The sequence below is a fragment of the Populus euphratica genome, unplaced genomic scaffold, assembly GCF_000495115.2.
Source record: "Populus euphratica unplaced genomic scaffold, PopEup_1.0 scaffold265.1, whole genome shotgun sequence".
NCBI lineage: Eukaryota > Viridiplantae > Streptophyta > Magnoliopsida > Malpighiales > Salicaceae > Populus > Populus euphratica.
Window position 1 is genome coordinate 1 of NW_011500148.1, and position 217,922 is coordinate 217,922.

The 217,922-nt window shown below is 33.7% G+C and overlaps 27 protein-coding genes, 2 long non-coding RNA genes and 1 pseudogene across 51 annotated transcripts; 15 read left to right on the plus strand and 15 right to left on the minus strand.

Annotated features, from left to right (window-relative positions):
* The first annotated feature begins 212 nt into the window (after nucleotides 1-212).
* LOC105110818 (DNA replication licensing factor MCM6-like) lies at nucleotides 213-1,191 on the plus strand. Its single transcript, XM_011005981.1, has 2 exons — nucleotides 213-395; nucleotides 498-1,191. Exons 1-2 carry the CDS (start codon nucleotides 228-230, stop codon nucleotides 633-635), a joined length of 306 nt encoding a protein of 101 aa, XP_011004283.1. The 5' UTR covers nucleotides 213-227; the 3' UTR covers nucleotides 636-1,191.
* A 12,446-nt stretch (nucleotides 1,192-13,637) lies between these two features.
* On the plus strand, nucleotides 13,638-15,338 carry LOC105110821 (plasma membrane-associated cation-binding protein 1-like). 2 transcript variants are annotated; one of them, XM_011005986.1, is made up of 5 exons: nucleotides 13,638-13,745; nucleotides 13,978-14,117; nucleotides 14,244-14,333; nucleotides 14,436-14,520; nucleotides 14,764-15,338. In XM_011005986.1, exons 2-5 carry the CDS (start codon nucleotides 14,004-14,006, stop codon nucleotides 15,060-15,062), a joined length of 588 nt encoding a protein of 195 aa, XP_011004288.1. In that variant the 5' UTR covers nucleotides 13,638-13,745; nucleotides 13,978-14,003; the 3' UTR covers nucleotides 15,063-15,338. The 2 variants fall into 2 exon arrangements, with proteins under 2 accessions (XP_011004288.1, XP_011004289.1); XM_011005987.1 differs by having other exon boundaries at nucleotides 13,710-13,813.
* Nucleotides 15,339-21,694: 6,356 nt separating this feature from the next.
* On the plus strand, nucleotides 21,695-27,406 carry LOC105110820 (transcription factor GTE1-like). 4 transcript variants are annotated; one of them, XM_011005982.1, is made up of 9 exons: nucleotides 21,695-21,802; nucleotides 22,270-22,395; nucleotides 22,668-22,856; nucleotides 23,887-23,964; nucleotides 24,627-24,851; nucleotides 25,083-25,181; nucleotides 25,348-25,406; nucleotides 26,413-26,563; nucleotides 26,697-27,406. In XM_011005982.1, exons 2-9 carry the CDS (start codon nucleotides 22,270-22,272, stop codon nucleotides 26,955-26,957), a joined length of 1,188 nt encoding a protein of 395 aa, XP_011004284.1. In that variant the 5' UTR covers nucleotides 21,695-21,802; the 3' UTR covers nucleotides 26,958-27,406. The 4 variants fall into 4 exon arrangements, with proteins under 4 accessions (XP_011004284.1, XP_011004286.1, XP_011004285.1 ...); XM_011005984.1 differs by having other exon boundaries at nucleotides 22,270-22,350; XM_011005983.1 differs by having other exon boundaries at nucleotides 21,703-21,835.
* On the minus strand, nucleotides 25,540-26,417 carry LOC105110819 (uncharacterized). Its single transcript, XR_839535.1, has 2 exons — nucleotides 26,095-26,417; nucleotides 25,540-26,056 (listed from the first exon to the last, which is right to left on the minus strand). It is a non-coding gene; the product is annotated as an uncharacterized LOC105110819 (long non-coding RNA).
* Nucleotides 27,407-27,923: 517 nt separating the features above from the next.
* Nucleotides 27,924-30,362, minus strand: LOC105110822 (S-adenosyl-L-methionine-dependent methyltransferases superfamily protein). 5 transcript variants are annotated; one of them, XR_839536.1, is made up of 3 exons: nucleotides 30,160-30,361; nucleotides 28,460-29,920; nucleotides 27,924-28,304 (listed from the first exon to the last, which is right to left on the minus strand). XR_839536.1 is itself a non-coding variant. In XM_011005991.1 (3 exons), the coding sequence occupies exon 2, from the start codon at nucleotides 29,896-29,898 to the stop codon at nucleotides 29,125-29,127; it is 774 nt and encodes a 257-aa protein (XP_011004293.1). In that variant the 5' UTR covers nucleotides 29,899-29,910; nucleotides 30,160-30,362; the 3' UTR covers nucleotides 27,924-28,304; nucleotides 29,117-29,124. The 5 variants fall into 5 exon arrangements, 4 of the variants coding, with proteins under 4 accessions (XP_011004293.1, XP_011004292.1, XP_011004291.1 ...); XM_011005991.1 differs by having other exon boundaries at nucleotides 29,117-29,910; nucleotides 30,160-30,362; XM_011005990.1 differs by having other exon boundaries at nucleotides 29,117-29,943; nucleotides 30,160-30,362.
* A 3,979-nt stretch (nucleotides 30,363-34,341) lies between these two features.
* LOC105110824 (leucine-rich repeat receptor-like serine/threonine-protein kinase BAM3) lies at nucleotides 34,342-38,974 on the minus strand. 2 transcript variants are annotated; one of them, XM_011005992.1, is made up of 2 exons: nucleotides 36,032-38,971; nucleotides 34,342-35,143 (listed from the first exon to the last, which is right to left on the minus strand). In XM_011005992.1, exons 1-2 carry the CDS (start codon nucleotides 38,658-38,660, stop codon nucleotides 34,806-34,808), a joined length of 2,967 nt encoding a protein of 988 aa, XP_011004294.1. In that variant the 5' UTR covers nucleotides 38,661-38,971; the 3' UTR covers nucleotides 34,342-34,805. The 2 variants fall into 2 exon arrangements, with proteins under 2 accessions (XP_011004294.1, XP_011004295.1); XM_011005993.1 differs by lacking the exon at nucleotides 34,342-35,143 and adding an exon at nucleotides 35,160-35,854 and having other exon boundaries at nucleotides 36,014-38,974.
* A 7,354-nt stretch (nucleotides 38,975-46,328) lies between these two features.
* LOC105110825 (transcription initiation factor TFIID subunit 11-like) lies at nucleotides 46,329-51,667 on the plus strand. Of its 4 annotated transcripts, none has more exons than XR_839537.1 (7): nucleotides 46,329-46,514; nucleotides 46,662-47,015; nucleotides 48,990-49,077; nucleotides 49,488-49,587; nucleotides 49,840-49,978; nucleotides 51,112-51,208; nucleotides 51,351-51,667. XR_839537.1 is itself a non-coding variant. In XM_011005995.1 (6 exons), exons 2-5 carry the CDS (start codon nucleotides 46,666-46,668, stop codon nucleotides 49,965-49,967), a joined length of 666 nt encoding a protein of 221 aa, XP_011004297.1. In that variant the 5' UTR covers nucleotides 46,329-46,514; nucleotides 46,662-46,665; the 3' UTR covers nucleotides 49,968-49,978; nucleotides 51,351-51,667. The 4 variants fall into 4 exon arrangements, 2 of the variants coding, with proteins under 2 accessions (XP_011004297.1, XP_011004296.1); XR_839538.1 differs by having other exon boundaries at nucleotides 51,123-51,208; XM_011005995.1 differs by lacking the exon at nucleotides 51,112-51,208.
* Nucleotides 51,668-52,871: 1,204 nt separating this feature from the next.
* LOC105110826 (myosin-1-like) lies at nucleotides 52,872-57,810 on the plus strand. 4 transcript variants are annotated; one of them, XM_011005997.1, is made up of 6 exons: nucleotides 52,872-53,329; nucleotides 53,496-53,601; nucleotides 54,509-55,030; nucleotides 56,044-56,491; nucleotides 56,591-56,668; nucleotides 57,245-57,810. In XM_011005997.1, the coding sequence occupies exons 2-6, from the start codon at nucleotides 53,558-53,560 to the stop codon at nucleotides 57,296-57,298; spliced, it is 1,146 nt and encodes a 381-aa protein (XP_011004299.1). In that variant the 5' UTR covers nucleotides 52,872-53,329; nucleotides 53,496-53,557; the 3' UTR covers nucleotides 57,299-57,810. The 4 variants fall into 4 exon arrangements, 3 of the variants coding, with proteins under 3 accessions (XP_011004299.1, XP_011004300.1, XP_011004298.1); XR_839539.1 differs by lacking the exons at nucleotides 52,872-53,329; nucleotides 53,496-53,601 and adding an exon at nucleotides 53,610-54,122 and having other exon boundaries at nucleotides 57,245-57,384; nucleotides 57,472-57,810; XM_011005998.1 differs by lacking the exon at nucleotides 53,496-53,601 and having other exon boundaries at nucleotides 52,876-53,329.
* A 2,388-nt stretch (nucleotides 57,811-60,198) lies between these two features.
* Nucleotides 60,199-66,616, minus strand: LOC105110827 (actin-related protein 2/3 complex subunit 2A-like). Of its 2 annotated transcripts, none has more exons than XM_011006000.1 (10): nucleotides 66,310-66,616; nucleotides 66,158-66,206; nucleotides 65,828-66,035; nucleotides 63,747-63,916; nucleotides 63,121-63,198; nucleotides 62,766-62,898; nucleotides 62,583-62,674; nucleotides 61,777-61,833; nucleotides 60,682-60,753; nucleotides 60,199-60,595 (listed from the first exon to the last, which is right to left on the minus strand). In XM_011006000.1, the coding sequence occupies exons 1-10, from the start codon at nucleotides 66,369-66,371 to the stop codon at nucleotides 60,560-60,562; spliced, it is 957 nt and encodes a 318-aa protein (XP_011004302.1). In that variant the 5' UTR covers nucleotides 66,372-66,616; the 3' UTR covers nucleotides 60,199-60,559. The 2 variants fall into 2 exon arrangements, with proteins under 2 accessions (XP_011004302.1, XP_011004301.1); XM_011005999.1 differs by having other exon boundaries at nucleotides 66,140-66,206.
* Nucleotides 66,617-94,268: 27,652 nt separating this feature from the next.
* LOC105110828 (CTP synthase-like) lies at nucleotides 94,269-100,034 on the plus strand. 2 transcript variants are annotated; one of them, XM_011006001.1, is made up of 22 exons: nucleotides 94,269-94,507; nucleotides 94,634-94,794; nucleotides 95,353-95,432; nucleotides 95,854-95,940; nucleotides 96,069-96,119; nucleotides 96,219-96,336; nucleotides 96,423-96,479; nucleotides 96,584-96,648; nucleotides 96,764-96,847; nucleotides 96,944-96,994; nucleotides 97,088-97,150; nucleotides 97,235-97,290; nucleotides 97,386-97,455; nucleotides 97,532-97,594; nucleotides 98,118-98,207; nucleotides 98,289-98,327; nucleotides 98,438-98,665; nucleotides 98,756-98,841; nucleotides 99,033-99,081; nucleotides 99,171-99,251; nucleotides 99,358-99,451; nucleotides 99,581-100,034. In XM_011006001.1, exons 2-22 carry the CDS (start codon nucleotides 94,647-94,649, stop codon nucleotides 99,745-99,747), a joined length of 1,827 nt encoding a protein of 608 aa, XP_011004303.1. In that variant the 5' UTR covers nucleotides 94,269-94,507; nucleotides 94,634-94,646; the 3' UTR covers nucleotides 99,748-100,034. The 2 variants fall into 2 exon arrangements, with proteins under 2 accessions (XP_011004303.1, XP_011004304.1); XM_011006002.1 differs by having other exon boundaries at nucleotides 97,235-97,281.
* Nucleotides 100,035-100,631: 597 nt separating this feature from the next.
* LOC105110830 (uncharacterized) lies at nucleotides 100,632-105,909 on the minus strand. 2 transcript variants are annotated; one of them, XM_011006003.1, is made up of 8 exons: nucleotides 105,501-105,909; nucleotides 105,365-105,420; nucleotides 105,144-105,203; nucleotides 104,961-105,038; nucleotides 104,165-104,294; nucleotides 103,668-103,720; nucleotides 102,009-102,182; nucleotides 100,632-101,270 (listed from the first exon to the last, which is right to left on the minus strand). In XM_011006003.1, exons 1-8 carry the CDS (start codon nucleotides 105,838-105,840, stop codon nucleotides 101,121-101,123), a joined length of 1,041 nt encoding a protein of 346 aa, XP_011004305.1. In that variant the 5' UTR covers nucleotides 105,841-105,909; the 3' UTR covers nucleotides 100,632-101,120. The 2 variants fall into 2 exon arrangements, with proteins under 2 accessions (XP_011004305.1, XP_011004306.1); XM_011006004.1 differs by lacking the exon at nucleotides 100,632-101,270 and adding an exon at nucleotides 101,556-101,895.
* Nucleotides 105,910-108,838: 2,929 nt separating this feature from the next.
* On the plus strand, nucleotides 108,839-113,777 carry LOC105110831 (protein TOC75-3, chloroplastic-like). Its single transcript, XM_011006005.1, has 7 exons — nucleotides 108,839-110,101; nucleotides 111,204-111,425; nucleotides 111,531-111,638; nucleotides 111,748-111,939; nucleotides 112,037-112,285; nucleotides 112,726-112,980; nucleotides 113,179-113,777. Exons 1-7 carry the CDS (start codon nucleotides 108,926-108,928, stop codon nucleotides 113,416-113,418), a joined length of 2,442 nt encoding a protein of 813 aa, XP_011004307.1. The 5' UTR covers nucleotides 108,839-108,925; the 3' UTR covers nucleotides 113,419-113,777.
* Nucleotides 113,778-114,485: 708 nt separating this feature from the next.
* LOC105110832 (Chaperone DnaJ-domain superfamily protein) lies at nucleotides 114,486-118,452 on the minus strand. Of its 2 annotated transcripts, XM_011006007.1 has the most exons (5): nucleotides 117,989-118,452; nucleotides 116,191-116,359; nucleotides 115,459-115,491; nucleotides 115,243-115,337; nucleotides 114,486-115,075 (listed from the first exon to the last, which is right to left on the minus strand). In XM_011006007.1, exons 1-5 carry the CDS (start codon nucleotides 118,325-118,327, stop codon nucleotides 114,842-114,844), a joined length of 870 nt encoding a protein of 289 aa, XP_011004309.1. In that variant the 5' UTR covers nucleotides 118,328-118,452; the 3' UTR covers nucleotides 114,486-114,841. The 2 variants fall into 2 exon arrangements, with proteins under 2 accessions (XP_011004309.1, XP_011004310.1); XM_011006008.1 differs by lacking the exon at nucleotides 115,459-115,491 and having other exon boundaries at nucleotides 117,989-118,449.
* Nucleotides 118,453-121,284: 2,832 nt separating this feature from the next.
* LOC105110833 (uncharacterized) lies at nucleotides 121,285-123,600 on the plus strand. The gene is made up of 5 exons (XM_011006009.1): nucleotides 121,285-121,581; nucleotides 121,945-122,050; nucleotides 122,774-122,845; nucleotides 122,930-123,141; nucleotides 123,225-123,600. The coding sequence occupies exons 1-5, from the start codon at nucleotides 121,472-121,474 to the stop codon at nucleotides 123,331-123,333; spliced, it is 609 nt and encodes a 202-aa protein (XP_011004311.1). The 5' UTR covers nucleotides 121,285-121,471; the 3' UTR covers nucleotides 123,334-123,600.
* A 739-nt stretch (nucleotides 123,601-124,339) lies between these two features.
* On the minus strand, nucleotides 124,340-126,439 carry LOC105110834 (probable glycosyltransferase At5g03795). The gene is made up of 4 exons (XM_011006010.1): nucleotides 126,422-126,439; nucleotides 126,060-126,255; nucleotides 125,353-126,023; nucleotides 124,340-124,952 (listed from the first exon to the last, which is right to left on the minus strand). The coding sequence occupies exons 2-4, from the start codon at nucleotides 126,243-126,245 to the stop codon at nucleotides 124,430-124,432; spliced, it is 1,380 nt and encodes a 459-aa protein (XP_011004312.1). The 5' UTR covers nucleotides 126,246-126,255; nucleotides 126,422-126,439; the 3' UTR covers nucleotides 124,340-124,429.
* A 1,139-nt stretch (nucleotides 126,440-127,578) lies between these two features.
* On the plus strand, nucleotides 127,579-132,452 carry LOC105110835 (uncharacterized). The gene is made up of 10 exons (XM_011006011.1): nucleotides 127,579-128,030; nucleotides 128,121-128,190; nucleotides 129,054-129,178; nucleotides 129,271-129,379; nucleotides 129,490-129,553; nucleotides 129,652-129,707; nucleotides 130,081-130,188; nucleotides 131,155-131,304; nucleotides 131,730-131,900; nucleotides 132,001-132,452. Exons 1-10 carry the CDS (start codon nucleotides 127,780-127,782, stop codon nucleotides 132,232-132,234), a joined length of 1,338 nt encoding a protein of 445 aa, XP_011004313.1. The 5' UTR covers nucleotides 127,579-127,779; the 3' UTR covers nucleotides 132,235-132,452.
* Nucleotides 132,453-136,701: 4,249 nt separating this feature from the next.
* On the minus strand, nucleotides 136,702-139,483 carry LOC105110836 (uncharacterized). The gene is made up of 4 exons (XM_011006012.1): nucleotides 138,960-139,483; nucleotides 138,802-138,839; nucleotides 138,267-138,358; nucleotides 136,702-137,080 (listed from the first exon to the last, which is right to left on the minus strand). Exons 1-4 carry the CDS (start codon nucleotides 139,343-139,345, stop codon nucleotides 136,943-136,945), a joined length of 654 nt encoding a protein of 217 aa, XP_011004314.1. The 5' UTR covers nucleotides 139,346-139,483; the 3' UTR covers nucleotides 136,702-136,942.
* Nucleotides 139,484-142,512: 3,029 nt separating this feature from the next.
* LOC105110837 (ARM repeat superfamily protein) lies at nucleotides 142,513-145,374 on the minus strand. Its single transcript, XM_011006013.1, has 8 exons — nucleotides 144,902-145,374; nucleotides 144,726-144,817; nucleotides 144,475-144,625; nucleotides 143,924-144,051; nucleotides 143,571-143,729; nucleotides 143,267-143,452; nucleotides 142,954-143,160; nucleotides 142,513-142,866 (listed from the first exon to the last, which is right to left on the minus strand). Exons 1-8 carry the CDS (start codon nucleotides 145,158-145,160, stop codon nucleotides 142,846-142,848), a joined length of 1,203 nt encoding a protein of 400 aa, XP_011004315.1. The 5' UTR covers nucleotides 145,161-145,374; the 3' UTR covers nucleotides 142,513-142,845.
* Nucleotides 145,375-148,365: 2,991 nt separating this feature from the next.
* LOC105110839 (U2 small nuclear ribonucleoprotein A'-like) lies at nucleotides 148,366-152,736 on the plus strand. Its single transcript, XM_011006015.1, has 8 exons — nucleotides 148,366-148,554; nucleotides 148,674-148,714; nucleotides 148,893-149,022; nucleotides 149,124-149,329; nucleotides 149,602-149,775; nucleotides 151,175-151,225; nucleotides 151,329-151,469; nucleotides 152,395-152,736. Exons 1-8 carry the CDS (start codon nucleotides 148,473-148,475, stop codon nucleotides 152,398-152,400), a joined length of 831 nt encoding a protein of 276 aa, XP_011004317.1. The 5' UTR covers nucleotides 148,366-148,472; the 3' UTR covers nucleotides 152,401-152,736.
* A 299-nt stretch (nucleotides 152,737-153,035) lies between these two features.
* LOC105110841 (uncharacterized) lies at nucleotides 153,036-154,578 on the plus strand. Its single transcript, XR_839540.1, has 2 exons — nucleotides 153,036-153,362; nucleotides 153,698-154,578. It is a non-coding gene; the product is annotated as an uncharacterized LOC105110841 (long non-coding RNA).
* LOC105110840 (eukaryotic peptide chain release factor subunit 1-3-like) lies at nucleotides 154,239-157,026 on the minus strand. The gene is made up of 3 exons (XM_011006016.1): nucleotides 156,926-157,026; nucleotides 154,682-156,147; nucleotides 154,239-154,571 (listed from the first exon to the last, which is right to left on the minus strand). Exon 2 carries the CDS (start codon nucleotides 156,115-156,117, stop codon nucleotides 154,807-154,809), a length of 1,311 nt encoding a protein of 436 aa, XP_011004318.1. The 5' UTR covers nucleotides 156,118-156,147; nucleotides 156,926-157,026; the 3' UTR covers nucleotides 154,239-154,571; nucleotides 154,682-154,806.
* Nucleotides 157,027-160,805: 3,779 nt separating this feature from the next.
* LOC105110846 (NADH dehydrogenase [ubiquinone] 1 alpha subcomplex subunit 2-like) lies at nucleotides 160,806-163,898 on the plus strand. 2 transcript variants are annotated; one of them, XM_011006023.1, is made up of 3 exons: nucleotides 160,806-161,014; nucleotides 161,136-161,242; nucleotides 161,335-161,435. In XM_011006023.1, the coding sequence occupies exons 1-3, from the start codon at nucleotides 160,929-160,931 to the stop codon at nucleotides 161,418-161,420; spliced, it is 279 nt and encodes a 92-aa protein (XP_011004325.1). In that variant the 5' UTR covers nucleotides 160,806-160,928; the 3' UTR covers nucleotides 161,421-161,435. The 2 variants fall into 2 exon arrangements, with proteins under 2 accessions (XP_011004325.1, XP_011004324.1); XM_011006022.1 differs by lacking the exon at nucleotides 161,335-161,435 and adding an exon at nucleotides 163,480-163,898 and having other exon boundaries at nucleotides 160,807-161,014.
* A 1,130-nt stretch (nucleotides 163,899-165,028) lies between these two features.
* On the plus strand, nucleotides 165,029-167,337 carry ASHR2 (ASH1-related protein 2). 2 transcript variants are annotated; one of them, XR_839541.1, is made up of 2 exons: nucleotides 165,029-166,410; nucleotides 167,208-167,337. XR_839541.1 is itself a non-coding variant. In XM_011006021.1 (1 exon), the coding sequence occupies exon 1, from the start codon at nucleotides 165,152-165,154 to the stop codon at nucleotides 166,319-166,321; it is 1,170 nt and encodes a 389-aa protein (XP_011004323.1). In that variant the 5' UTR covers nucleotides 165,029-165,151; the 3' UTR covers nucleotides 166,322-166,670. The 2 variants fall into 2 exon arrangements, 1 of the variants encoding a protein (XP_011004323.1); XM_011006021.1 differs by lacking the exon at nucleotides 167,208-167,337 and having other exon boundaries at nucleotides 165,029-166,670.
* Nucleotides 167,338-172,707: 5,370 nt separating this feature from the next.
* LOC105110844 (heparan-alpha-glucosaminide N-acetyltransferase-like) lies at nucleotides 172,708-179,165 on the plus strand. The gene is made up of 13 exons (XM_011006020.1): nucleotides 172,708-173,201; nucleotides 175,149-175,286; nucleotides 175,964-176,045; nucleotides 176,299-176,375; nucleotides 176,503-176,609; nucleotides 177,275-177,392; nucleotides 177,491-177,607; nucleotides 177,738-177,829; nucleotides 177,983-178,049; nucleotides 178,138-178,216; nucleotides 178,309-178,400; nucleotides 178,578-178,721; nucleotides 178,818-179,165. Exons 1-13 carry the CDS (start codon nucleotides 172,980-172,982, stop codon nucleotides 178,842-178,844), a joined length of 1,362 nt encoding a protein of 453 aa, XP_011004322.1. The 5' UTR covers nucleotides 172,708-172,979; the 3' UTR covers nucleotides 178,845-179,165.
* A 92-nt stretch (nucleotides 179,166-179,257) lies between these two features.
* LOC105110843 (UPF0481 protein At3g47200-like) lies at nucleotides 179,258-181,145 on the minus strand. Its single transcript, XM_011006019.1, has 2 exons — nucleotides 180,383-181,145; nucleotides 179,258-180,302 (listed from the first exon to the last, which is right to left on the minus strand). The coding sequence occupies exons 1-2, from the start codon at nucleotides 180,953-180,955 to the stop codon at nucleotides 179,475-179,477; spliced, it is 1,401 nt and encodes a 466-aa protein (XP_011004321.1). The 5' UTR covers nucleotides 180,956-181,145; the 3' UTR covers nucleotides 179,258-179,474.
* Nucleotides 181,146-182,399: 1,254 nt separating this feature from the next.
* LOC105110862 (UPF0481 protein At3g47200-like) lies at nucleotides 182,400-184,039 on the minus strand. Its single transcript, XM_011006042.1, has 2 exons — nucleotides 183,301-184,039; nucleotides 182,400-183,218 (listed from the first exon to the last, which is right to left on the minus strand). The coding sequence occupies exons 1-2, from the start codon at nucleotides 183,859-183,861 to the stop codon at nucleotides 182,400-182,402; spliced, it is 1,380 nt and encodes a 459-aa protein (XP_011004344.1). The 5' UTR covers nucleotides 183,862-184,039.
* A 2,868-nt stretch (nucleotides 184,040-186,907) lies between these two features.
* LOC105110842 (UPF0481 protein At3g47200-like) lies at nucleotides 186,908-188,831 on the minus strand. Its single transcript, XM_011006017.1, has 2 exons — nucleotides 187,992-188,831; nucleotides 186,908-187,911 (listed from the first exon to the last, which is right to left on the minus strand). The coding sequence occupies exons 1-2, from the start codon at nucleotides 188,562-188,564 to the stop codon at nucleotides 187,048-187,050; spliced, it is 1,437 nt and encodes a 478-aa protein (XP_011004319.1). The 5' UTR covers nucleotides 188,565-188,831; the 3' UTR covers nucleotides 186,908-187,047.
* Nucleotides 188,832-196,250: 7,419 nt separating this feature from the next.
* LOC105110847 (60S ribosomal protein L21-1-like) lies at nucleotides 196,251-197,109 on the minus strand. The gene is made up of 2 exons (XM_011006024.1): nucleotides 196,825-197,109; nucleotides 196,251-196,734 (listed from the first exon to the last, which is right to left on the minus strand). Exons 1-2 carry the CDS (start codon nucleotides 197,059-197,061, stop codon nucleotides 196,477-196,479), a joined length of 495 nt encoding a protein of 164 aa, XP_011004326.1. The 5' UTR covers nucleotides 197,062-197,109; the 3' UTR covers nucleotides 196,251-196,476.
* Nucleotides 197,110-200,587: 3,478 nt separating this feature from the next.
* On the minus strand, nucleotides 200,588-203,204 carry XET (probable xyloglucan endotransglucosylase/hydrolase protein B). 2 transcript variants are annotated; one of them, XM_011006025.1, is made up of 5 exons: nucleotides 203,096-203,204; nucleotides 202,782-202,972; nucleotides 202,535-202,635; nucleotides 202,198-202,391; nucleotides 200,588-201,306 (listed from the first exon to the last, which is right to left on the minus strand). In XM_011006025.1, the coding sequence occupies exons 2-5, from the start codon at nucleotides 202,966-202,968 to the stop codon at nucleotides 200,907-200,909; spliced, it is 882 nt and encodes a 293-aa protein (XP_011004327.1). In that variant the 5' UTR covers nucleotides 202,969-202,972; nucleotides 203,096-203,204; the 3' UTR covers nucleotides 200,588-200,906.
* Nucleotides 203,205-213,815: 10,611 nt separating this feature from the next.
* Nucleotides 213,816-217,922, plus strand: part of LOC105110850 (respiratory burst oxidase homolog protein C-like) — a 4,591-nt pseudogene continuing 484 nt past the window's right edge.

Consider the following 217,922-nt stretch of genomic DNA (forward strand, 5'->3'; position numbering starts at 1 on the left):
ATTTAGGTTTTCACCTCGAAGCATTTATATATTTTCTTAATTTTGCTCGAGGGCCTAACCTATATGGTGTTGATTGGAAAAAAAACTGTCATGATAGCACTGGAAGTTGATAGTAATGAACCAGTAGGCCCTTTCCTGAGGGCATATTGTACAGTAATGATATGCGCAATAGTGACGAACCAGTTGATAGTAATGAACCAGTAGGCCCTTTCCTTTATTCACCATAAATGTTGTCTTTGAGGGATGTTCTGCTACCAATTTCAGGGACGGGGTTGGCTGGAATGATGCAGGGAGAGTTGATAAGATGGTATGTGGATCAACAAAATCAGAAAAATAGCTACAGTTCCTTGGAGGAAGCAAAGAATGAAGCTTCCAAAATCAAAGCCATTATAGAGGTAAAACTAAAAATATCTTGAGTCTCGCCAATATATTTTAGAAGTTCTATGCGAGTAACATATTGGATGGGACTATTGAACACGACAAATGTTATATTGCAGAGTTTGATTCGGAGAGAAGGCTTTTTGATTGTGGTAGATGATGGCAGCCGACCAGAAGCAGATGGTGATGGTGGAAGGCAGTCATCATCAAGAGATGACAGGATATTGGCTGTGGCTCCTAATTATGTGGTAGAATGATGTGATGCATTCACAACTCGGTAACCAGAAGACTCATGCATGGTGCACGGTGTATGAGGTCGCGAAAGTTAAATTGTAACCTAACCATTTATACATGCTGCAAGCTCGGCTTTTCTATAGCCACTAGTTTTTAAGTTCACGGCAGCTGAAAGCTTGGCGTTGGAATCAGCCCATTGTTCTAATCGTAAATGCATTTGAAAGATCTGAAAATAACATCTAAAGTTTGGTAGGTGATTAAGGAGTGATGTTTTTTTCTCCATGATTGTTATACAAAGCGCAGATATTTTATGGTGGCACAGAGCCGGACTTTCAGGTACTAGATTCAGCAGCACCACTTGCATCTGCTGAAAATGTTTAACAGAGCAGGGATATTAGTGCGGATTGACAACTCAATTCTGCAGCTAAGATTTGCAGATCTCAGCGGCTTCCGGCTCGGTTTCACAATTTCCATCTGCTGGAGTGGGATGCGTTATCCTGTTCTCCCATCAATAGATGCCTGACTTAGTTGCTACTTACAATGAAACCTGACATTATAAAAGTCGACTAGTTTTTGTGAGTGCCGTAGTTGGATTGAACAAAAGCCTAAACGAAGTCTTCATTCCAGCCAAGGTATAGTGGCATGAATAATCTGCGAAGTTAAGCAGCATGGTGATTGATTCAGCAAGGTTCGATGAACTCGTGAGTGATAGCCTCCACCAAAAACGTTGTCGTGTTGTCTCCTCTGGGCTCAGAGAATCATCTCCCTTGATCTCAGCCTGGCTTTACAGGTTGAACAGCCAGGGGCTTCTCTTAAATTCATTCATCGCTATAGTTTTATATGTCTGCTTTAATTAGTTAAAGCTTCTGAACAATTAAAACGAATGTATTTCAATACTTGTGGCTGATTAGATGTCAGAGACGACAGTAGTTCTTACCGACCCATCAATTTCGAATCTCTATCCTAGTGGAAATGAGCAGTCTATGATCATTTCTAGTTTTGGAAGCTAGAACGCCAAGGCTCACAATTTGCCGTCTTGTTACCGTCTTGCATTTTAAAATAAGGCCACCTACCCTTGCTTCGATGTCTTGCTACGATGAAGAATTTCTTACACAAGTTTAGTGATGGCATTTCCTATGTAGGGCCATCACAGATCAAGGTTATGAATGAAATATGTAAAACTACGTATCTGTACTGTAGAATTGGTGAAGCGAGGCTGCTTACCTGTCATTGTGCTGTGATAGTTGCCAGTTAGACATGAGGCAACGAGGTGATAATGTGAGTTTGATCCACCTTGCAGATGCGTCGTAAAGAATTTTCTCCTCACACTCGCAGTCTGGTTTTATCAGTACTCCTGTCTTAAAAGAATTCTGATATATTTTTTTGGGTCCCAATCAAGGGTAAAATGAGGTGCACAGTGGTTCTTGTCATTATATATATATATATTGAGTTTTCAGCCCTGTGCAATTTTGCTCTGGCTTAAACTTGGGACATGATAAAATCTTGTGGAACATTAGGGTCAGTTAATCCTTCTTTTCAATTTGCACTGCAAACCCTTCAATTTCTTTCCTTAGGTTCCACATTTTTTGTGGGTTTCTTTGTTACCTATAAAAAAATCATTTTAATTTAAATAAAAAAATCATTTTAATTTAAAAATTTAAATAATTAAATAAAATGCTAAAATATAATTTATATTATTTTTTAATATATTATCTTAAATAAAAATCTTTTATATTTAAAACTTACATAGATTTATATTATTTTATACTTAATTTTTATCAAATAAAAAAAATGATAAGATTCGAACCCGTAATTACTTGATATCAAGGTTCTGATATCATGTTAATAATAAGATTTGAACCCGTGATTATTTAATTATCAATGCTCTAATACTATATTAAATGAGTTTAAATCTCGTTATTTTTATTTATTTAATAAAAATTAAATACAAAATAGTATAAATTTATGTAAGTTTTAAGCACAATAGGCGTTCAATTGAAGAAATATATTAAAAAATAATATAAATTATATCTTATAATTTTATCTAATAGTTTAAACTTTTGAATAAAATTTTAAAATATAATCGATATTATTTTACAAAAACTATGATATTTATGTATATAACAAGATTCAAGAGAGACAAAATCATGTGCTGCATGTAATCTTAATTCCAGACGGCCAATGGGGGCTAAAACTGGGGATTTAAATTTCAGCGAAGGAAGTGCATCATCATTAATGCTCTGAAGACGAACAAACAGCTAAATAACCAAGTAATTTTAATCGAAATGCTAAGGTTGGAAAAGACTTGAACTTGTGAAATCACCCTAATATTGTTGACAAAATCAACAATGTTTGTCAACAATGTTAGGCACAAATTTGTCAACAATATTAGGCACCAATTTGTCAACAATGTTAGGCATAAATTTGGTGCCACCTACCTTGCCCTTGTCTTTTGCATGGATGTTTGCCTATAAATAGGCAATGCATCCAAGCATTATATACACACCATAAGAGAGAAAGAAAAGAGGGTGAGAAGAGAGTAATCCCACAAAATTGTGAGGTATTTGTGAGATAGTAAGTGAGGTGTTTTCTCCTAATAATAGAGAGATTTTTGTTGTTCTCCTATTATTAGAGAGAAGTTGTATTCCCACATTACTTAGTAACATCCTTCTATACTTGCTCGTGGACGTAGCCAAATTGGGTGAACCACGTAAATTCTTGTGTGTCATTTCTCATTTTATTTTGTCCCTTACCTTTTGTCTTGTCGGGTTTGTATGCCGGTATCCTAACAGTGGTATCAGAGCCTTCTGGTTGGTGTTGTTAATACACAAAATTTATTCGTGTATACGGTTACTATTCACCTATACGGCACTATTCATCCATACGGTACTGTTCACATACGTTGCTGTTGACGTATATAGAAAGTCAGTGCGGTGATTAAATACAGTCTAGGAAGTTCTGTCTAAGGAGATTGGGTTTTAAGCGGGACCGTTTGTGACCCCTCCAATCTTTCCTGGGAACTTACTTAGTGAAGTATTATTCACACGATACTATTTCTATATACGTTACAGATCTGTGAAACGGTGATAGCTAAATAGATCTTGGTGAATACAATGGCAGCAAAGTACGAGATTGAGAGGTTTAATGGGAGCAATTTTTCATTGTGGAAAATGAGAATTAAGGCAATTTTAAGGAAAGATAATTGCTTGGCAGCAATTGGGGATCGGCCCGCGGAGATCACTGATGATGCAAAATGGAATGAGATGGATGGCAATGCTATTGCTAACATACATTTAGCATTAGCCGATGCAGTATTATCAAGTGTGGCGGAGAAGAAAACAGCTAAGGAGATATGAGAGACTCTAACAAAGCTATACGAGTCCAAGTCTTTGCACAATAAGATTTTCTTAAAGCGGAGACTTTATACCCTTCGAATGGTAGAAACCACATCGGTGACTGACCATATCAACACAATAAGAACTCTATTTTCACAACTCACTACATTGGGTCAGCAAATAGAGGAAAATGAACGTGCAGAGCTTCTACTTCAAAGTCTTCCTGATTTGTATGATCAGCTCATTATCAACTTGACAAATAATATCCTCTCAGATTATCTAGTCTTCGATGATGTTGCAGCCGCTATCTTGGAAGAAGAAAATAGGCGCAAAAACAAAGGAGACAGAAACAGTTCAAACCAAGCAGAGGCATTGTTGGTGTCAAGAGGAAGATCAACAGAGCGTGGCTCTAGTGGGAGTCAAAGGCAGGGGAGGTCCAAATCAAGAAGTAAGAAGGCTGTGAAATGCTACAACTGTGGCAAAAAGGGGCACTTCAAAAGGGATTGTTGGTTTAAAAGGGGTATAGAGAATTCTGCAGAGTCATCAAAATCTCAAGGGTGTGTTGCAAGCACCTCAGAAGATGGAGATGTTTTATATAGTGAAGCAGCGACAATCTCTACAGATACAGAAGAGCTCACTGAGGTCTGGCTAATGGATTCAGGAGCAACATGGCATATGACTCCTAATCGAGATTGGTTCCATACATATAAACCTATCTCTGGAGGCAAAGTGTTCATGGGTGATAATCATGCTTTAGAGATTGTTGGCATTGGCACCATCAAATTGAAGATGTATAATGGCTTAATTCGTACTGTTTTAGAAGTGCGACATGTGAAAGACTTAAAGAAGAATCTTTTGTCCATAGGATAATTTGATAGTCTTGGCTGTAAGATCCGAACAGACAATGGAATTATGAAAATCATCAAAGGAGCGCTAGTGGTTTTAAAGGCAAGAAAGACAGTTGCAAATGTATTTGCATTAATGGGAGAAACACATCATGAGGCAGAAACGTCAATCGCATCAATCAGTCCTGCAGAAGAGAAGACGATGATGTGGCATCAAAAACTAGGTCACATGTCAGAAAAAGGTTTAAAGGTTCTCTCTGATCAGAAGTTACTCCCTGGGCTTACAAAGGTTACTTTACCTTTTTGTGAGCACTGTGTTACAAGTAAACAACACAGGTTGAAGTTTGGCACATCAACAACTAAGAGCAAATGCATCTTAGACCTGATTCACTCTGATGTATGGCAAGCACCGGTTATATCCTTGGGAGGAGCAAGATACTTTGTATCATTCATAGATGACTTCTCCAGGAGATGTTGGGTGTATCCAATTAGAAGGAAGGCAGATGTGCTTACAGTCTTTAAAACTTTCAAAGCGCGGGTGGAACTTGAATCTGAAAAGAAGATCAAGTGTTTGAGGACTGACAATGGAGGAGAATATACCAGTGATGAATTTGATAACTTCTGTCAATATGAAGGTATCAAAAGGCAGTTCACAACGGCATACACTCCACAACAAAATGGAATGGCAGAGCGGATGAACAGAACTCTATTAGAAAGAACAAGAGCAATGTTGAAGGCTGCAGGTCTAGGAAAGTCATTTTGGGCAGAAGCAGTCAATACCGCCTGTTATGTGATAAATCGATCTCCATCAACAGCAATTGAGTTGAAGACACCGATGGAGATGTGGACTGGAAAACCAGCTGATTATTCTCGATTGCATATATTTGGAAGTCCTGTGTACGTGATGTACAATACACAAGAAGTTAGCAAGCTGGATTCAAAATCCAGAAAATGTATATTCTTGGGATATGCTGATGGAGTGAAGGGGTATCGCTTGTGGGATCCCACTGCCCACAAGGTAGTGATCAGCAGAGATGTCATATTTGCAGAAGGTAAAATGCAAATGGAAGAACATAATAGCATTCTAAAAGAGACTACAGCAGTCCATGTGGAAAATACTCAGAATCATGCTTTTTCTGAAGCTGTACCAGAGCATGAAGAGCAAGAACAAATAGAGTCTGAAACTCCTGAAGTTCGGCGGTCGACTCGTGAAAGAAGACCACCGGCTTGGCACTCAGAATATGTTACTGAAAGTAACATTGCATACTGTCTTCTAACAGAGGATGGAGAGCCATCAACTTTCCATGAGGCTATTAAAAGCACAGATGTGTCTATGTGGATGACAGCAATGCAAGAGGAGATTGAAGCTCTGTACAAGAATAATACTTGGGATCTTGTTCCGCTACCACAAGGAAGAAAGGCCATTGGCAACAAATGGGTTTACAAGATAAAACATGATGGCAATGATCAAGTGGAGCGGTATCGTGCAAGATTGGTGGTGAAAGGATATGCTCAGAAAGAAGGAATAGACTTCAATGAGATATTTTCTCTAGTGGTACGACTTACGACAATCAGAGTAGTCTTGTCAATGTGTGCTATATTTGATCTTCACTTGGAGCAGTTAGACGTGAAAACTGCATTTCTTCATGGAGAACTTGAAGAAGAAATTTATATGCTCCAACCAGAGGGTTTTGCTGAAACAGGCAAGGAGAACTTGGTTTGCAGGTTGAACAAATCTCTATACGGTCTCAAACAGGTGCCGAGGTGTTGGTATAAGAGATTTGATTCCTTCATAATTAGCCTTGGGTACAACAGACTCAATTCAGACCATTGTACGTATTACAAGAGGTTTGAAGAAGATTTCATCATTTTGTTGTTGTACGTGGATGACATGTTGGTGATAGGCCCCAACAAAGATCGAGTCCAAGAATTGAAGGCACAGTTGGCTAGGGAGTTTGATATGAAGGACTTGGGACTAGCAAACAAGATTCTAGGGATGCAAATTTACCGAGACAGAAGTAAGAGGAAGATTTGGCTTTCTCAAAAGAATTATTTGAAGAAGATCTTGCGACGCTTCAACATGCAAGATTGTAAGCCAATTTCCACCCCACTTCCTATTAACTTCAAATTATCCTCAAGTATGTCTCCTAGCAATGAAGCAGAGAGGATGGAGATGTCTCGAGTACCGTATGCATCAGCAGTGGGAAGTTTAATGTTTGCCATGATATATACAAGACTAGACATTGCACAAGCAGTGGGAGCAGTTAGTCGATACATGGCAAATCCTGGTAGAGAGCATTGGAATACTATTAAGAGGATCTTGAGATACATCAAGGGTACCTCAGATGCTGCATTATGTTATGGAGGATCAGAATTTACTATCAGAGGTTATGTTGATTCAGATTTTGCTGGTGACCTTGAGAAAAGGAAGTCCACTACAGGCTATGTGTTCATAATTGCAGGAGGAGCTGTGAGTTGGGTTTCTAAACTTCAGATTGTTGTAGCGTTATCCACAACAGAAGCTGAGTATATGGCAGCTACACAAGCTTGTAAAGAAGCAATATGGATGAAGAAACTTATGGAGGAGCTTGGGCACAAACAAGAGAATATTCTTTTGTATTGTGATAGTCAAAGTGCCTTGCATATTGCAAGGAATCCAGCGTTTCATTCAAGAACAAAACACATAGATGTTCAGTATCACTTTGTTCGTGAAGTGGTGGAAGATGAAAGTGTGGATTTTCAGAAGATTCACACAAAGGAAAACCCAGCAGATGCTTTGACAAAACCGGTTAACACTGATAAGTATATATGGTGCAGATCCTCTTACGGCCTAGCAGAAACGTAAGCAGCATGAAGATTGCAAGTATAGAAAGGATAGAAGAAGCACAGATAATCAAGTGTGAAGACTTGATTAACTCATCAAAGTCTTCAAGTGGGAGAATGTGAAATCACCCTAACAGGTGGCATAATATTGTTGACAAAATCAACAATGTTTGTCAACAATGTTAGGCACAAATTTGTCAACAATATTAGGCACCAATTTGTCAACAATGTTAGGCATAAATTTGGTGCCACCTACCTTGCCCTTGTCTTTTGCATGGATGTTTGCCTATAAATAGGCAATGCATCCAAGCATTATATACACACCATAAGAGAGAAAGAAAAGAGGGTGAGAAGAGAGTAATCCCACAAAATTGTGAGGTATTTGTGAGATAGTAAGTGAGGTGTTTTCTCCTAATAATAGAGAGATTTTTGTTGTTCTCCTATTATTAGAGAGAAGTTGTATTCCCACATTACTTAGTAACATCCTTCTATACTTGCTCGTGGACGTAGCCAAATTGGGTGAACCACGTAAATTCTTGTGTGTCATTTCTCATTTTATTTTATCCCTTATCTTTTGTTTTGTCGGGTTTGCATGCCGGTATCCTAACAGAACTTGTATAAGATTATTGGATCTAAGCAAGACAATAGAGAAGAGCCAATCAAATTACGGTTTCGTTTTCAAAATGACGAAGAATCCATAAAGCAGTCCTTATCAATGGAGTTCTGCACTCAAACGTCAAGTTCGTCATCTTCTGTTTCTTGATTAATGATACAAAGGCGATTGACACTAACCACTATCTCTTCCTTAGGTCTGCCGATATAACCAGCAGTTCAACATCTGTCCACACAAATTTATTGAAGCACACATATTTCTAGACTGTAAAAAATAACGAGAAAAAAAATAATAAATAACGAGAAAGACCTTCTTACCGCGTAAAATGCACGCTATTCAACGGAACACGTTAACGATATGGATCAAGAACTCAATTGAGAGTTTCCAAAACTACAGGGATCAGATCGAAGAAAATCTTAGAATCCCAGATGATTGAGATATGCGTGTTATAAGCTTGGGGACTGATTAATTTGGAGTTTTCAATAAACATGAAGTGAACAGAAAATCAAAGCCTCGGCTTTCAATCCAATTTCAAATCATTTTTTTTAATATAAAGCAAATTCAAATCAATGTTTAACTTTCATAATGCTGTAGTTTTATCATTTAATCAATTAGTTTTTATCAAAACGACAGAGGTATTTATAATAAAAGCACTCACGACGCATGGTAATTCGCACTATAATAAAATAATAATAATAAATTTTAGTTTTAATTTTAGCGATTGTTAATTTTAAGAAATCAGTGGTGCCAATTGGTATAAATAATTAATCTGTTTTGAAAATTGATGGATAGAGGGAGGTGATATCTGCACTCCTCCAATATTACAACCGCACACTCCCCCTTCGTTCATTCTCATTGGAAACTGACGACTTTACCCCTTGCTAAAGAAACATCCTCCTCCTCTCTCTTCCACCACCGTAACTTTCGCTGCCCTGCCCAACACATCCTGAGCACTAATTAAGATTTGCAACTGAGTTGAACACGACTCTTGGATTCCTCTACCTCTCCTCCTCGTTATTGCTTGTGACTTTTATGATCAAATCTCATATTAAACGCAAATCAAGGTCTTTTACAATCTCCCGTTGCCTTCTTGCTCTTACTATAGTTTGCAACTTGCCATTATTAATTTTAGATACATTTCTTTTTGTGACTTGGATGAAGAGGTGTGCAAGACTCCACTATCAGGCCTTTGTCTACAGGGAGAGAACTTCCTGTGTTAAACCACACAAGTCACTCTCAAAATTGGTTTGCAAAGTTCATGAACGCACAAAATACATTGAACTTGACTGTCATGTCGCGAGAGAAAATATTTAGGCAGGACATCATAATTAACCAAGTTCGTTCCCTCCAACTTGCTGGGATGTCTTCACCAAAGCTCTGGGAAGAAATGAGCACTTTATGAACTTAATACGCAAGTTGGAAGAGATAGATATTCATGCTTTAACTTGAAGGGGAGTGTTGAGAATTGTTTGAGCTGGAATAGGGCAACAGAAATCAGAATATCTCATTCAAAGAAATCCAATGATATTCTCTGATTGGTATCCCTTTTATATATATAGAAGTTGATTGGTTTGTTTCCTTAAAGAAAAGATCAGTTAGAAGCCTCTGTTACTCTGTAATGCGAATATATATGCTATCACTGTATCCTAATTTTTCATGAACTGGGTTAATGCTAAGTTGCCAAGCTACCGACTAAGCCATGGGTTGGCGGATCAGCTGGGCTGTGATAATAGTGGATTGGAAGGCAGTTGGTGTGGTAGGGATCGGCAATGGTGGTAGCAAAATGACAACATCAGTGAGATATACGATGATGTCAATCAGAAAAGGAAACCAAGCACAAAGAACAACGAATGAGAAAAACGTTCCTGGTCTGGTGTTGGTAGACTGGATTTTAGTCAGAGAAGATGATTTTTATTTAGGGGTATAATTGTCACTTTGTACGAAAACAAATTAAGAGGAGTGTGGCTATGACGTTTAGTGGCGTGGATATATCAATCATAGCGCCTCCCTATGTTCCAGGTATTTACTTCTCATATACTCACAAATTTATATAAGTTTCATCAAGAAAAATATTTATAAATCTTTTTTTATAAAGAAAAATACTACTCTAAAATAACATGAGGCATTATGAATTTATGATATATTGAATAATACTATTTTACATTTTAAAGAGATAGCAAGTGAAAATAGCTATCTTTTTAAAAGTTATATATACAAATATCAATTAATTTTGCGTGACGAATTCCATAAATAAATGAGAGATGTGCTTGTCTAGACCATGGAGTGCATCAGATCTTTGAGAAAGCAGAGCAACATGTTCATGGAGATTATGGGGGCTTCAATATATCGAAATGAAGTTATATAAACAACCTGTTGATATAATTAAGGGCTCCTTTTACAAAACTAAACAGAATTCAAGTTGGGCTGTTATGCTTAATTTAATTTTTTATATTTTATAAATTATAAATCTAACATATATTTTTTTTATTTGAGCCGGTTTGATATATCAAATTAAAATAAATCACATTAAAATAATTTTGTGTGTGAATATTATAGATATCTACAAGTTGAGTTTATATTGTTAATTTTCATAAATTTTCATATTTAAAAATGAACCTATAACACATCCTGTAAATTTCATGTCATTCTTAGATATAATTTTTATATCTTAGATGACCATTAAATTGTAGTTATTTTTTTTATTTCAATCTCTAGTAAAGAGATAAGCTTTTTTTTTTTTTGTTGTGTTAAAAAAAATCTAATAGAAAGTCCATTAACAAAAACTTTTGAGTCAAAATATTTATGAATAAAATAAAAATAAATTCTCAATTTATAAATTATTAAATATAAAGATAAAAGGAGTATTGAGTTTTTAGATTGATTAGATTGATTAAGTTTCAAAAATTCTGATCGTCTCTCAACCTTTTATATACATATATTTAATTTTTAAATTTACTATTATCTATAATATTTATATTATCTAATTTTGATTATTTGAATTGAGTTAACTAATATAAATATTATAGAAAAGCCAATTTTATTAAACAACACCTTGATGATATGACAAGGTTTGATAATAAAATTAAAAATGAAAATATTTTTGGGTTTTCTTCAATATTATATCTAATCACAAACCCCAAGCTGCAATCTTAATTTAGTAAAATAAAATTTATAAGGTTAATAATTAGAAGAAACGTTGACTGTCAAAATTGTTGGATATTTATACATAAAAGAATTTTCACCTCCCTTTCCTTTTATGAGCCAGAATCTTTCCAACTTTGCTATGTTTTTTAATTTTTAGATTTTAAACCTTTGTTGCCAATTAGAGCATATGATTGACAATTGTTCTGGTCAAAATTTATGTTAATCTACAAATCGTAGTTATAAAATTGACATAAGCTAATATTCAATCTTCTGGAGTCTAGGACTGCCTTAATGACCGAATGAGGTGCATCTGTTGCTTAACATCTCAAAAATGCAAATATTTGAAAAACCTATATATGATCAATAATTAGTTGAAGACAGTGATTGTTGTTGTTGTTGTTGTTGTTATTTTGCTTATGCAAATTATAAACAGATATCCCTCTTTCATTTTGAGTACAAGAGCTGGCTATTTTTAGGTAGAGAAATGATCTCTTTGAGGAAAAAAACAAGAAGAAATTGTGTCATAATAGTTATTGTACATACAATATAAATTATAAAGTCCATGGAAAGAGACAAGGATCTCAATATTAAAGCTTCTGCCACCGATTTAGAGCTGTCGACGGATATCTACAAGTTAAGGACAGTTGATCAATCTTCGCTATCTTACCCTACGCATAAGCAAGCATACCAACCTGCGTCGATCTCTCCCATGGCTCCAAAATATTTTGTCAGGTAATATTAGGTGTCATCTACCGCTAATGAACAACGTATTATGTACTAATTAAATCTAATATTTCATAATGTCTCAAGGTATCAAATAATAGAAAAAACTTGCAAAAGCATCAAGTACCCCACCATTAACTAATCCATGTTTCTTGTCTCCCTCTCCTTGTTTTTGTTCGAACATAAATTGTAATGAAGCACCCCATGTGCATGCAAGCTTGTTTCTTATATTTCTTCTTCTTGTTGTTAATTATTTCTCCCCTTCTTATCTTGCATGAGTGTGTATTGCATGTCATTCTTCATTTGTATGTTCAAGCATCCCCATCAATGTAATTATTCTACAACGACTCAGCAACTCACAGACCATGAATTAATCTATAATTAATGGAATGTAATCCCTTAACTTACAGGAAGAGTTTACTAGTTTTTCGAAGTTGATATTCTCCTCAACTATAATGAGGTTGGTCGAGTAAATAAACTTGCAGTTTAACTAACATCTATCTATTTATAAAGTATTTAACCCCAAAAGATTGGTCTATCAGCATTTAGCTAAAAGGATCGGGAGGGTTTGTTTCCTTAAAGATCTCAATTTCAAATCCTATCAATATTAAATTTATTAAGGTGATGGGCTACAAGACTTAAACCTATATATATAAAAGCTGGTTCTGAGCCGTAAAGATTTAGTATAGTGCATGTAAGCTGGCTCAAAATACCTGTATTTTAAAATAAAAATAAAAAAGTATTTTAACTTTTTTTTTAATCCATAACTTTTTGAATGAAAAACTTGGAAAATGTTCTAATATATACACATCTCAAGAGAATAATAATTATAAAAACAGATGGATCATTTATTTATCCAACATGGAATATTTAATAAATGGTAAATAATTAAATCACCAAATTAAACTTGATTCAATAAAACATGAAATCACCAAAGAAACGTGGCACAAACGCGATAAGTCGGTCAAAAAATCAAAGATTCATGAAAATGGAAAATGGCGATGAATATTGTCCACGTCCACGTTGTAAGAGTAGTTGAAAATCATTGCTATAGACTAGACTAGACAGAGGTGTCGAATCGAGAGGTTGAGATTTTTTTATTTTTGAAAAAAGAAGAACAAAGGGTTAGTCATTGACGGCGTGATTGAAGAACCAGCGGAGCCACGTGTTGGAGAAGCCAAAGAAACATATTTTGTTACAGATCACAATCAACGTTTGAGTGGGGACCCACTTATAATATTTGCCACCATTCATTGAGATTGATTGCCAACTGGCATCTCCCCCACACCTCTCTTCCCTATTTTATCCTTCCCATGCCATGCTTATTTACAAGACCCACCCTTGCTTTCAATCATTATCGGCCAAACCAACCCTAAATTTGTGGACACTTATAGCCCCGCGGGGATCACCTTGTGCTGCGGGAGGGCAAAGGGCTAGAGAGGGTCATTTGCATGGTGAGGTTGGCTTGCGTGCATTAATAACAAGTTGGTATTTTTCGGTAATTAAGCTGGAAAACAAGGGGTAGGTTTGTTGCAAGTATGTCTATATGATGCCATTGGCCTTAAGCATGATGCGAGACAATTGGCTGTAACAGTTGCGTTGAGGTGGACACGAGGATAGATAGATAGCAGAGAGACAGAGAGTTTGAAAGTAAGTGAGAAAGATGCGCACAGATTCTTTTGGCTGATTCATCAACTTTGCACCTTTCTTCTCTGCTTGTATGAATTTATGTTTGACTCGTAAATATATAATTCATGATATTTCTTTCATGTAAATCGATGAATTTGTTTTTTTTTTTTCATATTTTTCTTTCTTAATTGGATAGAGTTTTTGATCTTTAACCTCTTGATTACTCATACATGTTTCTTTTCCGGATATACAGATTCGTTGAGTTGAGACAAGAGAGATATGGGGTATTGGAAATCAAAGGTTCTTCCAAAGATCAAGAAGGTTTTTGAGAAGGACAGTACTGCCAAGAAGGCAGCTGCAGCTGAAGCTATCAAGAACTTTGATGAGTCTAAGGTGCTCTTTTTAACCTGAAACTTTCTTGGATTTCTTCTTTTTCCACAAGAATACTGTAACTCGCTAGAGGCTTACAATATGTCTCTATTCTTTAACTTGCAATATGTATCCTTCTTGCTTTATTAGGAGGAAATCAGTAAGGAGTTTGAAGAGAAGAGGACTGAACTTGGACCTAAAGTGATAGAAATCTTTGAAGCTTCAACAGCTGAAATCAAAGTCAGTCAGTTTTATTTTTTCCCATGCGTACATCTACCTATTTTATACATGAATCAGGATATATACTAACATGGGCTTCTTAATTATCTTAACTTGAAACAGACCTTAGTTAAGGATCCCAAAGAAGCAGGATTAAAGAAGCAAACTACTTCAGTTCAAAAGTTCCTTGATGAGCTTGTTAAAATCGGTATATATATAGAAAATTTACTCTCTCTCTCTATATATATATATATATATATGTATGTATGTATCTGTGTATGTATGTATGTATGTATTTTTGTATGTATATGATCTCATGTCCTAGCTTCTTTCAATATCTATTAGCTATTTTATTATTCTCATCTCCATATATTTATATATATATATATTTTATTATTCTCATATATATATTTATTTATTTATTTATTTTGCCATATTTTTGCATGCACAGAGTTTCCAGGATCAAAAGTAGTATCTGAAGCATCGTCAAAATTTGGACCAGCCTATGTTTCGGGTCCTATTTTCTTCGTTTTTGAAAAAGTCTCAACCCTTATTCCGGTAGAGGAAAAGGCAGTAGAGCCACCAGCACCTGAAACAAAAACTGAAGAAGCAACTTCTAGCACAGAGAAGGAGATAGTAGTTGAAGAAGAGAAGAAAACAGAGGTAGTAGCAGCGGAGGCTTCAGAGAAGACTGAACCAGTGGCTGAACCACCTGCCAAGGTGGAAGAAGCAGAACCACCAAAGCCATGACTCACCATCAAGAAGTAAATCCCGCACGCCTTCGTGAAATAGGTTACATAAAAAAAAAAAAAGATTTGTTATTCTTTATCATGTATCCTTTCATTGTAAGTTCTTTGGGTCATATATTCCTTTGTGTAATTTTTTTTTTCTGAAGTTGTAATATCAATTTACAGTCTAGAGAAGTGGTGGGGGGTGCGTCACTTGGTTTCTCTTCTCTTTCCTTAATTTGTTCTTCTTGATAAAAAAATATTAAATTTCTTTGAATAGGATTGTATTTGTCCTCTCGCTCTGCATGTCTTTTTGCCTGTTTGTCCTATACTCCTATATATTAATAGTTGCTGGTATATGTCTTTTTTTATTTTAATCGTGCCTTGCTTGATAACGTTGCCTCTTTGCTTGGGATTTTAAGAATTAATTGCACGGAAAGAAATATTTTAATAAAAAATAATTAAAACCTTGGAGGAAATAAAAGCTTATTAATTTAAAAATGGAGTGCTTGTTTAAGTTGCCTGTGTTTGTCCTTCATTGCTGAAGTTCAATTTTTGCGTTCTCTAGCTGTAAGAACGAATTAGATTATTTGTTTTAAGAACATAAATCGGGAGCACATGCAAGATACATACTATTTCTTTCGGACGACATAGTATCTAGAATATATATATATATATATATATATATAGAGAGAGAGAGAGAGAGAGAGGTCATATTCCCGACTTTTCTGCTCTCTCGATCACTTCCTATCAGGGGACCCTGAATAAATCATAGGAATTATACTTCCATGAGTAAAATTATTTTGATCGGTTTCACTTTTGGGACAGGGCCAAGTAGCCGTTGAGGGATGTGTGCTTCAAGATCCATTTTGTAAGAACTCGTGAATTATTACAACAGATCGATTGTGCTGTTGTTAAATCTTGTTTGTAGTTTTACAAGTGGATGGCATTATTTAGGCCTGTTCTTTTTGTCTACCATACCATCTACCACCCTGGGGAGAATAGTGTTTTGCTCCAGCACTTCATTTGTTTGGTATCATGATGTATCAGCTCTTATCATGAATACTTGTACAGAATCAAGACAATGTAGTTATGTACCACCGGAGCGAAGATTAATTTCCTTAATTTTGACAGACTCTGTGAGGAGAAATGCTTGTTGTTTGTTCTGATGATCATCATGTCAGACCATTTTTTTCCAGGGAGGAGCTGGGGCATAGTTCTAAGGCTATTCATTTTATCAAGTTATTCATATCGGTGCAGGTAAAACAGTCAAGGATAGGGCTCAGAAGTCCCCTCAACCTTGGACATGCTCCACTGAACACAGTGCAATACTAGGAGGGAATCCAAAGTTAAGTCTTCTCTCATAGTTATTAGGGCAAACCATGCTCAAATCTAAAACCATCTCTTCGGCCTCCTCCTAATGAGGCTAGGGAAAGCCGTGTCCAAACTCAAGACCATCTTTAGCCCCTCCATAGTTGGCCTAGGATGGCCTCGCTGCGTGCCTCCTCTCTTTGGAGGTACGATCGCACGTCCCTCCTTGACATGACTTAAACTCTCAAATACAACTGACTGTCTTTAACGCACCAACGTTATTTTATTATAATTGAGCCCACTAAGTGATGACTGTCACGTTGGACTCATTTTTAGCCTCCTTGCCGTTTTAAAACTTCGCCTAATTCATAATCCATAATCGACACCTGACAGAATTAACTATGTAGGTTATAAGTTATCTGTGTTAATATAAAATAATATTATTTAAAGATTTAAAAAAAAATTAAAATAATATTATTTTAAATAAAAATTTAAATCAAGTCTTATATAAATTTTAATCAGGTAGAGTTAACTTTTCATGATAATAAATATAACTAAGTCAAACTCCCAACCCAATTCAACATAAAACCTAACTTCAATTAAGCAGGTGAAGCTTATTAACATTGCTTAGAAGATGATTGATACGGGAATATCTCTTGCTTTGAACAAAACACTACCATGTATTAGGATGTATATATCTAAATAATTTTTTATTTATTAAGAGTGATCACAATCTTTTTTTTTGTTTTACCTTTATCATTAAATAAATAGTTATAGTTCATGGATATAAATATACATCTATAAACCGTGAGGTAAATAGAAAGAGTTTCTTTCATATTTTGGTATCCTAACCTTCATCTTCTTTGTATCTTACAAATAACCATAAACACACAAATACATGATACTCAACCTTCAAGGTAATATCATTTTTTGCATCTTTATTAATTTAAACATGAAAAGATCTTTTGTATTATACATGAGACATATTTTGCAATAGATCATGAATTATAAGCTAAAGTCTTTTATAAAAATTCTAAAATCTATCAACCAGCCATGAAAAAAATCTAATATCTCTTAGAATTTGATCTAAATTTGATTAGTGGTATCATCTATAAGAACTTAAATAAAAGCCAAATCAATTCATTTTCTTTCTGTAAATCTTTAAACTCTTTTCATAGTTGGTAACCTAAAAAGACTAGGATAAGGAAGAGTGATAAACCTTCCCATTATAGATGTTTTATCAACTTCTCCTTATGTCTAAAAATTAGCTCAACAAGTAAGAATTCTCATAAAGATACTTTTAACAATATAAGAGAAACTTAGAGCCTTACTTATTTCTTAATCAGTGACTTAACCACTAGCTCCATAACATGCATCACCTAGTTCAAATAGAAAATTATTACCTAAATGAAAAAAATCCTCATGACAAATCATCATATTTTTATTTGGTTTTTTATTTTCAGGTAAAAATATTACTTGAACAAAAAGCAATCTTTATCCACGCAAAAAAAATTCACATTCGATGCTTGAACAAAAAACATCTATGAAATGCAATGACTATTTTGCTTAAACCAATTCGCAAATAAAAATTTAGAAAAAATTCTATATAATGAGTAATTTTGCTTGGGTAAAATATAAATTCTATGAAATACTCACTAGACTATATTTTTTCTATATAACTTTCCAGCCTAGACAAGAAAACACCTATACCTAGGTATAACATAATCTCTATGAGACATGCACTATAAATGTAACTATGTAACTTTCTAACCTGGACGAGAACACCTTCTTACATGCAATATAATCTCTATAAAACATGTACCATAAATTTCTCCATGTAATTCTATATCCTATGTAAGAATGGTTTTCATGAGACTTTTCCTTCCAAGTATAATACAGTCTCTACTTGAGTATATAGACAACTTGGAATGAACTCAAAGTGTTTTTCCAATCTAGGTATAAAAATCCATATTTAGGTATAACATGATCTGTGTGAAATATTTATTATGGCATTTCCTCCAAGAGATTCCCTACCATTAAGGGAAAAAATGACTAGGTAAAAAGACAATCTTTATTCGAGCATAAACATTAAAACTCTCTATTAAAATCCAAAGAAAGAAGTCTATCTCCACTCAAGAAAAAATAAGAGGTTGCCAACTTAAATTTTCATGATAGCATAAATGGTTACTTTACTTACAAGAGTAACAACAAGTATCCGTATGATTTTTCATTTGAATATGAACAATCATTTTGGGTACAACTATCCTTTAAAATATCTTATTTATGAATAAACAACCTTTTTAAGTATAAACATCCTATTCAAGCATATATAATTCCTTTAGGTACAATTACTTATTTACATATTATACAATATCAATTCAAGTCTATATTTGGGTATAGGGATTACCTAACTTAAACTAAAGGAATTCAGCACTCTAAGTAAAAATGATCACTATAAAACTTCTTCATCAATGAACTATTCAAATTTTCCATTCTAATATAGAGATGACATGACCTAAACTCAAAATACTTTTTTATTTAGGCATACTCTCAATTTAGATAATCTATATCTAGAATGAAAAAAAGTCAAGTTGGACATAATTCCATTAGAAAATCTAGCTTGAACTAGACATAACAACTCTTGAAAAGCTTGTCATAAAATAAAATAAAATAAAAAATCCAAACAAAAAAAAAATCCAAAAGGCCTTTCCCAAATTGGTCCACTATTAGCCATTCATCCAAACACAATACATGCCCTTTAACATGTCAAATATATGATTGTTTGGTCATGACACATGCTATGATACTAATTTAAATTTCTCAAAAACAATCCTTATCAAGGTTTTAAGTTACAAAAAATAACTTCGTTCGTGTACAAAAACATTTTTTACTTAAGTAAAAAAATCATTTTGCCTGAATACAACCAGATCATAAGTTACTCTATAACTTTTCATGATTTATCCCCTTTAAACTTCATAGGATTGAGGTTAAAGATAACAATTTTTATAATAATAATAAAAAAAAGAATATAAACATTTTTCATCCCTAAAGGTTTTGTCCACAAGGTTCTCCCTTATAACCCTAGGCTAGTCTTTTCTGGAATCAATGTTAGACATAATCTACTTCTTAATCATGTTTTTTTCCTCTATAAGTGGTGTTTTTACATGCTTTATTTGTTATAAAATATATACTTACTCACCCTGTCTCTCTATAAATTAGATAATCATCTTCAACTTCCTGGAATTAGAATCAAATAGGTCCCTTAACTATCTTTTTCTTAGAGCCATTTTTCTTCTTTATTGTTTTTTAGGCCCAAGTATAGCCGTATCAATATAAAAATTACAACATATCTAAAATAGGTACAAGATATGATTACAATATATACAACATTCAAGAAAAGAAAGATCTTATATATCTTAAATGCTTCTCCAATGAATGCCTTTTAACAAGATAACCCAAATACAACTCTTAGTCTGTGTCATTATGGTCATAAAGACTTAGAGAGCTATTAATGGATTCATGAAAAATAATTGTTTCCTATTTTATAAGTATTAAGACCTAAACATTGGGTCAATGATAGGGCTTAGAGGTCCCTCACTCTTGGACATACTTTATCAGCATGATCTAATGTTTAAAAGAACTCAAAGATGACCTTCCCTCCATGTTAGGTTAGGGCAAACCTTGCCCAAACCCAAACCCATCTTTTGACCTCCTTCAAATTGGGTTAAGAGAAGTTATTTCCAAATACAAGACCATTTATTGGCCTCTTCTTAGTTGGTCCAAAAAAATTACACATGAACCTAAAGTCATCTTTTAGCTTTTTTTTAGTTGGGCTTGAGTGGATTGATTGTGTACCCTTTTCTTTGTAGATTGACCATATATCCCTCCTTGATAAATATTCTCAAATATAAGTTGTCTAGAATGCATCTACATCATTCTATCATAATTGTGCTTACTAAAAAATGGTTATTATGTTGGACTCATTTTAACTCCGTAGATAATTAAATAATAGAACTTTTTAGATTCAACAAAAATTCATCATTAATTAGGCTCTATAAACCCAAATGATTACTATTTTTATATGGATCATATTCTCCCTATATTTTGGCTTTTATCATCAAGTAAATGGGTGTTATTTATGAATATAAATATGCATTAGTGAGGTGAAACATTTTCTTTTATACTCTAGTATTTTGATCTTCATCGTTTTTGTTATTTCCTGTAAACAATTATAAATACACAATATTCAACTTCATTATTCTCCTAAAATTATAGGGTTTTTTTTATTGTTTTAAATGAGACTATGAATCACTAGTTGGACACTTCTCTAATAATATCAAAGCTGATCAACCAATCATGAAAAAAACCCTAATATATCTTGAAGTTTGTTCCATATTTCATTATTCTCCTAAAAACATTATTTAATTTATTAGTTCTTTTACATCTAAGTTGACTAGGTATTATATTAGATGAACAAATGAATGGCTAGAGAGATAAATGAGAATTATGAATTTTATATATCTTTGGTTAAGATAATTCCAATATATGCACGTGTGTAGATTAGACTTGAAGTTAGAATTTAATAAAGCTATTTTTTATTCAATAATTTTATATTTGAAGCACAACCTTTTTTAAAGATATAAAACTTTATAACATGAAATAAAATATTGGACATGCATTATCATCTTTATCTATCTTATAAAAACAATTACACATATCCATCTTTACATGTATCAATGTGTAAGATAGGGTCAACAATTATATTAGTAAATAAACTGTTCATCCTCAAGCAAAGCATCTCTTCATTGACAAACAAAACAACTAAAAATACAATAAAAACTTAACCTATTGAAGAGAATACAAATATTAATAAGATGATTTTTTTATCACTATAGAAAAGGGTAGAAAAGGGAAAAAAAGGAATTGTTATATATTTTTTTTATTTTACCAGTAAGAACCTGGAAGGAAAAAGAGAAGAAGAAGATTTGACTCATTATTGCACTGTAGATTTAGGGTTCTGTAAATCTAAGTTGATTCAGAACAATTTAGAACTGGGACACATTAGGTTTTGGGTTGTAAACTAAAACCTCATGCCTTATAGACTGAACGACGTAGTTTTTTAACTGTCTTTTACCACTCAAGGCCACCTGAACCAAACCTTTGTATGCTAATTTGAGACTGGCCCATTAAGGCCCATTCCAAAGTCGTGAGCCGAGAAAAGAACAATATATAGACCGAATGAGTTGGGCCTCTCAAAACGACAGTGAAAAAACAAGGCCATCCCAGGATCAGGGAGATCTTTGACCAATCCGACGACGATAAGAAACTATGAAAACAACCAAGAGTCATCCACTCAACTACTTCTATTCAATTTTTAGGACCTCCCCTCTTCTTGTGCTTCTGCACTTTTTGACAGTGTAATTGCTGTTTCGTACGTTAAAATTGACAAGAGTGAGTTCAATTTCTCTCATCGCACGAAAATTTGTTAGTGCCCTTTCCCTTTTATTGTTTTTCTTGATTAATTGTGTTGTTGATGCTGAAATTATCATGATTTTGATAGATGGGAATTTTGTTTTTCTTTTTTTTTTTCAAAAGAAAACGAAAAGGATTTTGGCATATTGTGAGCAAGTCAATGGAGTCCATGTACAAATCCCAGAAGATGTATTGTAGTTTTTTTGTTTAATTTTTAAGCTCTAGTTCCTTTCTTTTAACCATCAAAGACTTAGACTTTACCGGTTTGGAAGAAATAGATCAAAATGGGCTGCAAATTTTCAGATTCTTCTTTTCTTTAACTTTTGTTCCTTTAAGAAAATGGGATTTTTTTTCTTTCATAGGAAAGAAAGTTGCTACTTTTCTTCTTTGTTGTACATCTTATGACGTCTTATTTTATTTTCTTTGTTGTTGCTTCTTTCTCATAGATGGAACATATGATCAGACCTATTCGAGGTTCCAGAAATGTTGGAACTGGGAACATTGAAGTTGATAACTCAGAAATGAAGGTGTTTTGCGGTTGTATTGATGGAATATTCTCAAAAGTTACTGAGGTGTTTTTTTTTTTGTATTATTAATACTATCAATTCTAAATAAATAATGACTACTTGGTTTTGTTAATATTTTCCTTAAATTCATGTAAATAGATGTTGCAAAGTAGTGAAGAGTTGATTTTTGTCTATTATGTCTTGATTTTCTTACTTACAGCTTACAAGTGTGTTGGATAATGAAATGAAAAGATTCTCACATTAGTAATTTGATATTGCGTTTTTTTACGCAACTTACTTGTTGATTATCAACTGAAACCAGCCTGTTTTGCTTGCAGTTTGAGCAACGAGTAGATGCAGTGGAAAGACACTACGCAGATAATAAACAACTAAATACTGCTAAATGTAGCTCAATTCTGAAGGATAAAATCAAGAAGAAACATTTGATGACCGTTGAGAAGCAACAACAAGATTCTGAAAAGATAACGCAAGACCTCATGCGCCAGTTTGCAGTAATATTTCGCCAGGCAAGTAATTAGCTCTCTGATTATGTAAGAGGTTGCCACTACTTATGCTTTCACGTAAATCAGGAGTTATGCATACTTATGTTTCTGAGTTGTAGATTTGAAGTTTCCAAATCTAGGATGAATTGAGATTTTATTGATCCCCACCCTCTTCATTTCCTCATTTGATGATAGAAAGTATATGCTGTTATAAGGAGTAGAAGGTTTGATGGTCAAATTGCTAGCCTGATAATCTTGTTTGGTTTGTGGGCCTGTACATTCAAACTTCCAGCCTAAATAAATCATAATTCATAGGGGACAAAATAACTGAACTCTATTTCTGCCCTCTTCCGGATGGCTGGGGATGTGATTGAACAGTCTTTCAGAGGTTATGTGACAGTGTTTGGTGCGGTATGCACATATAGAGCGCATAGCAACATTCAATGTTACTATAGAAATTATCCTCCTTTTTTTAGGCTGCCTTGTGTAGTTTCTGTGTCTTGTAACCTGTTTTTGTTTTCCTTCTTCAAGATAAATTGAGTGTTCTGCAGCTCAGAGGGTGTCTTGAAATTTTCACCAAATCTATTCTGTAACTGTAGTGGCTGAAGTTTGCTTAGTGTTTAGTATTGAGGTGTAGGGTGCCTTTTACTCGAAAATGCATCAAAATAATTTATTTTTTTCAGATATTTTTTCATTTTTGACATCAACACATCAAAACCATTGAAAAACACTGAAAAAAATGCATCAATTTGATGCCTTTTCAAGTAAAACGCACCCAAAAGCAGAAGCTATCACATTCCCAAACACTAGATGTCTATCCGGATATTAACCATGTTAATTCATTATGTTGTTCAGATATGAGATTGGACTAAGTTTGTGGTGTCTTTCCATTGATAGAAGTTCATCAATGCTTTGTTTTTTAATGCTATTCATTTTGATTTTTTTGAACTTCTAGTCTGATAAGTATGCCACATAATGTAGTATAGCTTTCCTTCTTCCTTAAACCTTCTTTTCTCTGGTGAAAAATCTAATTGATTTTCTTATCACACATCAGATCACTAAGCACAAGCTGGCAGGGCCTTTTCAGGAACCAGTGGATGTTGAAGGTCTTTGTTTGCATGATTATTATGAGGTAAAGCTTATTGTTACCATTAAAAGTTTCTACTTGTATATATATCTATGATCAACTGATCTGGTTTTTTGTTCCAAAAATAATTTTAGGATCTCATCCACACTTTGGGTTCTAGATTCAAGATCTAAAGAGATAGAAAGGGGGAAGGGTTATGTTTTTCTTTTTTATGATGATGAATTTCTAGATTTCTAGCAGTGGTAATAAAAAATATATTATATCACTTACTAAAACTAATGGACACTAGGCCAGTTTGGCCTTAAATTTTGTTGCACGGAAATCTCAATTCTGCCATATGGAAGAAGCAACTCCCTTCCTGCTTTTTATAGAATTAATTAAACCACTTTTGTGAGAGAAAAAAGGTTGCTGTGGAAGATAGTGGGTATTTACAAAACATCTGGAATTGTTGGTTGGCTATCTGACATTCTAAATTCTACCAGTCAAGAGTTGGAAAGGTGCAAAATAAGATTTTTCTAAGGATTGAACATGAAAAAAAAAATCGCACTTTGAATCTACAAGTTTGCTTATACCTATAATTTTTCTTGCCATGGTATGCTATAGATTTTCTTGATGCATCCTTTTATTTACTATTCATCTTTGTTAATTTCGGAGTTTCCTTGTGGATATATGTATCCTCAGTTAATGTTTAAGGTTGTGCATCCCAGGTTATTGAAAAGCCAATGGACTTTAGTACAATAAAGAATAGAATGGAGGCTAAGGATGGCACTGGGTACAAGAATGTTCGGGAGATATATGCTGATGTTAGACTTGTTTTTAAGAATGCAATGAAATATAATGATGAAAGAGATGATGTCCATGTGATGGCCAGAACTTTGTTAGAAAAAATTGAAGAAAAATGGCTGCAACTTCTGCCTAAAGTTGCTGAAGAGGTATATTGCTACCTTTGATTGATTGCCCTTTTCTCACTGGAAATAGCTTAACTGTTTTCTCAGCACCCCATCTGACGTGAGAGGTGAATTGCTACCCTAGCCTGAATATTGTTTTGCCTAGGAATTGCTTGATTCTCTACAGCAAACCGAGTCTGATAATTCTTTTCTAAATCTCGTTTTCTATTTGGTACTTTCTATTGTTGGGTGAATTCAATATTTAAATGCTTGCAGGAAAAAAGACGAGAAAAGGAGCAAACAGCAACTCAGGTGGCTACAAAACTAGCTGAGGAGGCTTCTCATGCTAACATGGCTCGGGATTTAAGCAATGAAGTATGTGAAACTTCAGAGCCTTTTCGTAACTCACTGTTTAATGGAAGGAGATGCTTTTTTTTTTTTTTTGCATACACTGGATGACGTCCCTCTATTAAATTGTTTAATATTGTATAAGAATATATCTCTTACATGGGTTGAACATTACATGTTAAATTTCTGTCAGCTGCATGAAGTTGATATGCAATTGGAGAGAATCAGAGAAATGGTGGTTCTCAACAGCAGGTTTGTTCAGCAGCTCATGTTCAGTTTCCTGCTATATAACTTTGAACTCAACTTTTATTGGTTCAGATAGATTTTCCATGGTGTTTTACTACTGTATGTAGGACATTCATGGTGTTTTCTTTGTTTTTTGAAATTCTCCAAACAGAAAAAAAGAGTTGGGATGAAGTGCCAGTACATATTGATTTTCAAAAACAAAAGTGTTATTCTTAATGTCTCTAAAGCTTTATTTTAGTTTTTCTACCTGGAATCTGAGCTGGTGAATGGCATGAACAGCTAGTCTTCAGCATAGCTTGGCATGCGGGTTTGTTCTTATTGTTCAATTTATAGACGAGTCATTCACATTTATGGACACACTGTTGAGTCCGAAAAAAAATCCAAAATTATGCTTAATCAATAAATTTTTTGAATCTTGTGCTGCACTAACAAAAACAGAAAATTAATGAAAAGGTCGGAGCAATACGGAAGAGTTATTAATTTAGTACTTGTCCCCATTTATACTGATATAAAGCTGATCCTCGCACTCTGTTTGTTGAATTCTCAACTAAGAGGATATTTCAACTTAAAAAACTCATCCACAAAGTACAGTTTTAAGGAATAGTAAAAAATGAAGGGGAAAGGGTTAAAAATGTACTAGATCATTAGAATCTTAACTACCTCTCTCTCTCTATACTGTTTCTCTCTTGTTAACTTACTCAAACACGAACTACTGCTCTTGCTTCCTGGCTCGTTTTTCATTCACTTCATATGCGAAAGTTATGAAAAAAATTAAATGTTAAGAGATGTTGATAATAGAGTCTGAAGTACCTTCAAACCATCATTATGATCTAAGTTGTATGCGTGGTTTGCCCATGCTGTGTTGTGTGCTAGAAACTGTATGTGATGTGTGTATTTGTGTGTATTTGTGTGCATTTGTGTTCATTTGAGACTGGCCAGCTGAATTTGAGCCATCTTTCATTATATTAGTATAATCAGCCATCCTCAGTTACAGTGGATAATGTTTTTTTAGAAAGATATCCACTGAAGAGAAGAAGAAACTTGGGACAGCGCTCACTCAATTATCTCATCAAGATCTGATTAGGGCATTGGAAATAGTTGCTGAGCATAATCCGAGCTTCCAAGCAACGGCTCAAGAGGTGAACCTTGACATGGATACTCAGGTGATCATTTATATCTCATGCTTGTCAGCATTCTAAATTGACAAGCATGTTTAGATTCTTGATTATAATTTCCAATATATTTCCGTAGCAGCTAATATGTTTTTTTTTATTTAATTTTATTTTCCCATTCCAGAGTGATGTGACGTTATGGAGGTTAAAGGTTTTTGTGCAAGATGCACTAAAAGTTTCTGGCAGGAATTCTGAGGGCACAGGTATGGGGTGCAACAGCAATATTAACAATGATGATAACAAGGCCAAGATCAACATCAACAACAAGAACAGGAATAGCCCTGCTTCCAAAAGGAAAGGAGGGAGGAGTGATGCCGTGACGAGGGCATCTACCAAGAGGACTAAGAAGATCTCACTTAATTCCCTTAATCCCCTTAATCCATAGCCTACCACTGCAGTTTGGGATTTGTTCTGGCGGCAACAATTTACTTTATCAATGGCTTTCGGTTACTTGGTTCCATGGGGAAGTGTTAAAATCAGGAAATTTTCTGGAGATGGGAAGAAATGGCGTATGTGAACAATTGAGAAAAGCGTGGTGCGTATTTGTGGCAGGTGTCACATTCCATGTGTCCTCTCGTGTGGATGCACATGTATAAGTGATATGTGAAGATTGAAGGTTTGGAGGTTCCTCTTATTTGGCAAATTAATCACGTTGAGAGATTCGTGAAGATAGTCCTGTATATATTGGAGGAAAGTGGCAAATAGTGTATATTGGTTCTGTACATATTCTACTCTCTTGAATTACAAGATATATGTTCTGTTGATTCTGACATCAGTTTAAATGTTACGTATGAAATAGTCAGGGATTTGTTTGTTCCTGTCTTTTGACACCAACCCTAGCCGCCATGTTACAAAGAGCTGAATGCCTTGGGCTCCAGGTGCTCTTTCCTGGAAGGAAAATGGGTTCAGGGCTCTCGATGACTCTGTCCTTTCCATCTCCTGATGATAAATCAATGACAATGCGCTTCTTGCTTGATTGACTTTTAATCAGGCAAATGCAGGACTTACACAAGAAATTGCCAGAAGTAAAAGATGTGGGCACCGGTTTAAGATTTTATTTCAGTCATTACTAGCAATTAGCTTTTTGCATATTAACATTTCTCATGTGTTGTGAATGTACATTGGGAGTGAGCAGCATGTTGTGGTGGTATTGTTTTTTAAAGAAAGAACGTTGCATTTTCTGAGATACTTTGGCATTAACCTTGTTCCACCAAATTAAGTTTTCAAGGTGATCACCATAACGCTCTTAAGAACTTTGGAAAGTAGAGACCATATTAGGGTTGTTTTCTTTCTTCTTTCCAATCATTTCGGATTTTCTTTTGGTTTGTTTTCATTATGAATACACCATGTAAACTGAAAGTTAAATTTGTTGTAAGCAAACTGTGGCGTGTCTGATTTTGACATTACATTTGAAAACATTTGCCATAAATCATAGAATTGATTGACAGCAACAGACCATAAATGCCGTGATCTTAATAGAATGATCTTCAGCAGCAGTCCGGACTCGACGCATCTGAGACCAGCAAATGAGCTTAGGTTCAGGTATCAGTGAAAGAAAAGAAGTTTTCCAACAACCAGGTTGCCGACAAGGGACTCTAGAGAGGTTTTTCAACAATGAGATCCATAAACTCTGAAACTAGCTCGAAGTGTGGATTGCAAACTTCTGTTATAACCCTCGAGTGCAAAAATGGTCATCTCAAATGTAAGGCTACCTGCGACCTTATCAACTTGCCTGGAAAATGGGAAATCAAACAATTAGTAAAAAGTAGATAATTTAGTAATACTCATGAGGGGAAAGAGAAATTATCAAAAAGAATGGTAAGACGAGGAAATTTCCACTCCTCATTGGTGGTTTCTTAAATAATCTTGCTGGGGGCTGACGCTTACTTTCTGTTGGATTGTTCCTTGTTGCCTCTTATCAGAATTGAGCTAAGAATCTCTGATAGAAGGTCCTATTCTATTCTTATTTCTTTGTCTGCATGGTATCTTGGAAGAATTTCACCTGGCTCAGGCAAATTGAGTTATTCTGCTATGCTGACTCATGATGCGCCTTCTTGAGCAGGCTACTCAGCTATCATTCTTTTCTCCATCTTTGGACCTCTCAAATCTCATATACCATTAGCAAGAAATGCTTTCATTTCATTTTTATACTCTTTAATTGACTTTTCTCTTATCTTATGAAATGAGGAAAAGGAAATGTAAACAATAGATGAGCATACTAGACATGGAATCAAGTTCACTGAATGGTTTGGCCAGCCCTCAATCCTGATCTGTTTTAAAAAGCCTCCTGAAACCACAATTTTGAAGTATGCTCCGAATCACCAAAGAAAGTAAGATGATGGAGAGAAAGCGTAGACAATCGATACAGAAGAGAGGAGCTACAGATTATTGCAAAAATCTGAGTTTTTACTGACATGAAACCCCTTGGCAGGCACCAAAATAATCATATACACCGAAGTCTAAGATAACTATGAGAGAAATATAGAAATGGCAGGCAAGAAAAGGTGACATATCCGAAGACAAAAATGCAAACTTTTTGTTTACCTTCTGTTTCATAAACAATTGCTGTTGGTACCTCTCCAGAATGACAATTGAGAAAACTGTGAAACGAGTGAGTCCTTGACCCTTGCAGGAACCGATTTGTTAGTCGTTAAGATCTCCTTTGTATCCAATTGAATATCAGAATCACGCCAAAACTTGATGATGTGAAGGCTCTCTTCTTCTGTTGATCTCTGGACAACAATTCTAGAAGCATACCCCTTCTTTCTCATCAGAAGACATATCTGTGAAGGATCATTTGTTGTAAGAGTAACCATGTATAACCATCCCTTATCCGACAAAAGTCTATCAGCTACAGGCAATATCCTATCAATTACACTCCTACCATTCTCCCCTCCAGCCCAAGCTGACGCAATTCCTTCACGACCCACCTCATAATCAGGTGTCGGAACATAAGGTGGGTTGACAACCATCACATCCACCATTCCTGCCAACCTCTTCTCAAGCCCAGATGCAATATCCATGCACAATAACTCGGCATCAACAGCATGAGCATCCAGCGTCTCACGGGTCACTCTCAGTGCATGAGCATTAATATCAGTGGCAAAGTAGTACACCCCAGGAAGCTCCTGTCCAAGCATAAGAGCTAGAGAAGCAATCACATAACCACTACCACAACCCACTTCCAAACATAATCTGGGACAATGATCTAGTATATTAGTTCGATCAGCTAGAAGCGCATCGACAAGCGCAAAGGAATCATCACACGGTTCATAAACCTCGGGATGCGAACTCACAAGGCGGATTTGTGCTGTTTTTGGGGACATCTTGTAAGCAACCTGAACTGAACTGGATTGATCACTTGTTATTTACTGTAAAACGAATCGATTTAAACAATTGCAAGTTTCTATAAACCCTAAACATCGGGGCAGTAATGGGATTCAACATAGAGTAAAATGGCATTATGATTATTATATAACAAGAAACAGTAAGCAATAGAGAAAAGGGAAGAGGGTAAGGAGGCAAAGCAAAGTGAAGGTTTGAGATGTAATAAATCTGGGAATTGAAGAGGAAAACAAAGGGATTACCCGTCTTGTGCAATTCTGCCTCCCCCCCTGCTGCTGCTGCTGCTGCTGCAGATTCGTTATGTTTTACTGATGCTGAAAAAGAATACAGGTGCTGAGAGGTTCTATATTATGGAAGAAAGATAAATGAATGGTTCAGGAGAAGACTCGGTTGTTTAATCAATGAGAAATTATTTTTTTAGGGATTAGTTTTGCTTTGGGATAAAGCTAGGCGTCTAAGTTTATATGAATTTTTCAATTAAATGTTCAGTCTTTAATGTTTTTTTTAATCTTTTTATTTTGGACATTCAATTATAAAATTAAGATAAATTTAGATTATTACAATTTAAAAAAAAAAGCTAAAAAAGATGTTTTAATTTGACAAAAAAACTACTATTTACCCTTGATAATTACATTAAAAAAGGATGTTAATTAATTATTATCACGTTTTTTTTTATAGAATAATTACTTATGACCCTTTAAAAAAAGTTTCTTGTGGGTGAGGGGTTTTTAGGGTTTTTTTATAATTTTTTAATATATATCAATTACTTAAACATCTTTATAAAATAAACTCTTTATGTTAAGAATACAAAGTCATTTTAGATTTTTGCTGGGTTTTTCAGGTTTTTTATAATTTTTTAATATATATCAATTACTTAAACATCTTTATAAAATAAGCTCTTTAGGTTAAGAATACAAAGTAATTTTAGATTTTTGCTGTGATTTTTTTTTTCTAATTTTCGTGTGAAATTAGAAGTGATTTAATATTTTAATATATATATATATATATATATATATATATATATATATATAAAAATTTTAAAGTGGATACTGTCTCTTTTTTCAGGCGGTGCTACAGTGCCTACACAAAACTAAATACTAATTTTTAGGATATTTTTTAATTGAATCTTAAGATTGACTTATATTTTTTTTGTTTCTTAATTGCATATTTTTTAAAAAGTTTTATCCTTTAATATTGGATTGATTAAAAATTTAAATTCATAATTATTTTTTATTTTATTTTATGGAGTTATTTCAATTTCAAAACTTGTGTTTGGCAAGTTAACCCAAGTTATTTTAAGATATTTTTAATTAATTTTTTTTTAATTTAATGCTCAAACATTGGTTGATTAGGAATTGAACTTTATAATTTTTTTATTTTTTTTGCTATAAGATTATTACAGTTTCATGACTTACATTGTAAGTTAACTCAGTTGTCTTAGAGTTTTTTTAATCGAATATTTGTTTTTCAATCTCATTCTTTAATATTAAATTAATTAAAAATTTAATTTTATAATTTAATTTGGTTTACTTTCTATGAGGTTATCCTTGTCTTATAATACGAATCATAGGTTTGGTGTTGATTCAAGTTGACTCAAGTATTTTTTTCATATTTTTTTAATTTATTTTTTTATACTGTAACATGGAGTTAATTGAGGATTGATTTTTATAATTTATTTTAATTTTATTTTTATAAGGTTATTTTAATCTCATAACTCAAGTCTGGTATGTATCTCAGGTGAACTCGGTTCATTTTTCTAATCAAATCTTGTCTTCAATTTCATATTTTAACTTTAGGTTAATTGAAAATTAGACTAAATAATTTTTATTTAATTTCTATAAGGTTATCAAAGTCTCATAACTTGGATAGGAGATTTGATATGTTAACTTAAATTAATTTGAGTAAATTCAATATGTTTATTATTTTAATATTTTTAAAAATATATCATCTTATTTTTTTAGTCAAACTATATATCTACTTTGTATTAATTTAGTCAAATAATCAGTTATTCAAGTTATTTTTGGACATATAAAATTGACTAAATTATATTAAATCAATCCCCATATAATTTAATTTTTTCTACAAATATGTTAACAACATATGAATGTTTTTTTTATGTTCAACAAAAAAATTAATCTAATTCATAATGCAGTGCAGAAAACTTTTTGATAGTGTTATCTATTTTGTTTTCCAATTCTCAATATTAAATATTTATCTTAATTACTCTACAATTTCAAATTCTGAAATAATTACTTTATATTAATTTAAAATAATAAAAATTTAAATTTAAATTTAAAGAATTTTATTTTATCTTTGATTTTAAATATTTTTTTAAATAATATATTTTAGAGGATCTAACTTATATTGTTATCTATAATTACCAATGTTATCTATGATTATAATAATTTATAGTTCATAATATACACCTTTAATTTATACTGAAGTAATTAATCGTATAATAAAACAATGCTAAACTATTAGCAATAATTTATGAGTTAGAGTATATGATCTTTACCGCTCAAAAAATAAAAATCATGATTTATGAGTGATGTATTCATAAAATTCATAATATCTACCAACTAAATTTTAAATTTGTAAGAAAAAATATTTTACATGACTAAAAGTTTTGAAAAATAAAATTATAAACATATTTTTATGGAATAAATTAGAGCTATTTTATAATTTGTTATCTAAAGATTTAATTAAATAATATTAGAAAAATAATATAAAATTATTCTTGAAACCCATCTAATAATTTAAGTTTTTGAATTGAAATAATTTTTTCATATTATATTAGAATTTTATAAATCAAGTGATCACAATTTTAAATCCCATCACCTCAATTCTAATTAATAAAAATTAAGCATAATTTGAAGATTATTTGATATAAAAAATATGTTAAATAAAGTTTCTTCTTTTTTCCAGTAATAAAAAAAAAGAATGAGAATTTTTTTTAAAAAAAAAGTAAGAGTGAAGGAAGTGAGAAAAGCAGGGAAGTGATATCCATAACCACTGTAATTAACTTTTTTTTTTCTAAAATTTGACTCCAGTACCATTACATCAAATAAAATCACCCTCTCTATGCTTCTTTTCCCTCTTTCCTTCCAAAACACCCATTCAGTTTCTACTGCCCCATCTGGAGAAATTGTTAAAAAAAAAAAAATCATAAATCCCTCGTTTTAATTTTAAATCCCACTCTCATGAAATTAACAAAAATTAAAAGAGAAGATGAATTTATTGTTTACTTCCTCTTATAATATTGTTCATTGTTAGTTTTTTTTTCCCCAATCTTCTCTTTTAATGATGGGTTAGCAAGAGATTGAATTTCATATTTGTTTTATTTAATTTTTATGAGATTATTTTGATTTTATGATATTAACAAAAATTAACAAAAATTAAAAGAAAAGATGAATTTATTGTTTACTTTCTCTTATAGTATTGTTCATTGTTATTTTTTTTTCCCAATCTTCTCTTTTAATGATGGGTTACCAAGAGATTGAGTTTCATATTTGTTTTATTTAATTTTTATAAGGTTATTTTGGTTTTATGATATAAATCACAAATTTGATAAATTAATATATATTGACTTGAGTTTGTTTTTTAATTGATTTTTTTTTAATTTTATCCTTTAATATTAAACCGATTGAAAATTGAGTTTTATAACTTGTTTTAATTTATTTTTTATGAGATTATCCTGGTCTCATGATCTAACTTATAAGTTTTACGAGTTAACCCAGATTGATTTTTTTAATTAAATTTATTTTTCAATCCTATTTTTCAATATTTAATTGAAAAAAATTATTGTCGTGCATCAACAAGTCCTAAAGCTTTTGGCTACCCTATTTGTTTTTGCATTTCAAGAGCATTTAAAAAAAAAATATTCTTTTATTTTAAATTAATATATTTTTTTATATTTTTAGATATTTTAATATGCTGATATTAAAAATAATTTTTAAAAAATAATAATAAAATATTATTTTAATATATTTATAAATAAAAAATATTTTAAAAAACATTCATAACCATACTTCTACTTCTCTCCGTTATTCTACTTCTCTCCGTTATTCTTAGGTATCAATAACACGCCTTGGCTTGCAAATTGACTATCAACGGATGCCAATTTCAAGAACTTCAATGTGTCCATCAATGCATTATCAACACCTAAACTTAGATCACTTGAAGTTTTATTTTTAATTATTGTTAAAGATTTTTTATTTATCTATAAGTATATATAATTCTTATTTGATTTGATTATATATATATATATATATTCATAAACTTTTTAATTTACATTTAAATCTTTTAAACTACAAAAATGCATTAAAAAGGCCTTTATATATAATTTTTTTATATATAAAAAATATTTAACCAGGAAAAACGCGATTAACATAAATACTATAGTTAAGTGTCTAAAGCACTGGCTGGGAAAAAAAAGAGTCAAATATCGGAGCAATAAAAGCAAAACTTCAAATCATTTAGACATACCATCCAAATGATGACATAATAATGAAGCCAGGAATTACAATCAAGGTTTGCCAGCGGTTCATCTTTTCCTGTTCTTGTTTTCATGCCTGGACAAAAACAAAACAAAACAAAACACGCCTCGTAGATAACCACAGCTTGGCTATTAACCAAATGCATGCACAATAATAGAGCCAAATATGCTTTTAAGCATTAATTAGTAGCCCCTCTCAAAAAGAAAAACACACCATCAATGATTTATATACTATCAATGGTAACTGTTGCAATGATGGGCCTGGTTATACTGCTTGAGCAGAGTCATCCCCAGTATTCACCACTCCTCATCAGTACTGAATCAATCATCTATATCTTCTTGTTGTTAACAGCTTCTATAATGATTATGATATGTTGCATTAGGTTGGTGAAGTCACTGCTTGTGATATGTGTTGGGTTGTTTAGCTTCTGCAAGCATTTGAACAACTTCTCTCATTGTTGGTCTCTCCACACTCTGTTCTTGAACACATAACATCGCCACAAAAAAGACTTGCATTGCTTCAATTAATGGAATATCTGTCAGCCCTTGATCCAGAATCTTAACCACCCCTTCTTTGCTTGACTTAGTCTGTGTCTTAGTCCATTGAACAATGTCTAGCCCTTCTTCTCCGAAATCCCCAACTGGCCTTCTGCCTGTGATTAACTCTAACAGTACAACTCCAAAGCTGTAGACATCACTCTTCTCATCCACCTTCAATGTGTATGCATATTCTGTTACAAGAAATTGCTTAGCCCTAAGTTTCAAAGTGATAATCTTAAAGAAAATGTGATAGAATAGAAATATTGTTTTTATTTAAAAGAGGGTAACCATGCACTATTGTTTTGGTCAAGTTTAATGGTGAATCTCTGTGACATGTACTGTTGTTTGATAAAGAAAAAGTAGTTTTCAACTCATCTCCCAAGGTAAAGTAACAACTTGTGTACGCTAAAAAAGAAAAGGCAGCTTGTGCTTTAATAACTGTGTTGCGTACACATATTTCATTTTTTTGGGGTTTAGGGAAAGTAAAAGTTAGATAGATCCCAATCAGGATCCTCAAGGAGGTATTGCTTGGATTTATGTGGATCTTGCTGTTGCTCCTATTTCTGGGTTTCGGTCAAAAAGGGCAGCTAGTGATTGGCATGAGTGAAGATTTGTTTATGGTTTCCAATACAAAAGCTCACAACCCCACTACTAATAGTGTGGATTAAAGCAAGAGGAAAAGTTTGAGGGAGAATTTTCCTTTGTGTTAGTGGAGCCTTTACCATTCTTGGACTCCACATGGGACTCTGCTAGCGACTTCGGTCCAGGGAAGAAAACACTTGTTCTTATTGCAGATCTAAAACGAGAACAGACTCTACATATTTATTTTCCAGTCGAACACACACAATTAATGTTTTAAAAGAACAATTAAACCAGATTAATAGAGAACCCAATCATGACACCAAGTCAAAGGCAAATGCGAGAATGCTTACTTAGTGACACAACGAAGAGTGTATGTCATATCACCGAAGCCAAGAGGTCTCAGGTTCTAGTGCCCAATTCATTTGGATGAATTTAAAATTACTGTATGTGATCTTCCATTCTCGAGTTATTTTAAAAACCATATGTAAAGGGAGTACCTGGAGCAATATAGCCATAAGAGCCAGCAATTGCAGACATGCATTCTGAAGCTCCGGTGCCTTGCAAGAACTTGGCAAGCCCAAAATCTGCTACATGAGCCTCAAAATCTGAGCTGAGTAGAATGTTATTGGACTTGACGTCCCGGTGGATAATTAGAGGAGAACAGTCGTGGTGCAAGTAGCAAAGGCCTTTCGCTGCTTCAATAGCAATTTTCAGCCTGGTATCCCACTTGAGAAAACCACCTCTCTTCCCATGCAGAACTTCACCTAGGCTACCATTTGGCATGTACTCGTATACAAGTAAATTGGTCTCTTTATTCGAACAAAATGCCAACAACCTCACTATATTCCTGTGTCGAATTTGGCCTAATGTTTGTACTTCTGCAGATAGGCCATTATCATGAGACGATCCTCTGCTTATTCCCAACAACTTCTTGACTGCTACTGGTTCTCCATTTGGCATTAAACCTCTGTAGACTATGCCAGCTCCACCTCTCCCTATGGTGTTGTTTTCCTTGACGCATTCCAATATGTCTTCGCATCCAAATTCCAGCTTCTGGAATGCTGTGAGCTTCCAGGAATTCGAATTTCTTCGTATCTTTCGGGTTTTGATGATTGCCAAAACAGCAAATACCAAAGAGCATCCTAAAAGTCCAAGAGCAAAAAGTAGCTTGAATTTTCCAGGGACCTGAGACGTGGAGCTATTTTGGTCGTGGAATTGTAATGGAGACGTAGATGAATAGTTGCAAGGGTTCAAGTAGGAGCCACAGAGTTGAGGGTTACCGGAAAATGATGTGGAGTTGAAGAATGAATATTGTCCAAATTCAGGTATGGAACCAGAGAAGTTGTTGTGAGAAAAATCTGCCGAGGTTAGACTTTTCATGGACCCAATTTCCTTGGGTAGACTTTGGTTCAAATGGTTCCAGGATATATTAAGGTAATTTAATATGTGAATTTGTGTGATATGAACTGGAATCGGGCCTGAGAGTTGGTTCTGACTCAAATCCAAGTAAGTTAAGGTACGGCAATCGCCAATTTCAGGGGGGATGTTCCCAGACAAGTTGTTCCTACTCATATCCAATGTAAAGACATTTTTCAACTGACCTATTTGAGATGGAATTTCCCCCGTGAATCGGTTTCCGCTGAGCAGAAGAATTTGCAAGTTGGAGAAATTTCCGATGGATGCAGGAAGTGGCCCAGATAAGCGATTATCTGCAAGATTCATCTGCGCAAGTTTAGATGGCGTCTTGCTTATTTGTTGTGGAACCTGTCCACTCAGATAATTGTTCTGCAGCTCCATCAGTGACAGTTCTGGCAAGTAAAGGAAACCACTTGGGATTGATCCAGTCAGATAGTTCTGCCCCAACCGAACTCTCCAGAGAGTGTCACAATGGCCAAGATCATCAGGCAGAGGACCGAACAGAAAGTTGATGCGCAGAATTAGTATCTGCAGCTTCCTTCCTAAGCAGAGAGATTTAGGGACTAATCCGGTAAGCTTATTGCTTGACAGGTCAAGTTCAGTTAATCTGCCATTTTCTCCCAGCTTTGCAGGAATGGCTCCAGTGAAGTTATTGTGCCAAAGCTTCAGGACTTCTAACTCAGGTAGCTCCGCAATGAAATAAGGGATCTCTCCATGTAACTTGTTAAGGAATAAGTTCAATAAGGTGAGGCGACGAAGCCCGGAAAACTCTAGTGGAATATCTCCTGTTAGGGCGTTGTTTGAGAGGTCAAGAGATATGATGCTGCTCAGGTTGCCTAGTTCAGGAGGGATAGGACCAGTGAGCTCATTCGTTTGCAAGAAGAGGGTGTCTAGCTTGTTGAGGCCGCCCAATTCTGGAGGTATCGGTCCACTTAAGCTACAGTTTGCAAGGTCTATATGAACCAGATTGATCAGCTTACCAAACTCAGGTGGGATTCCTCCATCAAACTCATTGTAATACCCCAGGTAGAGCTGCTCAAGACTTGTAAGATTACCAAGCTCGCCAGGTATTAAACCACGCAAATCATTTCCCTTAAGCGACAGATAATTCAGCTGTTGCATACTTCCATAGCTTGGAGGGATAGTCCCCTGAAAGTAATTCCCGCCAAAATCCAAGTACTTCAGCTTGCCGAGTTGAGTGACACCTAGTGGTAGTGTGCCATTGAGATTGTTGTTATAAACATCCAGCACTTGAAGTTCCTTCAACTGAGAAAACTCCCAAGCAAGCTCTCCACTGAACAGATTGTTGGATATGTTGAGGAACTGAAGCCTTATAAGCTTGTGAATTTCTCGTGGGAACTCATCAGAGAAGCTGTTTCCTTGGATCGAAAGATTGACAAGGCTTCGAAGCTCAGTGATCGCGGGTGAGAGAGTGCCCGAGATGTTTGAATTGGATATGTCAAGAGCAACCACTGACCTGTTCATGTCGTCGCATTGGATGCCAGTCCAAGAGCACAGAAGGTGGTAGTTTGACACATTCCAACTATCAAGTGAAGGATCATATGACTCAAGAGATTGTTTAAGAGAAACCAGGATTGAAGCTTGTCTTTTGAGGTAGGTATTATGCGAGGAAAGTGATTGACAATAGTTGATCAGAAAGAAAAGAAGTAGAGAAGAGAAGAAGGCAAGCCTCGTGTTAGAAGCAGCCATGCTAGAAGTTTGAATGATTTAGAGAGAGAAACAATATTTAATGGGTTCTAGAGAACCCAGCATCCCATTTATCAAATGAAATAAAAACAGTCCATTTCATACCATCTGAACTGATGTCACACATGAATAAACACATCGAGATAAATGAAGATGTGTTTGTGGGTGTGACATAGTGAGAGGAAAGAGATGATCTAAGGAATCTAAAGGCAAAGTTGTAGCACATTAACAGCAGCATCCAAGGTCATCTTTTTCTTTGGCTCAGTATATTTTTTTGGTTCCATCTTTTGCTTTCTTCAAAAACAAAAAAAGAAAGAAAGCAAAAGCAAATGTTCGCATAAAGATGTGGAGCAATCAGACCGTTTCATCAGCCATTATTTGAATCTTTCGTTATTACATATCTGCCCTTTCTATTACTTTTCTTTGACACAACAGAAGAAATCCTAAAGCAACAAAAATATTATATAAAAAGAAAATGATCACCAGCACATAATCTGTAAGTTGACTTCAAGCTGGATCAAGTAGCTAGACTACTAAATTAGATGGATTAATTAAATTCTTGTTTTTCCATGATCATTAGTGGATCCAGTGCCTCTAGCCCTTTCTTTCTCTTTATTCAATGTTCATAACTCGATCAATCTTTATTTCTCAAACCAATACACCAAACATCTTTGTTGATTGACTCAGCCAACACCCACAAATCTAGTTCTTAACCTTTGTTTTTATAATGTTTTCGATTCTTAGCATGAGTAGTCTTATCCCAACTGCAAACCAATGATCTGGTGTTGCTGCGTCAGCTTTCTGCGCCGTGTTTATCATTCATGGCTTTCATCACCCTGCAAAGATTAAAAAAAAAAATGTAAAAAAAGAAATCGCATTGCACCAAGTTGACAAATTATTGATACTACTTATCAATAATGGGTAGGATGATCAATGACGCAGCATCTTCTTAGCTAGCTATAGCCTTTGCTGGTGCTGGTTTACTACAAGCACAGCTAGCTTAATTAAGCGTAGGGGTGCTGATCCTGTTAGTGATTAGTGATTTTTGTGTGCTTCTCTTTCATTCCAGCACACCTAATTAAGATCTCATCAGCTTTGTACTCAATCACAAGCTTTGGATTGCAGATTATGTCTATATACAAACACAGAAACATGAACGTTCAAGCTTGCTAGCCAATGCTGTTGACTCCGTTAATCATTGGTTGCAACACTGCATTCATACAAGGTAGCTTTGCTTTCCACTTTTCCTTGACAGGGGGCGCCTTGATTGTTTCTTTACAAGCAAGGGAAATGTTTGCACAGTGATCATGGATTCTGTATAATTATTACTTTTAGAACAACCCGTTACTTCGGACGCTGCTATGGGACACATTGCTTATCCAATCACTGAAACTAATCCATGCTCCCAAGTACAACGGCCTGGACTTTATTTTGCTATTGATTATTGTAACAAAAAAAACTTAATTAATTACCACATCTAGTCATTTTGAAATTAGGGTTCCGGTATTTTTCCAAGTAATTTTAAAAATATATTTGTGTTAAAGAAACATTAAATTAGTTTTTTTTCCTAGAGTTTTATACTTTCATGTCAAATAAAAAATCATTTTACAAAAATATTTTCAGCTTCCCAAACAAAACCTTAAAAGAAAAGGAACAAAAAAAAAAGAGTTTTAAGGACTCCCAGCAATAATTTAATCAACTTGGCTCTCTTTGTCTGCTATAAAGTGTTTTTTTTTTTTTTTGTAAAGAGGTTTTATGGAAAGTAAATTCTTGAAAAATAAATTATTTCTGAATTTTTTATAATTATATGAAAATTAAATTGAAAAATATTTTCTAGTGTTTGGGTATATTTTAAATATGAATTAGAAAATAAGTTTTTTTATTTTTTTAAGTTTATTAAAATTATAGGGATCAAAACTAATATATGAAAAAAGGTCGAAGGAGTATGAGATTAAAAAAAGACTTTCAATATTAAAAATTATTTAAAATAAAATAAATAATAATTTAAAAAATAAATTTAAAAAATTAAAAAAGTTAAAGGAGATGAAATTAAAAAGAAATCAATTGTATAAATTTTTTATATAAAATAAATAACAATAAAATGAATAAAGATTAAATTTGACAAATAAAAATATTGAAAGAGGATGACATGTATAATTTCATAAATTATTTCAAATAAAATAAAAATATATCAAAAGAATAAAAATTAAATTTGATAGATAAAAAAGATTTCAATTAAAAAAAAAATAAATAACAATAAAAAATTTAGATTCATAGTTGATATAAAAATTAAATCAAATCAAATTCTAATTTAAAAAATTAAAAAAGTTAAAGGAGATGAAATTAAAAAGAAATCAATTGTATAAATTTTTTATATAAAATAAATAACAATAAAATGAATAAAGATTAAATTTGACAAATAAAAATATTGAAAGAGGATGACATGTATAATTTCATAAATTATTTCAAATAAAATAAAAATATATCAAAAGAATAAAAATTAAATTTGATAGATAAAAAAGATTTCAATTAAAAAAAAAATAAATAACAATAAAAAATTTAGATTCATAGTTGATATAAAAATTAAATCAAATCAAATTCTAAACGTTAAAGTTGAAAATAAAAATAAAAACAAGAATTCAAAATAAGATATATAACAATTAAAGTATTAAGGATTATAATTAATGAATAATAAAATATTTTTTATTTTTTTACAACTTTAAAAAGTATATTTCCTTCAAAATAAAAAAAAAATATTTTTTTTGAAATCCAAACCATTTTTTTACTGAAAATAACTTACAAAAATACTATTTATCATGATACAAGGAGGCTTTAAGCATAAAGATAAATCTTTAAACTTGTTTCTTTCGAGGTGGATAAAGAAAACATATAGAGGTCCTCTTTCGGATGTTATTTGCGTAGGAATAATAAGTAGTGGGCGCTGCTCCTCCCCACTTTAGACCGCGACAGATAACAAAGTGAAAGCAACTTCATGGGTTGATTCTTTTTATAGCATGGTGTTGGGATTCATCACTCCTTTAGTCTCTCTGTCTCTCTCTCTCTAGTGGTGGACCTGCGGGAATCTGCCTGGTCAATCTGTTATTTGGACTGTTTCTAAAGCCAACATGGGCTTGACGAAGTACTTCTCAGTCTCATCTGGATTGGTTTCTTGGAGCACAACGACATAATTATAGTCCTTGTCATTTATCAAGATTCCTTGGGTAGTCCTTAATAAATTTCGACGATATTGATGGTCAATACAAAAGAAACAGAGAGGACAAGACAGGGCCAAGGCCTAATCGAAAAAACCAATTGAAATTCTTGATTACAGAAGAAAGACGCGAGCCAGAAATCTTCTAGAACAAAGGAGAAAGGAGGAGGCAGGCGATGCCAGAGCTCATGAATGGAATTCAACACGAGCGGAGAGTTTATCTAAACAGAACAGAATATATAGAAAAGCAATTATAATATTGGGCCAGGAAGCTACCGAAATTAACAAAGCATTTGTACAGAAAGAGATTCTGTGTGTGTGTGTGTGTGTAAAAGAAGATGAAGGGGCTGGAAAAATAAGGGTCTGCTACAATCATTGAAGTTCCTGAACAAAGAGCATTTTTCTGAGCCCACATAGGGCTGCTTGTTTCCATCCCTCGATACATAGTGATGATGCTGGTTTCATCATCTTCCCACTAGCAGGTCCCTTTTAGGGCGGGGTTACTTGATTACACGAGACCATTTCTTCACGGGAAAAAGCCATAATTATGAACTCTCTGTATTGTTGTCACCCAGGAGAGGTCTTCAATTTTGCAGGAACAAATTTTAACTCTTCAATCTTCTTTTATTTTTTTCTTTCTGGTTGTGAGTTTGACACTCGATTGTAATGGAAGGGGTGCTACTGAGACAAGCATGCAAACCATTCTCGAGTGTATTGATTATTGTATTTATTGTGGTTCCCAGAAAGAGTAAGGCAACTGCATCTCTAACTCTGTTTTATCATTTTATATGATGCTTTGTGTGGAATTGCATCACCTGACGGAAGCAAATCATATCTATCTTGAAGTTGCTTTTATCATCTCCTTGTCTCCATCGAGAAGCCAATGACCTGCATTCAAAGTTGGGGTGTTCAAAATAAACTAGCCATTTAAAGTTGGTTGATCTCTCACAAATTTTATGACTAGTGCAGTTTTAATTTTAGAATTTATAAAATTAATTAAGATATGTATAAATTAACTTAGATATTCATATTAATAAAAAAAATTAATTAATATAGATATTATAAATAATAATAGATTAAAAAACATAATAATTAAATATCATGGATTGAGTGGGAGGTCAGGATATTTAAAACCTGCCTAACTCATCCCTAAATAAATGTAACAAGAAAATGTAACCCTAGAGCATTTGATATACAATTCTCAGGAAGTTTAGTAGTCTAGCAGCATGCATTCGTGTATATACATGCATTGAGCTTGAGATGATATAGTTTAAGCATCACAGAAATTTTTATATTTGTTGAAAAGTTTTTTTGTCTTTGAAAGTAATTTTTTGAAAAATAAATTCATAAAAATTAAATTATTTTTTGATGTTAAGTAGTATTATAAAAAATAAGTTGGAAAATATGTATAAATTAACTTAGATATTCATATTAATAAAAAATAATAATTAATATAGATATTATAAATAATAATAGATTAAAAAACATAATAATTAAATATCATGGATTGAGTGGGAGGTCAGGATATTTAAAACCTGCCTAACTCATCCCTAAATAAATGTAACAAGAAAATGTAACCCTAGAGCATTTGATATACAATTCTCAGGAAGTTTAGTAGTCTAGCAGCATGCATTCGTGTATATACATGCATTGAGCTTGAGATGATATAGTTTAAGCATCACAGAAATTTTTATATTTGTTGAAAAGTTTTTTTGTCTTTGAAAGTAATTTTTTGAAAAATAAATTCATAAAAAGTAAATTATTTTTTGATGTTAAGTAGTATTATAAAAAATAAGTTGGAAAATATTTTTCAATATTTAATTATATCATGAAAAATAAGATGGAAAATAACTTGTTAATATTTTTTTAAGTTTATTAAAATAATGATGAATAAATCTTATAAATTAAAAAGTTAAATGAAAATGAAATTGAAAAAAATCTAATTTTATAAATTATCTCAAATAAAATAAATAACAATCAAAATAATGAAGATAAAATACAATAGATAAAAAAAGTTAAAAAATAATGAGTTAAAAAAATAATAAATTATAATTTCAATTGAGTGGGAGGTCAGGATATTTAAAACCTGCCTAACTCATCCCTAAATAAATGTAACAAGAAAATGTAACCCTAGAGCATTTGATATACAATTCTCAGGAAGTTTAGTAGTCTAGCAGCATGCATTCGTGTATATACATGCATTGAGCTTGAGATGATATAGTTTAAGCATCACAGAAATTTTTATATTTGTTGAAAAGTTTTTTTGTCTTTGAAAGTAATTTTTTGAAAAATAAATTCATAAAAATTAAATTATTTTTTGATGTTAAGTAATATTATAAAAAATAAATTGAAAAATATTTTCCAATATTTAATTATATCATGAAAAATAAGATGGAAAATAACTTGTTAATATTTTTTTAAGTTTATTAAAATAATGATGAATAAATCTTATAAATTAAAAGGTTAAATGGAAATGAAATTGAAAAAAATCTAATTTTATAAATTATCTCAAATAAAATAAATAACAATCAAAATAATGAAGATAAAATACAATAGATAAAAAAAGTTAAGAGTTAAAAAAATAATAAATTATAATTTCATAAATTATTTTAAATAAAATAAATAAATTTAAAAAAATGATGACCAAATCTGATAAATAAAAAAATTTAATTAAAAAATAATAATCATAAAAATAAAGACCAAAATTAATATAAAAATCAAATTAAATTAAATTTTAAAAAATAAAATTAAAAAAAATTATTATTAAAATTTATTAATCTATTTTGAATGCATGAGATGTCGATATGTTATCTCTCTTTATTCCTTCCCTGGTGATATATACTTGTTGAAGAATGAATTGTATTGATATAGTGTAGCTTAGATTGTAGCTGAGAAATTGGAATTAAAAAGAACAAAATATTTAAATACAAATAAAAGATATCTTTTTTTTTATTTAAATTTTAGAAGGCAAAAAATCTTTTCATTATTTTCAAGTTGTTTTAGAGCGTATTTAAGAGTGTAGTTACTATTATTTTTCAAAGTATTTTTCATTCAGAAAAATATGTCAATAATATTTTTTTTATTTTTTAAAAATTATTTTTAAGATCAGCACATCAAAATTATTTGAAAATATAAAAAATATATTAATTTAAAACAAAAAAAATCAAATTTTTTTAAAAGTAATTTTCAAACACAATGCCAAACACTCTCTTAGTGAGAAAATTCTGGAAAAATTGATTCTTGTCAATCATGCAATTTTCAAACACAACGCCAAATACTCTCTTGAGAAAATTCTGGAAAAATTGATTCTTGTCAATCATGTAATATAAAGGATATTTCAACTAATAAATGTTGTTAACAAGTTTTTATTCGGTAATTATAAATGAAAAATCTTTAAATCAAAATATATCATCCACAGCACTACCCCACCAGCACTATCCCGATATCAAACAATGCCCAAATTTCGTTATCGAGTTGAACCAACTTGAACAAGTTCTTGTATCTAAATAGAATATCACTCTCAGCTGTAAGCAACCAAGCATGATTGAGCATCTTACAAAAGGCAGAAGATCGGGAATTCAATAATGTATATGGGATCATAGTTGCAGCAAAAATGTCAACGAAAGCAGTTAATTACCTCAAACTTCTTCATATAATAGCTAAAAGAAAAGGTTGAAATTACCTGCTAACCATGTCATCTGGGAAAAAGCACTCAGAGAAGTAACAGAGTCAACTATTGCAACTAGCTATCATGTCAAGCAGAAACAAACCTTTTCTAATCCCAAGCTTTACATTCTAACCTTTCTTACACAGAGAATTGTAAGAATATTTTAGGCTTGAAGGTCTGATGGATGAGACTATTGTTTGCGCATGATACTCTTAGCAATCAGCATGCACAGTAGCTGAAGCTAAAATATTTAAAAATAAAAAAAATTATAGGCAATCTGAGTCTAATTGGAACTGATGGCCAAGACTTAGCTCCTGAAATATTTCAGTCCCGCTATTCCCAAATCTTCAATACCATCATAACGTCAACTGAAAACACTGAGGGGGGAGAAACCAAGCCTGCCCAGAAAGCGCAAAAAGCAGAGTGGCTCACCCTTTGATCGATTTCCTTATCTCCAACATCTTACAGAAGAAACCAGCCCCCTTAAAAGAATGCCTTCAAAATAACTGAACCGAAACCAGTCGGTTAAACCGGTTTTAGTATGGTTTCATTTATATATAAAAAAAAACATTTAATTTGGTTGTTTTTCAAACTAAACTGAAAATGATTATCCTTATTAAACAGAGGGGGTTGACGGTTTTTCCAGATCCCTTCATTCCGTGTTAACCCCTTGGGGCAAAAAGAAAGAAAGAAATGATAGCTGTTTGGGCTAATACGATTTCTTCGTCAAGGGTAGAAACTGGACTGGGCCTAAAGCTCGGTGGGTAAATTTCAAGTTGCCCATAAAAAAAAAGAACCTGGGAAAATCTCTGGACAGTTCAGATAAATAAGAAAATGAAATAATCCCAAATTACAAGACAATTAGCAAAATCTTTCCAAACCATTTTTTTACCGATAATCGTTCATTCATATAACTAATCCCAAACCCTTGTGGGATTTGACTTGCTATTCATTTCCTTATTAATAATCTATTAATCAGGTACTCAATTTTCATGTCAATTTTGAATCTTATTATTCCTTGGATTCTTTTCATTAATCTATGGCTTAGATCCTTTTGTTCAAGTTTTTTGTGCTCGAAGTCTTCGTCAGAAATGCTCAGTGCTTACATTGCTTAATGTGTTAACAGGGCAATGAAGCAATCGAAGGATCCATTCGAGGCAGCGTATGTGGAGCAAGAAGAATCGCCACCAGAATCCCCTGTTGCCCAAGATGATTATGACACTCAAGCTTCTAACGCTGCTGCTGCTGATGATTCTCAGGTTGCTGTCGGTGGTCAAGATGATGATGACCTTGGCGGTGGAGGCCGCAATGATTTTGCCCATTCCTCTGACCACCCATCTGCTTCGAGGCCCATGTTGGGCTCTGCAAGAAGTAAGGCAAAGAATAAAGACGATGATGAAGAGGAGGAGGAAGATAACATGGATGTTGAGCTTTCGAAGTTGGCTTCTACTGCTGACCCTGATAAAATGGCAAAGATGCAGTAAGTTTTCAAATTCATAATTCCTTTATTTTATCCTTCTTGTTATTGTGATTTGTTTTGTATTTGATTGTGATTGTGGGTACATTAACTTGTAAATAAAGAATGGTATTTAGGAACTTTCTGTTATACATGTTTGTCGTAATGATTTATCGCTTTAGGCTGTATTTGAAGGCACTCTTTTAAGAGGGCGGGTGTCTTTGTAAGATGTTGGAGATATGGAAATCGATCACAGGGTGAGCAAGGGTGCACTACTCTGCTTTTTGCGCTTTCTGGGCAGGCTTGGTTTCTCCCCCTTCATTTTTTTCAGTTGATGTTATGATGGTATTGAAGATTTGGGAATAGCAGGACTGAAATATTTCAGGAGCTAAGCAGTTATGTTCATGGTGCATTACATGGTAGAAGAGCTATGCATTGGATGTTGATACGAGAGAGTAAATAGTCTGGTGCACAGGCACAAGATGATTCTGTTGAGTGTTGAGTGTCGAGTGTCTAAAGTTCCTGCTTTTCTTGGCCACCAGTTCAAGTTAGACTCAGATTGCCTATAATTTTTTATTTTTACATATTTTAGCTTCATCTCCTGTGCATGCTTATTGCAAAGAGTATCATGCGCAAACAATAGCCTCATCCATTAGACCTTCAGGCCTTAAATATTTTTACGATTCTTTCTGTAAGAAAGGTTAGAATGTAAAGCTTGGGATTAGAAAAGGTTCATTTCTACATGACATGATAGCCAGTTGCAATAATTGTCTCTGTTACTTCTCTGAATGCTTTTTCCCAGATGACATGGTTAGTAGGTAATTTCATTTTTTTTGTCTTTTAACTATTCTATGAAGAAACTTGAGGTAGTTAACTACTTTCGTTGAGGTTTTTACTGCAACAATGATCCTAGATGCATTACTGAATTCCTGATTCTTGTGCCTTTTGTAAGATGCTCAATCATGTTTGGTTGCTTACAACTGAGAGTGATATTCTATTTTGATACAAGAACTTGTTTACGTTGGTTCAACTCGATAATGATACAGTTATTTAAGAATGTTAGTGATTGATTTTGTAGGATCTTTTTGCAAATTTTCTTGGTTTTGTGATACAAAAGAATGTTGGCTTCATCAAAAAAACAGAAAAGAAGAGAATGATTAATCTCACAAAAGAGAGATGTTTGTTTTCACGTGGTACAACTAGGAATTTCTCTATATGTTTCAAGATTGGCCATGGGGGGAGTAAGATTTGATGATATCCATCCAACATTTTTCCCCAGATTGCTAGCACAGTATAATTTTATTTCCTTACATTGCATGAGATAGTAGGATGAGCGGGGAACCTAGTTCAAATCCTATGGTTTTTGCATTAATTTGAAAGTTAGGTTATGTGTTGCTATGGTAATTGCTCCTATTATAAAGGTAGGGATCCTAGTTCAAATCCTATTATCATAAAAAGAAATTTAATAGAACAGAATGACAAGAGAAAAGTGAAACATCAGTTGCAAGTGATGTTCTGGAAACAACATCTGAAAAGCAAAATAGAATGTTTGATAGAAAGCCTAATTATTAGTCGTTCATGATATTCTGCTCAAAAAAGAAAGAATTTGGTGTTGCTAGGAGGAGGTACAATTTTTTAAATTGCAATAAAAAAGAAAGAATTTGGTGTTGCTAAGAGTCAGGCCTTTATTCAAATGGATGATATAAAATAGGAGGAGGTACAATTTTTTAAATTGCAAAAATTTGCTTTTAAAGCTATTGGCTGTTTCCTTTCCGCAGGTTGTTATTTCATGAAAATTACAGATGGTTAAATATCTGGGACATGATAAGAAATTGATTTTATTTATTGAGTGCTGGGAAGAACGAAAAGAACTATTTCAAATGCTTTGTGTCATTAATTGGAGGAATACTATAGCCACCATTTTTTTTATCTTCCTCATCTAATCATTTATAGAAGGAGGCATTTCTTTGAGCTATTTCCCTTTGTTTCTTTATTCAGGACTATTTTAGCTCAGTTTACTGAAGAACAGATGAGTAGGTACGAATCATTCCGCAGATCTGCACTGCAGAAGACTAACATGAAAAGGGTATGCTTTCCTATTGCTTGCATCTTCCTTCTTTTCTCATGCTATATCTTTTTTTTTTGTCTCGTCCTTGAAATTTATTTTTTGGGGGCACATTGTGGTCTTTTATACCCCCCCTGCCTCCTGAGGGTTGATACATGCAAGATGAATATTTTTCTCTGTTGTGGGGAACAAGTTGCCAGAAATCCTTTGGGCTTATACAGTAGTTGCTACATCTGTTAATTACTTCCACTCAACCTTCTTGAAATGCCTCATAAAGTTTTGCATAAGTTGGTTTTGCTATTTTTGACAATTACTTCCATGCAGCCTTCTTGCGATGCATCATTCATGTCACTAATTTGTGCACCAGTTGATTCGTTTAATTATTGATGCTAACCTGAACTCTTTACTTTTCTCCCATGGCATGAATGCAGCTGTTAGTGAGCATCACTGGAACCCAGAAAATTTCTTTACCAATGACAATTGTAGTTTGCGGTATAGCAAAAATGTTTGTTGGTGAACTTGTTGAAACAGGTGTGCATATATTTCCTACTTGTCATTGTTTTCTTTAAATTCCATTTGCAGAATAGTAAGAAATGAAGAAGTAACAGTGGTGTTTCTGTGGCCATCGTACTAGTTACGTGATGACTGACCGGTGGCAAACACTTTGATGTTACCTACTTTTAAGAACCGCATCATGTTATGCATTACTATGCTGGAAAAAAGTTTGTATATTGATATCTGAATAACTCTTCCTCCAATGTGTTTCTTTTATATGGTTTACAGCCAGAATTGTAATGACGGAGAGGAAGGAATCTGGGCCTATCAGGCCTTGCCACATAAGAGAAGCATATAGAAGACTAAAGCTTGAAGGCAAAGTACCGAAGAGATCAGTACCAAGGCTCTTTCGGTAAATGGAACCCAGGTGCATATTTGGTGGTTGCTTGCTCAGTTTTCTGGAATTGAACTGTTAACACATTTCTAATCTGCATGTTGATCTTGTTTTTTGCCATCGCCTTCATTGTACCTAGTCTAGAAAGTTAAATTTAGAAAACCTAGGTTGCCAATTTGGATGTCACAAACTGGTCACAATGCAATGCTTATGATTCAAAGGGTAGAATTTGTACTATTGTAGTTAGGACTTAGAAATGCATTCGGTGCCTCGTGGATTTTCCTTTGTAAACAGAAATAGCAGTAAGGGCCTGCTCATGCTGGTTTATGCTGAGACCAAAAAAAAAAAGTTAGAATTTTGCCCTGTTTGGAAATGCCTTTGGGGGTGATTTTTTCCTAACTGAGGCTATAAAAATGTTTGGATATCATAATTGTTATGTGGGTTCCATGTCAAAATGAGGTAAAATTTGTGCCTGTTTGGTTGGTAGTGTGTTTGCCTTGAAAAAACATTGATTTAATGTTTTTTTTAATGCTTTCCAATGATTTTAATATGATGATATGAAAACAAATATTACAAAAAAATATTATTTTAATGTATTTCTAAACAAAAACATTATTGAAAAGCAAACAATTCTAAAAAGACACTCAACCAGTAAGAAAGAGAATGAGTGCATATTTGCAAATCTCATTATCAATTACTAAAATACCATCTAGCACTTGCAATTTGCTTATGCATAAAATTTCTTCTGTCGTTTCTTCCTTTTGTTCCAAAACTAGCAGTTGATGCATTTTTACTATTAACAGATGCATATTATTTAAGATTACGGTTTCTTTAATTTTTGCATGGTTGAGATTTTGAATTTATTATGCAACGACTACAAAAAAAAAAAAAATGGCATTCCTTGATCATTGGATTTAATTTTAAAAATTGGTAAAAAAAAAAAGCTTTGTATTTTAAATTAAATACAATTTCTCAGGTAATAGTTTTGTGGTATTATTATATTGGTTATTCATTAATGTAAAATAAAATAAAATCAAGGCATCCTTTTATGTCATTTGCTTAATATTTTTGAAATAGCCTTTTGTTCATTAACGAAAAACTATCCCAGCTCTTTTCCCCCCTGTAAAATGCTTTTCTAAAAACCTTTCACATCTCAATTGTAAAAGTCAATCAACAGTATAAGAGGCACGCGCAGAAGGGGCTAGGCCAAAAGTCAAGGGGTTGGGAGAAAAGAGTGGGAATAAAGCCTCTTACATTGTCAAGGTTTGGAAAATCAAATCATCTTCTTTTCTTGAAATTGAGCCGAAGTCAGCTCAAAATTCTAAAACTAAATGATTAAGCCTTTTGTTACTGACCATATGAATTGTGTTTTGTTTTGTCTTGTCCCATTGATTTCACTTTTCAGGTCACTGATTCAAGTTCATAGAGCTGTGAATCCTGCCATGAACCCTGTCAACCAAAGGCCTGGTGACTTCTCTCCCTTTCCAGGATGCACCTTGATCTGCTGCTTATACTGTATTTCTCTTCCTCAAAATTAGAATTGGCATTGGATGCCTTCTCTGACACCGTAGTCAATCAGCCATGAGCCTTGATTTGGTTCACTTCAAACAAACATGTTGTGCTAACAAAAAGGAGTTTTTCTTCCATGACTTCAAGTTACCATGACTCTGGTCAAAATTAATTTATTTTCTGTAAAATGAGTGTTGGATCCTTTTTCCCATCCAGTGTGCGCTTGCTTGGGTTCCCATTTTTTGAAGTGTTTTTTTGTTTGGAAATGCAAAAAAAATATTAATTTTTTTTTAATTTTTAACAATATTAACATCAAAACCATCATAAAAAACATTATTTTGTTGAATTTTTTAAAATTAATCATGCTTTTGAAATACAACACAGCTTTAACATCAAAATCATCATAAAAACATTATTTTGTTGATTTTTTTTAAGTTAATCATGCTTTTGAAATACAACACAGCTTCAAATGTAAAAACAAACAATATCTAAAGCATGCGACAGAAATTTCAGGAAACATAATTTGGAGTTTATTAAAGCAAATAGAAGATTGCTTTGAGGAAACATGTAAACACAGCATGGAATATCAAGCAGCTTCGTTCTCCCAACATCAGTGGATCTGTGTTTGCCATTGAGAAATCCGAATGATGCATGCCAAGATCGTCCTTTTGCAATCATCTTTAGAGTGAAACTGCCAATCCTCGCATGTATTAAGGAAGGATCACATCAGAATCCGCAAGCCATTTTAGAGGACAAGAGACCCTCTAATGCCAAGTCCCACGTTGTTTTGTTTTCCTTGGCACTCTGTTCTCTAAGAACATTGGATGACAACATATCACGACCGATTTCTCAAGATAATTCGACAAGGGTAATACTAGAAACGGCAATGGATCGAGGTGTGCTGATCTCATCTTTAATATTTAATATTTAAATATTTGTCAATAGTCCTATCTCCACCTCGAATTTGATCAAATAAGGTGGGACAAAGGACTTTCTCCATTGAATGCCCGCATCCAGGTATTTCTTAAAATATTTTTATAAGAATAAAATTTTAACTCTAGAGAATAAATTACTCTTCCTCCATAAATCATAATAAAGTCTAAATCTTAAATCCGTGCATAAAATTATATAAAAAAAATCTTCATGTATTAAAACATAAAATAGTTTTAAATTTTTTTTAAAAAAAAATAAGTTGAGGGCCAAATTGGGTGGCTTCACTTAACCCTTATTTAACAGGAAAACCTTGACAAGGTCTTGTAAACTCAGCCGAAAGTTTGTTGGGCTGAGTTCAGAGTTGGGCCTAAAGTACAAGAAACCCTAGTAGTTGGCGCAAGCTGCATATAGTTCAATAAAGAATTGTATTATTGAATGAATGAAATGGCCTTGGATCCCAAGAGGCAGCAAACAGAACGATTAAAAAAAAGAACATGGGGAACAAACCCAAATAAAAAAGGAGGAGGAGAAGAAAACCCTCCTACCCCCTCCTCACATACGCCACTGTGGTAGTGTGCAGGAGGAGTGACTACCCTCTCAAGTATTTATATACTTTCCATTGTGTATTATCATATATTTTTAACTCCACATATATGCACTTCTTTGCTTGTCTGCTTGCCTGCCCTTCCTCGGCTTCCTCTCCCTCTCACTCCCTGTTTTTTCCCTTTATGTCCTCCGCCTCCTCTCTATCTATCTTTCTCTCTGTTTCTCTTTGAGTTCCCTTGTCTTGCTGGATGAAATGGTGAGAAAGCCATTGTTGATGAATCTATGGACTGACAAGATAACATCCCTTTAAAAGAAAAACTAAGGATCCCACCTTTTAACTCGTTAAGGTTCTACATAGCTGTACCAACAAGTGTTTTGCTTGGTTATAATGATGAGGTCCGTGTTCTTTGCTGCCTCAACAAATATTGTCTGTTTTTGTTTCTTTTTTCTCCTCCATCTTCTTCTGTTCTTCATCATCTGGATATTGTTCAAATCTGAATTCCGCTTTGGGTGTTGATCTTTCATCTTTCTTTTTTGTTTAGTTTTATCGTCTTTTGAATAGATGGATTGGTTGTTGGATCCGGGTATAACTGTTCCTGCTATTGTTGTTTGTTGGTGGTGGTCATGATGAGAAGGAGGAGACATGAACATGGGTTTTGCTTGCTTTTGCTCGTTTTTTATTTGTGTCTTTTAAAGATGAGATTTTGTTCGCAGATTGCATACTTCTTTGTGAAAAGCAACTACAAGCATTCAGTGTTTCAAAGACAAGTTCTTTATCAAACTACATGATATGATGAATAATCAACTGTCCCTCAAGAGTGAGATTAACACTCTTTTCAACGAATTGGATTATCTATAAGATCCAGATAATATATGGGGTCTGATATTGATCAGTTTGCGTTTCGATCAACAACCATTGTCAAATTTCAATTGCTGCTGTGGACAATGCAAAGATTCAAAATCTCTGTTGTTAAGGCAAAGATGACTTTTTTGGTCTCAAACTTCTGGTGCTTATTCTTGGATTAGGCAGGCCTTATCCTTTCAAATTCCATATTGTAATGCTCGTTTCTTGCTGGACTGCAGTCGAAGACCTGTTTCAACCTCCTCCTTTCAACAGACTGCCACCAAAAAAAAAAAAGAAGCTTCATTTATCATCAACTTCAGAGCTCCGCCATTCTTTGTTTCTCTGGTTTCTCCTTTGCGATTCCACTCCTAATATTGCTTGAGTAAAATGAGCTGTTTTGATTACTTCAATTTCTATTTCCAAAGCTTTTCACTCACTGATCTATGGCTGATTGTTTTCAAATTAACCTGGGTTGTGTTTGAGAATGAATGAATGCATGGATTGTTTGATGTGGTAGCTAAAAGATCAAACATGAAAATATTATGTTTTAATCTTGGTTTATACATCGAATGCTGTGAAAAAGATTATTTTTTTCTCTTTTTAATGATATGATCTCTGGACGTCGAAGTTCACTGTATGTTTGTGATGATTTTTTTGAATCCTTATGCATTGGCTTGTGGATCATCTCTCCGTTATCTATTGATAATGAATGACTGCTGTAATGTGTACAGGTATCAGAGAGTAAGCCCAGATTGTGTTCCATTAAGCAATGGCAAAAAACCCAATGGAGTTGAGAATGGAAGGTCAATCCCAAATGGATTCAGTTCTACAAGTACTAATTTTGAAACTAAAGGTTTCAGATTTAGATCCCCATTGAGAAACCAAGACCACCACAATAACAGTACAACCAGTCCTCCACATTCAGATAACAGCCACAATCACACACAAAGACATGGTACCAGTCCAAGTCCTAGCCCAAGCCGTGGTGGCAACGGTGACGTGCTGTTGCAATGGGGACAAAAGAAGAGAGCTAGAGTTTCAAGGTCTGAGATCAGGGCCTTTCCTGATGAATCGTCATCTTCTGGTCAAGCTAGACAACCCATCAACAAGATTCCTAGGAGAGTTGATAATAAGCTCTCACCAACGTCCATGCCACCACCGCCTCCACCACCATCATCCCAACAACAATCTACGAGTACTAATACCAGAGGTGGAAGCTTAAAGAAAGAAAATTCTGGGATTCTTTCTCACAGGTTTTTTTTTTTCTTGGTGTTTTCATGACTTTTAAGTTTGTTGGGTATTTGTTAAATTATGAATTTATTTCTTAAGATTATGTGCTAGATATTGTTGATGCTTGAAAACCTGCCCTGTATGATGCTTGAAAACCTGCCCTGTATGTATTTTTGGTATAAATTCCCTGGATTTACTTGGATGGTATAATTTGGTGGATCTTCTCTTTATTTTATTTATTTATTTTGAGGTTGAGGTTGTTGCTTTATATGGAAAGCATTTCAAAGTTTTGGGATCTAAACGTATGCTGTTATTAGCTTCTCTATTCATTGATTCCAGTTATTGAAGAGCAGCTTCTTTTTAAAGTGATTAACCTTTCAACCCCTTGAAGGATGAGAGAAGAATATATGAAATATATCCATCTCTCATCTTTCTTAACCTATTTGTTGGTTTGATTGGTGTCCAAGAAGTCCATTTCCATTTCTAGCCACCTCTGCCTACCCTGTTTTTGCTTTGTTTTTGGTTTATCTTGCTTAACATTTGTGCTTGCTGTTTTGATGGGGTCAAGGTATCACTCGTCCACCAGTGGCCTTTTTTTTTCTGCCCCTTGCTCGGGTCATGACCCTTCTGTCCTCTTTTGAGACTTTTCCCCCATTTGAAATTTCCTTTTTTCTTAAAAAAAAAAAAAAACCTGTCACCTTAATTAATTCATTGCTCTTTATTGGTATTTGTGAAATGTGTTCCTCTATCTTCTTTTTTTTTTTGGTTCTTAGAACACAGTTATGTAGTGATAGTGTTTCTATTGATGACTAGTAAGGTTATATGCTTTTCTTTTCTTTTTCTTATTTTAGGTGGGTATTAAATTCTATGCCCTCCCCTTTTCTGCCGTTGATTCATATTCACTTCAAGTCTAGAAAGAAACCCACTTTTGTTTGTTTGTTTGTTTGTTTGTTTGTATCTCAGAACCAAACCAAAGCATTTCTCATCAGCAAGTTTGCATCTCTTTCTTCTTTTTTTCTTTTGTGGCCATGACCAGGAATTTAGAAAAGCGATCGGGCGCTGGTAATGGGTCCCCATCAAGAAATAATGGTGGCAGTGGCAAGGGTGTTTCTAGATCTACTGCAGGAAAGAGATCTCCTCCAACACCAGAAAATATTGATAGAAAGATGCCTAGCTCTAGGTCAGCAGCAAAAGATGAGAAACCAAATGGATCCATCGTAGTAGCCGATCATCAAACGAGGCAAGTTGATTCCACTCGGGCTCAATCAGAAAAGGAAGCCGGGGCTACAAATAGTAACCCGGCCTCAGTACCAGTAGTAGCTAGCGGAGGAGAAAAGGTGAATAACAATGAAGTCATTGAGTGGCCAAGAATTTATATTGCTCTGTCAAGGAAGGAAAAGGAAGATGATTTCTTTGCAATGAAAGGCACAAAACTGCCCCAGAGACCCAAAAAAAGGGCCAAGAACATTGATAAAGCACTTCAGGTAATCACAAACTTGCCTATCTTCTTTAAAATTATTGATATTGCTTGTAAGAATGATTGAAAAAAAATAGTGGTTTTTATATTTTGTGTATTTGGGCAGTATTGTTTTCCAGGGATGTGGCTCTCTGACTTGACAAAGAGTCGGTACGAGGTTAGAGAGAAGAAATGTGTGAAGAAGGTAATGGTCTTTCTGCATCTTACATCTTTTCTTGTAAACTGATTATGCTATTTGAACTTGTGTTAATGTGCCTTTTTTTTTCTTTTCTTTTTTTTCTTTTTTTTCTGTTTGCTTACCTACCTCCATGTCTCCATCCCTTGGAATCACTGGCTCATATTACGCTGTTGTCATCGAGCATTGGTCTATCATTTACTTGTGTTAAGCATGCTACACACGAGGTCCAACTTTATGTACACGTGTGAGCCTAATCCATGTCTCCCAACAACTCAAGGGTTCTTCAACTCTTCACCTAATGAACTCATCCATGGAAGGTTTATCTTCTTGCACAGTAAAGTGAATTGTCTGCGGAACCAGAATAATAAATAAATCAAGTCTCTGGTATGGATGCTGCATGACATGACCTCCTCTTGAAACATGACATTATTATTATTATTTATACGGAGCATATTAGGATGGGCGGTGGGATGGTGGCCTGGAGGCATGAATAGATGGGAGGAAAGCTTTTATGTTATTCCATTAAGCATTTAATATTATGCTTGTTTGTGATGGTTGGTTTGTGTTCCTTTTCACATGCAGCAAAAACGAAGAGGGTTGAAGGGGATGGAGAGCATGGACAGTGATTCCGATTAGTGGGCAGTAAATGCTTTTCTAATCATAAGAGAGAGAGAGAGAGATGGAGAAGCTAAGCAGAAGCCCCTTTCAGTCTGTCAACGCTGGTGTTTTTTTTTTTTTTTAATTATTATTATTATTAATGCATAGTGGGTAGGGTCCACCCACTCTAATTTGAAGTTTTACCTGCCCAGCTGGTGATGACATCACTAGCAGAGAGGAAAGCGGGGAGGCTTAAATCTTAATGTGGCAGGGCTCATGTTGTGGGTCAAATGCCATGATCCGTCCAGCAGCAACAGATGGATAGAGGCATGACGCGAGTGACAGCATATCCATAGCCATTGCTGAATGGTTTCACGAGATGGGTTGGTCCAGCTAGCGAACTCACAAGCTTATGGAAGACAGGAGGAGGATCTTCTCGTTTTTGTTTTAGGGTCAAAAGTTTTGATTTTAAATTCTTTGGTTCATACTCCTGTACAAAACTGCTCCTGCATTTTTCCCAACGTCCATTTCAAAGCAGTTTTTAGGTTTTCTTTTCTGTCTTCTTTTTAACTTGACGACGAATTGAGCTCTTTCTAGTGAATCCCTTGGCAGCTAATTGGATAGGAGAAAAGGTAAAGTCATTATTGATCTTCGTAAAATGCAGGATACACGTAGAGGAACGTCATATGACATCTTCGCATGCCTGTTACCAAAAAGGAATATGCCATCCTTGATGTGTTAGGACAAAAAGGTGGCTTCCAGGAATTTTCCTCCATTCTTCAGATTGATCGCTTCTTGCAAATATAAAGAAGTTTCTTACACCAGGTAAAGATGATATAGCTCGCCGAATCTGCTGTCAGTGGAGCCACAGGAGAAGGAAAGAAAAGCACAAGCAACATTAGCATTCAGATACCCATGGTTCTAGCAGACCAAACGCATTAGCGAATGATTCTGCTGAAACTCAAGTGTGCAGAACTCGGTGAAATCCCTCGTTGCCTAAATCAAATGCACCAAATCTTCAAAGCAAGCAAGCTAGAAATTACACATTAATTAATTAATAATAATAATGTTATCCTAATCTTCAAATCAGGAATTACTACTATTCAGGGATTGGAAGAGAGTCTTCAAGAACTCCAGCCGCTGCCATCGCAACTGAAAAGACATCCTTCCATTTCTTGATTCTAGCTAGAACCAAGTCAATTGCAACTTTGTTTGCAGACAAATCTGTTTCACAAGCAAAAGCTTTATCATAAGCGTTATGCATATCAAAGGTTGCCGTCCGACCTTCCAGCCCGTCGAGGTTCAGGAATATAAGCCCCTCTTTGAAATTGGATATACAATTCTTAAGGACCAGCTTAAATGCAGGGTTTGTGTCCTTGCTGTTGGCCAAGTTATTAAAGAAATTGACTGTATCGTTCGATTCTTTTCTTGATAGTTGTATGGCATTCTCCGCCATGGCCATCAAATCATAGCGTAACAATGCTTGTGGGCGGGACAACAGAACCTGCAGGCATACTTCAATGTTCTCAGTTTGCTTGCAAATCTGAGCCATGATTTTCAGACTTTTGGCTCGTGACATGGCCTCGGTCTGAGAAGGAAAATGCAAGAAGCTGCATAAGAAAATGGTAGCAAAGATCAAAACTCCATTCCTGAAGGAACCCATTGTTGAAAACTGAGAAAAAGATTAAATCTTGTGCTGATGACGTATAGTTGCGTCCGATGGTATCTGTTTGTTAGCTTGTGGAGTCTTAAATAGAAGAGAAACAGGCCTGATTTTAGAAAAGTCAGTTACAAGCTTTGTTAGTGCAACTGGATATGCATGGTACAAGACAGTTTACAAGGACTTGAGTTTTTTTTTGGAACTGTGATGCGATGGAAGAAAATGCCACACCACACAAACCTAGCTGATTTTATGGTAAGACAGCATCATCCTATCCACAACACACTTCGTACCAGAACAACTGTTATATAGAGCGATTCTCAAACACTGATGCATCAGATACCATACCGAAACTAAAAATCTAGGCTAGGTAATTGTTATAAACGGGGGGATTCCAAATATAGCAAATGCTCGATCATTTCTTATGAAATTTATCCGACTCTCAAGCCTTCACTTCCCAAAATTAGCTTTCTCGTCAACATGCACACAGAAAGAAGAGGAGTTTTGTTTTGTTTTGTTTTTTCCCCTCAAAATACACCCAACGGTAAAGAGATGAACTTGAACTTGCTGGATTCAATCTAGAAGTATGATATTATTACGAAGAAAGGATTCATAGTTTTCCTGCTATTGTGTGTGCAGCATCCACTATTCAAACCTTCAGAAACACCGAAAAATCCATCTCCATGTCAACACTATTAACAGCATGGTTCTCTTAACATACTCAGAAGAATGAGAAATTCCACCAAAAGGCCCCAATATGGGAGCAGTCAAGTGACAACAGATTGCATAGATGTGGAGGATGATTTGAAGCTCAATACAACAATGGCAACGAATTTGTTTTGACTTCCTTAGCTACCTACTCGGCTACCCTGTTGGCCCTTCTATTAATTTTCATCCATGGACATTTATTTGTCTGGTGTTCTTGCATCTACCATGTGGTATATTGCATACTTTTCACCAAAAGAAAAGAAAAACCGACGATGAGCATATATTTTTGCTGTTCCTTTCTACATTTTTATTTATACTTCCGTGATTGAGAAAGGAAAATAAAATCTTACGAGGGTATTTGGAAATATAATAATAGTTGATTTTTCAAGTTTTTTTCTTGGAAGTATATAAAATTAATATCAACACATAAAAAAATCCAAATATATATATATAAAAATAATTTAAAAAACAATAAATTTTTTAAAAAAAAACACTGTTTAATCCAGGAGCCTCCTAGATCTGTTGAAGCCAGGTGCACACCTAGCAAGCACTTGTCTTCGACGCGTGTATATTGAAGCAAAATTCTAACACCATCTCTATTCCGTATAAATCTTATCAACAGATTGAAGGAAATACTGAAGCAAAAGGCTTGAACAAAATTATGTTTTCAGAGAAAAATAAACTCCCTAAAACAGATTGAAAAAGTATTTGAAATAGGATCCTTCTGGTTAACAGAGAGCCAACAAAAGACCAGAAGTGTACACATATTGGCAACTAAACGCGGTGCTTTTATCTCCTCTTCATTTTTCTTTTAGTTTTTCCCCTTTCTAGAGAAAGATAAAACACTCGTAACAGCCTCCCTTGAATTGATTCTGGCAAATTCTTTGATAAGCATCATCGTATCTTCGACAGGAGCCACAGGAATTCCACATTTACGAAATTGAATTAGCTCGAGCTTCACTGAGGCTCTACAATTGAGCATAGATATTACAAAGAATATGTTAACATTATCAACTTCTTTAAAGCATCAAGGAGGTGAAATATTATGACATACCAGCCGTTTAAAAGATCTGCTATTCGGTGATTTCTTTTTCTCCTCTCCACCTGGTTTTGCACGATCCAAAGCCTGTGATGCAACATGAATTCTATATAAGCCCTTTACTATGAGGAAGAGCACAAAAGGTTTTTTTTTTTTTTTTTTGTCTATATCACTGATTAGCAAAAACCATGCAAGTAAACTCGTGGGCCCTAATTATCTGAACCTATCCCCATAATCCTTGGATAACTACATGAGAATATCCAAGAGGGCAATTCCAGTAAAGACTCACTGTAAAGCAAAGGTTTAGACTCTGCTTCTGTAGTCATTTAGGCAACAGTTTCAGGAATTGCCAACAATAATTGCAAGTTTTAGCCTTCCACTTAACTGACACCATTGTTGTGGCTTTATCTAAGTTGCCAGTAGGGTTATGTGATCCTATCACTGTCAACGTTGTTGTGGCTTTATCTAAGTTGCCAGTAAGGTTATTGTTCCTATCACTGTCACCAACCAAACAGCCATATTTCAACCAGGGCATTAATTTTGGATTTTAGGAGTTATGATCATTCGTAGAGCATATAGACTTAGAAGGATCAACACACTGCATCAAGAACAACACCTGCGAGGTCCAGCACCTAGGCCAGTGAGTTGCTAGGCTTCACTTGGGAAAAACAACAGAACAATGCAATGGCTCTGTTTCCCAGCATCAACTGTAGACCTCTTCTAGCCTTACCTTGATGCTTTATTGCAGCTTAACAAACCTAAACTTCCTTTTTTTGGGTTCAACTGGAGGTCCTAAGAAGTAGCCATCCCCTATCCAGCTCTATCCCTAAATCCCAATCCACCCTTTACCAGGGTTTGGACAATCCTAAACTTAATATGCGAGAGTGCTGACACTGCACAGCCTGCAAGCAAGTAGCAACATGGTTGCTTAAGATCAAATGCACAGCAAAGGTAAGAAAAACTGCTCTAAATTTATTTGGTTGTGAAAAAACCAGTTGTCTTGTCAGATCTAAATTTCTTCAGACTACATCTCAGAAAATCTCTCTGCCAAGGCAGGCTATACAGAGAAAATGAGCAAGCAGGGTTGACTGCAAAAGATGAAGATTTTACCTGAATAAGAGACTCTACACGTCTTCGCATGCGAGTATGCATAAAACCCTCCGAGCACTGTTGATGAATTTGCATGGAATAATTATATATTTAAGTGACAGATTAAAGGTAGCAGGAGCACAATAACCATAAATCAGTAGCTTATTATTGATATCAAAGGTTCTTATGAAACAACAATAGAAACTAAAATTAGATTGGCTAAAATGATGAATTTATGCATCCAACTACTCTGAAGCACACATTAGCAACAAGGAAAAAAGAAAACAAGTTCAAACAAAGAGTCATGTGTCTGTACAAAGAAAATAAAAAGATCTTGCCATGCACAATCTATGATACTATTTCATTTCCTGATTAACAGAGTAAAAATTTCAACTGATCATCACATTATCCTAGTTTCAAACATGCAAAATCTGGTTAACAAATGGGTCAAATCCCAGAACCATTTTGAAAAATAATCATTGCATCTCCACAAAGCATGGCAGAAACTTAGAGAAACAACATTAAAACTCAAGGGCAGTGTTGCATGTTGAAGTCCTCATGTAGCAATGCAACCCCTTCTTTCTACTTTTGGGTATAAATGGATTGCTACACCCCTTCTTTCTACTTTGGGTAGAAATGGAGGCCATTAGAACTTTCATGTTCACGTATATTGCAACAAGGACTTTGTGTGTTATTCAAGGAGCCAAAATAAGTTATCTTTCTGTCAGTGTGTGTGTGCGAGCTTGTTATTTGAGATTCCAAAGTATGTGAAACAGCCACAAAAACAAAAAAAAAGAATAGTTGGAGCAATTTGCCAGGCACCTCACCTTAACATGATAACTAACATATGCATGAAATGTTGATAAATTCCACACTGTTCTGTCCAGCTTTTTGCCTTCCACATGACGAGGAAAAATGACTGCATTGTTTTAAGCATGGCCCCATTTGTTACACTGACAATGAAAAAAAAAAAAAAGGGCAACTAACTATAGCAATTCCCATGACATTACCAAAAGAAACAAATCCTGCATTTGCAGACAATGCTTCTGCAGAGGCTTCATTCAATTCAAGAGGGGGAGTAGGAGACCACAAGCAAGGAGGAGCATTATTAAGTCCAGCTGCACGCCTGGCTTCGACAAATTCCTGAATTGAAATCAGTGCTTCAATAATGTTAAAAGAAAGAAGTTGACCAGGAATGGTTACACAAGAAGAGTGTGCTAAGCAGCCTTGGCAACAGAATTATAAATATCTCTAATGTTAGTATCAACAACAATTGTATTAGTAACACTATTTGTCCATTGCCCACATATAAGCAATTTCTGAGATGCAACCTGGATCAGTAAAATATATCTACACATAGAGTACCTGAAGGAAGGAAGTGGCAAAAGCAGTATCTACGGAGTCCTTGAATCTCATAGGAAACACCACGGTAACCTTGTCTGGCTGCCATAAACAATTATAATTTCTCACTCAGTTAAATTTCAATCCATGGTTATTCTCATGTTGCTAGATATGAGTCACATGACAAACAAATAATATGACGTAACCAAGAAATTACATTTTTATTAATAACATAGTGCCAAATGAATTTGAAATAGAAAATCAATCTTTCAAGGTAAAATAAAAAAGCTAATACAAGCTGGTAAAAAAATGGAAGAGGAAGGAGACTCAAAGGAGTAGGACAACTTCCAGCAATGACATTTCTTGAAGGCAACCACTGTTCAATGCATACATTAATTAAGTCACATGGGGAGTGGAAGCTATTTTGAAGGATATGAAAATAAACTAAAAAAAATTCACCAATCCTGCATTTGCAACATATAAAATAAATATAAAAATCAAGGAACACCAAATAAGAGGGAGGAAGGCTCCCCTCTTTGCACCCCAAAATGCTAGCTATAATATTCTCCATAGGTATAAAGGTTACTGCATGAAGGTAAATGATGAAGTTCGAGTAACACAATCTATACACTTTGAACTTATGTTCATACCTGAGAAACAAGGAAGAAAGACTCCTTTGGCCGATGCACGAGAGCCAGCACCCGATCTACATCAGGAACAACAGTCCTTGATGCAAGATGTTTTAAAACTACTCTTAATGGAGCACCTAGCACCACTTCCCTAACAGATGCAATCTTTACCAAGAGAGCATACCTGTGCTCTGCACAATATCAACAGTACACTTTCTAAGAACAACATTAATAACAGCCATTAAAATGAACAAAAACCTGAAACTTAATCACAACCTAATCACACACATGAATCAATAAAGTAGAAAAATGAATCCAGCACCATAAAGAGAGAAATCAACGCATTCATGAGCAGAAAGGAACATTCAAATGCTGCGAGCAGTTGACTTGCCACTTTAATAGCATGGCTGCTATAAAGGGACCACCCACAATTGCAAGGAGAGTGAAAAAGAGAACAGAAGAAAATTGTCCCACCATCCAAATGACAAATAGGGTTTTGTAACAGCATTTGCACCAGCCATTCAATTCTCCACAACATATTTCATAATCATAAGGCAATTTTGTTGACTTGATCCTATCAAACCCTTTTGAGAGATTCAATGCTTGCACTAATGTTTGTCTGTGTATAAAACAAACAGCTATTGTCCTGACAAATTTTTGAGTCATATAGAAGCATCAATTGATGTCGTACAAGAAGAAAATGTTTCATCAAGTTCATTATGATTTAATGATTTCTCTAAATTTGTCATTGTTTGAGAGTTTTTGTGCCCTTAAGAAATTTTTAGCAATCAGAAGTATCAGTTTGTTTCCTCTTTTAAATAGGACATTTTTTGTGTGTTTATATTCTGTTTAAAAAAACTTTTTATTGATGAATTGAGAATTTGAGACTGGTTATCAATTTAGAGATGGATTTCCTCTCGTGTTGTTTAAGTCATCATACAGTTCCTCATATCCACGGGGTGACATCCTCATGTTTAGCCCTCTCCTCTCCACAGTTCTATATCAATCACTGCCAGATCCTGCCCTCATTCCAGTCCCCAAACCCTTGTAACACAGGAAACAAATGATAAAAAGGCTGGTAGAAGGAATAAAGGCGAGAGAGAAACATCAGACACAACCAGTGGAAAGGGAGTATGTAATAGAACAAGAAAAGGGAAGAATTCAACTATGATACATTTTCCAGAGCCTCTCAACTATGGACTGCTTCTTTGGCTAACGATGGTCTTTCCAGTGGATTGAAAAATAGATGAATTAACCCTTCTAAGTGAATGTCACAGATGTCCAAGGGCAATACTCATGTCGTCCATTAGTAACACATTTGGACCAGATAATGAACGTAGATGTATCTCTTACTGAGAGGCTGCTAAACCTTCACCAGGTGATCATACAGCTTTTCTGAGGTGGAATTGCAGACTGTTCCTTATCATATGAAAAGAGAACCTTTATGCATACAAATCAACCCTAAACCTAGAGACAAACAACGTAAAGCAAGCCTTTAGAAAACATGTTTAATTGTATATTTCTCTTATTCTACTCCCTGGAGCTAGTAAAACTACATTAAGCTTGAGAAAAGTTTTAGATTTCAATCAAAATGTGCAAGTAAACTAAATACTTGGATTCATGAGATAATGCCCTTGGACTAAACATACTCTCTCGTAATAACCAAAGATATATCCATGTTTTACAAGGAGATCCTGGTGTCATTCCAAATGTAACCATATTCCTCCCAATTCATTAACCTATTTAGTCAATGGAACTTTCCCTAGTAATTACCTTCTAACCATACTTGACACTGGCAATAACATTGTCAGAAAGTTTTCAAACCATCATGAACTAGATGACAATCTAACAGAGGACGAAAAAGGAAAGTTAAATCAGCAAGTTCCTACAATTCATGAACGTTATAAGATGAAAAAAGAAAGAAAGAAAGTCAATTAATGAAGATGAGAATGTTTATCAAGTAACTCCTAGTGTCATGTTTTGCTACAACGTAATGTAATGTGGAGAGGAAATGATCAGCTACATTCTACCGAACATGCTACGTGCCATGGCATACGCATTATAGCAAGCAATAATGACCTTAGGAAAGGAACTCGTAGAACCTTCATCAGGTGGAAGTTTCGCCAAATTGAGTTTCAAAGTGAGGTTAAAGCCATCTCTGGGAGGATCAAGAATATGTACAACCACACCATAAGCAGCCTTTATAGCTTCAATGGCTCCACCCGGGAGTCCACCCATGAAAACAGCTTCTGGAGGTGGAGTTGGTAATGAAACGGATAACAGCAAAACATTTGGATTCTTCGTTGACACCTAAAACAAGAATGAAAACCCAACAAAGATATGACCTAAAATATGCCAGGAAGACAATGAAAACCCAGGAAAGGAAACTAACATGAAAAAATCTTGGTAATTACCAGAATATGGTAACGAACATCATTAAACTCCACCCAGTGGTAATCCAGTTCAACTGCTTTTTCAAGACTGAAATCAACCCAGTAATAAAAAAAGAACAAAATATCTCAGTGGTAAAATTAAAAATCATTTCTTGGATGGATGCATAAAGACAAATGATAGAAAGACTCACTTTTGTACACGATTTAATAATGTTTGAAGAAGAAATCTGGATTGGGACTGCAACAAAATCATTGATTTCTACTTTTAGCTCTTTGTGTTGTTTCAAATTGTGTCCCTCTCTCTCTTTGTATCTTCACTTTCTGTTTTTCTATGTATGTGAATCTGAAAGGGGTGATGATTATGATGATGATGATGGCAGTAGAGAGGGTGCTTTGAGATCTTTTTTTTTCTTTCTTTCCTGAGAGTTGACAGAGCAGGAGAATCCTTCCTGTCTGTCGTGTTCAAAGTGCAGACTGGATTCTTCTCTCATTTGGGGTGTTTGGGATTATAGGATATTATTTTTTTTTAAACACTTAAAACAAAATTATTTAAAATAAATTAATAACAATACATTAAAATTATTAAAAAAAAAACATTAAAAACTATATCAATTTAGGATATTTGATATTATAGTATGTTAATTTTTTTTCAAAATAATTTATCATTTAAAAATATATTAAAATAAAAAAATAATTTTTTATTTTTAATATTAATACTTTAAAATTATCTAAAAACACAATCAATATACAATGTTTAGTATTATTATAGAGGTTATTTTTCAACATGTTTTTTATTTTAAAACATATTTAAAAAATTATTTTTAATGTTAACACCCAAAAAAAATTAAAATAAAATAATTTTATTTAAATAAATATATATATATATATATAAAAATATTCTCTTTATACTTTTCCAAATAAAAATTATTTTTAAAAAACTTATAGAAACAGAAGAAAATGTTGCCCCACCGCTGAATCCCTCCTTTTCTCTTGTCTGTTACAGCCATTTTATTTCTACTCTATTTAGTATCTGTCCGTAGTGTTTTCCCCATTATCGCAATGAAGCCCTCTTTTCTGTCGTGTTCGAGATTTTAAACATTTAAATAATTCTTATATTTTTTTTTTTTTGGTAAATTGGATGCGATCTTCTTATTAAAAACATTGTATTAAATTGAGTTTCATTGCAGGCCTGAAAAATAATAAAACATAATTAGAGTGTGATTTTATTTTTAGAAAAAAGGTAATTGACTAAAAAATTTATAATTACTTGAAAATAATATCTTACTTGCCAAATGACCTCTAATCATTTTTAACACCTAAGAAAACCCATAAACCTAAATAAAATTCTATTTAATCTCAAAACAAACTTTAACCTATCAAAAATCAAAAACCATCCAAATAAGAAGTTCTAGGCCCCTAATCATTTTTTTTTATTGACAACATCTAAATAAAATTTTTATTATCAAACGAAACTTTATAACATCAAAATCAACTATTTTCATTATTGAAACATAAACAATTAATAACTTTATTTTTTTTCTCATGTTTTTGGTAACTTTCTCTTCTTATAAAATTGGATTTGAAGCATAAAATCAATGAAATATCAGACTAAAATAGAAAAAAAATTGGGATTAAAAATTTAAAATCCATGCCTTGTGAATAAAAACAAATAAAAAACTATTTTTTTGTTTCATTGTCAAATAATCCTCAAATTTTCAATTTATTAAAAGCAACAAATTTAAATGATATTTCATTAAATCAAATATTAGCTTAATGTTTAGATTTTTTTTACACCATAAGAATCCATAACAAGTTAATTAAAATAAATTTTAAAACTTAATTTCTTGTTATTCCAATACAAAATAATAAAATTAAAAAAAATAATAACCAATATAGAATATGTTTTAAAGAATAAAAAAAGAAACACTTAAGAATCTATTAATTAATATTCCAAAACATGCGGGGAAAGTACTGTTACTTTCCCTACATGTTTTTTTTATTTATTATTTATTATTTTTTATGTTTTGTTTTTTTTTCTCATATTTCCCCACATTTTTTTCATCTTTCCCCCCTTTTTTTTTGGTCTTACATGTTTTTTTTCAAGATTGTCTTTTTCATTTTTATTCTTTTTTTATATATTTTTTTTCAAAATTATCTTTGTTAATCTTTTTTTAATATTGAACTGATTGAAAATTTAGTTCTATAATTTTTTTAAAAAAAATATTATGAATTACTACAATGTTTCCATACATGGTTTTTTTATGAATTTTTTACTTCTTATTTTTTTCAAAATAGCTTTGATTGATTTTATTTTTTTTAAATTGAGCTGATTGATAATTTTACTTTGTAGTTTATTTTTAAATCACTATGAATTGTTATAATATTCTCCCACATAATTTTGTTTGCTACAGTGTTTCTCCACGTGTTTTTTTAAAATTATCTTTATTGAATTTTTTTTTATCACCGAGCTGGTTGAGAATTTAGCTTTAACTTTCTCCGCGTTTTTTTTTCTTTTTTTCCAAAAATTATCTTCTTATTTTTTTCATTGTTTTGTGCTTTTTTAGAATTGTTTTTGTTAATTTTATTTTGTTAACATAGAGTTAGATGAGAATGTAATTTTATAGTTTTTTTCTTAAAAATATTGTGGATTGATATAGTGTTTTCCCGCATGGTTTTTTCTTTTTTATAATTTTTTTTATTTTTTTCAAAAATTATCTTTGTCGATTTTAATTTTTCATGTTGAGCTAGTTGAGAATTTAGCTTCGTAATTTTTTTTATTAAAACACTGTGGATTTACTACAGTGTTTTTTCATGTGATTTTTTTATAATTTTTTTAATTTTTCTCTATCGATTTTATTATTTTTAATATTGAATTGCTTGAGAATTATAACTATAGATTTATTAATGAAACACAGTAGATTGCTATAGTATTTTCTATGATTTTTTTCTTTTATTTTTTCTTGTTTTGATTTTTTTCAAAATTTTTTTATTAAATTTATTTTTTTAATATTAAACTGGTTAAAAATTTAACTTTTTAATTTTTTAAAAAAATATTATAAATTATAACAATTTTTTAATATAATTTTTTATATTTTTTTTATAAATCTACAACGACACATAAATATATTACAAGCCCATGGTATCATACAAGCATGGCATACTCTGTCCCTTGCACAATGTTTTCTTGAACAGTTCTAGTTTTCTCTTTTTAATTTACATATCTAACGTTATTTTGAATATTACTGCCACCATTTTTTTAAGTATTAAAAAAAAAGAATTTTATTTGTTGCTGGAAGCTCTTTACTCATATGTCCAGCCGTCCAACCAATATAAAAGTGGCATTGTTCTTACAACTCATGACAAGGACACCTGGCATGTGCTCGTTTTGTCGCAAGCGATGATGCAGTTTTTAAATCACTTTTTATTTAAGTGTGTTACATAGCTAATAGATATATGCTACAAAAGTAATGATTTAAAATTTATAAAAAATGAATATATTTCACTAGGTGAATTTTCATTTTCTTATTAATATATTTTCTTACAAAAATATTTTTTCTATTAGTGTCATGTTTTTCAATAAAACAAATAGATGACATTGGAGTAAATTTTCATAAGAATCTCAATTTAAATTAAGGAGAAGAAATTATCTCTTGAATCAAAATTCTATTTTCTTGTTTATTTTTTTATTTTGATGAAAATATTTTTTTGTGATAATCATAGCTTTTCAAAAAAAACTTATTGTTAATAAAAAAATTATTAATAAAAAAAACATAACTCGATAATTTATATGTTATGAAAAAGAATAATTAATCTAGAAAATCATGTAACTATTTACAATAAAAAATAGATATCTTATTATTGATTAATATTCTTTAGTGCATTTTCTATATATAAATTTTACATGTTAGATTCATATATAATAATAATAATAATAATAATAATAATAATAATAACAACTCACAAAATAATTTTTAATGTTATTATAAAAAATATAATCCTCTCTGAAAATTATGGTAAAATCAGATAATAATATAAATATCATTTTAATTATTTTATTGATAATAAATTTTATTCAAAAATAATAATAATAATTAAAGGGTAATATAAAAGGAGGCCAAAAGTTGGCCTACAAAGATTAAGTCACACTTCTTGCCCCAAAAAGGAGTCCAAATGCACTTGATTTTGCAATGTCAAGCCTGCATATCTCACATTCTTTTTTTCATACATAAAAACACATGCATACATATATATATATATATATATATATATATATATATGAATAATGTGTTGTGAACTTAATTTTCATGAATAAAATGGATGTTGCCTTATCCATCCATTGAAGTTGGGTCGATGTATTGATTTTTAATTTATTTTTATATAAAAATATTTAAAAAAACATTATAACAATCTAGGTAAATCCATTTTAACTCTAAAATACTATAAAATCAATAAAATAAACATAAAAAAATTTCTCAAATGTAGATTTACTTTTTCTGACAAGATGAAAGCTTAAGTTTAAAACTTTCTTCATTGAATTCTACTCAATCATTGAAACCAGTATCAACCTTTTTCTTTTTTATTATTAGGATATTCTCAATTAAATATTTTTCTCTTTTATCTTTTTTTACAGTAACTTTTTTTCTCATCCTTCAACACATAATAACTACAAACAAAATAAATTTTATGATCTAAACATAAAATCTTTGAGCATTAAAGATCGAGTATGTAAAAACTATCCCTCTGGTAAAAACAATGAAATGGATGTTTTTTTATTAATTTTGATCTTTTTTTTATTATTTTCCCAACAACAACTTGATGCACTCAAACTTGTGGAAATTAAAGGTTGCGAACACTCATGTAAGGATTTGACATGACTAGATGGGGATTTAATCCAAATAGATTGTATGGATGATTTAACATATACTTTTATAGAGTAGTTAGACATGTTTAAGTCTAAGAAAAGGTCTGGTCATACTAGAATAGGTTTACTACTTAAAATAATTATAACAAAAGATTCAACCATTGGATCAGACTTAAATTTTTTAGGTAATTCTATATGAAGATTTTATATTAAAATGTCATTCCATTGCTTATTGTACTACTGTTGCTCTTGTAAGATTGTTGTGTAGGCTATTTTTTTTTTATTTTTCTTAGGTTTTTTAATTTATTTCGGATAATATTTCAATTTCCCTTATGCTTTTAGATTTTTTATTATTTTTTAGTAGAAATCTAAACTATTTAAAGGTTTTGTAAACATTTAATAAGGCAGACTTCATTAGCTTTATTTTAGAGAAATAAATTGTGAATATAGCACACATTCAATAAAATGCAAATGGAAACATTAGCTTTTTTTTTTTGTCAATAATAACAAAAACAATAGTGATAAATAGGCCAAGTTTAAAGCTATTTAAAAGAAAAAAACTAGAAAACAATGATTGTAAAAACAACAAAAATGATGATAATTAAACCAAGTATAGAGCAAAAAAATAAAAAAAATCACAATAAAAACAATTAGAAAACAATGAATGAATGATAAGAATAAAAATAATAGTGGTGCATGAGTCAAGTGTAAAGTGAAAAAAAATAAAAACATATTTAATTTTTTGTTACAAAATAATTTATTATTAAACAACGAATAAATAAAGATAAGAATAAAAGTAATGGTCATAAATAGACTATGTATAAAGTAAATAAATAAATAAATAAATAATTTTTTTTTAATAAAATGCATAAAATTAAAAAAAATACCTCTTATATACTACCAAAAAGTTGTTAAAATTATAAAATTGCTATTAATACAAAGAAAGAACAGTAAAACACCACTATGTTTTAGCTTTTTGTTAATTGATGTTAATGTTAATGTTAAAATGTTAATTTTAATTTTAATTAATGTTAATGTTGCTGTCTTTTTGGACTGAAACACTCCGTATGGTTGTGCGTGCACTTTATAATTATTCACAAATATAATTATTTTTTACACTTTATAATTCTATTATATGGAGATAAATTCCGACGAACTTAAATTATTAATTCCAATGAAGCACAGGTGACCACCAGAAGCAAATGAGTAAAGCTGAAAGCTAAAATTTACATGTATGAACTGACAAACTATTTGCGTCTGTGACTGGTTAACACGGGATGGTGAGAGTGGATAAGTTTGTGAATCTCAAGTTTTAGATCTGAATATGCAGAAATCTAGATTCTCATGCTTGTTACTGTAGGCACCTTTTCATCGGGAAGCAGTGAGGTATCGACTGAGTTCATTGCTTTTTTTTCTTGCATTACTGTTTCCTGGTGCTCTGTTGACTTTGAATCATGAGTTGCTTAAACCATTTACTGCACTTCGTGTGTCCTGGACTGGCGTTTGACACAATGCTGTGGTATGCTTATGCTGTATTATCTTATTTACTGATGAAGCTTCGTTTGTTAAGGCCATTCCTTCCCAGATTTTCATAATCTTGCCTGATTTTTTTTGACAACTTTGATTCTTGTCATGCTATAGCTTGAATTGACATGTATGTCATGGTTTCATAACTTAAAGCTTGCTACAGAGTTGTGCAGTTTGCGGACTGATGTTATTCCTTGTGCCCTCGATCTTGTGTCCCCTTTACATCCATGGTGAAAGCCCCATGGTATGATACACAGACATATTTAATTGTTTAATCATGTGTATGTGTGTGCATCTACACACACATACTGGCTAACAATTTTCCTTCCCTCTTGTGGCATTTGTGATTTTTACTTGGAAGAGGTTTTTGATGTACCTTCTACCTCTCCTTTGTCTGGCTATCTGTCTCCTGGTGATGCAATCGTATCTTTGGACGGCAAACGAATCCATAATGAACAAGATTGGATGGAGATCACTGCTCTAACAGACGAACAGACACTACAAAGTTCAAATCTTTCAAAAAGTCTTGAAGGTCCTGCAACGGTTCATCGAATGAAGGGTTACTGTGTCCCTACTTCTGTGGTAGAAGAAATCAACAAGACTTTTTTTTCATAGAAAATCAATCTGCCTGCCCTGACGACCTTACTGTATTTATGGCCAGTCAATGGTTCGATCCAAGCAAATCAGATAATGTCAATATTGAAGATGGTTTAAGCAGAAGACAGCGTATGCACTGCTTGAATGCTAAGGATGTTGTCGAGCTCAATAAATGTGGTGAGGGGCGAGTGACAGAAATAACCAAAGGAAGGCATTACCTGAATCAAAACCCTTTGAGGTCAAGCCTCAATGCCATAATTTCTTCTACCTTTAGCTGGATTTTCTTATTTGTTATCTTTTTTTTCTTAATGGCCATTGTGTGGTGCAAAATTCAACAAGGCTATTGCCTTTGTCTGACATTATTTTGAAAGAAAATGTAGTGATTTACTTTTAGCCGCAACTTCATTCGTTTTTGGCATCGTCTTTAGGGGGACTCATGCTTAAGCCCTGTTCCACTACCAGGGTCTATATGGGTGGAGATCACCTATGCAAGCCCTTATGGTCCAGAATGCCTGAAACCAGTAAGAAGTTCATTTCCAGCTTCTGAAGCTTCAGGCTTTTCAGAGCATAAATGTGGTGGGACTTTTGTTTTTGTTGGTGATCTGATCTCAATGGCGCACTCAGTTAACGGCATATCAACCTTGTTGGGCATATGCTTTCAGTATACATCTTCCTAGCGCTTTGGAAAAGAGCTTCATGTGCACGTTCCACGTCTCTCTTACACTAGCCATCCTAAACAGTTCGCCGGTAATTTCTTGCCAATTTAAATTTTCTTCTGATGGATTTCGTGTGCTTGTGTGTGCATGGTGGTATCATGATTACTCTCTTGGAAGTGGATTGTGGAAACTAATTTGATTGGAAGGCTTCTTGGTGCTCATAAAGTGTACGGTTTTAGAACATATTATTGTAGGTATACTTTCTGGATGGCGATCAATTTTGGAGGTTGCTCTCTGCCACTTTACATCATTGAGCCCAAGGAAAGGGTAAAAGATATGCGAGCCTGTCTTTTAGGAAGGACTCTCACTTCCACACTAGCCTTTATGAGGATCTGTTCAAGTGTTGGTAACCAACAGGTAAGCAGTATTATCTGTTGGCCTTCTTGATTTGTAAACTGCCATTCTAAGGTTAAGGAGGTTACAGGTTCGAGTTGCAATCCTACAATTCATAGAATGTCTGCTACCCTCCCTTGGACGACGTATGGATTGCAGAAATATAAGTTGTAACAGACTCTTGTTATAAATGCAAGTTCATCATAGGTTAGATGTTCATATCAATGCATGCTCTCCTATCAGTAGAAACATCAATGTTTTTCTTGTAACAAACTACTCCCATCTATCCTAGAAACAAAGGGAACAGGCCGGCACTGGTTTCTTTGTATATTAGTTTTTGAAGGGAACAAACAAAGGGAACAGGCCTAAATCGAGACTTCGGCACTGGTTTCTTTGTATATTAGTTTTTGGATAAAATAGGATTTTTGTAGAGGAGGGATGTTGCTTATGAAAAGATTTTCATCTGCTGCAAGCATCCGGAGATTCCTTTCTCTGACTCTACTTGATCTTGGCCATCACCTTACTGCTATCCAAATTTACAGAGGGAGCTTTTAGATTTCTGTGAACTCAAACATAATGCATGAGATGATTTTGCTTTGTGTTTCCAGAAGGATGAAGTCTTACTGGCTGTTGCTTTATGGACACATGCCTAAAAGAAATCCCCTTTCATCGTAGTTATTAAACCAGTCTGGCCTGATCTCATAGGTTATCTCTTTACTTGGCTGCACTCGGGAGAAACTCTTGTCCAGGTCAATTCAAGAATTTTTTTTTAAAAAAACAACTAAAACGATATCGTTTTGTTTGGCACATGGGTTGATCAGGCCATCACTGGGGTCTTAGATCAGGTCAGGCCTGAACCGGCCAATGTTTTGATAACACTGTTAAGAACTTAGAAAAGGCGGTGCATTCGAAGCTACCAGTTAGCGGGCAGGCTTGAATCGCCCCTTGAAAACTCTATAAATCTGCCCTGTGGGCTGACAGTAGCTCCAATCCCGCCACCCGTATACCCGTTGGGCTACGAGGTTGATAGATCATGTGCTTTCTTCCTTCCCGCGAAGGTGACCTCATAACTTGATGTCATTGGAAACTATCCAGAATCCTCTTTCCATCTTCTTCTTTTTTTCTTTTGGCGATATTATCATGTTGGTCTCTGTCGTCTCTGCATGAAGATTGTAGATTCTTCAACAATCAGCAGGCATGTGTTCCTCCCCATTGAAAATGAGTGGTAAATGCTGGGTCTTTTTTTGACACTCAGATAGTGAAAGGCTAATCTTTGGATTAGATATTTTGAAGAGATGTTACAGTAACAATAAAAATAATTTTATCCCACGTTGAAGAAAAAATAAAAGGATATTTTGTTATACTTTATACAGCGAGAGACATCAAATCAACAAAAAAATCTTAAAAAAAGTAATAAAAATTATTATTTATAAGTATATTATTTTAATTCTACAACAAATAACGGGATAATTAATACCTTAAAAATAACCATCTTCACAACTGCAAACATGCCTACTACACCCATTGACCTATCAAAGGAGTCACAGCGCATGAAAGGCTTTTGGCCTATGGGAAACAAAACAAAAATAATAAAATAAGTTACCTAATCCCAACTGCCAACCTTAGGGTGTGGAAAGTATCTTTCAGTATTTTTAAACCTTTTACAACAAGGCAATCGGATTTGGTGCTGGACCCCACCTGATCTCTAGATTTGTTTAAGCGAACATTTACTCCTTAAGACCGAAGAGGATTCACGCCTTGACTGGGTGGTGTTGTCCTGAATGGAGAATCCTTAACTACTAAGGGAGCTGATAATTACCCGTCATTGAATGGTCGGTTCAAGACTTGGGTCTGTGGTCCAATAATGCCACAAGGGCGGGCTGCCTTTATCTCTTAAAGACCAATTATGTAATGAGACGTGAGTTTGGTTCTATTTTAGTTTGAACATCTTCCTGTTGTCATAATAATATTAATAATTTTGAATCCGAAACGAAAGCCATTTGGGATTTGGTTCCTTCATCATCAATAAATGAGATTTGTTCGTTGTCGTTTTATGCCGTGATCTTTATTCCAAGGTTCGGAAATTGTAATGGCATGAAATATAAAACGTGTCGTGCCCATTAACGTTTGAAGAGTGTGTGGTTTGTAGGAGAACAATTGGTTGTCACGAGATTATAATATAAATTATATTTTAAATTACAAGTTGGGCTATCTCTTATTTATTAGGTGTTTGGGTTGGGGATGTGTTTAAAAATATATTAGCATGTTTGTTTTTTAAATTTTTTTATATAAAAATGTATTAAAATAATACAAGAATATAAAAAAATAAAAATTTCAACCCATTTATGTTCGGACCACAGAATCGAACAAGGTTGTCACGGAGAAAACAGTAGCTCATGTCATGAGCGAGGGACCCTTGAATTCGGTCTTGGTTTTATCATGGCTTTTGGTGACACTTAACTGCCATAACTACCGGGCGCGGGGGGTGGGGAGCCTTTTCATCACATGGGGTACCTGCCTTTAGCCTCTCGTGGCTGACCCTCTCCTCCTCTCTGTCTGTCTATAAGCCGCACGCGCCCGCGTGCATGTGCACACCCCTTAGAATAATGAGTGAAAACTGGAGATTGTTTCGATTTATATTTTTTTAAAACTTTAAATTATGTGTTAATTTGGTATTTTTAAAAATTATCATGTAAACCAAGAAAAGGGAAGGAGTTAGGTTAGCATCTCCTTGATTGAAGACGATAAGCTAATGAATACAAGTTCTTCAGTTACAAATTCAAGGTCGCCATGTATTTATTTATACACACACGGCCTTCTATGAATGGTGTTTTTATTTCAAGCTAAAACGAGGTTTGATTTGCTGATTAGAGACATATTATCCAAGTTTTCTAAGAAAATCAGTGTCTACGCACACGCCTCCTGATTTTGGGATTTTTAAAAAATATAACTGTAATAAATTTACTAAATTGAGCTAGGACTGATTTTCTCAATTATATTTTTTTCCCCTCTGGGTCAGCAATGACTTGAGAAAGATAGGATTTGAAATCTAGAACTCTTGAATTGTATAATACAGTGGATATACACGCACACTATGAAAACGATATTCTATTTTACTTTTATATGCTGTATAAAATATATATTAAAGAATTAATTTAATTCAAAATTTTAAATTATTAAATGAGGTTTCATGATATAATTTATATTATTTTTTAATATATTTTTTGAAATAAAATTTTTTTAGTCTTGAAATTTTGTATAGATTGATTTTATATTATAATTAATTTTTATAAAATAAGTTAAAATTATGAGATTTAAACTTTAATTTAAAATTATAAACGGTTAAATAATATCTCAAATTATATTTTATATCCATTAAATAATATCTCAAATTATATTTTATATTATTCTTTAAAGAATTATATTTTGGAGTTGTGATTAATGATTTAAAATACAATTTCGAAATAACTTTCTGACATTAAAATAATTGCAATACCAGTCACGCTTATGACTGTCCAGTCAACATCAAAATTAACTGACCTCGTGAGTCATGGCCACATAAGTTGTGTCGGGACTGACCCTTTTAGGCAGGCAAACACATGTCATTTCACATGCCCTTCAGAGCGCCAGGCTCGCATGTAGCGAAAGAGAGCTTCCAAGGCCCTCCGATTAGGAGTGGAGAATGTCCTCTCCCTTTCCTCCTCTCCCTCACGGCGTGTATATTTCAAACTAAACGCTCCAAGAGAAAAACACTCTAAGGCAAACGCAACCGCTCCATCTAAGATTCAAGCATGTCATTACTTATGTACGTTCAAGAGAAAAAGAAGATCGTTCATGTGATCTATGTCACCTTTTCTTTTGTTGTTTTTCTGTCACATGCACACTGCGCTATGTTATCTCTTACCATGTGTGTCTGTTGCCATGGAAACCAAGGCCCCAGGTAAGGACAGGCTATATATGCTATAGCCTAACCCCCTTAATTTATCCAACGAACAGAATACAAAATATTCCTTTTTTAGGGACTGGTCATCAGAGCCTAAAGCTCAAACAAAACCTGCATCCGATCATTTTTTAAGTCCCTGCCTGCATTCCCCGATCGACTTTGTTAAGATTTTATAAACGAGTTTCACCCTCACGGGAGCCTTAACCCTGCTTAAAATACTTCGAGCACGACGAAAAGCATTTTCAAGCCACAACTAGGTGTGTCTCACCAACCAATAGAAGCACACCAATTAGTTTTGATGGCTTAGGGTATTTTTTTTCTGTATTTTTAAAAAAATTTAAATTTATTTATTTATTTTAAATTTATTCTTTATGTTTTTAAATCATTTTAATATACTAATATTAAAAATAATTTTTTAAATTAAAAAAATATTATTTTAATATATTTATAAAAAAAAACTTTAAAAAACAACCATTACTAAATTCCTAAATATCCTAATAGTATTAAACATAGATGTATGTTTGCATATGAACAACTAATCGAGAGCCCATTTGATATTATGAAGTGATAGTTTTTTTAAAAAATATTTAAAAATATATTGAAATAATATTTTTTCTATTTTAAATTTTTTTTTATTAATATTAGTATATCAAAATGATTTAAAAACATTAAAAAAATATAAAAAACTTATTTTTAAAAAATATTTTTTAATCAAATAAACTTGAAATGTATAGAGGTTGTAACTTAAGAGCTTGTTAATTATGAAAAAACTTATTTTTTCAAAATATTTTTGAATCAAATAAACTTGAAATGTATATAGGTTGTAACTTAAGAGCTTGTTAATTATGTTTATTTGTTGAGATGGTAAGGAGAAGAATCATCCAATTTTAAACTTAAGTTTAAATCCTATGTCTTTTTTGTGTTAATTATGTTTATTTGTTGAGATGGCAAGGAGAAGATTCATCCAATTTTAAACTTAAGTTTAAATCCTATGTCTTTTTTGTGAGATGGCTAATTAATATGTCGAATTTAAACTTCTAGCATAAATAAGGTGATGGAATCGTTTCAAATATATATATATATATATATGGATGTAAAATGTATAATGTTACTTTATTGTACGTAAATAAATAAATAAAATGTGCCTGCGTGCTTCACATAACAAGGCTTTGAGATTATTTGTTAGGATTGAAATGTTTATTTTGCACTGTCAGCCTATCATCACAGGTTACAGGTAGAGTAATAAATGAGATGAAATTAAAGGAGCGACGTGAAGGCTTCGAAACCCACATGGCCTTTGTCTATGTAAGGCCCCAAAATCTTCAAGTGTGGGGGATAGGATTAGGTGAAGTTGTTGGAAAGTTCCATTTCACGCTCAATCGCTCTTTCCTCTCAACATATAGCCTCTTACCATATGCACTCAATTAAGATGACGTTACATCTGCATATAAAATATTTTTATGATTTTGATATACTAATATTAAAAAATATCTGAGGAAATATTGCATTACGTATCCCCTTCTATCATTTCTCATTTTCTCTGGCAATGCATATTGAGAGTAGATTTAACTTGACTATATCATTAGGGCAACATCTTCTACATAAACTTGGAAGTTTCCAGCTAGTGTAGAACTAGGGATCGAGTTCGAGCCTTTTCACGATGCTTTGATCCGTTATAAGTTGGCTGAGAAAAAAGCCCGATACTTCCGGACTTGCCGCGAATAATTAGGGCGAGGAATTAATGCCATGTTCCTCATTCCATATTAATTAGTGCTCTTAACATTATCCACTCGCAAATCCTTTTCAATATTAGCCAAATAGTAATGCGATGGTTAGGTTAGGATGGTACGTGGCGAGAAAATTAAGCACATTTTGGAAAACATGTCAAGCACGGCATGCGTTAAGTTCAAAGGCAGGCAGCGAAGACTTTTATGCAGGCTGCGCTTTTGCTGACGAGGAACCACGCAAATCACCATCGGATGATCGTCCTTCTGAAACACTCGATCGAGTCCTCTCCTATCATTAATCACCAAATATATACTAATTGGCACATCTAGCGTCCATTATGTGTATATATATATATATTTCGAGGCTCAAAGAATTGTTTTAGATCGAGTCCCTTTTTCCCAATATATTAATTTACTTTTATGATTCAAAGGGCTCGAAAGGAGACTGGAGTCTGCCTTTTGCTCCCCACTTTTTAAGCAATTCATGACTACGTTTTTATATAATCATGAAGAGGCAAACCCGTGAACTAGAAAAATAATTGAATATACCTTGGATTGATGGGAGACCATTTGCAGGGAACTTAATTTCTCCCATTTCCAGAATACATGCCTTGACTTTAGGGCTTCGAACACCTTAAATTGAGGGAGTGCCCCTATTCCTCAGGGAACCATGGAATTCCCTGAACTTAGCTAATTGGACGCATGCAGGACCATTTTATAGTCTACAAGGAAAACTGAAAACGGCCAGTATCGGATATCGAGAAGTCGTCGTCAGAGTCGGTCATCTGATGAATTGACAAATTAATCAAGACATGGTAAAAGGAAAGGAAATCCATAACGAATCAGGTTTATACCTACGCAATTAATAATGATACGTATGTATTAAACTATCACAAACAGGTATTAAAAGAGCTCAAGTCTTTTTAGGTGGTAGCTTGATTAATTTGGTGTTCCTAGAAAGTGGATAGATAGCACGCCATCTCTCTTTTAACGTGGAAAAAACTACGATAAGAGACAACTGTATATTTTTCGATCTCATATTTTATAAATCTTTGGGCTGAACAACCCTTTGTGACAAATTATCTCATGAAAGCTGTATATGAATCAACTTTGTGACGCAACGTGTACACGATAAACAGGATAACATAATTTATTGATACCGTATGAAATTAGACTTTGTCTCTTGTTGTTTATGATGTTTTTTTAAGTGCATTTGAGGATATATTAAAATATTTTTTATTTTATTTCTAATACCAACAAATAAAAATCTTGAAAGACATTAATTTAATATTTTTTTCAAGTAAAAAATAGATTAAAAGATACTGTAAAAAACAAGTTCGAACATGTAAACAAAAACCCATAAAGTTTATAATTTTTAATAGTGTTCTAGATAAAAAATAATAAATATAAAAGGATTGAAACCCTTTTAAATTATTAGATGGACAATAGAGAAATTTTTTATTTTTATTTTGAGGCATTGATCAAACACTAATTTAAAATATATTTTTACTTTCGAATCAAAATGCATGCCCTATCAAATCCATAATATGCTTATTTTTCCATAAATGTGATTCATGTATTTGTCCTGCTAGGCTTCTCGGATCACTCTGGTAGCGGGGAGAATTAATTGAAATGAGTATAGTCGAGGGAGAATAGACATCAATAATTGTTTATTTTCTTTTGCCGTCTCCATTCCTTTCTTCCAGTGGAAAGTACAGATGGGGATAAAAAAAAGTTAGAAGAAGACGAGCCAATCGCGGGAGGTGTCGGCACTGAACCAATGGGTACACGAAATTTTCACTTGACCTAATCAAACCGGTTGCCCTGTTTCTTACTATTTTCTTTTGATGATCCCATGCGACGTGGCAGTGAGGGAGCTTGTGCTTGCTGTCAGATCGAGCACCGGGTTTTGACGGTCGTGTCCATGTATAGAATAGTCATTACAAACTATGCTGTTTTTGAAAATACAGTTTGCGTTTTTCAGTCTTGCGCTGTTTATTTTTGCTAAGGCGAATATCTCTAATCTTATGGGCTAAGCTGTATTTTGTATCCTGCACCTGTATGCATATAAAAAATCTTCTAACGCCTATTATATTTATTTTTTATTAATATATAAGTAAAGAATATTTATCTTTAAATAAAAATTATTAGGGCAAAAATGATACTAGAGCCTTTCATCTCTACAAAAAAAAAATTCATTAATTATAAATACTTTATAAATCCTTTAAATTATAAGTTTATAATCTCTTTATTCTTAATATTTTTAGTATTTATATTTTTATAATCTATCTTTTTAAAACATTATTACATTTTTTTTCTTTATAAATATACTTAAATATTCCAGAGTTTTTAAGTCTATAAAAAATATAGCCATGTTGACCTATCACATACTAGATACAAGCTACTAGTCACTTTGATTATGTCTATGTGATGCCATGAGCTTTGCAATGAATTTATAAAAAAAAATACAGGAAGAAAAACTGTTATAATTTACAATGTTTTGAAGAAAAAATTTACATAACTAATTTTTTAACAAGTTTAATATTAAAAAAATCAACATAGATAATTTAAAAAATAGAACAAAAAAGGAAGAAGAAGACAATCTTGAATTTTTTTTAAAAAAAATAGGGAAAAAACAAATAAAAAAAAGCATGGGAAAAAGTAATAATACTTTCCACATAATTTTTAGAGTATTAGTTAATTAATTAATATTTTATTATGTTTCAGGATTGCCATTAGTTTTTTTCGATATTTGAAATTCATTTTTATAATAAGTTTATTTTTTTAATTTATGACTTTCGTGTTAAAAAAAAAATCAAAGTCAGCTTGATTTATAAAATAAATCAGTTTTAACAAATTAAGGATGATTTCAAAAGTATTATAAAATAAATGATAAAAAAATAATTATTGGTTTTTTCATAGCAAAACTATGATATCAGACAAGTGTAAGAAGGAGCATTTATAATACCAACTACCATTACATCAAGTGTCAAAGACATTTAATTTCTTCGGGTTTTTCCCCCCTTCGCGTTTGAGATTCAGAGATTCCTTAAGATCAACAAGATTGTAATAAAATATTAAAGAGCGCAGATTTGTCGGCACACAAATAAGAACGGTCAACCGTCGAGCAACGGCAACCGGGGTCCACGTATAACCAACAAAGAAGAGAGAAGCACGTGTTCCTAACGTGGCAAAACTGCCGAAAACCGACACTAACCGTGTCGTCGTCCTCTTCTCTCTATTGTCCCTTCCCTTTGTAACGTAGCCCAGCCTCGAGTCATGAAAACTGCTTTAAAGAAAAGGACTCACGACAAATCTTTATTAAAAGAGACCCCATTTTTTGGTACACCGCGGTCCCTTCCCCCAATACCCACTTCCTAGTTCCACTCCCTTGAACCTGCCGCCATGGTTGGGCCACACCATTGCTGCCACCACCACTGTCTCCTTCTCCTGTACCACGCCCGACCTATTTATTCAGGACCCTCCACCTGCTCACTCTGACTCGTTTCTAGCCCCATGTGTATTAACGTGTTGATGATCTTGGAATTATGTGTTCCAGTATCTTTTATTCGCTGCAAAAACATTTTGGGTTTGGTGTAGATAGCGAAATATTCTTAGTATTATAGTCTCAATTATTAAGTATGATTCAGCCAGCCATAAATTATTTGTTTTCTTAAGTATCAAAGTTAAGTTTTTTCCTCAGATTTTAATAGAGATTACCTTACAATACTTGAAAAACTCAGTGTAACACCCACCCACCCCTCTCTCTCTCCCTTTTCTCTCTCTCTTTTTTACATCTCCCTCCTTTTTTATATATATATATATATTTTTTAACTTTATCAGTCGTAAAATTCAAGTTAATTTAATATATTATTATTTTAATATTTTTTTAAAAAATAATCTTAAATTATTATTTTTAAAAGCCAACCAAACTTTTTAACGGTTCTCTGTGTTGTATTTGGATTTATGAAGTCTTATATATCACATTTAAATAACTTTCATGTGATTTAATTTTGAACTCATACTATATAAGAAAATCAAAAAAAAAAAAGATGTGTTAAAAGTTTTCAAAACTAATCTGTTAAGCTTGGTTTAATAATAATGCCATATAGTATTTTGTTGTCTAAATATTTTTTTTGCTTTCAAGAGTATTTCGATTGGAGCTATGAAGTAATGCAATTGTTATATTATACAATAAAATACTTGAGGTTTTAACTCACCTGCTTCCCCTTTTATTTTATTTTTTTTATTTTTTTTTTTGTGAAGTATTTTTTTAATTTAATCCTTTAATGTTTAGCTAATTTTATTTATTTAAAAAAAAAATTTACTTACTATAAAGTTATTATAATATCAAACAAACATTATAAAACTTGGTTTATGTTTAATTTTATGAGCGTTTATTTTTGTTATTGTATAATTAAGTAAAAAATAGTTTAAAAATATAGTTATCAAACCCAATAAAATTATGTCATGGGTTATAGGTGCGACGAGTTAAGTAGTGAAGTCTGAATCTATCAAATATATTGTTATCTCAATATTTTTTAAAAAAAAATGTTATCATGAAATTTTTTTAGAGTCAATCTATACTCTTTACTTGTTATGGATTATGACTTTTAAACTCATTAAATTAATTGTATTATTCTAAAATAACTATTACGTAGTTTAATTTTAAACTCGGGTTATATAAAAAAATTAGTTTTAAAAGTTTTAATGTTAATTAATAATTTGGATTGAATAACAATGCTTGATAATTTCTTACGATGAGGATTTTTTTTCATTAAAAAAATCTACTTGATAATTTCTTACAATGAGGATTTTTTTTCATTAAAAAAATCTAATATGACATGTAGTGGTAGCCTTTAAAGTAGCGTGTGTATAATATTTGCGACCCTATTTACAAGATTTCAAGATTAATTAATTAAATCCTTTTAGTTTAACTTGATGTTTTTAAGTTTAACCGCATTGTAATTAACAACCTAAATGTAAACTATCAAGTTGCCGTTTCTATGATTATTTTATTCAGCACTATTTTACAAAAAGACTCCAAACGCGTTTTAAAAAACTTGTTCTTTTATACATTTTTAATTTTTTTAATATATTAATGTTAAAAATAATTTTTAAAATAAAAATATTATTTTAATATATTTAAAAAAATAATTCCAAGCATTTTTTAATGGTCCAAATGCGCGGGTAAATATAATCCCGATTTTTATTTCAATTAATATATCGGACAGCATCATTTCTCGATTTATATATTCATTGAAAAAGAAAAAAAAGAGAGAGGTGACTCTGTTCGATACTCTGTCATTGGATTCTCATTTACCAAACAAACACAAACAATTTACTTAAATATTATCTCTGATAAATAACTTATTAATAAATAATAGGAGTGAAGGAAAATAAAAGAAAAAAAAAACAGTAGAATCTGACCACCGTTGCTTTTGGTGTTGGAAAATATGATATCGACGCGCACGAGGAAGAAGAAGAAAAGAAGAAGAAGAAGAGGAAAACATGGCATTAGAGTCCATTTTGTAAGAATCTGAGGTTAAAAAAGGGGCATGCTTGAAAAGTATGGGTAAAAAATGGTGACATGGTATAAAATTAATGACATTCTTAATTAAAGGCTTTAGAAAGTCAAATACGACAACCTCTTTAGAAGGAAAAAAGTTCAATGCACATCTCTACATGTACAAGTGTTAATACTCCATATGCTAATACATCTAATAACACATGCTGAAATTTGTAGTAGATCAGGCCCCATTAAGATTTTTCAAATCTTATTCTTGGTTTTCGGCACGATCCTGAAGTGTTTGAAATTAATTAATTTAGATTTTTTTATTATGTTTTTGAGTTGTTTTATATTTAAAATTGAATGAAAATGATCTTTTAGGATAAAAAAGATTTGAAATTTAAAATTACAATAGTATTCAACAAATCATCCAATTATTTCACATAGGTTTATTTAAATGGAATTATACTTTTTGGTGCTTATATTTCCACTCATTTTTTAAAAAATTAATTATGTACAAGCCTAATAAGCAATAAATTATGAACAATTGCACATTGATATTCAAGGGGAGTCTTTTGATTTTTTTTAACGAGTTATTATTTGACCTCTTCCATGTAGCCACATAAAAATTATGCGGGCATAGTTTTTTTTATTTATTATTTATGTTTGGAACTTACTTTTTACATTATCTATTGTTTTTTCATGAAAAAGTGTTGCCATTAAAAAAAATATTTTTATTAAAAAATAAGTTAATAAGGAAATGTGAGTTTTTCCACCATACAAAATCTTTTCCACTCCTTTTTTAAGATCATGCAAATCTTTATTTCAATTATCTTGGATTTTTATTAAAAAAACATTTCTTAACAAAGAAAAAATTCATTAAAAAAATAACTAAATAAAGAATGAATTAACTTATGAAATGAATTTTCCTTTATAAAATCTAAACATCTTAAACTTAAAAAAATATTTATTTTAATCATTACATGATTGGATAAAAATGTAGAGGTACAAGCTAATTGTTCTACTATATTGAGGATGTTTTTGTCTTTTCAAGTTGGGTTTATTTAAAAAAAATCATTAAATTGACATTTTTTAATATTTTATTATTTTTTTAATACATCATGAATTTTGTTTTTTAAAGTATTAATTTAATATATTTTTTAAAACCTTTACGATGGCGCGCGTGGGGTTCGTGCCCATGAGGCACGCCTGGATCATGATAGCTAGTGTCCCTACAGAAGAATGGGGGCCGCAGTTAGTGCATGGATGCAGTAAACAGGAGTGAGTCCCTCGGTGGCTACTTGGAAATGAATGATGTTTGTGTCATGATTTCTCACGAAAAGTTCACGAGGCAAATCAATCAGATCATTGAATAAAAAGATTCCAAGGATTTTACATAAAGTGCCCTCGTACGGTTAAAAACTAATTAAACTCCGCCACCTCATCGGCGTAATACTACTGATTTTCACATTTCTTGGCACATCACTTTTCAGTCGTAAGATTCCATGCGGATTCTGGCTCTGTGATTCAGTACCGCTGTATTTAATACGTTAAGAGATCCATGTCAGTTAAATAATTTTAAAAAATCAATTTTACTGTCCTTTTTATATGTTTTCTTTTCGTAAATAAAATCCTGTTTTCCGAATAAGATTTTTCTTTTTTGTTTTTACATGTGTGTTCGGTACAATAAATTTACGGAATTAAAATTATTTTTGAAAGAAGAAGACCCAGAATAGGAGGGCTCTCTAATTCTTTTTAATTAGCAAAGAAATTAAATTCTAGATGGCATCCTGTTTATTTTCGTATTTTAAAAGTGTTTTTAAAAAAACAATATTTTTTAATTTTTTTTATCTATTTTAAATTAATATATTTTTAATTTTTTTAAATCATTTTGATATAATAATATCAAAAATAAATTTTAAAAAATAAAATTTTATTAACATTTATTTTAATATAAAAATTATTATAATTATACTGTCAAACAAGCTCCCTAAATAATTAAATCTTGACATGGGTTTAAGGTAAAAAGACAAGCAAGTAAATACAAAAGGATAGATTTACCGAGGTAAAATTGCTACAAGCTTGAACCATAAATTAACAATTTATTTTTTGAAATAAAGTGTAGAGGTCCTTGTCTCTCAAAAGATTTACAAGATTTTTTTAGATAGGTTGGCCTTGAGGATGTCGTGGCTGGTTTTTACTGATCCTCGTTTTGTATTTATTTGGTTGTTTATTGTGTAATAAAAAATAATTATTTATTAGAAAATAATAAATGAACTATATGAAAATTCTATACAGTATTAGGTTTTTTCCGGGGGGAAAAAGCAGAAACCTCTTTATACTGTTATAATTAACCGTACCAATAGACATGCAGCATGGTTCGCCTGCAAAGACGTTGACTGGAAAAGCAACAGCCTACGTGGTGACATGTAAAACTGACGTGATGACATGGGCGAGAGCACAGAACCATATATTCAAAAATAAAATCCACACCTACCATCCCATACCAAGTAGTTCGACAGTGACGATTACATCAAAGAGGCGAGTATCTTAGCTCCACGTGTGATGTTGCTTAACACTATTTTTTTATATATTTTTTTAGTCATTTTCCCCCGTCAAAGTTATGATACTTTCCGGTTAGGTTGAAACTTAAAAAAGCTTGAGTGTGGGCATCATCCAGGTTAACCTAAGAATGCAACTACACAAGCTTTTTATTTTTATTTTTTATATTATCTTAATTCAACTTTAATTCTTGAGGTGATCTCATGTGTTTGGTCAACCTATGTGTACACCTGTTTTGAGCACCAAACTGAAAAGAAAAAAACCCTAATTGTTTAATCACTCAATTACTTTGCAATTTGCCCAATTAATTTTCAGTCTGTAAAAAAGAAAAAAGCTTTGAGAAAGGAAAGAAGGCTGATGGTTATTTTACAAAATCCTATAATCTTGAGGTGAATTGAAACAAGAGAGTCGTGAGTTGAAAGGTGAAACTACAAGAATCTCCCTAGGTTAAGTGAGACATAATTTCATTATTAATTAATGTTTTCACAATTTACCCAGCCACCACGTATTTTAGAAGTTGGTCTCGTCTCCCCCCCACCCCACCCTCTCTTTTTCTAACAAAAAGATTGCCCTATCTCTCTCTCTCTCTCTCTCTCTCTAGCTATACATCAACCGACAAAAAATAATCGGCATGGAAGGGAAACAGTATCGGTAATGGCCTGGTTGCAATAAAAAAAATAAAATTGGACTATGAACATTATGAAGTTAAAGGGAACGATACATTCATTGAATATTTTCCATGAACTGTAAATTTCTTGACTTGCAGGGTCTTCCATGTCGAGTGCAATAGGGCCCCCTTTGAACGGTTGGTTGTCCGCAAGGGTTACAATTGCATATTTTAATTATATGGATATCCCCCCCCCCACCAGTTCTAATCAGCTTCAATGGGGTCATGGCGATCTCTTTTTCTTTTTTCTTTTTCTTTCACATAAGATAAAGAGAACAAGAAACTAGCCCGTGCTAAAGAAGACACCAAACAAATCAGCTTCAAAACCAAGCTTGCTGTTTTTTTCTTTATTTTTTCCTTTTAGTTTTAGGGCTAAAATATTTTTTATTTAAAAATATATCAAAATAATATTTTTATAAAAAAATTATTTTTAATATCAAGATATCAAATTAATTTAAAAACATAAAAAAATAAAAAATACTTCTAGAAAGCAAATACAAATAAAATCTTAAAATAAAAGATACTCTTACACTCTACTTTTCAGGTCTCCTCCTTTACATATACATATATATATATATATATATATATATATATATATATCGTGCTTTTATCTTTTTATCCTTATGAATGAATGTTTGACCACATTTGTTTTTAAATTTCGCGTTTCAGGACTTTCGGAAAGGGCACCGATCAAGAACCAAGCCTTTTTATTTCAGTGTATCTTGTTTTCTTGTTGGAATATCTTTTACTTCCGAGCCTGCACAAAGACTCCCTCGTTGTTTATTGCCCAGAGATTTATTTTTTTAATTTTATAGATTTATTTTCTCTAGAATAAGCCTTCCGATTTTGTGAAACTATATACAATGATTAGAATATCAATTCATATTCTAAATTATTAGGGCGCCAATGTTACTCCTATTATTATCACATCACATCACATTTAGAGCAACAACTCAACTTTCCGAAACACCCTCGAATTGATTAATTGCTAAACAAGAACAAGAAGGCAGCCTCGTTGTGGCCATGGCAGGAGCCCGAAGGAATGGGGGGATATATAGATCATAAATTGGGGCATAGGGCTGCCGGTGCCAATGCCTGAACATTGGTTAAGTGGGGGACGAAGAGTGGCAAAGGAGCATTATTGTTTTTTTCTTTTTATTAATTTGGATATTCAATGTGTCCCTCAAATAATTCTATAAATTATAAAATTAATAATTATATAAATTTTCAATAACCTTAAAATTTATAAAACTTAATTTTTATAAATAAATTTAAATTTTCACTGGTTAAAATAACCTCTTGCATCATGGCATGATAGCTGGATGGTCAGGACGGAGATAATCACTCCTCCGGTACCAAGTAGCTGCACATATTCTATCAATGTCTGCCTTGAATATTACTTCACAAATATATGAAAAAATAATGTGATGAGTTGATCGGCAGCCATGCCTGTCAAAGTAATGGGGACAGGAGGACTTTCTCCCACACTTGTTCCCGTTTTGTTTCAGCCATCCTTCTTTGCTTTTGGTCTCCCTTTTTTGCCTTTGGACATCTAATCTAGTACCACTGATTTATCTTAAAGTGATAGAGTTTTTCAACACGCTTGTTCAATATCCACGTTATCAACACGCATTTAACTCAAGTGATCAAGTAATTTTATTTTTTTTTAATCTCAAGGCTATCATACGATCATCTTTAATGGATTGAGATTTTATTTTAATTAAATATCAAATAGATAATTAATATATGAATTGGTGTATTAGGGGAAAAAAGTTTCTCACACTCTTAAATTTGAAGTAAAAAAAATATATAAAGAATATATATTAGTGATAATTAGTTCATTGCCTATGTAACATGTTAAATATTTTTTTAAAATGTTAAAAAAAAATGTTAAAAGTGCAAAAAAGTTTTTTATAACATCATTAAATCTAGCCATGTGAGCCAATCTTGAAATTTACTAACTCAACTATTCGTTTAACTTGACTTCTTAATTAAATTACCTGAGAAATGCCTCGAATTGAATTGATCGATTTCACGGGTCCAAATATAATTTTAATGAATAGTCCATTAATGGATAAACTAATCAAATCTTAACCCAATATCAAGATCTTTTTTGAAACCTCGATAACTTCATAAAAAGTAAAATAAAATTAATTATGAAATTAAATTCTCAATTAACTCGATATTTAAGGATAAAATGAAAAAAATAATTAAAAATAACAAAAATTAAACTCTTGAGACTCACTAACCAAGTCAACTAGCTAAGTCTCTGAACATGTCCATCAACTTTATAAAGTTTAATAAGATAATTTTTCTCTAAAATTATTTTTTTAAAAAAATATATATGATAAAAAAATATTAAGTCCAATTAAAAAAAGACATCCCACCAACCCTAACTAGAACAAAGATACCTCATTTTTCACTGAAAGTTGATTCCAGTTACCCAACCTAGAACTACAACTTACGCCAAATACAAAATAAAAAGAAACAAATCTGGAAATCAAATTCTCAACCACTCCAATATTAATATATGAAATAAACAAGAGTAATATTTTTTAAAAAATAATAATAAATTTTTAATAACAACAATAACAACAATAATTCAATAACAAATATTTGAAAATTTATAAAGTCATTATATTGTGTTAAAAAAATTAAAAAGTTCAATGAGCCCCTGGATTCAATCTACCAAATCTTTTGCTATTGAAGGCGTTTAAATAATTCTAAAGTGTTAATAATGTGGAAAAAACGAAGCCACCCCACTCAAAATCAATAATAACCTGTGGAAAAACCTCAACAACTGTCCCTCGTAGAAAGCCTAGCTAGAAAGGTGAAATTGTTTATCTATTATATTATTCTAATGAATAGTAATTTATTCCCTGTGCTAAGGGAATTTACCCACACCTTGCAGTTTCCGTTAATTAATGAGTGACATTAGATTGGCATCTCTCTGCATAAAACAAACTAAACATTAGAAATTTGGTGCACGTGCATCAACTGTCCATGGTCTTTCATCATCAAGAAAATGCATGGTATCCAAAGACTATTAAAATCTTGGAGATATTGAGAATTATGCAACTTCTTCACGATATTTATGCACCAAATTTGCTCTCATGAGCAATTAGACAAGTAATTACTTTAAAGGGCATCAAATTTCTTTTTTTCTTTTTTGTTAACATGATAAAAAATATTTAGATTACGTAGAATTATTTAATATTTTTATTAAATTTGATCTCAGTAGTCAACCTTGAAACTTATTAACCAGATTTCTTGTATAACTCTAATAATAATTTTTAAAAAAAAAAAAAATTTGAAAGAAGAAAAAAACAGGGACTAAATTGAAAAAACAAGAAGAAAGAGATTCATTGTTTATATACATATGTTTTTTTAGAAGAAATTTCAAAGTTACCTAACATTATTTTAAGTACAATATGAGTTCAAGTCAAGCTAAATGAGGATGATAAAATGAGAAATGAGATAAATAATAGAGTTAGTGTGTCAGCGTAGGGAGAACAGTGAAAAGTAAACCATCTTGTTCATATTTCTTCAAGCTTTCTTTCCTTCTCATCTTGCCTCCAAATATGGTGTTGGTTAATCTTTCTTTAGATCCTTGCAAGTGAATTACTTGATCATTCGATGAAGAACCAAATTTCCCTCTTTTTGAAAAAAAGATTAAAAATTAGTCAGTATAGTGAAATTCACATCAAGGTTGTTGATGCAATTTTGAAATTAAAGAATATATAGATAAATAGGTAGATAAATAACTTAACTAGTGAAAAAAGGAAGCTAAAGGTTAAAGATGAAGACAGAGGTCGCCATGGCTCCTCCTAGCACCCGAAACAAGACAACCTTTTCCTTTCTTATATGGTTTTTTTTTTTTTAAAAGCAACATACTCACGGTTAAAAAAAATAAAAGAGACATTTATACTTGAATTAATTAAAATTAAGTTAGGGTAGAAGTTAGAGAAAAGGGGATGGGAAGGGTTTTCTTTACTAAACTATCATAGTAAAAAATAAAAATAAAAATAAAAATTCCTATATTAACTTCCAAATTAACATAATAATTGATACCTGCATATAAGATATGAACAACTAGGTGTGTTGTGCATTAGCCACATATGCAACTATTAAATTGCCATTCTTTCCTTTATTTCGCAAATAATTGAGTTATACAAAAGTCGAACATGATTTTTATAAATTAAGATGTGACATGATAAAAACAAAAATGATCTAATAGTTAAAAAATTAACATGATAAAAAAAAAAACAAGAAATGAGAGGGACATTAAAAAGAAATGGAGTGAAAGAGGAGTTGTGAATACACTAAGATTGTGTTTGTTTTCTTAAAAGTGATTTTAAAAAAATTATTTTTCAAAGTTTCCCGTGTTTGTTTGTCATTAGAAAAGTTAGTCAACGAAAAACACTTTCCAGTCGAAGAAAAATTTGATTTGGTTTTCAAGAAAGTGTTTTTCTAGAAAATTTGGACATAAAACACTTTCCAAAAATTGTGAAAATTTAAAAATATTATATTATTTTCTGATTACATCAAAATTAGTTCTCAAACTTTTGATTGCTATATATATTTTGAATATTTATTTTTCAATTTCTTCTCTTAAAATTTAATTTTTATATTAACTTTGGTCCTCATTTTTATAATTATTATTTGTCTTTTTCTTATTATTTTTTTATTGAAATTTTTTATTTATCAAATTTGGTTCTCATTCTTTTGATTGTTACTTATTTTATTTGAAATAATTTATGAAATGTTAATTATTATAATTTTAATTTCTTCATCTTTTTTTTTTAATTTTTTAGATTTGATCTTTATTATTTTAATTATTATTTATTTTATTTGAGATAATTTATGAAATTATATATATTTTTTTAATTTCATTCTCATTGAACTTTTTAATTTGTAAGATTTGTTCCTCGTTATTTTAATAAACTTGAGAAAAATAAAATATTAATAAGTTGTTTTCTAGCTCATTTTCCATGACATAACTAAACACTAGAAAGTATTTTCCAACTTATTTTTCATTACACCACTAAACATTAGAAAATAATTCATTTTCCTGAAATTCATTTTCCAAAAAAAAACTACTTTTCAGTAAACAGATAGGGCCTAAAGCTTTGATGATGAAAATCTCAATAGAAATATATCAACACCACGAATCCTAGACACCATGAAAAGTTAACGTCGAAACTGATGATAAGATGACAACAAGTGAGCATGTTATTGCTTTTAGACCGCACTTGTGACTTATCATTAGCTCTAAAGTTGGCTTTTCATAGTATTTATAGATTCATTCCATCGATATATTTCATGTGGTATTGAGAGGTTCATCATTAGAGATTTGGTGTTTCTATGAAGCTTTTTTTTTTATTTTCTTTTCTCTTTTCTCTTTTTTTTATTAGAATATTTTTTTAATGTAATTACATGTTTATAAAAATTGCATGTTAGACTTTTTTATAGTTTAATTATTTGAGAAAGAAATGGAAAAATGGAAAATTGTTAGTTGACCCATGTAGCATGGGTAAACACAATTGGGCATGTATTTTATATGCAAGTATCACTTACTGTCTTAATTTAGATTTTTTTTTTTTTTTTGCTATGTTAGTTTTAGAATTTCTTCTTCTTTTTTTTTTTACTGTGCGAGCCAAGGAAAAAGCGGGGTGACCACCTGCCAAATGCATATAAAAAGCCGCCAATGCTAAACCATTTTCATTCCATTCTATCTATCTTCCTTCTTCATCAATCATACATTTTGTTACTAGCTACACTTTCCATAATCCAAACCCTGTTTCTGTTTTCAACCCTTTTTTCAGCTTCCTTCTTCAGTGAAAGGATACCCTCCTGCTTACCGAACAAGGCCCTGAACTCTAATCATTACCAAACATTCTCTTCTTCTTTCTTTAGGTGGTTTAAGTTCACGGAAACTATAACAAAGGTCTTTTATCCTTCTTCTAATATTCCTTTCTGTAACAGTGCTTCTTATCTTTAGTTATTGTTTGCTGGCTACCTTGTTTTGCTTCTTCTGTTGATCTCGTTTTTGTGAAAAATGGAAACTTCATAGGGTACAGTTGAAGATGAACAAAGAAGGGGGGGGGATGAAGAAAATGAAGTACGTGTTGGTTACTGGAGGAGTAGTGAGTGGACTTGGGAAAGGAGTGACAGCAAGTAGTGTTGGTGTTCTTCTCAAGGCCTGTGGACTTCGTGTTACTTCTATCAAGATTGGTCTGCTCTGTTCTTCTGCACCTTCCTTTCTATTTCATTTTCTTTCCAGGTTTACTGTTACTCCTAAAGAGAAAATACAGCTACACCCTCTTGTGCTTCTCCTCTCCAACCAAATCTCATGTTCACTGCATAGAAATCCTACCCTCTTTTTTTCCTTCCTTTTTACCCATTGACTTCTGAAAATAAATCTTTGACAAGTGTCTCCTCCTCCTCTGGACTTGTAATCAGGACTTCCACTTTTTGGAGGTTATAAAGTTAAATATTTGGTAAAAAGACAAGTTTCCGTTTCATTTTCATTTCTTTGATTTCTGGAAATGGGCCTATATCGAGTTTGGTTAAAACTCCATAGGAAGTTTTCTTGTTCTTAAGTTTTGTTGCTTTGCACTGTTCTATGATCTTTCGATGGGGTCTTCTTGATTTCTTTTCCATTATTCATTAAAATAATCATAATGTCTCAATTAGGATAAGAAGGTGTCGCTATTTTCTCTACTTCTTTAGGACACTTAAGATTGTTGTTCATGGTAATAATTTCTTGAATATCTTTCCTTGTCAATTCAGATCCATACTTAAACACTGATGCCGGAACAATGTCACCCTTTGAGCATGGAGAAGTGTATGTCCTAGATGATGGTGGAGAGGTAGATAAGTTTCCTTTATATATTTTTCTATGTTCTCAAGAAGATTTTATTGAGGGGGTTCTCTGAGAAAGCAAAATAGCAGCTTATGCATGCAGATAAATTTTTTGGACTCCACATCCTTGAGAGGAATTCCCTGTAATTCAAAAGATTGGCCTCCGTATGCCTTCGGTATTGGAGTCCATAGCAGTAAAATAAATGGAATCTGTTTAAAATTACTCTTGGATGATTCTCATGCCCTTCTCTCTGTTTCTGGTTACCATATACGATCATGCTAGATCATACCCATTAAACCTGTGGACTAATACATTTCTTACTCTTTATGAGTGAAAACAGAAAAAGACGAAATCAGACTGTTTACTTTTATGAAAGATAGGAAATTGATCTAGACCGAAAGAAATGACTTGCTTATCTTGCTGTAAAGGTGGACCTGGACCTTGGAAATTACGAGAGGTTTCTAGATATCAAGCTGACACGCGATAATAATATCACTACGGGAAAGATTTACCAGGCAAGTTGTTTAAACTTAATGTTTCTATGTGTATTACACATTTTTTAGCTGGAAAAAACTAAGATCATTAGAAGTAGCTGACACCTTGTTACTGAAGCTAGTTATCCCTTTTTCCTGTTGAATTGCAGGCTGTTATTGACAAAGAAAGAAGGGGAGATTATCTGGGAAAAACTGTGCAGGTTTTTCTCTAGCTGAGTTTGTCTGTTACATTGTCCTGCAGCTTACCATAAACTTTCCATGTATAGTTCATCTTCTTTATGTATTTTTGCAAACTGCAGGTTGTCCCTCACATCACAGATGCCATTCAAGAGTGGATTGAACGCGTGGCATTGATACCAGTTGACGGACAGCCTGGTCCCGCTGATGTTTGTGTCATTGAATTGGGTGGAACTATAGGTAAATTAACAATATCTTTCTTGATGAATGGATCATGAGCTGTTCTCCATTTTTTTCTGTGTCACTAGAAACTTTCCTGTGTGCAGGAGATATTGAGTCCATGCCATTTACTGAGGCTCTAGGGCAGTTTTCATACCGAGTGGGTAAGACCACTACCTACGAAACTTTACATGATGCAGTTTGAGACTCTTCTTGCCTTTGCATCTTCTAACCAGTCGACTTGTTCTAATTAATGCTCGTTTCACAGGCGCTGGCAACTTCTGCTTGATTCATGTCAGCCTTGTGCCTGTTATAAGTGCTGTTGGTGAACAGGTAAGCTGCTTAGAATATTGTCTCTGCATATATTGAGTGGATAAAAGATGATTGTCTGTGGATCATTTTAGTCCATATAACAAATTATAAAAGACAGTGTATTTACTCTTTTCAGAAAACAAAACCAACTCAGCACAGTGTTCGGGGGCTGAGAAGCTTAGGTTTGACACCAAATATCTTAGCTTGTCGCAGCACATCGGTAATTCTCTCGGTCTTTCACACACGAACACATGCGAGCTTGTAGTGATTGTGAGTTCTGCGAACTTCAGATTATGGACTTGAATCTCTTTTACAGGCACTTGAAGAGAACGTAAAGCAGAAAATCTCTCAATTTTGCCATGTCCCAGTAAGTTGATTACAAGGATAAACCTTTCCATGCATGTTACTAGAATATTTTCTTGTCTACTTTGCAAGTTTATTGAGACCCCGAGTTTTCCAGGCAGAAAATATCATCACTCTCTATGATGTTCCCAACATCTGGCACCTTCCTTCGCTTTTAAGAGTGAGTACACTTGTAGTCCTTTTGACATTCATTCCATTGCTTAGCTTCTAATTCTTAAACTATGGTTTGTTTCTTCTCAATTAGGATCAGAAGGCTCATGAAGGAATTTTGGGAGCGCTGAACCTTCATGGGTTTGTCAAGTGATCCCACTTATCATTGTTTCCCCGCTCTATAATGCATTGCGTGATATCTTCCATTTGCTGACATCCTTAAATTATTGTCTTGTAATTTACAGAGTTGCCAGGGAGCCCAATTTAAAGGAATGGACCTCTAGGGCTGAATTCTGCGACATGTTACTTGAACCAGTGGGTCTTAGCAAATTTCAATTCACATATTTAGCAATTTCTACCTGAGCTTTATGTACTGAGTTGTGAATTGCAGGTTCGAATTGCCGTTGTTGGGAAGTATACAGGGCTTTCAGATTCCTACCTTTCCTTGCTGAAGGTTCGCTTATATCTATCATTTCCTTTTTAAAGCTCAGAATTACCGTTTCTGTGGGAAGTTTCTCGTGGTCATGCGATGAAGTCTTTAATGTTTATCCCTGAGGTTGCTGCTGCTCTGCCGTACTTTGAACAATAGATGTCAGACTTTGAACCAAACAGCCTGTATCTAACCACTTAACTACCTTTCGTAAAACACTGATTTTGTTATAGACGCATTGCATGTCTTTGGATTTCTGCTGTCCTCCTTGTGCTGTTATTTGGTGAATTAATTTTACAATATTTCTTTCTTCATGCACGCAAACTTCAATTGAAATGCGTCAAAAGGAGTCCTAGAAATGTGAGACATATTCTGCAACTATCTGTCATGAAGCTTTTCATCATTCATAATTTCACAATCGTCAAAACTTGTAATTGTTGATTCGTGCCCCTTGAAATGTTATGCGAATGTAATATGCATTTATTTCCATAATAAAGATAATATTATGGTGTTTTCCCGGTGATAAAAGTTATTTTACCGCTGGCAGGCTCTTTTGCATGCATCTGTTTCTCTCCGCAAGAAACTTGTTGTGGACTGGGTTCCAGCTAGCGATATTGAGGATGAAACTGCAAGAGAGGTTAGTAATCGGAGTACTGATATCGTATAGACTAATCTTTATTCCTTGCTTCACTTCTTGGCTTGAATGCTCCTCGTGCAGAATCCTGATGCATATAAGGCTGCATGGAAGTTGTTAAAGGTTTGTATTGCTAATGGTCAGATGCGTGAAGCTAGTTTTCATTTTTAATACTAGCCCTCAAAGTTCTGCTTACTTTCTTTCGTAGCCGTCTGACTAGCCTATGTCTGCAGGGTGCAGATGGTGTTCTTGTCCCAGGAGGGTTTGGTGACAGAGGTGTAGAAGGGAAAATTCTTGCAGCCAAGTATGCGCGAGAGAACAGAATTCCATTCCTTGGAATCTGTCTGGGAATGCAAATTGCCGTCATTGAGTTTGCACGATCTATCCTTGGTCTGCAAGATGCTAACAGCACGGAATTTGATCCTGACACCAAGAGTCCCTGCGTTGTATTCATGCCCGAGGTTTTTATAGTGTCCCCTCAATTTTGAACTACATAGCCAACTGGTCGTCGGCGTTTTCTAGTTTAGTCTGACATTTTTCCTCATCAACAGGGCTCAAAAACCCACTTGGGAGGCACCATGCGTCTTGGGTCAAGGAGGACATATTTCCAAGTCATGGACTCCAAATCGGCAAAATTGTAAGTAATTGAGTGGCTTGACAACAGATATTGATATGGCAGTGCCATATTCATGTAAATGATAAGTTTTGATGATGTAAAAGTCTGTTTTTCATATTACCAATCTGAAATATGTATGCAACAAGTAGATCAATACTGTTTACTTGTGAATATCCGAGATTGGCTAAACCCTGAATTCTGGATTCTGTCAGGTATGGTAATAGAGGTTTTGTTGATGAGAGACATCGTCACAGATACGAGGTATGGGGCGTCAAGAACTCAAGATGCGTATCTTTTCCATGTAAGTAGATAGTTGCTCGAGAAATGATAAAAAAGTCTTATTGGTGCAGGTGAATCCTGATATGGTATCATCCCTGGAAGATGCCGGGCTCTCATTCACCGGCAAGGATGAAACTGGCCAACGCATGGAGGTACGCGGTTCTGTACCTGCAAACTTCTGTTCTCCATTTTTTTCAAATTGCTTTAGGATCAATAGTTCCCTACAGTTACTCCAAGTTAAATTTGGCTCGTTGACAGATAGTTGAGCTGCCTAATCATCCTTACTATATTGGTACTCAATTCCACCCTGAATTCAAGTCAAGACCTGGGAAACCTTCTGCACTATTCTTAGGTTCATCTCTCACTCTTCTCCATATTGCGAGTCTAATATTTTTTTCTCGTCTTGAACCAAAAACTACTCTTTTTTTTTTTTTTTAATGTCTTGACATTGACTTTTGATAATCAACCTTTCGAATTGAAGGCCTGATAGCAGCAGCATGTGGCCAGCTAGATCCTCTCCTACACGCTCACAAGATTCCCAAAGGAATGGCCAAAAAAATAAGCCTCTACCAGAATGGAAATGCAACCAAGTTTGCAAAGATACCGGCAGACGGTAGATACAGCAATTGCAATGGTGTGCATGCCTAAACTCCGGTCCTGCCCTTTATTAGAGGATCTTTTTTTTTTTTTCTTGAGTGATACTTGTTCCCATGATGCTCCAGTAGTGTCTTAGGATCTGCTTTGTACAGTAAGTTGAGTATTTGGTAGGAGTTAGCTTTGAGAGGAATGGCAGATAAAATAGAGCTTGATCCTGGTCTTTTAAACAGGAAAGCCTGTTGTAATTTACAGTTGTACCATACTTTATAAGCCTTCTGGTTAAGATGGTGTTTTAACTGCAATGAAAATCACTCTAGTTTGCCTAGACTGCTGCTGAAGCACACTAACGTCGTAGAAGCATCCCGGATTTGTTGCGTTCTCTATAATTCAGGTCTCCGCTAGACTAAGTTGAAACAGCCTCCTGGAAATGCAATGTGTTGCCACTTTCCAGTGAGGGAGAGATCCCAGGATGCTGGTTTTAACCTTGTGCAGACTGAACAGGCTCTGGAAAATTCATAAAGGTGCCCTGTTCCAGACTGGTTATCCCTCCTTCCTTCAAAACCAGTCAGCAAACAGAGCACGGGTTAAGCTTAAGGTTTTACTCTGAGAGAAGCATGGAGACCAGGATGCATGGACAATGGAAGGAGTAAATGGACACCGTCCCTACTCTCACTCATTCCACGGATGCACAAGTTCGGCAATGTTTTGATAGTGTATAAACGGTGGGAAATACAGCAGTAATGTTCTTTTGAGAATTATGAATACATACATACTAGAATATTTCAGTTACACATGCTATTGCAGTCAACAGTAAGAGAAACAAACTAATGACAAACCCTAAGTAGATTATGGCAGGGAGATACAAATACAAAGAAGAATATTTGCAGGCAAATCAAACTGATACGCTGGAAGAATTGTTCTGCAAAAAGAAATCATAAAATAAGATATGCCCTTCTATTAAAGATCCATGGACTGATAAGAAGTTTTCTCCCTTGTGGATAAGGACTTCTTATTCAAGGAAAACATAAAGTTGAAAAGGGAAAGAGCTTAGTACCATCACTGAAACTGCGATATACAATGGCAACAAAGAACAATCATTTCAGAAATCTATTGGCAACTAGTGTTTGATATAAAAGATGATGGGCATAATATCTCCTCAAGAAACCATCCAGAGATGCTCCACAATATGAAACACGATGAGACTACATCTCCTGACTGTAAGAGAATAGTTGATTGAAGAGAAGTACAACATGAAAGGAAGGAAAAAATGCAAAAAATTGTATTAAAAATATCATGGTACACTCGTGGTTAGCTTAAGATCTATCATTTGAATGGCTGATTGAGAGGTATTCAAATCTGACTGTATAGTTTCTCAACAAACTGGTTTGGCTGCAATATAACCCTGCTAAGAAAAAAAATCTCCATCACGGAAGAGGGCTGCAAGGCCTCCATTTGCTAACAGTTGCACTCAAATGGTCTGGGACCGTAGCAGACCATGAGGTCAAATCAGGCAAGGGTCCCGTCAATGCAAGATAATTTGCACCTTCACTCTCTGGAACTCTCTTCCAGCTTAGCTGAGCAGTCAAATTTCAATCTAACTGTAAACTTATTGTTGTCTTTAAGAACACTAAGCAAATGCCAGTTCACATAGAAACTTTGGGGCAGTTAGGCAAGCATTTAAGCACATCTAAAAATTGATTCCACATTTTGTTTAATTACTGAACAAGGAATCTTAATGACGTATCCTACAGCAATTTATACGGGAAATTCAACTTGAAAGCAGTGTATTCCAATTTTCAAGTCTGAATTAAATATTGCTTTTTAACTGTTTCAAAGGCAAAACAATGACATCACACATGGTTCAAACAGCCTAGTTTTTGCAATGTTTGGACTTTGAAGGACAGATGAGTAATTTTTTTTTAATGTTCAAAGCATAGAAAAATACAGCTCTCCACTAGTAGTAGCTTGAATCTGGAAAACCAAAAAATAGTTCAAGCAGGTTTCAATATGCTGACCGGTTTTCAACCATTTTAAAAAATCAGGCATGTGTAGGGGGTTTTAATTTTACTGAAGGATAAATTATATACACAACCTTGAGATATATGTAAGTACACAAACTACTGGTTTTGTTTTTGAAGTCCCAACAATTTATACTCCCTTCATTTCGATGTAGGAAAGCAACCCTCGCTCCCATAACCACTACCAAAACAAAATGCGAAACAAAATGAAGAATTCCTGGTTGTCTTCGGTTAAAATTTGATGAATCAGAAAAAATGCAATTGTATCAAATGTCAGTAAAGTAAATGCCATACTTGTCCAGGAAATGCTTCACACAAAACCTTGATGGTTGGATTTTCAACCCAAGCATTATCAACTGATTTAGTATTTCTTTCATTTATAGCATCTGATTCTTCAATGCCTCCACAGTTCACCATAAGGCGACCATCAGGTATCAATCTACCCTTCATTTCCAGCCAAGTTGCTACCTGTCAAGCACAATTACCGAGTTTAGATATGTAAAACTGTTATACATGGCACTAACAAAGGAGAAAAAAGTAGTGGCAAGATCAAGGGATATACAGATTTATGTTTCTGAAGAAAACTCACATTTGAATTATAGAATCCATGGTAGCATACCCGAACTTAACGAGGGTTACACCCTCTAACTTGCACTCAGTGATAACATGTAAGTGCATAATAGACTAGAGATCTTTGCTAGTGAAAAAAGCTAATATTTGTAACCATCAGACCATGAAGTCCTGGAATTATGCTTTTGGAAGTTCTTTCACATTATGGCAGAAACACTTCAAGCTGAGGTTAGCATCCTTTTCAGATATGGAAACTTGTAACAATTTAACCTTCATATTTCTAGAAGGATAACAGATACACAAACAAAATGCAATGGACCAACAGAACATTGGCGCTCCCTGCTACCTCATGGCCAACGCTTCCAACTTTCAGTCAAACATACATCTACCATCCACCAGTGCAAAAAGTTTTGGCCACTGCCCTTTAATTTTTCTAGCAGTCCCCTAAATGGTTCTCAACCAAAGTCATTTTTTAATATTCTTCGGCATGATACCTGTTCTGGAGGGATTGCAAAGGACTCCTGCAGTACTTGTCCCTAAGAAGTTAAACATGCAATTGGAGAAAAATTCAATGATCTTTTGATTCTTGCTTAAGGCAAGCAACAAATTTTATGCCCTGGAAAGGAGGAAGCAAGTGCTAGCAATTAACATTTGGTCAAGCCTGTGATTGATACTGAAAAACTTAAGTCATTAACTAGTTGATGTCTGCCGTAAAAATCCTATTAAAAACTCACAGTCTATGGGCTTCCTCTTGTCTCTTGCAGTGTCATAAACTCATACCATAAACATGCATATGTTCTTCAAATATATGGGGGAGAGTTGGGGGGGGGGGGGGGGGGGGGGGGGGGGGGGGGGGGGGGGGGGGGGGGGGGGGGGGGGGGGGGGGGGGGGGGGGGGGGGGGGGGGGGGGGGGGGGGGGGGGGGGGGGGGGGGGGGGGGGGGGGGGGGGGGGGGGGGGGGGGGGGGGGGGGGGGGGGGGGGGGGGGGGGGGGGGGGGGGGGGGGGGGGGGGGGGGGGGGGGGGGGGGGGGGGGGGGGGGGGGGGGGGGGGGGGGGGGGGGGGGGGGGGGGGGGGGGGGGGGGGGGGGGGGGGGGGGGGGGGGGGGGGGGGGGGGGGGGGGGGGGTTTATTCTAGCTTCCTTCTTTTATATGTATAAAAAAAATCCTGCTTACAAGTGTTTTTCTAGCTTCTCACAACTAACAAAATTTAAGGCTGTATAGACTCGAGTGCCTCACATTAAATTATCATAAATTGTAGTGCTTATATGAGACAACGACTTCATTAAGAGTGATAATTTGACAGGCAACTAAAATTAAAGAATCAGGTACCAAGCCACAAAACTAGCCACTGATAGTATAAGAAACAAAAACATTTCGAACATACCTCTTGTAACTGTGGCAAAACCTTCCCCCCACAGAACAGGTCAATGACAATGCCTGAAAAAACATTGATGCCATATATTAGTGAAAAGAGGAAGAAACCAAAAGCTTGAACAAAGCAAACAATACAAATTTACAGAACAAAAGTGAATTAATGGCAAAGACTAACTAATATACAAGTGGATGTAATAAAAAGAAATGCTACATATCAAGCTTTAGCTGAGAGGAATGTTATTTGGGCATGAACAGTCAAGCAGGACTTGTGTTTCCCTCCTAAATATATCATAACAGGGTGTTCTCTTCAAGCTTGCTACAGCAACCATACCTCAATACCTGCCTCCACTTCTCAAAACCTACCCATGATTACCCCAAGGGGGCTTGCTTGCAAGAAAGAATACTTAATCATACTAATGACCAAACATCCATACAGTAAAATCAGAAAATGAGCAAATCCTGCATGCATGCTCTAAACCAAAATAGACAGGTCATTATCCTCCTCACCAGCATATTTTCTACCATCATCTTCCAAGGAACATAGGGCATCACCAACAACAACATGAAGCACGCCACCAGCTTGAGTTTGCTTCTCAAGATCCGATAGGCCAAAATAATCTCTTGCTTTATTGATCAACTAATGCAAAAAGATCCATTTCAGTAAGGAGGCAATCAATATTAAATGGAAAAGGACCAAAGAGTTTTGCTACTGCAAGCATCATTGCACAAACAATAAACAAATTCCCAATTAGCCTCACTTTTTGCTCAGAAAATAATCTGCAGGAAATTAAGCCAAGGCAGTTAGAAAGGGTTGGCTGAAAATATTTTCTATTGACAGTAGAAATCCACCAAAAATTTAAAAACAGAAAATTTCCTTAGTCCATAATTTTACAATAACCGAGTCTATTGTTAGAAGGTTTTTGGTGCGAGTCATTATTTGCAGCACTTCAGATTAGTCCATGAATTTACTTCGATTTTTTTTTTCCTGAATAACATGCAAGAACTAAGAAGATAACTAACGTTTCTCATTGAGAACATAGGCGACTGTGTCAATACAAGCAACTAGGGAATCCACTGACATTGACTTGGCCCTAAATCTCAATGCTGAATCATAAGCAACTTCCTGTATTCTCTAACTATATTTGGCACAGTAAAAATCTCCATGAGAACAAAGTGAACATTAGTCCAACAGAAGTAAAAGAAAAATGTTTGAAGGGGCTATGTTTGAAAAGGTAAAAAGGCAAATTGGGATGGAAAAGAAAAAAGGGCAATCAAATTTAAACGACTCTATCATTGTCCTTACAATTTCATCTATTTCCCAACCTTCAAGCTGCAATGAAGGCCACACATCAAGCATCAAATGCGCAGCTGTACCGCCACCCTGGACAATTAGAAAAGTTCACTGTACATGCGAACTCATTGACTTGATAAATATAATCATACGTTCAAGAACATAAACACGCTAAAGGGAGATGAAATTAACTACCAGGCCAAATATTGCAACGGGGCCTTGTGGAATAATAGCTGGCAAACTAGCAAATTCATCCTGCATAACGAATGGAGCTGATCAATCAGGTAAAAATTAAAACTGATGTATATTTTAATTTTCACTGTTCAAAATCAAAATGGACAGACAAAGACATGAATTGCTGCTTTTATTAAATAACAAAAACTAGAAAGGAAGGAAACTTAACATAGCGTACATACCCAATACGAACGAGTCCATTTCTGACCATCCTTGTAAAGAAGGCTATGAACATTATCTGTATAATCAATGATCATCATCATACGTTAAAGAACAAGAAAAGCACCCCCTCCCAAAGATGAATGAGGAGGAAATTACGAGTGGAGTCGAGGAGCAGCATCCTAGTTTTAGGAGTGTCAACGATTAGAATGTCATTGTACTGACTTTTCACTGCTGTCAATACCTTATACTCTTCTTCCTGCTCTTCTTTATTAAAATCAGAAGAAGAACCCTGGACCTGAAGAGTAGTAGTGGTATGAGCATTTGGTTTTTGTGTAAGACGGGAACAAGTTAACGAGAAAGGAATAGGAAACGACAACGCATTTGTAGTTCTAGAGGTACAACACCGCCGATGTGTCTGAGAGTAACTGATTCTTGTTGGGCTTGATGATGGTGACCATGTCAGCAAGGGATTCGTTGCAGAAAACAACGATATCATTTTTACTAGTACCAGTACTGGTTTTTTCGAAGAATGCCCTTCTTTCTTGCGTTTCGTGATAAGATTTTTTTTTTTTTTATCATGATATCTTGACACAAACAAACCTTTGCTTTTAGTCCCTCTACTTTTTTTCTCTCGATTCTCCAATCCCTCGTCTTTTTTTCTCTCTCTCAACTTTCTTTTCAATTTCCGAGCCCGAGTTAAATGATAAGAAAACTGTAAAAAAATGGATATCGATGTCTATGGCAGATGATTGTGTTTCCGTCTCTCCAAATCAGATGGTGTAAATTTAGGTCATGAAAAGACGAGAGGTATACCTTCCTCCCTTCCTCGGATGTCTTTCTGTCCATCCAAACAACCGACTTCTCTCTCTATCAAACCTCACCCCTCCCTACTTTTCTTCTCGAGGATGTTTGGTTTTCCAAGGAAAAAAAATTATCCCAAGCATGCAGCCATCCTCGCCATGTTCATTAAAAATTATCCCAAGCATGTTGCCATCCTCTCCAAGTTCATTCAGCTCGGAGAAATTTATCACCAAAACATAAGAAAACTTGCAGAAATGTGTTAACTGCTTCGAGATATGCTAACAAGGTACATTTACGCCAATAAAAGCCTATAGTTTAATGGACACTCGTGCATTTTGATCTTAAGTTGGCGTATCGCTTTGAAAGCAAGGGAATTTTTTTTATCAAGAACCATAACTATACTCACCATCCATTTCATCTTTCTATTTAGTTCGCGTCTTATCAAATGCCCATTGTTGCAATCGATTCTCTGTTCATTGAATTGGTTAAAGATCCAAGGACAATGGCATCCGCTTGAATTTGAGAAGAAAGACAACCAATGAATGGGTCTTCGATCAATAGAATACAAAAAATCTACACCAACATTCTTCTCAGGCACCTGCAAGATATTTAAGTGAATTTCCATCACTTGATTATCAAGGAATTGGTAGTTTAAATAAGTTCATGTTCTGACAAATAATCCAAATATTAAAACTATATATTTTCTCTGTACAAATTTCAACTGACCACCGTTCTGCAGAGACAGTTCCCGGAAAAATATTAATTTAAACGCGTGGAAGTTAAATAAAATGAATGTTTTAGGCTTATGCCCCATGTAATGCTGGGAAAAGGAAGTTGATTTTCAGATTTATGCGTTCAGAAATCTGAAACCTTGCTTATCTCCGCAGGATTCCCATTGCCTGGTAAACATTATTTAGAGTGGCATCTGCAATCTCTGCAGCTTAACCGGCACCTTCCTCCAACACTATCCTGAAAAAACCTGCATATGAAGAGACTGTTTTACTAATAAACAGTCCATATGAATAGCAGTAGTACTCTCGAGGAGGGGGCAAGGACAGGGAAGTCATAATCATTTTTTCTTCTTGGCTTCACGAACTGCCAGGATTTGCAACATAACTTCAGATCATCTATCCGTGATTAAATAAATACAAGACACCTCAGAATAAAATACAGAAAGGCAGAGAAATGACTTCTTCATACTCTCTGTTCTCTAAGCACTTCATGGCTATGACTTTATTGGTATGTGTAGGCAAACTATCGCAGTTCAGACCAAAATCCAAGTGAAAAAGGGAAAGCAACAGATTTCCATGAAACTCCAATTAGTGGCCACATGCTACTAACAAGTTGCACTGGTACTGGCAAACGTTTACAATTACGCAACAATAATCTCTGGTTTCTAATATGATCTATGTAACTATGCATAACATCTTTTTTAACTGTTCCTGACCCTACTGAAGGAGAGAAAGGCATATATACAGGTAGAAACCTGAATGGGATGTAGATGTTCACTCAAGGCATCTGTTAGGAGAGGTTTGAACAAGCCCGAATTCAAACCCTGGCATTCCTTTGCTGCATCCTACAATAAGTGTTCAACAGACATGGTCAGAGTGGAACATCATAAGCCCTCACAAATGACCATAATTATAAGACCAATCATTTCCTCAAAAGACAGTTGCCAACAGTCTTCTATCCCAAGATTAAAGAAAGAAAGATCTGAACATAAAATACACCGTCAAAGAATTACAAATAGGCATAAAGCAAGGCAACCTGTCAAAGCAAACATGTGAATTACATACAATACTTCTTTTGTCTTGCCTGAAACGAGCTGATATACAGAGAGAAGATTGCTGCATTCAGGCCTTTCAGGATTATCAAATTCAAGGCTGCATGAATTGCGAGAAGAAAAACACAAGACGAGAGAGACCTTAAGATACTATACACTAGAAAATATTCTTGGATCAAAAGATATGGAAACGAGGGAGAAAACTGTCATGATTTTCTAGATGGATCAAGAATTAACCATGAAAATGAATGTTTTGCAACGATTGATCTTGTTTGCAATCACCTCCAAGACAAAAAGAAAAGTAGAGTAATTGTCACTTTTTTTCCAATGAGAGTTGCAAAATTTACAAGCATAAATTAACAGAACCATAATCAAAATAAGGTCCACCATACATCAAGATTTAATGGCAAAGTAAAGTTCATGGAAAGCCAGTTTTAAAAATCGACTCTTAGAGAGAAGAGCAAAATGATTGAGAATCTTATATTTCTCCCACACTTTCAAGATTTAATGATAACGCAAAGTTTATGAAAGCCAAGTCCTGCTACCAAGTCGCTGAATTTAGCAGGACCAAGATGCTAAAATTCTGCAATTCCACACCAACGAGAAATCACAACCGTCACTTCAGCTCTCAATGAGATTACGATCGTACCTTGTAGCGTTTACAGTAACAATCATCAATTATATTTTAATTACATGTTGTGACAATTACTTTTGTTTTCACCACTTCAAAAAAAAATTCAAGCGCAAGGGGCGTTAATAGCATATGGATGGAAGTGTAATATCAATTATATTTGGGGTAAATTTGATGAAACCAAAGGTTTAGATACTCAATTGATAATGGGGTAATGCATCAGGGGCTAAATTCGAGATTCTTTTTTCTGTTTCTTCCAGCCTAACCCTATAATGGTAATTGCAAGGAAAGACTTTACTTGAGCCATTATCTAGTTGAGAGCAGCCATTCCTTGTTCTCCCTCTCCATAACGCCCTCCCAAAAGCCATGTCCTTCACTGCATCCACCAACCTCGTTACCAACGCTCCTCTCAACACAACCATCTTCTCCTCCCGCAGAAAGCAACGCGCCACTGTCAATCCACGCGCTTCCTCCATCAAATGTGATCTCATTTCCCCTCCCTCTTTTCCTTCACCACAAAACCCTCAACCCCACTCCAACTCCAAACAACAAAAACGCCAAAATTCCCTCCTTAAAGCCCTCACCTTCTCCGGCACCGCCGCTGTGGCCACTGTCTTCCTCCGCTTCACTCCCATCATCGACAGCGGCGGTGGAGACTGGTTCGGAGGAGGCAGTTGGTTGGGCGGCGGAGGTGGTGGTGGCGGCGGCGGAGACGGAGGATCAGGAGGAGAGTTCTGGAAGAACCTGTTTTCTGTAGCTTCGGCGAATGCCGATGAGTCACAATCACAAGATTGGGACTCGCATGGATTACCGGCAAACATTGTTGTTCAATTAAACAAGCTTAGCGGTTTCAAAAAATACAAACTATCGGAAATTCTATTTTTCGACCGGCGAAGATGGACCACTGTAGGCACGGAGGACTCTTTTTTCGAGATGGTTTCACTCCGTCCGGGCGGAGTGTACACAAAAGCTCAGTTACAAAAGGAACTTGAAAGTCTAGCTACTTGCGGAATGTTCGAGAAAGTGGACATGGAAGGGAAGACAAATCCGGATGGAACTATAGGGATCACTATTTCCTTTACTGAAAGCACATGGCAATCAGCTGACAAGTTTAGGTGCATTAATGTTGGATTAATGCAGCAATCGAAACCGATTGAAATGGATCCAGATATGACTGATAAGGAGAAGTTGGAGTATTATAGGAGTCAGGAGAAGGATTATAGGAGGAGGATTGAAAAGGCAAGGCCGTGTTTGTTGCCTACGCAGGTGCATAGGGAGGTTTTGCAGATGTTGAGGGAGCAAGGGAAGGTTAGTGCTCGGTTGCTGCAGAAGATTAGGGATAGAGTGCAGAAATGGTATCATGATGAAGGTTATGCTTGTGCTCAAGTTGTGAATTTTGGGAATTTGAATACTAAGGAAGTGGTTTGTGAGGTTGTGGAAGGGGATATTACTCAATTGGTTATTCAGTATCAGGATAAGTTAGGGAATGTTGTTGAAGGGAACACACAACTTCCTGTTGTCAAGAGAGAGTTGCCCAAACAGGTTAACTGAAACGGGCTTTATTCTTTTTTTTCCCTCTAAATTTGTTTATTCTAAATGCCTATTATGATATATGATTGGCTCGGTGCTGTTTGATTGTCTATGTGAATGACTCATTGAGTTAATGGCACAATCTAGGCTGTAGTCTTTGGTTAGTTTTTGTTTTTCTGTGTTCAGGAGTTGCTGCCGAAATTTAAGTAGAACAAGGAGCATGAGTACATGATTACATCAAATCAGGTCTCTCGATACTAGTAAAACGTGAACAGAAAATATTTCTTTTGCTCATCTTAGGATTGAGATATTAAGCGCTTATGTCTAATGCATGGTTTTGGTGATGATTTTGATTTACTTTAGTGATTTTGCTTAGATATGATTGAATGCTGAAAAGCATACGAGTATTAATCTAGATCAACATGTATGCTTTAATTAATTTGTACAGCCAGCCAGAAAGCAGATGATTGGATATAATCCAACATTGTGTTTCACTCTCTTTGCGTGTGATATGAACATGGTGTTGTCCTTTGATTGTGATTACTGGTGGATACTAGGTTATAGCATGCATATTATTATGTTGTTGTCGTTTAGTTTTATGCTGGAACTCTTAAGCAGAATCTGATATAAGATGCTCACCCTCTTTGTTGATGTTTTCTTCACTATTCAAATGAAGATACCTATACTGCCTCCTATTTAAAAGCTTAAACACTTAAACGTGCACTTGGCAATGAAGTTTTTCTTCAAATCTTTATTTCACTGGTGATAGAAACCAGCTGCTATTCCAAAACATTTCTCCATATTATGGACAAAAAGCAGTGAATAGACAGGTTCTTAAATTATATTTTCATGTGATGAATAACTCTTCAACAATCTATTATGATCCTCGCACATAGGAACTCTAGAATTCATGCACCTTACTTTGCTGCATTACCTGTTATGATACTAATAGTTAATGACATTGTTTGGTGAAATAGATAAAGGATAATCCTTCATGATTCTGCTCCTTCGTTGGCCATGTCCCTGTTTTTATATTGTGGACTTTTTAAGATGATGAATGTTTTCTAATTGTTCATTTTGTAGGTTGATTTATTTTGTGTTTTTTAATTAACAGCTTCGACAAGGTCAAGTTTTTAACATTGAAGCTGGGAAACAAGCTTTGAGGAACATCAACTCCCTAGCATTGTTCTCAAATATTGAAGTCAATCCAAGGCCAGATGAGAAGAATGAGGGAGGAATCATTGTTGAGATTAAGCTTAAAGAATTGGAGCCAAAATCAGCTGAAGTCAGTACAGAGTGGAGCATTGTTCCTGGACGTGGAGGACGCCCCACATTGGTATGTATGTCCGTCCAGTTATGTAATTTGAACTTGTTTGTAGTTAGTAGAGTTATGAGGCTTCAATGCCAAACTTCCATTTGAATTCCATATCCCTCTCTTCAGGCTTCATTCCAGCCTGGTGGGACTGTTTCCTTTGAACATCGGAATATCAAAGGGCTGAATCGCTCCATTCTCGGTTCTATAACTACCAGCAATTTCTTCTCAGCTCAGGTAATTTCTCATGATACACATTTTCTTTTTCTCAATAAATCTCAGGAATGATCCACTACCAATTTATATGAAATTTTATAACTTAAACTGTACATGGATCTTCTCTCAGGATGATCTGTCTTTTAAGCTTGAGTATGTTCATCCATACTTAGATGGCGTATACAATCCACGAAACCGCACTCTCCGTGGAAGCTGCTTCAACAGCCGGAAACTGAGTCCAGTCTTTACTGGTGGGCCAGGAGTGGATGAAGTCCCTCCTATATGGGTTGACCGGGCTGGCATGAAAGCTAACATTACTGAGGTGACTGCTCTTCTACATCCAAATTTAGCTGCTTGTGAGCATCTTTAAATTCAATAAAATGATTTCTTAATGAGTGCACATATGTTGTGTTGAACAGAATTTTACCCGCCAGAGCAAATTCACCTATGGGATAGTGATGGAAGAGATAACAACACGCGATGAAAGCAGCCATATCTCTTCAAATGGTCAAAGAGTATTGCCAAGTGGAGGAATTAGTGCAGATGGACCTCCAACAACCCTCAGTGGCACTGGCATTGACCGGATGGCATTTTTACAGGCAAACATCACGCGTGACAACACCAAGTTTGTAAATGGAACTGTAGTTGGTGATAGGAATGTATTCCAGGTCAGAGAATCTTCTGTTAATTTTGGGGTTGTTTGGGGATCCACAACAGTTATATTGTGAATGGTGGAGCCAGTTCTAAAATATCATGGTTAGGTTGCTCATTTTTCTAACCAGAAATGTACATGATCCGATGATCTAATTAGTTGAAGAACATTCCATTTAGCTTTCTAGGATTGATTGAGAACAAACTTGACCCAGTCCTGTTCTTTGAGTTGCCAAAGACCCTTATTTCTTGTGTATAGAGCCTGCTTGCTTGGTCTTTGAACTTGGTAGATATTTTATGGTTTGATTTAGTCATATGGGATCATGAAAATTTGGGGATGATAGTGCACACTAGGTTTTTCCTCTTGTACAAGAACATATAGCCCTCATTTGTGTGATTTTCATATGTAACCTCTTCACAGCCAGGTTAACCTACATATTTTATGTATGATTTGCAGGTGGACCAAGGCCTTGGCATTGGCAGCAAGTTTCCTTTCTTCAACCGTCACCAGCTGACATTGACCCGATTTATCCAGTTGAAGGAGGTGGAGGAAGGTGCTGGGAAACCACCACCACCTGTACTAGTACTAAATGGCCATTATGGTGGTTGTGTTGGAGACCTTCCGAGTTATGATGCTTTTACTCTCGGGGGACCTTATTCTGTGAGGGGTTACAACATGGGTGAGCTGGGAGCAGCCAGAAACATTCTTGAGGTGAGAATCACTGTAAACAACATTTTAGCTAGGACAAGTCGAATTGTGTTTTATGTTTTTCTTTAAAGGTGTTTCTTCAAAAAATGGAACCTTTGCGAGAACTAATTTTTTGTGGATGGAAAATATGATTGTTCCCATAAATCATATTTGTGGACTTGCAGTTAGATATGTGATCTGTCTTTTCAATTTTGATTCCAGCTCGGAGCAGAGATACGCATTCCCGTGAGAAATACACATGTTTATGCATTTGCAGAGCATGGCAATGATCTAGGAACTTCTAAGGATGTGAAGGGGAACCCAACAGAGGTTTACAGGCGAATGGGTCATGGTTCATCTTATGGAGTTGGTGTCAAGCTGGGTTTAGTTCGAGCTGAGTATGCTGTTGATCATAACACTGGCACTGGTTCAGTGTTCTTCCGGTTTGGGGAGAGATACTGAAAGCTCGATTGGCAATTTAGGTTTGCTTAGTACATTTCGGCCATCGGATTTTTGGAATAAGTGCCAGAGTTTTTGACACTCTGAAATCTTGTGAGATATTTAGGAGTAGATAGATGATTCAATTCGAACTGGTTCTTGTGGAGTCAGTTTTTGGGATTCGTATCCCTTATATCTGGCTCTGCAGGAGCTGAGAGATCCTGAGAAAACTGTGATGTCCTTGGTATCTGGCCTGTGTGCTCAAAAGACGTATAACTTTGCTGAGCATGTACTCTTTGTTGTGCAAAATCCCAAAGTAATTTTGTCATAAAGTGACTTGTATCTCTGTTGTTTGATTTGTTGTCTCTTCTTGAGCTTCGAAATCCTTAACGTTAGTTTTCTTTATACTGCTCGTGATTGACCCAGTTCTCTTGTTGGGTTTTTAACCCTTCCCTGTCGAGAAAAAATGTTTGTTCCCTCCGTCTTTATTACTATTGCTAATTACTTTACTAATTATAATTATTAATTATTACCTAGATAAACTAAAAAACGTGGCTTTTGAACAGTAACAATCACCATTTCCATAAACTCGAATATTTGTTGTATTGTTCGCTTCTGTAATGCTTTTTTTGTCATTTTAGTTATTCATTTTTATTTCTTTACAATTCTATGTTCCAAGTTATATTAGAATAGTTTTTTATGTTGAGATTATTATTTTTTTCACTTAATTCGATGTTAAGGCCTTTCACTTTTCTATGATGTTTTTTTAGTTACTGAGTTTTGATTCTTTGCAATTTTATCCTTCCTATTTATATTGAAGAATAAATAAAAAAAATAAAAGAATTAGTATTAAAATTGAACATAAAATAATTTGCAGTTCAAAAAAAATCCAATCTTGGTGTTAGTGGATGGTTTTGTATGTCAGAAAAAATAAATTATAATACATGAATTTTGTTTTGGATTTTTGAACTTCCTGCAATGTTCCAATATGGATCGTCCTTTCTAGGGTTTTTTACATCCAAATAATTTCTACATATAGCTACATCATTCCATCTAAACTAACCTTCACATTTCCGAGCCAAATACTAGAAAGTTTATGTAAATCGAATCCATTTATAGATTATCCTTTCTAGGGTTTTTACAAGTCACCAGTCTAATTTAAGACATCAGATTCATAAAGATACTGCAAGAGACAGGATGGCACTTCTGCCGTCAACATTTTGCAGTCCTCAGGTCGGAAGTTGGATGTTTTGCATCCATAACTGCTTCGAGATGTAACTGATGAGATCTTCAGAAGAAGTCAGCCCTGGAGTTTTTGAGATCTCACGATGAACTAACTATATCTGAGTGTTGTCTGGACTCTAGATTACAGATTGGTAGCCCCACTTGCCGCCTTCAACCTTCAATATCTCTAACTTAGGGTACAGTGGTAGGCTGCATTTCCTTGCTATAAGCCCAATTCCCTTTTCAACTTAGCAAGAGTAGCTTCAATCTCATCAATGTTATCTTGGATGCTGCTACTCTTGCCATCTTCATTTTGAGCACCATTTCCCGTTCTCTTGGTGCTAGAACTGGAAAAAAAATCATCTTCTTGAAATCCATCATTTTTATTTCCTTCAAATTCTGTATCTGTTATGTTGAGCTCTTTCTCTAGGAATTCGACAAATTCTTCCCCTATTTCCTGCAGGGGGTGAAAATACAAGGTGAGGCTGTTTCCTCAGCAAGTCCTTTGCTTCGTGGATTATACAAATCTTTAGCGAAAAGTCCAAGCAAGCATGTGACAGTTAGCTTGTTAAAATAGATTTATTGTGTCTTGAAACTGCATGTGCAAAATTAAAAGCAACGTACTGCCAATTCTTCCCATAGGCTCTTTGGCTTCCCTTGAGATGGAGCACTCGCTTCCCAATTCTGGAATTCTTCTTGCAGATCCCTAAAGAAGTCCCCTGTAACAATAATACCAGACTAGGTAACTACAGTTGAATTTTATAGGGTATGAGATAAAGATTTGAAACAATTGAAAAAGGTTTATGAGCATTGTCATGTGTCATAGGCAGTACAAACTACCTATTGTTATCTGAAAACCCCTCATAAAATTACCTGCAGCATAAAGCGGTTTGTGTATAAGAACAACCAAACCTAATTCCTAATAAAAGATTGAAAATGACAGCATAAAAATTCAGAAAATCATTTCCCTGGTAATTTCCAAAATTACCCATCAAGAAATGCTGGGAAAACTAATCTCAAGTGCAGGCAGGAAAATTGCATGCATCACAAGATAATATTTCAAGGACACATCACCCATATAAAATACCCGCATGGGTGGCAAAAGAATGAGCTACTGCAAAGCAAGAAGAACTGAAGTTTCTAACAAACTACAAGACAACAGGCAGATGACAGAATCACAGCAGGAATCTTTAACAACACTTGAAGCTAATCACAGCAGGAATCTTTAACCACACTTGAAGCTCTGCTTCATTATAGGTTGGTCCAAGTGTCACAATATTGTTCGACCAACTTTCAATTAACCCTTTTCCAGTTAGATTGTTGGGAGAAATCAGGTTTGCTGACCAACCCATTACATAGTTCTGTAAGAACTAAAGCCCCGCTAGGCGGCATGTCCCTCTGCTGGCATTACCCATGCAGCAGGTACAGCTATACACGTATTGAAGCAGAACATAGTAGCAGTAGACATAATGACCCCTAAATGACAAGTAGAAAAGAGTAAATGGCCACAACAAGCAAATTTCTTATGAGTAAAATAATCAAATAGATATTTGTAGGTTTACAAGTTTTTACCAAGTCCATAAAAATCTTCTTCATCTTGGGTATTGCTGCTTTGTGTTTTCTGACCACTAGAGTATGAAAAACCAGATGAGTTTCCAGCATCATACTTTCTCCGAGATTCAGAATTCACCAATGTGTTGTATGCGTGCTTAATCCTCATAAATTTCTCCTGAGCATTTGTCTGTACACAAGAAAAATGAGATATAGATAACTGATTATATAAACAAAGCACCATAGTTTGGAAAGGAAAACATTAAAAATAACAGATTTAAAACAGGATGATCTACCAATTAGTAATAGCAAAAGTGCAGAAACGCACTGAGCAACATAGGCAAGGCAAACTCTAGATGAAGTTATATAAAACAGAAAGGCCACTACACAATTTGATCCAACCAAATCAAGATGCTTACAAGGACCGTATGCATGGTCTATTAAGTGGCCATTCTTGAGATTCAAACAGCACAATTGAACTTGGCAGCCCGAGTCTTCTTCCACAGAAGCAAACAAGTAAAAAACATGCGTGATAGCACTTTAGCAACGTCTGTTTGAAAAATATCCAATGCATGTAGTAGGAGTATAACCATAAGAATATTGGTGTTAACTATCATGAACCGAGAATTTCCCTTCCTATGATGCAGCTATGGAAGTTAGGAAGATACATCAAGCATGCAACCAATTGGAAAGGTTTTGAGCGAGTATCATAATGGGAAACAAACCCAGGTAACCAATGCAAGGCTGGACTAGATGTGAGATAGAATTGGGGAATAATTTATTGGACTAGATCATTTACTGCCAAAGTAAATGTAGTCTGACTGACACATAAGACATGCAAGAGAGAGTATATGTCAACCACACTTCAGAGAAGATCAATTTGTAAAGGTTGACAAAATTTATCTCCTCATGCATCTCACTTAGAGTAAAATTATGTGTAATCACAAGCAATGCCAGCTTAAAGATTCATCTACATGAGAGATTACTGACAAGTATTCAGCAGCTTTTCCTGCTTCTGAACGGCAAGCTGGGTAGCTCGAGAACAATAGAACACAACTGGTGCACCAAGTGTTTGTAAGAAAAGAGAAGCCAAAGAGATTTTAGGACTGTGTAACACAATAACTGCGTCCACTTTTCAAACCATAAAAGGAAAACAGTTGTTTCCTTGATCTATGAATACATGGGACAACTAAATAAAGTTGCTTCCTAGTTCCCAAAGACAGATGTTGCATCACCTAGGGCTTAGTCTCAATATGTTACGGGAATGGCTACCCGTCTGCCTTGTAGAGTGTTGAGTGATAACTCCATAAAAAGAAATCAAGTCAACTTTCTTGTACACATTTCAAAGCGTTCCATTAAACAACCCATGGAAGCAGATACACAATAAGAATTCAAATCATAGCCAAGCTCTTGATTTTTTCTTTTATTTTACACAAATGATAATGAAGATTTAGTTGTCTGTATCTCTATCTGATAAATAAGAAGTGATGTGATTATTATTTCACAAAATTTGTTATATACCCCCATAATCTTCCTAATAATAGCCGTCTTCACAACAAAATAAAATTTCTATATCCAATATTTTCCTTTCGGAATGAAGTGAGAACTCGAAGAAAAACTATGTCTGATATAAATCAAATCAATATCTTCAAGATTCAATTCAATTAAACATACAGGATCCAAAGTAAAACAGACTTAAATAGACTAGATTTACCTAGTTAAATTCAACGAGATTTAAGCTAATGCATAAAAATTTTTGGGTCAATCCAAAGTAACTGCACAGATAATTAAACAGAACTAGAGCTTAATAGCTGACTACCTCTTTATTAACATCAGGGTGATACTTTAAAGCAAGTTTCCTATACGCTCTTTTGATTTCATCAGGAGGGGCGGAAGGAGAAACGCCTAAAACTTCATAAGGAGACTCTTTACGGCTTGCTCTCAAAAGGGTATGACTGTAGCTTCTCCTATTCTTGAAGATTGGAGCGAATACATTGGGTCCAAATAAAATAAGGCTAAAACCACCTCCATAGCTGTATCTGCAACTGGGTGTTGATAGTTTAGCTTTAATTTGTAGGTAAAGAAGAGATCTTGAAGACAGGCAAGGGAGACAGAAGAGCCTGTTGTGTGGTGTTGGACGGACGGTAAATCCATGCATATTCGTCAAGTATCAAAGTCGCAAACTTGGTGTCTTCTTGGTTGGTTACACCAGTGGCTAGGAAATTATCGACGAGACATGTCGTCTTTAGTTAGGATCGCATACAAAAAACCTGAGAGATACACGTAAAAAAGGAGAGAGAAAAAATATTTTTTAATCCATGTAAAATCATTCTTATATACATATATATTTTTTATGGATCTCAAATTTGATTTTTTCTTTTATGATTTTTTTACAGGGTGTATTAATAAAATAAAACAATCTATATTTACTTTTTAATTATTATAAAATTTTCAGAAGTGAGTAATTACTTCCTTGTCACTTTAAAATTTCTTAAAATTTAAATTGCAAAATAGTTCATAATACTAACCAGTTTACACATAGTTTCTAATTAGACAAAAACAAAATTTAATATGGATATACAAATATATAGATATTATCAATATTTTTTAATATTAAAAAAATAATATATATATATATATAATAAAATAAATTAATAATTATGTACATTAATAGATATTAAAGAGAGTTGTAACTGCTATACTGCAAGTATGATTTTAATTAGTTTTTAATATGGTATAATAATATATCAATGTTATGAATGCGTTTTATTGTATCGTAATTTTTTAATTAAAAAACATAAAAATGTTATTTATATTTTAAAAAATAATTTTAAAGTTATATTAATCAATAAATTGAGAAAAAAGTTTTGATACTGATTAAATATTAAAATAAAAAACTAATTGTTTCCATAAAACTAGAAAGACATAGAGGCGTGCAAGTATTTTGCCTCAGCTTTTCCTTTTTAATTTATTTTTTTTTCACCCTGGAAACTATTGTTTTCTATTGATAATAAGTAATTTTTTATTTTTATAAATATATCATACAAATACAATTCATTTATATCAAATATAAGAGAAAGAATTTAAATATAAATTATATTAATTTTTTTAAAAAAAAACAGAGAAGTGTGAAATAATCAAAGAAAATAACTAGTATTTAAAAAGGTGAATTCAATAATTTAAAAAATAAGAAGGAGTGTATGGTAAAATATTAATGCAAAGTAAAAATAAATAAAAAGGAAAAGTGTGGTGTAAAATCTAAAAAAACAAAAATAAAAACAAAACAAAACAAGAGACTATGAGCCCCTAGTAAGTTAGACCCATATATACAGTCAATTACTGACGCATGCCTCTCAAAACAATTTTTTATTAGATGGCAAGTCGTTTAATATAGTAACCGACATGCCATAATTTACAATAGTCTTTAATAACTTTTATTGGTTGAAAAATTAGGGTTTGAATTTTAAAACGCTAAAAACTTTTTTTGATTCTTTTTAAAAGGAAAATATTAAAAACACTTTTAGATTATCAATAAACTAGTTTTTCAATATAAAAAACTCTAGAGTAGTAAAAATAAAATATAAAACCAATTTGATAGAATTTTTTTGTAAATCTTAATCTATCTTTTTAAATAAAATAAATTGAAAAAATATATTTAAATGAAACTCGTTGATATAAAAATGAATATTTTTCATTGTAAGAATATGAAAAACCAATAACCTTTTCTCTTCCCTCTTGTCTTTCATTGAGTTTCTTTTTTAAAAAAAAAAATTAAAGACTAAAATATTATAAATCAAAATTTTAAATTATAAAACTAAAAGGACAAAATAAAAAGGGTTACGCGTTGCTAGACTTATTTCTTCATAATCCGTGTGTGGGCCTATCTAATAAGTTGGATAACTAAATCTTTTTTTTTTTCATTATAGGCAAACAACGTGACTCACTATAAAATGGCTTGAAAAAAATATTTCAACGATATGTTGTCTGGTGCTACCTAAATTTTAGCAATCATAATGGCAAGAAAGTCATGCTTTAACTTTTTTTCTAAACCAAAAAATTTGTTTTTCAATTTATTTTCAACAAAAATAAACACTTTAAAAATTATAATAAATCTATCAATGATCTTAAAAGATTAGAAAAACCAATATCAACTTTAAAAAAATCATATCGAGTTCAAATCTATATTTTCAAGGAATTTAAAGGAAAAAATATCTAATATGAATTTTTTTTGTCAAATAAAATTATTTAACACAAATATCGACTGTTTTGGATGTCTAAATTGATGCTATATAATTTTTTTCTTTTTTTATCTCTAAAAGTTGACTGCTTCTCTATTTTCTCTCTCTAATTAGGGATTAAAAAATTACAAAAATAAATTTTTATATCAAAGTTGAACTTGAAAAACATTGAGATGCCAAGATTGTATATTCGGTGCTATTTTTGAAGTTTAGGGATCAAAGTATATTTGTTGTTAAAACTTATAAAATGCTACTAATGTTTGGTATCTTTTTCATTCCAATCCCTCTTCTTTCAACCCTACATTTTCCTAAGAAATTACGTCCTTCAACTAGAATTAAATAACCAGGAAAAAAAATTAAGTATCAAAATGAATTTTTGACACATGCACAGTGCGGCACAATGCTATCGATAGTGATTTGTGCGCGCGTTAATAGTTCCCGTCTCTACAGTAAAAAAACCCACGTGTAATATAATATCCAGCTCTTGTTCATTCCGTATCTAATTCACTCCGAAGCAAGCTATGTCAAATTTCCTAGCTGCATATTTCTCGTGAAGAGATTAATTATAACAGCAGCAGCAGCAGCTTGCATTGTGAAGAGATTAATTATGCTGCGAGGGGGGTTAACCTCTGTAGTTTTAATCAAATTTGAATTATATTTTTGTTTTTCTATAAAATTAATTATTTGTTTATGTTTTTAGATTAATATCAAAAATTATTTTTTAAAATAAAAAATTATTACAATGTAATTCTAAATAAAAATATTTTAAAAATCAAAGTTATTAACCCAGTGATGTCTGGGCCCATAAGGGTATACGACGACAACGACGACGAAGAACTTTAATATTTGCATTCAAAACGACGTGGCATTAATCTGTTTGTTTCGTGGTGGATCCAGAAGGTGGGAGGGAGGTTCACGCGTCTTCTTGCAGGATTCTGATTCGGGGCAAAGCAATGGCAACAAGCTTTTTGGATTCTGGAGAATTGAATTGACCCCAAAAATAAAAATAAAACTCGAGAAGAAAAAGAAAATCCAGAGAAAGGAGGAGAGAGAGAGAGAGAGAGATGGCTCTTAACCCACAATTGTTTCAAAACGGGATGCCCGTTCCTTTCGAGAACGAGTTGTTTGTGTTGGCCAGAGACGGCGTCGATTTCGAGGTCGACAAAATCCCTGGGTTTGCTTTCTTTTCTTTCCTTCTTTCTTCCCCTTTAATTTTTTTTTTTTTAATAATAAGCAATATAATCTCCAACTCTTGCAACTAAGGGCAAAGTTATTGATATTTTATGGATCAGCCAATCACCAATTGTGTTTCTAATAGTTTAGCCCACATCTAATTTCTTATAAAAATTGTAACAATCTCTCTCGGCAAAGTGTTTGAAGCCAAATTTGTTTTGCAATTGCAAAAAAGTCTGATCTCTTTTATGACTCGGTTCTTATGAGCCATATCCTTTCTGTTGTCTATCAGCACTCAGCCCAAACGATGGTATGTTTGTTTTAATGTTTAATCTCGAACTGAACTCTTTCTGCTCAAATGCAGATGTGGGAAACTTAAGTCTAAGGGAACCATCTACTTGTCAAATATTCGCACGGTCTTTGTTGCAGCCAAGCCCGTTGCAAATTTTTATGCTTTTGATATTCCTCTGGTAAGTGATGAATATTGGTATTCCTGCATTGTTTTTCAAGTTCTTATGGTAAAATAGCAAAGGATCTTCGTGGTTGCTCTTCCTTCAAACTTTGGTTGTTAGAATCCTCTCATTCCTTTCTTTTTCCCTGTCCCTTTTAATCTTAATTCATAGATGGGATTAATGCGTTGGCCTTCATGCTCTGGCTGGTGGGTATCACCAGGACAGTTTTTTCGTGTTGATAAGAGATTAGCTGTTTAGTTTGGTCGTCAGCGGTGATTGGATTTTAATTGGCTTGGTCAAATCTTGCATTTTGCAACAAACAAAATTAGGCTGTGTTATTATTACCTAAAACGTGACGTTTTGAAGGTTACTTGTACGGATTTTGTAAGTGGAGCTAAGCTCTTGGCAGAGAAAGACGAAGTTGTTTGCTATTAGCAGCTAAGCAATTTGGTATCCTTAGCTTTTCTATGTTTCTTACCCCTCACCCTCTAAACCTGTACAATTGGTAATTTCTTCATGCTGAGTATATTTCCCTTCTTGGAAGTGAAAGCAAATATCATAACAAAAAAAAATAAATTTAAATCTGGGCTGATTCTAACACTTCATCATTTTTATTTCAAAATTTTTAAGGTCATGGTTACTTCTAAGCATGTAGATTCTTAGTTATTATTTTGAGGTCAGTTGTCGATGTATCTTTGGGCTTTCTTGTGAGCCTTATTCTTAAGTTGCTTTGTTATGCAGCTTTTTGTCAACGGAGAAAAATTCAACCAGCCCATATTTCTCTGCAACAATATTTCTGGTTTTGTGGAACCTGTAAGTATAATAGTGAAAAGGCTTTCAATTATCTGATCACCACTTATTTCTATGTAAGCTGATCGTCTCGGTATGAAACTTCAGGTGGTTCCTGAGAATGAGAATAGGGCACTCTACTCCGCACACTCATTCAAGATTTTGTTCAAGGAAGGGGGCTGTGGAACCTTTGTTCCACTTTTTCTCAATTTGATCTCTTCAGTGAGACAATACAATCAACAAATGAACTCTGCACCAGTACCTCGTGTAGATCCCCTGCAAGCAGCGAACACTCCAGTTGATGAAATGATTAGACATGCGTAAGTGACATAATACATCATGTAATTTTTTGTTTGCGGGGTGAAGATCACTTTTTTATTATATTTTCTTATGTGTTTTGCAGATATGTTGATCCTAATGACCCAACAAGAATCTTCTTGCAACAGCCCACTCCACAGTCCGAGTTGAGGCGTCGCACATATCAGCCATCCTCAGCTGAACGCACAATGTGATTTGTTTTCCAATATCCAAGCCAAAGACTCTGTATCCAAGCTAAATACAACTACTATACTGTGTCATTGTGCATGATCTGCCAATTTATAAATGCTACATTACTGTAAATCCTTGTATTTGTCTATGATCATTATATTTGGGATTCCTACTCTACTGTTCCAGGTGACTGCATTTAATGATTTTGAAGGCAGACTGGCTAAGACCTTGGAGTGTAGAGATTTGCGATTTTCACTGCTGGTCAACTTGCCAGCTGAGAATATTCCATTTGATGGCTGCTGCACTTTTCAATGGGTTGCTACATGCTTTTAAGTTGAAAATATTGATGGACACTGGCAATACGGCAATATTCACGACATTGTTATCTTTTAAAATGCCACTGTTTTCTGGTTAGAGGTAGAGGGATGTGTGTTTTTTATTTGTTTTTCTTTTTTGGTTGCAAACGAGGCAGTGTTGCTTTCAATTCTAGGTTGGGAAGTTTGATCGTCGTTACAGTTCTCTGCTTGCATGGTGGCATTAACAGAACAAGTGATGCATAAAGTATAGGAGAAGATTCAAATCATTTTTGGTTGGGTGACAGGAGCTGATTTGGCCTGGGTGTCCCCTTTCGATGCATGCCCTTGCAGAATTGGTTTAGTTTATTTTGTCTTTGCTGGAATTTTTCGAATGCTCTAGTCACCGGAGTGAATAAATATGCATCTAAAATCACTATTAAGCTTTCAATGGTTACAATAGACGGGTAGATGTCTTGACGGGAAAAGCAATGAACACTGAACAACCATTCCAGCGTGGTCCATAGGACCTGAAGCTTATTGCCTGCATTAGCCACTTGTTGTCATTTCAACCTCAATATAGTGGAGGCCACTATGCCCTATGCCTTTGCTCCTGTTACTTCTTTCCGAGGAGAACATTGCAAGGCATCTTGCACTGAAGTTCTTCACCTTTGGAGGTATTTCTATCGAGGGTCAGGGACAAATTACATGAGTCGACAAATGTTGAAATCTCAGAAGCTGAAAACAAACCTTCACTACCTCACAAGGCCAAATTTTTAAGACAAGAAAAGGCTTCAGAGTAGGATATTGTAAGAAGATGCAGAAATTAATATGATAAACGTAGAGTGCTTCTCCTTAACCATAGCTGATAAGCAGTCATGTAAAAGGAATGATAGCCCCTTGGCGTTGTATGCCAAACAAAGTGCCTCCTAACTTCGCAGAGATTATGATACATTCTCAGGTACATCTCTCTTTTTATAGACAACAATTTTGTTTTCAAGAAAGCAATATCTCGTTGATTGATGACAACGGAAAACTTGCTCCAATCCAAGACATTAGCAAATGGAAGGTCGTAATAATTAGAAATTATAACTGGAATGCACCCGTAGTGTATGGCATCACTAACCCTTGCGGTGTTCACCTCATAACCTTTAACGTGGAGGCAGAATTTACTCCTCTTGAACCCTTCTTCATAAGGGAATGTGGGACTCCCATTAAATATGTCAAATTGAGTATCATTTCCCCACAAATTTATCAGCTGCTGCCGGACTTGAGAATTTTGGACGCGTCCAGCAAAGTAGACAAGTCTATGCCTGCAACGGTAGATGTTCACATCAAGATAGCAAACACTTCAGAAAAATATAATACATCAAAGTTTGCAATAAGACAGAAAACGATATTCTTAAAAAATCTCTATACTTCTTGATCGTGTAATTATTTAGGTTACGGACATGTTTATGTTAAGGTTCTTGAGCTTTTCGCACATATTTGTTTCTTGTTCTCTTCAAATTTGATACAGGCGTATTTCCCACTCCTTGCTGTTGTCGAGTAAATTAGCCAATCTTGTGAGCATCAGTGGTAAAGGTATGCGGTATGCCCATACTTTAATTTCCCCCCTTATGTAACATCATAAAACTTTCTCATAACATTGAAATAGAATTGCAAAAGAACTATTGCTAAAAGTAAAATTAGAAATGTGGGCATTTATCCACAAACATAACAGTGGATTGAATACTATGAGGTATATACCTGGTATGTGGGGGATTCAAGGCAGTCTGATCCGAGCGAGGCCAAACTTGAGGGAGCCCCACATCTTTGTGGGAAAGATAGAATCTTTGAAAGTAACTAGAACAACAAGTAAGCTGAATGGCATTGTTACGCAAACCATGATGCCTGGAGGGAGCCTCTCTCCCAACAGAATGGCAACAAACATAGAAATGATCAGCACCTCCTGAAGCATTCCAAAACCTGAAGCTGCTGCTAATGCTACTCGTGTATTGGGCAACAAATTGTGAGATTTTTGCCTCGGAGTAAACTCGAGGGTCATTTCTAAGGTCGTTTATTGAAAATGGGAGGAAAAAGAAATGGGCTTTCTCTGGGGTTGCAGTAAGCAGTGGACTGTGAAGCAGGGACACCTTGAACATGTGTTCACTGAAGTAATTACCCAGTTTTGGATTGTTCGGTGGGTTCTTATGGGGTAGGAAGATCTTAGCAAAAGGGCTGCTCCTGTTGAAGGTATCAGGGTACACAAAGATCTTTAGATGCCGCATCATTTCTTGAAAATCAGCAGAAAACAGTTCCCAATTATGATATGGCCCTGTTTCCAATACGGAGTCCACGGTATTTGTTTGCGGTGGCGGTGGCGGTGGCGGAAAAAGGGTAGCCGCCTGTTGTGGGGCATTTAGAGATGGGTTTTGACGGTTGCGGTTGCGGTTGTGGTTGTGGTTGTGGTGGTGGTGGTGGTGGTTTTGGCTTGGATAGAAGGTGATGCTTTGTGGGGCAACAAGGGATGTTAATGCAAGGGAAGCGTGGTGTTTGTAAAACCCAAAAAGAGCAATGCAAGAACAGGACAGTAACACTGCTAACACAAGCATTCCCAGTAATCGCTTCTGCTGCAGTTTAGGTGGCCTTCTCATCTTCATCCCCCTTTCTCTATTTTTTTTTTTGGAGACAATTGCAAGTCTTGAGAGATAAGTACGGATTTATATGGACAGTTCATACAGAATAAAGGCAAATTATTACATACATACATGTACGTATGTATGTATGTATAGCATTAAATTAACAGTGGAGCCAAGGAAAGGAGAGGACGACAAACCGGATGACTGACTACACTACACTACAGTGACTACTCAGTCACCAGAGTAGGGTAGAGTAGAAACAGCCTTTGAATCTTTGGAATTTTTCGGCCTTCTAATACCGGCGAGAGCGCAGAGCATAGAAATCAGACAGCGGGGCACTTCTGTAGCGTTTATGGCTAGCTAGCTAGCTCGTATTGATAGATGGCAGTAGAAAATAAGGGACTGGGCTTGTGGCATCTCATACTTCGTTTCATCAACAAAAACTTCTCTCCACGGGGCCCACAGTTGGACTTGGGACACCAACACTCAGTTTTATATTTTAGATTAATGTGGGTATCCGGGTCAGTTTATACGCATCATAATTAATCTTATGAATCCTGAAGTTAACGACCATGTAAACCTCTAATAACCATGAACAACCAAGAACTCGAACTTGAAACCATAAAAAAAAACAAACCCCTTGATCTCAAGTCCTTATCACTTGGCTACCAGATAGTTGCAACGGTCAGTTTTCTTAATTGAGTATGATGATGACTTTGATTCCCCCTGCTTTGGTACACCAATTATTTCAATTGTGCCAAACAAATATTTCTCATAATTTCTTCATTTTTTATGACGTAGCGACTGACCTTAAGATCTTGGGGTGTTTTTTTAAGGAAAAATTTCTCCAAAATACTGTCTTATCCGATAAATAGAAATTATTTATGGGACTAGAATAATATAAATATTGATTATATTAATATTTTTTAATTAATCATGAAAATAAAAAGAAAGCAATCCTTTCAATGGATATAACTTCTTCTTTTTTATCAAATATAATTTTTTTTAATTACAATATTATTTTGAAATAATTTTTTTAAAAAAATATGTTCTTTTAATAGGATAATTAATAAATTCTCTAAATTTTTTGTTTGTCTTTTCTAAGAATTTTATAAATATTATAGTAGTGGTTTGCTTTTTAAAATATTTTTTAATATATTAAAAATAATATGTTTTTTATTTTTTTAAATTTTTTTTTACATTAATACATAAAAAATTCATTTTAAATAAAAAAATAAAAAATAATTTTAAAAAAATATTTCTTAAACCCATAAACAACGTGCTCTATATTTTCATCCGGTTATTATCATAAGAAAGGGAAAATAAAAAATAAAAAAGAAACCACGTGTGGCCAGATTGCTCAAAAACAGACGATTCCAATCCTTTCATTTGGTTTGATACAGTAGTAGTTAAAAACAAGGAGGGAAGTAGTTTAGCGGTATAATCCTCACAGTAAAGTTTAAGTTAAGTTTAGTCCAGCAGAAACAAACAATGGTAGCGTGTAACCAATAAGCAAGAGAGCTTAGCCTGTCTTTGATTTCTGGACTAAATTCAAATGGAGAGTTGCTGCATTTGGGGTGGTCACCGACATCTGATTCAATCCCACCATCGCTTTATCGGCTTCTCTCATCTTTATCACACTCAACGTGTTCATTTGCTGGCTGCAAATGGTCCCCGTAAATGTAATAACAGAAGCAGCAGAATTTTCTGCACATATGAAGACCCCATCAAGAAACCACCACAAGCGTCACCATCTCCCTCCTCCTCCTCTTCTTCGGCAATTCAACTTTACAATCAGATTGAAAGGTTTAAACCCCAACACATTTATGGATAATTTTCTTGATAGCCCACGAAAGAGAAAAGTCACCCTTTTTTCTCTTCAAATGTTTTTTGTAGATTACTTACGGAGACTGCAAGACAATCACAAGACTCTTGGGGTGGTTCTAAAGACTGGACTGAAGTTGAGGTGTTGTTTCTCACTTGTTATTAAGTTTATGCCATGCTTGTTTCTTGCTTTCCTTGCTCTCAGTGTATCGATTTCGATGCAAATAAGTTCAAAGATAAACCATCTGTTGAGAAAGACTGGTTGATTGGATTGAATTGAGTTGTGAACAAGATAATTTCTGTCATCTAAGTGGGTTTGGGTTGAAACAAGATAATTTCCATTTCATTGGCTAACCTAGAACCCCTTTTTATTTCTTGGATGACGCAGTCGATCTCCTAAAAGTAGATGATAGTCATTCTGATGTCAAAGCTCTTACCTTTTTTATCTATCTCCTATAAATCCTACTACGAACTCCCACTTTTAAAACCAGTGAATCATGGTGGAAAAGAAGGGTTCCTAACTTATGAATGGAAAGATTTGGACTTTCCCCTATGTGGGACTGATTGGGTCTAACCATAGGAGCCTGCAATGTTCTCTCAGAGTACCGAAAATTGCTAGTTGTGACACAAATCATAAAAATGCCACATAAATAAGATTTTGGAGGGGATTCGAGTGAAATTTTTTTCCGTATAGGAACCACTGTGAAGACCTTGTGATCAGAAGCCTTACTTGGAACACCTATTAATCTTAAGGAATTCGTCCTGTGGTTTCTTAAATCAGGACGATGTCTCTCAAACCACACATCCTGAGTTGCACTCTCCCTTCTAGCACCCTGCAAGTACCCGGGGGATATCCTCCAACTATTTACGTTGTTACTGCCTGGTGCATGTAAAGACTGGAGAATGCATAATCCATAGTTAGTCAAATTCTCAAATTTATTAAATTATTTTAATAGTTCATTCCAATTTTTTCTATTTAATTAGATAATTCTAATATCATCTCAGGGAGCATGGGTTCTTAAACCAAAAGGCTCAAGGCCCAAGTCAATTGTTCATTTCATTGGAGGCATATTTGTTGGAGCAGCCCCCCAGCTTACATACCGTTTATTTCTTGAACGCCTGGCAGAAAAGTGAGTGGCTGCATTCTGATACCGATAGTAAAGACCTTTTCAGACTGAGGACTAAGGAAAAATAATGGGTTTTTTAAACTTTGGTGACGCAGGGGTATTTTGGTGATTGCCACACCATATGCTAGTGGATTCGACTATTTCTTCATTGCTGATGAAGTGCAGTTCAAATTTGATAGGTGTTTTCGGTCTCTACAAGAAACTGTGAGTTTTATATTGATTTACAATCTTTAGAATGATATTTCCTGTGTTTTGTTGATTTCATGGAGGAGATAAAAGGATATGTTCAGGCCAAAAAACTCTTCATTTTACAGGTACAAGATATTCCTACTTTTGGCATAGGTCACTCTTTGGGAAGTGTCATCCACCTTTTGATTGGTAAGGAAGTTCTTCATATAGTTTAAATTTATGAGGGTGCAAGAAACTGATTTGATTTACAGCATCTTATTTCGTTGATTTGACTTTCTGTTTATCAGGATCACGATATGCTGTGCAAAGAAGTGGGAACATATTCATGGCATTCAATAACAAGGTACTTGACCTATTGTATGTGATCTAGATGAGGTGAGAAGAGAAATAGAGTGAGTTTGATTTATTGTGAATATAACTCTTTTAAAGTTTCCACCTCAGAAATATCACCTCCCTGCTCAAATGAGGCCATTTTGAAAGAACCTAACAGACTGGAGTATGCCTATTTCAGCATTTCAGTTTTCTGCCTCCATAGTCTTTAATTCCTTGACATCTCTGTATGAGTTCTCTTTGGAAAAAAGTGGTGGGAGTCAACATTTTTATTTTTGCTAGCATATATGTTGAACAAACGTTCCCATCATTGTAAACTGCTTACTGTCAAAAACCTTTTTCTATATGGTTTGAGATTAACAAGATTTTCTTTCTTGATTTCACAGGAAGCAAGTGCAGCTATCCCTCTGTTCTCACCTGTTCTTGTCCCTATGGCCCAAAGCCTTGGACCATTTCTATCGCAAATCGCTTTATCACCAACAGTCCGTCGTGGGGTGAGATTATCACAAGCCTTGGCCTAATGCCTTTTCTACACCATGCTTTCTCCATTTGCATTTCCGAACTATTGAAGAATGCATTTAAACATCAGGAAATTCATGAAACATTTGGTTATGTTTGTATTGAAATCTTGTGTCTTTCTACAGCAAGTCAGTCCTGTTCTTAGCATGTTCATGCATGTCCATGAGTGAAAGTTGCATTTAATAGCATTGGTAGTCTCTCTTTGCTTAATACTGATCCTCTTCCAACTTTTGGATTTCTAAATTATGCAGTTTCATTTTACCAGTTAGTCATTTCATGCATCATCATCCCCTTAGCAGTCAATTTTGTGTTTGTCAAAATATGGATGTTTTTTATGATGCTTTGACTTTGAGATCTGGTCAAAATTTGGATTGTTAATTTTTGGAATGATATCCTTCTAACACATCACGATTCTCTTCTGTAACTGCCCAAGGACTCTCTCTCAAGAGATTCAACAGCTTGTGGCAGGTTCACTGTCTCTTTTTCTAAGTACTTTGATTGAATTTTGATCCTGAATCAAGTAGATATCTTACCCTTACTACCTACTCATCTATTCTTTGCATATTTGTCAGCTATCTAGATCCATGTCAAATGTGTGTGAATTTGGCATGGTTTTGCTTGATATAAGGATAACACTGAGACTTGATTGATTTGTTTACTTCTGTAATATTGATATGTCTATTCCATTATGACCAATCACAATGGTTTCTGATGAAATTGTATTTTATGTATTCTTTTACCACATGCTTCAAACTTGTGTCTTACATTTTCCGTTGCATTGTAAATATACACTCAGATGGGTATCTGACTGTGCCTCCACTGATGTTCTAGATGAACATTAATCTGTTAATTTCATCTAGATTTTGGCTTATTTGTAACTTTATCCTTGGACTTCAGTTTCTAAGCAATATAAAACCCTTCTTCACATAAAATTCTGGCAGGCAGAGATGACAATGAAGCAACTAGAGAACTTTAGCCCTCCCATTATGAAGCAAGTTTTTCCTTTGGTTGAGCAACTTCCTCCCTTATACATGGACTTGGTTAATGGAAGAGAAGATTTCAGTCCCAAACCTGAAGAAACTCGCCGCCTTGTATGTAAACCTATAACTGTCAAATGTGCTGCATCGTTATAGTTATACGTAAACTTGAATTATATTGTCACAGTGCATATTGTAATTATTAATCTTTTATTGGCTATGGTCAGTAGAAGATTAATTAATTCTGTCATTTTACTGGATGGTAAATTCATGATTTGGTGGTCTGATTTAGCAAAGTGAGTTTTAGTTGTCATGCCTAGGGGTCGGTGTTTGGGCAATAGATCATCCAATTATATGGTGACTTCTTCACAATCCTTGTGATATGTATAGGTACTGGATTTAATAGTGAAAACCTTTCTTAATGGCTTGAAATTACTGCCAATGACAACAACAACTGCAATTTTTTATTTATCTTGTGGATACTTCCTGGTTTGTCATGCTGCTGTCTGTTGTTATTGATGCCCTTTTTTTTCCTTCAGATAAAATCATATTACGGTGTTTCTAGAAATCTTCTGATAAAGTTCAAGGACGATGTAATCGATGAAACTCCAACATTAGCTCAGGTGCTTGGTTCAGAAGCAGCCATTAGTTCAATGCTAGACATGTCAATTCGCTTGTTGCCAGGAGATCATGGGCTTCCATTGCAACAGGTAACTTTGAAGTAAACCTTAAGACACTGTTCATGCTTATATATCCACCGAATGTGATTTTGTGAAGGCAAGCAGCTTATGTGATGTCTTTTTTGATCAGGCGTTCCCAGATGTCCCACCTGCAATGGCTGATGCAGTAAACCAAGGAAGTGAGCTTTTTGCAAATCTCACCGTGGGAACTCCATGGGAGAATGTTGCTAAAGAAGTAGGCAGCACACTAGGCGTGGACTCGGGGATCCTCCGTGCACAAGCATCCAAGGACGTAGATCACCTTGTGGATGTGATAATATCCTGGATGGCGTCGAATGCAGGCCCGAGACTCTTGAAGCAATGATTACTTGCACCAAGCAAATCAACCAGAGTCAACAACAATAGGGAAAGGAAGATGCGTGAAGAATCTGCAGAGATAGGGCATTCTTATGTTATTCTATTGTACATTTGATATGTCGCCAGGCATGTCCAATCAGAAGTAAATAACAGGAAAAGGTAGAAATGTTTTCTATTTTCATCTTTTATCTTTCTCAAGCTAAATAAAAAAGCAAAAGCTCCATACAACAGTAAAAGATCCAGCCGGCCTTGTCAGGTCTCACAAATATTACGTTTCACCATTACTCTAGTGATTTAAGAACATGATCCATTGTTTTACTGTGTGAACCGACTGTTACCAAACTCACCTATGATTTCCCATTTCTTTTTCCTAGAGAAGTTTGATTCATCCTCAAGTAAATTGCAGGCTAAGGGCATCAAACACTTACGCTAACAGGTGACTGATGAAACACGCTTTGATAATACCTTGGATTGCAAGTCTAGGCAGAAACATCAAGGTCTTGAAGTGACCGCCTTCTTCACGGATTTAATCAAGCTCGTGAGTTAATGATACTCTTAATGTGTGAAACTTATATTTTTTATTTTGGGTATACTAACTTTTATTTTTGCTATTGGATGTGGAAATTTTTAATTTTTTCAATCAAATGTCTGTTAGATTCTGTCAAATGCAAGATAACGTGATTGTTAAATTGACACGTTAGCATGATAATTTATACACCAATAAACATACACATTGCTTTATTTCAAATCAAGTGTACATAAACATGTGGTATATACCATGATCAAGTCTCTCAACATGTAGCAGAAAGATAAAAAATGTCACCTATCAATGCGGTTCTTGAGTTTCAAGAACTTTTCATTATTCTCTTCAGCAACCTTCACCAATCTCTAGATCAAGCCCTTTCTTTTTTGAAGTCCAAGGCTCTTCAAATGGATTTCACTTATTTTTCTTAAATAAGGAATGAAATTCTTTGAAAGAACTAGTAAGTTGGTTAGCAAGATTGTCATCAAGGTATCACCTTAAATATTGCAGGTTGGCGATGTCGTGAAAACTTTAGAATTAGATTGAGTTTTTTATGGTTCTGTCTTAGGCTTAGATATATGTTCTTGGATATTGATTTTGTTTTTTTTCTTGATTTTTCTTGAAAGTAAATAATATGGTCAGTGTATGAGTTTGGAAATACATTTTAGAAGGAAATCTCCTATGAATCGTCATAAAAACTAAGAAGAATATCTTTTTAGAGATGAGTGGCTGTGAAAACATAAATAATTTAATAAAGACATGAAGACCTCGTCGCGGAGATTTTATAGGAGGTATAGTGAAGAAACATTACTACTTTTATTTAAAAGTTAAAATTATAGTGGAGATACAATTTCTAAAAATTATTTGATCCTAGGTAGTGCATTAAAAGGTTTTTTCTATATTTTTTTAAATTGCATCTCTTTCTTCACAAATCATTGGAGGTATTATTTAGATATCAATTTTTTTGTTTTCAAGGGATGACATTTCTCATTTTCATGATCGTGATCATGGTAAAAGTAGCAAATTCTTAGGGTTAATTGTATTTGAGCCACTCTCTAATAAGAGGTGGGCACCAAATGATTTTCATAAATGGTAGTCAATATCTTAGCATAGATAGTGATAAAAGGCATGGTTAAGAGATAAGTAAATATTAGGTGATCAAGAATATATCTATTAGTGCTCTCAAAAGCCCCGGTAAAAAACTGATGATGCTATTTGGAAACAATAGCATCTTTTTCTCGTTACACTTGCTTTTACTTAAATAGGATTCTTCATTGCCTATTTCACACTAAAAGTTCTGCCAGGAAAAATACACAGATATTTTTATAAAACATAGTTGTAAACTCCATCGATCAAGGTTTTAGAGGCAACAATTTCAAGTATATTTTTTATTTTCTTATTAAATCTTTACAGTTATGTTATAGTATTTTTATCTTCCCATTAAGTGGTGTCAAATGTCTCATTCATGCTCTTTTTAGCTAGTATGTTTGTACCGAAATGAAAGATGAGTTCAGCATAAAAATCATGAAGGTCAATGATAGAGCTAGACTAATCGTTATGATATCACATAAAAATAGATTCATGAAATATTGTCGGTAAAATTTTGCACATAATATCATTTGTTTATGTTACAAGCTCTAAAATGTTTTTAACATTTTATATACGCTTTATAGGATATGTAAGAATATCATAGTTATCCAAGTTGGCCTTCATAAAGACACAACATTTGAAAAGATAAATGTATAACACTTGATGACACAATCTTTGAAAAAATAAGTGTTTAACACTTGATAACATAGTAAAAAATCTCTCACCTAGTAGAAATGGTGTTCATTCTTACTATGTTATAGAGTTATTGATCTCATCTCATATTTGGATCTTTTTAAATAGAAGCATGCGAACAAGATTTATATTAAAAAAAAAAGATTGATAATGATAGCCACGCTTATAGCTAGGACCTATTAAATAGTGTTCTTTATAATAAGAGCTACTCCTTCATAGAGCTGATGTGGCATGCTTACTTTACATATTATTTTATCATGTTTTTTCAGGGAATTATAATTATTTTTATACACTTAATGCATATAATGATGTCGTATGTTATGTTTTTTATAGACAGAATGGGAAAGAATGAATTTATTTTTGTATAGCTAGAACATATTGTTAAGCACATGCATTTGATTAAAGAGTTGGTGGAGATTTGAAAGAGGTGAAGTTCTTGTGGTAGAGAGATCAATTACTCTCTTATTTATTGAATTTTTGTTAATCATAAAAAAACTTTTGTTCAGAAATATAATGGAAAAACTAGCTTTTATTTAGTTTTTTATATGTGGCACCACTGATGAAGTCACAAAAACTACAGAATTGAATTAGGCTTTTCATAGTTGTATATTGGGTTAAGGTGTGTATGCTTGAATGTTGGATTTGTCTCTGATCTTGATTGTTCCTAAAAAAAAGTTATGTCATAACAAGATATTTTTTTTATGTTTAAGTTAAGAAGAGAAAATAGTGTGAAAAAAAATATATATAATGAACTGATGTGAAACAATAAGTTTGAATGGCCTAAATTTCCTTAGCTTACTGGCTTGGTTGTAATTGTTTGGCTTGACTTGGCTTGAATTGCTTGGGATTTATTTGATTTGAATTACTTAGATTGGCCTAGATTTCTTACCTGGTGACCAGGGTATGTATAAGCCTTAGCTGTGTTAGTTTACCTTGTTTAAAGCATGGAGAGTGGTATTGTAGTAGCTCGGTTTATAGAAGGGTGTTGCACCTATTGGTGGAGAGGTTATCACTATCATTGGTTGTTGTGTTTGCACATGCTATTGATGAAGAAGTGTGGATAGAAAATAACCATTGGCCATAAAAATAGTGTCTATTCTATATAGAAAAAATTATGTGCGTGCTATATCTGAAAACTTAAAACATACATTAAAGTGTATGCCCGACATGTATTAAATAGCTTGAGGTAAAGGCGTCTCGCTAAAGCGTCTGGCCATGAGGGAAAATTTATACTGAATTTTTGAAATTCATGTATTGTTTTGTGTGTCAATTAATATGTGGGATTTAATTCCAAGATGTTTGCCCTAGTAACAAACATATATGAACCTTTGTATAAAGTATATGTCCGAATAGTTCGAAGAAAGTGAAGATCCCCTTATACAGGGTTTTTTATGTTTAGGCTTAGCCAAGCACAAGGTTCCCCTGTGCTCAAGCTTGCACAAGTGTTGGGGCTGGAATCCTAATGCCTGAGCTACCTAAGGCTAGGACTGGAAACCCAATAAATGGGCTACCTAAGGGTTGATATTCTAAATTGAACATTTATAGACACCCTAGCCCAAGCATAGAGAAATTTAAAAAAATAAAATTATCATATAAATATAATTTATTATTGTATGGCTCAATGTTATCACTATAATTGTTATATTAATTATAATCTAAAATCATATTTTAAGTTAGGCTAATTTTTATAAACTTTCAATAGTTGCTTTTAGTTTAAAATTATGATATATAATTGTAAAAGTTGTTAAAAAAAGGAAAAAATATAAAGAATACAAAGAAAGGTTATCCCCCGTAGACTTCACAATTATACCGAAAACTAGACCTTTATGATTATAAAAGTTGTTTGGTGAAGGAATATACATGTGTGTGGAAATAATAGATAAATTAAGCAATTAGCACAATAAACATGAAAAATTAATAAAACAATATCATTTAAAAAAATTTGGTGAAATGTCATCTTTTTATCTTCTTGCGTTTCAGAAACATGACAAAATAAAAATGTGCTATCTTCTAACTCGATTAACCTGTTTATAATGGTTAGTGAAATTAATTAATCAATTTTAAAAATAATAAGAAAAATTTCAAAATTATCAAACCGAGGGGTCTTGACAAGATTTTTGATATCTAAAAATCTAATATTCCGGGTAACAACACAGTAACTATTATAAAAAAAAAAAATCCATATGCTAAACCATCTACCTAATCAAGGTTTTAATAATTGTGTTGAAAAAGCTTTTCTAACTTGTGAGCAGCTAAAAGATAATCTTTTCCACATAAGCCCAAGCCAAACCTGAGAATTGTGTACGTATACACCTGTTGTAAGGGCAGGTATTGGGTAAAATCCGATATCCTAAAACAGAAAACAACCAGACACATAAATTAAGGTCGACCACCTTGCCATCTATAGCATCTATTCTTCATGATACAGATACAATCCAAGGCCAAACCGAGCACATGCTCTGCAGAAAGCTATTTCTTCTGCTGCAGCGACTGGATCTTCAATGTCACCATCACTGGATGATACTGTCCCGGATGATTCACGATGGGCCTGTATCAGGGCGTGTTATCAGTAAGTTAAGGACAGAACCACAACAAAGCACGTAGCAGTTTGCATATTATTCAGATACAGATAGGCTGAAATCTCAATTCCAACAAAGTTGATATCAGTTTGTTCTGTATCAGTAAGTCTGGTGGTTAATAGTGGAGCATGACTGGACATGTTAAAATAACAGTCCTAGTACTTCTCATCAAATAGCAGAAGAACATAAGCTCCGAAGGTATAGGTTGAGATTTGCACCCCTTCTATGAACTTATGGTGTGCATTATGGTTAGATATTCTCCATTGAATCTAATTACCTAAAATATCCTTGAATATGATAAAAGAAACAATTCAAACTGGATAGCAAGTTTTCCTGTATCCTGAAGGAAGAAGGAAAGAGTGACTCGTCAAGTGAAAAATATGTGCATGTCATTGTCTTACATTTGGATATGTTTCCCGGAGAGGTTTCTTTTGCTGTTAAAAAGTCCAAGTTATCTTTAAAGTTAAAGAGTTTTCAACTCAGGCATTATAGCTTGAAGATTTTCATGTTTTACTTAAGGGATGGAACCAGAATTGAAGACTAGGGAAGACCAGGAGTTCTTTTTCTTGGGGAAAGAAGAGATAAACACTTGAACATGCAAACAAAGTATCTTTTAAGAATGGAAGCAAACAAACTTTTACCTTTTTAGAGATCAAACTAAGTTCTTTTACAAAAGGGGGGCTGAATATATCATCTTTTTCCAAGGACATGAACGTTATATTTTTAGGAACCGAACTGTGATTGCTTTAAGGAAAAAGGACATAATGTTAAGATCGGAAGGTTTTATTTCTCTGCTTTTATAGCAAATGTAGCCGTCAGTTTTTCACTAACAATAGCTGTTTAAGACCTTGTTCCGCCATTGTAAATGCCTAAACATGATATTGGTTCAAGCAAGTGAACCTCAACAAGCCGGACAGCATTGAAATATAGAGATTTTTCCAAGAGATTTCACACTGTAAACTAGAAATAATTAGCAGTCCTAGTACTGCTCCATAAAAGTGAATTTCTAGATAAATCACAGCAGTGACTGCAGCATGAGTAGCATCCTTCTTAAGATAAATTAAAATAACTGAATCAATGCATGAAGAGAAACAGGCAGAAAGAACAGCAACATTGAAAAAGAAAAAACACATTGCAAAAGAACGAGGACCGCACCTCTCCATCAGATCCTAGAATGGTGACACGGAATATCACAGTCACGCTTCCATTCTCCGCAAATATAACATCACGTATTTCTCCACACCATCCTGCCAAAAAGGATTAAAATAGACTATTTGTTCAAAGCAGACCAGTCGTGTATATCAAGTTGTCCTATCCATGAAACAAGCAACTCAATCGTAACCTTCTAGCAGTAGTTGTGCCATGTATTTCAACTAATAGATCCTAACGTCCCTGGTATCCTATAAAACTCCGGTGAGAAAGGCATCAAGGAATTAAGCTCTCTTTCTTTAGCAAGGAATCAATGTTTTTCTCAATAGAAATGGGTTTGGAAACTAATGGTACACAGAAGAATTATTAAGCTGGAACTGGCATTTGATCTAATAAGCGAAAACAAGCGCGGGAGAACAACAAATTACAAGCTAGTTTATGACTATGATAACATCATAGAAATGGATCAGCGTAGAGATAAATAATGTCATTGTAACTAGAAGTCAACCATTAAAAATTTACAAAAAAAAAAAAGACAAACCAGGAGCATAGAAGCTGAGCATGCGGTTCGCGTGGTGCCTACAAAATCAACGAACAAAATAAATCACCAGCATTCATCAACATCATCAATTACCGCTTCATAATTTGAATTAATATTAAATCAAAAAAACATAATAATATATATATACACGCACATACCAGGGGATCAAGGTAGAAGAAGAATTAGGAGGCTTAATGATATTGTCAGGAATCCTCTTATTGAGATCACGCAATATCTCCGAGAGAGGCCGGGTAATACAAGAAGTATAAGCAGAGGCCAAAGACTTATCAAGTGGCACCACATAATTCGAATTCGGCACTTCTTTTTTCTTCACTCTACCGTCTCTTCCTCCGCCAGCAGCAGTTCCACCGCTGCTGCTCCCATTGCTGCTAGCTATTGTAGCATGCACGATCAATTTACAATCACTACTCGTAAAGCAATTATTACGAATATTGATCATGTTTAATCTACACGATGGAGATAAAAGCGCCGCCGGAGGCGGCGGTCTTGTAAGGAAGACGGCGGAGTAGTTGTGCACTGACATTTCTTGGTTTTCTTTTGTTGAGTGTCAGTAACGAAATTTTCTTGGGAGTGCTGGATGGGATCGTATTCAAATATGAGAAGTCGGGAGCCACCTACCACCAACCACGAGTATTTCAGCACGGTTCAGTTGGGTTTCGACTTGGTCAAATTTACGACTTTGTTTGGATTTGCAGCTTGCCATTGCAAGATTAGGAGTGGAAGTAGTTGTCCGAAGAACGGAGTTGAGGGTACTGGTGTAATTTCGTGTTTGCTATTTGGTATGGTAGGTAGGTCGTCGTTAGTATGCTGGCTTGGGGTACAAAATGTGTATAAACCATGTACGTACGCATGCTTCATTCTGTCTCAACTAACACTAAACACTTGGTGGGCGGCAATTTCAATGCTACCATTTTTTGGTCTGAAATTGACATCTCATCCACAATGTTTTAATTGATTGGGCAATAGGACGAACTTAATTTCAAAAACATAGTTACAGAAGTATCCACTAATCTTTCTTTCCGTGTTTTTTTTTATGGGATTATTTAACTTAACATGTATATTTAAGGATTTTTATTTTTATTTTTATTTTTTTATGTGGTTTAATTTTTTTATTTTTTATTTTTAATATTTAATTTTATTTTTATATTTAATATTTCAGGTCAAATGATACACGTGTGCATGTCAAGAGTTTTATAGATAGCAATGATTTTTTAAAAATTTAAATTTAAAATTTTTTTATTTTTATGTTAAGTTATTTCGATCTCATAATTTGATTTGTATTTGTAGGTTTAATTAGTTAACCCGAGTCATCTCAAATATTTTTTTTGCTTATAATTGTTATGTTTTTTATCTTATTGTATGATTAATTTACTTATTAATTAATTTTATTCTTTGATTAATTGAAATTGAGTTTCAATATTTTTTAAAAAAATTCCATATTTTTAGTCAAATAATTTAAATCATTAGCTTAATAAATTAATACTGGTCCATATATTTTTTATATTATTTACTATTGTTTTCTCTAATTCAGTGTTAATATTTTCTTTTAAATAAACACTCGCTTGTGTTGATTGATTTTTTTTATTTTTTATTTTTTGTGCTCAAAGAGAAATTTTATTCGACCAGCAAAGTGATGGTCCCTCAACTTGGCATGCTCTGTACACTGTAACCTCAGCTAAGTTCAGCCTGTTGTCCATTTTCCAGGGTACTTCTCACAGGGCAGCTTATGTACTTTCTCCACATTGCTTTGGAACGTTGATTCACATGGAAGAGAACAGAGTTGCCAACGGAAATCCTTTCATAAGACTTATTAGTCATTACAAGAAAAAACACGGTTGCATTATCTTTTTTATATTTTTATTACACGGTATAATTACCCTATTACCTTGACAACTAAAAACGATAAGATTTGGGCTTTTAGTTTTTTATTTAATTTTCAAGTAATTAAATTGCGTCACTTAGCATTTGATTAAGGTTTTTTTTTTTTCATTTACATTTGGTAATTTGGTAATGTGGTGTCAAGTAATATGGTGATTTTATAAATAAATAAAATTAAAAAAATTAAAAAACACGAGAACAATATCTAATTAATTCAAATATCACATGTAATGTTGTGTAGTGATCAAAACCTTACTTTCAATGAGGCAGCTAAAGTGTCTTGGCGTCCCTTTCACACATATATAATATGTGTGGTATAATTGTTGTCGATGTAATGCATGTAATTTTTTTTTTTGTACTTGATTTTCATGTTGGCCTTCAAAAATTTAAATTAAATTCTAATATTTGTTGTTCTTTAGATTTCATCCTTATTCTCTTTATTATAATTTTTTATTGAGAACAATTTTTAAAATTAAGAATTTTTTTAATTCATCCTCAATAACTATTTTCATTTGTCGGATTTGGTTATCAATATTTTAATTATTATTTATTTTATTTTAGATGGTTTTTTCTTTTTTCTTTTTGACAATTTCATTCGTCTTGAGTTTTTTTTCCTGTCAAATCAATTTTTTTTTATTATTGTATTTTTTTTCCTAGCAAGATTATTTTAGATTGATTTTTTTTTCTAATTTCATTTTCGAACTTTTCATTAATCGGGTGTCTACCTTCTTAGTTGAGTCGGTTTAAAATTTAGCGAGTTACGGGTTTAAAAGATTAATTTTAATTTATAAAATTGACACAAATTTCATTGGTTTTCCACCATTTTTAAGCTTTTTTTCATCCTCCAGCATTTTTTTAATTTTTTCCCCTTTACTTTCTATGGAATTGTTTAGTCGTTTTGAAAATAATATAGGTGATATAATTATTTTTTTGTTAAATTTAGCTTTTTCCAATGAATTATACTTTTAAATTAAATTTATTTATTTATTTTATCCTCTAATATTTAATTTTTTAGATGTTGAGTTTCTTGATTGAACTCAAGTCAAGAATTTAACAAATTATGGATTTGAGAGTTAACTTAACTTTACAAGATTCATTAGGACTTGTTTAATTTATTTTTTTCATTTTAAGTTTTTTTTTACAATTTAATTCTTCAATATTTTTTATTTACTTTTTATGAGATTTGTCTTTCTTTTTAAAATAATAAAGGTTACCTTGAGATTTTTATAGGTATTTGTTAAATTTATCTTCTTTAAAATGAATTAATTAAATTAATTTTATTAATTTTATCCTTTAATTTATTTAATAGATATCAAGTTTTTTAATAGATATTGAGTTTTTTAGTTTAATCCAAAACAATAATTTATCAAATTATAGGTTTTAAAAATTAACCTCAACTTACAAAGTTTACATTCACCCAAACTCGCTTTCTTTTTTTTTTTTTTCCCTTCACATTCATCCACTGACATTTTTTACATTCACCCCAACTTGCTTTCTTTTTCTTTTTTTTCTTTTTCTTTTTTTCTTTCACATTCATCCACTGACATTTTATTTATTCTCTTTCGATGTGATTTTTATATGGTTTGCAAAGTAACAATGATTAACCATGAAATTTTTTTCAATCTTTTTGAATTTAATTTTTTAGAAAAACAATTTATTTTTTAATTAAATTAAATTAATTAAGCAAAAATAAATATAAAATGTTTAATTCATAGCGTTTTGCTTTGGTTTATTTTTCAGATCTCTGCTCTGACAATCCATGGAACCTTTTTCAATTACCAAAATCTTAAATTTCTCTTACTCATTTTAAAATATTGATATCACGTAGCTTTTTTCTTTTTCTTTGATTGGCAAAAAAATTAACCTAGCTCACAAAGTAACCAGAGCCATTTATCTAGTATCAAACTAAAAGAAGACTACTGCAGTAATCTCTACTTTTGCCGGGTTTTCTTTCCATTTTTTCTATATATCCTAACATTAACTAGTTTCAAAGGTCAAAGTAATATTGGCAAAACAAGTTAGAACCTATGCCCCCAGCAAAACTAGCCGCTCTATTCCTATAGGAAGGAAATCCATTGCAGGGCGACTGATGCAAGCACCGAAATCCCGACACCGTAAAAAGTGTATAGGCACAAAAATATCTCTTCATGTTGGAACCTTCATCACCTGTTACAAAATTCCAGTTAATTCCTTCTAGTCAAATAATATCGCATGGAAATTATAGCCAGAAACAAAGGAAGCCGTATTTTCCACCTTTCCTAGCTTTTCATGGAAAATCAGCTCAACTTCTTTTCTGAGGGTTTCCAAATCCACTGCATAGTCCCGATGATCTTCATCTGCCATTAAATCTAGCAGCTGCTGCCTCATCCTCTCCAAGGAACCATCCAAATTACACAAATCCTTCAAAACCAAAGCCTCGGTTGTTTTAAGTTGCAGCAGATTCTTGATTGCAACAAGGGCCTACAGTGATCACAGCCAAGGGTTAAAACAAGGCATTGCCTGTCAAATCAAATACATTAAAACTCCATGTGAATATGCAACAACAAAACAGATTCTAAAGAACGACCTTTTCCTGGAGATCAAGATCTGTTGATGCTGTTAGATCAACTATGGACTTCAGGAAGAAGCGATTTCTAAAGCATGGAGACTCAGATCTTATTATATTTTCTAACTGGTATTCAGCTAGATCAGAAACTACAGAAACAGCTTTCCTGCGGAGTCTGATATCATTGCTTGAGTTGCTCAGTATTTCCTGAGATGGAAGGAGAAAGGAGTGATCATTCCCAACTTTCCAAGGATCAGCACATATTGGAACACATCAAAATATTTGGTGCAATTATCAGCACTACATAGAACACTTCCTACGATACCTGAAGCATTGCATCCCCATCTTCTGCATAAAAAGATTCCTGGCCAGCTAAATTGTTTCGGATCAATGTTGAAACAGCATATAGTGCCTTAATGGCTTCTTCTATGGAACTAGATTTTACCATCTTTATCAGCTTAGACAGTGCCCCAAGTTCCAAAATCTGAAAGTCATCATTTTTCAAATTAGTTATTAACTCATTGTTAAGCATATCATCTAAAAAGAACAGAGCAATCCACCACAAAAGAAGCAACCATTATTGATGAAGAGAATAAAAGATGAAGGAAGAACTTTAAAAATTATAGAATTGATGGTAAAACATGCTTCCAACAAGTTCACATGAGAAAATTAACAGACCTGTTTTTGAACAAGTGCATTATTCTGACAAGCTTTTCCGAGAACCCAAGCAGAAAGTCTCCTTATGTCTTGGTCAGGGTGATCAAGTTCTTGGATTACTATGGCTAGTCCACCAAGTTTGTTTAAATCTGATACATGATAGAGTGACAATATTAACACCGATAATGGAGCCAAAAAGCACATCTAGACTCTCTCCCAGACAAAACAAGTATAGGGATCATAATTATAAGGTCAGGTTCATTTAAGTAATGCAAAACTTCTCCATGCATATCCTACAAATTGTTATCGTGGCAAAGGAGGTTCAATAAATACGCTTACTAGATTGTTCTAGAGTATCGTAGTCTGAGGCCAGCAGGGGATCAAGAGACTAGAAGAAGAAGACGTCAAAACCACTACATCTTTGTGAAATATTGGATTAAGAAATTTTATGGGAAAAAAAAATTGTCTAAGCTTATTTAATTTGTTTATGACAGTGTAATAAACTCAAGTTCAAAATTTATCGGCTCATAACCCAGAAGAAATTTATGAGAAATAGCAAGAATTACACTTACCATTTGCATTGTCAAGTGGCTCAACAAGTATGAGAAGCTCCTGCAACGCACGCTGGCGATCCTCCGAAGATGAAGAAGAATTGTTTAAATCATCTATTGCCATATGCATCAACTCTGCATCAGATGGCATTTTCATCTTCTCCGTCAACTCCTAGATCACCAAAACAACAGCAGAAAGAATTAATAACACTTACTAGCAGCAGCAGAAGCAAGCAAAACTAACCAAACCTTTGGTTACTAAAAATTCTAACCTTAAGTTCTAATTGACGCTTCTGTAACTCACTAGCAGACAGGCGGTGGACATCTTCCGCGCTTTCTTTTAATTTCGTTGGATCAGAATGCCCTAATTTATCACAAAAACAAGCAATATTATCACTAAAAAAACAAAAAGAAAAAGATTCAAATAACAAAAGGAACGTTTTCATACCAATGGCCCAATGCAACATCCCCTCGAGAGAAGAAAACCCGCCGTCAAGGTCATCGTGGTCATTAACAACCGCAGCGGCGGATGAATCGTCGCTGTTTTCCAGCTCAGCCTTGCTCAAGAGACCAGGCTTGTCTTTTCCCGTCGACCACGATAATCCAGCTGTAGCAGAAGTTTCGTCAACTAGCTCGCCACTGATGACCGCCGTAGCTGCTAAAATCACTGCCGTCGCCACCAGAAACCTTATTGCGACACGCTCCATGTTAACTAAAGATTAAACAGGAATTTGTTATGGTTGGTGTAAGGGTTAATTGGTAATCATATGAAGTTGGTTTGGTTTATAAATGAAGTGGTTTCGTCTCGGTCTGTGAGTGTAGAGGTTGTCGCATCTCTGGCAGGGAAGGAAAGAGGGACGGGCCGGAGTCAGGGAAAAAGATAATTAGATTCCACGTCATGTCTTAGAATCAACACCGTTGATTGGTGATCAAGTGGTGTCTATGGACTTTGATGACGGTTTTCTTTCTTTCCGTTCGAGATGATACAACACCGTCTATTGCATCATCATGTCCACTAGGAATTATCCACGTGGATGATTAGCCTTGATGGAATACTTGCATTATGCTCATGCATAAATCTGATCTTTTTTTTTTGTTATTTTGTTATTTTTTATTTGTAAACAAAATAAGTTACTAGATCAGCGAAACTAAAAAAAAAAAAACCCTTAAAAACAAGCTGATAAAAAATATAAAGTATTAAAATCCAAATATAATTAAATTATATCAAAATTCATTAAATAATTAAATTGAATCCTTCATTTATTTTTTAAATGGTTATACTTTATTATTGATTACGTTATTTTTACTCTTTTGCAAAAAATAAGATTTATTAAAAAAAAATCATCTATGTAGCTCTTATTTATATATGTGTTTGTTTAGATATATATCATAGTTAATTGAAGAGGAAATTTAGAACAAAAAAGTTTATAGGCGTGTGTGTTAAAATTTTGAAATATAAATCGATTTATATCTCTGTTATTTACTTAAGTTCAATAAAATTATTTTATATGTTTGGAAACTTAAATGTAACTTTTAAATTTTATATAGAATTATTTGAAAATAAAAACATGTTTATTTAATAAGTATAAAATTTACTTTTTTATTACCCAAAAAAAACCTAAAACTTATTAGTGTCTTGGTATAGCTTGTGAGGCAAAACACCAAGGATTTAAATGTTTTGCCCTTTTTTGTTTATTATTTATTTATTTATTTATTTTAATTATTTAATATTGTATTTTGTTGGAATTTAAGATTAATAACTTATTTTGATTTATCTTTTATGTGATTCTTGCAAACCAAAAAAATATATTGATATTAAATTAATACTCAAACTAATAAAAAAAAAATTTGTTTGTAAGAAATTAAAAATGAAATGACTAAAATTCAAATAAAGAAAAAAATACAGTGTTGATCTCAATCCTCTATCTTCTTTCTTTTTGGGCCTTTGATCATTGAACTTTTTTTCTTTTTAATTTAAACTTTCAATTTTGTGCTAATTAGAATTTGAAGTTAAAAGTTTATTTTAGTATATTTTTTATGTGATTGTCTTGATTTAAAACAAAAAAAAAGGTCTTGTTATCAGATTGATGCTCGATTTCATTAAAAAAAAATTATAGTTTTATTGTTTGAAAAAAAAATAAAAGAACTAAAATTGAAATAAAGATAAAACAAAAGGCCTCTTGAAAAAAAATTGGGTCAATGATTTTTGCCTTTGTGGTTTTGTAAAAAAAAATCATACTTTTCAGCGACTAAATTTGTTTTTTTTCGTGTTAATAAATTTTATTCAATGAGGAGAATTTCATTTAGGTATTTTTTTTTATTTTGTTGAAAAAACTAACTATAGCTCCATGAGTTTTTTCGAATTCAAGTTTTTTTAATTTTTTAACTAAAATATTAGAAATGGGTTTTATAGATTAAAGAATCATAAGAGGTGAAATTAAAAAATATTTGTAATTTTATAGATTATTTATAAATTAAAAAATGATTAAGAGTGAAATTGGAAAAAAAAATATAGAGGGTTAACTCAGTAGAATTAAATCATGAAAAATAAAAATAAATAAATAAAAAATGATAAAAAATAAAAAAACATCAACTTAAAAAAAATAAAAAAAACTTGGACACATCTTCTAAATCTAGTTTAATCTCTAAAACATGCAACTTGTGAAATCTTAGCTCTTAAATTAATTAAAAAGCTTAATTATAAACAAATTTAATTTTAAATGATTAAATTATAGAAAAATACTAATAAAAAAACTTATAAAGGAAAAGGGCAACTAAAACAATGAAGAAAAAATTTGATAGAAAAAAAATCTAAGGAGGGTGAAGTTTTAAATAAAATTAAAAAATCCCAAACATAACGAATAGTAACTAAAATAATGAGAATCATATTTAAAATATAAAAAAATCACGGGGAAAAAAATTAAAAAATATTTGTAAATTAATAGATTATTTGTAGATTAAAAAAAGATAAATGATAAAATTAAAAAACACTTGTAATTTGATAAATTATTTATATATTAAAAAATAGCAAGGAGATGAAATTGAAAAAAAATATAATTTGATAGATCATCTAAGTATTTTAAAATGATAGGGAATGAAATTAAAAATATATATAATTTTATAGGTTAAAAAATAGTAGAGAGGTGAAATCAAAAAACAATTGTAATTTTATAATTTACTTTAAAATAAACAAATACCAATGAAAAGGATAGGGATTAAATACGAAGGAAAAATAAATTGAAGGGGTTGCACTAAAATTTTGCATCGGTGGCTCAAGATTCAAAGTGAAGGGATTGAAGAAGAAGAATGAAAAAATAAAAAAAAAAAAAATTTTGATGTCAAATTAGCGGTCATAAAAGGTTATTTTAGTGTTCAACAACTCTATATATTCCAATAAATTTTTTAAAATAATATTTAATATATAATAATTACAATAATATCTTTAAAAATCTCAAAATCTATAACAAAACCGAAAGGATTAAAATACCTTTATTATAGAGTTTTTTTTTTTTTTAAAGGAACCAAAGTAATTTAGCTATTCATGCCATGCATATAGATGCTTACAGTCAACCATAGAGAGTGCTTTTCATTGTAACGTTGAGTCGGCCCTTTTGAATTGACTTCTGTGCGGGGGAGATATGCAAAGAAACTTGTTGGTGGAAAATTAGGAAGACATCCGTCACATGAGAGAAATAATAGCAAAATAGCTAGTGTGCGGGTGCGCGCGCGTGTATCTTTTACCAGAATCATCCACATATATCTGCTTTATCTTTTCGTCGCATCTTTTTTGTCAGGGTCAGCGAGTGATGGTGCTCGATTTTACCACTAGGTCCATGCGTGTCAAATTTAATAAAACAAATAATTTGAATTAAAAACATGATAAGATTGAAAAGTAGAAAAATAAAAGAAAATGAATTAAAAAAATGGTAAGCGAAAAATCGATGGCAACCAAAGCGACTGAGTAGCCTTCAAGGAGAGAAGAGAGGAGAGGAGACGAAGAAGAAATAATTAAAGCAGAGATGGTGAGACTGACAGCCGACTTGATTTGGAAAAGCCCTCATTTCTTCAATGCCATCAAGGAGCGCGAATTGGATCTTCGAGGTCTCTTCCTTATTTCTCCTTCCTTTCTAAACCCTAAACCCTAGCAAGCACCACCCCGCACATACTCTCTCTCTCTTTTACTGCTTGCTTGTTCGTTAAATTTAATTGGGGACTTGCAGGTAACAAGATTCCTGTAATCGAAAACCTGGGCGCTACTGAGGTACTTCATCGTCTTCTTCTTCTTCAACATGAACTTGCTAGCCTGAAACTTTGCTGTGTTATTTCATGTTCTGAATATCATGTGCCAGTTTTCTGTAGCATTCATTAATGGTGTAGAGTTGTATGTCCTGCACTTACGGTTCAATGACCCTGGCTTTGCCTGTTCTATTATTCACCAGGACCAATTTGATACCATCGATTTATCTGACAACGAGATTGTCAAACTTGAAAACATGCCCTATCTCAATCGGCTGGGCAGTTTGATAATCAACAACAACAGAATTACCCGTATCAATCCTAACATTGGAGGTCAGCCTTATTCTTTCAAGTTATGCGCCCTGTTGTAGACCTTACGGTGCCTTTTTTTTGGGTTACTAAGTACAACAGGTTTATGTTGCTTTATTTTGCAGAGTACTTGCCAAAACTTCACACGTTAGTTCTTATAAACAACAGGCTTGTCAATTTGGCAGAGATTGATCCTCTTGCTTCTCTTCCAAAGCTGCATTTCCTTAGTCTTTTGGATAATAACATCACCAAAAAGCCAAATTATAGGCTCTATGTGATTCACAAACTAAAATCACTCCGGGTTCTTGATTTTAAGAAAGTCAAAGGCAAGGTGAGACTACTTGCTTTACTGAACTTGCTTCGTTGTTCTGCAGTTCCTTGCTCTTTTCATGTGCTTGGTGCCTTTATTTTCTCATACAGATGGTTTTGTTCAAGCGGTCTACTATATTTTACCTAAGCAATACCAGAGTTTTAAACAAGTGCTATTGTATAAAAGATAAAAAACAAAAAAAATGCTTCTTCTGTCTGGTGTATTTTTGGAATATAGTATTTTATGTTTATTCATGTGTTGAATAGCCTTGCAATATTTCCATTGAATTGTAGGAGAGAGCGGAAGCAGAACATTTGTTTTCATCCAAAGAGGTTGAAGAAGAGGCTAGAAGGGAATCTGTCAAGACATTCACTCCAGGTGAGGTTCTGAATGTTTTAGAAGCTACAGAGGAACAACAGGCGCCTAAAGTGGTTGCCCCCACACCAGATCAGATCATAGCAATAAAGGTACTATGCTCATTTCACCTAATTACTTGATGTCAACCCCACCAGATTTCAGCAGGCGTGGAGGTGTTGAGGGTGTTCTAACATATGTTAAGTGTCTTGGCATTGTCTTTAGCGCTTAATATTTGCACTCTCTACTCATCTATTTTGGAATGAAAAGAGCTTGTATGATTATGATGTGCTCTAGAGCATCAGGGGCGTTCAGCCAGTCTGTTCTTTCCAGCCCAGTCCATACTTAATCTTATCTTTTCTATTATTTAGGGAAAGAAAGTTAGCCCAGTTACTAATCATGAAATAATGGTAACTTGGGTTGTCATCTGTGGATGACTGACCCCATCTGCCCTTAGCATGAACATCATTTTGTAATTTTTTGGGTCTGAAATACCGAAATTCCAAATGGCATTCTCGATTTTCAATCTGTTGAGCCCACAAGACATGGGAAACCATAAAATTTGTTCAATGCCAAATGATCCAACCCGATTGACTTGTTTTTGCACATCCTATTGAAAATGGGATGCCCTTGTCTTTCATTTTTAGTTGTATATGAGAACTGTTAATTACGTAAAGTTTGGAGATGAAGTACTTGTGTAGCAATATCAAACAACGTATCTTTTTTTTTTGTTTTCTTTGGGAGAAGAGAGAGCTGTAGCCTACAACTGGATTTGACATTGAAAAGATGGAGTTTAGTGGCCGTGATTGTGAAGAATTAGGTGCTCATATCTGAAAAAAGAAAAATACAAGGGTGTAGAGGCAATTATAGCTATGGCTCACAAGCAAGCACATTCACACCAAGGAGAAGGCAATCACACCAGCTGATGGTTTCTTAAATCTCAATAATGTGATGTTATTGTCTCTGAATAAACAGATCACAGACCTCTGATTGTGATTTATCTGTGCTCTTCAACCTCTTGGAACTTGGAGTTTGGACTCTTCTATAATAAAGTAAAAAATCTCACTTCTTTCTTACCAGGAAAACCTGAATAAAGACCACATGTTGGAGTAGTAAGACACGAGTAATCCAATAAATATTGAAACTATAGAACTAATCCTAACTCTGAATCTCCCAAAAAGCTTATAAAACAATATATCAGCAGTCAAGCAACCCAAATTACCACAGCTAACTTAATGAGGACTAGAGAAAAATCAATTATGTTTGAAAAGGCTCTGATTGAGGTTAGGGCACGACTTCCACATTAAATGTTCTTTTTCTTAAACATCCTGTTCTGTATATGTGAAGCACCATTATTGTTCCTAATGACCAGAAACTTGAATTTTGAAGTTACATAATACTTTACGGGTTTTTTCCTTACTTGTGATGGATACTGCATATTTTACTATCTGTGCTTCTTTAGATTAATTCAGGTTATCATTTGTTTCATTTAGTTGTATGATTGGTTTGCAGGCTGCCATTGTCAATTCCCAGACTCTTGAAGAAGTTGCAAGACTCGAGAAGGTGCATCTTTTTGCTTGCTTGAATATCCTGAAATTGTAACTGTCAATATCTTATTTTTATCTCTATACTAACATTTCACATCCAAATTGTTGTTGCATAACAGGCATTGAACTCAGGTCAACTTCCTGCAGATCTCAAAATTTTGGATGGTACTGGGTCAGATAGTGTCAAAGAACAAGATGACAAAATGGCTACTGACAATTTGGAGGAACAGAAGGATAATGAAGCCACGCCTATGGAACAGGTATCATTCTACTTAAAATATGGGTCCAGAACTAATTTCTCCAAATCCTTATGCTCACGCACCCTCTTGTCTTTTTCTCCTTTATAATTCTTATCACGAAGCTTTTTGTAGCATCTGCTTAAGAGACTGGAATTTTTAGGCTTCTGTGTTTCTGAGTGCTTGTAAAATTGATTTGTTGGCACTGCTATGAGGGCTCTCTTGTTCCTTCCCTTAATGCAAGAATTTAAGCACTACTGATGGGACATGTTCCCCTTCCCATTTCCATTCTCCAGGACGCCAATGGCTCTAGAACTCACTCTGGCATAACCTAATTTCCAACCCTTAGAAGCGCTAAAGACAGGAATTTTATTCTACCAAGCATTTAAGGTGGTCCACTGATTTTTGAGGTGAGTTTGTCTTGCACAGATTCGAAGTGGAGACAACAGGACTGGATGGCCCCTTTCCTGACAACACATAAGAAAAGGAATTCCTTTTCCAAGTCCTTTCTAACCCACTTCTAGTTGATAACCATGGCTCATTGGTGTGTAAAAAAGTTTGGAGGATAACAATAGGAAATGATTCGGATAACAGTTAATATGATTTCTCAGCTCATACAATGAATCTGTCCTTCCATGTCAAAATAGAAAAGGCTCTCATGGGAAGACAATTAATACCTGCACTAATCTGGAAGTTTGGAGTCCAGGTCAACTCTGTGAACTTGAATGTGTTGATAATTGTAAATTTCTTTTCTGTGGATTAGTCTTTTGTTGGCATACAAGTTTTCTGTACTGTTATGTATTGTAGTTTCATTCCTTTAAAATGCCTTCTTCCTTACAGTGTACCACTTCACCCGCATTGTTTTTATCCCTACAGGTTCTGATATTAATGCAGTTTCCTTCAATCACAATGGATCTGTTATTAATAAATCTTGTTTTTCTTCTGTCAGGAATAAGAGTTATTCTCCAATCCAGTCCACAAGGAAAGGTGTGCCTTGGGCATTCCTTGGCAAGTGCTGTAACAATGGAGTTATGGATTTGTTGAGAACTTCGTCAATTTTGCAGGGATCCTCTTCTGTGCAATTCTTTAAGCTTTCCCCCTTCGTTCTGTCAGTTATTTTTTTGCTCGCGATGCATTGCTGACCTTTTGGGGATGTATACAGGTCGACTGTTATTTTTAGTGCAATCCTAGAGACACTTTACTGATGGGTTAGCCCTAATTAGCTGCCATCTTTACCTGCATGTCTGTTTTTTTTTTAAATCTAAAAACAAGATGAATATTATCTATGCGTCAAATGCACGATTCAGATTGAATGCCTGAGGAGAACAGAAAGTCGTGCATAGCTTTTGAAGAGTTCTGCATCCGTAGCGAATAACAACACACGGAACGTATAGTGATTTGTCATCTACACGCAACAAGTATGCCTATCAATCGAAATCACAAGGAGGGTGGCTATCCGGGCACACAAGAGGAAGGTCATGAACAGGTTTTGCTTCTGGAGCACTAAATGGGGAATTCCAGGATCCTTTTCTCAGATATCGCTGGACCGAATGATTCCGTACAAAATTTGCAGAGGGAGTGCAGGTGAAGGATTGCCTTGCTTTCTCACTGGAGGGAATATTTGCAGGCATGTAACATAGAAAAGGTGCTTGTTTTGCTCATAACTGGATGAATTAAAGGAAATTAGGTGAGTAATAGAGAGAATTTGTGGCGTGATTATGTGGAATAAATTCACTTCCAATTTTCAGTTTGGTCCAACAGCGTATTGCCCTGGAACAGTTTTCAAGAATGTATCACCTGAATTGGTGAGGGATTTCTTCTGGGATGATGAATTCAGATCCAGCAGGGACAAAATGCTCTTTTACAGCAGGACTCGTATTCCTCAAACTGGTTCCCGTGAGACTGCAGATATTTCAGGTCATTTATTTTTGTCGATTTCCAACACCAAATCACTTCATAAAAAAATCACATCATTATTTTTATAATGAAAATTAATAAAGACATTTGATTGGTCCAATTTTATAAACAAAAATATTTAATTAGAAAATATAAAAAACTGATAAAACAATAAATTGATTAAAATGAGATGTGAATATGAAACTTCATCCTTCTGATTTTGTAAGAGAGAGTTGACGATCAAAATTTTTGCGAGAGAAGAAAAACTACAAGCCTATTTGACTGGCTAGGCTTAAAGATCTCCAACGTTCACAGTAAGACCTCAACTATTCATCCGTTTGCATCCAAGATTACAGGATAGCCCATCTCCGACCATCAATATTTTATTGCATCAGTTTAAATTTTAAAAGCACCAAGGGAAGTTAAAAAAGGAAAAGTTCTTTGCATGCGGCAAGAGATATTATCATAATATTTTTCATCCAAGGCAAGCAAGATAGGAGCACGGAAGAGATTTACCAGCTCATCATCAACCTGGAGTCTTGGACTATAAACAGCCATTGAGATTAATCGATAAAGCAGCAGCAGCAAGGCAGAGATGGTTCCTTTTCCTTCTCTCCGGAAAAAGAATCATATCACGGGACAGCTAACAACTGACACAGGCGGCTACGAGTTCAGACAATCGATGTTGACCGCCTTAGAAGACAGGTGGGGAGTTGAGATATCAAACATCTCATCACCGCCAGATCACACGTTTGTTTCATCAACAAACTAACAAACTTGTGCATGAATCAATACAACATCCAACTTCATGCAATCATGTTAATACAGTGATCTAATTCATTTGGATCAAAATATAAACTCAAATGAGATTTAGAGAGAGGGAGAAATAAATAATCATAATTATAATAGTAGAAGATTAAGACAACCAAGAGTTAAGGTAACAATATAGGCATCTCCAATCTCACATAAGTTTTAAAACTTGTTAAAGACAAACAAACCTTAAGTTTTTTTAAAAATGCAAAGTATATAATCATAAAAAACACAACCGTGGTGTTCTATGCGGATATCTGCAGTCTCATCCACTCTCACCAACCAAGTTGGTTCTGCAACATCTCAGACTCCAGAGCAAGCCAAGAACATGATACATTCTCCAGAAAAAATGCAGCTCCATGACACAAAGCAAGCATCATCACCACATTAAGCTTTTTTTAACTTGGAAATATCAGTCCCCTTCATTTAAAAAAAAAATGAAAATTAGATATGTTGAAACTGGTCATTCCTCCAAAACAAAAATAAATGCAATACTATACTTTAGATGATGTGAGTTCAGAGATTGGAACCTTGATTAGATCTTTAACAAAGTTTTCTGAGCATTGGGCAAAGTCGAGCGCGGCGCAGCGCGTGCTGGTGCAGGCTCTTTAGCCCCATTTTCCTGCACCAGCAATGGGGTGGAGTTGGCTGATTGCTATTCAGAATCATCATAAACATCTTCATCTGAAAGCTCATCAAATGATCTCATATCAAGCTGGTAACGGAGGATCCCACCAATCCCGCCAAACCCTCTACAAAACTGGGATCCTTCTTGTGATTTGTTAGTAACAAACTCTAGAGAGCAACCAAACCGCTTGTACTCATTAGCAAACCACTCCAGCAGTGGCGACTTATCCAGAACTTCCAATTCAGCGTTGGTTACTGAATCCCTAAAGTTGCCCTGGTTGGATTCCTGCTCCTTATTCCAATGTTTTATGGTAACTTCACCAGTGGCAGAGTTTTTCAACTGGTACCTATTAATATCCAAACTTTCCCACACAATTAAAGTTTCAACAGCACCCATTTCTAAAGCTTTCAGTGTGTCATCTACACCAAAAACATATTTCCCAGTATCCTGACTTATCTCTTCAAAGTACTTTCCTATCAAGCGCTTCTCCTGTATAAATTTCACATTGGAAAGAATTTCCGCTGACAGCTCGATTGCCTGATTAAAACCATTCTCTCCTCCATAGGAAACATCAACAACATTCAGAATCTTTGCCTGAAGCCGAGGATCAAACATATCTGATTGACTCAGCTCAGTCTTGAAGTCAGCTGATCCAGCAAGTATCAACCCCGAAACATTAGGGTGGCTGGTGGCAGGATTGATATAGAACTGGGTGGCAAGTTCTGCTGTCTTTCTCACATAGTTGTGGCGCTTCTCCATTCGAAGTCGAGCAAATCGAAGAGCAGACTGTCCTCCTCTCCCGTGCTTCTTAGGAAGGTCAACGGTAAACTTATGCAGCACTTCTCTGGTGTTGCCACTCAGTGTCCCAAAAAGTGTTCCATTCCCGTCCATGACAATAAAGCCGAACTTGTCATCAGATTCCAAGAGTTCATTCAGAGCTTCTGTGTGAAATTTGTTGTCACAGAGGTAAAGAGACGCATTTATGGGCCTGAAAGGCTCAAAGTCAATAGTTACTTTCTTTTCCTTCCCATCTTCAGTTACAATTGTTCCGGTGTAAAGCACAAGCCCATTGGGAGGAACCTTGTTGTAAAGTTTGAGCCTTTGCTGAGCAGATGTAATGGCACCCAGCACTGATTGACGATTGACCCTGCTCTTAATGTTTGAAGCAGTTCCAAACTCATCTCCAAGCATCTTAGTGACACGAGAAACCTGATCACGAGGAGGCATGATAAGGGAAATCATGCTTGTGCCATTACCTCGGGCAGCTTCCAGTGCTTTGATAAGCTTCTTAATCTTCCAAATTTCAATGTTCTTATCAGTCTCGTGACCGTCTGACATTGTGGAGTGTTTAAGAACAGACAAATTTACCTGCGAAGACAGCACAACAATTTTATAATTAACCACCAGGACTGATATACGGTATGGAGAGAAATCAAAAGAAAACATCAAAGAACAGTAAATGTAATGGCTAAAACTAGAAATATATTAAAGCTGGAACTTATAAAATAAGATTTAGAGTTGTAGAGAAACCTGTGAAGTCTTGAGAACATATTGATATGAAATAAAACATGTCTGTAGATTTGCCCAAGGCAGCTTTCTCTATACTAGTTCTAGGTCTAAATAAACATAATAAAGAATAAGGAATCCAAATAACAAAATGATTCCTAATCTAAATAGGAATATATAATCTTTTAGTTGTTCACGAACAATTAGCAAAGGGAAACGATATATTAATAACTTAAAAAAAAAACAATAAATCAAATTTCGCTAAACACAAAATCATACAACAATTCAAGTTTAGCAAAATACAAGCAATTTTGGCTACCAATTTCAGACAAGACATAAGTTTATTCGAATCTCAATCAGATTTCATGAATTACAGTAAAAACAACTTGGTATAACTGCTAATCAAAGCAATCCACAAGCGAGACATAGAATCCACGTAGCAAAAATCTAAAACAATAATAAAAAATAGAAAAATCGCAAAATTCGCAAAGCGAGTCGCCAGAATCATAACTAATCGGACGATCAGTAACAAGAATCACAAAATGCACAAGAATGAAATAAAATAAAATAATGATAATAATTAAAGAATGAATTTCACATTTAAGAAAAGAGAGAGAGAAAAGGAAAGACGGAGACGGACCTATCGCCTGCAGAGAAGAAGAGCTGGGATTTTTCGGTTTGCCTGTAAAATGAGCGTCCAGGGAAAAAGATAGCACGCTACCTGCCTTTTTTATATGATACCCTAACCCTAACCTAGCCCAACTATTTAACCCTGGTTTGATTATAATACCCAATCATGGTTTAGATTATTCTTATTACGGAGACAATAATAAATTTCGGACTTAAATATCTATTCTATCATCCAGTATCTTTGTTGAGACATCTATATATATATATTATAAATTGGTGTTTTATTTTATTAAAATTAGTTTACTGGTCCCTATTACCATCCGTAATTGCAGTTTCTGTATTTCAAAAACATCTTATTTCTAATTAAATTTACCCATCTTACGTCATTCTCTCTGCTTCTTTTTTATTTTTCAAAAATTAAAAACAAAATTTACTATGTCATAGTACCAAACTAAACCATCTCTCCGTTGACTCTAAAGTAGGACATTCACACATGAATGCGTTTAATTGAGATTATCTGTTTAAAATATCTAATTGGATTTTTATTCTGGATAATAACATGGAGAGAGAACTCAAGAATAAAGCTAGGGATTTTTGTCGGGGGCGACAGGTATGCTTAGATGATAAATTTAGGTATACAGTCGATGGACTGGACGGGTCAAAATTGGCTTTGAGAGGAGGCCGGAGGGTAATTTTGTTTTTCACGAGGAGAGGATCATTAGGTATAAAATTATCGTTTGGACAAAATTTTAAAAAATTTTAATTTTTATATTATTTTAATAGACTAGTATCATAAATAAATTTTAATATGTTTATAAATAATGAGTAATTTAAAAACATATAATCACCTCATCAACCCCATTTAAGGTGGTGGTTAAGGGGTAAAGATTTAGGACTAAGGGGTTTGCTCCCTCTGTAGTCTCAGATTCGAGTCCTTGGTTGCTCATATGATGGCCACTGGAGACTTACATGGTCGTTAACTTCAGGGCCCGTGGGATTAGTCGTGGTGCGCGCAAGCTGACCCGGACACCCACGTTAATCTAAAAAAAAAAAAGATATATTTATAATATGAGTATTTTTTTTAAAAAAAACCTACAAATTTATTCCCTCGTGAACTTCGGATACAAAGTATTTTTAAAATTTTATTTTTTATTTTAAAAAGTATTAAATTAATATTTTTATATATTTTTTAATAATTTGATATGCTATTGTTAAAAAAATCCAAAACAACATTATTTTTATATATTTTTAAATATAAAATATTTTATACTATAACTTAATACTTCCAACAAATGAAGCACAGCCTTAACATTCCTTTGAACTTTTTTTCTTTGTTCATATTACCATTTATTTTTAGAGAGTCACGAGCTTTAGATTTTTAAATAAATTAGGTGACTCCTGTTATATCATAAGCTAATTTTTTACTTCAATAAAAAAAAAATATAAAACCAAAAGAGTTAAGGGATTTGAATTTATTTAACTTGTTTGTCTAAATTTTTATATTTTTTTAATTTTTAAAACATTTTGTTTTTTCTTCAATGACAATAATAGTAATTTTCAAAATTTATTAATGATAACAATAATAATTTTTAATTTTATCATTCAAATCAAATCTAAGGCCATTTTTCAATACTGATAATAAATTATTTTACAAATTTATTAATTATTTTTATAAATAAATTTAATTATAATAAAAACAATAATATTTATCATATAATTAATAATATTTTTTTATATTAATACTTTTATTATAATAAAAATAATAATATTTAGAACATAAATAATAATATTTAGAAACTTAAAAGCCAAGAACCTTAGGTCCTGACGTAGTATCTAAGAGAATCGGGTCCGAAAATAAGATTCAATCAAAATGGGTTCTTATGCAAAACCCATAAATCTTGGGTCATGACTCTAGATCTAAGAAAATTGAATCATAACGCAAAACTTAAAAGAATCATGTATTAATGCAAGAAAATAATTAAATCCCGAGGCACAATCAATTTCTTATGAATCTTAACTCAAAACCAGGTGTGAGTCTGAACGTAGGACCCATTAAAATTAAATCTTTGCTGCAGGACCCAAAAGAATTGAGTTTGGATTGAGTGCTTTTGAGTCCTAAAATTTATCGGGTCTTGTTGTATAGTTGGATCCAAAATTATGTTAGGTCTTGACATCAAGCCCAACAAAACTGGGCATAAACACAAGACCCAATGCTATTGATTATGCATCTGAAGCACCTAAAAGAATTATAATAAAAATATTCATAGTATAAATAATAATATTTTTAATTATAATAAAATAATAATATTTATGACACAAATAATTATATTTAAAAACCCAAAAATATTTATAACACAAATTATAATATTTTTATATCAATACTTATAATTATAATAAGAATAATAATATTTATAATACAAATAATAATATTTTTGATATAAATACTTTGAATTATAAAAAATAATATTTATAACGTACATAATTATATTAAAAAACTTACAACCCAAAATCCTTGTATCCTAACAAAAGACTAAAGAGAATTGGATTTTGATGCAGGATTCAAATGAAATGGATTCTAACACAGGACCCAAAATAATTGGCTCCAAACTTGGGCTTTGAAGAGCAACCATGTGAAATGAATCATGACGCAGTACCCAAAAATAGTGAGTTTTTACGTCAAACCCAACAAGATTGCATCTATACATTAAATTCAAAGTCAATTAATTATGTGTCCAGAGCACTTAACATAATCATAATAAAAATAATAATATTTATAGTATAAATAATAATATTTTTTATATTAATACTTTGAATTATAATAAAAATGATAATATTTATAGCACAAATAATAATATTTTTTTATATTAATATTTTAAATTATAATAAAAATGATAAAAATTTGAATACAAATTATAATATTTTTGATATAAATACTTAAAATTATAATAAAAATAATTATATTTATAATATAAATAATTATATTTTTAAGATGAATACTTTGAATTATAAAAAAAAAAACACTTGCAACACAAATAATTATAATAGTAAACCTAAGGCTCAAGAATCTTGTCCTGATGCGGGATCAAATAATATTAGATCCTAACCCAGGATCTAAGGACAAAACATTTCAAGCGGGTCTCTAAACTAGCTCGATTGGGTCTACAATTATAGGTTTAGGTCTGGCCCTAACACCATGTCTCTTTAGACCCGCTTGTCTAGGTCTGCAACCATGTGTGCAGGTCTCCCATGGAGATTGGGGTAACCCTAATGCAATGTGTCTGCAAATTATGGCTTGTAGCTTTACTTGGCGTGTAGGCACCCAAGACTTGTATGCTTTAATGCTAGGTATCTATAATCTAGGACTTGTAACCCTACTAAAACTAGAGCTAATTATTTTTTTCTAACTATCCCTTTGATGTCGTATACATTCTAGTGAAAAGATAACCCCATCCTTTATAGTCTTTTTAATTTTTCATGGAAAGAGCAGTTTTGGTATTATATTACTCCAATTTACAATTTTTTGTGTTTATATAAACAATAATAAAAAAACTAATCTCTTTTAGCATAGTGTATAATTTTTTTATTGTAAAATATAAGTATTTTTCATATATTTCTAATAACAAAGTGGTATGATTGCAAAATATTTGTCTATAAAGATTCAAATTGAAATAGTTATTATATTTTTAGTCCTTGTTTGGTATTGTATTTTAAATAATAACTGGTTAATTTTTTTTTAAATATTTTGTTTAATTTTTTAATTTTTAATACGTTAATATTAAAAATAAAAAATAATATTTTAATATATTTTTAAATATATATTTTTTAAAAATAACTAACACCACACGTTTATAAACACTAATAAAACCTGGTGTACATGTTCAGCTAAGGTAAGCTCAAGTTTTGTTGTTCTTGTTGTTTTTAATAAAAAAAAGGGTAAACTCAAGTGCAAAACAGAACAACAGAGGCCAAGGTTTGGAGGAGACCGAGCACCTCGTTTTGGCAGAGTAGAGATAATGGCTTGGAGAGGACAACTTTCTAAGAATCTGAAAGAGCTTCGGATTCTTCTATGTCAATCTTCTCCTTCAAGCTCATCTACTAGGTAGATATTCTCGATTTTTATTATTGATTTGTTATTGGTAACTAGAATATTTCAAGACTCCATTTTCTTTAGTCATTTTGAATTGATTGTATCCTATCATTAATGGGTTTTTCTTTGACAGAACATTTATAGAGAAGAATTACAAGGATCTGAAGACCCTTAACCCAAAACTCCCAATCCTGATCCGTGAATGCAATGGAGTCGAGCCTCAGTTATGGGCAAGATATGGTATCTGCTTTCCTCTCCTTCATTGATATTTATTTTCTTCTTCTTTTTCTGTCATATCACTGTTTCTTTAAAATTCTCCTTATAGATGTTAGATTTTGCTGTTTTGTGTGCGGATGTTTCACAGGCATTTGTTGGGTTTATGGTAGAAATGGATCTCGGAGAATTTGCAAATAGATGAATGTTGGATCCCTAGATTCTATGCGTTTTTTGTTTTGTTTTAATGTGGATTTATGACAATCCTTTGAAGCGGGGTTTTTCTTTTTTCGTTTTCTTTTTTAATGAATAAGTGGGGTTTTCCACTGTGTTTAGGGTTTCAATTAGTTTTTAGTGCTTCAAGCCATGTTTCTGTTCGTTCATTTGGGTGATTGAGCCTGGCTTTAGATACTCTACCTGAACAGGATTTTAGAGTTTGTAGGAAGATTAAGAATAGTAGTTATTCTCTTCTGAAATGTCTCGAATCCATATGGTCATTTCAAATGCTCAAATCCTTGAGCTATAAATCGCTTAACTGGGTTTCAAAATACACAAATTGAACTAGGATTTTTGCCTCAGATTCCTTCTATCAAATACCAAAGTGAAATGCATCCTAAACATAAATTAGTACAGAGAAGCCTCTTCTCAATTTGATTTTAGATACTTTTCCTTCTGAAGCAAGCATATTGTTGAGAAGCTGTGAGATATGCTATAACCACACATTTTCTCCTCTTCATAAATAATCTTACGGGACTGAATTCTGTATATGCCAATGGCTTAGAGTCATGGCAATAGATAAGTAACAGTGTAGTAACTCAATTTTCTCTAATTAAAAGTTATACCTGTGGTTTCAAGAAATATAATAGGTTAAATGGTTAAGGATGCTCATAGGTGCCATATTTTTATGGCCAACTGATAGACTTCACTTGTACTTTTCTTGAATTTGTTATACCAACTGCCTAACTTAGCTTGAAATAAAATGAATCTCAATGAAGAGCCGGTAGGCTAGCAACAGCGTACCCTTACAAGACACTTCTGATGGAATTTCAGAAGGGCAGATCATGCTGTAAAATTTCTGTAGCTCTAAAGTTAAAAGGATTGGATTTTTTTTTCAGTTACTTCTAATCTATTAACCTCAAGTTAATCTCAGACCTCATTGACTGTTTACTAATTGAAATTTTGTTGGTAAATTCAGCATTGATACCATCATCCTGTCTATTTTCATGGTTCTTATTTGATTGGAACATGTAATTTTTTATGCAGATAGGATCTCTTGAATTTGCATATGATGCTTGCTAACTAATTACTGGACATTAAAGGCACGGTTCACTTGTGCTTTTTAGCTTAAGTGGAAAAGAATTTATGTTCTATCTGGAAGTTTATCATGATGGATGTAGATGAGAATTTGGTGTTGTTTTCTACAGTCTTCTACATTCATTGATTCTTCTTCTTATTTGGCCGTGGCACTTATTTGGTTCTTGTATGTTTGTTCCAAGAAAATGGGCGGGCTTCATTTATGTCTTATGCATAACCTTAATTTTGAGGCTGTCATTCATTTTATTTGTTCCTTTATCTTTTGTTTTCCTTTGGGAATTCACTATCCCCCATCATACACGAAGAGAGAGAGGGGTGTTCCTCTAAGCTTATGCTTGAACAAATTTTCTGCACTCAATCATTTTATCATTTTATGCCTTTATATTTTGATGCATTCAAGCATCATATTGCATTGATAATGGCCTGCAAATACCTTGAAAGGAATGTTAGAAATGACACAGAATTAGTTAATTATAAAATCTCCTAGCTTTTTTTTCAACACTTCCTGTAATGTCTGGATGAGGTAAAAAGACTGAGAAGTAGAAGGGTCGTGTCTCACTCTATTAAGAAGTGGATTCACTCAATTGAAATTACAAAAAGAGAACAAGGGAGATCCACAAGAAGAGGGTTCCATAGGGGCTACTCAGAGAGCAAAATGGGGACAACGGGATGAAGATGCTCAGCCAATCCAATCTGTCATTTGGCTAAGAAACACAACAATAGTAGTTTTTCTTTTTTTCTTCGTGTGTTTGCAACTATGGGTATGGAATTTTGTTCCATGTTCTTTCTTTGTTCATCCACAATTGCATGCTGTCCTTCATACTAGTATCCATTTGATGAGTTGTGTGGATTTATTTTTGTTGCCTGCTTTTATCTTTCTGCCATCACAGATTAGTTGTTTAGCTCAATGATTGTAATATGGAGTTGTGCAACCTTCGATTTCTATGCAGATTTTGGTGTTGAGAGGGGCTTTCGGTTGGAAGGTTTAAGCGAGGCCCAGATCTCGAAGGCCCTAGAAGAGCTTGGGAAAGTGGGTGCATCACTTAAAGGTTGATATCGTTGCTGTTCATCTGTATGAAATGAAATAAATTGATATTACGGGAAGAACTATTGAGTCTGCCCTTTGCGTTGCTATCTCTCCCTGATGTGCTTGTTTAAGATTCTTATTTGGTAGTTGGACATTCAGTATTGTTGTCGTTTAGTTTGATCACAATCATAACATGGCATTGGCATGTTTCCTTCCTATTGAATAACCAGGATTGACATTTTGTTTTTGGTATTGATAACAAGCACTGCCTTTTGTTCTGTCCACACCGGATAGGACTCTTATTTGCAATCCGAAATGAGATGCTGACTTCAATTGAAATCATCTTTCTTCTCTTTATCCTTGGTCGTTTTTCTTCTTGCCGCTTGACATTTGCTGGGAGTATACCGTGACAGGGGATGACAGATGATGGAAATAGTAAAAGATATGAAGTTAGGGTTTTTCAAACCTTAAACACTTGGGTTTTTTGCCTAGTTTTTCTTAAAGGCGTTGCACACGATGACTTCATATGTTTTTTACGATATTGATCCTTAGCTAGTGGTTTCATCAAAATTTCGCGGGGGTGTGGATCTTATAGATCAGCTCGTTTGATTATTCACTAGTGGTCGAGTGTATTTTGAAGGTGGAAAGGAGTGGTTTTGAGGGAATTTAGAAAATTCTAGCAAGAAAACACACAAACGGTGTTGAACACCTATTCATAGCTTCTTTTTTTTTGTATTTTAAAAATATTTTTTAAAAATATTAAATTTGTATTTATTTTTTCTTGATTTAAATTATTTTTTTATTTTTATATTATTTTAATATATTGATGTTAAACATAAAAAATATTTTATAATATTTCTAAATAAAATATATTTTAAAAAATAATCACTAGTAACTAATAATAACATCTTTTCATATAAGAAACCTAATTTCTCGAGTCTATTAATGTCATCTGACAAGGATGAAATAGAAACTGGGGCGAATAAAAGAACTACTTTTTGCAACACACGTAATGCACAAACAACAATACGAGCGAGGATGCCTTGTTTACCATATTCCTCGTGAGCAATGAAGGTTATGCTTAGAAATGAAATTCAAACCGTATTTTTTTAAATTAAAAAAACATTTGTGTTAAAAATTATTTTTTAATGTTATTTTAATATGCTAATATTAAAAATATTATTTTAATATATTTATAAATTAAAAAAATAAATTACATCCTTTCCCACAGTCTCTTTACCACAGAAAACAAGCACAAGTGTCCTGTTTTGAGCCATCTCCCGTGTGGCATGTCCCAATGGGCCAAGGAAAAGGGGCTTAAATTCCAGACAAATGGAACATTACGGCCCATTCAGCTCTTCATCCAATAGCATTTTGGTGGGTTTTCTGGATAATCAGAGACCCTTCGGCAATATTTTTTGTCTTGGCCTTTTTTTTAACAAAAAAAAAAAGAAAAAAAAATAGTATTTTTTATTTACTATATAAAATCTAAAACCTAAGTTAAAAGCACCAATTTAGCAGCTGAAAGGCTCAAAGTCGATTTTGGAAAGCAAGAATAGAGGAGCCTAAGCCGCTCTGCAGAAAAGATAGTGAAGATGTCTGTTGGTGTAAACACAGAAACCCTAGTGAGAGTTGAGGAGATTCAAGGAAGAGGAAGAGGGCTTGTATCCACTCAGCCCTTAAGAGGTGGCCAAATCGTCCTCATGGATTCTCCAATCCTCCTCTACTCCGCACTCCCTTCAACCAAACAGCAACACTCAACCTTCCTTTACTGTGACAAATGCTTCAAAACTATACAATCAGCATCAGTATCTTGTCCCACCTGCTCTCACCAGCGTTTCTGTAGCCCCACCTGCCTTTCCGCTGCTCTGGCATCTTCTCACACTCCTTGGGTCTGCCAATCTCTTAGCCGCCTCCGCGACCGCCAAGATTTTCTACAGCATCATTCCGTGGAACGACAAATCCAAGCTCAGTTCCTCGTTGCTGCTTACAATCTTGCATTCGTTTCACCTTCGGATTTTCAAATTTTGCTGTCGCTGCAGGGCCGTGCCGAAGATGAAGATCCAGCTATTGTCCAGTCTCTGCATTCTGTAATCTCATCTGTGTGTCCTCCTCCTCCAATTGAGGGGTTCTCTTTTAGCTTGGAACTTATTGCGGCTTTGGTTGCGAAAGACAGATTTAATGCTTTCGGATTGATGGAGCCTTTGAATCTTAATGAAGAGAATGGTGGGCAAAGATCGGTGAGGGCTTACGGTATTTATCCTATGGCATCTCTTTTTAATCACGATTGCCTTCCAAATGCTTGTAGGTTTGATTATGTTGATACGAATAATAGTGGGAACACTGATATTGTTGTTAGAATGATTCATGATGTTCCGCAAGGAAGGGAGATTTGTTTGAGTTATTTTCCTGTAAACAGTAATTACTCCACTAGACGGAAAAGATTGCTTGAGGACTATGGATTTACCTGTGACTGTGATCGTTGTAAGGTCGAAGCTACTTGGTCTGATGACGAGGGTGATGGTGATGATAATGAGGTGATGGAGGAGGATGTTGATGAGCCAATGGAGGCCGAATCTGATGGTGACGAAATCGACAATGATAATAGCACTGACTTTCCTCATGCCTATTTCTTTTTGAGATACATGTGTAATCGAAATAATTGCTGGGGTACACTAGCTCCTTTTCCTCCTTCTGATGCTAAGCCATCAAATTTATTGGAATGCAATGCCTGTGGTGATATCAAGAATGATGAGGTTTGTTGATGCTGGCGGGGGTGCGAGCCTGACTTTACTTGAATCATTAACCTCTTGAACTCTCTATCTTGCTGCTTGCCAATTACTACGCAGGCCGTGTAAGTAGTGTTCCTACCATTAGAAAAGTTTTGTCAATAAATTTAATTAGAAGGGTTTTCTTTTAGCGTTGGTTTTTAGTTTTCTAGCATTTCAATTACAAGGAATATGTGGCTTAAGTATTGAAAATGAATTCTACTGTATGCTAAATGGTTTGAAGAGGTTCTATTTTATTTTATGGTAGATTCTAGAGCATTTTCGATTAGTCTAGCATTTTGTAAGCTAGGATGTGCATCAGCCATATGTATTTTCAGTAGCCTAATCTCATTGCACTGTGCTGAATCAGAAAAATCTCCTTGACAACATTTATGAAAGAAAGACTCGTTTTAGTCTACCAATTTGAATTATGGATAATTGGATATAAGAGGTTTCATGCTTGAAAGCTCCCCGTTACTAAACTGCTGATAGAAGCAGTGGTTTTCATTTAGAAAACACTCTTTGTTTTCGTTGTATGCGTACTGAATAGGAGCATCTTTTTCTTGCTAATGAATATGTAATGGTGCAAGTCCATGTACATAGCATTTTACCTAAGGATGACTTACGTTGTATGCACAACCGAGCAGGGTTTTGATTTGTGATTGTGCAAGTCTCTGTGCCTATTGTATTTTATCTTACTTGTCAACTTGGGCAAAAGGAAGAAAATCGTGTTATCCCTTTGATCTCAAAGTATCTTCTTATTCACTCTTCATTAATCTTTCTTCTTTTTAGAAAAAAAATGGCTGTAACTTCAAGTCCATGCTTTGTTTCTCATTCTTGGACAAAAGATCTTGTTGAAAACATTGATTTTCTTTTGCTGCAGCACTGCAGTTTATTGTTTTGGATTGGTGGCACTATCCTGGTACTAGGTGCTGAATTTAGAATTCAGAATTGATAAATGATGTCAAAGATGACAGAAATTTAAAGATGGAAAATGCAAGTATTATACATCCACTTATCTAAGTAATACTCATTTACTGTCTCTGCAGTAAATAACACAGCTTTTCAAGCTGCATTTCTTTTACATGCTTATTAACTTGATCATCAAACACTTCCCACTCTATTTGTTTAGGAGGTCACAATTTTTCCAGCCCAATAATTAATTGTGAAGGGCCCAAAATATCTCGAAGTTTGCTCCAGGCGTCATGGATATCCATCCGCTTATCTAAGTTATGTTCCACTGTGAGAAGAAGCCAGTTCTAATACTTGCCAGGATAAGAGATGAGTCCAATTATGAGTTTAGAAACTAGCTTTAGTCATTATATATAAACATTTTCAATACTTTAATATTTGTTAAGAATTGAACCCAAGAAATCTTGATTGATTTTAAGAGGCTATTGATGATCAACTATACCTCCATTCTCATGATTACCTCTTTTTTATTTTTTTTTAATCACCTAATTTAAGGAGTGTATTTATTGATTAAGAAGACTAGCTGTATTTTTAAATAATTGAAATGTCCTTAACCACAAGTGTATAAACTCTAAGGCTTCATATGTCATGACAGTCCAATCTAATATGTATAAGACTGATTTTTGTATGACTTAGGTGACTTAATGTATCTAGAAGTGATGTTAATTACCGGTAAAAATATGATTTGACTTTGAAAAATTGGTTTGACTTTGAAATTTTTTTAAAATGATAATTTTTTTTTATTGAGATAATAACATATTAGATTAATACGAGATTCGTGATTTAACTTACAAAACCTACAACCATGATCACAGACTTTAATGAGTTTAAAATTTATTTTATGTTTAATGGCACAATAACAAAAATAAATACTTGTAAAATTGAGTACTAATTAAATATCAATATGTTTGTTTGAGATTATAATAGTTTTATAAAATACAAACTGAAAAAAATGATGATGACTAACTTAAAATCAACAAAATATTAAAGGATACCATTAAAAGAAAAAAAAGAGGCAAAAAGCATTCAATAAAAAATAAAAAATAAAAGATATTATTTAAAAAGAAGAAGAAGATAGGATTAAAAAGATATTTTTTAAAAAAGAAGAAGAAAAAGAAGATAGGATTAAAAAGATATTTTTAAAAAAGAAGAAGAAGATAGGATTAAAAAGAAAAAGAAAAAAGAAACAGTAGCGTAGGAAAGGAAAACCTACTCTTTTAGTTTATTAGTTGATTTTTAATGAAATTGAAATTTTATCTCATACAATTAGGCCAAAAAAGAATCAAATTAAAAAGAAAGAAAAAAGTCCAGGGACCAATTTATAAAAAACAAAGAAGCACAGAATCAAAAAGAGAAAAAAATCAAAGGACGAATTTTAAAAAAGTGTAAAAACAAAAGAAGTGAGGTGCTTCATCGAATCCACTTGTTTTAGTTTGTTAGGTAATTTTGATTTTATACATTTCGACAAATGGACACCGATTCAACTACTAATCTTTTCCTGGTACAACGTGACACCATCATCAATGTCTTCTAGTTTTACAATAATGTTTTCCGATTTTTTTTTTCTTTTATTAGATAAAGGCTGTGTAAAACATCATGGGACAAGATGATGTCGGTTAAGAATAAAGGAGATAAACTGTAGACATTTTCTTATGCCTTCTAGTTTAGGTGTCCAAATCCCATTAGGTGGCAGGCAGCTCTTGTGGATTATATTTGATATCGAAGATGTTTGAATGTGGCTGTATGGAGTTATCAAGTCACATCTTATCCTTAAATTTCCTTTATCTTGCTCGAAGAATTTAGGGATGATGATACTTGTAAAATGATTTTGAAGGGTAAACTAAGAATTTTGTTCTTTGTTAATGGACTTTTGTTAGAAAAAAATATTTTAAAAGTGTTTTAGGAATTGTTTTTTAAAGTGTTTTTTTTATTGAGGAGATATTAAAATAATATTTTTATTTTAAAAAAATTATTTTTGATATCAACATATTAAAATAAATAAAAAATTTTAAAAATTAATTTTAAGTAAAATAATTTAAATTTTCATAAAACGTCAACTTTAATATATTTTTTCTTTAAAAAATAAGATTTTATTAATTATTGAAATTTATGATATCATATAAAAAATATTTTTTTAATTGGAGAAATTTTACAAAAATAGGTCTTGATAGCTAGGCCAGTTCTTTATTAAATAATGGATTATAACCAGTGGCAAGTGCAACTTTGAGTGAATCACAATAATGGATTTTGATATTAAAGTAAGATAGTTATTTTAGTTATTTTTAAAGTATTTTTTATTTTGAAAAGTAATATTTATTATTTTAAAATAATTTTTTTAACATAATACATCAAAATATTTGAAAATATAAAAAAAATAATTTAAAATAAGAAAATATTTTTTAAAAAAACTTTTAAAATATAAAAACAATTTTGTGAATAGCTTCTGCCCGAATGTTTTGTGAACTTTTGGGTTGGGTTGCCTCTCAATTTTGTCCGTTATAAGTTGGAACACATGGGAAACGGGGAGGAACCTTCGATCACTTTCATGCGAAGCAAAAGCAAGGATTTCATTTCATGACATGCTCCTTTAAGCGACCCACAATATTCCATGTGCCACTGCCACTGCCAGCAGTTTCTACGGCCTATATAGGGTGGTGAAAAAGAAGATCATCAAATTACAACCTCTAATTTTCGAATTCTTTATAGGAATATGTTATAGCCGCAGCGCCCACAGCTTGCGGGTTAGGTGGCACCGCCCCACTCCCACGGATGCAGAAGCCATGATAACATTTATATAATCTATCCGGGAAAGAATAATAATGCTATGATCTTAGAATTTAGGAGTTGTTTAAGACATATGTACGAGTTGGTATTATGTTTCTTCCCCCCCCCCCCCCCCCTCCTCCCCCCCCCCCTTTTTTTTTTTTTACTCTAATATAGGGTCTTCTTGACTGTGCTTTTAATCTTATGTTGAAACAAAGAATTGTTAGTTGTTTTTGTGTTATTATCAACTAAAAACACTTGAAATTAAGAAAATAATAATTTAAGAATAGATGTGGATTATCGAATCATGATCTTAAAGGGAGATCATTATGGATCCCATTATTCTAATGGTTTATGTGAAATTTTTAAGGGTTTTTTTTATCATGATTTCTTAATATTTGTCATTATTAATTTAATTTTAAGGGGCTGACCTGCTAGTTAAAGATATTATTCTGTTTCTTAGTTTTCTGAATTCAAATCCTGAAACCATAAACACATCAACAAGTTTTATTTATATCGAATATGTGGAAAAAAATAAAGATAAATTAAATTTTTTTTTGAAACTTTGTAAAAATACAAAATAATTTTAAAAAATAACCATTATTTTAAAAAGATAAACTAAAAAAATTAAAAATAAAAGAGAGGGTATCAATTGAAATTAAAAAAATCAATGCAAATAAAAAATATATTAATGGTGCTAATTATTTTTTAAATGATCAAAATAAAAAAAAGGACATGCACTTATGTGTGAGGCCCACATGATGGAAATAAAAAAACCTAGGCCTGCAGTTTTTTCTTAATAAGCAGATGAAGCGTCGTACGCTCATTTTATGCTTTTAAACTGGCGGGCAAGTCACCTGCGAGGCTGTTTATCTAGAATTCAACCATCGTTGCGGACCTGTGGTGGCTGGGAAACCTGGAGGTAGTTTTTTTTTTTTTTCACAATTCATTTTTAACTTAATTCTCGCACAAAAAAATAATCATAAAGACCTACATAAATAACTCATAATCTCAAAACACCTCAAAATCATTAAAAATAAAAAAAATTAACATAATTCAAAAAATCAAAATCAAACACAATTTGCCTTTCCCATCATATATATATTTTTTTTAAAAATTATCTTCAATAAACTTTCTACAAAAAAATAATATAATAACACAAATATTTTTTTATGATTAGATTGCAACTAGTGTATAACCTGTTAATTTTTAAAGGTTTTCTTTTTTTATAAAAGAAAACACTTATATACTAAAAAATGAATATAATGAATTTTTGATAAAAAAATTCTAAAGACTTTGAGGGTAACTGCATATTTACTTTGTGTTTTACATTATAGTTGTCTTATTATAAATTTTATATTTATGTTATAATTTATTAGAAGATAATATAAAATTATTATTGAGATTTCATTTACAATTTAAGTTTTTTAAATGAGATAATTTTTTAATATAATATTAAAATTTTATCAATCAAATAAATATAAATTTAAATCTTATTTTTTTATAATTAATAAAAATTAGGCATGGTATAACATGAACATGTAAATTTTAAAGTTTAAATAATTTTTATTTAAAAAATATAGTAGAAAGTTTCAAATCTTATTTAATAATTTAAAATTTTAAATTATGGTAAAAATTTGAAAATAAATATAAAAAAAGATAGATATAAAGAGTTTAAATTATTTTAAATAATTTTTTTATAAAACTATTTTGATATGCAATTAAAAACTACAACTATGAAAAATACTGCAACTCATTCATTTTTTAAAAAATAAAATTATAATCACCAGCTAAACTACCACAGCCTTTTTGAAACAGAAGACAGTTTCTCATATCATATCATAGCAGCGAGAGAAAGGGAAAGAACAGAATAAAAATCTGAACGGAAGATATTACTATCCAAAAAAAAAAACCCAGGAAGAATTTGTCGAGGAAAATCCCAATAATCAAGTTCCCCCCGCAAAAAAAAAAAAAAAACTCATAATTATTTTTTTTAGATTAACATGGGTGTTCTGGCCAGCTTGTACGTACCACAGCTAATCCCACGAGCCCTGAAGTTAACGACCATGTAAGCCTCCAGTGACCATCATATAAGCAACTAAGGACTCGAACCTGAAACTACAGAAAGAACAAACCTTTTAATCTCAAGTTCTTACCACTTGACTACCACTTAGATAGTTAACTCACAATTATTTTTTAATTTTATGCATGATGACTGGACAGCTTTTCTAAAAGTCTGACGTGGACGACAATCACCGAGGCAATGGTGGGAAACTAAAGAAAAACAAAATAAAATATGGGAAATCCGAAGGTTAAGGTGTTTCTTCCTGTTTTTTCATCAGAGTTTAAATTTTATAAGAAATAAGAATCTTATAATGAATTTATCCATCCTCTTCAGTCTTCTGGTCTTTGAACTCAGTAAGCGAGAATAGATAAGATAAATAAAATAACAAGATGTTGTTATTATTATTATTATTATTATTATTATTATTATCATGTGTTAAATTTTCCTAATTCAATTTTAATTCAATAATTTAAAAATCTCAAGAAACATGACAAAACACCACATTATTAAAAGAACTCTCAATTTTAAAAATAGAATAAAAAAGCACAGGTAGTAGAGGCCACTACGGTGCAATAACTTTATCGTCTGCCTATTATGTGCATAACGCACAGTCCCAAAAGGAAAAATAAAGAGAGAGAGAGAGGATGTGGGCACGTCGGTATACACTGCAGGAAAAGCCTTTCTCCTTCCCCACATGATAGCGATTTTGACAAGAAGAGCTTCCTGCTGTTCATCAAGAGGAGGAGGAGGAGGAGGAGGAGGAGGAGGGAAAGCTTCAGCTGTAACCCAGTAGTCTGTTAAAGAGAGAAAATACTCTGTTTTTTCTCATATCTAGCCGGCCGAGAGCAAATAGCAATGGCAATGTGCAAGCCTATTAAAGGGCAAGAGGAAGGCAGTGGAAATAGAGACAAGTCCCAGAAAAGTAACGATGAAGGTGGTCATATGGATGATGATGAAGTTGTGGATGAAAACAAATCTTTCATCCTCCCTACTCATTCAAGGCAGCAACATGATTTACAACGACAGAAACAACAACGTCTTGTTTCTCTTGATGTTTTTCGTGGTCTCACTGTTGCGGTAATGTTTCCAGTCACCTTCTCCATTTTCATTCTTGATAATTTCTTACAACTCTATTTGTTTTTGCTTTGATGTTAAGCTTCTCTTATCGGAAAACCCATTCCATGTTGCTCATGCATCAGACATTAATACACCTTGCGGTCTGTTTCTGTCGAGTCAATTGGACCATTCTCTTGACTCCTATTTCGCCATAGATGACCTGTTGTCCTTGCTTCTGAACCTAAAGAAAAGGACCACCTCTGCCTAATATATTTCACCCTCCCCGCAAAAAGAAAAACCAGGAAAGATATCGAGATGTCTTAAATACAGATTTAGAAATCATGTTGGACGATTCAGATGATTTTTTTCGCCAGTGATTTGCCCGAAATTATTCCTTGTCAAATATAACTTCTTTTTACTTGCCTGCATTTAATTCCATCTTTGATATCCAAATAGAAATCATGTGTGTAATTTTTTAAATTAAATTAAATTTAGAAAATCTCATCAGTCTGATTTTGAGTGTAATAAACACTCAGTCTCTATAAACAATACAAAAATAAATGTGGTCAGCCCTTTGATTTATTATATTAAAAAAAAACTAATACTAAAACTAGTTTTTCAAAGTAATCATTTATTCATCTTTTTTAACTTTTGAAAAAATAAAATCAAGAACAGGTAATATAAAAAACAAAATAAATTATATTGTATATATTTTTTATAAATATATGAATTTAATTTATTTACTAATAAAATTTAAACTGAATACAAAACACAATGATGAGTGTTTGATATTGTAGTACTAAAAATATATTTTATTTTGAAATACATTAATATATTTTTTTTTAGATTTTTCTTATTTTTAACATTAACATATTAAAATTATAAAAAATATTAATTTAATATTTTTAAAATAAAATTACTTTTAAAACGTACCTTAAAACAGTTGAAAACACAACGCCAGGACATATCTATAAATACAGACAGGCGTTGTATTTAGTACCTATATGCTAACAGTAATTATTTACAGTGAGTGAGTGATAATGGAGATTTATTTTTCTGGCCAAGATTGATTGATAGATGGAAAAATGGTATTCGTGTGTAACTGTACACCCAATAAATAAATATACAGAATCCAAATATCCATCATTTATTTTTACTGAGCGATAAACAGTCAAGTTTCAGTGCATTTAGATCTATACTAATTTTACTCCGAAGGGGTAGGTAAATGTCACAGGCATGCAGGTGCTTTATTGTGCATGCACGCCTGCTACAGCTACCGGTGTCTATGTCATCTGCAAGGTTTTGCCTTGCTTATGCCACTCATAGGTAGATAATTATTGTCTTAGACCCATTATAGAGTTCTGTCTCAACAGTCAAGTCTTGCCAATGGAGGACAGCTTGCCCCTGCTGTATGCTGTATGATTCAGCTCGAACCCTTCTTGAATCCTAAAGTAAGCCTATTGGCAGTAGAAACGACCCATCAGCCAGAACGGATACCGCTCCACTCAATTAAGCAACAATTTTTCCTCTTTCTTCATTCTCTAGATACTATTAACAAATCAGAATAAAAAGGAGTCTAAATGGATGTCCTGGTCTAATGTAAAAAATAACAGTGATGACATGCTTTAAGGACCGTAGCAAAGTGTTAACGAAAGTTATAGAACAACCATTGATGTCCAGGATTTATTGTAAAGGAGCTTCAATGTATCACTTCAAAAAAAAATAGAAAAAAAAGAAAGCTTCAATGATGTAGGTAGATATTAAATCCCCCCGAAGTGGACTTCAAGTGGGTTGCACTTGGGTTTTAACCAAGTAATGAAGATCGGAGTTAGTTTTGTTGTAGAAAATTGATGATTTCTGTTCCATTTTAGCATAAAATGACTAGGTAAACAATGGCTTACAACAGTTTCTCCTCTAATGGAATTGAAGGATCATAATTTTATGCTTTCTCACTCATGATCAATGCAGCTAATGATATTTGTGGATGATGCTGGTGGAGTTCTGCCTGCAATTAATCATTCACCATGGAATGGTTTAACACTTGCAGATGTTGTCATGCCATTTTTCCTATTCATTGTCGGTGTTTCACTTGGACTCACATACAAGGTATCCGCGATTGGGGAATTTATTGTTTTATGTTAGCATTCAAGCACTTGCAACATACCACTCATGCCATGATAACAATAACGAGAGCTGTTATTTTAATTTTATTTATGGGTAGCCTAAACGTAATGTGAAATCATGTTACTCGTAGATATCTAATGGTTCCCTTTCAGATGCTACTTCATCCAACATTTCCACTAGTGTTGTCAAAAGGCGCTCACTTAAGCGCTATAGAGGCGAGGCTATTGTGCTTTTATTAACCTCAGGCTAGAAATTTCAATAAAGCATTGCCTAGGCGAGCACCTCGTGCATTTTGTATGCTTAGCACTTTCTAGCGCCTTTTTCCTTTGACAATGCTGTTTCTTCTTTAAATTATTGCATTTTGTTTTAAGGGTGAAAAATATAATTTTATATGACTATGTTATGGTATTTTATATTTTCTTTTGATTTGTTAATGATCTAATCTTAACTGGGAAGATATATATTTTAGATTTATACATATATATATATATATATATATATTTTTTTTTTCATATATAGCATGTCATCTTGGTTCATTTGGGCGAGTGCCTATGGTATTTTACAAGCTTGGCGCCTTTTAGTGTCTCTTGCCTTTGACAACACTGATTTCTACCACTACCGATGCTCTCATCCCTAACTGCATATTTTGTTTCCTACAGAAATTGTCATGCAAAGCTGTTGCAACTAGAAAAGCAATACTCCGGACACTCAAACTTCTAATCATAGGTCTTTTTCTTCAAGGTCATCTTCAAGAACTTCAACTTTTAGATTATGTATTATAATCGAAACTCTTTTGCTAAGTTCTGCCATATTTTAAGCAAGTATTGTTTTCAAAAGGGAAGAGAATTGTGTGAAAAGGGGTAAAAAAAGCGAGAAGAAAGAAATGCTGCCATATTTTTTCAATTTATCCCATGGAAACAGAATCTTCTGGGAGGTTATTCTGGAAAACACTCCTGTACGTGGTTCTTAAACATTTATTATCTCTCCTTTCCAGGTGGCTTTTTACATGGTCTGAATGATCTAACTTATGGGGTTGATATGACACAGATAAGATGGATGGGTATCTTGCAGGTATTCTTTTTTACTTTCCTGATCATTTCTTATATCATCTACATGCGTTAAAGAGTTTAGTCTTTGCAGGGAATTGTTTTTTGTCAAATTGGATTGGCTCTACCTAATCCCTTGTTTTTTCCCCCAGAGAATAGCAATAGGATATTTAGTAGGGGCAATGTGTGAGATTTGGCTAAAAGGTGGTAATCATGTTACTTCCGGATTATCCATGCTGAGGAAATATCAGTTTCAATGGTGAGTACTTTTCTCAGTGTCGCATTACACAACCATCTGCTTTGTCACTTCAATTCATGCTGCAGCAACCTACAATAAACCTGCCATGTCACTGTGCTTGTTGATTTATAAATTGAGCCAATTTGAAGCCTTCCCCCTGCTATAAACCTGGTAATTGTGAAATTGAGTTTTGCTCTACAAGCTAGATGAATTTATTCAATGAACGAGAGAAATATTGTGAGATCATACCTATGTAGCTCTGTTGTTTTAGAACTCAGTCTGTGGTTTAATTCTTTTTTCTAAAAAATGAAACTTCTTTGAGAAGAAATATGCCACATTTGAAGAGAGACTCGGGGGGTGCGGGGAGGTGTTAAGAATCACTAATTTTACACTGCTGCATTTACTAGAAACATCGCTTAAGCTGGCATTTTAATATAACCCACATTTATTTTACCAGGAGACTACAGTTTCTACCTTAAATCTGTCATGGAAACATCAAATTATATGGAAAGTTTGTTCATTATTATGAGTGAAGTATCTTGCACGTCTTTTAAGAACCTTTTAGTTGATAGCCCTTGGCCTCTATTTATTCATTTGTCCCAGAAATAAATTTATGTTTGCGTGGATGCTTTTCCTTTTGTTGCTGTCAGAGAAACTTCTTAACTTGTTGGGCAACTCTCTGTCAGGGCTGCAGTTTTGATGCTTGTTACTATATATCTTTCCTTGTTATATGGCTTGCATGTTCCTGACTGGGAGTATCAGATTCCAGTTGCTGCCTCTTCTTCCACCCCTAAGATATTTCCAGTGAGCTTCTTATTTCCTTGCAATCTTCAGTAATGCTAAAGTAGGAAATTTATAAAAAATTGACAGCTCAGTGACTGATGATTTATTTTCGTTCGAAGGTGAAATGTGGGGTAAGGGGCGACACAGGACCTGCGTGTAACGCTGATGGAATGATTGACCGTACAATCTTGGGAATTCAACACCTGTATAGAAAGCCTATTTATGCACGAACTAAGGTAATTTCTCCACCGAATGTCAGTGTTTGTTTCATTTTGATGCTTCTAAGAATGCTTCCTTGTTTTTTCTGTTTTTACTATTCATTTATTATTAATGCAGATATTAATAATAGTGAATTTCCTAGCACAGCCATGTAGTATCAATTCCCCTGGTTATGGCCCGCCACCTCCAGATGCTCCTTCATGGTGTCAGGCCCCTTTTGATCCTGAAGGACTCCTGAGGTTTGTTTTTGTTTCCTTGTGCCTTCCGTAGAGATCATCTTTTATGTGATGCATCAGGAATCAGTATATTGACAGTTTAAGCCTACGGGGATGACTCAATGTGTGCTTAATTTTACGGGATCCCTGTGTGATCTTTGTACTTTGTCCTTGTAGTTCAGTAATGGCCATCGTCACCTGCCTGGTTGGTTTGCACTACGGGCACATCATTGTCCATTTCAAGGTGACATATTCTACCTGATCAAAGATTTTAATCTTTTAATTACATCAGTTTCCTTTGTTCAACTAATTTTTTCCCCTGCCACTTTCAGGAACACAAGGATAGAACCCTTCACTGGATGGTTCCATCCACTTGTTTTCTAGTCTTGGGTCTGGTCTTGGATTTGCTTGGTAAGAAGTTTATTTGCAAGTAACTTATATTTGAATTTCAGAGGTAGCATTACTGCTAGTACTGATTTATGGTTTCATTTTCCTACCCCTAGGAATGCATGTTAACAAGGCTCTTTACACATTCAGTTACATGTGTGTCACTGCTGGCGCTGCCGGCATTGTATTTACTGGAATCTACTTACTGGTAGGATATTTTATCATAATTATTTTCTTGATAACTAGAACGTGTATATTTTCTATTTGGCTAGATCATCAATTCATGTCTCATTCATTTTGTTTCTTTTCCTCTCTATTTCTACAATGGAACCAGCCAAGTTTGTTGTAGGATAATAAGTGATGATTGAACGGGCTTTCCCTGCAGGTTGATGTGTGTGGATTCAGGTGGCCGATGTTGGTACTAGAGTGGATGGGAATGCATGCTTTGTTGATTTTTATCCTTGCAACCAGCAATGTCTTGCCGGTGGTCTTGCAGGGATTTTATTGGAAGCAGCCTGGAAACAACATTGTAATTACTCCCCTTTTGTGTTTGGAAATTCTCTGTTTATGTGATTGGTTTCTTCATTTTCAATATTGCAAGCTGACAAACTTCTATCTCTGGCAGCTTAGGTTTGTTGGAATTGGAAGATGAAAGGATAATGGACTAGATGGTTTACATCTTGACCACACTAGTTTACTTTCCAGTGCATTCTCCTGGAGAACTTGCTACATTGTTCATCTCCAGTTGTTGTAAAAAAATAATAGAGAATGTCAGCACAAGGTCTTTCTACGATTCGAAGCAGAAACATGTTCCTCCATCTCCCCCCTCGTATTTTAGGAGCTTTTTTAGTGATTCATTCAGGTGTTTTTTTTTTGTCATGTGACAATTCTGATACGCAGCCTTGTATAATGGGAGCTTTGAGATCATAAATTCGTTTTCATATTTACGAGACACTCAATATTATTAGCTGAAGATATATGCATTATTATTGCTGATGTAATTCTCATGGATGCCAAGAAAACATAATTGCTGTTCGGCAAATTGGCCTATCCCTGTTACAGAAAAGGAAACAAATTCTCAAGAGGAGCCATTCTCATTTGTTGTTGAAGTAAATGAGATACAGGATAAAGAAAGTTATAAATCCATCCGTTTATTCATATATGTTGCGATGAAACTAAAAAATAAAAATAAAAGAACCATTTCAGATAATTGGGGGAAGTAACGTCGCAATCCAAGGCTGTTAAAGGGAAAGAAATACGTTGACATTGCAGATAGTGGAATTCATGGTTTTTTGGACTTCCAGCGTGGAGGAGTGCGAGGAGGATGAGGAGGTGGAAGGGGAGGGGGTGCGGCTAAACCCGTAGGAGAAAAGGGTAATGTCGAGTAATTAGAATTGTAGTAAGGTATTATAGAATATACAGTGTGAGCACCAGTGAGGGCAAAGAGGATGAAAGCAGCAATAACAGACAAAAGAGCCCAAGGATTTCTGAAATAGGTGTGAATGAGATTGGCACGCCACTCATTCCAGGGCATCTGGCAGAAGGCATTGACCTGCATGTTTACAAGTCTGAGGCTGCTGTCTGGGTCCATCGCAATGTCCTTGGAGAGAGAGTTGAACAGTTCAACAACTGCCGTGTCACTTCCAATAGCATTCTGGATGATTCCTCTTGAGTGTAGGAGGGCAACGTCCCTCTCATTATCAATGATGCTGTTCATGAAGAAGACATAAGATGTTACCTCATTGCCTGCACCAACGTGGAGGCGCTCAAAGGCAATCAAATTCAGAAAGGTTGCCTCGGTGGCAACATCCACCACAATGACAGGAAGCTCAAGTACCCCTATATGGAATGAGATGCCTCTCAGGCTCTTGGTTTTACCTTTCTTAAACTGGATTCCGGCATCATTAATCTCTGTCGCTGATCGGAAAATATCATTGACATCATTAAGAAGTCCCCCCGTTACCCTGGGGAGACGCATTTTCCTGGCGGGATCTTCCAGAATCAGGCTCTTCCTGTACAAATCCAATACATGCAAGCTTTTATCCAGCTTTGAGACGGGTGCGTTGGGGTAGCAGAAATTGAGCACGAGCTGGTTGACAAACTCTTCGTCCTGTGCGAAAGTAGAAGTTTTCATACTGACAAATCGTAAAAGGGACCACCAATACAATATCAAATAAAAGATGGATGTACCTGTGCTCCGTTACTTTCAAGAGCAAACAGCTTGTAAAGAACAAGCATTGGCAGTTGATTTTCAAGCAACAACATATCACGCCGGATATATGGTGCAATGTAGAGCCTCCCGTGGCTGCTAAAAATGGGATCATTGGCAGCATAGCCATCCAATGAATGTGAAGCAAGGCGTATAATTTCCATCATGAAACAACCGTCAAGAATCATCAGTTGCAGAAATTTGTTCTTGTCGTCTTTCCATGACTCACCAAGCATATCATATGAGTTCTTTAAAACCTGGATTTCATCATTTAAAGATTCAACGACCGCTTGTAGACGTCGTCCACCTCTGTTTAAATAATATGTGAGCGCTCGTTGCTTGTGCTCCTCCATTGGCTTCAGATGATCTTCACCATGATGGTACGGACCAAAGGAGACTGTCTGAGGCATGTAGGCTGTGTTGTTGAGGGCCGTAACAGAGGCAGGTATTTTGTAGATTGAACGTTTGTCCCAGAGAACATTCTGCAGAGAAGTATCTGCCAAGCTCTGAAGTTCTTCTGTAACTTCAATGAGCAGCCGCTTTTCGTCGTCCATTGCTTCAAATTGCTCAACATGCAGTTTTTAGCACAGATGACAAGAAGTGAAGCAAGGCGTTCTCATTTCCGTCCTCTTATATATTCCAAGAGGTAAATATATCGCAGGCATCCAATTTCTTGTCTACTTCATTTCTTCACAAACACACATAAAAAAAGTAGCATAAATTCCTTCGATTAGATAATGAGGGCATCGTTGAAGCTAAAGAGATACGGTTCCAATTTCCAACTGCCAAGTGAAAAACCCTTTGTGACCAGTAGCCCCACCTCTTCCACCTTAACTAAAAAACATTCCTTTCTTCCAATAGGTGAATGCTGCAGTATTAAGCAACTCACTAGTCGTTATTGATACTTTCCCTCCTTCGAGGGGCTGGCATATATCTATTGGGTTAAACAAAATGTTAAGAACCTAGAAGCAATAGAGAGAAATGATTCAGAGAAAAAAAAAACCGAATAAAACAAAACTTAACTAAATAGATTACGTTTTATCCATTTTAGATTCCCCGCAATAAGTATTTGATAGTCACTAGTCAGTTCAAGCAGCTGTTCATAATCCATGAAAAATGTAGAGAAGCTTGTGCACATGTAAGGAATTCGAAGGGAACACAAATTCTTATAAATCACTAGTAGTACCAAGCACCACTCTATCATTTGGTAACAGAAGGAAATAAAAGCTCAAGAAGTATAGGAGGATTCTCCGGTTATCACTTTACACACAAGCTAGCCTTTTCAAAAGAATTTTGAACTTTCTATGATTCATAGAGTAGCCGAGAGGAAAAGTAGTGGCTAATGCCCCCTGCCACTGCTAAGCTAAATCTTCTAGGTTGAAAATTAAGAAGCTATTCGTCTGGTGCAAATGAGGCAGCTCTTATTGCATAGATATATAGAAGCTAACATTTGTACCGATAGCACTGTGATTAGCAGTTAGAACAATTGTTGTTGAAAACTCAAAGGAATATGGCACTGAATATTTCATTTTTCCAACAACTGTAGTTACTCTATTGAGAAGGGTGAGATTTTGAGTCCAAATTCCATTCTTGGAAAATATACCAATATCCAAAATGGAAATCACTGGTAGAGCAGCAAAAGCCTTTCTTGAGCGGGAAACAGGAATGCATCTCTTAGAACAATAGCAGAGAATCATCAGATTCTAGCCCATCACAGTGCACATTATAAATAGTTGACACGAGGTCAATCCTCTTGCAAAAATGACAAGCACTGTTTCATTAGTGAAACTAAGCAGGGGCTCAATTATCGCCCCAATTAAAGGTTCCTCGGAGCTTGGCATGAAATTACAACAAAATTTCAGATTATATAAAGATGAAAAAAGCACGCTGCCAAAACGCAGTAGACGGAGCATACGTTTCCGGGATACCAGGAGCAACAGGAGAGTAGGTTGATCCCAAAGTGCTAGAAACTGGGAAACCGATTGAACACAATGGCAATCAACGGCCATGCAAATTTAGGTAGAGCGTAGGAGGAAAAGTGGGAGGAGGAATAGGGAGTGGTGACGAAACCATAGGAGGAGAGGGTGATGGAGATCCTTCTTCATAGAATTCTATTAGACTGTATACCGTCTGCGCAATTGTGAGCGCAAAAAGGATGAGTGCAGCAACAAGAGATAGAATGGCCCATGGATTTCTTAAATACGTTTGGATAAGATTGGCGCGCCAGGCATTCCAAGGCTCCTTGCAGTAGGCACTGACCTGCTTGTTCACCAATTCTAGGCTGCAGTCCGGGTCCAATGCAATGTCCTTGGAAAGACAGTTGAACAGTTTAGCAACAGCTTTGTCACTTCCAATAGCGTTCTGGATGATCCCTCTTGAGTGCAGGAGAGCAACATCCCTCTCATTGTCGATGATGTTGTCCATGAAGAAGACATAAGATGTGACCTCGTTTCCTGCACCGACATGGAAGCGCTCAAAGGCCATCAAATTCAAAAATAGCGTCTCAGTTACATCATCCACCACGATGACAGGGAGCTCAAGGACCCCATGGTGGAAGGAAATTTCTTTCAGGCTTCTAGTTTTACTTTTCTTGAACTGGATTCCAGTTTCATTGATCTCTGTTGCAGATCGGACAACACCATCGACATCTTTATGCAGTCCACCCCATCCTCTGTGGTGACGCCTTTTCCTGTTGGGGTCTTCCCGAAGCAGGCTCTTCCTGTATAAATCCAATGCATGCAAGCATTTACCCCACGTTGAGATACTCGCGTTGGGGTGACAAAAGGTGAGTACGAGCTTGTTGACGAACTCTTCATTCTGCGTAAAAGTAAAAAATTTATGGTGAACAATATAAACAAGAGATGCGGCGATTTTGTAATTCAATTAATAGGATATATACCTTCTCCCCATCGCTTTCAGTGGCAACCAGCTTGTATAGAACAAGCATTGGTAACTGATTTTCAACAATCAACATGTCACGCCTGATAAATGGCGCCACATAGACACTCCCATGAATGCTAAAAACTGGATCATCAGCAGCATAGTCATTCGATGGTTGAATAGCAAGGCGCATAATTTCCAGCATGAAACATCCATCAAGAACCATCAGTTGCAGAAATTTGCCCGTACAATCATTCCATGATTTATCAAGCTGATCGTACGAATCCTTTAAATCCTGCACCACTTCATTTAAAGAGAGGAGAAATAGCTCTAGAGATTTTCCTGATCTCCTTAGAAAATAATAAAGAGCTCGGTGTTTGTGGTCCTCCATTGGCTTTAGCTGATCGTCGTAGGAATGGTAAGGCCCAAAGGACACTGTTTGGGGCCTGTAGGCTGCTCTGTTCAGGGCTGTGACAGATGCAGGTACCTTGTAGATTGATCTTTTGTTCCATAGGATATTCTGCATCGAAGTATCTGCCTTATTCTGAAGTTCCTCTGTAACATCAATCAGCAATTGCATCTCCTCCACTTATCCTTCAAGTAGCTAAACAGTTTGCTCAAAGTGATTAAAAGAAGGAATGCAAAATTACATGCTTGATTTATCACGCCATATCTATTAAAAGAAGGAATTGCAAGACTATTCTTTCAAGCATCCAAGCTTAGTTTACCTGGCTTCATTGCTTCCCAGACAAGGAAATATTGATTCTCAGTAAGTGCTGTTGTAATTAAGACACTCACGTTGCCGCAAGTTTGTAAAATCTGTTTAATATCCTAATTTTAAGTTAATGAAATTAAAATAAATCAACATTAATTGAAAATGAATTTTAAGCAGCAGGCTTAAATTTAAGATTTAAAGAGCATAGAGAAATTGCTTTCTGTAGTTAATGGCGGTCTGAAATCTAAAGAGCTAGGATTCCCACAGAAAAACCCTTGTAAAGGCTACTATACAAGGTTCCATCTCTGCTACCTTCACTCGAAAAGAGATGGCATGAACATTCTTTCTTGTAAATCGCAAAAGTTGATTCATGAGAACATGTATGGAATCAATACTGTCGCCCTTCCGAGAGAGAATATATATCTTTAAACCCGTACAAGAAATTTAATCAAGAAGGAAATGGTGACAGAGAGAAACACAGGGGGCCTAGCAGCCAGTTTCACGTATAGTTTATTCAGTCTTCATTGCTTCGCGGACAAGAAAATTGATTCTCAGTGCAACTTCTCATTTCTGATGTAGCTTGGCTTGTAGACACTGACAGCTCTAAGCAGTGGAATATGATTTAATTAAAAAAGAGAGAGATTCTATAACAAAAGAATGCTCAAGCAATCTATGTAATTATTATCACTTTAGAGTTATTCGAGAGTTTTATACTGATGGTCTTTTAAAGTTTTTTTTTTTTAATTTGAAATATATTAAAATAATATTTTTTTATTTTTAATGACAATAATGTATCAAAATAATTTTAAAACTTAAAATAATTATTTTTTTTTAATTCAAATTATTTGAAAATGCCGTTTGGAACTCAATCCCAAGTAACCCCTTAATATAGTTAATTTAATTTTGTTATTATTATTTACATTATTGTAAGTAATTTTAAACATTAATATTTTTTAAACTTATCAAAGAATCATGATCAATTTTTTAAAATAACCATTAATTATTTTTGAAAACCAACGAAAAAACAAAAGAAAACAAAAACTATAAATCCTTATTATTTAGACACTTTTTTTTTTCTATTGAATGTGTTAATCTATTTTGAGTCATTTTTTTAATACATATGATATCATCTTAGATTATTAATTATCAATTATCAAAAAAATCTACTATTGTTAAAACACTTGAATATTAATCATTAAGTTCTTACAAGATTGGATGGAGAATAAACATTTTTAACAAAAAATATATTTTTACACTATTTTTTATTAAATAAGAAATGTAAAAGTTATTAAAATAATCATCATTTTCTAATTATGAGGTTTTATGAGAAACACACACACAAAAAACCATTTATTATTTGAAAAAAATGATATAAAGAAAATGGTAAAATAGTAAATAATGGAAAAAGAAAAGAAAACAAAAACAAAGAAGAAAGATGGGTCGAGGAGGCTGGTTATAACCAAACTTGAGTGCATGCACGTGTTGGATGCTACCTCCAGACCATGACTTGAAAAAAGCAAGAGACTTGTTGTCTACGGTGACGTTGTAACTCCAGCATCGTTGTTTGTAATGGCCTTCCACAATCTCATTTTCCACACCATTTCATTCAAAGCAATATAAAAAAAATAATTTTTTAATTTATTTTTTATCTAAAATATTTTTATAAATCTATTCATCACCTCATACAATAAAAAAAATAAAATTAAAAACTTAAATTAATCTGAACTAAAAATTCTTTCTCTCATCAAATTGACATTATCTGTTGTTTGCTAAACTCAACAACTAGAGATTGCTAGAAAAACAAGCTTTTATTTTTTTAATTAAAAAATATTTTTAACATATTTTTAATCCAAACTACCTTTATAAATTTATTCATGGCATCTTATAATTAAAAAAAAAAAATAATCAAAAAACCAAAATTATTTTAAACTCAAAAATTTTCCAATTGCATCCTCATGTAATTAGAAGAAAAACAAACACCTAAGTGAATTTTTTCTCATTAAATAAAATTTATTAATATTAATCCATGGCCTCTTGGAGTGTTGGAGAGACTTTTAATATGGCCCAATAACTACAAATTAAATTAAAAACTAAAAAAAGCAAAGAGAAGCTTGTGACTAGGAAGATTTATGTTAACGATCAATATAACATACTTAGGATAATATTCTGTCTGTGCAATTCTAGCATTCATGAGATGTTAATAAAAAAAAAAAGGAAAAATATACTGAAAAATTGTTCATTCCTGCAGGTTCGTTTCTTGAAGTCAAATATATATCATGTCTTCCACATTGAAAAAGTTAATGTTCATTTTATATAATGTTTTATTTATTTCCAATGGATTTATGATAAAAATATACTTTTTAAATAACTAGTTTTGAAACCCAAATTAAAACTGAAAAAATAATTTTCTATTCAATTTTTTTTAAAAAATAAACCCAAATTAAAACCCAAAAAATAAACTTGTCAAATGAAATTTGAGGTTGCCACATATTTTCTTTTCATTCTTTTCACTTTGATCCTATGTTTTTTAATTCTAACACTTTCTTTTAAAAAAAAATAAGAATCAGGCACTAATTTCACCTGAAAAGAGTTCAATTATACAAAAAAGAATAATAATTCAAGGAACAAATTGAGAATTAAAAAAAAAATGACTATCCTAGTCCACAGGAGAGTGCACAGTACTCATTTAATACTAAAACAACGTAATTGCTTAGTTTTTATATATATTATAATTATTAACTGAAGATGAATGCATTATTATGGCTCATGTTATTCTCATGTATGCCAAGAAAACATAATTGCTGTTCTGCAAACTGGACTATCACTGTTTCAGATAAGGAATTTGTGTTAAAGATAACTTAGTAGAGCTGCAGCTAAATTATACCAATCAGACTTCTATTACTTTTTTGAGAAGGAATCTATTTAAAACATTGATGGATGATTCTTAGACTGAGAAAAACAAGGAACTCAATACTTCCAAGATCTAGAGAAAACACAAAAAGACCCTTGACTCTTAAAAAAATAATTACTCAAGACACTGAAAATTACAAATTACTTCTTAACACATCTACATCTGTGGTGCCGGTGTGATGGTTTTGGGGGATGCATGGGAGGAGTGAGAGGAGGCGGAGTTGGGGTTGGAAGGGGAGGGGGTGCGGCGAAACCCATTGGAGGAGAGGGTGATGTCGAGTGATTTGATTTGTAGTAAGGTTTTATAGAATATACAGTTTGAGCACCAGTGAGGGCTAAGAGGAAGAGTGCAGCGATAACACACAAAATGGCCCATGGATGTCTGAAATAAGTGTGAATGAGATTGGCACGGCACTCATTCCAGGGCATGTTGCAGAAGGCATTGACCTGCATGTGCACACCTTCAAGGCTGCTGTTTGGGACCAACGCAATGTCCCTGGAGAGAGAGTTGAACAGTTGAGGAACTGCCATGTGACTTCCAATAGCATTCTGGATGATTCCTCTAGAGCGGAGGAGGGCAAAGTCCCTCTTATTACGAATGATGTTGTCCATGAAGGAGACATAAGATGTTACCTCATTGCCTGCACCAACGTGGAGGCGCTCAAAGGCAATCAAATTCAGAAAGGTTGCCTCAGTGGCACCATCCACCACGATGACAGGAAGCTCAAGTACCCCTCCATGGAATGAGATGCCTCTCAGGCTCTTGGTTTTACCTTTCTTGAACTGGATTCCAACATCATTAATCCCTGTCGCTGATCGGAAAATATCATTGAAAACATTAAGAAGTCCCCACTTAACCCTGGGGAGACGCATTTTCCTGGCGGGATCTTCCAGAATCAGGCTCTTCCTGTACAAATCCAATACATGCAAGCTTTTATCCAGCTTTGAGACGGGTGCGTTGGGGTAGCAGAAATTGAGCACGAGCTGGTTGACAAACTCTTCGTCCTGTGCGAAAGTAGAAGTTTTCATACTGACAAATCGTAAAAGGGACCACCAATACAATATCAAATAAAAGATGGATGTACCTGTGCTCCGTTACTTTCAAGAGCAAACAGCTTGTAAAGAACAAGCATTGGCAGTTGATTTTCAAGCAACAACATATCACGCCGGATATATGGTGCAATGTAGAGCCTCCCGTGGCTGCTAAAAATGGGATCATTGGCAGCATAGCCATCCAATGAATGTGAAGCAAGGCGTATAATTTCCATCATGAAACAACCGTCAAGAATCATCAGTCGCAGAAATTTTTTCTTGTCATCTTTCCATGGCTCACCAAGCATGTCATATGAGTCTTTTAAAAACTGGATTTCTTCATTTAAAGATTCAACGACCTCTTGTAGACGTCTTCCAGATCTATTTAAATAATATCTGAGCGCTCGTTGCTTGTGCTCCTCCATTGGCTTCAGATGATCTTCACCATGATGGTACGGACCAAAGGAGACTGTCTGAGGCATGTAGGCTGGGTTGTTGAGGGCCGTAACAGAGGCGGGTATTTTGTAGATTGAACGTTTGTCCCAGAGAACATTCTGCAGAGAAGTATCTGCCAAGTTATGAAGTTCTTCTGTAAATTGAATGAGCTCTTGGTTTTTGTCCTCCATTGCTTCAAAGTGCTCAACATGCAGTTTTTAACACAGATGGCAAGAAGTGATGCAAGGCGTTCTCATTTCCGTCCTCTTATATATTCCAAGAGGTAAATATATCGCGAGCATCCAATTTCTTGTCGACTTCATTTCTTCACAAACACAAAAAATAGAAAAAAGTAGCATAAATTCCTTCGATTAGATAAGGGCATGGTTGAAGTTAAAGAAATATGGTTCCAATTTCCAACTGCCATGTGAAAAACGCCCTGTGACCAGTAGCCCCACCTCTTCTACCTTATCTGAAATACATTCCTTTCTTCCAATAGGTGAATGCTCCGTTATTAAGCAACTCACTAGCTTTATTGACTAAGTGTTCGTGGATGAGTTTGAATGTTACCATTTTAATTTTATTTAATAAAAATTAAATATAAAATAATATGAATATATAAAAGTTTCAAGTGCAAAAAATTTTATTTAAAAAAATATGTTAAAAAATTATATAAATTATATTTTAAAACCTTACTTAATAATTTAAATTTTTAAATTAAAATAATTTTTTGATAATTTGTTGGGTTACACAAAAAGTTAAAAACCTAGAAGTAATAGAAAAATATTATTTAAAAAAACAACAACAAAAAAAAAACTACCTATGTTTTATCCATTTTAGATTCTGTATAATATATATATAGTAGCCAGTTCAAGTAAATGTACATAATCCATGAAACATATAGAGGAGTTTGTGCACATGTAAGGAATCCAAAGGGAACATAAATTTTATAAATGACTAGTAGTACGAAGTACCACTTTATCATTTGGTAACTTAAGTGATGGATCAACATGTTTTCTATATATTATTTTTGTCTAAAATCCATGTTTTAAAAAAAAGCAAACACAAAGTGAAGACTTAATACCTCTAGGCTTAGTTATGCACCGAACCTAAGTACATGTAGGTCTAAAAAATTATTAGATTCAACATCCTTGAGTTCAGCTACGCATTGAGTTTAAGTACATGCGAATTTGAAAAATTATCAAACACAATATCCCTGAGCTCAACATTTAATGGAGTCCAGATAGATGTAAAATTAGAAATCTTTTTAGGCTTCATACTAGTTCGCAAGACTATTTTATAATCCTTAACATAAAATGTTAAGGATCTAGGATACTCTTTTCTTTACACTTCTAGGCATATAAAAGTTTATCTTGTTCAAATCATCATTAATGTTGTTTAAGGTTTATTTTCATCAATATTAATGTTGCATATATAATAATGTATAAAACCTCATACGAATCCGTTTTATTTCCATTAACATTAATATTGAAGTAAGAGTTATTTCTATCAATATTAATGTTATGGAAGAGATTTTTTTTTCTCGCTTGTCTTTTCAAGAGAAAATGACTCTCCACTCCATCAATAAAATAAAAAGTTTAGAGTTTACAAATATCCTTTGAACTATCTAGATACTAAGGTTGAGATCTTTTCTATCCTTTAGTATATTTGTATTCTTAAAGCATTTATCATGCATAAATAATAGCAAATACTTATGTTATTGAATTAAAAGCTCATTGCTTTATTTATTGTATTCTCTTATAAAAATTATTAACTTTACCATTGAAGGGTCCCTAAATTCCACAAAACATGATTGTTTTTACTAGTGTCAAGATTTTTATCACTAATTATCAATTTTTTCAAACTTTAAAGGTAGGGATTATAGAAGTAAGCATATGAACATTCTTTATCCAAACACTCAAGATTCTCATTCTCGAATATAATGGATTTTAGGACATCATTAATTGGCGTTATTTGTGAGAAACTGATCAAAAAATCATCGTTTGTTTTTTGAAATTTGTTTGTTGACATCTTTATTTACCATGAAAGACAAACAATTAGGTCATTCATGGAATGACACATATCACAGACCTCGCTATAGCTGTTTTATCACAACCTCAACAATTCTTTAATAAGGATTAGGAAAGGCTATACAATAATTTGATCTCTCTATATTGAAGTATGATTTTAGCTTGTTCATTCCCTGATCAACCACTTTTGACTTTTTCTAAGCTTATTGTCTCTCTTATAAGAGTTATCTCGCTTAGGAGACCTTTAAGATAAATTTTCTTTAGAGAAACATGTGTAATACACTTGTCATGTCCACTTGAATATGGTTCTTCTTGGCCTACTTTACTTTAAACAAGTTTATGTTCGGTAAAGCATATGATTTTTTTATAAAGCTCTTCCCTTTACTCCACTTATCAAGGCTTTAAAATTCATAGGCTTGATTAATTTTTTGACCTTAGGTAATTCCTTATTAAACCTCTTAAGGTATGTTTGTGTGGACTCGTCATTTATCTGAATGACTTTAAAAAGTTCAGTGGAACTTTTTTTAGTTGAGGTACTTGTGTTGAACCATGTCACTAGCTTGGAACAAAGGTCATTAAAGCTTGTAATAGAGCCTGACTCCAAATTATTATACCATGCACATACTAACCCCTAAATGGTTATGAGGAGGATTTTTCACATAGCATAACTATCTTGGATGACCAATTCCAACTTATTCCGTACATTTTGCATGTGTTTCTTTGGATCCACGAGACTATCATAATTATCCAAGTTCATCTTAGTAGAAATATAACCATTAGGTATACATGTATGTAGAAATATCAATATTAATGTTAAGGAAGAGTTTTAAATTTGATAAGGGAGTGTGGACATTTTCATGTATATACTCTTCTACAAGTTGTTTTCCATTACTATGTTTATAGGTTTTTGGTATGGAATAATGAGATCGATAGCTAGCCTTCATCTTACAATGGGCAAATGTGTGTTTAAAATACTCATTATATGCATGAGCATCATGATGATGTTCACACTTATTGGAAGGGTTTTATGAGCGATGAGGCTGAAAGCCCTCATTGTTTCATTCTACCTGTACTCATTTAGGTAGTGTTAATTGTTTACAAACCCTGGATATAACCTGTTGATATAGAGGTGTATATGAGGGTGTTGTCACATTTGTTAAGACTTTTTAAGGTGTAAAGTATGATTCGGCCTTTGAGTTGCTAATATAACTTAGGTTAGGAGTTGAACTTTGTTGACAAACTATTAAAGGGTTGGTTAGGCAAAAGTGTATATTGTGGCAGGGAGGTATGTTACATATTCTATTTGAGGAGTGCCTTGATTGTTTACCATTGATTATTATTAGGGATATTAATAAACATATGGAGCATTTAATGTCTTTTTGATAGTTCCCCATCGATGTACTAATTAATGATGTCCTAGAATCTGATATGGTTAAAAATGAGGTCATTTGATGTTTGCAAAGGATTAATCATATGCTCGTATCAATATTTCCTCTTAATAGCCTAATGAGCTTACAATTAATGGTAAGAGTCATAACACCTATAAAACAATCTATTTTGATGGTATTTAGAAACCCTATAATGATGAAGTCAATAACTGTTAGATAAAGGATTTTGATAAATCAAATAAAGAGTTTTAAATTTCGAGAACAAAGGTGTCTGTTATTGTTTTGATATGATAAATGTTCTAATAATTAAGATATGAATGCTTGAGAGTAGAAATTTATGAACTTTTTATTTAGATGGCTCAGGGAGTACTTATAATCTTGAACCTTGTCATTTTGATAGAATAAAGGGGTTGGAGTCATTTTATCTTGATTACATCAATGAGAGATAAAAATTCCTTATATATTATTAATGAGAGAAAAATATCCCCTGCAGATCATTAATGAAATAAGAATACGGTAGGCCCTTAGAAGACCTTTTATACATTTATAGATGTGAGAAGAGGATTATTTTTTACATGAATAGTTCATGTTAGCAATTTTAAAAATAAATAAATAAAGTCTTATGGTCCTAACATAGATTTATAATGACCTTCGTATCAATGGGGTTTGACGTGTAACCAAGCCTGGGGGAGATAAGTCTGGCAACTCGACAAACTCTCATTTTTTTAGGCTTCGCATATGGCTAAATCCAAGTATATTAGATTTGACAGTTCATCAAACCTTCATTTATTCAGGCTTAACACCTGGTTAAACCTAAACATGTTGGGTTTGGCTCAATATATTGCCGAACCCAAATATGTTGAGCTTAAAAACTCGTTAAACCCACATTCACTTAGGCTTCGCACGTAACCAAACTTAATTATATCGAGTCTACAGTTCGCCAAGCCAACATTCATTTGGGCTTAGCACATGGCCAAACCCAAGTATATTGAATTTGGCCAGACTTATGGTCACTTGGGTTATCATCTTGTTATGGTTTTAAGATTTTTCACTTAATAAAAATATTGAATCATCACCAATACTATACCTTTTTTTCTTTTTAAGCAACTTACCTCTACTATACTGAGGGCTTATAGATCAATTTTTTGACGAATACAGGAGATTTAATCAATAAAGAAATGGAGAGAACAAAACTCCATAAGCATAGTAGCCCATCGTCCCACGCTGAGGAGCATAGCAATAAAATGTTTGGTAGCCAAGCTTAGAAACAATGTGTGAAATGAAAAGGCTAGAAAGACTAATGCTTTATATCACCTTAACTATATGAACTCGAAAAAATACCTAAACCAAAGTAGATACTTTTTTTTCTAATGATATGAAAGGATTTAAAATCTCTTGACGTTGGAGTTTTTCATATATGATCGCATGACATGACATGACATAAAAATATCCATCCTCTAACCCCAACTAGCTTGGGATTGAGGCTCGATTGTTGTTCTTGTTCATTGTGAAACACTAAACTCCAATTTGTTTAAGTTTACTTATTCTTCTACTTCTGTACAATCTTAGTGAATCTAAATTCAAAGTGTTGTGCTTCTAGCCTCACTCTCACTTCTAGGATGATTTTGTACATGGTGGAAAATCCTGATACCACCTCTTGCTAATTGTTTTTTAGCACCCAGGGAAGTCTGACCTTGACCATTAATTAAGCCCACGCGTTTTAGTGTATAAATCTTTTTCAACTTGAGCTAATTATTTTTTTATTTGTGTGAGTGTGTAAAATCACAATGTTAAAGATAATATCGGGATTGGAATAAACATAATTAAAGCTTATAATTTTTTCCTTCAGTTTTTATCAATTTAAATTTCTTTTTTAATAAAGACGTATAAGAAAATTGTATTTTAGTCTTAATTAATAAATAGTATAAATATTATCTATTATAATCTTTAGAAAAACTAAATAATATCACGTTATAGAAAGAAAGGATAAACATTAGAAATCTTTTACTTATTTTTTTTAAATCAGTTTCAAAATCACAAATAACAACATTTAAATTTCATTACTTTGAACAATATTTTTTTCTGTTTGGAAATCTAAAAAAAAAAAACTAAGATGGAAACCATTTTCTTACTAAGGCCCCGTTTGTTTGCAGGAAAGTTGTTTCCTTTTGGAAAGTGAATTATGGGGAAAGTGAATTCCGGGGAAAATGAATTTCTTAAAAGGTAAGTATTTTTCGATATTTGGCAGTGTTATGGAAAATAAACTGGAAAACACTTTCCAGTATTTGGTTATGTTATGGAAAATGAACTGGAAAATAATTTATTAATATTTTATTTTTCTCAAGTTTATTAAAATAATAAGGAATAAATCTTACAAATTAAAAAGTTGAATAATAATAAAATTGAAAAAAAAATTCATAAATTATCTCAAATAAAATAAATAATAATCAAAACAATAAAGATCAAATCTTAAAAAAAAATGAAGAAAGTAAAATAATAATAATTAACATTTCATAAAGTATTTCAAATAAAATAAATAACAATCAAAAGAACGAGGACCAAATTTGATAGAAAAAAATTTCAATAAAAAAATAATAGGAGAAAAGCAAATAACAATTATAAAAATGAGGACCAAAGTAAATATAAAAAACATAGCCTAAGGTTTTTAACCCCATGATTTTTTCTTTATTGAAAGTTCTACTAGAATTGGAATGTCAATACGCTATCTAATATTTTTTAAATAGACGTCAACGAACTTAAAAAACTCAAAATACTAAAATTTTACTATAGTAATTTAGGATAGAGGAGGGTTCTTTTAAAACTTTTATCCATATTTATTTTAATCACTATAAAATTAAGTTAAATATATGTCAAAAGCTAACCCGCAGGGCCAGAGGCCCGTATGATTGTGCTTCTCTATAATGACAATGACATGTACCGGATTCATTCTTGTTTAGCACTATGTTACAGATTTAATCACAAATATTTATTATTATTATTATTATTAAACCCATCTAATGGGCTAATCTTAAAATATTCTGATTGTCTAGAAAAGTTGATTCATTTAGTTGACTTCCCAATCGAAAAACGACTGGTTTGATTAATAAAAAAACATTAAAAAAAATACAACCAAACTTGTTATTTATATCAAAACTTGGCAGTCTAGAGGTACCTATAAAATAAATACAATGATGAAATTAAAAAATAAAAATAATAGAAAAAATTAATTAGATTTGATATATCCAATTTAATAGAACTAAAAACAACTCAGTTTAAAATATTAAAAAAAAAGAAGAGGATAAGATTGAAAAAAAAAACAGAAGGGGTTGGATTGAAGAGAGAGAGAGAGAAGATGTTTCCAAGTATTTTAGTCGTATCAGGTAAAAAAAATGCAATTCTCGACAACATATACTTTTCTGAAAGGCACGTTATATCAGTCCCACTCAATCCGAGCCTTGATCAATGACAATGTACCTAAAATCCTTGATCTCGAGCATCAGAACGTATGTTCTCCCCTCAATGATCATTATCGCAGTACGCCTTCAAACTTTTTCATGACATGCCACATGCAAGGAAATAAGTACCTTGTGATGAATGTGATGAAAATGCAATGTTACTGTCACATGATGCTCTTGTTCTACTGAGAAAACACATTGTTATGCAGACACTTTTCATGCATTTACAACTCAGAAAAATCTCAGCTTAACCCCAAATTTACCACATGAGAAATGAATCAAATGTAAAACATAAAAAGAAGCGGATTATGAAAAAGTTCCATCATTAAAATCCACATCTCATGACGTAACCAAACAAATAATACAGATAGCATCGCTGTCCCATAATGCTGGGATTCATCGTTTTATTCACTGGAATACTGAGAGTCAATAACGGAGTGTTAATTTTGGAGGACGAAGAGGAGGAGGAGGTGTCAGAAAAACCAAGAAGGCTAAGCATCAACAAATTCCAATATCAACACCTCCAGAGCAAGACTTAAAAAGTGTAGATAATTTACATTTCCAGTAATCAGTCACATAAATACACCTGAAAGTAGAGCCTCCACGTTGGTAACCGTGGTTCAAAGCTCAATTGATGGCAACCAGAAAAAAAATGGTCTTTAAGGAAGATGAAAATCCAAAATGGTATCAGAACAAACCTCAAACTCACGAACAGCGATCACAACCAATTGCTACATTTCCAAAGACATTGAGGACATTCTCAAGCAAAGCATATAAGCGTATAATATTTTCAAATCTATCGGAAGCAATAACAAGCACAATGACCCACAGAACCCATTCAACTACATGTCCAAACTAATTCCTCAACAAGCCAATAAGAATGGCAAACCAATTGCTACACCCAAATGCATCATTTGCCCTAGCAAACACTCACAGCAGCAGAAACAGCAACAATTCAGATGTGCCAGCAACATGGAAAATGCAAATTCATTAAAAGAAAATCAGACTGAAACCCCCAAATTAATCTATTCAGATTGATACGTAGTCAATTTCATCAGAACCAAAGGAAAGACATACATATCTCACACGAAAGGATAATGCTAAATAATAGTAGTCTACTTTGTATGAAGCTAAATTACACATAACAAAAGTACAAGTTCATCCACGTCTCACAAAACACGAGAAATTCTTGATAAAAATGAAAGCATAGGAAATCATAAATAAGAAAAATCAATAACCACCCTTGAGATCATTGACCACATCATAAGGAATAGGAGTGACAGTTTCAAGAGTAGCACCCTCCAACATAAATCCAGGCTTAGGTCCTTGAGGCTGCCTCTTAGTGCTAATCTTTTCACCACAAGCTTTGGCCTCAGCCTTCAACTCATCATTCTTCTTCTTCCTCAACTTAAACTCCTCCCTGCACCTCGACGGCTGCGCATGCTCCACCCTAACATGAATTTTCTTCCCAATAATCCTATTCCCAACCTACAAAAGTTTTGACTTTTAGTTTTCCAAAATCGTAAATGAAGAATGAAAAACTACATAAAAAGTTAATTATATTGATAGATCTCGTGCCTGCTTGTTGATGACGACACCAATAGCGCGCTTGGTGACATTCCAGACGCGACCGGTGCGGCCATGGTAGAACTTGTGGGGCATGCCTTTGTGAACCGCACCGTTTACCTTGATGTCGACATAGTCGCCTACCTTGTATGTTCTGAGATAAGTAGAGAGGGGGATGTAACCCTTCTTCCTGAAGGGACGAGCGAAGAGATCTCTGGTCCTTGATCGCACACCGTGTCCAGCCGGCATCCTTGCTGCTGCTGCTAATATCACTGCAAAGGGAGAAGTTAGCAGCCTACATTTTCTGGCTTTTATATGGTACTCTCATTTTTTGATGCCCTAATTGGCGTCTGGGGTTTTTTTTTTTTCTACCCGGCTTTTAGGTTTGTTGATGGGCCTAGTTTTTAATCTGAAGTGATGGACCTCTTGTGCTGGCCCATATAATTATTTAACAATTAATCCCAGTTTCAAATTACTTGTAAATGTGGGCTGTAGTGGCCCAATAAAAAATGAAGACCATTGAGAAATTTCAAATGGCTTCGACTTGTGTGAAATGTAAAATATATATACATATACATATATATATATATATATATATATATCACAAAATAGCTTAATCAATTCCATGGAAACCTTGATATTCTTACTTACATCACCTATGATAGAAGGAAAATGTTAATTAAAAAATTATGAGTAATCATCATTTTACAATTTTACAATCGATTGCATTAATTTTATCCTTACCTATACCAAGTAAATTATATTTGTAATACTGAAAAACAGACCTTCAAGAAATGAAGGGTGCTGCCAAATGCCAACGCAATTTTCCATCTTTTTTTTCATAAAAAAAAGCTTTAAATTCATATTTCTTATTGAAGATGATCATGAGTTAGGCCTAGATTTGTTAGGTGTTTGGAAATGTAGTTATACCTATATTTTTAAAAATATTTAATTTTTATATATATTTTGAATTGTTTTGAAACATTAATCTTATAAATAACTTTTTAAAAATAAAAAATATTATTTTAATATATTTTAGTAAAAAAATATTTAAAAATAAACATAACTATAATTTCAAACAAGTATAATTATTTTAATAATGATCATGCAAGAGTTGATGAAAAGTTAATTGACGAAGTATTGCTAGTGATCAGATTCATATATTAAAAGTTTAAATATTTTTAATTGTGATCAGCTGACCTTGAGCCCTTCTGTTATTTTTAATCCATTATAAATGTATTCATCGTTTCAAAGGTAATGAAAAGTTTAGCATTCTATTCTTAAAAAAGGAGAACAGAACCCAAAGGACTATAGAAGCAATTTATATATAGCATAGTAATTCGTTGGGGAACGAACCATCAGGCAAGAATATGAAGTCACGGGTAACTCTGTGTTTAATACATCGCGAAATCTCATATAAAGGAGAAGAGTTTTTTATAATAAATAATTTTGAATAGGCAAGCATAGGTATATTATATTTAGATGCGGATTTGTTTAAAATATATAAGGATATGTCTATTATATTTAGACGAGGATTTGTTTAAAATATATTATATAAATGATCTTATATTTATTAATTAACAGAATATATCTAAACTCAAGAGAAAATTTAATCATTTCATACAAGATTGATAGCTCAAAAATATTATAATTTTTTATTTGATTGTTGAATTGTTTTTAAATTTTTATAAATTTTTTGAAAGTTATTTTTTTTATCGCTATATAGATTATTAGATCTTTAGATATATTTGGATTTTCTATTTCTTTGGTTTTTCTATTTATTTTCTTTATAATTTTGAATTTTTGTTTTTATTTTCTAGTTGAGGTGGAGTTTTTGACATATTTAATAATTTAAAAAAGTATTAAAAGAGAACTTTAATATTGTTATTTTAAAGAGAATAAACTTTGAATTTATGTTTCATATATGCATCCCCTTTCACTCATCAAGATTTTGTGTTCCTTGTTTGATGTTGTTTTTGACTTTTGTTTGCATCAGTTAATATTAGAACTCAACCATCTCAGACTTATTGCTTATTGTGTATTGCAATCCTGTGAAAGAAAATCTTTTTTTCTTGTTGAATGCCGCTAGCAAACCATGATGGAAAGAGGTTGAGGAGTACGGCATGACAAAGAAAGGGATGAAAAGCCTCCTTCAAGAGAAAAAATGTATAGGAGCTTGTCATCAAATACATATAAAGAAAAATCATAGAACTCACTTATGGGCTGGAGAATAGTGACCTATGAGATTAGGAGCAATATGATCAGGAATAGAAGAGTGAACCTGGTTCCCTGGCTGGTATTGATAACCATAAATAGATTCAGAGGAGATCACCTCTTCAACGAGAACATAATATGATTAGAGATTTAAGTTTTTATATCAAAATTCCTGAGTTTTAGGAACTTTATAAGTAGAAAAATTCATAAAGTAGTTGAATGAGATTGAGAGTATTTTTTTAATACAAGAATATACCTGACTAAATGTGATTTAAGTTGATTGCAATCAAATTAAAATGTAGGGCATCTACTTATGGAAGTAGTGAGAGAGACAAGGGAAGGTTATAATTAATAATTGGGTAAGATAAAGAAGAAGATGAGAGAATATATATATATATATATATATATATATATATATATTGCTACTCTCAAACTCTATATCAGAGACTCTACACGCTGAAACAAGAGAGTAAATCTATAAATGATTACACAAATCTATTAATTACACAAATAAGTTTTACCAGCTAGTTTCTAAAAACGATCTTGCAAAAACAAAGGAACAACTAATGGTAAGGTATATTGCTCGCCTACGTCAATCTATTTCAGGATGTACAGTGTCTTCAAGCCTCGTGGACAATTCCTGGGACATAGTTTAGTGCTTTAAAGGTGGAGAAGTGAAAGACTGTTAGGGCTGCTAGCAGAAATTTTAGGGCAGATTAGAATAACACAAGACTTGGCCAAACCAACAAAGATAATGGCAGAGGTCAAGAATTGAGGAGAGAAAGTTTGCTTCAATTTTCAAGGGCTTGGTTTAATTAGTGAAGCTTGTGAGAGAGGAGAGAAGGTTAGCATGAAGAGAGGAATTGCCTTGCTTTAATATGTGTGTGTGTATAAAGATATTATTATTTTTTGGTTGATTTTTAAAATTTATTTTGACCAAAGTTGTAAAGTGTAATATTAAAAAATCTGATTAAATTTATAAAAAAAAATCAAACCATAAAATATTCAAGGTAATTTACACAAAAATACGATGTCGAGTGCCTCTCATCTTAATAGTAGAAGTAAAAAATACCATGGTAGCTAGAAACTCACTTGTGTCAAATTTTGTATTGAATTTGAGAGAGAAGAAAGTTATCGAACATCGTTTCATCTGCTTGAGAAATTGTCCAGTAACGTCCAGAGATAGTATTTTTCTTTTAGAAAAGATTTACCAGTTTCTTCATTCTCAAAAACATAGAGACAAGTAAGAAAAATGCATATATGTGTGTTTTATGGATGGAGGGCATATTTAGAACGTACATAAAAGTATGTTTGTAGTTTTTTTTAAAAATATATTTTTATTTAAAAATATATTCAAATAATTTTTTAAAAATTAATATTTTTATATTTTTAAAATTACCACATTAAAATGATGAAAAGGTTTTTTTTTTAAATCAGGACCTTAAACAGTGACTGAACCAAGCAGGTCATCTTTAAATCCATGCATGTGAACACGTGGAAGTATCATTCATGTCAGAATACCAAACCTTGGACAGCTCATGATCAAAGGAAACAGGCAAAGTAAAGAATAGCAATTATTTTTATCAACTTCATCAGAAGTCGGGCAAGCCGAGAGTAATAACGAAAACATGTATCCAGTGGATACGTTTTGTAGAGTAATACAAACGGTAAGACTGATGTTTAAAAAATGATAAAACAGTAGAAATCCTAGCAGGTGTTGACTGATGATGACAGAAGAGCCATAAATCACGCTCTCAATTATAGATGAAAAACAGGATGGAAGCAGCTGTGTGGAAATTAAGAGCTAGTGGGGCTTCGTCAATCAACATTAATCCAATTATATAGCCAGCTTCAACATGCTTGGTCTCCAACACTATACTTTATATGTCTCTGTCTCTCTTGCATTCTGGTGGCAGTGAAGGGTATCTTGATCTATCAGTGCAGTAGTTGTAGATGGTGTATTTCTGGCGTACCCATCTGAGCCTCCTGTACTGCAAGGCATCAAGATCCTGGAACTCCTTCTGGTCCCACCATCTGGTACCCTGTGTGGCACAGAATTTCGCTTCCACGGAGGCCTCACAGCCATCTATGTGGAAGCTCTTGTAGGAAGCTATAAAGGGCGCCTTGGACCAGTCTGTCTTCTCAAGTCCACCTCTGGTAGCCCAATCATCGGCGTTCCATAGGCTTGAGTATATCTTCATTGGCTGGTTGAAAGGAAATTTCACTCCCAAGTCTTTGCAGTTCTTGAACACTCTGATTGGCACATCATCCACGAAGAACCTGAAGGGCACCACTCATATAATTAATCCAACAGCATATACAAAAAATCGTTTTAACCCATTTCTCATATAGAGACATTGATCACGCACACATGAAGTTGCCAAGAACATGCCACTTGCACTGCAACTTATTAAAATAAACTGCATGTACAAGAAGTTAATTAAATACTATATTATTAAACAAATTGGTTGATAAGAGTATTAAATTTTACGGTTGATCAGATTGGATTTTTCATCACATACCATGCTTGGCACATGCGTGATTTACTTTATAAGAACAGGACGGCCCAAGTTTATGTTATAAATTGTCCATTTCACATAATCAAATTTCGAAAAAAGTGTAGACCAGCTCAAAAGTTATGTCGGGATCGATAGTTGAAAACAAAAATTTCGAGTCAGAAAAGAAACCTACTTTTACCAAATTTCACACACAGTCCTCCAAGGTTTCGTTGATTTGTTTCTTCATTTCATATCTGTGTTTTTTGGCAATAAATTTAGTTGGATGCCAGTTGCATCAATGAGTTAGCTAGAATTCATTTATGCTGCTACATTATTTTAGTTAGCTATTGAGGATCACTCCATCCCAAGGCCAAACTTTTGGATTTGAAGGACAAAAAAAAGTATAGTTAGATACCAAACTTGTTCATTCTTTTTCAGGGAACGAAATCTAAAAGATTGATAGACCCACCACCACCCAACATCTATGCAGTCACATGAAACCCTCAAGAGTTTAGCCTATAACAGAGCTGCTGAAAAGAGAAAGGATCTGTATAGCTAATCTAACTAATTTGAAAAAGAAATTTAGTCGGTTCAGGTGCGGAGCCTTTCTTCTTTTTGTGAGAAGGTTCCTACAAAATTAGTGCAGAAAGATATAATAGGAAAGGATACTTACACTACCAGATACGAATTCCATAGGACGGAGTAAGAGTGGTATCTTATGGTTGGGTCAAACCAAAGGTAAATCCTCTGTTCTCTGTCTCCCTTGCCTCCTGTGAAAACATTTGTCTGCAAAATATAAGGCTGGCCAGTCCTGTTTCCTAAGAACTCAAAGTCTATCTCATCATGCTCTGAGTTTTGTGAAGATAGCTGCCAAAGAAACACACGAACAATAAATTAATGTTAAAAAAATGGAATTAGAAGTTGGGAATGGTGATAAAGGGAAAGGTCTTCTAAAATCCTAAAGAAGTGAGATGAAAATGATCAGTCACGATGTGATGAGAAACGCTTACATAGAAAGCAGTAACTGTTCCAGCTGAATCACCAGGAACCAACTTCATTTGCATACTGAAATGGCCAAATAAGTATGACCCTTTTGATTGGAAACCAGTACCTTCGCAATATCAAACCCACTGCTGTTAGCACGATATACTATGTTTTGATGAAGAAAAACAAGGAATAAAAAGCCAGGAAGCTGTGTTGAAATGTAATGAACGATGGATAGCAAAAAAAAAAAGGATTGATCTGATTGTAGTATACCGGTGTATTTATCCAACTGGAGCTGAATCTCGGAGCCTCCTCTGAAGTACTTAATGTGGTCAAAAGCCCATGTAGGAACATAGTTCCTTCCAAAAGGCACATCCACTGGCTTCCTTGGGGCAGCTCCCATTGTCCCAGATACCATAAACAGCATGCCAAGAAAAAAAGTCCATAGAGAAGCAGCCATATCTCTGCACATTTCAAAAGAAATGTGAGTTCTTGAGACACAATATAAGACCTTAAAGGGACTAGAGATGTTGAGCATGAGAGGAATCAAGATGCAAGCATATTCAAGGTTCTAGAGCTAGCATTACCTGAGCGTAGAGAGTACTCCTGAAGGGGAGCTAATTGGATGAGGAGAATGGAGGAGGAGAGGCCCTTTAAATAGTGGTTATTTCAAAACTAAAATTAAATTATTGGAGGGTATGCGGGGGCAAACTATTTGATTTGATTAAAAAAACTATAATAATTGGCAGTGGTAATACAGCTAGCTAGTAGCTACCACAACAGCCTATTTTAATTTTTATGTGATAGTGGGTAGAGGAGAAATGTGCAATTATTTAACTTCTGGATGTTGAAAAAGTGGATGGACTAGGAGGCCATGCTCGATGACAGGCGAAGAATGTGTTTTGAAAACATCTTGAAAGTTGGAAACGCTGAGACTCGTGTGGTATTTGTTTATTTTTCTTGGGGGGTTGATGGGAAAGGAAAAATATGAGCACAGCTGACCAATCTTGAAATTTCCTTCTCTCTTTCTTTCTAGCTGCATCTCTCACCTAAGATATCTGGGCCACCTTCACATATTCGGCTTTTGTCCCTGGTTTTTTCTCTTTTCGAGGACTGCACTTTTCTGCTTTTGTCTCGGGCTCTTTTGCTAATGATGACTTCAAGCCCACCGACTCTACTACGGTGACGTTTGGCGTAAAGGAAGGAGATTTCTACCGTCAAGGTAAAATTCAAAAGATCAGGTAAAACGTTCTTTCGTTTTTTCTTTCAAAACAGTTATGAGAGATGAAGGTTCCGCTTCCTTATCTGGGAAAGCATTTCTCGTTGTGGTCACTTGCTATATAAAACATTGATTTTGTTAATAGGCTAATTGCAAGTGCAGAGAGGCAAATTTGAGAGAAGCAAGCAAGCAAGTGAATGGGTGGAATACTTTCTAATTTTCCTTCCTAGGAAACCCACGATTCGTTCTTACATTGTTAATCACAAAGGCATGTGTCTTCGTTTTGATACAGACGAAACTTTCACAGTATGTGAGAATATGGAGGAAAAAAAGTTTGATATATAAAATCATGTTATTATATATTGAAAGGATAAGATTATACATAAATCAAATTCGGCGAGAAAAAACAAAAACAACACTATTTATGAACAGAAACAAATTAAGAAAATTGCATGGGTGGTGCAATGAACAGGAAAAAAAACGAAAAAAAAAATTAATACTCACATGAACAGTGCAAGGAACCAATTTTTAAAAAAAATAAAATTAAAAAAAGAGAAAAAAACTAAAAAAAAAATTTGCACTGTTTTATGGTAACAGTGCAATGGATAGTAAAATACACATTATTTTTATTTTAGTTTTGTTGGTAATTAGTTCATCTAAAAACAATCTACCGGTCATTATCTCCTTAATAATTCACCTCTTTTTTTAAAAGAAAAAAAACGAATAAAGTTAGATTTTACAAAGATAATTTATAACCACTTGTCAAACATAACATTAGGAAAAGAAAAGAAAAGGTGAAGTATTAAAATTCAAATTACTTCTTACGAAAGATTTTGCCTAGCCTTTTGGTGCATATATATTCTGCGTATAGTCTACGTAAATGCCCCATATAAGCAACTTGAGAAATTAAACCCCGACCCATCAACTGATATCATAACTTACCATCAAGGAATTAGATCAGTTTTGTGACCAATATTAATTTTTTTTGGTTTTAAATGAGCGATGCATGGATTTTTAGAGGAAACAGTGAACAATGACACTTTGTCACTAGTGAAGAGATATGTACAGAAGACAACCTTTGAAATCCAGATGTGCTCCTGTCGTTGCGAGTTAGGGCTGGGGACTTGCAGGAACGCTGTTAGACTCCCCCCCGCATCCACTCAATTTTATTTCCGAACGTGCCAAACATAGTGAAAAAAATAGTTTCAGAACGAGAGAAACAAGAAGAAAACCGAAAGGTGCCCCCCACTATCCAGTGGCCCATACTGCAGAGCATCACCATGTGTTTGCACGATCCATGTCTTTCTTATCAGTTCTCACCGATCGCCACTTTCCATGTCCCTTTGTTTGAACAGACATAGCTAGCTTACGTTAAATCCTAAGAAGGTACATGTTGAGCAAGGCATAACTACGTTTTCCTTTGCCAGGACGCATCATTTATTGTTGTTCTTTTTTCTGCTCGACAGACATTTTCGTTCCTGCAGAATTCTGTTCTCTTGATTCGTTTATCAAAAGTCAGATAATTTTATGTTCCCTTTACTTATACTCTAGAGATTTGAATCTCACTTACACGATTCGATTTGTATTCGAGACCTTGTTTATATACAATTAAGAAACATCACTTCGATGATGAAAGGTTGCCTTATTTTTAAATTTATTTTACTGATGATATTACATTTTTTAAAAGATAATAAAAGAAAAGGAATTATTCTTGAAAAATGAAAACCAAAGTATCAACATCACTGGAACAGAAAACGAGATTATGAAATCTATTGCATGTTGCCTGTAGGTGCTCCGAGTTTTTAGAGAACAACTTTTAAATAATTCTATTAAGAATGATTGATGTGATTTTAAATACGTTCGATTGTTTGTTTTTGCATAATATCTTAATATTAAAAATAAATTTAAAAAAATAAAAAATTATTTTAATATATTTTTAAATTAAAATACTTTAAAAAATATTTATAATAAAATAACAATTATATTGAAACATAATTGTTAATAATTCTAGAATGTAATCACAACATTTTAAGTTTAGGCTGATTTTTTAAAAATTAATATAAATTATATTTTAAAATTTAATCTAATAATTTAAATTTTTATATCAAACTTTGTTAGAAAATAATATTGAAATATTAATAATTAAATGATAATGAATTTGAATGTTATTATTTTTATTTATTTAATAAAAATTAAATATAAATTAATATAAACCTATACAAATTTTTAACTACGACAAGAAAGATGTGTCTCCTCCTTAGCTAAAGACCAGAAAGAGATAAAGAGCATGGGTGGGATTAAAATGTCAGAAAGATAGGGCCACAGTTTTTTCGCAATCACTGCAGTCTGGATATATATATATATAGGATTGGAGCAGGGGGTCCATGTGAGATTATCATGTGAAATGGTCTCCGAACTCTGAACAGTGTCATCCCTGCACATGAATGCGTTCATGTAGTGCCACCCAAGATATATACTAAACCCCCGACGTCAGTAAATCTCGACGGGCCACCCAGGGGAGAACCTGCCTGGTGCAAATCGTGATTTGTGACGATATCCTACCGCTGCACAGTGGGTCTTTTGTTATCTTTTTCTAAACTGATTCTGAACTGGCATTTCTGGGGTATTCCAGCTCCATCCGGCTTGCCTTACTGTTTGATCACCCAGAAAGATTCCGATGCCAGTTATTAATGGTGAATCTTTCTTTTTTCCTTTCCCCCTGCAATCCTCTTCCTAAGTTTTTAATCGGATAAGTGCATAAACTCAGCCTCCTTTCTCAAACCTTACCATAAAAAATATCAAATTAATATTTTTTTTATAATTTTATAATAGTTTTAGCCATGGTTTGTATTTTAAACAAGGTTTATATGGTAATCCCACCCTGTATTTAAGTGTCATCAATCAGCATGTATATGAGTTGAATTTGAACTAAGTTTCTCAACGCGTGTGGTTTTTGCAAACTGATTTGAATTTTTTTATTAAAAAAAATTATAAGTGCATTTGCTAAAAAAAATATTTTGACTTTTAAATTAAATCAAGATGTTGATTTAATAAAAAATAACTTTTTTAATTTATACATTCTAATTTCTATTACATTTTTTGAAAAAAAATATGATAAAAAAAAACAATATACTCATGACTAAGGTTTTAGTATTTAAATAATAGATGATTATACATTTATATTCCGGTAACTAGAAAAGTAAAGGGTTGGTGGTTGAGGTTTAAATTCCTATAAAACAATTCTATCTAAAGTTTTGAGATTTTTCAATGATTAAATTAGCAATTTTATAATAAATAAAAATATAAGTGTTTAATGAATGTTTGTTATTAATCTTTTATGATAAATACTTTATGAATAAATTAAATAAAAAAATAAAACTTACATTTATATATCTGGTTCGGGAATATTTATATTCTTTTGTATTATCAACCATGTCCCTCTTTATCTTAAATATTTTTGTAAAGAAAAAATTCATGACATTAATACTAATAAAAATATATTTTTTACAGTTTTAATACGTGGATGAGAATTATTTGTTCACATCGTTAATGCCGACGGGCTATAAAACACTTTAAGACCATATTTCGTTCGTGTGAATCTCTAAGAAAGCAGTCGCCATCGTGAAGTGCACAGATGTCGAGTTGTCAAGATTGATGATTGACGTGGCACATCCATCTGGATAAAACGGCGCCTAACAAAAATCAAACGCACCTTAGCTGTCTATTAATAATTCATTGCTGGTGCGTGGAAGCTACCCATATTTAACCACTTGGGGGTTTGGCTCATGTCATTGGCAACAGCAAGGATTGAATAGATAGATCAGAGATAAACTAGACGTGTAACCGTGTTTTTGCGAATTATTATCATCATCATAAAAAATAATATTCAAATGCTATAAGAATGTTTTTTAAAATTGACTAAATTAAATAAATTAATTTTATTTTTAATTATATTATAAAAAATAATAATAACAGATAATGATAACTTAAAAAAAATTAAAAAAAAACCCAACTAATTAAATATAAGATAAAAATAGATAAAAAAAAAAACTCAAGTTAGTATTAAATTAGCATGATAAACCTGTAATCTGAGTAATATAGATGGAATAACTTAATATAAAATAAATAAGAAAAAATTATAAAATTTAATTTTCAATAAACTAATTTGTAGAAATATGAAAACTAAAAAAAATAACAAATAAAAAAACCTTAAAAAACTAAAATTATATAAGATGAATAAATTTTACGCCCTAGATCATCCTAATAGGATGACTCAATCAAAGCCAAAACATGAAAAATGATGAAGATTAATTTAAATAATCAAATTTTGAAGGATAAATTGAAAAATAATATTATAATTCTTGTTTTTTAAAAAGCAACTTCATCAAAAAAGACTGGGTCAACCTAATTTAACCCTCTAAATTTATGATTCAGGTTATGAGATTTAAATAATATAATATAAAAGAAAACATAAAACATGACAAAATTCATAAAAAAAAACTCAATGTTAAGTAATGAGATCTTAAAAAAAAAATAAACAAAAAAAAACAAACGATGTTAACATGTGTTAACTTTTCAAACTCATGACTTATGTTATTAGGCCAAAAGCACCATATATAGAAAAATTACATAGCTAAATTCTCAACTAATCAAATATTAAAATATAAAATTTATATAAATAATAATAATAATAATACAAAAGAATTCTAAACAAAAAATAGTAATTAAAGAAATGATGAACAAAATTGAAATAAAAAACTAAATTAGAGAATAACTATAGATTTTTTAATTAAAGTTGAAATTAAAAAAAAATCAATTTAACAAAAAGAAAGAAAATCAAAAGATCAATAACCAAATTAAAAAAAATAACATCTCATAATTTAGGATTGAATGATGAAATTAAAAATAAATTAAAATTTTATAACAGGAAAAAAAATAGAAATAAAAAAGAAGAATCAAATCTTGAAATTTCAATAAATAAAAAGACAACTCTATTTTTTTAAATAATTAAAGAAATTTTCAAGGAGAAAAAAGAAGAAAAAGATAAAAAAAAAATATTACCAACAACAAATCGTTCAATTATCAACACAAAGATATCATAATGATCCCAATGATACTATGAAGGGAGATTTTTGTTCTCTAGAAGATGTCATACGTGTTGTCAAAATACCTTGGACGCTTTCCAAATGCTAGCATTTACACTTTTGAGTTTTTTTTAATTATATTTTATACTCATTAAAATATTAAATTACCATTCAACTAACTTAATTATAACTAAACAGCTAGGTTGAAAATACAAAAAAAACCCCATATACATCATTTTATTTTATTTTATTTTGCTTTTATGGATAGTTTACACGTTTTATTATGCTATAAAAATGTGAAAAAATTGAGTTATTTCTGGTCAATCTAATAATCATTGATGGGTCTTGAGAAAAATTAAACTACCTCTCTAATATTAAATTAAAAGATTTTTTTTTAGGAAGAGCAAAATCATCATTAAAGAGCAAAATCATCATTAAACCAAATAAACAATGTTTTTCCTTGGATAGTTAATTTTTATCAATTCTAATATATATATAAAAAAGTGAGCTAATACTCTTGATAAAAACTTGCTTAATCATGAAAGGAGGACGCCTTCATGGGTTACTGGCCTCACACTTGCCTTGGTTTAAGTATGCCCTTTCTCAAAATAGTCCCACAGGAGATGTTGAATGGTTACCCATGCAGCCTGTCTGTTAAACATTAAATTATTATTTTTTTTTCAAAAATACTTTTCCATCACAAAAATAAACAGTGCCAAAAAGCATCAGTCGGGCAGAGCTGGGCCAACTGGCTTTGAGACTGGAGCTGCATGTTTGGGCTATCAATTTATGTTGATTGGGCTTTATTGTTTTTGTTCTTTTCCTTTCCCTTTGGCAATTTCTCTGTTCTCAACCTTAATTTACAATCAGGACTCCTTTAATAATAAGCAATATTCTATCTTAGTTTTTAAACCCCGACTAGTAGTTGATCTAAAATAAATCTCGAGTTTAACTCAAATTAATTTAATTTTTTATTTTTATAAAAAATAAAAATAACACAATTAATAAAAATATTTTTAAAAATAATTAATAGTTTTAATCGGGTCAGAGTTGACTTAACTTCTTAACCGGCTTGATCATGTCAGGTTTTAAGGCAATATCATCCATGACTCTATAGCTTCATCTCATCCTCGTTTATTATTAGAGGAGTGGATGGAGCAGCTGGTAAAGAAATATGATGTCTAAACATTGACTTCGGTGGGTGCGTGAAAGCCATTAAACACATGTACTGTAGAAGGAGAGAAGGAGATCCCGACTCCTTCCAGGTTCCAAAGGTAACAGATTTGTAAATATTTTTTAAAACAAGGCTAAAAATAAAAATTGCAATTTGATTCATTCACTCTACACGGGGAAGGAATTTTGATTTTTATTATAACAATGTTAATTCTACGTATAAAATTTCCTTGAAATCACCTTCCAACTAATAAATCAATAATATGCAATTCTTCTTCTAAGAACAGCACCAGCTTATCGAAAGATTCTTCCAAGACACTTTCAAAAAATTTCATGCAATGCATTCATGGAGTTAGGGTCCACTCATTCCGTGCATGAAATTTCAACTTAATTGTTATAGAAAGACTTTGATATATATATATATATGTCCGAATTTGAAAGGAGCCGAAGTTAGATTTGTGGATTGTTTTGGCCTTCATTCCTTTCCTTTCCTCGGGAGCTAAACTCCCCGTGAAGAGCAGGTGAAAAATATGACAAAGACCAGGTTCATCACGCCGACTATCAGCGGTCCAAGTTTCTATGTCGTAGTTCCAGTTTGACTTTTGCAACTTTCTTCGGGAGAAGATTGTGCATCCGCGTTCCGGGAAATAGGGTGATGGAGACGCATTGCCTCGAACCATTTTCACATAATTTTGAAGAAGAAGCTCTTGACAAATCTCCCTCATTTTCAACACTCTTTGATTTCACTCGCGTCATGGGTTTCTCTTTAAATGAGCACCGTGTTTTTGCTCATGTATATTGCTCAAATTGACCTGTTCACCTTAGCGATTCGATTTACATCAATTGTCTTCGGAGCAAATACCGGGAATGATGAGAAAAAAGAAGAAGCAAAGAGGTCAAATTGATGATGGGAACTTGTTTTATTCGAATTGTTTATTGTTTGAGTTTTAAATTGTTTTTTTTTCAGTTAAAATTTATTTTTTTAGTGTTTTTAAATAATTTTAATTTATTAATATAAAAAATAATTTTAAAAAAATTAAAAAATATTTTAAAAATAACATTACCGTATCATTTCAAACAATTCCTTTCAAATGAAAATGCATGGCAGTTGGTTTGTCCGTGAGATTGTAAAGAATAGCTACTTCCACTTAATAAAATAAACTTGTGACGTTACCATGCCGGGCCGATTGCTTCGTTTAATAACGATTAAAAACTAAGCTCGTTAATTAAATCATGATAAGTTGATTATTTCTTAAAAGTCTACTTCTAGCTATGAAAGTGAATTTTAATTAAAATAATATTTTCTTTTAAAAATTATTTTCAATATCAACATATTAAAATAATCTAAAAATACTAAAAATATATTAATTTAAAATAAAAAATTTAAATTTCAAATTTTCTTAAAAACAATTCTAAAATAAAAAAACAAACGGGTCAAGAGTCTTGAAAAGCATCACAATCTTCTTGGTTTTAACACAAAAGTAAACCACAATGTAACCAAAATGATTAAAAAAAGAATGGAAATATTTGACAGATACTTGGAAGAAGTTGTCATCACGTCCCATATAATCTTACCATACTTAAGTTATGCTTTTAGACAAAATATTTGAGCTTGATTTGAATAATTAAAATTGCCCCACTGCTTCTTGGGATTAGACATTGAGCCGGGCCCCATTTTCTTATCACAAAATAAAATAAATTAAGGGTCTCTTTTCTTTCGGTTTGGTACAAGATTTCAGCTAGAAGTTGGGTAAGTTAACATTGATTAATATGAGTTAATTTAATTCTATTTATAAAAAAAAGGTTAAAAATACATCATTTTAAAAAATAACATTTTTAAAAATTAACGAATTTTAACCAAATCAACCTTTTAATCTCAACTCTACTTATTTTGTTTTAAAAAAAACTTGACTCAAATCAAACTTCATATCAATTCATTGGGCCAATCTAGTATATCATAAATTGAGTACAGTATTGTGCATGTTACACAAGAGAATGAAGCATGATGATAACATTGAGTACTATGTGCTGAAAAAAGGATACAAAGCTTATCAATACAAATTACTTTTAATAATTTGTGAAGAAGGTTTCCTAGCTCGAAAGAAGGGGAAGAGATCGGCATGATACATTACTAAATATCAATGTAATCCTACATGAACGGTTTATAAGAGAAGATTCTAGTTAGAGGAAGAGAGATTATGGTAAGCTCCATTCGCAATTATAAAAAAAAAAATAGAAAACCTAGATAAAGCTTACAGGATCAATAATTCATAAATGAATTTGCATTTATAACATTTTATTGGTTGTATGGTTGCCTCAACTAGCATTGATACCTAGCTCTAGTCGTTCCTAGATGTATCGGTCTCATCACCGCTTCTTTTTTATATGCCCAACAATTCGTGATGGATAACGACAGTCATTTGATGATGGGAAGCCTCAGTTACCAAGATGTAATATTGTGCTGCTGATTGGTTAGCACTAATGCTAGAATGAAGAAGTGCATTATTTTGTCATTCTCGTGGCGGCATTAAATCTTTAGCATCCATCAATAATCCAGAGAAAACATAAAAAGATTTGATGAACAAAACAGTCACAAATATGACTATTAAATTTATAATTGTTTATTAAATTTATAGTTGTATTTTTTTTAAAATAATGCAAATAAAGTATGTATGAATAGAATTATTTCAATTCAATATTATTCTCTAACATATTTTTTTAAGTGAAAATCTTTTAAATTTGAAACTTGTACAAGTCTATATTATTTTTTGCTTGATTTTTTTATCAAATAAATAGAAATGATGAGATTCAAATTCATAGCCACTTGGTTATTAAAACTTTAATACTATATCAAAAAACCATCTCAACTCAATTACTTAAACTTTTAAGTAGGGTTTTATGATATAATTTATATTATTCTCTAACACATGTTTAAAGATTTACAAAATATTTAAATAGAAAAGAAAAAACCTTACCTCTACTAGAAAATAAATAACAATTCAAAATCATAAAGAAAATAAATATAAAATTCAAAAATTAATAATGAATTTAAAAAGGTTTAGGAAGAATAACAAAATTAGCTTAAATAATAATTTTTAAACCCTATTTCGGGAGATTCATTAAACTCATAGGAAAATTATACATAGAATTACCTGAAAAAACTTAATTTCAATTTAATGATTAGATATTTTATTATCGTTGTTGTTTTAAGCGGTTAATTAACCTAGTTTAGCATTGGTATAGTAAGAAAACACTAAAATTCAAGTGAGGGGGAGTGTAAAAATTTAGAAAAAAACTTTAAAAAAATTCTTCTTTCACTCATTGTAAAAAATAATTCTTTATGAATTAGGCTTAAATTCAAATTCTAATAGACAAAAAATAATATTTTGTATCTCAAAATATCTTTTTACCTTTTTACAATAAATTAAATCCAAGATCATAACTAGATCTAACCTGAATCCCAAACATGAGTTCGAGTAGGGCCAACATTCTACGTTTTGGTTTAAATTTAAAGCTTGCTTTACTTATAACTTTTCTACTCTAAAAATTTGAGTATTATTTAAATCAAATTTTAACTTTGAAACCTTTTATTTTATAAACACTAATTAAATTTTTTTTGTTTATTTATTATATAATGTAGAGTTTTTTAAAATATTCTTTTGAGTTTCAGCAAAACATGTTAATTAACTATGAAGATCTCGTTTACAGCTAGCGCAAATTAGGTGAATAAACGAAGATAAAAGGATATGCTTGGTAGTTGATGACTCTTTGACCGGCATCACTTTGTCGTGGTATTTGCGCACGTGACAGAAAGTATAAAAGATGCATGGAACCATTAATTAATTTATTCGCAACCGCCTCCATTTTTTTTCCTTACATTTTTGCGTCTGAATATATGAGGTTCCTCCTCCCTCTACTCTTTGTAAACTACAATATCTACACCAATCAACTTTCTGCTTAAAGTTAATATTTTCTTCTTATACTTTCCCTTTTCGAACTCACATTGTTTTAGCAAAAGTTTTGCAGGATAAGTACTGTAACTCAAAATGATCAGAAGCGAGGGCTTGAGGGGAGCTTATTCTGAGGACGGTTCGGACACAGAAAGCATAGCAAGTGACAGAACAGCTTTTAGTGGGCCTTTAGGATCAGGAGGAGGAGGACTTCTCAATAAAAAGCATTCTTCCAAGAAGAGCGCGGGGTTCAATACTCCTCCTGAAACCACCATAAATTCCAGCTTCACTGACGATTCATCTTCCTTTGTAGAGGTTACTTTGGATATTTGTGACGACTCTGTGGCAGTTCACAGCGTTCAGGGTGCTAATGAGGATCCCGAACTGACTTTGCTGGCGAAGACAGCGCTAGAGGGAAACAATTCCTCCTCGCTGCGGTCTTCCTTGTTTAGGAACACATCGTTCAAAATCAGGCAGGTTTCTCAGGAGCTAAAACGCTTCGCTTCAAGAAGGTCATCCACAGCTAGACGGTTTGATAGGACTAAGTCAGCTGCTGCTCATGCCTTGAAGGGACTTAAGTTCATTACTGCTAAAACTGGAAATAAATGGCCTGCTGTTGAGAAGCGATTTCAAGAACTTACTGCCTCTACCAATGGCCTCCTTCCATGTTCCTTGTTTGGCGAATGCATAGGTGAGTACCGCTGTTGGCTATTAACTTATTCGTCCTCCTTCTGCGATTGTTTTCTTACTGATCACTATATTTGTATACGACAGGTATGAACAAGGACTCTAAGGAATTTGCGAATGAATTATTTCGTGCACTTGCTCGGAGACATAACATAAATGGTGATTCAATTAACAAGGCACAGCTTGGACAGTTCTGGGATCAGATTGCTGATGAAAGCTTTGACTCTAGGCTCCAAACATTCTTTGATATGTAAAGTGTTTAATATTAATTGAACGGTTCTTTTTCCCTCTGAATTGTTGTCTATGTTGTTGATTAACAGTGACGTGTTTAATATTCGATAATCTGTGCAGGGTTGATAAAGATGCTGATGGAAGAATAACAGAAGAAGAAGTTTTGGAGGTAAGGTTCGAGTGAATATTTTATTAACGTGGAGCCGTTCAAACCAACAAAAAAAAAAATCACTCAATAGGCACGATTCTTCTTCTTCTTTTCGATAAGATGAACGGAATAAATTAATCGTGATTGATTTATCGACTTTATTTCTTACATACGATTAGCAGTTGTGATTGACCATATCAAATTTATTTGTAGATTATCAGTCTAAGTGCTTCCGCAAACAAGCTCTCCAACATTCAGAAACAAACCAAGGAGTATGCTGCACTGATTATGGAAGAATTAGACCCAGATAATGCTGGATACATCATGGTACAGCACACAAAAGTTTCCATCTTCTCAGTATAATTAAACGACAGCAAATGTTCATTTATTTTTCCGGGCATAATTTTTTTTTTAAAATAATATAAATTACATCTTGAAATTTTACTTATAAATTATGTTTTTAAGTTTAATTTTTTTTTTAATATAATATTATAGATTTTTGACATGAAAATTGTTGTTTTCGTGTCAATAAACAGATTTATAACTTGGAAACACTACTGTTGCAAGCTCCAACCCAATCCTTCAGAGTTAGCGATAGCCGAGTTCTGAGTGAATTATTGAGCCAAAAGCTGAAGCCTACACAAGAGAACAATCCATTAAAGAGATGGTACCCAAAAGTCAAGTACTTTTTGATGGATAACTGGCAGAGAGTTTGGATAATGATGTTGTGGATGGGAATCGTTGCCGGTTTATTTACTTTCAAGTTCATAGAGTATCGACACAATAAGGCCGCATACGATGTAATGGGCTATTGCGTTTGTGTTGCCAAAGGAGGGGCAGAGCCCCTTAAATTCAATATGGCCTTGATTTTACTACCAGTCTGCCGGAACACCATTACTTGGCTACGAAACAAGACCAAATTAGGAGTAGCTGTGCCTTTTGATGACAATCTAAATTTCCACAAGGTAATGAAACTAATCTATCCCATATTATGTTCGAGAAGTCTGCATGGTCTTAAAATCTAAGGATGCTTGTTATGATTTGTTTAGGTTATTGCAGTAGGAATTGCCATTGGAACTGGATTACATGCAGGGGCTCATATAACGTGTGATTTCCCCCGACTTCTTCACGCCACTGAAAAAGAATACGAGCCTCTGAAACCCTACTTTGGAGATGAGCAACCTGATAACTACGGGTGGTTTTTGAAAGGTGTGGAGGGGATCACAGGCATTATAATGGTAGTGCTAATGACCATAGCATTCACATTAGCCACGCCTTGGTTCCGTCGTAACAGGCTCAACCTGCCTAAACCTCTCAAGAAACTCACTGGTTTCAATGCATTCTGGTATTCCCACCATCTGTTCGTTATTGTCTACACTCTCCTCGTGGTCCATGGAATTTACCTCTACCTCACAAAGACATGGTATAAGAAAACGGTTAGTGCTTTATTCTTCCCTTGCGTCGCAACTGAATTAAGAATTTGCTTCTTTTCTACCTCTTAAGTTGTTATAAATAAACAATCCATTTCCAATTTTTCTTGACTGCAGACATGGATATACCTAGCAGTGCCGGTTATCCTTTATGCGTGTGAAAGGTTGATCAGGGCTTTTAGATCAAGCGTCAGAGCTGTTAAGATTCTGAAGGTACGGTAGAATGAAGTCTACATGAATTACGTACCACTTATCTTCAACTTCTACTGGCTAATCTGTAACACACTGAAGACCAGTACGTATTTTGTCCATGAACACTTTATCAGGTTGCCGTCTATCCTGGAAACGTCCTGGCATTGCACATGTCAAAGCCCCAAGGCTTCAAATACAAAAGCGGGCAGTACATGTTTGTCAACTGCGCTGCAGTTTCTCCATTTCAATTGTAAGTTAATTTAATTTCCATGGCAGATTGCTAGCTGGTGCCCACTTAATTAATTTTGCCAAAGAAACCCAATCCAATTACATTGTATAATTATTGACCATGGACGCTTATGCATAGTTGGTATGAACACAGGCACCCATTCTCTATCACTTCTTCGCCAGGAGATGACTACCTGAGCGTTCACATTCGAACACTCGGTGATTGGACGAGGCAACTGCAAACTGTTTTCTCCGAGGTCTGTTGTTAGCTAATGACTTCATGCAAACCAAATTTCCTTCGTGTTTTGTTCCGAACAATCTCTTATGTTTTCAATTGTTGTTAGGTTTGTCAGCCTTCACCTGCTGGGAAGAGTGGACTACTCAGAGCTGATATGCAAGGAGAAAACAATCCTAGGTAAATTAAGATGTTTAATCAGCCTTCTTCTTTAATGACTCTTTTCTTTACTTCGAGAACTTGTGCCAGTTACATTTATGTGAGGTTTATGGGCTGTCTCATTTGAAATATTGGTCGTCCATAATAGAAAGAGTGGTTTTATTGCCTTGAACATGTCAATGACAAGTGGCCATTAAATCAATGTTACAGCTTTCCTAAGATATTAATCGATGGTCCATTTGGAGCTCCGGCACAAGAGTACAAGAAATATGATGTGGTGCTACTTGTAGAAGTTTCAAAACAAGAAAAGCATATTTCTATTGGGTCACGAGGGAACAAGGTTCATTCGAGTGGTTCAAAGAGATAATGAATGAGGTGGCAGAGATGAACGACAAGCAGGTGATAGAATTGCACAACTATTGCACAAGTGTATATGAAGAAGGGGATGCAAGGTCAGCCCTCATTGCAATGCTCCAGTCATTACACCATGCCAAGAATGGCGTGGATGTTGTTTCAGGCACACTGGTCAAATCCCACTTTGCCAAACCCATCTGGCGACAAGTTTACAAGAAAATCGCTCTCCGACATCCAGATGCTCGAATTGGTCAGTTCACCGACCCTTGCCCACCCACTTCGTTGGGCCCTCCTTTTTTATTCCCCCCCCCCCCCCCCTCCTTC

Coding starts and splice junctions, on each gene's coding strand:
- LOC105110818 (XM_011005981.1), top strand. CDS start 228: ATGTTGTCTTTGAGGGATGTTCTGCTACCAATTTCAGGGACGGGGTTG. Junction 396..497: donor AAATCAAAGCCATTATAGAG/GTAAAACTAAAA, acceptor GTTATATTGCAG/AGTTTGATTCGGAGAGAAGG.
- LOC105110821 (XM_011005986.1), top strand. CDS start 14,004: ATGGGGTATTGGAAATCAAAGGTTCTTCCAAAGATCAAGAAGGTTTTT. Junction 14,118..14,243: donor AGAACTTTGATGAGTCTAAG/GTGCTCTTTTTA, acceptor TTGCTTTATTAG/GAGGAAATCAGTAAGGAGTT. Junction 14,334..14,435: donor CTTCAACAGCTGAAATCAAA/GTCAGTCAGTTT, acceptor AACTTGAAACAG/ACCTTAGTTAAGGATCCCAA.
- LOC105110820 (XM_011005982.1), top strand. CDS start 22,270: ATGGAACATATGATCAGACCTATTCGAGGTTCCAGAAATGTTGGAACT. Junction 25,407..26,412: donor ATGGTGGTTCTCAACAGCAG/GTTTGTTCAGCA, acceptor ATGTTTTTTTAG/AAAGATATCCACTGAAGAGA. Junction 26,564..26,696: donor ACCTTGACATGGATACTCAG/GTGATCATTTAT, acceptor TTCCCATTCCAG/AGTGATGTGACGTTATGGAG.
- LOC105110822 (XM_011005991.1), bottom strand. CDS start 29,898: ATGTCCCCAAAAACAGCACAAATCCGCCTTGTGAGTTCGCATCCCGAG.
- LOC105110824 (XM_011005992.1), bottom strand. CDS start 38,660: ATGGCTGCTTCTAACACGAGGCTTGCCTTCTTCTCTTCTCTACTTCTT. Junction 35,144..36,031: donor TTATGGCTATATTGCTCCAG/GTACTCCCTTTA, acceptor TTCTTGTAACAG/AATATGCATACACATTGAAG.
- LOC105110825 (XM_011005995.1), top strand. CDS start 46,666: ATGAAGCAATCGAAGGATCCATTCGAGGCAGCGTATGTGGAGCAAGAA. Junction 47,016..48,989: donor GATAAAATGGCAAAGATGCA/GTAAGTTTTCAA, acceptor TTCTTTATTCAG/GACTATTTTAGCTCAGTTTA. Junction 49,078..49,487: donor AGAAGACTAACATGAAAAGG/GTATGCTTTCCT, acceptor GCATGAATGCAG/CTGTTAGTGAGCATCACTGG.
- LOC105110826 (XM_011005996.1), top strand. CDS start 53,992: ATGCTCGTTTCTTGCTGGACTGCAGTCGAAGACCTGTTTCAACCTCCT. Junction 54,123..54,508: donor CGCCATTCTTTGTTTCTCTG/GTTTCTCCTTTG, acceptor TAATGTGTACAG/GTATCAGAGAGTAAGCCCAG. Junction 55,031..56,043: donor TCTGGGATTCTTTCTCACAG/GTTTTTTTTTTT, acceptor GGCCATGACCAG/GAATTTAGAAAAGCGATCGG.
- LOC105110827 (XM_011005999.1), bottom strand. CDS start 66,371: ATGATTTTGTTGCAGTCCCAATCCAGATTTCTTCTTCAAACATTATTA. Junction 63,917..65,827: donor GAAACTTCCACCTGATGAAG/GTTCTACGAGTT, acceptor GATATTGTGCAG/AGCACAGGTATGCTCTCTTG. Junction 60,754..61,776: donor GTGTAGAGTCTCTTATTCAG/GTAAAATCTTCA, acceptor GTTGCATCACAG/GCTTTGGATCGTGCAAAACC.
- LOC105110828 (XM_011006001.1), top strand. CDS start 94,647: ATGAACAAAGAAGGGGGGGGGATGAAGAAAATGAAGTACGTGTTGGTT. Junction 98,328..98,437: donor CTGCATGGAAGTTGTTAAAG/GTTTGTATTGCT, acceptor CTATGTCTGCAG/GGTGCAGATGGTGTTCTTGT. Junction 99,452..99,580: donor ACCTTCTGCACTATTCTTAG/GTTCATCTCTCA, acceptor TTCGAATTGAAG/GCCTGATAGCAGCAGCATGT.
- LOC105110830 (XM_011006003.1), bottom strand. CDS start 105,840: ATGATATCGTTGTTTTCTGCAACGAATCCCTTGCTGACATGGTCACCA. Junction 105,421..105,500: donor GCTGCTCCTCGACTCCACTC/GTAATTTCCTCC, acceptor TTGATTATACAG/ATAATGTTCATAGCCTTCTT. Junction 105,039..105,143: donor CCGTTGCAATATTTGGCCTG/GTAGTTAATTTC, acceptor CTAATTGTCCAG/GGTGGCGGTACAGCTGCGCA.
- LOC105110831 (XM_011006005.1), top strand. CDS start 108,926: ATGTCCTTCACTGCATCCACCAACCTCGTTACCAACGCTCCTCTCAAC. Junction 111,426..111,530: donor GTGGAGGACGCCCCACATTG/GTATGTATGTCC, acceptor CCCTCTCTTCAG/GCTTCATTCCAGCCTGGTGG. Junction 111,639..111,747: donor GCAATTTCTTCTCAGCTCAG/GTAATTTCTCAT, acceptor ATCTTCTCTCAG/GATGATCTGTCTTTTAAGCT.
- LOC105110832 (XM_011006007.1), bottom strand. CDS start 118,327: ATGCATGGATTTACCGTCCGTCCAACACCACACAACAGGCTCTTCTGT. Junction 116,360..117,988: donor ACCCTGATGTTAATAAAGAG/GTAGTCAGCTAT, acceptor TCTTGTGTACAG/ACAAATGCTCAGGAGAAATT. Junction 115,076..115,242: donor GCCTATGGGAAGAATTGGCA/GTACGTTGCTTT, acceptor CACCCCCTGCAG/GAAATAGGGGAAGAATTTGT.
- LOC105110833 (XM_011006009.1), top strand. CDS start 121,472: ATGGCTCTTAACCCACAATTGTTTCAAAACGGGATGCCCGTTCCTTTC. Junction 122,051..122,773: donor ATGCTTTTGATATTCCTCTG/GTAAGTGATGAA, acceptor TTTGTTATGCAG/CTTTTTGTCAACGGAGAAAA. Junction 123,142..123,224: donor GATGAAATGATTAGACATGC/GTAAGTGACATA, acceptor TGTGTTTTGCAG/ATATGTTGATCCTAATGACC.
- LOC105110834 (XM_011006010.1), bottom strand. CDS start 126,245: ATGAAGATGAGAAGGCCACCTAAACTGCAGCAGAAGCGATTACTGGGA. Junction 126,024..126,059: donor CAAGCCAAAACCACCACCAC/CACCACCACAAC, acceptor CGCAACCGCAAC/CGTCAAAACCCATCTCTAAA. Junction 124,953..125,352: donor TTGAATCCCCCACATACCAG/GTATATACCTCA, acceptor ATTTTTCTGAAG/TGTTTGCTATCTTGATGTGA.
- LOC105110835 (XM_011006011.1), top strand. CDS start 127,780: ATGGAGAGTTGCTGCATTTGGGGTGGTCACCGACATCTGATTCAATCC. Junction 128,031..128,120: donor CTTTACAATCAGATTGAAAG/GTTTAAACCCCA, acceptor TGTTTTTTGTAG/ATTACTTACGGAGACTGCAA. Junction 129,380..129,489: donor TTCGGTCTCTACAAGAAACT/GTGAGTTTTATA, acceptor TTCATTTTACAG/GTACAAGATATTCCTACTTT.
- LOC105110836 (XM_011006012.1), bottom strand. CDS start 139,345: ATGTCAGTGCACAACTACTCCGCCGTCTTCCTTACAAGACCGCCGCCT. Junction 138,840..138,959: donor TCTTCTACCTTGATCCCCTG/GTATGTGCGTGT, acceptor TTGATTTTGTAG/GCACCACGCGAACCGCATGC. Junction 137,081..138,266: donor TTCTAGGATCTGATGGAGAG/GTGCGGTCCTCG, acceptor GCCCTGATACAG/GCCCATCGTGAATCATCCGG.
- LOC105110837 (XM_011006013.1), bottom strand. CDS start 145,160: ATGGAGCGTGTCGCAATAAGGTTTCTGGTGGCGACGGCAGTGATTTTA. Junction 144,626..144,725: donor AGCGTCAATTAGAACTTAAG/GTTAGAATTTTT, acceptor TTGGTGATCTAG/GAGTTGACGGAGAAGATGAA. Junction 143,161..143,266: donor ATCTTGATCTCCAGGAAAAG/GTCGTTCTTTAG, acceptor TGATCACTGTAG/GCCCTTGTTGCAATCAAGAA.
- LOC105110839 (XM_011006015.1), top strand. CDS start 148,473: ATGGTGAGACTGACAGCCGACTTGATTTGGAAAAGCCCTCATTTCTTC. Junction 148,555..148,673: donor GCGCGAATTGGATCTTCGAG/GTCTCTTCCTTA, acceptor GGGGACTTGCAG/GTAACAAGATTCCTGTAATC. Junction 149,776..151,174: donor ATCAGATCATAGCAATAAAG/GTACTATGCTCA, acceptor ATTGGTTTGCAG/GCTGCCATTGTCAATTCCCA.
- LOC105110840 (XM_011006016.1), bottom strand. CDS start 156,117: ATGTCAGACGGTCACGAGACTGATAAGAACATTGAAATTTGGAAGATT.
- LOC105110846 (XM_011006022.1), top strand. CDS start 160,929: ATGGCTTGGAGAGGACAACTTTCTAAGAATCTGAAAGAGCTTCGGATT. Junction 161,015..161,135: donor CCTTCAAGCTCATCTACTAG/GTAGATATTCTC, acceptor TTTCTTTGACAG/AACATTTATAGAGAAGAATT. Junction 161,243..163,479: donor TCAGTTATGGGCAAGATATG/GTATCTGCTTTC, acceptor ATTTCTATGCAG/ATTTTGGTGTTGAGAGGGGC.
- ASHR2 (XM_011006021.1), top strand. CDS start 165,152: ATGTCTGTTGGTGTAAACACAGAAACCCTAGTGAGAGTTGAGGAGATT.
- LOC105110844 (XM_011006020.1), top strand. CDS start 172,980: ATGGCAATGTGCAAGCCTATTAAAGGGCAAGAGGAAGGCAGTGGAAAT. Junction 176,376..176,502: donor GATGGATGGGTATCTTGCAG/GTATTCTTTTTT, acceptor TTTTTCCCCCAG/AGAATAGCAATAGGATATTT. Junction 178,050..178,137: donor ACATCATTGTCCATTTCAAG/GTGACATATTCT, acceptor TGCCACTTTCAG/GAACACAAGGATAGAACCCT.
- LOC105110843 (XM_011006019.1), bottom strand. CDS start 180,955: ATGGACGACGAAAAGCGGCTGCTCATTGAAGTTACAGAAGAACTTCAG. Junction 180,303..180,382: donor TTGAAAGTAACGGAGCACAG/GTACATCCATCT, acceptor ACTTTCGCACAG/GACGAAGAGTTTGTCAACCA.
- LOC105110862 (XM_011006042.1), bottom strand. CDS start 183,861: ATGCAATTGCTGATTGATGTTACAGAGGAACTTCAGAATAAGGCAGAT. Junction 183,219..183,300: donor CTGAAAGCGATGGGGAGAAG/GTATATATCCTA, acceptor ACTTTTACGCAG/AATGAAGAGTTCGTCAACAA.
- LOC105110842 (XM_011006017.1), bottom strand. CDS start 188,564: ATGGAGGACAAAAACCAAGAGCTCATTCAATTTACAGAAGAACTTCAT. Junction 187,912..187,991: donor TTGAAAGTAACGGAGCACAG/GTACATCCATCT, acceptor ACTTTCGCACAG/GACGAAGAGTTTGTCAACCA.
- LOC105110847 (XM_011006024.1), bottom strand. CDS start 197,061: ATGCCGGCTGGACACGGTGTGCGATCAAGGACCAGAGATCTCTTCGCT. Junction 196,735..196,824: donor GTGTCGTCATCAACAAGCAG/GCACGAGATCTA, acceptor AAACTTTTGTAG/GTTGGGAATAGGATTATTGG.
- XET (XM_011006025.1), bottom strand. CDS start 202,968: ATGGCTGCTTCTCTATGGACTTTTTTTCTTGGCATGCTGTTTATGGTA. Junction 202,636..202,781: donor CCAGTTGGATAAATACACCG/GTATACTACAAT, acceptor GATATTGCGAAG/GTACTGGTTTCCAATCAAAA. Junction 201,307..202,197: donor TGGAATTCGTATCTGGTAGT/GTAAGTATCCTT, acceptor GGTGCCCTTCAG/GTTCTTCGTGGATGATGTGC.